Source organism: Siphateles boraxobius, unplaced genomic scaffold (genome assembly GCF_051911475.1).
Source record: "Siphateles boraxobius isolate OS27281-9 unplaced genomic scaffold, OSU_SipBor_1 26, whole genome shotgun sequence".
Classification (NCBI taxonomy): Eukaryota; Metazoa; Chordata; class Actinopteri; order Cypriniformes; family Leuciscidae; genus Siphateles; species Siphateles boraxobius.
This window is the reverse complement of record NW_027508876.1, coordinates 24,878,601-25,137,041: the sequence shown is the minus strand read 5'-3', so window position 1 is coordinate 25,137,041 and position 258,441 is coordinate 24,878,601. Positions and strand designations below refer to the sequence as shown.

The 258,441-nt window shown below is 37.9% G+C and overlaps 13 protein-coding genes across 33 annotated transcripts; 8 read left to right on the top strand and 5 right to left on the bottom strand.

Moving 5' to 3' along the window:
• Positions 1-23,662: 23,662 nt before the first annotated feature.
• cnbd1 (cyclic nucleotide binding domain containing 1) lies at positions 23,663-69,179 on the bottom strand. 7 transcript variants are annotated; one of them, XM_077245122.1, is made up of 13 exons: positions 68,952-69,179; positions 68,259-68,322; positions 68,019-68,123; positions 65,056-65,175; positions 45,755-45,900; positions 43,636-43,727; positions 40,251-40,388; positions 39,122-39,254; positions 30,770-30,876; positions 30,460-30,610; positions 30,225-30,292; positions 29,904-29,963; positions 23,663-24,966 (listed from the first exon to the last, which is right to left on the bottom strand). In XM_077245122.1, exons 1-13 carry the CDS (start codon positions 68,989-68,991, stop codon positions 24,853-24,855), a joined length of 1,338 nt encoding a protein of 445 aa, XP_077101237.1. In that variant the 5' UTR covers positions 68,992-69,179; the 3' UTR covers positions 23,663-24,852. The 7 variants fall into 7 exon arrangements, 6 of the variants coding, with proteins under 6 accessions (XP_077101237.1, XP_077101240.1, XP_077101238.1 ...); XM_077245125.1 differs by having other exon boundaries at positions 39,122-39,209; XM_077245123.1 differs by having other exon boundaries at positions 68,019-68,120.
• Positions 69,180-70,519: 1,340 nt separating this feature from the next.
• On the top strand, positions 70,520-94,459 carry cngb3.2 (cyclic nucleotide gated channel subunit beta 3, tandem duplicate 2). Its single transcript, XM_077244083.1, has 19 exons — positions 70,520-70,534; positions 70,636-70,797; positions 71,764-71,821; positions 72,112-72,259; positions 76,305-76,465; positions 76,600-76,953; positions 77,108-77,316; positions 77,502-77,552; positions 77,649-77,735; positions 77,870-77,934; positions 78,309-78,431; positions 79,263-79,404; positions 91,530-91,689; positions 91,822-91,919; positions 92,097-92,180; positions 92,494-92,612; positions 92,717-92,869; positions 92,953-93,106; positions 93,300-94,459. The coding sequence occupies exons 1-19, from the start codon at positions 70,520-70,522 to the stop codon at positions 93,327-93,329; spliced, it is 2,373 nt and encodes a 790-aa protein (XP_077100198.1). The 3' UTR covers positions 93,330-94,459.
• Positions 79,123-83,315, top strand: LOC143752110 (cyclic nucleotide-gated channel beta-3-like). Of its 2 annotated transcripts, XM_077245121.1 has the most exons (8): positions 79,123-79,352; positions 80,659-80,818; positions 80,906-81,003; positions 81,088-81,171; positions 81,241-81,359; positions 81,447-81,599; positions 82,304-82,463; positions 83,026-83,315. In XM_077245121.1, the coding sequence occupies exons 2-8, from the start codon at positions 80,659-80,661 to the stop codon at positions 83,050-83,052; spliced, it is 801 nt and encodes a 266-aa protein (XP_077101236.1). In that variant the 5' UTR covers positions 79,123-79,352; the 3' UTR covers positions 83,053-83,315. The 2 variants fall into 2 exon arrangements, with proteins under 2 accessions (XP_077101236.1, XP_077101235.1); XM_077245120.1 differs by lacking the exon at positions 79,123-79,352 and having other exon boundaries at positions 80,237-80,818.
• A 1,369-nt stretch (positions 94,460-95,828) lies between the features above and the next one.
• On the bottom strand, positions 95,829-111,629 carry cpne3 (copine III). Of its 2 annotated transcripts, XM_077245119.1 has the most exons (17): positions 111,401-111,629; positions 108,709-108,863; positions 108,447-108,626; positions 108,265-108,339; positions 105,995-106,066; positions 105,843-105,923; positions 103,922-104,011; positions 101,627-101,725; positions 101,451-101,537; positions 101,293-101,352; positions 100,519-100,652; positions 100,364-100,418; positions 100,234-100,285; positions 100,005-100,138; positions 99,689-99,925; positions 97,232-97,346; positions 95,829-96,731 (listed from the first exon to the last, which is right to left on the bottom strand). In XM_077245119.1, the coding sequence occupies exons 2-16, from the start codon at positions 108,856-108,858 to the stop codon at positions 97,236-97,238; spliced, it is 1,617 nt and encodes a 538-aa protein (XP_077101234.1). In that variant the 5' UTR covers positions 108,859-108,863; positions 111,401-111,629; the 3' UTR covers positions 95,829-96,731; positions 97,232-97,235. The 2 variants fall into 2 exon arrangements, with proteins under 2 accessions (XP_077101234.1, XP_077101233.1); XM_077245118.1 differs by lacking the exon at positions 97,232-97,346.
• Positions 111,630-112,110: 481 nt separating this feature from the next.
• On the bottom strand, positions 112,111-122,707 carry cremb (cAMP responsive element modulator b). Of its 4 annotated transcripts, none has more exons than XM_077245112.1 (5): positions 122,635-122,707; positions 118,951-119,116; positions 118,398-118,544; positions 113,742-113,892; positions 112,111-113,229 (listed from the first exon to the last, which is right to left on the bottom strand). In XM_077245112.1, exons 1-5 carry the CDS (start codon positions 122,686-122,688, stop codon positions 113,085-113,087), a joined length of 663 nt encoding a protein of 220 aa, XP_077101227.1. In that variant the 5' UTR covers positions 122,689-122,707; the 3' UTR covers positions 112,111-113,084. The 4 variants fall into 4 exon arrangements, with proteins under 4 accessions (XP_077101227.1, XP_077101226.1, XP_077101228.1 ...); XM_077245111.1 differs by having other exon boundaries at positions 112,111-112,848; XM_077245113.1 differs by lacking the exon at positions 122,635-122,707 and adding an exon at positions 121,363-121,431 and having other exon boundaries at positions 112,111-112,848.
• Positions 122,708-123,557: 850 nt separating this feature from the next.
• fam168b (family with sequence similarity 168 member B) lies at positions 123,558-129,579 on the bottom strand. Of its 3 annotated transcripts, none has more exons than XM_077245115.1 (7): positions 129,422-129,579; positions 128,096-128,184; positions 127,857-127,940; positions 126,502-126,644; positions 125,923-126,118; positions 125,727-125,846; positions 123,558-124,745 (listed from the first exon to the last, which is right to left on the bottom strand). In XM_077245115.1, exons 2-6 carry the CDS (start codon positions 128,163-128,165, stop codon positions 125,737-125,739), a joined length of 603 nt encoding a protein of 200 aa, XP_077101230.1. In that variant the 5' UTR covers positions 128,166-128,184; positions 129,422-129,579; the 3' UTR covers positions 123,558-124,745; positions 125,727-125,736. The 3 variants fall into 3 exon arrangements, with proteins under 3 accessions (XP_077101230.1, XP_077101231.1, XP_077101232.1); XM_077245116.1 differs by having other exon boundaries at positions 125,923-126,103; XM_077245117.1 differs by having other exon boundaries at positions 125,923-126,100.
• Positions 129,580-130,078: 499 nt separating this feature from the next.
• Positions 130,079-141,550, top strand: abcd3a (ATP-binding cassette, sub-family D (ALD), member 3a). 4 transcript variants are annotated; one of them, XM_077245107.1, is made up of 24 exons: positions 130,079-130,203; positions 131,658-131,955; positions 132,528-132,561; positions 132,866-132,964; positions 133,683-133,771; positions 134,240-134,309; positions 134,546-134,643; positions 135,440-135,563; positions 135,688-135,744; positions 135,829-135,971; positions 136,060-136,129; positions 136,887-136,956; positions 137,047-137,144; positions 137,290-137,381; positions 137,528-137,619; positions 137,710-137,776; positions 137,868-137,931; positions 138,403-138,480; positions 138,583-138,648; positions 138,733-138,822; positions 138,934-139,053; positions 139,541-139,645; positions 139,773-139,829; positions 140,733-141,550. In XM_077245107.1, exons 2-24 carry the CDS (start codon positions 131,846-131,848, stop codon positions 140,808-140,810), a joined length of 1,971 nt encoding a protein of 656 aa, XP_077101222.1. In that variant the 5' UTR covers positions 130,079-130,203; positions 131,658-131,845; the 3' UTR covers positions 140,811-141,550. The 4 variants fall into 4 exon arrangements, with proteins under 4 accessions (XP_077101222.1, XP_077101221.1, XP_077101223.1 ...); XM_077245106.1 differs by lacking the exon at positions 130,079-130,203 and having other exon boundaries at positions 131,589-131,955; XM_077245108.1 differs by lacking the exons at positions 130,079-130,203; positions 134,240-134,309 and adding an exon at positions 133,875-133,944 and having other exon boundaries at positions 131,759-131,955.
• Positions 141,551-143,081: 1,531 nt separating this feature from the next.
• Positions 143,082-148,205, top strand: acp5b (acid phosphatase 5b, tartrate resistant). The gene is made up of 6 exons (XM_077245110.1): positions 143,082-143,243; positions 143,423-143,613; positions 145,140-145,267; positions 145,360-145,551; positions 147,437-147,584; positions 147,778-148,205. Exons 1-6 carry the CDS (start codon positions 143,174-143,176, stop codon positions 148,021-148,023), a joined length of 975 nt encoding a protein of 324 aa, XP_077101225.1. The 5' UTR covers positions 143,082-143,173; the 3' UTR covers positions 148,024-148,205.
• A 1,353-nt stretch (positions 148,206-149,558) lies between these two features.
• Positions 149,559-153,874, bottom strand: f3a (coagulation factor III, tissue factor a). The gene is made up of 6 exons (XM_077245105.1): positions 153,637-153,874; positions 153,378-153,486; positions 152,365-152,558; positions 152,088-152,272; positions 150,735-150,903; positions 149,559-150,300 (listed from the first exon to the last, which is right to left on the bottom strand). Exons 1-6 carry the CDS (start codon positions 153,713-153,715, stop codon positions 150,155-150,157), a joined length of 882 nt encoding a protein of 293 aa, XP_077101220.1. The 5' UTR covers positions 153,716-153,874; the 3' UTR covers positions 149,559-150,154.
• A 33,096-nt stretch (positions 153,875-186,970) lies between these two features.
• On the top strand, positions 186,971-198,596 carry alg14 (ALG14 UDP-N-acetylglucosaminyltransferase subunit). 2 transcript variants are annotated; one of them, XM_077245072.1, is made up of 4 exons: positions 186,971-187,305; positions 188,829-188,980; positions 189,757-189,879; positions 197,478-198,596. In XM_077245072.1, the coding sequence occupies exons 1-4, from the start codon at positions 187,149-187,151 to the stop codon at positions 197,706-197,708; spliced, it is 663 nt and encodes a 220-aa protein (XP_077101187.1). In that variant the 5' UTR covers positions 186,971-187,148; the 3' UTR covers positions 197,709-198,596. The 2 variants fall into 2 exon arrangements, with proteins under 2 accessions (XP_077101187.1, XP_077101189.1); XM_077245074.1 differs by lacking the exon at positions 197,478-198,596 and adding an exon at positions 195,790-195,940 and having other exon boundaries at positions 187,007-187,305.
• Positions 198,597-200,521: 1,925 nt separating this feature from the next.
• On the top strand, positions 200,522-215,157 carry cnn3a (calponin 3, acidic a). Its single transcript, XM_077245071.1, has 7 exons — positions 200,522-200,960; positions 211,269-211,390; positions 211,935-212,001; positions 212,337-212,474; positions 212,614-212,730; positions 213,665-213,811; positions 213,898-215,157. Exons 1-7 carry the CDS (start codon positions 200,904-200,906, stop codon positions 214,237-214,239), a joined length of 990 nt encoding a protein of 329 aa, XP_077101186.1. The 5' UTR covers positions 200,522-200,903; the 3' UTR covers positions 214,240-215,157.
• Positions 215,158-228,443: 13,286 nt separating this feature from the next.
• Positions 228,444-246,159, top strand: tlcd4a (TLC domain containing 4a). 4 transcript variants are annotated; one of them, XM_077245102.1, is made up of 7 exons: positions 228,444-228,802; positions 233,486-233,678; positions 234,784-234,873; positions 235,019-235,077; positions 236,279-236,373; positions 241,688-241,761; positions 243,533-246,159. In XM_077245102.1, exons 2-7 carry the CDS (start codon positions 233,524-233,526, stop codon positions 243,846-243,848), a joined length of 789 nt encoding a protein of 262 aa, XP_077101217.1. In that variant the 5' UTR covers positions 228,444-228,802; positions 233,486-233,523; the 3' UTR covers positions 243,849-246,159. The 4 variants fall into 4 exon arrangements, with proteins under 4 accessions (XP_077101217.1, XP_077101216.1, XP_077101218.1 ...); XM_077245101.1 differs by having other exon boundaries at positions 228,447-228,802; positions 233,509-233,678; XM_077245103.1 differs by lacking the exon at positions 236,279-236,373 and having other exon boundaries at positions 228,487-228,802; positions 233,509-233,678; positions 235,019-235,046.
• A 281-nt stretch (positions 246,160-246,440) lies between these two features.
• Positions 246,441-252,827, top strand: hccsb (holocytochrome c synthase b). The gene is made up of 7 exons (XM_077245070.1): positions 246,441-246,536; positions 247,486-247,620; positions 247,703-247,836; positions 247,923-248,071; positions 250,488-250,607; positions 251,693-251,779; positions 251,875-252,827. Exons 2-7 carry the CDS (start codon positions 247,500-247,502, stop codon positions 252,071-252,073), a joined length of 810 nt encoding a protein of 269 aa, XP_077101185.1. The 5' UTR covers positions 246,441-246,536; positions 247,486-247,499; the 3' UTR covers positions 252,074-252,827.
• Positions 252,828-258,441: the final 5,614 nt, after the last annotated feature.

Genomic DNA, 258,441 nt, shown 5'->3' with positions numbered 1-258,441 from the left:
TTTCCTATAAAATACAACTGTGACTGCCACATTTTCAGCACCCTGGGACCTGGAAATACATTTTCCATTTTTTTTTTTCACCCTGGGCATTTTGAAAAACTATTTCATGAACCACAGAATATAAGATTAAGTATTACAACATTCAATTCGAAGCAAAGGTATTCTAAAATGAGGATAAAAAAGGGATAAAAAATGTACTTATACCATAAAGCATTGCAAATGATGTATCAGAATCAGCAAGAATATTTTATAAAAGTAGATATATAGAGATATATAGAGTTGACTATAATTGATAACTATAAGCATAAAATATGATATTTTAGAAGTATCCAAAATTCAACACTTCAATATCACTAAAAATGTAATTGCTTAAAGGGATAGTTCACCCCAAAAAAAATTCTGTCATTACGCACCCTTGCCAGACCCTCAAGACTTTCGTTCAACTCAAATGAAGATCTTTTGGATGAAATCTGAGAGCTTTACTCTCCATTGACAGCTACGCAACTACCACTTTGACGCTTCATATAAAAGCCTAATTTCAATATGTTCATCATATAAAGTGATCAAGTCTCTTCAGAAAAATTTGGAACAAACCGTTCAGTTCATATGGATTCGTTTTTACTATCTCTTTATGAACTTTTTGTAGCGTCAAAGTGGTAGTTGCAAAGCTGTCAATGGAGGGACACAAAACTGTCAGATTTCATCAAAAAGATCTTCATTTGTATTCCGAAGAAGAACGAAAGTCTTACGGATTTGGAACGACATGAGAGTGAGTAATTAATGACAAAAGTTTCATTCGGATGAACTATCTCTTTAATGGAAGAAATAAATGAACTTTTATGCTGTGCATTTTCAGTGGTGGGTGGGTGTCAACAATACACTCAAAAACACAGCAATTGCTTCAGGGCTCTACCATTGACTTCATGATCGAATCCTCTCTCAGCATCTGTAGCTACGGGTGTCACAGTCAGTCATTTTAATTGACACTTGTTGCGTGTATAAAAAGGTCTAAATTGCTTCCCCTGAGATGCCGCCAAAGATGGATGATATCATTCTTACCATTATTAATTTCATTCGCTGCTTTTCCTCATCAGTCAGCTTGTAGGTAATTAGTCCTGTTGAGAGAATCAAATCAGTTGAAAAAATCAGTTGCAAATGGGACAGCTGTCTGTTTCTACATGACTTTGCATAGACCATCTGACTCATCAACACAAGCACGCAGGAGAAAGTTTCTCATTTCACAGTGAATTTGCCACATCAATGAGAGTTTCAGAGATCAGCCACTATGAGACAGAGCCACAATGATAGCAGAGATTGAGGCCACAAACAGGTCATGCAGTATCTAAATCACTGCATACTATATATACTTTATACTACATTCTATTTGCAAAATAAATATATTTTATTATTATATTGTATTTATTAATATCAATCTTTTTATAGTGCCATTGATAAAGTGACACTTTATTTTAATGGTCCACTTCAGACATTCTACTAGAAATAACTTTGCAAATTGCAACTACATATCAACTAACTCTCATTAGATTATTAGCAGACTGTTATGGAATAAAATCACTTTCAAAAATAATCGTACGTAATTCAAAACATTTGTGTGTAATTTTAATATACTCGTCCGTAATTTAAAACTATTGTATGTAATTCTGTTTTTTGTCAGAGTTGGATTCCAAAATCTACTGCCACGACACTTTTTTTGTCAGTTTTTTTAGAGTACAACTCTAAAATTAATGTCTTGTTGAGTGTAGTGGGACAGCCCAGACCATCCGCAGGTACAGTACGGGAAGCATGACATTAATGCACTCCTGTCCTGGGAATGTCAAACCCAATCACACAATGGAAACACACATATGTACAGAAACAATCATTAAAGTTGCAGTGTGAGAGTTTTAGCGACATCTAGTGGTGAGGTTACGAATTGCAACCAACAAAAGTTACGGTGGCCGACAGGAAAATATGTCATCATCGTCTGAGACAGCAGAGAGTAGCCAGTTCAGCAATTAGGTTTCTTTACAACGATAAATTAAGAAATTATATTTACTTAATTATTCAGTAAAACTATATGTTATTGCGAATATTATTGTTACTTTTTCATCATTGTGTCAGTGTTTTATTCGCTGAACTAAGCTTGCTTCCATGCATGAAGAGCAACATAGTAACGAAACACGTTTGTCCGTTTAGGGCCACTGTAGAAACATGTCAGCGCATTTCAATGTAAGGGGAGCCGCGGTGTATGTAGATAGAAACTGCTCATTCTAAGGTATTACAAATAAACGGTTCATTAAGTAAGGTCTTTACACACCACTGAAAACTTCTTTTTCAAGGTAGTGACGAAACACGCTCTGTAGCGCCGTTTGTTCGCGTTCGGCTAAGGTAGAAACATGACGACACAATATGTCGACCTCCATAGAAGGGGGTGCCCGCGGTTATGGAGATATAAATGTCTCATTCTAAGGTAATAAAATCATAACGGTTCATTATACAAGGTCTTTATACACCACTGAAAACATAGTTATGGATCTTATATTACATTTCTGTCAATAGATCCTCAGAAATATTGCACAATTCACCTTTAAAGGTATGAGATATCAAATTTGCCTTGATCTTGTGAATAAAAGCATCTGTCAGAATGCAAGACTTGCAAACCCACAGCAAAACACTGCTTTTCATTTTCACAAAGAGGATTTTTTACACAGACGCAGCAGCAAACAAAGGAGTATGTTTAAGTCTAACGGTCAGAGAAAGGTTGAAAAAATGGTCATGAAAATTAATCATGCAATAAACTTGACTAATATTGCTTTGGTGCAAAACAAGACTTTACTAACATTATAAGTGGTCATCAGAGAAAGCAAAAAAAAAAAAAAAAGAGAGAGAAAAAAAAAGAGAGAAAAAAGTGTGATAATCACAGTTGAATGCAAGCACAACCACGATTATATCTCTAACAATCCCAGAGGATAATTACACAGTAATTTCCATAAAAAGAAACTGCTGGCAAGATCTCTTCGTTCGTGGCAAAATGTATTCTTCATATTCTTCCATGTAAAATGTCTACAACAAATACCTCTATTCTAACTGAATGGACAGTTCTGATCTTACATTTTTTAGATTTATCAACATAATCATAGACTTATCAAATAATAAAAAAAAATAAGAAATCACATTTTGCTTGGAAATCTTTAGAAAAATATATTTTTTACAGTGACACTGAATGGGAGTCAAATATATATATATATATATATATATATATATATATATATTTTAGGTGAAATATTTTTTTCGTGAGATTCACCCTGTTTTCTCTGTGAAAGTGACTGAACCATGGTGCAGAAAATGAGGGATAAATTGAAAGAAATGCCAGAGCTTGACGAAGATACTGATAGAAATAAACACACACAGTCCTGATGAACAGACTACAGGCTGTAACTGTGTTTGCTTTGCTCTCCGCAGGCGGTCACATCAGCGCTGATGTTCCCCTGGAGAAGCACAATGATAATTCTTCAATAACTCAATCTTCATCAGCTTCACAAGAAACTCCCACATGACCCATTTTTCCTGTACGCCTGTTCTCTACACCTCTGGATTCATTATCGTCCCCCACTTACAAGCCTTTTGTGTTTCCAAATTTCCTCTAAACTCCCTCGGATACTCCCCTCACCTCCCTCCACATCCTTTCCGGCTACAGAAGGAAAGATAACTCAGCTCATGGAAGCAGGACGTTCCCAGTCGTGCGCTGTTGGCGGGCCAAAGAGACGGCAAACAGTCATCTGTGTTTGTGTGCACTACAGGAGCAGACAGAAAGAACACATCGGCCATGGCCCAACAATATTTTCCAAAGGAGATGATTTTGTTTTGGTTTTGTGGCCTCTGAACCATTTTGCTGAGACCACAGAATGGGAGGATGGACACGGTGGCCGCTGGCTTTAAAGGTTAGGTGTGCTGTGGAAATTAGGTGGAAAAGAAAGATGAATAAAGAGAGGAACAAAGAAACAAAGGAGGTGTGCTGATGCCAGACTGGAAACGATGAGTCAAACTGGGAAACAGGTCAAATGTTCCTGTAAATAAAACAAGGGAACTCCTGACTGACATTCACTTAGTCAATCTCAAACAGTGCACAGGAAACACATGGATCGTTCTTGGATAGTTCTCTCACACAGATGTAGGTTAAAAAAAAGAAGAAAAAAAATCACTGATTGGATTTGCGAATGATTATTATGTGATTATTATGTTTATTATTACGTTTCTATCATGTTATATGTTTAGCAACAGCTCTTCTAACCCTAACTGATGGAGTGTGTAGCTTTTCATTTCTTAAACAACCATGTATGATGACACATCATGGCCATATTCCAGGATGACAATGTCCATGACCATGATAGAATGGTTGGGGGGGGGCAAGATCTTGACCAAAAATGTATGCACCTCTTGATGGAAACAACATATAACATTCATTTCCGTCAAGAGGTGCATCATTTTTTGTTCAAGATCTTTAGTATTTTTTTTAAACAACCCAACCACCCAGAAAATAATATTTGAGAAGACTCTTTTGCTTATCAAGGCTGTATTTATTTGATCAAAAATACAGTAAAGAATTTTGTGAAATATTATAATGTTAAATAAGTGCTTTCTATTTTAATACATTTTAAAATTTAATTTATTTATGTGGTGGCAAAGTTGAATTTTGTGATTTTGTCAGGATTCCTTGATGAATTCTTTGTTCAAAGAACACAATTTATTTAAATACAAATCTTTTTCAACATTAGAATGTCTCTTTGCCACTTTTGATCAATTTAATGCGTCCATGCTGAATAAAAGTATTAAATTATTTCTTACGTACTTCCACAGGATGAAATTTCACCAGTGCTTTAATATATAAGATTATTTTGTGCCTTAATATTACACTATCAAATGTCATCATAATATATTAACCACATGCTGACAAGTTGAGTTTAGCTCAAGCTAAATAATTAAAGAGAAAAAGTTATAACAGTAATTCATTGCCATGTAGCCTCTGTACAAAATTCTTTTCATGCGGTGTGTTACAAAATAAGTAGAAATATGCTATCAATCAATAACTTAAGTAATAAGAGACAGCTCAGTTTATTGATTGTGAAGATGGTAACCCTTTCAGAGGATGGTTTTAGATGTCATTAGCAACAAATAAATCATTCAAAGATATAACCAACCATTCCTTTCAGGGTGGGATCACATATCCTACTCAGAGAGAACATAGAGGGTTGTGAAGGAGCTTGTGATGAAGGGAAGGTGGACTGTTGAGAAAAAAACCTGGTACAGTACGACACCAAAAACTAGTGAGCTGCCTCGCTGTTCACGGACTACATCGGCATCTGCCTTCTAAGACAGAATCCTGACCATCATGGAACACAGCAAGTGACTGACTACATATGTACTCCACCGCCACTCACACAGGAGTCTCAACTCACATTTGGTTCTAATATATCTATATACATTTGAACCAATTGTGAGTTGATTCTCCTCTGCACTTATAGTGAGTGGTGTACTTTTTGTCTCTCTCTCTCTTTCTCTCTCTCTCTCTCTCTCTCAAATATATATATATATACAGTGTATACACATTCAAAAGTTTGTTATATTAAAAAATAAGTTTTTAAAGAAGACTAAACAAGGCTGCATTTAATTGATTAAAATATAGTAAAACAGCAATATTGTGATATATTATTACAATTAAAAACAACTTTTCTATTTTAATATGAACTATTATTATATTTGATTTATATATGTTTATATATATTCATATGTATATACACTAAAATAATAATGTAATTATAAAAATTGTATTTAAAAAAAACAATAAAATTAAAAAAAATAAAGAACTACAAATATATATATATAAAAACGATATTAATTTAAAGAAAATTAAATAAGTATTTAAAAAAACAAACATTGGATGTATGATTTTTAGTATTGAGTTGTTCACTTGTACAAATTATATATATATAAACAGGTTCTTCTCAAAAAATTAGCATATTGTGATAAAGTTCATTAGTTTCCATAATGTAATGATAAAAATTAAACTTTCATATATTTTAGATTCATTGCACACCAACTGAAATATTTCAGGTCTTTTATTGTTTAAAACTGATGATTTCGGCATACAGCTCATGAAAACCCAAAATTCCTATCTCAAAAAATTAGCATACTTCATCCGACCAATAAATGAAGTGTTTTTAATACAAAAAAAGTCAACCTTCAAATAATTATGTTCAGTTATGCACTCAATACTTGGTCGGGAATCCTTTTGCAGAAATGACTGCTTCAATGCGGCGTGGCATGGAGGCAATCAGCCTGTGGCACTGCTGAGGTGTTATGGAGGCCCAGGATGCTTCGATAGCGGCCTTAAGCTCATCCAGAGTGTTGGGTCTTGCGTCTCTCAACTTTCTCTTCACAATATCCCACAGATTCTCTATGGGGTTCAGGTCAGGAGAGTTGGCACGCCAATTGAGCACAGTAATACCATGGTCAGCAAACCATTTACCAGTGGTTTTGGCACTGTGAGCAGGTGCCAGGTCGTGCTGAAAAATGAAATCTTCATCTCCATAAAGCTTTTCAGCAGATGGAAGCATGAAGTGCTCCAAAATCTCCTGATAGCTAGCTGCATTGACCCTGCCCTCGATAAAACACAGTGGACCAACACCAGCAGCTGACATGGCACCCCAGACCATCACTGACTGTGGGTACTTGACACTGGACTTCAGGCATTTTGGCATTTCCTTCTCCCCAGTCTAACTCCAGACTCTGGCACCTTGATTTCCGAATGACATGCAAAATTTGCTTTCATCCGAAAAAAGTACTTTGGACCACTGAGCAACAGTCCAGTGATGCTTCTCTGTAGCCCAGGTCAGGCGCTTCTGCCGCTGTTTCTGGTTCAAAAGTGGCTTGACCTGGGGAATGCGGCACCTGTAGCCCATTTCCTGCACACGCCTGTGCACGGTGGCTCTGGATGTTTCTACTCCAGACTCAGTCCACTGCTTCCGCAGGTCCCCCAAGGTCTGGAATCGGTCCTTCTCCACAATCTTCCTCAGGGTCCGGTCACCTCTTCTCGTTGTGCAGCGTTTTATGCCACACTTTTTCCTTCCCACAGACTTCCCACTGAGGTGCCTTGATACAGCACTCTGGGAACAGCCTATTTGTTCAGAAATTTCTTTCTGTGTCTTACCCTCTTGCTTGAGGGTGTCAATGATGGCCTTCTGGACAGCAGTCAGGTCAGCAGTCTTACCCATGATTGCGGTTTTGAGTAATGAAACAGGCTGGGAGTTTTTAAAAGCCTCAGGAATCTTTTGCAGGTGTTTAGAGTTAATTAGTTGATACAGATGATTAGGTTAATAGCTCGTTTAGAGACCCTTTTCATGATATGCTAATTTTTTTAGATAGGAATTTTGGGTTTTCATGAGCTGTATGCCAAAATAATCAGTATTAAAACAATAAAAGACCTGAAATATTTCAGTTGGTGTGCAATGAATCTAAAATATATGAAAGTTAAATTTTTATCATTACATTATGGAAAATAATGAACTTTATCACAATACGCTAATTTTTTGAGAAGGACCTGTATATATTATATATATATATATATATTTTAAATCCACTATATTCAAAAAAAATTTTTTATATTTTGACGATGATGTTCCAATTTTAAAACATTTCTGAAAAGAAAAGAGTATTTAGTTCACATTTGCATCCTGTAAGTGTTTTGAAAAGTTTCTCTGATAAAGACAGCTTTTTGGAGCCAATTATGGAGCAGAAACATGATGTTCTGATAACCATCAGAATGTGTCACCTTGTGATACAAATACCAACTGATGCATTTTTAAAACCTCAGTGAACCCTGAGGGTTTTCTATCTCTCCGATGGATGCCACGATGGCGCAGCCCATATGTGAGGTGGACAGCTGAACTCCTTACTCAAAACAATGGAGGTATCGATCATTCTGAACAAGCGGAAGAAATGTACGCACACCTGCTGACCTTAAGAAGGAGAAATTACAGCTCTGGGTTATTGCAGATCTGACATTTGTGAGGAGCCTTATATAATGTGACTGTAAGCTGTGTTAATGTCACATTTTGATTCGGCACTTGTGTTTTTGACCGGCACCGCTGCCGGTTAGATTCGCTGGGATTGACTGGCAGATGGATTGATTGTCTGAATACAACTGGCCAGCTGCTCGCAGACTCCCGGCACTTTAAATCAACTTGATGCCCTCGTTTTTGAAGCTCAAAATCAGCCACGGAGCTGTACAGATCCTCACTTCTGCCTTTGTGATGTCAGCTAAGGAGATCTGGAGTGTGAATGAGAACAGTACAGTTAATAGAAAAAATACAGAATGATAGAAAAAATATTTGGTACACTTATTATCCAACAAGCATGATATTTTTAATGAACATATACAATGAAGTCAATACAACAAAATTGTAAACATGAAAATTTTACATTGCAGCCTCTATTTATTGTGAAATCCAAAACTGTCAAGCAACATTAAACTAATAAACTACTTTATAATCATAGATACTTTCCACTTTTTAAATATGTATTTTAAATTTTTAAACATTCTGAGCAATATACCCTACCGTTTGAGGTCGGTAAGATATTTTAACATTTTTGAAATAAGTCTCTTATGCCCACTGAGGCTGCATTTATTTGATCAATAATACAGTAAAAACAGTTATATTGTGAAATATTATAAAAATTTAAATAATGTTTCCTTCGAAGTCAACGAAGGTTGAACCGTAAGTGTTAAATGGGACGGTATAGCCTATGAAGGATTGCTCTTGTCGCCTAGTCTGCCTTTTTTGAAAGTTACCTACTGGTGCATGCGCAATCATTCTCTTAAATATTGTGTTTTACTTGACTTTATTTACATGTGACCTTGAAGGAATCCAAAAGTAATCAGATTACATTACTTTCGTATTGTGGTGCTTGGATTACGTTACTCAATACATTTTAAACTATAACAGAATACATTTTTAAAGTAACCCTTCCAACCCTGGATAAAAGTCAACATTTGAAACTTAAGGTTTTTTTTTTTAAACATTTGTATCATTAGATATTCAAGTGAGTTCAAAAACAATACTTGAAAGTGTAATCTGGAATTTTCTCTAAAAAAAATGCTGCCGCGCAATGAATCTTGCATAGGCTAGGCTGCAAAGGATCCATCCATTCCTTCACAGCCCGGAAAACAAAGGACTCATTTGTAGGCCGCAATCGAAGAAGCCTTCGAATTGGGAGAGCCTTCACATTCAGCCTTCGAAGGATGCAGCCTCTTAAAGTAGGGTGCATTGCATTATGGGATACAAACATTCCATGCAGTGTCTGATTCCATACTGCACATTTAGGAAAATGTAGTACAGCTTTCACATATTCGATGGATATAGAAAATTGTCACATACTGTGCACAAAATGCATACTGCTAAAATAGTATTATAGCATGCTATTTCTGACTGTATGGTTTAAGGGTGAAGTGTAGTATTTGAGGGTAGTCTGTTATGCATGATAGTGGTATACAGTGTGTGAAGATATTGGTATACAGTGTGTGAAGCTAGTGGTTAGTGGGTTAGTACAGTGTGTGGAGTGCAGATGGCTGCATAACGGGAGTTTTAAAGGTTCTGGCAAAAGAGTGAAAAGTATAAGCTTTACAGCGTCTCATATAAACTGGTACAGTATCTTATAAAGTCCATTCTTTTTCCTATGAGATTTATAGATGGGATTTTATATCTCGCCAGATGTGCGGGGCTGTTTTAGAAGCGAGTGGTGCTGAGCACACAGATAAAAGCCAAAGATGAGCTCACTGACAGATCTGGATGTTAAAGAGGGGCAGGGTTGAGTTCTGGCCCGGTTCAACCCGTAGGGAGAGAGACAGAGAGCTGGATCTCTAACAGGTGGCTAATCTTCAACTGTGCTTCAACAGAGTAAAGAAACATCACAGCATTTCCCAAACATTTCACCCCGTTTCACCCCATACTCACTACAAAACACAAAAATGATTGTGTGTCACTGTGTTTATTTTTCCTGCAAGCCAAATTCAGACCTGGTTTAAACTTTAGTGTACAAATTATAATTATTGGGGTCAGAAAGATTAAAGTTTTTTTTTTTTAAATACGTTTATACTTTTATTTAGCAAGTATGCATTAAATTGATCAAGCGACAGCGAAGAAATGTATAATATTAAAAAAGATTTTAAATAAACGCTGTACTTTTGAAGTCTTGAAGCAAAAAAATGTGAACTGTTTTAAACATTGATAATAATAATTAATGTTAAATATTAGAATGATTTCTGAAGGATTATGTGACACTGAAGACTGGAGTAATGATGCTGGAAAAAAAATCACAGGAAGAAATTACATTTTAGAAATAACGTTATATTAAAATAGAATGCTGTTTGTTTTAAATTGTAACAATATTTCATACTATTACTGCTTTTACTGTATTTTTGATCAAATGAATGCAGCCTTGGTAAGCATAAAATACTTATTTCAAAAACATTTAAAAAAAAATCTCGAACCCGAAACACTTGAACGGTAGTGTACAAAAACATTTTTGAGATAAAATGAGCTTCCCAGAGTTGGGATGTAGAAGATCAAACAGTGTCTGTCTCAAAATGTTGGACCTGGTGTAAGTTTGTATCTACTCTCATGGAAAAGAAACTAAATGGCTAGAAGGCTCCAGCCAATCACAGAAAACATTTAAAGCGCTTCAAGGTCTTTATCTCTCTCGCGCTCTCTCTCTCGTGGACCAATTGCAAACAAACACTGTATGTTTGCATTAAAGAGCAATTTGTCCTTGGTTGCCATAGAGACAGCAGATCCCGTTTGTCGTGGATGACCTCATGCAATGCAGCGAGAGGTAGAATTAGCCCAGAATTATTAGCACATACTTTGGTCTCCTGACAGAGTGCTTAAAATTGGCTTGGGTCTCCAACAAGTGCTTGTACATGTTCAGAGTTAGTTTGTCAATGTCAAGGACTCGTGTCAGCCCTCCTTTTAAATGCAGTAACTACACAATTTAGTAGGCATAAAGCATCTTCCTACATTGACAACCACTCAAAAAAAAAACATATATTAAATATATATATATATTTATATACATATATATTTCCATTATATTAAAGAGGACCTATTATGCAAAATTCAGTTTTATATTGTTTTTGAACATTATGTGTTCGAATTGTGTGTCCGTAGTGTGTATAGCTTACAACCACCCTGTTGTGGCAAAAATCCATCCACTCCATTTGTTATTTTTCCCATACATTTAAAACTGTTACAAAATGAGCCGTTCAGGAATGTGCTCCAAAGTGACGTCATATTGAGCAGGCCCGGCCCACGACTGGTGACTGAATCTGCCCTATTAGCTTAGCTCCTCCCCTGAGTGAGCAGTACACAGTCCACCATGTTAATCTCCTCGCCAGAGCTTTTAATAGCAGCATTCAAGAAATGTATTCTTATTAAAGCTACTAAAGTTATTCAATCAAGAGCAGTGAGTGATTTTCTGATTTTCTGTTTTTCTTTTGTTCTTTGATTCATATTAACAGCATACACAGCAGTAGCTACTGTATATTACACGGCTTTTCACTTTAATACACAGATCTAATATACACATGCAATTTCTTACAGCAGCTCATTTGCATTTAAAGATACATGCATGAAAACAACATGGTATAATAAATGATCTATGTGCTACTTTGAGCTGAAAATTCAGACACATTCTGATTCTGGGGACACCTAAGACTTATATTACATCTTGTAAAAAGGGGCATAATTAGGCCCCCTTTAAAGACATGCAATCACATCAAAACGGGGTGATTTCATTGGCAATAGTTTGTGTTTGATCCTTCTAATTAAGGCAAGACAGAAGGAAAATTTTTGCATATTTTTTCATGAACCGGTCAATTTTGAGCTATTTGGCTTCTCATGAAGTGTTGTTTCAGACTAGTAGGAAGAAAACATCCAAAATGCACTTGTGTTTATTTTGTTAAAGTGTTCATTTAATATCTATTTGCATCTGTAGATTTCAATTACAATACATATCTTTAATCCATTTCCTCAAAATGAGCTTTTTCTCCTGCACTGAGCCAAAAAATCTCCACATCACTTACACAAAACTTTACAGATTTATTCTTCCTATCTATACTCTGAAGGATTTTACAGAGGTGTTTGTTTGTTCATATCTCATTCGTCTGACTTGAGACATTTCCTTCCTAAAAACCTGGTGACATTTTTTCTTCTGGCTGTTGACCGTATTTTCTGATTTATGGAATAATAAAAAGATATTTTCAAAATACCCTCTGTACTGTAAAAACCTGACTCTAATATATCAACAAAATGAAAAGAATTTTGAACCTGGCTTTAACCAATGTTCTAATTTTCTGTTTGCTGCATGCAAATAATCACATATTTAATTAGATCATGCATAATTTGCATATCTAAACAGCATTTTTAGAAAACTTTTTTGTATTACAATTCTTAATGTAATCAATCAACTTGGGATGTTAGGTGATATCTATTGTGTTTTTTTATTGTATTATTATTCTACCTGGGGTGTCTTGCCTTAATCTAAACCTCATCTGTCCACAAAAGAACAGAATGCACAAGAGAAAAATGGAATTCTAGAAACATTTTAAGAGGTAATACATGAAAAAAGACAGGCTTCGAAGGGAGGGGAGCGTTTGTTCCTCTCCTTTCATTTTCATTCTTGGAAAGTAATCCTTTATCACACCACTCCTCCTGATTCTAACACCTGCGACAGTGGAATCTCCATGTCTCCAATAATCATCCCGCGGCCCTCCTGATGCTGGCTAGGGTCCAGGCCCGCAACAGTGGTTAAGGGTAGACGCGCGTAAATGGAACATTGCTGGCAACTTGTGATGAGTCGCACCTGGTGCCCATTGAGACTCGCCACTGTTGCCATAAATCCACTATTCTGACTCTCCTCCAGTGAAACTATAACACCATGAGTGCATGCATGAGGTGTACTATGGTGGACTGTTTTGGAGCAGACGTTGATGAGAGTTGCTAAACATTATGTACGCTGAGGGAACATTTGGAATGATATACTACCGTTCTACTCATACTATTGTTGCAGTATGACTACTGCACACAGTATGAACATTTTAGTATAGAAAACTATTTGCAAATGTAGTATGAAACCAGAACAGTATAATGTGCAAACTATACAGTATATACAGAAAAGAATAGTGCAATAAACAAAATCCCACAATGCAATCGGGTCGACTAGTGCCACCTAACAGAACTTAGTATGCCTTACTTAGCTGTTGTCTTATTAAGCTGGGAAATTCCTAAGCAGTTCATTCCTGGGAGATTATATGCTCCTTTTAAATGTACATTAAGCAAATATATATCTGCTGTGTATATCATGGAGGCCTGTCAGGCTTTGTTGGCACTCTTACCTGAATCACTGCTGGACACATGCCTTTAATGGAAGCAACAGTGAGGTTTTATTGACCAGACATCTTCCTTCAGGGGAGAGCACCTGATCCGTGAAGAAGTGCAGAGTGACAAACTGTCCTGCCGACAACACGCTCTCCGGAGAGTCGAGTCCGGCATCTGTCAGACTGGAGAAGGATTCTGTTACTCAGAAGAGATATTTAACATAACCGATAACAGAACAGACACAGATATTTGAGCTCAGATAAAAAGACATTAACTGCTTACATGCTGTTCTCCATATTGTTCTTATGAAGATATATTCCAGGCACAGCTTATAGTAACACTAATCAGGACAATGGCACGTAAAAAAGTTTCACATTAAAAAAAAAAAAAAAAAAAAAAAAAGGGTGCTTGCGTGTGCAAAAATTGCCACCATGATGCCAGGGATGTCCTGGGACATCATCAAGCAGTGCTATTTCAGTACAGTATTGTTTATATACTATGTATATAAACAATATACAAGTATAAATACTTTGGGCACACTTTAGATTAAGGTCCAGTTCTCACTATTAACTAAGACTTTTGCCTAAACTCCTAATTACTGCTTATTAATTAGTAAGGTAGATGTTAAGTTTATGTATTTAGTAGAATAAAGGGATGTAGAATATGGTCGTTCAGAATAAGTCATTAATATGTGCTTTATAAGTACTAATAAACATCCAATATCCTAGTAATATGCCTGCTAATAGTTAATAGTAAGGTCTGGACCCTAAACAAAAGGGTTACCAATAATTTTATTGTATATTTTCAATGTTCATTTTAGTTTAAATGTTGGTCCCACTTTATATTAAGTTTACTTTATATTATATTTCTATATACTGTAGCTTTATTTTATTTTCAGGTTTTTTTTGTTGGTAATTTTAATACTTATTTTAATATTTAAATTCCTAATTTAGTTTTTCATGTAATATTTGTATTTTATTTTATTTCAGCTTTATTTTAGTTACATTTTATATATATATATATATATTTTTTTTAACTTTAGTTAACAATAGCAGTGAAGTCTAGAATATTTCAAATGAAAACCATAAATCGAACTGCTTTGAATTGTAAAACCATAACCCCAGTCAATGAGCCACATAATATTAAGTCTCCTTTGTGACTGTAGCACAAACGGTGTATGATGAATTATGCATCGAAGATTAATACCTGCGAATAAAGGTTTAAATCCCTAACCTTAATAAAAATAGAGTTAGTTCCCTTAACAAGAACCACTAATAAAGCTAAACAAGAAAGAGTAAATAAATACAATTAAATCTGATGGCTTGTTTGCTTCAAGCTATTTTAATCTGACTGCGCCAGCATGCACAACCCGAGGGATGTTTCCTGCATGGGAACAAAATTAGGTTCTGAGATTAAAGTATATTTCCAGTGAAGAATCACCATTGAGTATAAAATGTAGGAAAGGAGCCAAGAGTGAATGCGAACACTTCTTTATCTTAAGCTAATTCTACATTTACCCCCCCCCCCCCCCTCCCTCCTCTTGCTATTTATTGACTTAGAGGGACAACAATAAATGTGTATGGAGAAAATTAGCTCAAAGGCGGGTTATTAAGATTTGTCTTCCTTTGTTTCTCTAACTTTTTAATTATTTTTGAATCCTTAGATGGATCTGAACTGTGGGGCTGCTGGTAAATCAATCTCGCTCTGTCCTTTTCTAATTTGTAGGCCCTGGTGCATTACCCACTGCTTCTCATCCAAGCTCCTAAATGACTGCCTGACTTTGCATTTCCAGACTTAATGAACAAAGAAAATAACGAATTGTGAACTTTTGTCTGCGACACAATGCCACTTTTCTTTCCTGTGTTAATACAGAACTTATCTAAGTTCGCGATGTCACTTTGTAAAAAAAAAAAGTGTATTGAACATGTAATACGCATGCACATGACTTCACCGTTTCACTAATTCATGCTTTTGTTGTTTAAATGGAAACAATAACGGTACCGTTATTAAAAACGTGCCCTTTGAAACCCGATTTCAAAAGCTTCTGTTTTCAGGCCCCAAAAACACAGTTGTCATGTAAATGAATGGCCATAACGCATTAAAAAAAAATCTGTTTTTAGTTGAACACGATGTCGTGTAAATGATTTAATAAGCCATAAACCATGATTTGCTACTTTGTTGCAGGTGGTATGAGGGGGAGGGGCATTCACATTCTACTGAGCATGTGATTGGACAGAAATCTATAGTACATGAGTCATCATAAGTATCATCATCATAGAACGAGTGTAAGTTTTAAGTCTGTAAATTTGCAATTCTCAACAACATTTAGGAGAACAGTAGCACATACATGACCCCAAAGCTAACAGACATAGACTCAAAGCCAATTTTAAGGTTAACATTTTAAAATGTAATATATTTCTGTACTGGCAAAGCTGAATTCTCAGCATCATCAGTCTTCAATGTCACATGATCCTTCATTAATTATTTTAATATACTGATTTGGTGTTCAAGAGTTGTGCTGTTAAAAATCTCCGACAATGCCTTCACACCTTCATGTAAATACTAGCTAACACTGAACTTAAGTGGAATAAAGTTAAATCACTGGAACACACGACTTTTTTTTTTTCTTTATTGACGGACGGTACATATGGATGACAGCACATCATAGGACATCAAACAGTGACAGAATCTAAAATTACAGGAAGTCTCAATCTACCCCAATACGCATATCTGACGCATATCTGAACTTGATATGACCAGAACAAATGGGACAGAGTCATATGAAGAACAGTAATTAAGACAAGTGAAAACCACAAAAGTGCGCGACATTATTAATTTACGTTCAGTCATCTTCTTTCCAAAGGACACAAAAGAAAGCCTTGTATTGTCTTTAATCTAAACACTGAACTAATCTTTGCGTTTCAAGAGAAAAGAGATGCGAAACTATGGCTGACGACATGTATTCAAATATAACAAATGGCGTGAGACTTCTAGACATAGATGATAAGCATCTAATGGTCTGGGGAGGACGGGGAGATGGATTCGCCGCGTCTTTGCTGTATTTGAATGCGAGGTATTTGCAGTGATGGTGGAGGCAGCATGATGGATGTTCTGCAGGCTACAGAGGTTTTGGTCTGGAGGGAGACGGGCACAGCGCCAGGATAATTGCATTGTTTATCCATTACTATTTCCGTTCATGTCAGGCAGAGGGAAAACAATGGATGATATCACTGGATGCGTTCATGTGTGTTTGTGTCTGCGAAATATCGGCTTCCTGTTGTTTGGCAAACATTAGTTATGAGGTCATGAGACCTGTGGTAAATGAAGTTGAACAATTTAAAACACCTACAGCACATTTCAGTTACTATGAGGACAATTCCTGCAACTGATATTTAGAATTCGCAACTGTTCACAGACAAAAAGAGGCCGAAGTACCTCGGTACTACCATAGCTTTTTGGATGTATACTTTAGAAATTCTATGTTTTTGGAGATTTATAGTACCATGACCTTTTGAATATATACTATGGCAATACTATGTATTTGGAGATTTACAGTACCATGACTTTTTGAATATATACTATGGCAATACTATATCTTTGGAGATTCACCATGATAATACCATGGCATTTTGGAAATACAGTATACTATGAAAATACTATGTTTTTGGATATGTACAACAGTAGTATCATGTCTTATGTCTTGAAAATACACTTTGGAAACACAATGTTTAATCAGATTTACTATATTACTACTGTTTTTGGATTCATACATTATGTTTTGGAGATTTACCATGGTACTACTAAGGCTTTTTGAATATATATTATAACAATACTATGCTTTAGAGATTTACCATAGTATTCCTTGACATTCAAATTGAGTATTATGTAAAAACCATAGTTTTGGACATGATACTATGGAAATACCATGGTTCCCTTACGAAGGGAACTCAACGATGCGTCCATCGACGCCATGGGAACGCCCCCAGCGTGACTGCGTCTGAAGCATCTATGTCAACTAGTCCAATGGAAAGAATGAGCGTCACGGGCGGGTGACGTCATGACCAGGATATGATAAGAGCACATCCGGTGCAAACCGGCATTAGCTTCTGTTGCCTCAGCAAGCGATCTGTGTTATACTGTCTCTGTCTATTTATTGTTGTCTGTTGCAATTTATTCGGAAACGTTATGGCGAAACAAGTGTACAAGCAGTGTGTTTCTCCCTGCCCGCGTTATTTAACAGGTGGGGACACACACGAGCTTTGTGTCATTTGTTTGGGAGTGGAGCATGCGGTCTCAGCCTTCGAGGAGGCTGAGTGTCAACACTGTGAAATGCTACCGCTCCGCATGCTCCGCTCTCGCCTGTCACTCTTTGATGAAAAGAGTGGGCAGGCTCGCGATCCTCAGGGATCAGGACCCGCGTCTGCCGAGGCGGCGCGGAGAATGCATTCCTGGGGATCGCAAAAGGATCTTTCGGAGGGGTTGGAGACGGGTCCGCGGGCCTTTTCTCCTTCCTTACCCGGAAGATCCAGCGCTCTCCCCCCGGTGTCGGAAGCACGCACTGCGGTTTCTTCCGCCCGGGGAGAGAGCCCTCCATTACTTCAATGCTCTTCCTCCGAGGAGGTCGATGTTATGAGTATGGAGAGTGAAAGCACACACACAGGGGAAAGAGATTCACAATTTATTTCCCCAGCATATGATGAGCTGGTGGATGTTATGTCACGGGCTGTAGAGAAATTAAATATTGAATGGCCATCTGAGAATAAAGGCGCTCGTCCTAAAAGTAAATTAGATGAGCGCTTTTTATCTTCCACGACATTATCTCCACCACGAGGGCTTCCCTTTTTTCCCGATCTTCATAATGAAATATCGAAATCGTGGAATAAACCTTACTCTTCACGACTTTTTAGCCCTCAAGTTAACACTTATTCGAGAATAAGAGGGCTAAAAGAGTATGGTTATGAGACGATGCCCCAGGCGGAACAGAATTTAGCCAGCTATCTTTCGCCTGGTCCCGCATCGTCCCTGAAAGCCTCGGCTTTGCCCACTAGACCGCTTAAAGCCACCTCGGTTTTAGTGGACAAAGCTTATACGGCAGCAGGTCAAGCTGGAGCATGTCTGCACACAATGGCACTGCTTCAGGCTTATCAAGCTGACCTGCTGGGGGATCTAGATAGTAGTGAGGGAATTTCTCATGACGATATTCGAGAACTTCGTCGGGCTACCGATCTTTCTCTCAGGGCTACTAAGGAGACCGCCAGAGCAATTGAGCGGTCTATGGCAGCCTTGGTAGCTACTGAGAGACATTTATGGTTAAATCTGTCAGAGATTAAAGAAAAAGATCGAGCTTTTTTATTAGATGCTCCGCTTGAACCTTCTGGTCTCTTCGGCGACGCAGTCCACGCGGTCGTCGAGAGATTTCAGGAGTCTAAAAAGCAAGCTGACGCTTTTAAAAAGTTTATCCCTCGCCGTGTCCAGCCCCCTGGGGCTGCTGGGCGTGAGCAGCCCCAGCCGTCCAGCTCATCATATCATGTGCAACAGAAAGAGAGTGTTGCGTCTCGTGCACCTCCACATAGACACTGGAGACAGATGCAACCCTCTCAACCGAAGTCTTCTAAGTCGAAGCCGGATCTGAGGACCGTTCTTCAGGCGAAGAGGACTTCGGCTCAAAAAAAAAAAAAAGTTCCTGATGTTCATGCGTCAGGCCTGTGAGGACAGCCCCGACCGATGTAGAGCGGTGTACACCTCATTATACGGTGCCTGTTCCATTTCGGGGTCCTCACGAGACCGTTCTGCCAACCCTGCCACCCTTGGTGCTTCAGGGCGCAGCGGTCTCCAGCGAGTCGCTGATGCTATGCTGCGGCACAGCACCGGTTTCGCGCCCTCTGAGGGGGGCTTTAGAGCAGCCAGTTCAGGTAGTTCCTGCCATGATGTTTCAGGCTCCAGAATTAGCTGTCTCAGTAACACCAGAGACCAGCCTCGAGAGGCTGGTTCCCTTCTTAAATTTTCTGGCAGCGTGGAAGCTTCTGCCGGATATTTCTCGTTGGGTCCTGCAGATTGTAGAGAAAGGATACAGAATCCAGTTTGGTTCTCGTCCTCCCCGTTACAACGGGGTGTTGCCCACAGTGGTGCATCCCGAGCAGGCTCTGGTAATGGAGCAAGAGGTAAAGGCCCTGTTAGCGAAAGAAGCTATAGAACAGGTGTACTCACCCGACCGAGAGTCGGGTTTTTACAGCCGTTATTTCATTGTTCCAAAAAAGGATGGAGGGTTGCGTCCTATTTTAGATCTTCGTCTGTTAAATCGGTCAGTTCAGAAACTGAAGTTCAAGATGCTGACACTCAAACAGATCGTGACTCAAATCAGATCCGAGGACTGGTTTGTCACGATAGATCTGAAGGACGCCTACTTCCATATCTCCATCCTCCCTCAGCACAGGAAGTTCCTAAGGTTTTCTTTCGGGGGCAAAGAATACCAATATCGGGTTCTTCCTTTCGGTCTAGCTTTATCACCCCGCACGTTCACGAAATGCGTGGATGCAGCTTTAGCCCCTCTCAGGCTTCAGGGCATACGTATTCTGAACTACATCGACGACTGGCTGATTCTAGCGGAATCAAAGCAGTTGGCGGTTCGGCACCGAGGTGTCGTTCTCGCTCATATGCAGATGTTGGGGTTGAGGCTCAATGCCAAGAAGAGTGTGCTTTCTCCAGTACAGAGAACCACTTTCCTTGGTGTGGTATGGGATTCAGTGACGATGCGGGCCACCCTATCGCCCGTTCGTGTAGCTGCTATCCTGTCAGCCACAAAAGAGCTGAAGCTAGGCCAGTCACGCACTGTAAAACAGTTCGAGAAACTGTTGGGTCTTTTGGCAGCAGCGTCCAACGTGATACCTTTTGGCCTGCTGTACATGAGGCCTTTACAGTGGTGGCTCAGGACCAGAGGGTTCTCCCCGAGGGGAAACCCACTTCGTATGATCAAGGTCACGCGGCGTTGCCTTCGTGCCTTAGTTATATGGAGGAAGCACTGGTTCTTAACCCAGGGTCCGGTGTTGGGAGCTCTTTGCCATCGAGTTACTATCTCGACAGATGCTTCCCTCACCGGCTGGGGAGCGGTAATGGAAGGCCGCTCGGTTCAGGGTCTGTGGAAGAGTCATCATCTCTCGTGGCACATAAATTGCCTGGAGATGATGGCTGTCTTCAATGCGTTGAGGCAGTTCCTCCCAGACCTGAGGGGCCATCATGTGCTCGTACGAACAGACAACACATCAGTGGTCTCTTATCTGAACCGTCAGGGGGGCCTGCGTTCGCGTCCGCTTTGCAAACTGGCGCACCAGATCCTCCTGTGGTCTCTGGGGAAGGTACTCTCTCTGAGGGCAGTGTATATTCCTGGGGTCCAGAATATAGGAGCAGACATCCTGTCGAGGCAGGAGCTGAGGCCAGGGGACTGGAGACTCCAACCCGAGGTGGTGGAGAAAATCTGGGAGTTTTATGGCCAAGCAGAAGTGGATCTGTTTGCGTCTCAAAATACGACGCACTGTCCTCTGTGGTTCTCCCTTACTCACCCAGCCCCCCTGGGGCTGGATGCTATGGTGCAGACGTGGCCGAGGCTACGTCTGTACGCCTTTCCCCCTGTTGCTCTGCTCCCAGGAGTTCTGGAGCGAGTCCGCCGGTATGGAATAAGCCTACTGCTAGTAGCACCACACTGGCCAAGTCGGATCTGGTTTTCGGACCTGATCCATCTCCTAGACGGTCCTCCCTTCGCGATCCCGATCAGGAGAGACCTTCTGTCTCAGGCCGGGGGCACAATATTTCACCCTCGACCAGAGATTTGGAACCTGTGGGTTTGGCCTCTGAGGGGGCCCAACTCATAGAGAGTGGTCTTTCAGCCGAGGCTGCTGAGACCATTCTAAGCTCCAGAGCCCCAGCTACTAGGAAACTATATGCGCTTAAATGGAGAGTTTTCTCTTTGTGGTGTCACCGACATCAGTGGGATCCAGTTAACTGTTCTGTGAACACAGTACTCGAGTTCCTGCAGGAGCGCTTTACGTCAGGCCTATGTCCTTCCACGCTCAAAGTCTACGTGGCGGCCATTGCGGCCTACCACGCCCTGGTGGGGGGTACATCGTTGGGTCGAGACCCCCTGGTTACACGTTTCCTTCGTGGCACTTTGAGGCTGAGGCCTGCAACTCGCACTAGGGTGCCAGCTTGGGATTTGGCATTAGTACTAGAAGGCCTGTCTAGGGCTCCATTCGAGCCCTTAGATTCGGTTTCAGAGAAATTTCTTACCCTTAAGACTATCTTTCTGCTAGCTATTTCGTCCCTTAAGAGAGTTGGAGACCTTCAGGCCCTTTCGGTTTCCCCCACTTGCCTTGAGTTTGCACCGGGGATGGTCAAGGCATTCTTATATCCAAAACAGGGATACGTCCCTAAGGTGCCGACCTTGATTCCGAGGCCTATCGTGCTGCAGGCTTTCTGTCCTCCTCCTTTTACATCTGCGGACCAGGAAAGGCTGAACCTCTTGTGTCCAGTGCGAGCACTGGATACTTATGTTCATCGGACATCTTCTATGAGGAAGTCCGACCAGTTATTTATTTGCTTTGGATCACCTAAGAAGGGTCTTCCTGCTTCTAAACAGACGGTTAGCAAGTGGATAGTCGAGGCTATTTCACTTGCATACGAGTACTCTGACCATCCGTGTCCCTTGGTGGTCAGAGCTCACTCAACGAGGGGTATGGCGGCCTCTAAAGCCTTGTTATTTGGGGTTTCCCTCCAAGACGTTTGTGATGCGGCAGGCTGGTCCTCACCGCTCACATTCGTCAGGTTTTACAGTTTGGACCTGGATGCTGCCCCAGGTTCTCAGGTGCTTAGTGCTTAGTTACAACAGACTGACACTCAGGTACTTGGAATTCTGGCGCTTTGGGTATTCTCGTTCCCATGGCGTCGATGGACGCATCGTTGAGTTACTATTGTAACCATAGTTCCCTGAGAACAGGGAACGAGACGATGCGTCACCCTGCCATACTTCCTGCATCCCTGTGATCGGCTTGCTTCGGCAATTTTCGAAGCTAATGCCGGTTTGCACCGGATGTGCTTTTATCATATCCTGGTCATGACGTCACCCGCCCGTGACGCTCATTCTTTCCATTGGACTAGTTGACATAGATGCTTCAGACGCAGTCACGCTGGGGGCGTTCCCATGGCGTCGATGGACGCATCGTCTCGTTCCCTGTTCTCAGGGAACTATGGTTACAATAGTAACCTGAGACGTTTTTGGACATGTCCCATGCATGGCAATACCTTGTTTTTTGGGCATTTACCATGACAGTACTATTCCTTACAAAAAAATACTGTAAGAATAATATAATGGTCATACAGTATTATGCTACTGAAACACATGTACACTATGTATTTACATGGTATCCCAAGGATGTTAAAAAATAACATTACTACTATTGAATGTTGAATATTAAATTTCCACAAAACCATGGTATTCTTTGACATACCTAAGAGCACCATGTAAACACCATAGTTTTGAACATGGTGCCATGGTAATACCTTGATTTTGTTTTGGATTTATACAATGCACTTATAAAAAGCACCAAAGTACTACCAAAATATTCATGTAAGTATCTTGGAATACCATGCAAATACCTGGGTAGTAGGTGCAAAGGAGAGTTCAGAGGTCATTGAAGCATGTCTGCAGACATTTCTCGCATCATCTCTAACATCTGTTCTCTGTGGCTGTCACGTGACCTTTTCCAAATAAATGCACTAAATGGAAATATATGTTCGCCTGCAAGAGTATTAGTTCATTAGCGAGAGTATTAGTTCATCAGCGAATCAAAACCATGACAGAAGACTTAGAAAACAAACTTAAAAAAAAAAATTCCCAAAACATCTAGCATCCTGCTGAGACGTTTCATATGACCTGTTTTAGTGTTTGTTTTGTCTGGAGTTAGTTAATATAATTAAGCCGTCAGAATGATCAAAACCAATCAATCAACGCCAAACATTAGTTTACATTCAGTCACCAGATCACAGAAACCCTGCAAGCTCAGTCATCTAAGGTTGGAGACAATCATCTAAGGACAGACGTAGACTAAATAAGAGTTTATGGTTATAAAAAGAATTAGAATAGCTGTTTTCCTTCAGGAAACTTAGATTAGCCATCCCCAATGGGGGCAGTTAAAGTTCCCTGAACCTAAACAACCTTAAAGTATTCTTAAAGTATTCTAGACTTGGAGTTTCCATACAGATTTATTAATTTAAGGCCTGTCAGACATGAGTTGACACAAGGCAGTTGCAAAAAAGTATTCAGCTTAAGAACTAAATTGCTAAATAAAGTTTATAGCATGCCTCCAAGACATGGCAGTCTAGTTGATACGAAGCAATAATTTAAGAACATTTTGTAGTCTTTACTATATATGTTGATTTTTGAAATACTTTTTCACTTGCTTACATTATGATTTCAGAGCTTGTCTCCAAATATTTACTTCAGGGCTGACATGACAGCATAATGTGAGATGCATTCACACATGCTTGGGGTAAACTCCAATTGTCTGAATGGCAACTGAAGGGCTTATTTGCCCTTTTGTCACTGACATGAGAAGCTGTGACAGTAGGAGCACAATGCTTCGTATGAAAAGTACAAAGACGTCAGCAGAAGTCAGTGATGTGACTAGATCTTTGCAGCCACCCACACGTTTGAATCACCCTTCACTGGCCTAAGTAAACGCACCTGGGGATCATCCCGTTTTGTCGATTCAAGTGGGTTTAATTGCATCCTTGTGTGTTTGTATTTTCAATCCCTCTAGGCAGCTGTATGCAGAAAAACCCTGCATATTGTCAGAATCTAAATGCTTTTGAAAAAGAAGGTGAAGGATTATAATGCTGTGGTGAAGGAAATAAACCCCTTGAGTTCTGTTTCTGTCACTGGAGCGGGTGTCAGCTGTGGGATCCAGAAAACCACTTCCAGCAAAAACAGAAGATAACAATTTGGACAGGTCTCTGAATGTGCTCAGAAGCCTCGTTTTCTTCATGAAGGCATCAGATATGTTCAGAAGTACATCGTTTAGGGCTTGCATGACAACTTACGTTTACCATACCTACTGACTAGGCATCCATAAAAGTAGTATTATATGCAGCAATGACGGAGAGTATGTGAGCAGAGTGAATGACAGTTTTCATGCAGCTTTAACAGTCATTAACTTTACAAAAAAACACAAATGCTCTTAGAGCAATACCGGATTCATTTCAGGGCAAGAATTTAAGCTTGTATACGAACCAAATTAACCAATAAACCGTGTGTGTGTGTGTGTGTGTGTGTGTGTGTGTGTGTGTGTGTGTGTGTGTGTGTGTGTGTGTGTGTGTGTGTGTGTGTGTGTGTGTGTGTGTGTGTGAGTGTGTGTGTGTGTTTATCTACTGAAGTTCATATGGACTTCTTTGATTTCCCAGTTTCACCTCTTGGTCCTCTGTTAAAAGTCCATTTGCCTCTTCCGGGGTGAACACCATTATAAAACAAAGCATCGGAAAGTATCTTGCTCTGAGGGAGAGACAAAGACAGAGAGAGAGAGAATATTTAGATTCTGATGGCATCATAATACTACAGATTATGTATTGTACTTTCACAAAAGGTTGCATATTTAAAAACCCTTTGATAAGACATACAGTTCGTGCAATGAGGCTTGTCAATCATGTCAACACTAGTTAGAAGAAATGCATAAATTTCATGTGGAACAATGTCTAATCAGCTCAAAAAGGGCCCAAAATAAGGGTTAATTTAGGACAAGCATCTAATGGCTGAGTGGCAAAAAATGTCCAGTACTAATCAATTAGCTAAATGTAAGAAAAAGGCAACCTTTTTTTTGAGAATGCCTCTAACACCATGTCTATGAGACCATTGTTGTATCGCAACAGCTTTAGGGTGTCCACACTGGACAGGACAAAGCTAACGTTGCAAACACTTTTGTCCTTCGTGTGAAAAGTAGAGCAGGGACTTGGATAACAGAAATAGAGCGTCAAAGTTGACTCCATATTGGTCAAAGTTGACTTATGCTGGCATGGTGGTGGTACAAAATTGCAGGTCAACCTAGTCTACAAGCTAGTTAAGAAATCAATATAGCAGCAAACTAGCAAATAATGGAATGAGTCTGTAAAATTTCTGTCCAAGTGCAGGTTTTTTTGTTGTTTTAAAATTACAATTCAACATTTCTACTTGTGGATATCGAGTTGACATGCTACCAAGTGCTCAAACAAAACTCTAGTATCTTTCAAAGTACTCATATCAACCTGGTACATTCTGAAAATGTATTTTTCAATAAGCAAAATTTGCAATATGCATCAGATGGTCACAACCAGGGCCGTCGCTAGCGGGACAAAAGGTGGTGACGATTCTAGGGGCCCCGGATACCCCAGCTACGGCCCCTGGTCACAACTAAGGTCACACTGGCTCTGAGGTATGTTTTGGGCAGGAGATGTCTTTACAGATGTCATTGCTTTTCTGATAATTGTGCCATTCTTTTTCCATTATCCTCTTTTCCTTTGTTATTTCAGCAATAAAGTATGAATCAACTCCAACAACAGGAGTGTTTCTATTTTCCATCAGCACAATTTGTAAAGTGCCATGTGTTTAGCATCAAGCCCATAAGTCATTTAAAAAATCTCTCGTCTGACACCCCTAAATACATGACACAGATTGCAGAGATTTACTGTGTCTGCTTGAAGACAAATGAGTCCGTCCAGAGACCGACTGTTTACAAGCCGCTGGTGTTTATACATATTTTGTACATTATCTGACTATAATAGTGTTGTTTGCTTTTGCTACATGGCCAAAAAAGGTTAAACAAAAACATGCACATCTTACACAGACGGTAAAAACACACTCAATTCACCCTGAGGAGTTTGCATGATTTATGTTCACTATTCATTAATTTATGTCTATTGTTTTCCTACATCTCAAAGCTCACAGGCATGTTTGAGTTCATTCAGAATTGTGTTTCATACTCATATTTCTAAAGAGACTCCAGAGGTACTCTGTGAACATAATCCAATAAAGTATATAATCAGAACACATCAAAGTCACTTACAGTACACTTATTGCAGTGAAAGTCAACCTAGAATTAACTGAGGTTAAGTATCTTGCTTAAGCAATAGCTCATTGAACAATGTCAATTTTGTAATTTCCTAACCCTCATGTTGCTCATGCATATTTTAACTTGCCACTAGACGCTTTCCCCTGGGTTCACAGACAAGGCTTAAGTCTAGTCCCAGACTAAAATGTATGTTTGGGCTGTTTTAACTGAAAAGCAACGTGCACTACCAGATCTTAAAAATGTTAGTAATAGTAATGTTTTTTTTTTCTAAGGCACGTTTATAAAAGATACTTAAATGTCCAATTTAACTAAGGCCTAATCCTGGCTTAATCTAAGCCCTGTCTGTGAAACCAGGCCTTGGTGTTACTATAGGTTACTGTCAACGATGTGAAACACAATTGGTTAAAGTGACTTACAACATAAGAAACAAATTATTATTTATACTACTGTTCAAAAGTTTGGGGTCAGTCATCCTTTGTTTTTTTTTGGGGGGGGGGGGGGGGGGGTACTTTTATTCATTCAATGTATCAATGTACGTGGTACAACTGTTTTTCAATATTGATAATAATAATAATAAATGTTTCTCGAGCATCAAATCTGGATATTAGAATGATTTCTGAAGGATCATGCGACACTGAAGACTGGAGTAATGATGCTGAAAACTAAATGTTCTTTTCCTGACACAAGCTATCATATGGCATCCAGTAATATTTGTAATAAGTGTCATTAACTTAATGCATAGTGGACATTCCAAAATGTATTTATATTACTGAAGACATGTATCCCACTTAAAAAAGTATTTTGCCACATACGCAATACGCACTAATTTAACTACTTAATGACGCATGCTTTCCTTTCATGACTTCAAATATGAACTTAAAACTTGTAAAACTCTATTTAAATCTAAAAAAATAAGAAAATCAAGAAAACTAATGGGAAACCTCACTCTTAATAGCTTACCTGTCAGATTAACCATTAAACTGAATAATCACTGGCTGCCGAAGACCAGCGACTATTTACATTAACCTATTTTTCCTGCCTGGTACCCTTGATGGAAGGCAAACTACACTGGGAACAGATGATACAAGCACCAAATCACATCGCAAAAAAAATAAAAAATGTGTATGTGTGTTTTAATAAAGGGTGTGTTTCTGTTGGCCTAGTATATGCTGTTGGTTGAGTGTAATGATGAGAGAATGAGAAACAGGTGTGAATGCGCACGGGCGAAGAGTGGGGTGAGGTTACTGACTCCAGGGAGTTTAGAAAGGCTGGCTCTCATACAAAATCAGTCAAGGAGTATGAGCACAGTACTATATGGAAGATACAAAGAATGACATCATCCTAAATCGCTTTCCATCTGAACAAAAACATGAGATTAGGATTAGTGTGTGCATCATAGAAATATCCCTGGATGACATATTATTGTGGTGGTATTTTGTAGTAGGCATCCTTATTGGTCTAATATTGCCCACAACCCATTGCACAACAGCACCACTTACTTTGTTTTTTCCCTGATACCAAGTACTTGCACCAAGGCAAATACTGCTGATACTGATGCAAAAAAAAAAAAAGCTTCTTTAAAATGAGTAACTATAGTCATTAAACATCAGTATTTAATTTATCAGGCTGCTTAACATTCATTAATAAAACTACTTTAAATGCTTTAAAAAAAAACGTACAAATAAATGTCACAAAAAAAATAAAATTACAAAATGTTACAAATCGCCTAAAATTATATGATAAATATAATAAAAAATATAACGTTCAATTTAATCCAGTTCATAATTTTTGATGAAGATAATGAAGTTTATGATACACATCCTATCTATCTATCTATCTATCTATCTATCTATCTATCTATCTATCTATCTATCTATCTATCTATCTATCTATCTATCTATCCATCCATCCATCCATCCATCCGTATGTCTGGCAATCAACACACATGTATAATTCAAGATAGAACAGACAGAGAAGAACATATAATATAATATAATATAATATAATATAATATAATATAATATAATATAAGCATTTTATTTTCATGATATTACAAAAGAAACAGAATTGTATTATATTTTATTTTACATTATTATAATTATATCATAGGCTTATAAGCTTTATATGGAATATAAAGGGAGTGATAGAGGTAGAATATAGACAGATAATGACACTGTAGCCTGTCAAGCACATAACTGTAACTTTAAAGCTACACCTGACCAGGAGCTCCAGATGGCACAGTTATATACTGTGAATGATACAGGAACATCTGAAAAACATTTCTAGTGAGCGCTTCTGAGGATCAGAGCACTTCGCTGGGAAATGTTTACACACACGCACAAAGCACCAGTCTCTTGTGTTTATAAGCGCTGGGAGCTCTATACAGCTCCACGGACCACACACACACTTAGAAGATCTCCACTAGGCCGTGGAATCTAGAAAACCTGCTTGCCAGAGAGGAATATTTGAGTGTCACGATTAATGATATAGGACATTTCCACAGGAAATTAATTGGAGAAAAAAAGGTTTCTATAATAAATAATCATGTTGTAAGTCCTATTATGGGATATTCTAGTGAATTAAATACTTTACAACTGACAGGTACTTCATCTCTTTTGATTACTTTCTATTTTTAAAATGGATGCAAACAAAAAAATACAATTATACAAAACAAATGAAAGATAGGTCTGGCATTGGTGCAAAAATAGCTTCATATTATGTAATAATTCAGTTAAGAATGTTAAGAGAGGCAAACTAACTTAAAATAAATAGTTTTGATTCTACATGTATTAATGCAGCAACTCTGCTTCACATTATACCCCTTAATAACAAGTTTTTCCTTGTCTTGACTTGTCTGGGACCATCTCCATGTTTTTCTGTCATTCTCATGAATAAATATTGTAAAGCAGTGCTTCTCATTTTTGCTGTGTGGAAATGCATACCAAGGTAAAAGCCATACAGCAATAACTATAGTCACTTGAGTCATGGTTTACAACGTCAAAATGAAAAGCGTTTCAAATGCATTTTGTGTTTACCACAGAGGACCAGACCATGCTGTGAAATATCAGAGCGTGTGGGTCTCTCTCGCTTGGCAAATTGGCACGCGAACACAGAGGCGGCAGAGTCTGAAGTCTCTGAGAACAAAGTCAAAGTTGAACGGGTGTCTGGGAGTAAGTACAGCTTATACATCTCGTGAACTCAATGCTTGATTTCAGTTTTTTTTTGGTTTTTTGGAGCGTTGTTTGGAGAATTCGGAGAGTGTTCCAGAAGGGTTTGGCACTATAATTCACTCCGCTGGGCATTCTCCATGAACAACACACCCTAAAGGAGGACACACATAGCATTTATGGGTTAAAGGGTCAAAAAGAAAAATGAATAAGTGAACAACCTTCTCAAGTTCCCATTTCTTCATCCTCTCCTGTGTCAGAAACTCCTTCATGACTTCCTCCTACACAAAGAAAAACATACATGAGAAACAAAAAGCAGCAAACAGCCCTCAAGGTAAAACAACCTTATGTCTGCAACTTGCCTTTTATGGTCTATGCAGGAAGAACATTTCATTTTCCAGAATGCTCTAACAATGCTGTTCATTTATAGGATACGATGCAAATGAAATTGACAATTCAATTTAAATTCACACACTAAAAGAGAGCTTCCTGTTCATAAAGGTCTTTCAAATGCTGCTCTCCAAATTCTCCTTTTATCTTACCTCACTGAGCTTTCCACACATTGGTTGCGCAGTCTGCAGTATAAGAGAGGTGGTCACTGAGTCCAGACCTGTGCATGGGTAAATAAACCTCATTCAGATTAACAAATGAATACAAAACACATGCCTTAATGTGTGTTACTGCGAGCATTTCAGTTTAAAGCTATTACCTCTGAGGTGTAATGTCATGGTTATCCTAATCTGTGCAGGTAGAAAGCAGTAAAGTGTCGCGACTGACCTTTAAGACACTCCGGTTGAATGATTCCACCATGAACTTCAGTGGCAGTGATAACAGTACAAGGGGAGGGCTGGTTCAATAGGATACTGACCTCTCCAAACGACTGCTTTGGACCTAGTTTACAAACCTGCACGAATCTGATCCTGCTGCCCTGCAAATCACAGTTTCAGTCTTTTTCACTGAACAAAAAATGCATTAAACACTATCATTTGTGACTGAAAAGAAACATCAGCTCATGCATTTTCTTATTTTACTTTTTCTAAGTATGAAATATGCTGTGCATATGGAAGCCTCAAGCTCGTTCTGAAACCTTTTTGTCAACTGTTTTTTTCAACGATCTCACGTCATGAAGGATGTTACATTCTCCACGTCCAATAAAGGCCACAAATGGACAGATCTTTCCCTCCTTCACCAGCACTGTAAATACAGATATAAGAATTTGCTTAAGCAGGAAACAATTAAATTTCCAATTAAAATTGTAATCAATAAACAATTTCAACAAACATATTATATGTGTACACAAAAGTTTGGGGTCATTACGTTTTTAAAAAAATGAAATGTCTCGAAGGCTGCATTTACTTGTAAAAAATACAACTAAAACAGTAATATTGTAAAATATTACAGATTTAAAAACAGATAACACAATAATATATTTTAAAATGTAAATTATTTCTGTGATGGCAATCATCCTGATTTAGTGCCGTTGAAAACAGTGCTTCTTAATATTTTTGTGGAAAACATTATACTTTTTTTTAGGATTCTTTGGCGAATAGAAAGTTCAAAAGAACAGCATTTATGTGAAACAGAATTTTTTTGTAACATTATAAATGTTCTACCGTGACTATTGATCACTTTAATGCATTCTTGCTGAATAAAAATGATTGTTTTTTAAATGTTTAAATAGTCGAGTAGATTAGAAAAAGTAGGTTTGTAATATAAAGTATGGTCTGAATAATATACTGTAGTTCCAAGCTTTCTGTGTTATTTTACAATATCCAGATATGCATGTGGCACACAGTCGCACACTTTTGTTATGTATGGAGCACCTGGATGACATACTACGGTATATTTGCCAAAATGTGCATTATGCAACCAGAGTACACTAATGAACCCCACAAAACAATGCACTCAACTTGACTTTACATTTCTACAGCGATAAATGGATCAAAATATCAACATCAAATTTTAATATATTTTTCTTCATTATTGGATTGCTTCATGTAACGCACATACAGCAAAATGTCATTAACTCTGCTGTGCATAATAGCACCAGATTCATAAAAAACACTTGCGAGATGAGATGAACAAAAATGCCAGTGTAAATGCAAGTGTGAAAGCACCCTTAATTGTTTGTCGCTCATTGCATCAGGTGCCATGCAAAAGCAAGGTATTCCCCACCATAACAAATGCATCTCACTGTAAACCAGATGAGACCCAGGCAGGAAAGAATGAGAAAAAAAAGATACAGACTGTTTACGACAGAAGTAATCTATGTTTTGGCAGCAGCCCCAAAAGCGGTGGATTATTTCTTATTGTGACAAACCTGAGGTTGGTTTGTGGAGGTGAGGATTAAATTGATTTACAGTGAGCCTTTAACATCAGGGGGGAAACACTGTATATCAGACTTGACAGGTAAATCCCATCTCTGTGAAGCAGGGAGCGGGACAAGCAGAGTCCATTTGTCTGGCCGCTGACAGAACCCAGACCTCCACTTCAGAAGTGTTAGAGGCAGGAGGAAGTTGTGATTCAACAGAGTTTTTAATCTCATCCTTCACACTCTCCCACTTTTCAGAGCAAAACTGCCGTTACTATATTATTCGCCCACTCCGCATGTCTTCGCAAGCCATTAAAAAGCAAATGTCTGGATCACTTGGGAAATCACAGCAGGCTCTGGTACACGTCGTTTGTCTTCTTAGATGAACACGCCGCAGTCACGCCTCCTCCCACAGGGCATTAACATCCAGAGTTCTGCATTTCTGTACTGCACAACACAATTAGTCCTGTGGAACAGCATTAAACTGTTGCTCTGTTACGTAAATATATACTCTTCCAACAGCAGATTTTCTTTCCCTATGTCAGCAGTATCACTTTAAAATCCCAAAGTATTTTGGAATTTTAATAAAAATTATGCAAAATTCAGTTTCATGACCTGCAATAAATATTCATGGTGGTAAATTTTCTTAATTCCCCATCATTGGCAGGAGTGGCAAAAGGTAATTATGCCCCATATGCCCTTAAACAGTTGACAGCTTACCATGTATCATATATGTATCAACAAAACAGTACTATGAATTACTTTTTTTTTCTTTTTTCGATACTTCTGTTTTTAAAAATGTAAAAATAGAATGCATATTATATATATATATATATATATATATATATATACACAGTCACCTAAAGGATTATTAGGAACACCATACTAATACTGTGTTTGACCCCCTTTCGCCTTCAGAACTGCCTTAATTCTACGTGGCATTGATTCAACAAGGTGCTGAAAGCATTCTTTAGAAATGTTGGCCCATATTGATAGGATAGCATCTTGCAGTTGAATGAGATTTGTGGGATGCACATCAAGGGCACGAAGCTCCCATTCCACCACATACCAAAGATGCTCTATTGGGTTGAGATCTGGTGACTGTGGGGGCCATTTTAGTAAAGTGAACTCATTGTCATGTTCAAGAAACCAATTTGAAATGATTCGAGCTTTGTGACACGGTGCATTATCCTGCTGAAAGTAGCCATCAGAGGATGGGTACATGGTGGCCATAAAGGGATGGACATGGTCAGAAACAATGCTCAGGTAGGCTGTGGCATTTAAACGATGCCCAATTGGCACTAAGGGGTCTAAAGTGTGCCAAGAAAACATCCCCCACACCATTACACCACAACAACCAGCCTGCACAGTGGTAACAAGGCATGATGGATCCATGTTCTCATTCTGTTCACGCCAAATTCTGACTCTACCATCTGAATGTCTCAACAGAAATCGAGACTCATCAGACCAGGCAACATTTTTGCAGTCTTCAACTGTCCATTTTGGTGAGCTCTTGCAAATTGTAGCCTCTTTTTCCTATTTGTAGTGTAGATCAGTGGTACCCGGTGGGGTCTTCTGCTATTGTAGCCCATCCACCTCAAGGTTGTGCATGTTGTGGCTTCACAAATGCTTTGCTGCATACCTCGGTTGTAACGAGTGGTTATTTCAGTCAAAGTTGCTCTTCTATCAGCTTGAATCAGTTGACCCATTCTCCTCTGACCTCTAGCATCAACATTGATGGCATTTTCGCCCACAGGACTGCCGCATACTGGATGTTTTTCCCTTTTCACACCACTCTTCGTACACCCTAGAAATGGTCGTGCGTGAAAATCCCAGTAACTGAGCAGATTGTGGAATTACCCAGACCGGCCCGTCTGGCACCAACAACCATGCCACGCTCAAAATTGCTTAAATCACCTTTCTTTCCCATTCTGACATTCAGTTTGGAGTTCAGGAGATTGTCTTGACCAGGACCACACCCCTATATGCATTGAAGCAACTGCCATGTGATTGGTTGATTAGATAATTGCATCAATGAGAAAGTGAACAGGTGTTCCTAATAATCCTTTAGGTGAGTGTATATGCACAAACCATTCAAAAGTCATTAAGATTTTTTTTATTATTAAGAAAATAATAATTTTATTTAGCAAGGATGCATAAAATTGATCAAAAGTGACAAAAAAATTATATTTCAAATAAATGTTCTGTTCTTTTGAATTTCCTGTTCATCAAAGAATCCTGAAAAGAATCCCAGTTTCCATAATACAGATAATTAGAAATGTTTCTTGATCAGCAATTCAGCATTGTAATGATTTCTAAAGGATCATGTGACCCTGAAGACTGGAGTAATGATGCTGAAAATTCAACTTTGCAACACAGGAATAAATTACATTTTAAAATGTATTCACATATAAAACAGTTATTTTAAATTGTAATAATATTTCACAATATTACGGTTTTTACTTGATCAAATAAATGCAGCCTTGGTGAGAATAAGCGATTCTTTCAAAAACATTAAAAAAAAATCTTATTGACCCCAAACCTTTGAATGGTAGTGTTCTTATAGCATGTAATTGGAATTGGAAGTGCTAAAACTGTTAACTGATCTACACTCTATGATAAAAGCAATGGTAGAAGATCTCTTAAAGAAAAAATAATAATTGGGTGGTTAATATTAAATGTCACCATGAACATTGACACCATCAGTGGATATTCTCTGACTGGGTGGGCCAAATAGCAACAGATCAGTAAACTTCTGCTCAGATAATCAAAAACAGTCATGCTGGACTGGATATTTGGACTGCAAGTCCAGCCATGGAACATGATGCAAAGATGGCCAGAAAAACGTGGACCTGACTGGATTCATAGCCTAGGGGTGGCAGTCCAGGCCAGAGTGCATGAGAACAGGAAAGCTGTGGACGCAGGGTGACGCAGTCCAATTATGGAGACAACATGCTTTTGTTTGACATTATCCTGCTGTAGAACAGAAAATATTACAGTTTACAGCTCATGTCTCTGGAGAGGCAAACTGAGACGTCTTGAGTAGCAAGACTGATGAACTGATTTCACTTCTGATCTTCAATGACATGTTTGTTTAAGGGCAGAATAAAAAAAAAACTGGGGAAGAACGGAGAAAAAGACATGAGACCATTCTTACAGTGGGCAAAAATCAGATAAGACAACTATAGTTAGTATGGAAATGCATCAATAAACATCTGTCAACACCAGTGGTTCCACTTGTGGTTTTTGTCTGAGACCCCCTTTTTCCCAAGAAAATATTTTAGGGCCCCCCTTCACATTTAATGATATTGTCGCTCTTGTAAGCTTGCAGCAAGGATGACGAAATGTTTTGTTTTAAAAAAAAAACAGTATCTTTATTACTATAACCAGATATGTTTATGCACAAATAATAGCATATAATATTGAAAATACTATAACAAAAATATCAGTATTCCAACTGGTATGTAGGAAAAAAAGAATTAATATAGGCTATTACAAAATGACTGGTGTCTGGGACGTAAATACTTGCATGTTAATTTGTAAGGTTTTATCAATCAGTGTGAGGATTGCGTCATTATGTCTATGGCGCGTCACGCAGGCTATACCGCAGAGGTGCGAACCGAACCAGTGTAAAATAGTCCCAATATAAACACTTATTATAGGTGTACCATATTGACTCAGGATAAGACAAAAACACGGTTTGGAAAATGGATTCATGATGTACTCGCTCATTATATAAATTTAGTCAATTTTGAACACTTTTCAAAATATGACGCGACCCCCCAAAGAGCTCGCTGAGGCCCCCTTGTGGGCCGCGACCCCCCTTTTGGGAACCGATGGTCCACACTGTGCGTATCATGCCCAGTAACTGTTCCACTCTCTGGATCACTTTTAACAATCTCTCTACAAAAAAAATAATAAAAAATACATACAGTGGCCCCTAATACCACAACAAATGATTTACGCTATTTTCTTAGATTTTATTCTCTTTCCAATAAAATACTACAGGACCAAGTACAGAAATAAGTGCAGTTGGGTGCCACGAAGGCTGTAATGGAAAGGAGAGTTCTAATGGTTTGCAGTTTGTGGTTTAGCTGACCTTAAGAGTCAGACAGCTGAACAGGGAAGTGCTGTGGTCTCTGGATCAAGGCTGTTAGGTTATACATCACAGTCAGGAGGAAGTTCAAATGAGGACAGTGGCTTTGGTGAGGCAGGGTGGTCATGGGTTGTTAGGCGGTCAAGTTTGGCCACAAGGAGTCATCCAAAAGGAAAACCCATTAGGGGTTTCCTGCTCTGCATGCTCCCCGAACTGGGATGCTGAGTCCATCATGTTATTATGAGTTATCGATATTCTCACACCTGTTAGCCGTGTTCACGTATTGTGCTGCTATCCACGGTGCTGAACAGTGTGCAATGAAAGTGTAAAAGAGAATGACTTCACACCGCGCCATCACGTCCAAACACAGACAAACACACACACAAATACACATTAGAGACACTACAAACACTCCAGTACCTCCACTGAGCCTTAAAGTTCCCCTATTATGATTTTAAAGGATCCTAACTCTGTTTTGGAGGTCTCCTGCAATAGGTTTATGTGCATCCAAGTTAAAAAAAAAAGTATATTTTTTCATATTATACATTCCAGCATCACCTTTTTTTTCAGTGTCTGAAACGGTTCGATAAAGATTCAGTCTCTCTTAACCTCTCCTTTAACTTTCCAATGAAGACCATAGTTAGGCATTATGCAAATTTGTAACAAACGTACGTAGGTTCAAGCAGGAATAAATACAGGAATAACTAACGACTCGCTTTATGCAGTTCAGAATCTGTTCTTTCTTTTGGGAGACAATAACTCCATTTATCGTGCACTTTGATCTTTGAAACTTTGCAGACCTTTTATTATTCACAAACAGCTATATTACTCAGTATATAAAAGGTAATACTAATTTCCGAAAAAGCATAATAGGGGCATACCTTGACCTGTAAAATAAACTAAGCAAAATGTTTTAAAGAGTTTCCTCACATACTAATCCTAATAATAATAATAATAATAATAATAATAATAATAATACAATGAAGTGTTTAAAAAAATGTATGAAACCACACGTTCCTAGTTAGAAATTTCCAACCCATCAGAGCTGGAACCGATTAGGAGTAGAGTCTCATGTTTAAAAAAAAAAAAAATTTTAACTCTATCTTGACACAATAAAGAACAAAGCATTAAGCAACGGCCAAAAATGTCTGTTCCATTAATCATTATTCTGCCACAACGTATGAATTATTTTCATTTGGCAAATATTGACGAGCCGTTATTTATGATCACTATTTTATTTTAATCAGCATGTACTTAATTCAGTTTTCCCCTGTAATCAATTGACATGCCTAGTGTATTTATACACAAAAAAAAAAAATGTATGCCAAGCGACAATGTTGATGATGCCTGTTGGATGAAATACAGCATTTCCTGATGAAGTTGGTTCAAGAATAGCCAGCCCTCTGCCATCTGAAATGATAGGGGCTCTCGCACATCAATCAGCTGTCGGCTGCACACTCAGATAAGAGCCAATCAATCTCCTCTCCCACACACCTGTCTTCCTCTCTAATCACGTCTCGTTCCATAGGTCTCTCTCTCCGTCTGATAAAGAACACCCATGATATGATAGCCCAACCCTCAGCCGAGCCGGATAAACTGTGAGTGGTGATACATACAACCAGGTTTCATTCTGCAAAGAACAAAACCCCAGCGCAGTGACATTGGTTCTCTAACAAATAGTTATGCAAGTAATTTGTTCTTAGTTTTTCAAAGGTAATAATTTCACATTTCTAAGACCACTAGGTTCAAATCTGGGCTGTGATGTGCCCTGTTCTTTATATATATTACATTACATTAGAAATACATAAATATTTTTGTATTTGATATTTTAGGGGTCACACACATTTTAGAGTGGCCTTTTATTGTGGCCAGCCTAAGGCACACCTGTGCAATAATCACGCTGTCTAATGACTTTTATTGTGGCCAGCCTAAGGCACACCTGTGCAATAATCATGCCATCTAATCAGCATCTTGATATGCCACACCTGTGAGGTGGATAGATTATCTCGGGAAAGGAGAAGTGCTCACTAACACAGATTTAGACAGATTTGGCAACAATATTTGAGAGAAATAGGCCTTTTGTGTACATAGAAAAAGTCTTAGATCTTTGAGTTCAGCTCATGAAAAATGGCGGCAAAAACAAAAGTGTTGCATTTATAATTTTGTTCAGTGTAGATACTAGTGTATGAACTAATCTATGAACCATGATTTTTGTGTTTAAGTGTTCGCACGTTTTGCACAAAAGCCCATTCAAAGATGTGGTCTAGCGTGGAATGATCTCACTTAGAAGTGTCTTGAAAGAAAACAGATTTACTTTGTACTTAAAAGCTGAAGCCTTTCATTAAAAAGGAAGATCCAAATGAAGACGTATAATTGGAGGGAGGATAGGGATAATGGGATGCAGCCACAGAAGAGGAGATTACAGCAACTAAATAAAGATTTCAGCCATGATAGCTGATCTCCGCCCAATATCTCAATGGAACCACAGCACACCATATGCCTGCTTGTCAGCTCCAGGACAGGAACTGAGATTGAACAGCCTACCAGATTTTGTGTTCAATACAGATTCATTCTCGTGCATATATGAGAGACTGCATACAAAGTCTTTTCATGCGTACTACAGCTCAAGTTGAGTGAAATCAGACATGCAAACACAATTTGAGCACTCCTGCAATGACACACACATAAACATATGCACCTAAATAAATATCTGGTTTTCAATATTTCCCAAATGAATATCTGGGTTTCGATATTTCCCAAATGAAGTATAAAAGCAGCCGTCCTGGTAATTAAAGTCAGCCGTGTGGGGTAATGGTAGCAGCTTGTATTTTTCTCAAATCATATTCGAGTGCTCTCCATCCATAAACACATTTATTTAGGGGCAAACGTGTTGAGTATCGTACTAAGTGAGGAAAACCATTATGCCATCCAGGTGCTAAGCATAAGTCAACAGAACAAAACTAAACTAAAGCGTGTTAGAGGCTGCTGTGATTCATTGTGTCAGAACATATTCAATCAAGACCCCCACTTACCTTGATTAGCAGGGAATGTTTTTAGCTGAATGCTGTCGACCAGGTGGTTGATGGAGAGCTTTGGCCAATGAAGGTACAGCTGGCAACCCTGGATCAAAGACATTTTAACATGATGGTCCTGTGCCAGGATGTCCTACAAATAACAATAGAGTACATTGTCTCATTAAAGCTGTTTACACCTGGTATTAAGATGCATTTTTGTCGATCGAATCATAAGCAGATGAGGGAGACACAGTCCCATTTACACCTGGTGTTTAAATCCGTCTCTTTCGTCCACTTTCAACCACTGTTCTGATTTCTCAGAGGAAAGTGTCTATGGGCAGGATAATGTATGGGCTTTTTCAGATCTTTTGATCTAATGCACGAAGTAAGCTCACGCAATTTACAGAAGAACGTGACTGGAGACAACGAGAAAAATACGGAGAGCAGAAGCGTTCGTTTCTGCTCTGACAGCCGCAGGACCACGCCGAACGCAGTGAGTGTGTGCTAGAAATCAGGAATGGTGAGAGAACATTGTGCTTGGTACGTTTTTCGACTTCAAACCAAACTGGGTCTTCATCCGACAAAGTTTAAATCCCATCAGACGGTCTGGCTAGAGTAGACGAAGAGTAGGGGGTCTTTTGTGGCTGTTCGAACACATTAGACCACATGAGCGTTTACACTACGAAAGCAATCTGGTCGAATGCGTTTTCGAGACTACCTCTAGAATTGGTCAAAAGTGGACAAGTCAAAACGTTTTAGACCCTGTTTTTCACCTGTATTTAGTGTCGTCCACTTGTGATCCGATTGACCGAAACACATCTTAATACCAGGAGTAAACAGGGCCATTGATGGTACAATTTTAGAAAACATACAGTAGATAGGGATGTACAATATATCTGTATTACATCGGTTATTGGCAGGTATTAGAGTTTTTTTTTATTTACTGGTGTTGGATAATGCCTGTAATTGGATATTTAATTGTGCATGCCCATTTGCCCTATTTTTACATAATATTTTTTTCATTTTTACAAAACAATAATGTGAAATGTAATCTTTATTTCTCAGCAATAACAAAAACACATAGCTAATGTAAAATATGAGTACATCCCTAGCTTATAGTTATCAAGGAGTTATCCTGGTGCAGCACCTTTTTTACTTTCTCGTATCCAGAGCGAGATATTTTGAGAATCTCGCAGGTCTCGAGTGTCAGGACACACTGGATGTTGGCAACTCCATCTATAGCATTTACAGGTTCACAGGATCCAAAAGAACCTCCCGCTGCAATCTAGACGAAATCCAGTACACTGTATGAAAAGCTTTACAAAATGCTGTTCAAGAGGACAGAACTCAGGGACATTTATTTACTTAATTGACCCTGCACCAGTTAAGATCTGTCTCTAGATCTGACAAGCTTCACTACTGGATGCAATACTTGAATAGATATTTATATTCTTCTGTGGGATGGAACAAACTGCCCCATTACAATGAATGATTTCTGCTAGTTTTCTTTAAAGAAATTGTTGAATTACGCACTTAACTACTGTATACATAACTATTCCACAATAATCTTAATTAAGGTAGGCCAATTCCGAACAATTGTGACCACTATGTTAAAAATTAACGTAAACGGAAATTATATAAATTTACCAAGTCAATCCAAAGGAATCACACTTTTCCAGTAAAGAGATGACAGCCAATCAAAATTCATCCAATTTGAAAGTGTGCACTGCAAAATCATAACTGCAGCACGCCAAACATAATGTTTTCATCCGTTGGTGTGGATGTTAATATAGTCATCATTATAGTTTGCATTCTTGAAGTGAACAGACCTTAACTGCACAGCCGTGACCAAAAGTACTGGTAGTGACATCAATTTTGTGTTTCGCAAAGTTTTCTGCTTCAGTTCTTATGGTGTTGATTCACATTGTTTCTAGATTATGGTGCAGAGTGATCAGATGCATTTTAAAAATTGCAAAAAGTTTTATTGGCCAAAAAAAAAAAAAAAAAAACTAAAACAAAAATCCCAATTTTCCAACCCAAATCATATCATGATTGGATGATTAGGAAAGTGATTGGATTATAAGAGCAGACCGACTGCTATAAAAGGAGGGAAGCAGTGCTTCCAATCATTGTGCTCTTTTGTTAGCAATGGTTACTTCCAAAGAAAGATGTTCAGCCATAATCACTTTGCCTCTTACATGCTAGGAAATTGCAGCAAAGAATATTCCACCTGAAAGAACCATTTGCCGGATAATGAAGAACTTCAAGGAGAGAGATTCAACTGCAGTGAAGAAGGCTACAGAACATCCCAGAGTGTCTAGCAAGCATCAGGACTGTCTCCTGTGGAGTCGGCTAAGGAATCGTGTCACCACCAGTGCAGAGCTTGCTCAATATTGGCAGTAGGTGTGTGTGAGTGCATCTGCGCACACACAGTGAGGCCAAGACTTTTGGACAACAGCCTGGTGCCAAGAAGGGGAGCAATGAAGCCACTTCTCGCCAAGAAAATCAAGGACAGACTGAAATTCAGCAAGAATTACAAGGATTGGACTGCAGAAGACTGGTACAAAGTTATTTTCTCTGATGAAGCCCGCTTCCAACTTTTTGGGACATTTGAAAAATCAATTGTCTGGAGGAGAAAAGGTGGACGCTACCATTAGTCCTGTGTCGTGCCAACAGTGAAGCATCCTGAAACCATCCATGTGTGGGGTTGCTTTTAATCCAAGTCAGTGGGCTCTCTCACAATTCTGCCCACTGCCAGGAATAAAGAATGGTATCAATACGTCCTGCAAAAATAACTTCTCAGATCTATCCAGGATCAATTTGGTGATGATCCGTGCATTTTCCAGCATGATGGAGCACCATGACACAAGGCAAGAGTGATAATGAAGTGGCTCAGAGATCATTGCATTGATATTTTGGATCTGTGGCCAGGCAAATCACCAGATCTTAATCAGATAGAGAACCTGTGGTCAATCCTCAAAAGGTCGACTGGACAACCAGAAGACCACAAATTGTGACCAACTTGCCACTGTTGCCTTGGCTTTTGGCTTGCTTAGTTGGGGACATTTACATTTTTTTCAGTCGCTAGGACACATTTCTCAATACTTATGTCACTTTTTCAAAATTCTTCACACAGTTCTCCAAACCAACTTTCAGCTCGGCACAGCAGTTAATTTCACTTTCAAAATGCACTAAAACTACCAAATCACTTCATACATGTCTCAAATCAACATATTCTTCCATCATACTAGCAAAGGTCGACAGGCAACAAACACACTTTGTCACCCACAAAGCAATGACCTAAAAAACACTAACAACAGGTAGCGTTATACAATGTTTTCTTCTGTAAAACAAGCACACCTCTCTACTGTTTAGAATTCACTGCAATATATATATATATATATATATATATATACACACACATATACATATATACACGTGTATATTTTTATTTTATTTTATTTTTGCAGAGTAATTCGAAAATACAATAATTTACACACGATACAAATACAATAGGAATCAGCTGTGGTTGGTCCAATTATCCAATTGTTTTTATAGCATTTCATGTTTTAGGATTCGAAATATATTTCTTTACAATATTACTGTAGACATGTAGCAAATTGCTCTCATATTCAGTTTTGTATTATGTTATTGTTTTGAACTTAAGTTTACCAGTTTTGAAAACAGTATGTAAGCATGTGCAAATTGGCCTGTAAGTAGCCTACACACAGTTTTGGTGGTTGTTGTGTCGAAGTGAGAAAAGAATTAATGTAATTTGAAAGATGTAGTAATTGAATGCATTTTGTGCCAAAGCAATGATAAATGATCCACAGTTTAGCCCACATATACTTCTGTTGTGCTCACTGTGTGAAGAGTTTTGAAAAAGTGACCTAAGTATTGAGAAATGTGTCCTAGCAACTGTAAAAAACTGTAATATAATATTCAACAATTTTATTGATCTGCCTTACTTCAGGTGGACGATGACGCAATTTTCTTCTAGAAGAAACAAACTTTGTTGTATTATGTTCATGTTATCACTGTGAAGCTGCTTTGATACAATCTGTATTGTAAAAAGTGCTATATAAATAAAGGTGACTTGACTTGGCCAACTTTAAGAACTAATTAGGGGAAGAATGGATCGCCATCAGTGAGGATTTTGTCCAGAGTCTGATATCCAGTATTCTAGAGCGAATTGCAGAGGTTATGAAGAAGGGTCAACACTGTAAATATTGACTCTTTTGCATATATTGAATGTTTTTGCCAATAAAAGCATTTAAAACCTATGAAATCCTTATCATTGTTTCCCGGTATACATTATAAACATTCAGCAAACTTTGCAAAACACAAAATTGATGTCACTGCCAATACTTTTGGCCACGGCTGTAGATTAGAAAAAAGCAAAAGAATGTAAAAAAGCAAATATGGTAGTCAGCAACAATTGCCAAGGTAGGCATAGTAATGTTTTTAAGGTTAGGTAAGGAAAGGGCACATTTAAACTTAATAACTGATAGCCAAGTAGTGTAATTTTCTACCGTAGAGGCTGCCTGATCCTCTTTAATGGTTTCATGCCTGAACGGTTTCACTGAGCCCTTCAGAATGAGGCAAAATCCATTATGTACGAAAACTGTAATCAGAAAGAAAGAAGGAGAGATAAAGAAGACAACATACTCAATTTGAAAACTCTCCACTCAACAGTTATTATGCAGGCGGGCAAGAGGCTGACTGAATCTTATCACTGTATCTATTATGTGCAGAAATAATGTACATGTAGAATAAGATTCCACAAACTACAATGATTCAGAATGGAAATAAATAGTTGTGTCATACAGTCGCTTGGAGCCGGTCTCATCCTAAAAAAATGAGTACATGTAAAAATGGATGCTGGCTGATGGGTTCTAAAAGTTTTCTTGCATTCAACTTTGTTAAATAAACCCAAACAACTGCACTTAAATGAGCAATTCTCTCTGCTGCTGTTGCAGTGAATTTCAAATTTAGGGGCCATTTACACGACACAGTTTTCAACTAAAAAGAGAAAACTTTTTATTTGTCTTGGCTGTTCATTTATAAGACAATGGCGTTTTGTGGGCCTGAAAACGCAAACTTTTGAAAACGATACATTATCATCTCCGTGCACACTATAAAAGCACAAATCCGTGAAAACCTCAAAATTATTTTGAGGAATATATACATACACTATGGAATGAGCAGTTTTCATATCCTTCAGTCATCCATCTATATTTTAAGACAAATAAATCACCTTGACACAAAGATCTGAATAAGATGAAAACCTGCTCTCTGAAAGCAAACCCTCAATGTACGCAAAGAAAAACAGACATGTCTCACTCCTCACACGCAAACTTTTCAGCCTGGCGCAGACGGCTATCAACAGCAAATCACAGTGTTTATGCTCTGTAATCATCTGCAGCTAAAACTTGCATCCATAACGAAGCTCTTCCCCCCTCCATCTGTGACATACAACACGCCACAGCCATTACCACCACTCCAGACAAATCAATAAAGAAATCTCCATCTCCAAAACACCAGACGTTTGCAAAATGGTAACCATCAGAGTGGAGGCACGAATTCATACTTGCATCAAATTGTCTTTCCTTTATGTTTTTGCTTAGTGGCTCTGAAAGAACATGTGGCTGTTATTGAGCACAGATTATCAGACGAATGGACACATCGATAGAAAATCAAGCACGAGGGACTGGGCTCTCAACCTTTTAGAAACGCATCCAAACACTTGACAATATTCAAAGGCAAGACTGAAAGAGGATGTCGATGAAAGATGTGTTCGATTTGTCTTGATAGATCGTGTTGCATGAGGCCACTGATATATAATATAAAAAACTAACAGTTTTGAAGGAGAGAATCTTCTTTGGAGAGCAATTTCAAAGCCAAATGTTTTGCAAGGCTCTGCCTCCAAAGAAGCCAGTGTGGTAATACTGTTTATTAAGCATATATATATATATATATATATATATATATATATATATATATATATATATATATATATATATCATGGATAAACTGTTCTGAATCTAAAAAGCCTGCTGAGCTAGAAAAAGGAAAACTTCTAAAGATGCACAATTCATTTATAAAATGAGTGTGGTAAATTTCCCATCTGCCATTGTACAAAAGCACAAATGGTGAATGAAAATTATAGATTAAATCATCTCCAGATGAGACTAAGTCAATCCCTGTCAAACAGCCATGTGATTTTCTACACTCTTAAAGCATTAGTTCATGTGTTATACCAAGTTTTACAGGTTATTATTTTACAATACATACTAAGCAATAACTACTTACATTTTAAATGGTTTTTCATTAAATGGAATTCAGAAGACTGAATATAGTGCATGGATCAAATTAACCACTTTAATGATAACATTTTGGTGCTCTTTTGTCCTTATATTATACTTGAAAATAAAGGCCAGGATATTCTTTAAAAAAAAAAATTACAAATCTTTATTGATTATTTAAAAATTAAATCATTATTGATTGATTAAATATTTTAGTGAGTAAATGATGATTTGTGTGTGTGTGTGTGTGTGTGTGTGTGTGTGTGTGTGTGTGTGTGTGTGTGTGTGTGTGTGTGTGTGTGTGTGTGTGTGTGTGTGTGTGTGTGTGTGTGTGTGTGTATCTCACTGATCTGTCCGCGGTCCCAGGTCTCAACGGTGGTGACGGTACTAATCTGTTTCAGCTCCTGCGAGCCCAGCTGTGAGGTCAGACTGTGGATTCCCTTCAGCAGTTTATAAATGACATGATGCTCTGACTGGGATCTCTCACTAGGGCTGCAAAACACACAAAGAATAACAAATTCATTTTTCAATTCATATAAACACCAAACTCTATTCAATGGGCAATCACGCCAGTGTTTGGGAAGCTACTCTAAAACTGTTACTCATTTTTTAGAGCAATTAAGCACATACAAACTACCTTTTTGAAAATTTCTATTCGATTTATTTGATAACTTATTTTTGCAATCAGGGCAACATTTCTCTGGTACAGAATTATGTCATGTCATGTTGTTACATCACGTCACATCACACAATACAAGATACGATACATGATACGATACATGATATGATGTTATGTTTTGTTATATGTTATGAACTGTCTAGTAGTAATATAGAAAAATATAAAAACTAAATGAATATAAATAAAACTATCCACACATTAACTAGTTGACTAGTTAGTTGACCATAATAGCTGACTAGTTATATGAGCTTAACTGTTAGTCATTATGCTCAACTGATTCATCTCAATACACTTAAGCACTGAAGTCTACTAGCAACAGCTACTAGTGACCAAAAGAACTGCGATTAGCACCCTGCAGCTATTAAATCGCACATTCAGAGTCCAAGACATTCTTTAAAAGATAAACTGACTCCAAATCTAGTCTCATCTGCATTAAAAGTGTGTGTCCAGGACAAACCCCTGCAACCCAAACAAAAAACTCCTTAATCTTTTACACCCTTTCTGTCCTACAGGCACCATCTCAGATAATAAAACCCGAACACTTGCTATTAAGAAAACCCTCTGCATCATGTTATTATGTTTAAAGCTATTTCTTAAAGGGCACCTATTATGCAAAATTCACTTTTACATGGTGTTTGAACATAAATGTGTGTTGGCAGTATGTGAGTAAAACCACCCTAGAATGATAAAAATCCACCCAGTGTTTTTTTACAATCTCAATAAATCATAAGCACTGTCTCAGAACGAGCTGTTCTAAGATTCGGCTCAGTGTGACGTAGAATTGAGCAAGCCCCACCGACGTGGTTTGATTGACACTGTGGTTTTGGCATAGACCCCGCCCTCGGTGATCTGTTCACCATCCTCCATTGTTTCAATGACAGCCGGAGTTCTGACGATTTGTGCTGCCTTGTCGAAATTGTCTGCTAAGAAACATAACTGTTCTGTAGTGGGATGTAATAATGTTCATAGTAGTTTTCACTTACTTCCGACATCAGAGCCACTGAAAATGCAGTGGATGGATTTTATTTAGGAAGGAAAGGCGCCACTTAAACTTCCGAAATACATTTATGTTTTCGCGAATAATTTTCTGACAGACTGTTTTGTGAACGAGGTTTTGCTTCAAAGTTAATCCTCAAGTGTGGATCATTGCCTACTGTTCGCGATCCAACGTCACCTCCAGCAGAAGTAAGTGTATTTTATGATTTTTGAGCAAATAGTCATTTCAGTCGATGTCAGCCAATTCAACTACAAATGCGTCTTAAGTTGTTGTCGTCGTCGTAGGATGTCTGTGTAATAATTTAAACCTTGTTTGTATAGTGTGTCAAGTCAAGTCAAGTCATCCTCATTTATATAGCGCTTTTAACAATGTAGATTGTTTCAAAGCAGCTTTACAGAGATAAACATATAATTTAAGGTAAAAGAGATTGGTTTGGTTTTATAGTGGCTCTTGAAAAATGTTTTTTCCAGCTAAAGTTAGTTTTGATTGATTCACTTCCGTCTAAATGATCATTTGTTATTAGATTAGGGGCCGCTAAGACGACACCGTTCTCTCTGAACAGACTTTAAACATGAACCTGTGATAGACGCTGATGGCGTTCACATGCGCATTAAGAATTGATTCTATAGTTATGTGCGTTTGAATATATGTGCGCAGGTTTGTAATTCCTCACAAACCATGCCTAAACAAACTACTTGTCTATAAATTTTGATGCAGAATTTTTATTTTATCTTATCACTTTGGGTAGGTACGCGAACCGAAAAATTCCACAACGCTTTATCTGTAGAGTGGTATAGGGATCCTCCATAAGTTAGATCTGGAAACGGCCTGGATCCAGCAGGCTGCGGGAAAACCTCGGGATAAACAAAGACACTAAAATTAGCGTAGATGCCATTCTTCTTATGATGTAACGAGTACATCAGGATTTGAGGGAAGTGTTCCCAGTTCCGGCTGACCTAATCTAAGCAGCCTAATATTGAATTATAGAAGTCTATAGAGTGTTATGTGAATGCTAGGTCAAAGAGATGTGTTTTTAGTCTAGCTTTGAACTGACAGACTGTGTCTGCTTGCCGGACAATGTTAGGAAGATTGTTCCAAAGTTTTGGTGCTAAATAGGAAAAGGATCTACCGCCAGCAGTCGATTTATGTATTCTAGGTATTATCAACTGGCCGGTGTGTGACCACACGTTTATAAATATTTTTTTTAAAGATACTGTATTAAAAACTGTGCATGTTTTCTGTAAAGACAAGACATCAAAATTGCTGTTTCATCCATCTTGTAACCTTCCATATAACAAATAGCGTCAGACAGTTTTATGTCACGTATTATTTTTTGCAACAATTACAATATGTAATTTATGTAAATAAATTAATACCTGTTCTATCTCCCTGCAGCATATATTTTCTTGTTCTTTAGCCATCTTCTCACATTTGCCACATAAGCACATGTATGACAAGTAATGTAAACATGACGCAACAGGTCCCTCGCATAAATGCATAAATGTAATTTCGTTTGTACCTAGCAAACGTTATCACAGTATTTGTGTTTGTAGTTTAAAAAAATTATGCCAACGTTATCACAGTTTGTGTGTCTGTGTGTGTGTTGCACATCCATAATTGCAAAGGGGACGCGATTACAACTCTATAAGTACATACATGTATCAAATAACCATTCAGAGACGTCCTGGTCCATTCTCATTTGTGTTTCTTCTGCCGGAGTCTCTTCATCATCTGGGTCTGATTCCGGTTCAAACATGTACGGCTGAATGCCATACAAAACAGCGGGTCTCTCACTCTCAGCCATTCTGCTTCTACCGACTGTTGTTTGCAAGTTACGCCCTCATCCAAAGGCTGGGCGGGGATATGCAGCTCATTTACATTTAAGGTGGTACACACCAAAACAGCTCTTTTTAAAACAGGCCACAAAAATTACATTTTCAAATGGTTTTAATCAATTAATAGTGGGGTATTTTGTGCTGAAACTTCACAAATACATTCTGGGGACACCTGAGACCAATATTACATCTTGTAAAAAGGGGCATAATAGGTGCCCTTTAAGGGAAAACTAGTGTCTTAGAGTGTGTTGATGATGGTTTTAGCGCGGTGTCTAGTTCCATGGGCATCCAAGAGATAAAATCTCAAGCGCAATAGCCAGGGAGGAGTTTAGCCATCAAGACCACACAGCTGCCAGCATGAGTGAGTAATCACAACGCCGATAGACTGTGCACGCACGAGTTTGCTTATGCTGGATGAAGGTCAAATCCACCAATCAATCCTTTGTGAGCGCTTGCGTATGCTTGTGTGTTCAGTAAATCAGTGTCAGTCTCAGAGCCGGCTTCGGCCTTGTATTGGAATATTCCATCTCTAAAGTATGATTGACATCCACCAGCCTTTCCATGCCAAAAACAAGAAAAATATCCTGTTATTGCACTTTCTGAAATATTGAAATATTGTACAAAATATTAAACTATTTAAGTATATGTATATATGTGTGTGTGTATGCGTGTGTATGTGTGTTTACACCCTCGCTCTAAACATTGGCACATGATTGATTTCATCATTTTGAGGTGTAGTGACATCAAGGATGTTCTCATCACTCATGTCATGAGAGGTGCAGAGTGCTGGACCGACCATCGTATGATTGTGGCCAAGCTAAAAATTAAAGTGCGTTCCCCTTTGCGGCTGGAAAAAACCAACAAAAAGAGGCTAAATTGTTAAACTTGGGAATTGGGAAACATGGAAGCAAAAAGTGAGTTTCGATGTTTCCTAGCTGAGAAACGTAGGGATTCGGAAACTTGTCTGAGCTCAGAAAACACCATGGATCAACAGTGGAACTATATTAGCTCTGTGCTCTACGATGCAGCAGCCAAATCCATCGGCTATCACCAAGACTGGTTTGACGATAACTCAGACACCATCCACAATCTGCTTAAGGATATGCGAAAAGCACACCGGGCAACTTTAGACAACCCTTCATCCATTATTAAGACTAGACAGCCTTGGAAGGCAGCTCAGAGGAAAGTGCAAAAGGAAATACAGGCCATACAGAATGAGTGGTGGATTGAAAAGGCACATGAAATCCAATCCTTTGCCGATAAAAATGACATGCATAATTTTTATAATGCTGTCAAACCCATCTATGGTCCAACAAATCGCTGCGTCACTGTCCTGAAAACAGCTGATCGTCAAACACTTCTGAAGAACCAGAATAGTATCCTATTGAGGTGGGCTGACCATTTTGACACCCTGCTTAATCAAGACTCTGATTCAGACCCCACCATCCTGGACGAATAGCCTGAACTTCCTGCCATCCACGATCTCAGTCTACCACCAACCTTCCAGGAGGTTCCATCATCTGTCTGTTCCCTTAAGAATAACAAGTCCCCTGGTGCTGATAACATCCCTGCTGAGCTACTGAAGGAGGGAGGGTACATATGTTTGCGCACCCTCTACCAATACATCACCAAGGCCTGGACTGATGAGAACATCCCACAGCAATGGAGAGATGCGAACATTGTAGTCATCTATAAGAAAAAGAGTGACAAGGCCGTCTGTGGCAACAGTAGGGGCATATCACTCCTTTCTGTTGGTGGTAAGGTCATGGCCAAGGTGCTGCTTCAGAGACCTATCAACAACATCACTCAGTCAATGCTGCTAGAATCACAGTGTGGGTTTAGAAAGAACAGGAGCACGATCGACATGATCTTCACAGCCCGGCAGCTTCAGGAAAAGTGCCGGGAGCAACATCAGGATAGGTTTATGCCCTTTGTCGATCTCTTGAAAGCATTCGATATTGTGCAAAGAGAGCTCTTATGGGATGTCCTCCTATGGTTTGGCTGACCCAATAAGTTTGTTAACATCCTTCACCAATTCCATGATGGGATGACTGTTCGGCTGACCATAGGTGGACATGAGTCCGAGCTTTTCCTTGTACGCACAGGGGTGAGACAGGGGTGTGTGCTAGCACCAGTGCTCTTTAACATCTTCCTCCTGTGTGTCACCAAGCTTCTCCATAATGAGATTGAAAACAGCAGTGGAGTGGCAGTGGACTAGATGGCAACCTCTTTAATATTAGGAGGCTACACGCAACCGCAAAAATCTGTAGAGAGCAGGTACTGGAGCTGCAGTATGCAGACGAATGTGCTTTTGTGGCCCATACTCCAGAGGATCTTCAAACTGTCCTTGCTGTGGCAGTACAGAAGGATGGGGCTGACTGTCAACACCACCAACACAGAAGTGGTCTGCCAATGGAGTACCAATGTTCCACCAACATTACCTGCCTTCACTGTTGGAGATAAACAGTTGTCAGTAGTGGCATCTTTCAAATATCTGGGGAGTTTTCTCTCTGAGGATAGCGGCATCGAAAATGAAATCCAGAGCCGAATTAAACAGGCTGCCTTTGAGAGACTTCCACAAAGGTCACCGTATACCAAGCAGTCTGTGTAACTACCATCCTCTATAGCTGTGAAACGTGGGTAACCTACAGCCATCACATCAAGTCCTTCGAGCAGTTCCACATAAGCTGCCTTCAGCGCATTCTGGGAAATCACCTGGCATAATCGTGTGCCTCACATTGAAATACTTGAAAGACCAACTGAAGAAGTATTGAGGCCATGATTACCCAGTGCCAACTACAGTGGTTGGGGCATGTGATAATGATGCCCCCATGTCAGCTGCCCCGCAGAGTAGTATATGGCCAGTTACATCATGGTCGACGCTCAGCTGGGGGGCTGAAGAAGCGCTATAAGGATCAGATGAAGAACAACTAGAGGAAGTGTAAGATCAGACCTGAGGATCTGGAGGATGTTGCTGCTGACCCTAGCATCTGGCGACAGCTGTGTAGAGATGGGGCTCGTAAGCTAGAGATGGAGAGGACAACCAGAAGACAGCATAAGCGAGCCAAGATAAATACAGCTATAGATGCCACTGTTACCACCACCACCATCACATACAGTACATATGCCCCACCTGCAATAGAGCTTGTGGGTCCAGGATAGGACTGTTCTGTAGGGGTGTCACGATTCTCCAAATCCTCGATTCGATTACATTTTCGATTCTAAGGTCACGGTTCGATTCGATTCTCGATTTTTACTTTTTTTTTTTTAAGCACAGGTTGCTGTTGCTCCTAAAAAAGCTGACATCAGTTCATCGCAATCTAACACATCTCTGTTATTATCAATGAAGCTGACTGCACAATGAATCTTTCATAATATATAGCCTACACTTTGTTTGTTATAATTAGAGGATTTGCCAGCTTACAGAATTCAGCAATGAACAAAAAGTCAGTTTTGAGCGGTGAGGAGAGTATATCTTAAATGCTTCTGATTGGCCATTGCGTTCAAGAAATCAACACATATGTCTGTGATTGGCTAAATCGCTCAACGCTGCAAACATGTTATAAATAGAAACTCTGGCCTGTAAATCGTTTCTATTTTGTTTTAGTTGTTCTTGTTGCTTTTCTGCAACAGATAAATAAAAATGTATTAGTTTTTATATGTTTCATTAATAGATATTTCTAGTTTTCGGGAGTCCCGCGAATCGTTTTATTCTCCCGCACACACAGAGTGAGTGCATTACCGCCCGCGCTCACACTCGGCCATCAAATCTAGTCCCGCGCCGCACTCTATTGGGTTAGGAGTGCAAGTCTATAGATCAAGAGCCCGGCCCGAGGATAGTGACGGGAAATATCGGCCCGGGTCGGGCCAAGTTCGGGCTCGGGCATAGAATCTAAGTTAGAGGACTCACAGCCTTTCAACACGTGTTTTTTTTTTCCGCGCCGTGATGAGTCGTTCATGTATGTTCATTGCCTTTGTCACGCGACAAATGAACAAAAGACTCGGAAGGTCAAGTAATTATTAATGTTCCCTGTAAATTATTTTTGACTGCATTATAATGATTTCTTAATTCAGAATATGATCAAGATTGCGTAGGTGGATGTGTTCGGGGAATTTGCCTGTTAAAAGTATAACATTCAAAGCCCCTGAAGTGACTAGAAAAAAGATTAGTTAATTTTGATGAACGAGATTGAATAATAGTCAGTAAAACGATCCGAACTTTCCATCACGGGCGCGACATGGGGGCGTGGCAGCATCGACGATTCCATTTTTTATTTCGATTTTTGAGATTGTGAATTAATTTCAATCGATTTCGATTTTGACACCCTTACTGTTCAGCCATCAAAGATCTCACCGTTAAAGGCGTGGAGGTCATCATTGGATTTCGATGGACCACCTAAGAAGGTGGTTGTGTGTGTGTGCGCGTGCGTGTGTGTGCACGTGTGTGTGCGTGTGTGTGTGTGTGTGTGTGTGTGTGTGTGTGTGTGTGTAAAGAAATATTACAGGTGTTTAATAATTTTTCTAGCGAATGTTTTTCATGTTTTGCAGGAAATATTGTTTTAATTCATACAAAGTTTATAGGTGTTTTTCTATGTTTGCAATCCCCCCTTACATCCCATCTTTTGTAACATTCATTTAGTAAACAAAAGTCAATTCCTAAGTGACATCATCCTCCAGTGAGCACTTACAGTAACACAGCACTAACATCAGTAACATAAGTAATGTATTTGAGAGATTCTGTAATATTTTACGATATTACCCATCTGTTTTACTAATTCGATCCTGTTTGTTAAAAAGCGCAGAAACCCGCATACTATCAAAATGTGTTATTTAAAAAAACACCCAAATTTACCTAAAGTATGTTAACAGTTAATCACCCACTAAGCAAGAGCTAACATATTTCTGAAAGTCTGTCTACCTTCCAAAAATGACTACACAAGCTTATTGATTTGAGGTCAAACAGTACCACACAACAAAAAAATACTCACTAAAGAGTCTCCAAACATCTCAAATGCATTATGCACCTACTTTTTTTTATTTTATCTTTGATACACTCCAGACTACAAATCAATAAACTCAAATGCATTTGCTGTAAAACACTACACAGATGGCAGAGCATAGTCCTAATAGCAATAGCAGAGATGTACAAGCGTGAGTTTACAATTTACAGGAACATTTCGCATACAGTTTGGCAGTCTTAATTTCAGGGTTCACAAAACATCCTCTCTGCACCAAGTTTGTAATTCCCCATCCTCCTGCCAAAGCACTATGTGGATAAAAAGAAACACATTATGCAGTTAAGATAATGGGATATCATATTTTACACTCTGGGTCATTTCTGGAGTGAGAGCAGAACTGCCTGTTACAAGATACAATTAGCAGTAACATCATCTATCTATGGATGGGAATAAGGCAATGTTCATGTCAGGTCACCTGTTAAACATTTTAAGTCATTAAGAGACATTATGGAAAGTTCTGATCTTCCTGGTTTCTACAGAACGAGCCGATTCAAAAGATGGAACCAAATTAGTTTGTTTTTAATGAGAATTACGAAGATATGTCGATGAACTCCTCTACAAAATGAGCACACCGCTTTTATGTTCAGTGGTAAATTTTTTGATTCTTTGTCTTTGTCTAAGGCCATCTTGGTAACGCAGCTAATTCATGGAAGTAAAGCTCTTTTTTGCATTTTTAGCTCAAAAGAATCTGTATATTTAATGTTGGTCTGGCTGATAAATATGCACTTATATAAGCAGGGTTTTCCTCGGAATTAAAAATAAGCCACCCACAGGATGAGACATTTTTGGTTTTACATACAAAATCCACTTTTAATTACTCAAAACGAGAGATGATTACAAAATAATGCAACAGATTTATTACACAAAATTAGGTTTAAAAAAAAAATACACCGAAATGCTACTTGCTGTCAATAAGCCAATCACTTCCAGAAAGCATTTTTGAGCCAGTTATATTAATCGGAAAAGACATGCGACCAGGGTGGGAAAATATTTTTGGCTACTAGCCAGAATAGCTGTTAAAATTCTGGTTTTACCAGCTATTGCAGCTGGTGAGCTGAGATTTGTATTAGTTCAGAAAAAGAGAATGTTAATGTATTGTGGTTAATGTAAGAACAGGTTCATTTATTTTGTATGAAACTAATGCCATAGACTTTGTAAGTCAGATCAGATCTCTCTTTGATAGTTAGTCTAAGAAAACGGCACTGAAGTCCAACCAGTCAGATATGCATCTCGCCAGCTTTTCTTTCATCCTCTTTTCTTCAAACCTGAATAAAATGTTACTTCACTTTAATATAAGTACATTGTTGTGAAACAGCAGCATTTCATGTCAAAGGCCAAATTAAACCTGAAAACTATTTTCTATGTTGAAATTTTGCAGACCGATGCTGACTTGGAAATGGTCTCTGGCTTAATTCCAGGATCCTCGCTGACATTTCCATATACTTCCATTAATTATGAATTCTCTGTAGATAATAATAATAATTGCGAGCTTTAATCCCTCCATAAGATTCTAATTAACTGGAGGGAACTTTTCACTGAATGAATGGGAAAAAACTGAATTATAACTTTTTTTTTTTTTGTGAGAATATCTGCTGATTGCGGTACATACAGAGCCTGTGGTGCTGAATAAAAACATCAGAAGTGAAGGAGAGAATAAACCAGGAAAGAGCTGAGAAAGTGAGGAAGAACTATTGAAATCCCAAGAGTCCCAATCTACAGAACAAGTGCCATTCGTATTCTTCATATGTGTTAAAAAATTACACATATTAAAATTAAGTAGAAAGTGACTTTATTTATACTGTAAAAGGTAGTATAAACTAACTTAATTTTAATATACGTGTAATTTTTTAACAATATTTTTTAATAAAATAATTAAACAAATTAAAATGACTGAATATGTGGTGTTAGAAAGTGACTATTTATACTGTAAAAGTTAGTATAAACTAACACCACATATTCAGTAATTTTAATTTGTTTAATTATTTTATTTTCATCATGCAATGCATTTTTGCCCTCTACTTCTCTTTGCTGTATTAGAAAATATGCACATTTTGAGGAAAGCAAAAGCTAGCAATTAGTTTTTACTTTCTATAACTTTTGGATTTGTGGAAAGATCAGCATTACAGCATTTGCCCTACAAAGATTGACATGTCAACTTTAACTGTAAAACTGTCAACTTTGTTGTTTTTTGAAGACATAATTATGTCCTAACATGTATTAAAACTTAATAAACAATGGAAATGATTAACACTTAAAGGGATAGTTCACCCAAAAACGTTAATTCTGTCATCAATTACTCATCCTCATGTCGTTCAAAACCTGTAAGACTTTAGTTCATCTTAAGAACACAAATGAAGATATTTTTAATGAAATCTGAGAGCTTTCTGTCCCTCCATTGGCAGGTACGCAACTACCACTTTGACACTTCAAAAAGTTATTTTAAAAAAAAAGCTGTTTTTGGGGTCAGAATGGCCAGCAAACTTAATACAAATTCCAAAGAACATTTAATTTTGGCTTTTATTCACATATAAACATTGATCAACGTACACATCAGCGGAAGCTCAATCATGCTTGCTTGACTTGCAAGAACCAATGAGATTAATTCTTGTGTGTTATGTAGCACGTTTGAGCTTCCGCAAGGACCAATGAGGTTCATTCTCGTGTTACGCAGCACATTTTGAGCTTCGACAAGAACCAATGAGGTTCATTTTTGTGTTACACAGCACGTTTGTGCTTCTACAAGAGGTTTGTTCTCACACGTCAAGCTAGTAGGGTTAAGCTACTGTTTATGTTCGCTGATCAATGTTAATATGTGAATAAAAGACAAATCAGTTCATCATATAAAGCGATTGAGTCTCTTCAGAAAATTCTGACTAGACCGCTCAATTCATATGGATTAGTTTTACGATCTTTTTAAAGCATCAAAGTGGTAGCTGTGTATACTGTCAATGGAGGGACAGAAATCTCTCAGATTTCATTAAAAATATCTTCATTTGTAGATTTTTAAAAAACGAACAAACATCTTACGGGTTTGGAACGACATAAGGGATGGCTGACAGTTGGCAGAATTTTCTTTTTTGTGTGAACTGAGCTTTAAATTATTATTTAAAACAATGTTTCAAATACTTACTAAAAAGTATTTTAGATCAAATTGTAAATGGCAAGCGTTTCATAAAATGACCCTTTTTTATCAAAGCTAAGAATGAACAACAGTAACCTCAACAAAACAAAGAGAAAAGTATATGTCACAAAGAGCCTACAGCAAAGACACTCATTTCACCTCCCGTGAGAAGGGTTAAGGACCGTTCTCCATGTTTGTGCCGCTCAGTTCGGGAGACAATTACAGCCGCATCAGAGAGGTTTCAGTGGCCAGCCGCTTTCACTGAGCAGCTTTCACGGGTCTGTCGGACAGCAAGAGGCTTTGTCTTTCAACAAATAACTGTAATGGACCTTATCTGTGGAGCAGGCCGCCTTTACAACACTATCTTATCAGCCACCAAATACTTTCCTGCGAACTATCTCCAGAGAATGCACCGGGAAAATTGCCACTAAACCGAGAGCAGCCTCTGACATAAATCACTGAGAAAGAGGTACATCGATAAGGGCTATCTCAAAGCTAAAGCCACAAAGCTGTTTTGGGGTTAGAATGGCCAGCAAACTTAATTCAAATTCTAAGTGCCACTTTACTTTGAAGATAAAAGGGAAACCTTCTCCAGGTAATCAATTCAATCTGAACGTGCAAATCTCATTGCAGATAACCTCCACTGTCTTTTCTTAAATTGTCTTCACTTTTGTAGAGCTCAAGTAAAATATGAGGCAAAAAGTCAAGCCAGAATTAGACAAAAAAAAAAGATTTAGCTTTTTATCCCTTTTATACCACCAAGAAAGTCAGAATAGATAAGCTCTTTAAAATCCAGCAATGACTGGTGCAATATCTGTTTTATCAGAAATGTCCGATGCCACATCCATCATGCACATCAGATTGCAGCAGTCTTACAGTCTTATATCCCTGCTGAAAGAGACCAGAAAAATGGCGATCCAGGTTAGTTTATTCTGGTTAGTGCCGGTTTAGTGCTAGTCCTAAAGGAAGAATATATTGGTAACAACATTGGACCCCATTGACTTTCATTGCATGGACAAAAACAAGACATTTTACAGAATATCTTCTTCTGTGCTCCACAGAAAAAAAGAAAATTATCCATGTTTGGATAGACATGAGATTGAGTAAATGATTTCATTTCATCACTGATTGACTAGCAGATCCACCCTTATGCTAGTTAAACAAAACAGAAGTACTGAGTTCGAGAGAACTAAACAAGTATTTATAACAGTTAGTTGGTCTTCTGTGATTTGGCTTAATTGAAGTCCACCAACCAGAGCTTGGCTGCCATGGACGTGTGAGAGAGACAGAGAAAAAGTGATCCGTTTCCTCATGTGTAGCAGCTCTTAGAAGTCTCAGTTTCACAGCTGGTTCTGAGGTTCTCCTACTAACAGCCAAAGTCCTGAATCCTGACAAAACAGAGCTCAAGCACAAATTATAACTGTCAGAGCTGTTAAATAAGACTCCACAGCCAACACGTGTGTATGTCATCAAAACTGGGAACGTTTTTTGGACCAAAACACAACTCCGTGAAAACAAAACCATTTCACACGCCTAGCAGGAGATTCTGTTAAATGGAAAAACTAAAGTCATTGTTTAAAAAAAACAAAAACACATTTTCAAACTTGATATTGCATCTCATAAACATTTCGGGCACAGTGAGGAGGTTTGTCAGTGGCACCCTGTAGGGATCAATCATTCTTTGAAATTTCTGCCATAAAATCATGAAGAAAAGGCATTAAGACTTGTGCAGCTTTCTGCTTTGCAATTGTTTGAGCCAAACACTCACCAACAAATCCCAAAGTAAAATTGAATTGCTTAAAGGTTGCTTTTTCATAGCTCAGAAGACTTAATGGACTTCACTTGCCCTGTACAAAAATAAAATAATAGACCTTTGTCAGGCAACCAAAAAACATTTATCATGTAGTAGCTCCTAAATTACCAGTTTGATTCAGGTCCAGTGTTATTTTAGTATTATTTATATACTATTATAGTATTTATTCATATTTTGAATTCATTTTTAATCATTTTAATTTCAGCTTAAGTAATTTATGTACTTTTGTCATATTTATTACACACACATATTATTTGTTAATTTGTCATGGTTAGTTAAACTTTATTGTTTACGTTTAAGCTTACGTTTTTCATCTAATATTTATATTTTATTTCTCCTTTTGCCAAAAAAAAAAAAAACATTTTGATTTTTAATAACATACACTGATGACTTTGGTATCTTGTGCTCAAATATGAGGACAGTGGGAGACATTATTGAGATCTTTTCTGAAACTCTAGAAGAAACAAAAGAGACCTGTTTCTCAGTTGATCCATATGAGAAGCAAAATCCATTGTGATATGTGATTTTTTTTTTTCTTCAAGCTGTAGAGTTAATGAAAACAAAAGAATCAGGCCCGTCTACTAAGTAACAGCATAGAAACAGACCATACCTGGTTTATATTAAAGCTAGTTAAGTCAATGAGTTCATTTACTCAGCTTTGGGACAAATAAATCCTTTAGTTGTTAGTTTTGCTCTCAAATCTGACAACAAGGGAGTCTGGTCCAAAGCACCAAGCCTAGATTGACCTGCCCAGAACCGGACTTTCCCTTCTTCCCAATCCCATTCGACCTCTCCAATGATGATGATGAAGTTTCCACTGCAGCTGTTGTTATATTCAGAGTTTCTTTAGAAAGAAACCTCACTCCTCTAGTAAAGAGATTTACCAGTGCACTTATCCCCTGACTCCATCACTCAGAACCGTCAGCGATACCATTTGTGAACAGCACCTGATGCTGGTCATATTTCCAGAAAAATACAGTCTAGTTAATTTCTCTCTGGTGCTCCTTTCCCACTGTGAAGAAGAGTAATACAAATCCTGGGTTTTCTAGTTTCTTAATGCGCCATCATATTAAATATCTGATCATGAATGTCTTGTGAAAGAACAAACTGATCCACAGCAAGTATTTTCTGGCACAGATAGAGAAACTATTCAACTTCCAGAGCACTGGGATAGATGGTTATTTTGACCTGGTAGAAGCAGGTTAGACCAGTTTGGACCAGCCACAAACCATCTAGCATGTTGCACAAATCAGTTTTACCACCTTAAGCTCATATGACATGGTTTTTCCAATAAGCTGCACCAGACACTATTGAGCTGAATTAAGGCATGCTGTTTAAATGCCACATAATATGCTTTTTAAATATCTGAATGTCCACTGAGCACTAAGACCTTGAACTGGACATTTAATATATAGACTGTAAATCAGAAATAAACCTAATTTAAAAACAAATTATCAAAAAAGAAGTGAATTCAAATACCACAAACCACCGAGAAGAAGATACAAAAGAGGTTCGAAGTTTAGGAGGTTTCTTTCTCTTGCTTTCATTTCATTCAACAGCAAATACATCAGTGGTTTCGAACTGTAGGCTGATAGGGAACACGGCCAATCGTGGTCTCCACACACATAAGCCCCAGAGCTTTCCAAATGATCTAAACTCTAAGAAAACACCATAAAACTAAACATGTCACGTGATTTACACATCTGAACTGCACTAGATGATAATCATGCCTGCTGGCTGAATATATAGATGGTAACAGATGTTAAATTGTGTTTTTAATATAATAGTATAATATAAATAAATATTATACACATACGCCTCATATTTACACCGATTAGAGTCTCAGGTAATACTGAAATCTTTTCTGGGTCAAAGTGTTTCTCTCTGTCCAGCACACACATCCCCAGGAAACACAGAGGAGGATTGTGGGAAAGGGTGAAGTGTTGAGGAGGGGTCAGAGCCTTGAAACACAGAGCAAAATAAATACATGAACTATAAAAATAAAAAAATACAGTCAGAAAGTGCACACAAAGCAGGTTGTGCTGGCTGGTTTCCTTCATTAAATAAGCTGAACGTCTTCCGCTGGTTCCTGGAGCAACCCTCCCCCCCCCCCCCCCCCCCCGTCACTGCCCTGCTCTGACTGTTACAATGGACTCCTGGACGTGGAGCTAAATGGGCAAAGCCAGCATGGGGGGAAGCCAAGCACTTCCTGCCTCTAGAGCTGGCAGAGAGACAAGCTCTCACGGGAACAGCGTGCAAGAGCAGGAAGTATATGTATGCGTGTGTGTGTGTGTAAGTTGCCAGCACAGTTGGTCCAGCTCCCCATGAGACCCGGATGAGGAAAACTGGCTTTATGACAAGAGCAGATGTAAAGACATACTAGACAACAAAAACCCCTATAAGTTAGTGTATGCACACACACCAGGTCATCGGATGACCTTCAGATCAACCAACTGACCTTTGGATGCGTTTAAAATGTTTTTAGAAGAGCTGAGAAATGACAGTGTGGTGTAAATCGTTCTTACAAATTCAAGATCATTACATTGTCCACATTTAAGTCAAAACAAAACGCAGTTCGCAACGTGTTTTACTTCTGTAATCTGACATATTTCTGAGGATATTCAACATTAATGAATATTTATAATAAAGAAACCTACTCTTAGCATTTACATTCACACCCTGGAATGATGCAATTTGAAATCTGCCATCTTTTCTCACGGGCGCTCAGTTTCACACACTCACAAGTTTTTTTTTATTTAGAGCCAATCGGCTGAGCCACAAATGTCAAGTGACTACTCACTATAAAACCACTAAAAAATTACATCACAGCGACGCTTGATTGGCTCATGGCACTACAATAAGTTCAGTCCCAAACCCTTCACTAACGACTATCCCAAGTTGTGAAAGGCCGCAAACAAAGAAAAATATAAACATTCATATCAAATTTTCAAGCTTTTATGTATATTAATGATTATTATTAATAACAATAAAACATTAATCAAATATAAATAAAGTTAAAGCTGCCAATGGCAAAGCATGTACTACAATAACATATTTGTGTGTATGTTTATATGAGCCGTGATGCAGCAGACAAATGGCTTTTCGGGACAGAAGAAGCCTAGCAGCATGGACTAACCATAAAACAGAGAATTCTATGAGATTACCAAAGGCTGGATCTTTGATTTATCTATCTGGAATGGATTGGAATGTGGCTATGAAATGGGAGTGTTGAAATGTAAGAGCATATCATTCAAAATCAATTTTGATAGAAAGACAAGCTTTTTTCTTTAAAAAACAAAAACAATAACATGCACTAAAGAATCGTGCACAATAAGACCAGCAATGTGCTTAAAAAAAAACTAGACAAGGTAAATTTGGATTTCTTGTTGACTTTAAACCAAATCCGTTATTTTGTTTACCTTTAAAGCAAACTCATTCGTCATTTGATAGTGCTTCCTGTGGCACCGTCAAGTGTCTATCGCTGTGGGCTTGCGATTTTTTACCCTTTCTAATCTCATTTCCACATTGCTGAATGTCACGAGGCAGAACATCACAGGGACAAGACGATTCAGTCTCCATACACGGCCCAGATATCTAGACACTGAGCTGGAAAGGGGGAAAAAATGTGAAGACATGAAAATGCATTAAGAACCGTCTACAAGGGCATCGCAAAACCCTGTAGGTAATGTCACTACAAATGCAAAACGGCATCACGGGAAGTTTTGCTTCCAGCTGCCCATGCATGAAGCTCTCTGTATGTGATACATGCTACTCAGTTGTAATATGGCACATTAAAGCACAAATGTTCCCTTGTTATAACTAAGCATGCAAAGCACATCAAAGTAGTGAAGCAATCCAGGAGAAATGCTTTGCCATCTGCCTTCATTAACTCCGCCTAAGGCACAGTCCATCTATCACACACTGAGTGCTCAGAATTCACGCTGATTATGTTTTACCATGGTGCACTGGTACAAGTTTCTCCTATGGGATGGTGGTGCTTCCTAATGCTTAGTGGTTTTAAAAACTCTCATGTATTACATTTGGTGCATTAAATTAATCAAATGTGACAGGCATTTATAATGTTACAAAGATTTCTAATTTAAATAAATGTTGTTCTTTTGAACTTTGTTCATCAAAGTATACTGAGAGAAAATAAAAACCATTCCACAACAATATTAGGCAGTATAACTGATTTCAACATTGCTAAGAGATGTTTCTTGAGCACTAAATAAGTATATACGAATGATTTCTTAAGGATCATGTGACACTTAAGACTGGAGTTCTGATGCTGAAAATTCAGCTTTGCTATCACAAAAATACATTACCGTCCAAAATGTTGTGGTCAGCAATATTTTTTGTTTGATTTCGAAATAACTCTCTTATGCTCACCAAGGCTCCAATTACTTGATCAAAATACAGTAATATAGCAAAAACAGTTAATATAACAATATTATTTTTTACTGTATTTTGATCATATAAATTCAGCTTTGGTGAGCATGAGAAATTTCTTTCAAAAACATTAAAAAAAATTACCAACCCTAGAATTTTGAACAGTAATGTACATTAAAAGTGGAATCTGTGCCATACAGTATATGGGGCGAAAATTATCATAGAATCCTAGGGTGGGCCCTCTCTCAAAAGAACATATAAAAATCTAGTTCATATTAATTTTTCACACCAACTATGTTCTGATCCTCCACTGAAAGATCTCCATATCCTCTTTCCTGTGTCTCTGGTGTCTATCTGTCCTACAAAGCTCAAGAACAACCATAAAAAACAGATCCATTATCCCAGGGAAGTTAAGTAGATGAATGAGGGAAAATATATCACAAGGACCGATATCCAAACACCTACAAGAAACATATAAGAAGACGAAATGCTATTTGGATACTCCAATCCCACAATCCTGCACTGCTCAACCAAAGAAAGCTACATTGTTCTCTCTCCCTCTCTATTCTCACAAATGAACTGTGTAAGCAGGAAAGTGAAACAGGGCCTATTGATATGAATTAAGATAACGCTGTAAGATAATGGCAGAGAGGGCAGGAGATTAGTCCCATCCTCAATTATGCTCTTAATGAAGTGTTACCAGATGTCATTCAACAGTGAATTCTGCAAAATGTCGACTTCATTTTTTTATGAAAGCTACGATTTTAATTTGCCAAGGATTTCATACAGCTAAAACTAATTAAAACTGTGTCGCTTCAAATATTATCCAAAGAAATTCTGGGATGCATGTGGCCCTGAGCAGAATTAAGTCTGACACGCTGAAAAGGTGATACACTGCCCTCTGTTGGTAGATGGAAACACTGGATGTTGGACAGTCCGATGTCAGTTTTATCAATAATGTTATGAAATACAAACAGATAAAACAGTGTCGGACTGATAATAATAAACTGGTTGAGAGTGAATGAATGCAGTCAATAAACTTGACACATTCAGCAATTGTGGGTGTTTCTAATTCTCATCTGTGATTCTTCTAATTACTGTAATGCAGAAATGAGAGTCGTCCTGTTTTGGACACAATATTATGTGTTTGGCCACATACTTGGAATAGATTTAATAATAAATTCTAACACAATATGTTATTTTGTTTAACATTTTGAAAATTTGCAGTAAAATAATGAGAACTGCAGGAGAATATGTGCTTATTTAACTGCACTTTTTATTTCTGGGGTTAAAGGGATAGTTCACCCAAAAATGAAAATTAGCCCATGATTTACTCACCCTTAAGTCATCCTAGGTGTATATGACATTCTTCTTTCAGACAAATACAATCGGAATTATATTAAAAAATGTCCTGGCTCTTCTAAGCTTTATAATGGCAGTTTCTGTTTTGAAGTTCATAAAAGTGCATCTATCCATCATAAAAGTGCTCCACAGGGCTCCGGGGGGTTAATAAAGACCTTAATATTTTTTTAATATAACTCCGATTGTATTCGTCTGAAAGAAGGATGTCATATATGTACACCTAGGATGACTTGAGGGTGAGTAAACCATGGGCTAATTTTCATTTTTGGGTGAACTATCCCTTTAACTGTGACTTTTTTGACAGACTTCACCCCAGCAGCTTCAAATCAGGTCTGACAAACCATATAAATTAGTATTCTATATCAGTCATTTGTATCATCAATATGTCCAGAGGGCCTTAAACTACTCACTAAGAACCATTAGTCATACTCACAATTTCTTCAGGGCTTTGATCACATGATTCATGAATGAATCCTGCGCCAGTTTTGCATGTGGCTGATGTCTGCTGACCTCCTGGACAGACTCATATACTCTCAGCTTCACTGGAGGTTGGCTGCCAAGAGGAATAGAGAAGATCAGACGATTCTCATAAAGTTTATATCCATCACTTGCCAATTCCAAAGTTTGTGCTGTCGAATCAGAATGTAATAAATGAGGATATTCATGTCAAAGTGTAGTTTAACACTGTTGGGCTGCAAGAAATAAAAAAGGGGGTTATATTTTACTGTAAGCGATTGCATGACAAGACTTCAAACATGCAGACTGAGATATTACGGTAACACTTTACAAAAGCCTTAAGTATAATGCACTATAAAGGTATTTCATAATGCATGTTATAATTTATAAAGAATTGTAACCAAAGTTAAAATGCATTATAATATTTGCAGATTCCTGGTTACACCTAAAATTGGTTGTTTGTCATGTTTTAATAAAGGCATGCTCAATGAATAGGTAAGTATTAGGTCACACTTTAGTTTAGGGTCCAATTCTCACTATTAACTATTTACAACGACTTTTGCCTCAAACTCCTAATTACTGTTTATGAATAGTTAGTAGGGTAGATATTGGGTAGGATTAAGGGATGAAGAATGTGGCCATGTAGGGTAGGCATTAATATGTGCTTTATAAGTACTAATAAACCACCAATATCCTATAATATGCATGCTAATAAGCAAATAGTAATAGTGAAAATTGGACCCTAAACTAAAGTGTAACCAAGGATTATAATGTATTATAATGTAAATGTGGTTACAAATATTCATGAGACCGTACAATGCATTATAAGGTGCATTACAGGGCATAATTAATGCATTAAAAATACTATAATGCATAAATTCTTTAAGTGTTACCGATATGACTCATAAGACAATTTCCATACTTTATAATTTTGTCAGATTTTATAGTTTTAATGGCTTTTTATTTTTCTAAATTGTGGGGAAAGTAATAATAAAGAATGAGTAGGTTTGTCCAAACTGTTGATTAACAGAATAACTAAAAATGTGCAGCTATATTAAGCAGTGCATTCAGTCAGGATTACCATAGTCACAAAGATGATTTACAAGATAATCACTCGCCATTTTTCACTTTTACCAATCCTTAAATAACCCTTCTTTGTCCGCGCTATTCAAGACGCACGATTCCAACTGGGAACAGATCTATATTCCAGCCAATTAGAGCCATGACTCATATGTCACTACCCGCAAGAACATTCATTTTTGCTGCTCCAGCAGGCTGTCGAGAAGACTGTAAACATTACTCAGAACATCTCTGAGTGGGACTACAGTGAGATTGAAATGACTGACAGCTCCTGAGTTTCTGCGTCACGCCTCAGCAGGGGTGCGGCCCACGTGTATTTTAGAAAACACTTCCTGTTGGTGACTTTCACTCTAAAAGATGTGACTTTCCAAAAGGACACAAGGGCGATTTTTAGAACAATGACACGAGTTTGGCCTGAAACTCCCCCTGCACACTCTGATCAGTAAAGTTGCAGAGCAATACAGTTTTTTCGTTCATCCACAATATGCATAAAGAAATCATTCCTTTTATTCAGAAAGGATACATTACACTGATCAAAAGTGACATTTAAAATGTTACGAAAGACTTATAATTCAAATAAATGCTGTTTTTCGGAACTTTCTATTCATCAAAGAATCCTGGGAAAAAAATTCAGCCTTGAAGTGAGAACCAAAACCTTACGTGCACTAAATTTGAATGGGTTGTTCAAATTATTTAAATAGGCCATATTTTGCTTTTTGTTAATGTATCCCTTTTTCTTTAGTGTGTAATAATGTATCTGTTTGTGCCGACAATACACAAAGCCTACTTACCACTATGAAATGTTGGGCTCAAATCGTGCTTGCTAAGTTGGTTCCGATTAATCTGCTTGATCATCTGCATTTTCAAAATCCGACTCTGCCTCGAACTGATACAGTAAAACCGACGACATTTATTAACTGTGTTTACAATTGTTTTGGAAGCCTTGGAGGCTAAAACTCATGACTATGGTAAGGGTTGTTGCATTTCTTACACACGCTTAAGGTGTTTTCGTCAATCACAATGCACTGGGTCAGCTGTCCAATCAGAGCACTCTGGGCTTCTCAGAAGGAGAGGCTTTGTAGTGTTTCAGACAGACTGGGAATAAAGGTGCCGCAATAATGTACAGTACGTGAAAAGCATGTTAACCAATTCTAGTACACCCAATAAACAAAATTATGACTTTTTAAATTATCATTATAAGGGACATTACAAACAAAAAACGGTCCAGAATCATATAGCTTACTTTCATGTGTTTGTAAAGTATCTTTAATTTGATTACATGTGACCTATGTGGATCACTGTTTAATTTATAAGGTAATCTAATCTAATTCTGAACTTTACTAAGGTTTCTTTGCTACTGTGTTTGTTTATAACCAAGTTTTGCAGCTGAATAAACTACTACTCCAGGTAAGAGGATTACACTGATCATGAAACTGATCATGAACAGCTCACTGAAACTAAGCAGACACGATTTACACTTTTTTTTGGACAAAGCTACTAGGAATGGTATGGAAGCTTGTTTCCGCTACTGAAAAAAAAAAGAAGGTATTTGACATTTTTACAATTCTTTAAAAAAAAATTTATTTTTATCCTCAGAATTGCGAGTTTATATCTCGCAGTTACCTTTTTTTACTATTTTACTATTCAGTGGCGGAAAACAAGCTTCCATAGAATGATGATCTTGCATTGGAAATAACTGACTCCATAATGTCTGTAACCATAGTCTTCATTGCAAAACTTTTTCCTCAGTGAAACTAGTTTTAATGGTATGATCTCATGATATGTACTGTGATTACCAATTAGTAATTTGTATTAATTAGGCTTAATCATTTTTGAAATATTAAAGAAATAGTTACTCACATTTTACTCTTGAGTTGTATTCTGGGTAAAGATGTCTGAGGGCGCAGGAATATTCCTTGATAAAGTTTCATGAATTTTTTATGGGCCTCTTCAGTAGAACTGCTACTGTGAAGAGAAGCAAGACTGTTTTTTACCTCTTTTTTTAATGGAATATCAAAACACTAGTTTAATAAGTTCACAAGCAACTAATACATTCGGAAATGAAAAAATAGAATTTACAACATTAATGACCATTCCTACCTTTCATTTAGCTTGTTTAGCTGTGTGAGCTGTGTGTAGTCGATGTCTGAGAGTCTTTGCTCAGCTGTGATAAAAGTATGAAAGCCACATTTGGCAGATTAGTAACAAACAACACAAATCATTGTCCTATTTTGTGAAGATCAGGTCACAAGGATTATATTTAACTGTTATGATCACACAAATGTGTGTAAATCTCTAGACGTGGTTTTGTATGCTGATTTTAAACACCTGTAAAAACTCTCTTAAAATTAGGATGAGAGTTATTTTAACATAATTTAAGTTAAAATGAGTTAAAGGAATAGTTCTCCTCCTAAAAATGAAAAATCTGTCATCATTTACTCAACCTCAAGTTGTTCAAAACCTGCATTTCTTTCTGCTGCTGATATTTTGAAGAATATGTGTAACAAAACAGTTGATTTGCTCCATTGACTTCCATAGTATTAGGAAAATAATGCGCCAATATTATGTCTTTAAGAAGATTTTTCATATATAAAATCTAAAGCTTATCTTACCGAATTAAAACGTTCAATAGACAGAGGACAGTCTGGTCTATGCAAAATAGCCTTGTCATTTACAAAAAGGAAGTGATCCCAATCCAGCCTGTAATATGAACTAAACGGTCTATGATATGTACAATACAATACAACTGACTCCGTACATTATTAACCATGTTGACATGAAATGTCTCTGTACCTGAACGTCGGTATCGGCGCATGACTGTTTGAAGTGTCATTGCAGCAAATGATAACAAGACGATTCAACACTTGAGACCATGCTTGAGACATGTAGGCCTGTTGCTGTGCGTCATGGCAACAGCCATGCAACTACTCATATTACAGACAGGTTATCGTGTTAAAACATCATTAATAAAACGTGTAAGATAATTATTAGTCTTGGGATGGCACGCTTCCACACGCAAAAAAAAAACAAATTTAGCAAGTTAATGAAGTACAAGTGGGCCGACAGGCTAACAACTAAACTAAGTAAACAAGAAGTTCATATTGAGAAAACTATTAGTTTGTCTATATTTGCTATAAGCCAGCCAAACAGGAACAGGGCCGTTGCGTGTCGCCGAATCAAATGTTTTTAAATGAACGAATTCGCTTGAATAAATGACTCATTGAGTCACTCATGAATCAGTGTTTGTGAACAATTCTGTTGAATGATTTAATGACTCCCCCATGAAGACGGTAGTTTGTCGCCACCTATGGTCGCCACACACTGGCGTAAAGTCACGTTCGAAACAGTCACCGAATAAATCAAAATCAAACACATAAATAAATACACGAGTTATTATTATTAACTAAAAATATTAAAAACATGTTTTTTAATTGAGTGAAAGATAAAATCAAATATAAATATTAGATAACATATAATAAATGTTGATTTGACATTTGAGTTTAAGAAGTCAGCTAAATATTAGCTTTATTATTAGTAATAAAGATAAATAAACCCCAAATTGTAATATTTAAATGGAACAAAAACAAAATGACAAAAATATTTGACAAAATTTCACTCAAATTCACACAAAAACTGAAATATAAAAATAAAAGCTAGTTCAAAATATTAATAAAGACTATAATAGTGGGCTATATAAATAATACTAAAATAACACATTTGCATTTTAAACTAGATTTTTACAACATTTTGATGTTATACATTTTAACATATTTGGTTAATAGCAAATAAGGATGACCAACAACTTGATCATATGGCAATCCTTAAATAATAGAAGGTGAGTAACTATTCTGTTCTTTTTAAGCCAGTTGAAACAGAAATATAAAATGAACATGTCTCCATTCTAAATTTTAAAAGGGGAAAGAATAAAGAGATGTAAGAATTGTAAGATCAAAGACGTCTTTTCTTCTTCTTGTTAGCCTTGTCTGTTCCCTGTGAAACCACAACAATAAATCCCCTTAGCTGAACTAAAAGCTTTAAGGTTTAATTAAGTAAGTGGTCCACCGCTCCATATGAGCCGAACTAATCCAGCAGAACAGCTCACAGGTCCACCAGTGAAATCTGCTCAAAGCTATGACAATTTACTGATATTCTCACAACTGTATGGAGACTTAAAAAGGCTGCAAACACTACAGAAACATATGAATCAAACTATATGGTGTATATAAAGAAACCAGCACTTTTACTTCCTTTTTTTTTACTTTTTCTAAATTTGACATGTTTTATAACGTTATAAAATAGTATAATAGCTAGTTGTACAACAATGAAATATTAAAATATGTATCAAATTTGTGGCTGTAGGCATGGTTTGGAACGTGGTCTGCAGATGACAGAGACCGTGATGATTTGTGGCCTCGACTCACTTCTGAGGTCTGTTTGCAGAAGGGTATTAGTGGTCTAAAAGTGCTAATTGCATCAGGCAGCAACATTAGGAGGACTGGAGCCGTGGTCACACAAGAAGGACAAACACAACGGCGATCTCATCACACTGCTTGCCATGTTCAGCAAGCTGAAGAAGATCATCGGGGGTCCAACTGTGGGTCCCACCCCGGCCTCAACCTCTGGGTCGGCCCCTGCCAAGGTAAGTACAAGTGGCCCGTAATTGACTTTATGAACATTTTGGTACTTTTTATCTCGCAATAGTCAACCAGCTAACATCACAAAACTGTAAACTTTCTAGCCATTTATTAAAATGTTTTTGGAAAATTTTGCTCACATATAATGATAAATGCTTCTTATGCTGCTTATTTATTAAATTTTTAAATGCATCTGTGTATAGCACATTACTGTGTAAAGCATATGAATGCATTTCTGAAGCATTTCTGAAGCATTTAATATATATATATATATATATATATATATATATATATATTAAAGCATTATATATATATAAGCATTTAATATATGAAGCATTTAATATATATTTTCTGAAGTAGAATATATATATATATATATATATATTATGAAGCATTTAATATATATATATATATATAGTCTATTGTATATTTTTATATAATATTGTTATATATACATATCTATATATATATATATATATATATATATATATATATGTAATGTGTAATGGATACAACACATTTTTATACGTATATATGTATATATATATATATGACAAACATTTTTTCTATTTTTTCATATTATACATTTATATAAATGTTTGTCATATATATACATACTGTATATACATATAAAAATGTGTTGTTTTAAAATCAAATTATGATTAAAAATTAAAAAAAATTAAAATTATGAAATGTGATTATATATGTAACAATTTTACAATATTACAATTATTGTATATTTTTATATACTTTGCTTAACTTCATAAGCATGTTTGGTGGTGCTTTGCTATTACTGTATGTCAAACAACATGTAAAGGACCAACAGCGTTGTAACATCATTTAAAAATGTAAAAGTTATAGCTTAAGGTGCTTGAGTAATTAAAAATAATGGAAGCCATAATATGTCATTTATGAGAATGTTTTCATAACTGCGAAACAGCTCTGGGATATTGATCAATCTCTGCACCCAGCAGGAAAAAAAACCTGCAGACAAGGAAAATGAAGACAAGAATGATGATGAAGGCCCTGGTAAGTCATCTGTTATCATTGTAATTATCCTCTAAATTATCTCATCATTCATTTCTTGAGCACCTGCAGAAAATATGTTCCAGATGAGAGGCATTTGAAATCATTACAGTTTGTCACAGGTTGCTTAGCAGTAATGTTTGTAATGGCTTCAGTTGCATACAGTATATGACAGTCAGTGCTTCAGGTGTCACTCCTCCACCTGTGCCCCGAGTCTCGGATATCAGTCGGGAATCATGCAGAAAAAAAATTGCTTCTAAATACCTTAGGCCCAGCTCCAGCACCAGCACCAGCACCAGCACCAGCACCAGCGCCAGCACCAGCAGCAGAGTCAGAACCAGCAGCAAAACCGACGGCCCCGACTGCAGCACCAGAACCGACGGCCCCAAAACCAGAGGAAAAACCTGCAGACCCAGCCAGTGGCCAGCCGCCTGCTGAAGGGTAAAATCATTTTATCTGATAAACCCTATAACAGTTTGGTCAAAAGGTTTTTAATATAACGGCAAAAGAGTAAATAGGGTAGATTTTGATTTCAGTCTCTTATATAAATGATTGTTTTTGCTATGCAAGTGCCAAGAGACACTCTTGATGTCCTGAGTGCGATTGATAAACTTGAATTAATAAAGGCTAATTAATAGGCTCTCGTTGTTTTGAAAAGGACTCACAGTAAGTGGCAGAACAGCATGAGGGTAAGTTGCCTGTGCAAACATTAGATCCAAGACTGTCCAACAGAGACCTGGACGATTATGAGACCATGAGCTGAGAGGAGATTACAAGATTTACGGTGTGTTTGATATAAGAAGATCTCTCGAGCTACTTAAGTTTAGAGAACAAAAATAATGGCGACACCAAAATGGGAAAATGCAATAGTGGTTTTATGATGGATATATGATCCTCAAAACATATTTACAATCACTGGAACTGAATTTAAATGAGACTGATTTTTACTAATTAAAAAAAAAAAAAATTATATATATATATATATATATATATATATATATATATATATATATATATATATATATATATATATATATATATATATATACAGTGATGTGAATAAGTTAGGACACCCATGCTCAAGTTGCCTAAAAAGAGGAATACAAAATCATCTTTTGGAAATTGATGTTAATGCCTTAATTGGAAAAATGAGGAAAAATCCAACCTTTAAGGACACCAATTTTCTTTGTGTATGAATGTCATAAATAAATAAATGTTCTTCCTTAAAGTACAGGGTGCATAAGTCAGGACACCCCTATGTTAAATTCCCATAGAGACAGGCAGATTTTTATTTTTAAAGGCCAGTTATTTACATTTATTCATTTAGCTGACGCTTTTATCCAAAGCGACTTACAATTGCTATATATGTCAGAGGTCGCACGCCTCTGGAGCAACTAGGGGTTAAGTGTCTTGCTCAGGAAGTCATTGGTGTCTCACAGTAGATTCGAACCCGGGTCTCTCACACCAAAGGCATGTGTCTTATCCATTGCGCCATCACCAGTTATTTCACGCATCCAGGATAATATGCATCCTGATAAAGTTCCCTTGGCCTTTGGAATTAAAATATCCCCAAATCATCACACACCCTTCACCACACCTATTGGCATGGGGTACTTTCCACAAGATCATCTTTCAATGCAAATCAAACCAGCTAGGCTAACTGAAATAAAACCATGGCAATCTCTAGGTGTGGTGAAGGGTGTGTGATGATGTTGGTCTATTTTAATTCCAAAGGCCAAGGGAACTTTATCAGGATACATACTATCCTGGATCCGTGAAATAACTGGCCTTAAAAAATAAAAATCTGCCTGACTCTATGGTAATTTAACATAGGGGTGTCCTGACTTATGCACCCTGTATTTTAAGGAAGAACATTTATTTATTTATGATACATTATTCATACACAAAGAAAATTGGTATTACATATATAAATATATATATATATATATATATATATATATATATATATATATATATATATATATATATATATATATATATATATATATATATATATATATATATAAATGGGTTAAAGTGGGTACCTCAGATAAATTAATAAATAAATAGATTAATTAATCGCAACGAATCTCGCTGGTCCCGAGATGGGCCGATCGACCGACCAACCTCCCTTCCTCCCCGCTGAACACAAGCGATTAGAAATGCTTGAAATGCACTCACGGTGGTTGAGCGCGGTAAAGTTAGTTTTAGGTTCGATATTCGCCGGACATTTGTTTTCCCTTGCGCCACTATTCTATAGGGTTGGCAGTTTAACATTATGTAACCATTGTATATCGATATTAAAGGTGCAGTGTGAGATTTTTAGCAGCATCTAGTGGTGAGGTTACGAATTGCAACCAACAAAAGTTACAGTGGCCGACAGGAAAATATGTCATCATCGTCTGAGACAGCAGAGAGTAGCCAGTTCAGCAATGAGGTTTCTTTACAAGGATAAATTAATGTAAATAAAAATACCTAATTGTTCAGTAAAACTATAGCCTATGTTATTGCGAATATTATTGTTACTTCTTCATCATTGTGTCAGTGTTTTATTCGCTGAACTAAGCTTTCTTCCTTGCACGAAGAGCAACATAGTAACGAATGGAGATATAATGGTAATGGAGATATAAATGTCTCATTTTAAGGTAATAAAAACATAACGGTTCATTATGCAAGGTCTTTACCACTGAAAACATAGTTATGGATCTTATGTTGCATTTCTGTAAATAGATCCTCAGTCAGAAATATTACACATTGCACCTTTAAATATTCGTTCACAATCACACGCATTAATTCTGCATATTTATACCTGAGAATGCATTGACGCATGTTTCCACTGCCAATTCCACCAACTGCGTTAAACGTAGCCTATAGCCTAATTACTCTTCAAATTCCAAAGCTTGTAGAAGGTTCCTATTGGCAATACTGACCTGGTAGCCTTGAGTAAATTAACTTATCGAAAATGATTCATAAAACGTATAAATATCGTTTGAGCCTAATTTTACTTTCTTCACTGACATAGGCGATAATGAAAAGACTATCAGTCAAAGTTCAGCTTTAAGAGGGGAAGAAATAGGGCAGGATAAGGAGACTGAGAGAAAATGAAAGATGGAGATGAGGAGAGAGCAGGTATTGACAAATAATCTAATGCCCACTGACATGGTTTTAAAGCTATTTATTATCCATTTTTTTGCCCTTCAAAAGTCTTAAATTGCACATATGTAGGTCAGATAAATCAAATTTTCTCGGGGGAGCATGCCCCCCAACACCTCTAACTACCTCACATTTAAATGCACATGGCTGTGGGGTGGGGTGGTAATTTGGGCTGGCATGGCTATAGTGCCAGGGCTCAATTTTTGTCCCAGTGTTCAGTAATTTTAACGTAGTATCGTCATCATATCAGTGTTGATGGACCAAAATAAAACAATTAAAATATCAAGTAGTATTGTGATACTTGGTGCCACAGTACACTACAAAAATATACAAAAAGTATTGCTATACCACAATTATACTCAATATGTTGTCCCACGGTGAGTCATTTTTGTGAGTCACAAAATTTGACGGTTCCCCCACCTGCCAAATCCCACTTTAACCACTATATATATATATATATATATATATATATATATATATATATATATATATATATATATAATGACACGCATAATAAGACACTGGCGCTTCAACCCCCCATGCTGTAATGCTCCTTCATGACCAGTAGAGGTCAGCATATACGAGCAAAAAGCTGTATCAACAGTTACAGCTCCTGTAAACATCACGTTGTTCAGTGTTCAGTAGATCTACATACTGCCTTTCTTCTCAGGTAATCTCAGTCCATTTCAACTTAGTTTGTATGAAGAAACAAAAGTCGTGTTTCGACGGATCCAATGGAAGCTTATGTGCAACGTAAAAAATACGTAATTAAAAGCATTTAGATGTCTTCACAGCTCAAACAACACATTTTGTAATGAATCATTAATTCATACACGGTTTACAAAAATGTGATCATAAGTGGTCAAATGAAACTAGAGTGATAATAATTTTACTCTAATTTTAAATCCGTCATTACAATTTCTGTCATGATACGCATCCTGTTTACGTTAACTTACATAGAGGAAAATCAACCTGAAGTTCATTCGCTTAGAAAGGTAGTCATATCGCAAGTTCGCTACACAGCATAGATAACATCTATTTTTGCATTGAGAAATGCAAATAAAACCTATTAAAATTATTAAAAACACAAGGTTTAAATTTCGATTTTTAAAATTCCCAGAATACCCATATTCCCCATAGACTTCCGTTGTAAGTCCATTACCGTAAACTTAACTTTCCCCCTTTTTTTTCTTTTTAATTATTAAGATTTTTTAAATAATTTATTTCTTTAGTGTGACAATTTCAAATGTAATTTTGATATACATATTGGCAGTTACTTAATACATAATACAATGATTACACATTCTTGTCATTCTCTGTGTGATTGTTATAGTGAGGTGGCCCCTCCCCACGAATCCCGGCCCATTGTGATAAGTGAGCATGTTGATGCTCAACTCATCGAGATTGTTCAGCGGTACCGCCAACGGACTGAACAGTTTAAAGAAAAGGTCATTGACCCCTATGCATCCTCCCCAGAGCGCAGCCCACCTGTCAGTGAGTACAAATCAATCAGATATGCCTCTGCAGAATGATATGTAATGTAAATGTTACATATTGCCACAAAGCATGACATGAGATTCACCAATAAGTAAATGCATAACACACCAGTTTTTTTGTGCTTGTTCTAGCACCCGTCCTGAGAAAAGACGACTACCTGAAGAAAGAGGAGGAGAGGAAACGAAAAGAGGAGGAGGAAAAGAAAAGAAAAGAAGAGGAGGAGAAGAAAAAGAAAGAGGAGGAGGAGAGAAAAAAGAAAGAGGAGGAAAGGAAGAAGAAAGAGGAGGAGGAGAAGAAAAAAGAGAATGAAGAGAAGCCTGTGGAAAAGAAAGAAGAAAAGAAGGATGACCAGAAGAAAGAGGAGGCAGCCAAAGAGGACAAGTCCATCTGCCCAAAAATTAAATGCACCTTTGTAGATTTCCTTCTGAAGCCCATCGAGGACAGAGTGGACAAAAGACTGGGCATCTCCATCGATCCTTTCACAGGTTACTCCTCACAAATATGCCAACTTTTGAATTGAGAATACAAAATTATGTTTGCCCAAAAATAAGACCAAAGTATTAAAATCTTCGTATTTATTAAAAACAACCACCATGTTTCTACGTTTTTCTTCTGCTTTTTTCTTGTGATTTCCATTAGACCGTAGGTATATCGCTTGGCTAAGCGTGGTCACCATTGCCTTTAACTATAACCTGTGGTTCATACCAGTCCGTATGGCCTTCCCATATCATGGCCCGAAGGTCATTCCATTGTGGTTCACTTTGGACATCATTGCTGACATCATCTATGTCATCGACATGATCGTTTTCCAGCCTCGACTGCAGTTTTGTAGGGGAGGAGACATTATTGTAAGAAAAAGTATTTTTAACACACTTTATTGATAGTTTCATTTTATGTTTACAGTCTTTTCTGGAAAATATCTATTTATGCTCATGTAATTATTTTATATAAAGCAATGTTTAATATGTCTTGCCCCATAGACTTCTATTGTAAGTGCACTAACTTTTTTTTTTATTTCATAATTTTCTTTCAGTATGACAGAGTTGTGATTAAAAATAAATATAGGGAATCAGCAAGATTTCAGGTATTGCAGATATTTAATTTGACGTTCATCTTTAAAATAGAATTTTATCTCCCAGTAAAAAGCCATGAAGTATTTATTTATTTCCTGTCGTTTCAGAATGATCTGATATCCGTCCTGCCTTCGGACCTGTTATGTTTCCTGTTTGGATTCAAGTCCGTCTTCAGGATCAATCGTTTGATGAAGGTAATGAACACTTTTATAAATGCTTGTGTTTTGAAAGGAGCCGTTATTGGCAATGAGATGCCTAATTATTCATGAACTGAATCATATTTTTTAATATGCACTAACCTTTGTTTTGTTTACATTTTCTCCTTAAGTCTGAATCTTTTTTTGAGTTCAGTGACCGTCTTGAAGGTATAATGACCAAAGCATACATCTGGAGGTGCGTAACCACGTCTTTACTAGTTAAGAGTTGATCTTTCTCTAGCAGGGATGGGAAAAAATTGTACAATTTACAAAATGACTACATTTCATAAAAAATTTGCTATTTTGCTGCTTTTGAAGATTTTGAGGAAAATTAGAGCATTGTATTTTATTTCACCATGGTCCAAAAATGTTCATTTTGTAAATGTTACAAATAAATGAAACACACATCTCTGTTTTAATTTAATTCCATTATAAATTTACCTCCTAAAATTCGAATTCTACATCCTGTTTGCTCTCTCAATTCAAATTCAGGAACTGAAGTGGAATTTGAAAGATATTCTTAATTCAATAAATCATTGTAACCACAATTATCCTGTGCTCTTTTTTAAGAGTAATTCGCACTATTGGATACCTGCTGTTTATTCTCCACATCAACGCTTGTATTTACTATGTGGCATCTGACTACCAGGGGATCGGCACTACCAAATGGGTCTACAGTGGAGATGGCAGCGCGTATGTAATTCCATAAACCCTTCTGATTCAGTCAGAATATGCAGATTTGTCTATTTTTTTAAAGGTAAAGTGTGGTAACCACTGGCAGATCCAAACAGAAAGGCAAAAATAAAGATTGATTCAAAGAGGTTTCCCAAACACTCTCCCCATCTGTCATTCGTTGAACAAACAAAAGCTCCGCCCCTAAACCCATGCCATTGGCTGAGCCGGTGCTGATGTACAAGAATATGTGTTCTACAAATCAACCTACAAATTGCTTATTTATAGTCTCAGCATATTAAACTGGGACAGACTAAAGTATTTAATATAAAAAAACAAAACATGCATATACCTTTGTCAATTTAATGTTAAATTTTTACATTATTTTTTTTCTTCCATTCACAGTTCAAGTTTAAGCAAAAAATTTCAAAATGTAGTTTGCAGTAATTGCAGGTTTTGGGGGTTTTTCATATTCTCGTAGCTACCTGAGCTGTTTCTTCTATGCGGAGAAAACCCTCCTGATGATCGCAGAACTTCCTTTCCCTGAGACCATGTTCGGTCAGATCTTTCAGATGACCAACTATTTTTTTGGTGCCCTATTTTTGTCCATCATTCTTGGCCAGGTAGACATTTTGTCTCCTAAGCTTATGTCTGTAAAGCTTATGCTCCAAAGTGCTTCGTCGTTTTTTGTTTTTTTTGTTGTTTTTTTGCTCAGTGTTTGATGTCTGCTGTTTTGACGTTGTTGTAATTCGTTTGAATCTCTAATACGGACTCAGATACGAATGCAAGATGTTTTTATTCTTTACCGACTGAAAAAGCCACTAACTTTATCTGTCTTTTTGTCTTTCACAGGTACTTGCGCAGTTATTATTTTGCTGTGCGGACTCTGATCAACATTGGTGGCTTGCCTGAGCCTCACACAGTCTTTGAGATTTCCTTTCAGTTAATAAACTTTTTCGTTGGTGTCTTTGTCTTCTCAAGTTTGATTGGACAGGTACATGATGTAAACATCATGAGCTCCTCCCCCTAATCCAAGGCAGCCAATCGTATCATAGTATTCAGCTCTATCTGTTCTTCCGTCAGTAACCATGTTGATTTATTGTTATGGTGTTCCTGTTGGCGTAGTATATAGGCTTAGGTATATAGTGCCACATCTTTAACAGATGTTAGGGATGCACACAATATTGAGATATTTTTATTTATTTGTTTGTTGGTTTGTTTATTTATATATCAGCCAATATTGGATATTTAGTTGTGTATGCTCATTTACGCTATTTTCATTGGCATGAAATGACTATATGTTGTGATAGTCCGAGTGAAATGACTTTTTGAACACGAAAAAATGTAGGGCAGGACTTAATTTTGGACATTGGGAACTGATTTGATTGTTGTCTGTGTATGACAGTTTGCCCCGCCCTCACGTCAGTAGACATGTCATCAGAGAAGAGAAGTCGTTAAAAGATTGAGCTGAAGTTATTTTAATTAAAGATTACGGGGGCACATTGATTTAAACAAAAATAATGATATGCAAGGATAAATCATTTATAATAAATACTGCAATATTCTATTTAAAGTCACCATGAAATCTAAATTGACCATTTTTTTACTTCTAATAAAAAAACTGCACTATTAATTGTATAACATTGTTAAATATAATCTTTAGTAAATCCCAAAATGAATATCCATTTTTCATGCTGTGCATTTTATGTTGTGATGCCTAAATTCTTTTCTAGCATTTCAGACGATTGATTTTAGTTTTTAGTATTGTATTTTGAATTTAATTTGACAAAATAGTGTATAATTTTAATACAGGTCTTTCATCAGTTATCGACCATAACATGAAATTTAATTATCGGTTTATCAGTATCAGTTAAAATGTTAATATTGGTGCATCCCTATCAGATGTATAGACGTTAAAGGGATAGTTCACCCAAAAAGGAAAATTCTGTCATCAATTCCTCAACCTTAAGTTGTTCCAAGCCTGTATAAATTTCTTTCTTCTGCTGAACACAAAAGAAGATATTTTGAAGAATATGGGTGACCAAACAGTTGATGGACCCCATTGACTTCCATAGTATTTTTCCCCTTACTTCTGAGGTCAATGGGGTCCATCAACTGTTTGCTTACCCATATTCTTCAAAATATCTTCTTTTGTGTTCAGCAGAAGAAAGAAATTCATACAGGTTAGGAACAACTTGAGGTTGAGTCATTTTTGGGTGAACTATCCCTTTAATCTTTGATGTTACAGATGAGAGACGTCATTGGAGCAGCTACTGCCGGCCAGACCTACTTCCGTGCATCTATGGATTCTTGTGTTTCGTACATGGTGACAAACCGCATCCCCAGGCTGGTTCAAACCAGAGTGCGCACCTGGTACAACTACACCTGGGACTCCCAGGGCATGCTGGGTAAAATCTTAGTTTACATTTAAAATTATCTGAAATGAGTAGCAATGACAGCGGGGTCCTTCTGATTAAGGTTCTTTTTTTCCTCAGATGAGTCTGAGCTACTGGAACAAATGCCTCTGGTGATGAGAACAGCCATCGCTGTGGATATCAACCTCGCCACTTTCCAAAAGATCGACCTTTTCAAGGTGGGCTTGATTTAAGGAAGGAATCAGACAGTGATCTGCTGCTCATGGTCAGTTGGTTGATGTTTCTGCAGTTTTTTCATACAGGGCTGTGACAACCAGATGCTGGTGGACATGTTATTGAGGCTGAAGTCCATTGTGTACCTGCCTGGAGACTTTGTGTGCAAGAAGGTGAGCTTTATTGCCCTTTATTTATGCATAGACAACAAAAACACACCTCATATACCTGGTTCTCCACAGGGTGACATCGGAAAGGAAATGTACATTATCAAGGCCGGAGAGGTGCAGGTCATCGGTGGGCCGGACAATACGATTGTGTTCGTGACTCTAAAGGCAGGCTGTGTGTTCGGGGAGATCAGGTGAGGTATTGAAATGAGAATCTGCCTTTACAGCTACACGTCATGAATGTGACATATGAACTATCATGTATTTATAACCATCCCCAGTCTGCTACAATCTTCAGCCAATGGTGGAAACAGAAGAACTGCTAACGTAGCGGCTCATGGATTCGCCAACCTCTTTGTACTGGACAAGAAAGATCTCAATGACATCTTGATTCACTACCCCGAGTCTCAGAAAGTGCTGGCCAGGAAAGGACGGTGAGTGATGTCACATTATTCTTTCAAGCAAAAGTAGTGAGAAATGTTCTTAATCAGAATTTTTGGTCTTTTGTCTAAATATCCTTAAAACAAGATAGATATACTTTTAAAATATTCTTTTTAAAACAAGGTAAATATGGTTCTGCAAGTTGTGTTAGACTTTTTGCTTAAAACAAGAAACATCTATTTGCCAATGAGGTAAGAAAAATGAGCCTAATAAAGTCCTAATATAAGTAAATATATCTTGTATTTTTTTTCTTTTACTGGACAACAAAATACTGATTAAGAATACTGACTCGTTTTAGCGAATTGATTTGCTCAGATGGATTGTTTTTAATGAACCAATTCACTGAATTATATTAATCATCACTTAAAAGCCCCATGTGCATAAAACATACGATCGCATGGATTTCTGACTGGGTTTTGCCTTTGAAATTTTAAAGACCACCAGTAAATGAGAACACTCCTTACTTACTGAAAGGTCAGTTCTTGCTGAAATGGTTTCATTGATTCGTTTAAAAGACCACCTAGTCTCAATCTCAAGAATCCCAATCTCAAACATCTCTCAGGCTGGTTGAAATTTCTCTATTTGAGTTAAATGCCTTTCCAGCTGGAGTAGATGTGTTGGTGTTTAGTCTACATACAGTAGACTAAAATATACTACCAACTGTGAAATCTTAAATACCAGTTAACGCTCTTCACAGGAAACTGCTGAAAGCCAAGGGTCCGCCTCCTGCTGCTAAAGCCGACGAGGAAAAGAAAAAAGGACTGTCTCTGTTCGGACAAAAACCTCCCACTCCAAAACTTTTGCGTGCCTTTGCAGGAGGAACGTTCACCAAAAAAGGCTTTTTGGACAGACTTAAGGTAAGAAATTCTCAGATATTAGTATAAAGTTTGGGGTCAGTAAGAGTTTTCATTAAACTGATCAAAAGTGATAGGAAAGACATGTATAATGTTACAAAAGATTTATATTTCAAATAAATACTGTTCTTTTAAACTTTCTATTTATCCAAATCATTCTGAGAAAACTGTTCTCAACACTGATAATAATAATAAATGTTTCTTGAGCAGCAAATCAGTACATTAGAATGATTTCTGAAGGATCATGTGACACTGAAGACTGGAGTAATGATGTTTAAAATACAGCTTAGCATCAGAAATAAATTACTTTTATTTTTTATTAAAACAAGAAATAAAAAAAGTTATTTTAATATGTAATAATATATTACTATTTTTACTTTTACTGTATATTTGTAGGTTTGCACTGTAGATTTTTTTTTTTCAAAAACATCTTACTGACCCCAAACTTTTGAGTGGTAGTGTATACTGAACAAAACTCTGAACTTTTGGATGTATAATACAATATTATACAAAAAGACAGTTCAACAAGAGTACATTTTGGTTTCTTTATTTTTATTTTTTCTAGACTGCAGCTTCATCAGAACGTCAATAATCACATGAAATTCATTAAATATTAATCTTTGAGGATTTAGTTCATTTTGAAATAATCTACTGTCATGTATTTACAAAATAAATATCTTTATATGTATCTAAAAGTTTTGAAAATGAGCTCCTTTCCCTGCCAACTGCAGTACTTGCCAATCAGCGAGTTGTATAGCGATACATGCATTGAAATTGCAACCATCCTTCCAAAACAGTATGTTTGTAGATCTATTTTGTACTGAAACCTAAATAAAAATGATTTTGTAATTCCATCGTACATTGGGCCTCATTTCTGAACCATATTGAGTTTGTCAATGCACAAAAATGTAATATATAATATATCAAGTATTTATACTTATTCACATAGTACAGAGAGTAACATAGAGAGTTCCCATAGCTCACATATGCTCTCATTTAGCCAAGCATTGATAGTTGATTCAGTCTGCCGTGAGATCTCACAGTTAATCTCTTTAGTCTGGCAGGGACATTGAGAGTTTTAATTTACTAAGTGGTGATTCTAAATGTGGACCTAGAGCAAATATACAGTACAAACCGAGCAGGAATAGCTCACAGCTCCAGAATAGCTTGCCCGACCTCACTATTTAAGTCCTGTCTAGCACACTTTGAAAACACCAAATATCTTACATATCAATCAAAAATCAATGCCTATTTTCTCGGCTTTACAAAAAGAAGTGGCTCTTTGTAACACCCTCTACGGTGTAGTTTTAAGAGAAGGATTGTGACTGGTTGACTGCAAGTGAGAAGGCCTGTGATAGGTCAGTCAAACTGTGGTGAACCATGGGAAATGGGCTGTTCCCAAGAAGGAATTAATAGGGCTCTAAGAATTAATTGAAGCAGGTCGGAGTTCACATATCAGCGACAGTTGGATAAGGAGTCGAGGGATAAATCTGAATGGGATTGCGTGCAGTGCAGCCATGTTTAGCACGTTGAAAAAGATTTTTTGGCCCAGTACTGTGTCAGCAGTAGCTCAGATCCCAGGACCACAGACTCCGGCTCCGGCTCCAGCTCCGGCTTCAACCCAAGCATCTGCTGCTCCGACAAAGGTATGACCAGCTGGCTTTAGCACAACACCAACATCATCCTTCACACACAACTCAACACAATTCTCATTTCTTTAAATTAAATAAAGGAATAGAATTTTTTCTAAAAATATATCTCAGCTTGGTTTACTGGATATGTGATTTGAATTAGCTATGTGGATTTAAATAGCTAATATTTACCTATTAATAAAGTTTTTGACTTTTATGTGAATGGCAGAACCCCGAGCCGTTTATCAATTGTATGTAAAAGAGCAAGTAATCTTTTGGAGATTGTGACATAATTACACTTTAAAAAGGAAATCTGGTGCTTCTTGTGAATTAGTGATGTTGTCTGGACAGTTCTGTGTTTAAATTTTACACAACCGGGGGAAACTTTGTAGCGATCAAACCGATAGCCAACTAGTCTAAAAGACAAATCAAAAATATTTAGAGCATAAATGCATGTAGTCTCGGGTTCATTATTTGAATGCCATATACTGAAATGTATTTATTTATGACCTCAGTTGATGGAGATTACGAGGTAAATTATACAGTGAACTCATCCTTTTATTCTTTTCTATAATTTTTTTAATGCATCTAGTGTTTGTGCCCTCACAATAATTTGTAGAATATTTTTATACATTTATTAATTATTTGCCATACCAAAAGACTGTATGTGAACTGTGAAAAAGATCAAATATAATAAAAAAAATGGTGGAATGTTTTAAAATCTAAAATCTTTAAAAAAAATGTAACTAATGGACATATTTGTCATATATTAATAAATGAAACCACTACTGTAGGTCAACAACAGGCTACTGAAGTTTCAATACCTCTGATGCCGTTACTTCAAATGTCATTGCTATAAACTGGAAATGAGTTGTGAGGAAAAAAAGAAAGAAATCTGTCTCTGGTGTTCACAGGAGGAAAAGTCAGATACAAAGAAAGATGAAGAGAAAAAGGAGGAGGAAAAGCTTACTGGTGAGTCTTCATGATGTTCCATTAAGGGAAACTACAATTCAATGTGTACATTTTTGTTACTATTTTATAGGTATGATTGGTATTTTCATCTTGAACCGCCAATGTTTGAATGAAAATGCATAATGTATCATCATAAAAAAAGTATTAGAATAAATTAGGAAAAGCTGGGGCTTAACCCCTGAACACAAAACTATGAATGAGTCTTAACATGTTAAGTGGCAATGAATGAGCAAACGCATGCACATATACTGTTCATAATCACAGGTTTTTTATCTTGATGTGCAAATCCAGAAATTAGCAGATATTCGACATTAGGAATATCAAATATACAGTATCGCAAGACATCTAATTAAGCTCTGTACTTTTTAAGAACCGGCTCCGACTCCGGCTCCTGCACCGGCTCCGGCTCCTGCTCCAGAGCCCCCTAATCCAGAGGCCAAATCAGCAGATGCAGCCAATCCTGGAGCAGAAGCTGCAGAGGGGTAAGAGTGATGATCTTACGATGATCTCATTAGTGTATTACTCTGAGACTTGTAGAGCAACACTAACAATAATTGCCCCTCTAACAATAATTGATTTTATATATTGCCTGGCCAAAAAAAAGTCGCTGTTTGGATTTAAATAGGCAAATGCTTAAGAGTCTATGATTGGATCATTATTGCAGTGATTATTATGTTTCTATCATGTTATATGTTTGGCAACAGTTCTTCTAACTCTGATTGATGGAGTGTGTAGCTTTTCATTTCTTAAACAACCATCATGGCTATATTCGAGGATGACAATGTCAAGATTCATCAGGCTCAAATTGTGAAAGAATGGCTGAGAGGGAGCATTAAGAATCATTTTCACACATGAATTGAACCTCTGATTTCAGACCTTAAATTCATTGAAAGCCTTTGGGATGTGCTGGAGAAGACTTTCCAGAGTGCTGGACTCTTACATTGTCAGTACAAGATCATGACCAAAAATTGATGCACCTCTTGATGGAAATCGAAATGAAAAGCTGCACACTCCATCAATTAGGGTTAGCGGAACTGTTGCCAAACAGGTAACATCCAGAAACGTAATATAAGTGCAATAATTATTCAATCATAGGAATTTTACTCTTTAAATCCAAACTGGGACTTTTTTTTTGACTTTTTTTATTTTAGAAGATTGTTTGAATTAGTCAATTAAAATATTTGACTTTTGCCCATTTATCATGTCATTGTTGACTTGTATGGATCTGTGGCATCTCAAAAATGTGTAGCGTGTAACTCCAAAAGTAGCTGAAAGGAGATTAGGGGATGTGCTGTATTTGTGACTTAAGAAGATCATGGGAACGGCCTCACATGCAAACAGGAGTTTCTGTTTTATACTGTTATTTTGTTCTTTGTGTCAGTACATTGCTTATTCTAAGCAGTCACCATTTTCCAGTCACAGTGCTGTATGTGATGATACTAATGTCATGAGTAAGACTAAATTTAGTACTAAATTTACTACATGGGCCCATTTTAGCTAACTGCAATAAGCAGGACAGCATCAGCTCATCAAGAACAACCAGAACTGGCATGTCTTCAGAATTAAAGATGTGCAATTGTGAGTGTTTCAGGACAATCTTCACCCTAACTCAATAGTCGTGTAGCTATTTAAGCCCATGATTTGACACAAATGCAAAGGAGTTGCATTGATTAAAATTAATAGGCGAGGAACAGGTGTACACTGTGTATTCCTGAGTATATAGTGAATGTATGAAGTGTCGTCTAAGTTCAGCTGCTAATGTTTGTCTGAGAATAGATTTATTTTTGGCTGTGGGTGTGTGAGTTTCCCTCTTTTGCAATAATAACATTACATTAAGCATTAAAATAAACATTAACATCATGATTTTCTGTAAAGATGCTTTTAAACTGTGTATTGCCCTATACAAAATAAAACATTTGACTTGACTAGAATATTCTTGATTAACCAAACTTTCATTTCCTCTTCAGATTTAGAACCGGAAACCTATATCCTCACGACTTTGTGTAGTCTACTACTACTAAAACTACCACCACCATTACCACTACTACAACTAGGGATTTTTTTTATTTAAGCCTACATTCCTGTCTCTTTTTTCATGTAGTGAGGAAGGAGCACAACCACCACCGACTCCATCCATCGTCATCAACAGATTCTCTGACGACCAGCTGCGAGAAATTGTGAAGAAACTTCGGGAGAGGACGGCGCTTTTTAAGGAGAAAGTTCTTGACCCCTACGCCTCGTCCCCAGAGCGCAGCCCACCCGTCAGTGAGTACAGAGTCTCTCTGAGTCCTGTTAATAATGCAAGATAAATAAATCATCTAGTAGGTGTTTCTCATTTCTGTTTTTCAAGGGCTTGTATTCTTAAAGTTTTTAAAGTCAGCTTGAAACGGATGTTGCAATAGTGTTTTCTTCTAAATTATGACATATGTCCAAGTAAAATGGCTTCTCGAAAGTAAAGGCAGGACTTGATTTTGTCCATTGGGAATTGATTGGATTGTTGGATGGTTTTTGCTATTGGTCAATCTCTTGTGAGTGACAGGTTGCGCCGCCCTCGCGCCAGTAAACACGTCATCAAAGAAGTCAATGCAAGAGGGAAGGAATTTTATTTTGATTCAAGATTACAAGGCACATGAATTAAAAAAAAGAAGAATATATGCGTGAATAAATTTTTTATAAAAGAAATACTGCAATGTTCCATAAAAAATAAGGATTGTCAGTTCTGATTTCATGGTGACTTTAAACAGTTTGACTCATTCATCCTGCTGGAAAAACCTGGTCATTCCAGCTTAAAGTGGTCAAGCTGGTTTTTGAAACAAAATTGTCTACCAAGTCAAAACCAGCTGCTAGTCGTTCTGATCAACCATCTAGACCAGCTTGGACTATCTAATGACCATAAATTATCAGTTTTCTCTAGCAAAATCATGAAAAACGATCTGGGTTTAGCTGGATTTTCCAGAAAGGAATCCATCTGTTTCTGAACTCTAGTCTGCTGTTGATTTCCAGCACCGGTTTATCGAAAGGAAGACTGGAACAGAAAGCAGGAAGCGGAGAGAATACAACGAGAAGAGGCTGAGCAGAAGAAAAAAGAGGATGATGCTAAGAGAGCAGCTGCAAAGAAAGAAAAAGAGGAGAAAGAAAAGAAGGAGAAAGAGGAAAAGCTGAAAGCTGAGAAGGAGATGGCTGATAAGGAGGAGGCTGAAGCTATCTGCCCTAAAATCAAATGCACATGCATAGACACACTTCTCAAACCTTTAGAAGACAAGATGGACTCATATTTGGGGACAACTATCGACCCTTTCACAGGTAGGACATTATGAGAACTGAAGATGGCTTTTAAAGTATAAAACATTGGCCTAAACATGTTTGTTTTTCCTGATTTTCTCTCATCAGATCGGCGGTATATTAAATGGCTAAGTGTCGTCACAATCGCTTTTAACTATAATGTTTGGCTCGCCACGGCACGCTTGTGTTTCCCGTACCACACGCCTGCGGCAATCCCCTTCTGGATCTTTTTCGATGTCCTGGCAGACCTGGTGAACATCATAGACATCACCATGTTTCAGACACGCTTACAGTTTGTGAAAGCAGGAGACATCATAGTAAGTCTTTTTTATCGACGCTTACACCTTTCAACTTGTGACATTGGGATTTCAACTCAAAAGCCTACTCATTTATTTCCTCAGAAAGACAGAATAATGACAAAACAGAACTACAGAGAATCTGCCAGATTTCAGGTGTGTAAAAAATAATGCCTATAAAAAAAATTATTATTTATTAATTATTATATCAAATTATTTATTTTCTCTCAACAGACAGACCTGATAAGCATCATACCATTTGACTTACTGTGTTTCCACTTTGGGTTTACATCAATCTTTAGGATCAACCGGTTTATTCGGGTCAGTTACTCAACTTTATTTATATATATACTATATATATATATATATATATGTGTGTGTGTATATAATGTCTATATAATACAATAAGTTATATTAGTTGCCTTTATTTGAGATGGCTCAACAAGATGCAACTTGATGCACGCACACATTTCACATATCAAAATACCTCACTCAAGGCCAACACTGCTTTTAATGATATGACCTATGACCTGCTCTTGGTAGCTGGGGGTTCAGTCCACCACTTAAACCACAGCATCTAACTGGAGTCCATCAGTGTCTGTTTGCCATTTTGCCCTGGTTTGTAAAGTCGATATGTAATTTCTCATGAATTGTGACCAAAACCTATTAGCAAGTATCTTGCATGTCCTCCGTCGTCTTCGGCTGAGTAATTCACGCTTATGTTACATGGCCTGCGGGAGCGAAGGGTCTCGCCGCCCATTTGAAGAAGGTATGGGGAGACAGGATCAGGGTCAGCCACGTCAGTGGACACATAAACACAAGGTTTGGAATTTAGAATCCCTTCGATTTCCACAAGGACTGTGGTCAAGACTGTTACAGTTTGTGAATTCATTTGAACATTTAGGGCAGATTTAATGCGCCGAATCTCCCTCTGTCAAGAGCCTTCAAAGTTTGGTGCATGAGGTGGATTAAAGAAAGATTTGATTTGATTCTCAGCTAACTGGGCTTTCATGTCTGGGTGAAGAGCATTGAATGCATCTGTAAGTTCTCAATCTCCACCTTTAAAATTCGTTCTTTGATCAGATAACACTGCAGACTTTCCCCTTAAAGAGATTTCCCCTTCTGAGAATCCAGTATTTCCTCCTTAACTCTACAAATAAACCTCCTGCACCAGGATTTGTTTTAAGTTACTGTCCTTTTGTCGAATAAGCAGCTTGGTAACTGGATGCTTTGAATCCAAAACTATGGGATGAACTGTTTCTGATTCCAACTGATTGAAATTGCGTAGTCTAAACCTCCCCCTCAGATTACTTGCATTTCCATATCAAATTCTGAAGCTAATGTTGCCAAACGACTTAATGATGACAGAGATTTCCCATTACTCAGAATCTCTTCAGGGAAACTGGCTCCCTGTGTGGTGTGTAATGAGCTCTGTATAATGTGCTTATTCCCTTTTTTCAGTATCAATCCTTTTTTGAGTTCAGCGATCGTCTGGAAAGCATCATGACAAAGGCGTATATCTGGAGGTATGTCTGAAAATATGTGATTTCTATATGCAATACTAAATGTTTTTTTAGGGTGTTGCGATGTTTTTGCTTACTATCCTGTCCAAAGTCTCTATGATATTCGGGTATCTAGATATGGGTCAGGTCAGGTCCCTGTTTTATTACCCACCAGGTGAAAATTATAAGTCTGACCAAGAAAAGTAACAGCACACAGCAGGATCATTAGTGACCAAAACAGTATCGAACAACATAGCAAGGGTTATTGTGTTTAAACCTATACTTGGTTGTATGAACAACAATATTAATAGTGATTCTGGGCTTTTTTCAGAGTTGGACGCACTACTGGATATCTGCTCTACTGCCTCCATCTCAACTCCTGCCTTTACTATGTAGCATCAGAATACGAGGGGCTGGGCAGCACGAAATGGACATATGATGGAGAAGGAAATGCGTATGACCTTTTTTTTTTTTTAACCTTTGTCATTATTTCCAAATAAGCATTTAAATGAATTAAATTACATTTTCAGTTAAATTGTTATTTATATATATATATATATAATTATTTACAATTAAAATAGATTAAATATATATGAATTATTTAATAATAATCAATAAATTATTATATAATATTATTATAATATAATTATTTACAATTAAATTAATTAAATACAATTAAATTAATTCAAAATAAAATATTAATAAATATATTAAAAATAACATTGTACTGATGATTTTGTCATTTTTCTATGCCAAGGTATCTCCGCTGTTATTATTTTGCTACCCGTACCTTGATCACTATCGGAGGTCTTCCTGAGCCCCATACACTCTTCGAGATCGTCTTCCAGCTGGTGAACTTCTTCACAGGAGTCTTCGTCTTCTCTAGCTTGATTGGACAGGTGAGAACTTAGAACTTCCCTAACGTTTTGCCAAGGTTCTCTTAAAATTATGAACAAATGTTCTTCCAGTAATTTTAATAGAACAGTCATTCAAAGTTATCTGGTCTTTAATAATGTTCTCAAAACATTAACATTCATTGACTGTTTTTTTTTTCTGGAACGTTTTAGTTAGATGTTTGTCAAACCCTTTTTTTTTTTTATGTAGCTACTCGTTTTAGTATGTTCAGATAACATTGAAAAGTAGCATTCCCATGTTTGCAAAATGGTAAAATGAAATATTTCTTGACCGTTCACATAACCAAGAAAAAAACTTTAAAACATTACTTTACAAACTTTAAAAAACTGGACGTTTTGAGCGTTCATAGAACTTATTGGGAACCTTAGCCAAACGTTCTCAGAACATCTTTTTATTAGTGGGGATGACCCAGATTAATAACATCACGCGACTGGAAGTTGTTTACATTGATCTAAATCTGTTTAAACTCAGATGAGAGATGTCATTGGAGCAGCTACAGCGGGTCAGACCTACTTCCGCGCTTCCATGGACTGCTGTGTGGCGTATATGAACACCTACACCATTCCAAAACTGGTGCAGAACAGAGTACGCACCTGGTACAACTACACCTGGGATTCCCAAGGCATGCTTGGTAAGTGCTACATCTTAATAGAAGAGCTCAATTAATAGGTAGTTTTGGACTAATAGTTCATACAATTACCATTAATCTAAATAGATGCCAATTTTTCTGGATCAGCTACAAAAATCTCAAATGTTTCCTAAGATGAGTCTGAGCTACTGGAACAGATGCCTCTGGTGATGAGAACAGCCATCGCTGTGGATATCAACCTCGCCACTTTCCAGAAGATCGACCTCTTCAAGGTAAAATTATTGTCAGTAATGACTGCATTCATCTGTCGAGGTTATACTGAAGATTTGTGGAAGGAAAAAAAACTATTGCTTCATACTGCTGCCAACAGTTTCATCTATTCTGGTGCATTTTGATGAATATTAGAAGAATCCATATTAGTTTTTTCTGTTTTAAACATATTTTTCCAGGGCTGTGACAACCAGATGCTTGTGGACATGTTATTACGTCTGAAATCCATTGTGTACCTGCCAGGAGACTTTGTGTGCAAGAAGGTGAGAACATCAGATATATATCTGTTATTATGTTTTATACTACAGGGCTGTTGAATGCTTGAACAAACGTTCTATTTTCAGGGAAACATACGGCTAAAGTAGTTCCACGCAGGTTTGACCGCATTACAGTTTCATATCAATTTCTCGTAGTTAACAGAAAATAAGATACCATTCATAACAAGAAAATTTTTTTTTGACAATTTTGATTTTCCGAAAGTACATTTTTATATTTATGGTGAACATGAAAATTAACAACTAGGCAACGGCAGTGTTGGATTGCGCAGATGAAACAAAACTCCATGGCTTTATGCAGGGTGACATTGGGAGAGAAATGTACGTTATTAAGGCTGGAGAGGTGCAGGTCATCGGTGGGCCGGACAATACAATTGTGTTCGTGACATTAAAAGCAGGCTGTGTGTTCGGGGAGATCAGGTGAGGGGACAGACGACATCTATATACGGTAGTGTACAATGATTAAGTGATAAAGCAAGACTGTCTAAAAACAAGTCTCTGAAACGGTAATTTATTTTTTTCAGTCTCTTACAGTCAGCAAAAGATGGAGGCAACAGAAGGACAGCGAATGTAGCGGCTCATGGATTCGCTAACCTCTTCGTACTGGATAAGAAAGATCTCAATGACATACTGGTCCACTATCCCGAGTCTCAGAAGGTGCTGGCCAAGAAGGGACGGTGAGTCAAACCGGGTCACCTTTTCTTCAAGAACAGATTTGAATGCAATGGCTACAATAAGGGATGATTCATTCTCTGTTCAGGAAACTGATGAAGGCCAAAGGTAAAACTGCTCCTGTCAAAGATGAAGGAGAAAAGAAGAAAGGACTGGCTATGTTCGGACAAAAACCTCCCACTCCCAAAATGTTACGAGCTTTTGGAGGCTTCGGGAAAGGAGGTTTGCTGGAGAAACTCAGGGTGTGTGATGATCTGATCAGAGTTATAATGGTGCAAACACACATAGTTAAGGCAGTATGTGTCTGACTGTGGATTTATTAAAAGTTTCGATTCAGCACATGAAATTTGTAAGATTAAAACAGCAACAAATTCTTAGATTTCATACTAATAATTTAGAGATCTGAGAGAATGATAACATTTCTCTTTCCAACAGGCTCAAGCAGCAGCAGAAAAAAAGGATTAAGAATCCATCCATCCATGAATTGCATCTATCTATCTATCTATCTATCTATCTATCTATCTATCTATCTATCTATCTATCTATCTATCTATCTATCAGTCAATCAATTACATCCATCCATTTCATCATTCATCCATCCATCCATCCGTTCATCATTTGTCTATATATCTATCCATCCATCCATGTCAATTACATCCATCCTTCCATCCATTTCATCATTCATCCATCTATCCATCCAATACATCATCAATCTATAACATCCATCAATCCATCCACCTTTTCACTATTCATCTATCTATTCATTTCATCATTCATCCATCCATCCATCCATCCGTTCATTTCATCATTTGTCCATCCATCCATTTGTCAATTACATCCATCCATCCATTTTATTATTCATCCCTCCATCAATTACATCGTCCATCAATCCATCCACCATTTCATAATTTCTTCATCCATTCGTCTATTACATCATTCATCCATCCATCAATCCATCCACCATTTTATCATTCATTCATACATCCAACTCTCATTCATCCATCTCCTCTGTCATTTTACTGCTGGTTGTGATTGGATTCAGATCTACATAAATATTATTAAAAAAAAACTAAATACTGACTTTATGTCTTTGGTTTAAAGTTTTGTGACAGACTCTTTTCAACTATAATTTTGGACATTACTCTTCCGGTTCAACACTTTAAGCAGAGTCATGGTGGATGAGCCTTCATATACTGTAAATAGTTCAATGTTTTTCATAAAACAATAAAAATATTTAATATATATAATTATCTTTTATTGTCATCTTTATCCTTTTCATCTCAATAATATTGGAAAAAATAAAACAATGGTGCTTTTCAGAGTTTTATTTACTGTATGTGGAACTAGGCATGCTACAGGCCCACAGATGCAAGACACATACATCAGCAAAACACATGACATTTCTACAGCGCTGAGTTGACACTTTACATGTACACTATAAAGATGGCCTATATAATGCCAATACAAAGATATCTGATGGAAAAATTGCTTTAATTCAAATACAATTAAGATGATCTAATATATTCCTCTCAGCACTAATTGCGCACAATGGACTGGTACAGACATTGTGATTAAATGGAAAATGTACTTGGATCTTACAGTTAATACTGATCTTTTCATATTGTTTTTGTTATTAGTGGTTCAAGCACATAGTGCTTTTGTAATTAGAAGGATTTATTATTATTATTCTGCCGTAAAACTGATTGTGTTTAAAATGAAAATTGTAAACACAAAAAAATTGTAATTGAAAATTACAATGTTCCTATATGATTATAATGGCATTTTCCCTTAAATTTATTTCAAATATCTATATCTGCAACAAAATGTTTGTGTGTAAGCACTAAGCACGTTTAAAAGAGTTAACATGGAAAATGTGTTTTGAAACAAAAAACTGAAATTTTCAAATGAAAGTGAGCCACCAAGTGGTACTCTGCCTCCACCTGCTGGTTAAAATAGTCATTTTGTCGTACTACTCACTAATATTCTTCTATAATACATATTTAGACTTTATAAAATCACTATTATAACATTGGCAATCACATTTAGACAAAATTCATCACTCAATTTCTACTGAAGTATTAGTATTGACAATTGTGCCATATTAAGTAATGTGAATCCTGAAGGAGACTTGCAGTAAACATTTTGTTACCCATCATATTTTAAATGTCTATATCTATAATAGAATTTGTGTGTGTGTGTGTAGTCCTTAATTTCTGAATAATCTGAATAATAGTTTACAAAGACATGTGAAATGCTTGTAGACCATTAAAAGATATTTCCACAATGACATATCCCAATAGCATTTAAAAAACATTTGTTTGTGTGTGTGTGTGTGTGTGTGTGTGTGTGTGTGTGTGTGTGTGTGTGTGTGTGTGTGTGTGTGTGTGTGTGTGTGTGTGTGTGTGTGTGTGTGTGTGTGTGTGTGTGTGTGTGTGTGTGTGTGTGTGTGATTACCGGTGGAAACCAACACTTTTCAAATGAAATTGCTTCTCTGCTGTCATCTGCTGATAATTCTACTTATTAATTAAGTCTTTTGACAGGTGCTTTTGCATTCATATTTAGACATTATAAAATCACTTGTATAACAATTACTATTATAACATAATCATATTTTGTCAGAGTTTATCACTGAATTTCTACTGAGCTCTCAGTTTTGACAATTCTGCCACAATGATTAATGTGAAACCTGAAAATGGTGTTATACAGAGGAGATTTGCAATTCACCTTTAATTACCAATAATTTATTTCAAATATCTATATGTACAACAAAATGTGTGTGCATGTGTATGTCCAAGCAAGCTTAGAGTCTATTAAGTATTATTGTTCAAGCCTTTCAATTATTTTTTGTATGTTATAACAGTCTCCATCATGGATATTTTATCCCATCAGGCTGTCAGCTCTACATTTCTGGTTGGCCTAGATCCTAACAGCATAGATGGTCTTAAAGCACTTAAATGCCAATAATTGCTGCGCACAGCTATATTTATTTGCATTATACTTATGTATTCAGGCACATCACAGGACCATTGACCCATCCAGATGTCAGTATTTCTATGACTTTCTTCTGTACATGCAGATTGAGATTTGAGCACCATTACTCATTGTCTTTAGTTTTAAGTGCATTCTGGTCAACAGTCAAACTTAGCATGTAAGCTGCCATATGATCTTTTTTCGTATAGGCACTGCAACTTAAATGATCAGGCACATTAGCATGATCAATATGACATTATGCATAAGATATGACAAAATAGCTTTGCGAGGCACTGATTCAAAAATAATATACAGATATAAAAAAATATGATGAAAAGTATATGATAATGACATGAAAATTAAAAGACATAATAATGCTGTCTGTAAACTATTTTGTAAGGAGTTAGCAGGAATGACACTGGAAATAAACTTTAAAATGCCTGCATACCTGCTCTATTTGGCTATCCCACCAACAACACTAACAAGGATGTCCATACAATTATTTTCCCTAATTTTCAGGGGGTTTTCCAGTAACTTATAGTTTTCCTTTACAGTAAGAAACTCAGATTTACAAACAAAAAGAATACACCATTTCAAGATCATTTGGCACATGTAAATAAATATACAATGATTTTGGAAAAAATAAAAGTAAACTAATTTAAAACTGTGATTTTCAAACCAAGTGGTAAATCTCTTCAAGAAAGCCTAAAGTTAGATTAACATTATGGTGATGATGTTTAGTTGCTGGCAACAGGACCTTCAGTTCTGTGTCGGCTCATTTGGAGCATCCACAGGAGTGTTTGAGTTCGGAGGTTGAAGCTTCATCATGTTAAAAAAGGTGACGACCTGACCAGGAACCTCTGCCAGAACACACTTAGCGAGCTCCTCTTTAGGAGACTACAGAGAGAGAGAGAGAGGAGAAAACATTAGTCATCATATTTTCCTCAATGAACAGCCGAGTATGGTTTGAGATGGTTACAAGACAGGACAGACAACATAAACTTTATGCAGCGGAAAGATACTTTCTGTTAATGGTCTTTGCACACCAGCAGAGTATGGTTTGAGATGGTAACAAGACAGGGCAGTTTCATAATTGTGATATGACATAAATGCAGCATAAATTCATCATGCTTTAGAAAACCCTCATGCCTTGCATTTCATTATCATTTAACACCCTTCCTTTGCCTCAGTTTGTGATGCCGTTTTAGGGCAAATATGGCATCCATGACCACTAATCCTGCAACAATGATGGCTACTTTCAATAACACAGATGAGTTTGAGAAAAAACTTAATCCTGTCCGACAGCCGAATGCTTTGAGGAGTGCTAGTGTGCATTAAAAACATTCAGACAGAGGTGCATGGCAGAGGTCAGGTGCAGATAAAGAAGAGAGCCCTACATGTCTATGAGTTTATTGGCTCGTGTGGAGGCGGCAGGTTTATATAGCTGAAGTAGGATGTGACTTGTTGTGGTAATTCTGCAAGTACAGATTGGGCAAGGATTTCACTTGAGGCCTGAAATGAAATGGACACAAAGGTACAGGTGAGATGCCATTACATGCTATAGGTATTAAGGGACTAAAACACCATGAATAAAGTTTGTGTTCTGTTCTGTTCTGCTCAGTGTCTATTGGCATAAAGAATTATGAAAGACGGTTGGTTCCATTAATGGTCTTCGACACACGCGTTATCCACCGATTTGGACTGAACGCCAATGAAGGCAGTCTAATTTCTGAACTAATGATTTTTATAAGGCAAATGAATCAAAGACACACAGCGCAACACGTTTGCTTGTTCTGATTGCTTGTTCATATCTTTTAGACAAATGATACATGAGTGATTTATAAAAATAAATATATGAATGAATGTTACCATATCTTTTGTTTGTTTCTGCTGTTATTAAATATGCAATGCATTTATGCTACTTCTAAAACAATACCTTTTGCAAGAACTATTTCATATTTATTTACTTGAAATTTTCGAATCACTTGGCAATTTAATTGAATTTTCCCCCCAAACATGAATCATTAAGAACCCATAATTGTTGAATTGAGGAATTGATCTAGTACCTGAATTGATATATTCCTTGCGATGGCCACCATGAATATGCAAAAGAAATGTTAGATATAAGCATAATAATTCTAGCAGGTTTATATCATATGAAAATTAACATATAAATAAACATGGGAGTATCACTGCAAATGATGAAATAATACTCCAATTAGTTCTTCATTTTTTCCTCCAACAACTGTAAAAATCCTATGCAGCCAAAACACTACCGATCAAAATAAAAACAGTTTGGAGCCAGAAAGATTTAAAAATAAATTAAAAAAATTAACAATTTTATTCAGCACGGATGCATAAAATTCATCAGAAGTAACAAAAAAAGACTTTATGTTACAAAAACACAACTGTTTCAGAATTGCCGATTAAGAAATGTTTCTTGAGCATCAAATCAGCATATTCGAATTATTTCTGAAGGATCATGTGACAATAAAGACTGAAGTAATGATGCTGTAAATTCAGCTTTGCCTCACAGGAATCAATTACTTTTTTAAAACAGTTATTTTATAATATATTAAAAAGTTCTAACAGTTATATACAGGTCCTTCTAAAAAAATTTGCATATTGTGACAAAGTTCATTATTTCCCATAATGTAATGATAAAAATGAAACCTTCATATATTTTAGATTCATTGCACACCAACTGAAATATTTCAGGTCTTTTATTGTTTTAATACTGATGATTTTGGCATACAGCTCATGAAAACCCAAAATTCCTATCTCAAAAAATTAGCATATCATGAAAAGGGTCTCTAAACGAGCTATTAACCTAATCATCTGAACCAACTAATTAACTCTAAACACCTGGCAATGCTGCTCTAAACACCTGGCAATGCAGTGCTGCTTCTCTGTAGCCCAGGTCAGGTGCTTCTGCCGCTGTTTCTGGTTCAAAAGTGGCTTGACCTGGGGAATGCGGCACCTGTAGCCCATTTCCTGCACACGCCTGTGCACGGTGGCTCTGGATGTTTCTACTCCAGACTCAGTCCACTGCTTCCGCAGGTCCCCCAAGGTCTGGAATCGGTCCTTCTCCACAATCTTCCGGTCACCTCTTCTCATTGTGCAGCGTTTTTTGCCACACTTTTTCCTTCCCACAGACTTCCCACTGAGGTGCCTTGATACAGCACTCTGGGAACAGCCTATTTGTTCAGAAATTTCTTTCTGTGTCTTACCCTCTTGCTTGAGGGTGTCAATGATGGCCTTCTGGACAGCAGTCAGGTCGGCAGTCTTACCCATGATTGCGGTTTTGAGTAATGAAACAGGCTGGGAGTTTTTAAAAGCCTCAGGAATCTTTTGCAGGTATTTAGAGTTAATTAATTGGTTCAGATGATTAGGTTAATAGCTTGTTTAGAGACCCTTTTCATGATATGCTAATTTTTTGAGATAGGAATTTTGGGTTTTCATGAGCTGTATGCCAAAATCATCAGTTTTAAAACAATAAAAGACCTGAAATATTTCAGTTGGTGTGCAATGAATCTAAAATATATGAAAGTTTAATTTTTATCATTACAGTATGGAAAATAATTAACTTTATCACAATATGCAAATTTTTTGAGAAGGACCTGTATATTGCAATAATATTTCACAATAATAGTGTTTTACTAAATTTTCATCAAATAAATGCAGGCTTGGTGAGCATAAGAGCATTTTACTGACCCCAAACCTTTGAACGGTAGTGTAGATCTGAAAAAGAATACCTCAGAAAACACCAAAAGCTGCATGAGTTTAAACCCAAAAGCAAATGCTAGCCCAAAATAGTGTGTGTACAAAACTCCTCAAACCAGTTTCCCACTCACCTTCTGGAAATTTCTGAAGGGCACAAACTGAACGATGTCACGCACAGCCGGTTCTCCCGTGATAGACTTCAGACGTCCGTCATCTCCGTCCAGAATCTCCATGTCTGCGAAGTCGGCTTTGCCTACGCCCACGATGATGATCGACATGGGCAAGCGTGAGGCGGCGACTATGGCCCCACGCGTCTGATCCATGTCTGTGATCACTCCATCCGTGATGATCAGCAGGACGTAGTATTGCTGAAACAGACAGGGGGCGGAGTCAGAGAGACATCAAAGAACCAGCGGATCACATGTTTGAGTTTGGGTTGAACCTCACCGACGCCGTCTTCTGCTGTATAGCCTGCTGTGCGAAACGAGCCACGTGGTTAATGATAGGAGCGAAGTTTGTAGGCCCGTAAAGTTTGACCTGAGGAAGGCACATCCTGTAGGCCTCCACCACTCCCTCCACACCTACGGGAACAGATTACACACACCATTTCTTGTTATGTGAATCACTTTCTTGGTGCTCCAGAGGGTGGAAAACTGATATTGTTACTGTAACATACCTGCACAGAATGGATTTGCAGGATTGAAGTTGAGAGGAAACTCGTGCGACACCTAGGGGAAAAAAACAATACTAAACTGAGGCTTCTGGGAGTTTGTTACAGTAATAACAGCAGATGTTCTTTCATTTACCTGCCATGTAGGAGGAATCTGGGCACCAAATCCAAAAGCAGGAAACATTTTGTCACTATAGGATATGAAAAAAAGCATGAGGTATATGTTGTTGATGTTTTTTTAAGTTATTTTAATGTATGATGAATTAAAAAATGTAACTGGCGCCCTTGTACCTGTCATAGTCCTGGACCACAAGGCCAACTGACCAGATGGCTGAGAGATATTCATTCACACCTTGAGGACTGATGTAATGTAAAGATTGAGGAAGCCTGGGGTCACCATTTGACCCAGTGAAGTCAATCCCAACCTAGAGGAGATAGAAGATGTGAACCGCATGGGTATGACATGAGTAACCTCGCTCCAACATGAAGGAATAGAATTCATCAAGATATAGTACATACCAATATAAGTCTTTGCAAAAATTCCTGTCTTTTTAAACATCAGAAATAAAATAAATAACAAATAAAAAATATATATTTATATTTAAATGTATAATGTTTATTTTATTTATTATTTAGTATTATTACTGTTTTTATAATTTATAGTATTTTATAATATTTATATATATATATAATTTTTTTAAATAATACAATTATTTTTATACAATTCTACGCAAACATGTATAATAAATTAAGTAATGAAATAATACATAAATAAATACATTATTGATATTTTCTATTAGTGCTGTTTTTATAATAAATTTAAAATACTTTTTATGTGTATTTTAAAACATTGCTCCGATGTAATACATGCTGTCTGTTCATATATATATATATATATATATATATATATATATATATATATATATATATACATATATATATATATAAAATAAAATTTTAATTAGAAAATAAGTTTATTATATTTATATGAAAATAAAGCAACATGCAGATGTTAATAGCTAAAGTTAGACTTTCTGTAGAATTGAAGTTGAATGTAGAACTTACAGTGAAATTTATCTGGCAGCCTCCCATGATGTAGTCTAGAAAGGTGTATTCCCTGGTAATCTGAGACAGCAAACAACATGTCCAGAAGCGTTTTGCATAATGTAATGTAAGCAATGTTTAAAAGGAAATCAGACGAGTATGCTTAAATGTCACCATACCTGACAAACTTTCACACTGACAACTCCAGAGTTCTTATAATTTTTCTTCTTCTGTTTCTTCTTACTGTTTATACAGTCAAACTCGGCCTGCATGAGACAAATCAGCTGCTTTAGTTCAGAAAACTTCACACATTCAACGGGTACGGAAATCAAAAGTGTGTTCAGGATAATCCCACCGGAGCGGTGCGGGAGGCCCCTTGAAGACGCTTCATAGTGGTCTCGAAAATCCCAATCAAATCATGAGATCCATCGTTGTCATAATCGTAACATTCAACCTAAAAAGGGGGTTGAAAAATACAGCATGAAGTGATCTTAGGTGAATGATATTGGAGAATGAAAGAGAAGGGAATTGAGAGAGGTCATGCAAAAAAGCCCACTAAATGAAGAACCATAGATAAGCATAGATCTATGAGTCACTCTCTTCATTCAAAAACTAGGTAGACACCAGCATAACAGCACACCAAACAGGTTAGCTCGAAGACCCTGTTTAAACCTGGTACTAAGATGTGTTTTGGTCTATCGGATCACAAGTAGACGACGCTAAATACAGGCGTAGATGGGGTTTAAAACGTTTTAAGCTTGTCGACTTTCGACCACTATAGACGAAAACGTTCGACCGGATTGCTTTTGTAGTGAAAATGGTCATGTGGTCAAATGCGTTCGAACAGCCACTAAATACCACCTACTCTCCGCCTACTGACCTGACACGTAAACATTATAGGTAACGCGATAGCCAGACAGGATTTAAACTTTGTCGGCCGAATACCCAAATTTGGTTTGAAGTCGATATCTCCCCCTCGTCCACATGTGATCTGTTCGACCAAAACTAATTTCAGGTGTAAACAGGGTCTAAGTGAATAAATGTATGAAAGATGTTATAGATGGGCAACCTGCCATCTCCACTGTTGTCTACATAAGATTAGAAAAAAGAACGTTCTAGCAGCAGTGTTTTCTCTGAATCCTTTTCTAGAACAGCAAGTCTTTCTGAGGAAATTGTGTAATTTGTACATGACTTACTACTGAAATACAGTAATTAACAGTATTGTGAACTCAGTACAGTAACTGTTTAATGTCTATTGCAAAATAAGTAAAATATAACATTTAAATAAGTATAATTAATTATACACCACTTATTTTTTCAAATTATTAGTATTATTTTAATAATAGAATTTTATATATTCTACATATTTATAGAATCTATTTAATTAATTTAGCTTTTCTATCAGCAAATTCGCATATCCCATTCATCACCATTTCATTTGAATGAGTTAGAACAAATAAATGAATTTGACCAAAGTTATCATAAAATGCTTTTACTGTTTATGTTATTTTTTTTTTAAATGCCTTTTATACATATCCAGAAAAACTTTTTCACTTCACTTTCTGTCCATTATTTTACCTTTGGGGCAGTTGTGGCCTAATGGTTAGAGAGTCGGACTTGTAACTCGAAGGTTGCGGGTTCGATTTTAAATACTGTGTGTCCATGGTTTGCAGTGTGTGTGTGTTCAATACTCACAGCTCCTAAAGTGTGTGCACTAACGTGGATGGGTTAAACGCAGAGGACAAATTCTGAGTATGGGATGCGATACTTGGCCTTCACTCCAGTCCTATTAATTCACCTTTATTAATATTTCATTTGAATCATTTGGGTATTATGGATGCTTGTTTCCACCAGGGAATAAAGAAATGAAATAGGTAATTCCGACTTTTTTCTCATAACTACGTTTTTTTCCTCGCAATTCTGACTTTTCTTTCTCAGAATTGAGATATAAACTCAAAATTGCGAGAAAAAACATAATTGTGAGTTTATATCTTGCTATTCTGACTTTATAACTCGTAACTGGGACTTCATATCTCACAATTCTGACTATAAAAGTCAAAATTGTGAGATAAAAAAGTCTCAATTACCTTTTTTATTCCATAGCAGAAACATAGCTTTCATTGGTTTAGTTTCTTTAAGCTTAGCATTAACCTTTCAAATAAAACTAAGCATTTTAGGATTCCAAATTTTCCGATACAAATGCCATTGTTTCCTGAGAATGACTTTAGTAGTTAAAGAGCTCACACATGAAATGACGTCATTCAGGAAACAACAGTTTGACAGAACAGCTCCCTTCTACTGATCTATGAAAGACACACTAGCAGCTATTCAGAGACACACACATTTATGAATCAGACATTCTGATGAAAAATACCTTCTTTTATCCTGACAGTGAGTTTCCCATTAAGATGCTTTTGCAAGAAAAGTCAAAAAGTCATGAACACTGATTGTAAGCCACCAAAAAACCCTCTGTCTGAAAAGCCAAAGCGAAGCCAGAGTTGTATAGCCTGTACAATTAAGCCAGAACAATTACACAAAATGTTAATCTAAGAGGCCAGCATTTCATATGACACTTATGTTAGCAACAGGGAGCCTTTTTAACATTATAAAATACTTTTCATAAGGACCAATAAACAAGCACAGACTCTACCTTGATTGGTTTCTCCATGTCCCCTGCACAAAGAGACCGTAGAGGGACTTTAAAAGGTTTCCAGCAAGGATTCAAGTTATACTTCACCACCTGGTTTGAAAGATAACCATTAACACTTACAATAAACATTAACAACAACCATTCAGAGACTTTAAAGGGGACCTATTATGCCTCTTTCAAAGTGTTGAATTTGTTTTTGTGGTCTACTAGAATACGTTTTCATGCTTGAATGTTCAAAAACCACATTCTTTTTCACATATTTGACATTGTTGCAGCACCTCTCTTCCCAGACTGTCAGGAAAGCTCTGGGGTGTTTCCCCAAAGCATCGTTAGCCAACTATGGTCGCAAGTTCCGTCACAATCAGCATAGTTCAACGAGTCAGTGTTTGCAGAAACCACAGTTCCAATGAACATTCACAAGCAGCATCACAACGTTGTGTGGTTGTAACGACAGCTCTCGACCTGTGGTTAGAAGCACTGTTTCTTTTTTGCATGACATGTGGACTTAAATCCTTATCTTGAACTAAATAAGCAAGTTGACATTCAGTGCAATCTATACATTTCATTTAAAATACATACAAATTTTATTTACATCTTTTAGTTTGTCAAGAGATTGAAAGCGTTTTTAAGAGTGTGCGTGTGTGTACGTGCTCTAGTACGTAAGAATCTGAAAATAAACCAAAATGAGAATTAGTCCTTAGATCACCGTAATTTAGCAAAAAAAAAAAAAGTACAAAATGCTGCAGCCAGACTATTGACAGGGACCCGTAAATATGATCATATCTCTCCTGTTCTGGCCTCCCTGGGCTGGTTGACTATTCGAGATAGAGTTGATTTTAAAATGCTAGTCTATGCCTATAAGTGCTTGAATGGACTAGCTCCATCATATCTTTCTGAACTTCTTGAGGTCCATAAGCCCTCTAGATCATTAAGATCTGCTGAGAAAGGAATTGTGCTGTCTGTACCACGCACAAAATACAAGCAACGGGGTGATAGGGCCTTTGCTGTAGCTGCCCCAAAGTTATGGAATACGCTACCACTTTATATTAGGTCCGCTCCGACTATAGGCTCTTTTAAAAGCCTTTTGAAATTTCACCTATTCCAGATGTCCTATTTAGGTGTAGAGGGATGAGCTCTTGTGCATTTATGTCTTATTATGTGATTTTAGTGTGGTGTTGTTTTGTGTTTTATTCTGTATTTTTTTAGCCTTTATTTTTATTTCATATTTTAGAATTTTTTGTACAGCACTTTGGTACAACTAACTGTTGTTGGAATAGTGCTTTATAAATAAATAAATAAATAAAAAATAAATAAAAAAGATCTCAAACTGATTTATTAAAAAGAAGTTATTACTCCACCACGTGCATGACATCATTATCCAACGTGGTTGAAAGACAAATTTGCGACAATATGGTTTCTTTGTTGTATGGGAAACGCAACCCTCTTGTGTTCCTGTCTCTATAAAGCCCCTCCTTCTAAAAAAAATCCGGTGCTCTGATTAGTCGACTGGACCAGTGTGTTGCGATTGGTCAACCTCTTTTAGCGTGTGTGTTTTGGAAATGTCACTCTCTTACCATAATTGCGACTTTCAACAGACTACAAACTCGACCAGGCCTCGTCCCTTTTCTTTCGCGTATGCCTTGGAAAAAATTCTTTAAATGAGAAATATTTTGTAACGTGTATGTTCCTGGAAGAAAACTCAAGACTACAATCAAGGCGTTTCAGGGAGTTCAGAAACAGTGTGCACTGATATAGAGAATAACTCCCTTTGGAGTGGATTTGTGCTGTGTAACTATGCAGACATTTTTCATGCTCAAACAGCAACATTACAAACTAAAGAAAGTTGAAAATGTAAAAAAGCGTAATAGGTCCCCTGTAAGTTTGTGTACATTTACATACAAAGACACAACACACAATGCACCTCAGTTCTGTGAGCAAGCTGCCAGCCTGTTTCCGTCTGCCTGTAAAATTCCAGGTACGGGTCTGATTTTCCAAGGAAATCCTGCAACAAATTCCACATTTAGACATCGAATGCATTTTACCATTTAAAAGAAAAGAGAATTCACGTCTTACCTTTTTGTCTAATTTTCTGGCCTCCACCTCAAAATTCACAACTCTGTTGTCCTTGATTTCCTCTGCACTGATCTAATGTAATCAAATATTTGCTGTTACAACACAGCAATGGTGATCATATGGACAAGTACATACAGTACCATTCAGTACCATTTTTTTTTTATTAATACTTTTGTTCATCAAGGAAGCGGTATCACGGTTTCAACATTAACATTTAAAGTGTTTCTTGAGCAGAGAAATCAGCATTTTAGAATGATTTGTGAAGGAAAATTTAGCTTTGCATCACAGGAATAGACTACATTTTTAAAATATATTAAAATAGAAAACATAGTTTTAAATTGTAATAACATTTCACAATATTACTGTTTTTACTGTATTTTTGATCAAATAAATGCAGCCTTGGTGAGCAGAAGAGACTTACCAACCAATCTTGCCAACCCCATACTTCTTAACGATTATGTAATAGTTTATGTATGTCTATCACTATGGAGCGAATTATGTACCATAATTAAACAAACAAATACAGCATTATGCAAACAAACTCGATCTGCTTTGCAAAGGAAAACTCGACTCGCAAACAAACTCGATCTGCTTTGCAAAGGAAAAATCGACTCGCAAACAAACATAAACCAATGTTCAAGTACAAAGGTCAATTTGTGCGAAAATGCAGTGGAGTAACAAATATGTATTGTGTTTTGCAAATTTAAATAAATGAGCCTAGACAATATTTCACAAATAAATACAAACCATCCTACAAATTGCATGTAGCCTTTGAACAAATACCAAATCTAGTGCATACAAATGCATATCTGTCTGTTTTGATTGTGAGACACTTGGCTTTTTATGAGATCTCTCGGCTCGATTTTCTCCCAAATGCGTCCAGGCAGATTTTCTCACAAATGCAGTTGAGCAACTTCCTCTTCTAAAACAGTAGATGGCGCTAAGATAGGGGATTAATTTAGCGCTAGTCTCCCGGGAGAAGCACTGATTTACCCTACAGCTGAGGAAAATAAGCGGTGAACAGGTGAGTTTCTATCTTACTGTATCTATAATTTACCTTTTTGAGGTTTTCTTTTGCAAAATGTTATTACATATATAGACAGAAATCCACATTAGCACTTCACTCTCTCTAGGATAGAGGAAGCTGAAAGCTCTGCCATCATATGTTGCTTTTTTACATTTGTGTAAAAATGTTACATTTACTGAACTATTTCTTTTGTTCTCCATATGAGTTCTCCAATGAGAAAATTTAATTTAATTGAAAGGAGGGTCCCACTTATTTATTTATTTAGTTGGAATTCTGTCAGCTTAACTGTTAATGTAATAAAAAAAAATGAATGAACAAAACAAACAATATACAATTGTTTCTTAACTTGCCTCTGACATATGCAGTGCCCAAATTATTTTGGACAGACAAATGAAACCCTCCTTTCAATTACATGAAATGTTCTCATTAATTTATGGAGAATGATAGAAATAAAATTGTTCAGTGTAGACACAATCACTAATTTAGTCATTTCGCATGCGTCCGATAGGAAAAATGTAAAAACAACATTATGATGGCAGAGCTTTCAGTTTATAGATTCCTCTGTCCTAGAGTGAAGTGCTACTAAGTGCTAATGTGGATTTCTGTCTATATATGTAATAACATTTTGCAAAAGAAAACCTCAAAAAGGTAAATTATAGATACAGTAAGATAGAAACTCACCTGTTCACCGCTTATTTTCCTCAGCTGTAGGGTAAATCAGTGCTTCTCCCGGGAGACTAGCGCTAAATTAATCCCCTATCTCAGCGCCATCTACTGTTTTAGAAGAGGAAGTTGCTCAACTGCATTTGTGAGAAAATCTGCCTGGACGCATTTGTGAGAAAATCGAGCCGAGAGATCTCATAAAAAGCCAAGTGTCTCACAATCAAAACAGACAGATATGCATTTGTATGCACTAGATTTGGTATTTGTTCAAAGGTTACATGCAATTTGTAGGATGGTTTGTATTTATTTGTGAAATATTGTCTAGGCTCATTTATTTATATTTGCAAAACACAATACATATTTGTTACTCCACTGCATTTTCGCACAAATTGACCTTTGTACTTGAACATTGCTTTATGTTTGTTTGTGAGACGATTTTTCCTTTGCAAAGCAGATCGAGTTTGTTTGTAAAAATGCTGTATTTGTTTGTTTAATTATGGCACATAATTCGCTCCATATATCACCAATTATTCAACTTTCAGTTGATGTGAATATGATGATAAATATCATGGATATTCACCGTAATTGTTCCCTTTCCTGCAGGTTTTTTGTTCTTCAGCACCAAAGGTCTCGTCAGCTTGCAACTGGAAACAATCTGTACAGAAATTGAAAAAAAGGGGGAAAAAACATATCTAAAAACATTAGATAATGTTAAAAAATAATTAAAACATGGATGCTTTGTTATATACTCAACTGTCTTACCTGACCCAACGAGCACTCAAACTCGCCCAGGAAGTCGTCATCACTTAAATCGATGGTTTTATTGTCAATATCATAAACTGCAAATCTGAATTTCTGAACGATCTCAAAGTAGTAATCAACGACAAACTTCTTGGCAAATTTTGGGTTCAGGCAGTTCTTAACCCTCTCAGTTCTATCGACCTACGAAACAAAAACACGTTCAATTTTTAAATATTCATTTTCACATAGACATTTGAACAATTTCCACAACAAGTCGACTGACTTCAAACCACTGGTTTCCAGATGCACTGAGCAGGACACACAGCGGGTCGGATTTGGACCCCACATCCATGTCCAGCAGGTTTTCACAGGAGACCGTCAGCTCCACCTTGGACACACACTGATTTGCCATTGGACTTGATGAATGTGCCATGGGAGCTGAAAGCATTTGTGATAAAAAAGGATTTTTAAGCCACAAAACTGGCAAAAAGTCATATTAGGAACAATCCAGTGGTTTCTGTATTTCCCTTTGTGCTCAATAACATGATGTGGCCTCTATACAGCAATATGTATGATAAGGTCATATATCATTTAGGCCTACTTCATTTTTTAAGACTAGTTTTTAGCACCTAGACATGTAGAGGGGTTGGATAATTAAACTGAAACACTGGCCAATATAGCTTGAGTTATAAGCAAAGTTTTAGTTTCCCATGCCACGCTACTCTTTTGTTTGAATGGTCTGACTTGTCACAACACATTCTTTTTGAATCCAACTGGTTCTGTAACTAAAGAATGACAATGCGAATATAGTTTAGAATCAATGAAGGATTTATTCAGTGTTGCTGTTGTTGTTTCGTTGTAAATAGATGTTTCATTTTAACTGATAATGGTGGTTTGCAGTCTCCCTATGGAACTATTCCATACTATATCTCCCTGCTCAATTAAAGTCATAGCATACTTCGACTCAGATCATAACATCTCATTTGTACTATAAAATTACTAATCAGACATGACATAACCACGCTTATTGTGGTAACCACAATGTATCTTATTTAAATTAGCACATTTACAGTATATTATGCCAAAACCCAAAAGTGATGTCCGGACAAGGAAAACGGACCCATCACCCTATAATAAAAAGATTTTGTAAGCATACTGCATAGCTGTGCTTAAAATCAATTGTTTTATTTGTGATTTTTTTATTGACAAATAATTGTTTTATTTGTGAATTATATAGTAGGTTAGCGTGAGTAATTTAGGCCTCTGCAGTGATTGACAGGTGTGTGTGGAGTTGAGCAGAGTGAACTAGGCTACTGTAATTTAAACAGAAACCTTAAAGGGTTAGTTCACCCAAAAATGAAAATTAAGTCATTAATTACTCACCCCCATGCTGTACCAACCCCGTAAGACCTTCGTTCATCTTCGAAACACAAATGAAGATATTTTTGATTAAATCTGAGAGGTGGATCACTGCTACATAGGCTGCCAGAGGGAATGAAACTTGACGGCCCAGAAAGTCATTAAAGAATATGTTTAAATATTCCATGTGCCTACAGTGGCTCAACTATAAGTTTATCAAGCGACGAGACTACTTTTTTCCCGAAAAAAACCCCATAAATAACGACTTTATTCGACTACTCCTTTTCTTCCTTGTGGGCCTGAGACGAGAGTTCAAGAGATTTCCAAGACGCATGCGCGAGAACTGAACAAGAAGTATTAGAAGAAGAACGTCCTCTTCTCAGTTCTCGCGCATGCGTCTTGGAAATCTCTTGAACTCTCGTCTCAGGCCCACAAGGAAGAAAAGGAATAGTCGAATAAAGTCGTTATTTATGGGGTTTTTTTTCGGGAAAAAAGTAGTCTCGTCGCTTGATAAACTTATAGTTGAGCCACTGTAGGCACATGGAATATTTAAACATGTTCTTTAATGACTTTCTGGGCCGTCAAGTTTCATTCCCTCTGGCAGCCTATGTAGCAGTGATCCACCTCTCAGATTTAATCAAAAATATCTTCATTTGTGTTCCGAAGATGAACGAAGGTCTTACGGGGTTGGTACAGCATGGGGGTGAGTAATTAATGACTTGATTTTCATTTTTGGGTGAACTAACCCTTTAAGCATGAGAAGAGGTGTGTGAGGTGTCAGCGTGAGGAACAATGGAGGCTCTTGAATGGAAAATTTTACTGAATTTCAGAGCAGTCAGTCATCTCATGTCAGATCTCACCACAGATCAGAGATTTCGAAGACTTTTAACAGATGCTCATTAAGTGATAAAAGTTATTTATCCTTACAGTAAACTAGGGTAAGGTGGCAATATACCATAATGTTTTCTTATACGAATGGTTAATATTATACCATGGTATGTAGCCTAAAAGAACTCCAAGGTACTTCTCACAAATAGCTTAGGGCATGTAGAATATAACTGGTTCAGAGTTATTATAGTAAACTGAAACTTAAACTGAAGCCAAAAGCATAAAAAAGTGTTACTTGAAATAAAATAAACGTTAACTGAAAAAAATGTATAAAAAACAAACGTATTTTATTTCTGCTATTAGCTGATTTTCCTTAATTGATGTAGCCTACTAAATTAACTAAAGCTCGATTAACTTGATTTACTAAAATAACTAAAACTAAAATAAATAAATAAAAAATAAAGTGACAAAACAGTTATGCAGAAACATATTCACAGTGAAATTACAGAATGAATAAATAAAAAGATGCCAGATAATAAAACAAAAATAAAAAAGGCTACTGATCTATCAGTATTAAATCATGTAACGTCACATACTATTAAAGCCTTTTTGCTTTTGACACATACGGTATAGGCTATGGATCAGCTAGAGACACATTTATGTTTACAATGACTTCATCCTCTTACATTGCGCAATACTCATGTTGCTACGGAAATAATTGCGTTCACTACAATACTGTACCGTGAGGATCTCGATTTTAAGCCAAGAAAATTGTCTGAATAGCTTACCTCGGGTAGTTAGTAGTTGGTGTCTGACTATGTAAAAGAGTTAATAGTTTTTGGTTTAATCTGGTTTCTCTTTTCTCGTGTCTCAACCTCCTCGATGATGTGAGGCTGGCTGTTATAAATGTATAGTAAAATAGACGAGTCCCCAGACCTAATTGTAAAGCGACTGTTTTGATCCGTATTCCGTACTTGGGAGTGTTGATCCGCCCCGCTGGCAATACGCATGCGCAGTAGAGTAGGAAACGACTGTGACCATAGATATCATATAGAGGCAGTGGGAGTGTCTCCACAAAGGTCAAGTTGCATTCTGATTTCAGAACCGCATACTAGCATACCACTCTTCCTATTTTCCCCTATTTCTTTCTATGGCACAAAGAGTAAAAGTAGAGTGTTAGAATGCGGTTTTGAATTCAGCAATGTTTTCTTTTGGCCAATAGCAGTTTAAACAAGCAGTAGTAATCAGTCTTGTCCAATTCAAATTAGACTGCAAGCAGTAGGTAGGTTATGTGACTTCAGGCAGTCCCAACTAATTGACATTATTCTAGTCTAAATATCTTGAAAGTAAGCAGGAAATACAGAGAGAGCATTTAAACGTAATTCAGTATTTTGGGGGACATTTTGTTACAGGGATAAATCATGGTAGTAAGCTACTGTGAAACATTTCCAAACACAACACTATCTCTCGACATAAAAAGCAACAACAGCAAAATTAATCAAATTGAGAACTCGATATATTTATTTAATCAAAAGCTATGCACTATAAATATTTCAGACAGAAAAACAGATAAAACTGTGCTGATAGTCTCTATGGAAACTCTGAAGGACTGTGCCACTTACCAAGAAGTATTCAAGAATATATTTGTTACAAACAAACTTTCATCGTTTTAAGTATTTGGTTTATTTAGTTACATTGTTTTAAAAGAGACTGAACTTTATTAAAATGCCAGAAACAGCAATAAACACAAAAACTCAACATATATCTCTTCCACCAACAATTATTACAGTAAGTATATACACTAGCTATAGTCATTTTGGAGCTGGTGTATTTATGAATGACTCATATAATCGGTCCTTTAAAAAAATGTATCTTAAAGTAGATAGTTGTCAACCTTGAAACATTTGAAATATATAATCCAATTGTCAATATAATTTATTTTTATTTTTTAAAAAGCCTAATGAGCATAGGCAGTGCTGGTCTATTGTTCAATTTTCACAAAAGATATAAAACTCACATATGACAACAATATTATACAGTAAAACAGGAACCGAATCAAACAGATAGCAGCAGTCTATTGTGCCACTAAAATGAATGGGACTTCCCAGTGCACAATTCCTTTAGACTGTCCAGCTCTTCTGTCATTTTCTGTCTCTGGTTCTCCATCATGGCGATGCGTGTCTCTAGGCTCCGCACATAGTCCTTCTGCCTGCGTCTGTACTCTTTGGCCGCCGTCCTGCAAAAAGCATAAGCAACACGGGCAACACACCACATTGAATGGCTCTGGAGCCTCAGGCCTCTAGCAAACACACATGCACGTCACCATCTTTCGCACGCGGGACAACACAACCATGCTGCTGTCATCATATCAAATAGTACGAGCGGTGGCTAGACATTGCGTGAAAAGCACGTTTGCCAATTTGTGGCAGCTCTGTAAACGATAGTCTTTAGTGTTCGGCTTGCAATGGACTGTTACTCGGTTTTGTGACAGTAAATGTCTTTAAGAGCCTTGAGTTCTTGAATGAGCATCTTGTTTTGTTTTTCAAGCACGGCAACTCGGTTCTCGAGACATTTGACATATTCTTTCTTCTTCCGCCGGCATTCCCGGGCAGCTTCCCTGGAAGCAACAACAGAGAGGCTCGTGAGCATGAATCCTGTAAATCTTACATTTTGTTTACAGGTCCCACTGCATGCAAGTCAGAAATGCAGAATATCATCGTGGCAAGCATGGAAATGCAAATTAAGTCCAAACCGGGAAAGCTTGAGTTGTGAGTACTATTATGTGCATGTGCAACGCAAATGATTCCACAAGCCGAGTTTTTCTATTCTAAGCATTGCCATGAAACAAAGAAAGCTTTTAGCACATGCTCCACACACTGAAAAGTGAAACATAATGTTCAAACCCAAGATGAAACCAGTATGAAAGCTGAAAGCAGGCCAATGGATGCAACAGAAGAACTTGAGGCCTCAGAAGCGGAAAGAGCTGATAGAAGGCCCAACCAACACACCAAGACAGACAAGCTGCTTATAATATCATGCAAAAAGAATAGGCTGATATAAGGATTTCATGCTCTTAGGCTACAGAATACAGTGGTAATGCTGGAATGGGGAAGGATGCCTGGGCATTACCTGTTTTTCATCAGTCGGTGTTCTCGCTTGCGTGACGCGTCCTCAGCCAGCTGCTGAGGGCTGGGAAGAGACCCGGATGAGCTGTCATTCATCTGGGAAAGGCCAGATGCAGGAGAGGAAATCTGATATGCAGACATACCTCCAGGAGTGGCTGCAAAAACACACAAACACAACCGTTTACAGAGGACCAGTTCTTTTCAAAGACTTTTATTAGAAAACATTTACTGGACATGTTGTTACAAACAAGAATATTTTTATTTGCTGGCAAGTAGTTGAGTTTTTGACCCTGAATATTTCATTTTTATATTTAAAATTATCAATAAACTGTATGTTTTCTTTACAAATGAATAAAACTATTTACAACAAATGACCCAAATCTCTCTCACATTGGTCCCAGGTCATCTTTATTGTTTAGCCCTGCACCAGCAATATTTAAGCAATAACAGTACATTGTTGTGATGGCGCAATGGATAAGACACATGCATTTGGTGTGAGAGACCCGGGTTGAATCCACTGTAAGACACCAATGTGTTCCTGAGCAAGACACTTAACCCCTAGTTGCTCCAGAGGCGTGCGACCTCTGACATAATTAGCAATTGTAAGGTCGCTTTGGATAAAAGCGTCAGCTAAATGTTGTGGTTATTGTTATGACTGTACTGGGCACTACTGCTATTCCGGTTATGTACAGAAGTCTCAGAGAGTATTTGGAAACTAATGGGACGCTATGAACACTTATGCATATAAGGCAAAATATTAAACAATTGTAAACCATTTTAATGCAAGATTTCAAACAAAACATTTCACAAAAAGAAGTGTTCTAAAGCTTTTTTGGGCACATTTCATAACCAAGATAATAAGTGAGTTATTGTTTTTTATACAAAGGCACTGTTTATGGAATACAAAAATAAATAAATAAATCTGAAAATAAATGGTTTAATAGAGTTAACATTACAACAAAAATAACTAATTACTTTTCAGGAAACTTATTCTAGGTAAGTTTCCTCTCACATGAATTATAAAATTCAAGGTTTTTCAGGATGAGTGGGACCCCTGACAATTTGCAACAAACATGTCAATTAGATCGAGCAGAGATTAATGACTTTATGCTTATGACAGCCAGAAGGTGGAGATTATCGAGAAAAACTCTGCAAACATACCCGTGGTGACAGTTAGACGTCATTGTGGTTGAGAGTTGCAATTGCTAATCTCCATCAGCAAACAATCAGTGGTTAATTTGAAGTTACATATTTGTCATGGTACTTGTCTCAAATTTAAAATAGAAAGAATGAATGCAAACACATCTCAATATTCTTAAATGCATAACTTTAAGCATAAATAGATATAATGCTTTTTTATTATTATTTATATTTACAGATTATAAAAGATTATACTGACATGGAGTTGTGATAGAAATATTTTATGTAATGGGTATTTTCAACATTAAATGTACTGAGAAATGCAGACTTAGGATGCTCAGGTCAAAGACCATTATATACTTACCCAAAAAGTGCTTAACACAGTAGAACTAACAGTCATATTATCATAGATCATTACAAACCAATCACTTTAACAAATCACAGTGAAGAAGACTTGAGTGAAATTGATTTTTACTCAACTGTATGATTTAAAATGTACATGTATCTTTCTATTCAGGAGACTCACTTGGTTGTTGTGACCAGTGATCTGACCGTAAATAAAACTTAATTCCAGCAAAGCGATGCCGGTTGCGTGATAGCTGATGAGTGACACTTGCGCTACGCAGGAAGCATAAAAGGAGGAGCGGCGACGAAGGACGAGAAAAGCCAGGGCTGGATTTATGTTGTGTTGTTTGTTTTATTATCCCGCCTCCTCCTTACCATAACATCTGAACTGCGTTACATACTCTTAGTATTAATGATCCTGTGTCGGACCAGCCACCTGAGAAGGCAATGAGAGTGTATAGAGAGCTCATGTGTGATTGAGGTAGTTATTGTAGCTTCTTGACGGGATGCCGTCACCATACTTCAGGGAATTATTGGATTGTATTGTAAGTATTTAGGGAATTACCTTGAGATAGTGTAGTTATTATTATTAACAACTGAAAGTTGTTTAAATTGTCAGTAGTGAAGTCAGAATTAGTAGGTTGTATTTGTATTGAGAATTTCCACGACAAGAGTTCATTCTGAAGTCCATGAATATCACCATGCTACTAAACAGGCCTGAGGATCAACAGAATCAAATGTCTGCAAGGTCCACAGGCATTGAATTAATACCCACTAGAGATCAACAAACACATTGTGTTGCTGCTGAGTATGTCACAGTGTTAGACTGTACACAGGTCTACTCGTGGTGAGGTGATAAACTGGATTTCACACCAATAAAGGCTCCAGCATATTTGTGCAGCATGCAACATGCAACCATCCTGCTCTTTTGAAAGCAAAGTGAATCAATTTCCACCAGAAGCCGCAAACTATGTGGTCACAGTCACATATTACACCATGCAGCAGGTCACATGGGAGGCTTGCATGATTGAAAGTTTTTACTTTTTGATCTCTCTTCACTGAAACTAATGAAATAAATTTATAAAGCTTATGAACAATTTTGAAAAATTACACAGCAAAATAAGCAACATATCTTTACGTCTGATTCTCGTTGTTTCCTTGGAGACTGTGGCACAGTCTAAAAGATGATTAATTTAGAAGTCTTGCTCTCGCAAAAGGAGCTGCTTGTATTCACAGCATGACTTTGAACTGACGTCAATGTACATCTTATTTTCTGTTCAGCATTTACATTTCCCTGCTGGTGTTCAATTCCAGGAAACAAGATGACGTAAGCTGCACTGTGAGTGGGCAGCGCATTCATGTGTTTCAGAGAGAGAGCGAGCAACAGAGGTGCTGAAAGAAACAAGTGAGGGTAACAGAGGGACTCAACAGGGAGCAATAAAATCTATTATGTGAAAAATTATATTTTTAGCCTGTTGCATGCTGTAGAGATGATGACCCATTGCAAGAATATAAGAAAACAGATTCGATACCCAAGATAATCATACATCAATTTCTTAGTACCATCTCTGTGTCTCTACCAAAACTTTAAAGTTTTGTTTGGGCATTTGAAATATTGATTGTCTGTTCATATTCTCTGAACATTGTCGAATCAAATTTAACATAACCAACCAAATCCAGAGGAAAAACAACCAAAATAAAGGGAGGTATTTTAAGTGTATTAAATGTATTGTTAAACACGGTGAAAAGCGCATAATAACCACAAGAAACAGCCAACGTACCTGATTCTGTCTCATCTCCAGTCACAGCCATATATAGTGAGCTGAAAGCCTGGCTGTCTCTCTCTGCTGTCAGCATGCAATGATGCCCAAACCACAAGCTAAGTGTACAGTCACTGTCAGGGCCATTGACATCACTATGACATCATTGGCCTCCTGATGTCAGTAACGCAGTGGCTAGCGGAGCCAGCCCTTCCTTCCCCCACCCCCCTCTGTCGTCATTCACACATCAGACAGTGAACCGGATCAAAGCAGACTATAGAAGCAAAGGCAGTTTTTTATGCATACGACTGTCTCTAGATTTTGTTTTCAATTAAGGTTTCAAAAGAAGTAAGATGTATTATGTACAATGTCATGTGATATTGTTTTGGAAAGCCTGCTTTTCATTTTAAGCAAGCAGTGCTGACATTCATTTATGCACAAAAGTTCTTTGGAAGGCTGTGAATTGCATGAAAACTGACAGGAACATGTACGGATCACATTTCACCCAAAAAAAAAAAAAGAAAGGAATACACCATTCCAATTGTTGGGGCATTAAGATGTTGTGAAAGAAATTCAGCAAGGATGCATTAAAATGATCAAAGGCGAAACTGAAGACTTTTACATTGTTACAAAAAATTAGCATATTAGAATGATTTTAGAAGGATCATGTGACACTGAAGACTGGAGGAATGGCTGCTGAAATATCAGCTTTGCCATCACAGAAATAAATTACATTTTAAAATATATTACAATAGAAAACATTATTTTATTTCAAGAAAATATTTCTTGAGAAGCAAGAAGCTTCCTTCAAAAACATAAAAAAAATGGACTAACTCCAAACTTCTGAACTGTAGGCTATATAAAAAAAATATTTAAATCTATTTTTAGAGATTTTTTTGGAAAACCGTTCTCATTTCTTAATTGTCATGGAAATAATGTCAAAGGCAAAGAAAAATAATCTTAATGGCCCAAAAAAAAGAGCATCATTGTCATGCAAAATATCATTTATTTTGAGGCCAAATGTGACCAGAGCATGTTCTCATAAGAATTACCCAAGCTTTATAATGGGAGTGAATAGACCCTGAGTATTTGATGCTCCAAAAAGCGCATCCATCAAAAAAATAATCCATACGGCTCCAGGGGGTTAATAAAGGCCTTCTGAAGCGAAGCGATGAGTTTTTGTAAGATAAATATCCATATTTAGAACTTTATCAACTATAATCACTGACCCTTTATTAATCCATTGGAGCTGTATGGTTTATTTTAATGATGGACGGACGGATGTGTTTTTTTTTTTGGACTTCAAAATCTATGGTACCAATCACTCCCATAATAAAGCTTGGTTTTGTCTATATGGTATTATAACAAAATGAGAGTATAATCCAAATGAATGAAATAAATGACAACATCATTACCTTTGCCCTTATTGTCAGACACAATGTAGGTGCCATTCCTGGAGTGGACAGCATACTGCATTATGGGAGACCTAGGCCATGAAGTGAAGGTTTCATATCTCTGCTGGCAGGGGATAAATTGGACACTGCCGGTCTGGTTGACGGAGACTTCAGAATAATAAAACAAAAGTCACACGAGGACAGCCTGTGCATTTGCATACTTTTGATTTTACAATGATGTTTAAGAAAACACCTACAGTGGCCTCAAAAGGTTTTTTGGTTTTTTCTTTTTTTTAAAGAAAGTCAGCACAAAAAAATGTTTGCAGAGTTTTAAATAATAAAATAGATTTAAAATTGCGTAAAGTATTTGAATACTTTCTGATTGTTAAACGTTACGGGGAAATGGCTCAGAAAAGTATTTAGTTGTTTGGGAATTGCCATTTGGTTTTATATTTTTTTATATATAATGCAATGGCATTCATTCATTTTAAAGTGTAACTTAAGTGTGCCCAAAAGTGTCTAAATAGATTTTGGGGCCACTGTACATGGGAAATATGTCTTTGAAATGCCTCACTGAAGGGGCCTGCATTGGTGTTGTTGAAAAGATTTTTTGAGGATGCCTCAACGTCGAACTTCTTTTCTGCATCTTCATCTTTTAGACAGTCACCCAGATGTGTACTGGTAGAAGAGTCTGGGAGATCCCCTCTAGCGTTTTCGTCTTTACAAATTACTGATGATGCCTGAGTAGAAATAGGTTTTTATTATTAAGATAAAAAAAGTAAAAAAAATTACATAAATCATCAGAATACTTTTTTTTAATGAACTATTCCTAAAAAACGTATTTTCTGAATCCCTGATTTCAACCCGCCATATACATAGGGTTACATGTAGGCTACAAGAAGGACCTTATGGTGATCTTGTGATTAATACCTACAGTAATCTGTGAGGTTTAGATCACACACATATGATTTTCCAAAGCACAAAAGGTCATTCCTACGCTTTTTTCCACCTGCCACCTACATGCGCGACCAGATCACAGTCACACACGTCTGAACCCACTGTCTTACTCAGTCACTCAGAGACACCACATCACACTGAAGCTGTTCAGAGGAAACTGTGCACTATTAAAATTGACAAATTGAGTTTTAAAGAGAACCCATGACAAGAGGTGGTAGGTGTGTCCCAATTTGAGTACTTATGCACTATTCTGTGCTGTATAAACAGTGCGAGTAGTGTATACACTGCATTTAAGTCCATTTATTATGCCCTTCCCACGCTAACTTCCCTCCAACTCGTTCACTCGGATGTACATCATTGTTTAAGTTGCACTAGTGCCCTCTACTGGCAGAACCCTTGCAATGTGTTTAAATGAAATGCCCTAGACAGTACAATAAATTATAACTGTGTAAAAAACAGTCAGCTTAAGGTAGCTATAAGTATTACACAGTTGAATGTATGTCAAAATAACTCCAATATCATACAATAGAGTTGTGTGGGGTGGAGGTGAATTAAGCGCGATCTGCTGTGATGTCACAATCGTGTTGCATTGTGGTCTATGGGTCTGCCTGAAGTGTTCATATTGAAAAGACTTGGGCTGCATCCGAGATCGCATACTTCCCTAGTATATAGCAGGCGAACAACTGTATGTGACAAAAGTATATCTGAATTCAGAGTACTCATAAAAAAGAAGGCAATAAAGTCCCTGGATGACCGGCTACTTTTTGCTAGAAGTGGGCATTCAATGGAGGCCATGGGAGGCGAATTATGAATGGAGGTGAAGCGACGCAACTGGCGCATGATAATGACAATATGGCGAATAGTAGAAATAGTACGTCCAGATTAAATTCATACTGCACACATTCACACTATATAGAGCATACTTTTAAGCGGTCATGAAGTAATTATTCAAAATAAGTACCTACTCTAGAAAGTTGAGATTTCAGATTTGATTTCTATTCAAGCAAATCAGCCTCTCTCTCTCTCTCTCTCTATATATATATATATATATATACACACACATATATGCATGATTTGCCAAAAACTTAAAATATATACAGGTGCTGGTCATATAATTAGAATATCATCAAAAAGTTGATTTATTTCAAGAATTCAACTTAACAGGTGAAACTAAAATATTATATAGACTCATTACATGCAAAGTCAGATATTTCAAGACTTTATTTGTTATAATTTTGATGATTATGGCTTACAGCTTATGAAACCCACAAAATCAAAATCCCAGGAAATTAGAATATTACATGAAATCACACAGTAATTACACAGGAATACCATGGTCATTGAACCAGGTTTTGGTTCTTTTGGCAGTGTGGGCAGGTGCAAATCCTGCTGGAAAATGAAGGAAGCATCTCCATAAAGCTTGTCTGCTGAAGGAAGCAGGAAGTGCTCTGAAAATGTCCTGGTAGACGGCTGCGTTGAGTGGACAGCACAGTGGACCAACTCCAGCCGATGACATGGCTCCCCAAACCAACACAGACTGTGGAAACTTCACACTGGACTTCAAGCATCTTGGATTGTGTGCCTCTCCATTCTTCTTCCAGACTCTGGGACCTTGGTTTCCAAATGAGATGCAAAATTTGCTCTCATCAGAAAAGAGGACTTTGGTCCACTGTGCTTTATTAAATCCAGAGTCAACGTAGCCGTCTACCAGGACATTTTCAGAGCACTTCATGCTTCCTTCATTTTCCAGCAGGATTTGCACCTGCCCACACTGCCAAAAGAACCAAAACCTGGTTCAATGACCAATTATCATGCGCCAGTTGCGTCGCTTCACCTCCATTCATAATTCGCCTCCCGTGGACTCCATTGAATGCCCACTTCTAGCCAAAAGTAGCCGGCCACCTGTATATATAATCAACATTTGTTTTATATCTCTTCAAAAATGATCTGATGATGCTGTACGCAATGCTAAATTACATGGGATTGTAACGTTAGTTCCTTTCCTCAGTAAATCTACACAGTCTTGTACCCTTGTCATTTTTTCCGATTTTCAAAACGTGTTTGCTTCAAATCGAAGTTTGTAATGTTGTGATTCCCCTCGTAGCTGATTGACTTGGTTCATGACTTATAACTCTAAGGGTGCTTTCACACCTGGATCGATTGGAGATGTTGTTCCGAAACAAAGGGGCGTTTCCCTTTTGGTCCGGTTCGTTTGGTCTTATGTGAACACAACAATCGCACTCTGAATCGGAACAAAACAACCGAGGTGGTCTCGGCTCGATTCCATACGAACCCTGAAGCGGTTCGTTTGTAGTGAGAACACAACCGACCCACAAACCAGAACAAATCAATGTGTTGCCTGGCAACAGACGCCAATAGATCGCTTGTCAACATGGAGCTTCGGCAGCGTATTTTGCTGATTTGTTGCGGTATGTTGTTGTGGTTAATGTATCAATGTGCTGTGAATGAACAAAATAACCAGTTCCAACGTGAGTCCAGACTTCGACAAAACACTGAACTGATGGCCATAATCAGAAGACGTGCAGCTGCACGGATTCGCCGTAGAAGATGGACTCTGTATGCTCTGTATGCTGACCACATATTTCAGAGGCAACCTCAGACAACCTACTGTTTCCTCAGTCAACCCGTGATTCATTTTGTGTTAGGCTACTGTTGTCATGGCGATGTCCCACAATGGAATGCGCGACCTGCACGCATGAGGTAGTGACGTAATGGCGTAAGGAAAGCCCTGGAATTGGCCACGATTTGGACCGCTTTACAACAGTGTGGTGTGAACAGAGTGACTTATTAAATTGATTCGGAACAAAGTATTCTGTTTCGGAACAAAACAAATCGATCCAGGTGTGAAAGCACCCTTAAATTGATTCGGAACAAAGTATTCTGTTTCGGATCTGTTCCGGAACAAAACAAATCGATCCAGGTGTGAAAGCACCCTAAGACTTCCAGTAGCACCTCAATGCAGTACATGAGATCCACAAGGATAAGTCGGATCAAGATCCAAGGGGTGGAGATGGGTAGGATTAGGGGCATAGAAAATATAACTTACTTCCGGAATCAGCGATGCTGAAGAAAGACTCCAATGTTGAATGACACAACCTTATAACATTCATATACTACACGGTTGAGTACATACATAGTATATAAGTGCATAGTGCGTAATTTAGGACAAACCCTACATTTTTTACAAAGATCTACCCTTTAATTTAAACTGAAATCCCATACATTGTGGCAGAAAAAGACAGTGACTTTTAACATTGTTGTAGCATTCAGTTAACTTTACCTGTGCATCTTCTGCAGAACGAGTGATTGTTTGACTTGTATCACCTGTATCCATACTGCTTTAACGTTACACTAAAGAGATTTAAAAAACAGCATGTCTGAGTCTCATAAAATAAAATTTAGTAATAAAATACAAAACACACTTGGAGTTAATAAATAGATATTTTAAGGTGTGAGGAGTAACGTTATTGATACTGAATGTTTAAACTGGCTGGCTAACAGATTGAGTTAGAAGATGTTTTTCAAAAATATACTAACGTTAGTTCTTCTCACAACACATTTGAGAGGTCTTTTAAATGCTTTAAAAAGTATGAAGGGACTGAAGTCGTCGAATGCCATCTAATATTGTCGTTCAAAACAATTTCTTACCTTTATGAGAAAGTCGTTTGTATTGTAAACCGAACGAGTAACTTACAGTCGTCGAGTACACCGTGAGGCGAGCGGTTTGGTTTGTAACGGTCAATTTCATAATAAGCGCGAGCTTTTAAATGTTTCAAAGTAAATTGACTCGCGCACAGTAAAACTATATTACCTGTACTACGATTAAGGAATTTAACCAAGTGGGCCTAAGCCCAATTTTGGTATGCCAAAACCAACAGAATAAGCCACTGGAAGAGAGCTGGGAAAAACAATACATAGTCTTGAACGTTTTTGATTATAATAATAATGTTAATTGACATGGACTAATGGCGACATCCAGTGATTGAAGTTGGTATAGAATCGCGTTCACGTATCTTCGGTTATGTCCTCTCTCATCATTTTTGATTACTAGATAATTATTTTTAAAAATTCATAAAATTTCAGACAGATTTGATAAATCGTCATTCAAAAAAAGGCATTTGATAGGGGTTTTCCATGACTAGAACCTTTAAACAGTGTCCTTAATTGCTATCTAACACATCAACAGTAAAACTAGACAACTCCTAATTTATTATTGTATTTATTTGTTGGTCTTTTTTGAAAATACAAAACAAAAACACATTAAACATTACAAAACATTCTTTAACCGAAGTGACATAGGCAATGTTTAAAGTAAAAAGACAATGAAATTCAGTTACTGTGTAATCTTGAGGAAACAAGCAATGTAGAGTTTTGGGTCAATAATAACTAAACTCAAATTCACCTCCTCAAAGGTAACCACCAGTAGTGTTATCAAATCAACTTAATTGAGTTTTCTTTTTTCTTGAATTAAGCACATAAACAATTTACCATTTAAAATTTTGCAAACTCGGTGCGATTCCAATGTACATTTTTCGGTCAGACTTTAAAAGTTCAGAAAACCAAGCCAGAGGTACACAAATGAGTAAGCATGCTCTCAGTACCAATACAGCTTAGTCAACCAATTTATGTACACACACAGACAATTAGTGCAACAATTAACTGCAGCGAGAGCATGTAGAGTGATAAAACTTATCAACTAAAAACAGGCATATGAAGCGGAGGCACAAACCCTAAGGGTTCGTCTTCAAGAGGGGCAAACCAGTAACAAACACACCGTCACCCAGAGAAGACGAACCATGCCTGCAGTTACAAATACCCAAATTAAAACCAGGAAAAAGAACAAACAAAAAAAGTTATTTTAAATGCTAACGTTATTAATATCTTGTATGAAATAACAATTAAGACATTGCATTTAATGTACAGTTGTTTTTCTCCCAATCCCTTTGGATTTTTGCTTGAGATAACTGCTGATGGTTTTGCATCTGTCATATGTGGTAGAATGAGCTAGTGCTGATGGGATTTTTTTTTGTCTCTTTTTATCCATTTTTAAATATATACATGCATTCAATAGGTATTCCAATTAAAACTAATTCCAACTCCCTTTCCGGTTTCGCCAATTAAAGAGTTAGCTAAAAACTGCAAGACAGTCCACACAACACAATTCAGCCTGAAGAGCTTGTCTGTTCTTCGGCCGTGAGATATGTCGTAGAATGAGTGAAAGATGGGAAGTTGTTATAGAGCCGGACTATGAAGATACTCTTTCCTTTCATCTGCCAACTGGAGTCGGATTCACATTATGTTTGGAAGGAAGAGCAACTTTCAGATAGTACATGTAGTGTCAGCTCCAATTGTAAAATACTGGACAGTGAGAATGCATATCTATCTTTTGACCTAAAGATGACAAAAAGACAATTATTTCAAATAGGGACAACAAAATCATGTTATTTTGTTAGTGTATAATCCAGGGATTCTCAACTGTGGCCCTTGAAATCCATTTTCCTGTGCAGTTTATCTCCAACCCTAATCAAAGGCCCTGTTTACACCTGGTATTAAGATGTGTTTTGGTCGATCGGATCGCTAAATACAGGTGTAAACGGTCTAAGTGTCCACTTTCAACCACTTCCAGAGGTAGTCAAAAATTCGCCCGGATTGCTTTCGTAGTGTAAACATGTGGTCAAATGTGTTCGAACAGCCACAAAAGACCCCCTACTCTCTGCCTACTGACTCAATATGTCAACATTACGAAAAACAAAAAGCTTCTGCTCTCTGTGGGTTTTTCCGTCGTCTCCGGGTGCATATATATGTAAATTGCGTGAGCTTACTTCATCCATTAGATCAAAAGATCTGAAAAAGACCATGCATTTACCTGCCTATAGACCCTCCCCTGGAAGCAATCAGGACAGAAGTGGTTGACAGTGGATAAAAGAGAAGGATTAAAATACCAGGTGTAAACAGTTATGTGTCTCCCTCATCTACTTGTGATCCGATTGAACAAAACATATCTTAATACCAGGTGTAAACGGGGCAAAACAAACCTGAACAAGCCAATCAAGGTCTTCAGGATTACTAGAAAGCTGTATGAAGGTGAGTTTAATCAAGGTCGGAAGTAAACTCTGGAGGAAAATGAATCTCAGGGCCCGAGTTGAGAACCCCTGATATACTCAGAGAAGGTGCGATCACACATTAGCAAAATTTGGTGAAATTTTACAGGCAAAATGTATCTATTGTAAATACTGAACCCAATTTGAAATCTGCCAGTGGAAATCTTTCGTCCTCACATGAAAATCCCAATACTGTAGAATCCTGGATTTCACCAGTGAAATTTCGGTACATGTGAGCGCACCTTAAGAGCTGGTAAACATTTGCACTCACAGTGTCGTGTTCACCACTGCGGGGGCACGTAACTGTAGGTAGGAGTGGCGGGCTGGCGGTACGTGGGCATTGAGGGGTGGGGCGCGACCGGGGTTGGAGAGTGAGTAGTTAATAACGTCCCTGCAAAGGAAAAAGTGTTTTCACCCTTTTTTGTCCAACTACATGAATTTCCATTGATTATTTTCATGAGACTCACCAGCTGACATCGCCATGGTGGTGCCTCCAACCATTCCCATGGCGACTCCATTAGGACGGGGTGCGTGAATTTGAGGGGCATACATGGCCGCCGGCATGCCGTTGGGCTGGACCACTGTTGTATGATGAATGACATGGGGCGGCGCTGCGTAAAGGGGCTGTGTGTAGTAAGTGCCTTGCTGCTGTGGAAAAAACATCTAATATCTTAAAATACAGGACAGGGTTGACATTACTTATTCTTAAAGACGGCGTGAAACAGAAGTTGCGATAGATTTCTTTCCTATTGAGACATAAATCTGAGTGAAACGACTTCTCAAACAAGAAAAAATGTTAGGGCGGGATTTGATTTTGTCCTTTGGGAGTTGATTGGATGGTTGTCATTTGCTATTGCTGTGATGTCATGTGAGTGACAGGTTGTCCCGCCCCCGTGCCAGTAAACAGGTCATCAGAGTATGCAAGAGGGAGGGGAAGTTATTTAGAATTTCTTTTTAAATACTGATAAATCATTCATAACAAATACGGCAAAATTCCATAAAAAATAAGAATTGTAAATTTCGATTTCATGGTGACATCGCCTTACTTGTGCGTAGGGGTTCTGCTGGGGGTAGGGACTTCTCACAGGGTAGACGGCAGCAGGGTAGGGGTTGGGTGATGAGGAATAGGGGGGTACAGCACCTGTTGATGGGGAGCAGGACATTTTGAAAGGGGTCCCGGGAGCATAACCTGTAGGGATGACAATGCATTTAAAGAGGTAAAGAAAATGAAGTAATTTGCAACATTGCTTTTAAAAAGTGAGCATCACACATGACCCTATGAATAAAAATAGTTGGATAAAAGTAAGTACTTCTCAAATATATTTTACACTGGAAATATGCAATTTTGTAGTGATGCACAGAAATTTTGGCAAACAAAAATATTCGTCTGGTCCAAAATCAGCGACCGAAACTGTGACATGATTTAGCGCTTCTCCAATGGTGTGTGTTGACTGTTTCAGTGTCTATTTTGTGAACCCAATGTGGATAAGCTACAACAGGTAACCAACTGTGTGGATGGCTAGAGCTGGATTGACAGTGCGATTTGTCGTTTTTAATCAATCTTCATTTTGATGAACTTGGATCCTTTAGTATATGCTGTTCTCAGATGATGCATGAACAAAACTTAACATTATTTGTAGCATACCGAGCATCCAATAATCTCAATATGCTTTGTTATTTTTAAAATAAAAAAAAGTCTAAAAGCCTGATTCTGTCAATTTTAAAAGGAAATTCAAATAAAATGTTGTTTTGATACTAATTACTGTGACAAGGCCGACTGCACTTTATTACATATTCATTATATTTTTACTTAACCATTTGTCTTTATTATTAAATGTATGTTTGAATAAATTTGTCATGAAAGCCAGAATTTATTAACAGCTACCAAAAATGTTTATATTTCAACAATAAACTGGAGTAGAAACATAATTATAAGCCTATCATTAGAAAGTTGATATAATACTGCCTTGCATGCAACTTAAATGTGTATACACAACATAGTTTTTATTTGACTATTTATTATTAAATACATTTGATTTTCAATTTCTATAAATGAAAACTTTAACTTCGGTTTCATTGTTTCCGTAAAAAAAAAAATCATTTTGGTGCATCACTAAAGATTATGAAATCAAATTGGGCAGTGAATGTCATTTCAAGTTGACTGTCTTTAAGCTGTACTGTTGAGGTGTAACATGAAATGTTAAAGAAAAATACTGAAAATTAAAAAAGTAAGCTCCAAGAACTCCACTTTCTAGCTTCTTAGAACATAGCAAAAATTTAAATCTATGGAAATATTTCATGGCTGAGCAAAGGAGAGCCCTGTAATAACTCATTGCATTATTAACAGCTGTGTTTTGGCTGATGAAAACACTAAAGTTGAGCGAGTTTGGACTTCTCTTACCTGTAGGAAAGGCTGGATTAGCACCAGGGTACATGCTGGGGGAGTACGCTGGAGCTGCCGCTGCATAACCCACAGGAAATCCCGCTGCAAGAAGTCCAGGAGAAATAAAATAAATAAAATCACAGCAATAAACAATAACAACAAAGACAACGTGCTGGAACTTAATTGTACATAGTGTGAAAACTCCAAACAATTCCAAGCGATTGCATGCAAGTGAGACAGAGCTCATCTCTGGTTACCTGGGTATCCTATTCCTTTAGGGTTGGCATAAGGAACCCCTGATGACGCAGGGTTATAAACAGGGTTCATGATGTTTATCTTTCTGCACCTTTAAAGAGGAAGGCAGCAGAAGATGTTACATTCAACCAAACAACGACCTATTACTAGACAGTTATATTGTGCATCACTTTTCTTTGGAAAAATTACAGGCCAAAAATGTATGCACCTCTTGATTGAAATAAATGTTGTGATGTTATTTCCATTAAAAGGTGTATACATTTTTGATCAATATCTTGTATTGACATTGACAATGCAAGAGTCCAGCACACTGTAAAGTCTACTCCAGCACATCCCAAAAACTTTCAATGATTTTAAGGTCTGGACTGAGAGGTGCCAATTCATGTGAGAAAATGATTTTTCATGCTCCCTCCCAAACATTCTATCACAATTTGAGCCTGATGAATCTTGACATTGTCATCCTGGAATATGGCCATGATGTGTCTCATACATGGCTGTTTAAGAAATTATTAAAATGGTTCTTCATACTGGCTATTGGGCACAAAATAATACATATCAATGTTGGTAAGGACAAAGAAAAGAAAAAAAGCTTTGTGAAGGTTAAGTTTTATCATGTATTTTAATGAATTCAGTCCCTCTATAACCACAAGTCATACTTTGTAGACCTGTCAATCAAATTTGATGTCTGGAAACACAAAGCCACATATATTTTGACAGATTTTGAATTCATTGCATGAGTTCAGTAACATGTAAAAAGATAGATCCTTTGACATATCAAGAAACTGTCGAGATTATGAAAAGGAATGTGTTAAATCGCGTGCCGATGTCAGATGCAACGTCGTGTTGGTTACATGCATCCGAGATATGAGATTAAAAACGTGCACCAACATGTAACAGTTAATTGAAAAAAAAAATCTGATCCAAAGCAAATGTACATAACGCATCGCATTCGATGAATCTGCCTCAGTGCCTCCTCTGAAACACAAGTGTGGTTTTCAATTAGCCTGAAGTCCCGATTGTAAACTGACTCTACCGGTCGGCCAATTAATATTTTACATGCAAGGATAAAATGATAGCTTTTAGCATCACTGCATATGACGACCGTGCTTTTATGCGCATAATATACGTGACATTGTGCACGCAGGATGCAGCGCAGCGGCTCGGTGTTACAGGCCAACAGCAGCATCTCGCATCCCACTTTATCCAAATTCACTAACGTTTCATGTCCCACTTCTCAATCCATCCGCTTATTTTTCCCAAACAAAATCCCGCACAAGTGGGCAGCTAAAACCATGTATATTAATCGGATAGTGACTGTGGGTACATACGGTCGCTGGTTGTTTGTGTAGCTTGCGAATTAATCCAGTATTTCGCTCGCGTCTGTAGTGTTGTCTGTATCGCGCTCTTACGTCGGATGCAAACGCTACGCCAAAGCTACGCACAGCAGCGAGCCCTAGCAGCACCGTGCGTCACTTCCGCATCTGGAACAAAGCGGAAGAACGTATTCAAAATCGGGAATGCTAACCGGGTTTTATTTATTTATTATTAAAATATGTAATTAGCAAATTGTTATGTCTAGATTTGTTCTGAATGGTTGTTATAAAATCGCATACTATGAAATAGTCCACTACAGGGGCGACCCTATGGGTGGGCTAAGGGGGCTGGAGCCACCATGCATTGTACGCACCATCACTGAGTTTCATCCGGATTAAAATATTTTTTATTAGAATTTAATTAATTAAATGTATATCTCTCGACTCTCACATCTACAGTGTCCGTCAATATACGCGTTGTCATTCACACCCGACAAGAACCGCCCACTCAGGCTAGTGCTTCTGACTGACATGTAAACTGGCCAACCATCGATGATAAGTTCAGCGTCTGTAGGATCATCCAGCCAATGAAATGAGATATTTTGGAGCCAGGTGGTTTGTTGATGTGTAAGTTAGTAAAATGGGTATATAAAAATTCTTTAAAAAAAAAAGGAAGTAAAACACCCATAGCCAGCACTAAAACAAGATACAACAGCTTCAGCTGGTATCTGTAACTTTTAATCATAGTATTATATTTCTTATTCGGTTTTAAATTGTGTCTGATTTACATTTTGATCGTGTCATTTTGTCATTTTGTTGCCTGTGTCAGGGCAACAATTAGATAATAAAAGTAAAGAAAATGTTTTCAAACAAAGCATCACGGTTACTGAATGAATTTGCCTGTCTGACCCCGCTATTCAAAAAACATTTCTTACTTTTTTTCTAAATGAATCATCTGTTTTGAACGAATCGATTGAATAAACCGACCCACTAATTAAGGCAGTGGCTTGCCGCCATCTAGTGGCAAAGTACCATTCTAATTTTTTCAATATTTCATATTTCTGTATTCCAAATTTGATATTTGATACATTAGCCTCATAGGATTATTTATGCAAATTGTAAGTGATGTGTAATTGCTATCAATTGCTATTGAATTGCACTTGACCTGTTCTGTTCCCTTTGTTTTTAAATAGCATCTTGGAATGTTTGGTATTCTTACTTTGGAATGCATTATTGCATTTTTGTTGATGAGGGTGGATTGATGTTTCAGTTTAACTCTGTGTGACATTGTGACTTTTAATTTTAGGAATCCAGAAAGATTTACCTTGTTAAAAAAAAAAAAAAAAAAAAACAATTAAAGAAAAACAAAAAAACAAATATTAAACATTTTATTTAAAGTTTATTCCTTGTATCCTGACACATACATGGATTTCTCTGGGCTAAGCCCTGGATATCCAGTCACCCTAGAACCGCCCCTGGTCCACTATATGTTTAAAATGTGTAATCATGTGTTTACGTTCGTGTTTTTTTTTTTTTTTTTGCATACAAAGCAGTCCTTATATATATATACGTGTATATATATACTCACACGTTATTGCAAAAACGACAACTGTGCATTTGATTATCTTGTTTTTGTTTTTTGAAAATTTCAACTTTGGTTATTTAAAGCATGATAACGGCAGGCCCATTAAAAATGAAAATGTATACATTTGTCCATCAACATACAACACATTTCTTTGTATAGCTTTCAAAAATAGAAAATATGTTATTCAGTTTAGTACTAGGAAAGCAATAAGATCGCTGTCTTTTACGATGTTTTGTTTAATACCTATTGTTTATTTGTGGATCGATATCAATATTTTAATTATAATATATAAAATAAGCCCGTTCTTTTAACCACTGAGTTGTTATGTTGGTAAATCATAAAAATATATTTCCATCATACTATAGTAAATGAAACTCTTAAAAGGGAAAATATGCTAATAAAAGTTATAGCCTAATCTACTAAAGTGAATAAGAATCTGTAATTTCCGAGTAAGACCTGTGTTACTGCAACATGATAATTAATTCATTTAGGCTTTATCTCCCATACGTAAGTAATATGTACGGTTTCCTAAAGGTTTTTTTTTGTTTGTTTGTTTGTTTGTTTGTTTGTTTTTTTGTTGTTGTTGTTTTCATAAAGGGTTAAACACGGAGCAGATTCATGATGATGGTGTGATGATGAGGTCATCATGAATACGGTAGCCGGTAGAGAGATGGACTTCTCTCTCTCTCTCTCTCTCTCTCTCTCTCTCTCTCTCTCTCTCTCTCTCTCTCTCTCTCTCTCTCTCTCTCTCTCTCACACACACACACACACACACACGCTCTCTCTCACACACGCTCTCTCTCTCTTCCGGGCTTGTGTGTGGCGCTGTTCTCCTGACCGTCTCAGTAGGAAACATGGCGGCCGTCAGTAAGTACTTGACAGCGAAGAACTCCGCTGTAGCTGGCGGTGTCCTACTCATTTTATACTTCCTAAAGCAGAGACGAAGATCAGCTGGACTTAACAGGTATGTAAAAACGGACATAAAGTGTCTAATGCATGAATTCAGATTAGGACTTGAGTTCAGTGTCAGAGTGACCCCAGCAAATTTAGTCTAGTTTAATGGCCATGTGTCAAAACCTAATATAACGTTACTGCGATGCTCCAAATGTGCTGTCTAGGTAGGCAGCTCTCTAGGTTTTAAGACGCAGCCTCTATCATGATCTTAAATATTGAAATACATTTATTTAAATACAGATGAAGATGAAGTTTATTGAACATGATTATTAATTGTTGCAGTCTCACTGTCCAACAAAGGACTCTTTCATAAAGGACAGTGTTCGTTGGACAAATGTTGCGAGTTTGCATAATAACAAAAAACTTCTTCTGTAGTTTTTAATGGTTGAAATATACAAAAATGATTCATGCTTGCACGTTGAACTCACTTGATTTCTGAGCATTAAGCATACTTTTCACCCAAAAAATAAATGCACTATATTCATATAGCGCTTCATATTCAATATGATTAGACCTAATGAACTACTATATTGTTTACTGTTGCTATTATTATTTTTTGATCTATTTCATCATTCTCAACAGGAAGAAGGGTTCTCCCAATGATCTGAACAGTGAGGTGAGAGAACTGTATGTGTATAATATAGCCTAAGTCTTTTACTGGGTTTGCTGTTGTAGTGTTCAAGGATAGTGACATCAAATCTGTTATTCAGAGTTTTAAATGAGGTACTGAATGTCCTTAAAAAGAACTGTCTGATAGTCCGTACTTTTTTTTCTGCAGTCTCTACAGATTTTCACTATTCATATTAATTATTACTTAATAAGTGGCAATCATGATCTTTATTTCAAGGTCTGGCTGTTTGAGACTATATTCCATGAGTTTACTTTGACTTTCAACACTTGTTGTGTTTTAAAACCAACAGAAAGATGGCAAGAAAGAGAGAGCCGCTGTGGACAAGCTTTTTTTCATCCGGATTGCACGGATGCTCGGGATTATGGTGCCGAGATTGTTGTGTAAAGAGGTGAGAGTTGTAACCTAGCCTACTTTTTAATGGTCACATGTAATGGCTTTACAACATTTGTTAATGAAACTGAAATTGAGGCAAATGTTGGAAGTTTTCTCTTTTTTGCTAATCAGAGGCAAGTGATTTAAGTGGAAAGACTTTTTTCTTAAAGAAATTAATATTTTTATTTAACAAGGATGCATTAAATTGATCAAAAGTGACAGTGAGGACTTTTTACATGCTTACTAAAAATGCATTTTAAATAAATGCTATTCTTTTGAACTTTCTATCAAAGACTTCTAAAGAAAAATGTATCACGGTTTTCGCAATTTCGCTATTTACAACATCGATAATCATACAAAATGTTTCTTGCGCAGCAAATCATCATATCAAAATGATTTCTGAAGGATCTTGTGACACTGAAGACTGGAGTAATGATGCTGAAAATTCAGCTTTTCATCACAGGAATAAATTACATTTCAAAATATATTCAAATAGAAAAGAGTTTTTTAAATATTGATAAAATTGAATAATATTACTGTTCTTACAGTATTTTTTATCAAATAAATATAACCTTGGTGAGCAGAAGAGACTTCTTTCCAAAAAAAAAAGACCAACTCCAAACTTTTAATTAATATTGTGTGAAAATTTGCTAAATATAAGTAAATGATTTCAGTTCATTATTGTTTTTCACTTTATTTACTTATTTATCCGTGTGTGTGTGTGTGTGTCACAGACATGGTACCTGTTCCTGATCGCAGTGATGCTTGTGACTCGGACCTATTGCGACGTCTGGATGATTCAGAACGGCACTATGATTGAAAGGTATATATCAAATATATCACTATTTCACTTTGTGAAGACGCCAGGCACGCAGTTAAATATTGCTTTAATGTGATTTGATAGTTTTTTCTTCCATCTTTGACAGTGGAATCATTAGCAGAGATATCAAATTGTTCAAGAGGCACTTTTATTCCTACCTGACTGTCATTCCTGGGGTAATTTACTGTATCTTCATGTGCTGTGAAAACTAATGTATTGTTACAGATGTGGTGGCATTATGTAATATACATCACTGAACCTGTCCATTGTGTTTCCTCACATGCTCACTTTTCAGATCTCCTCTGGTCTACAAATGTAGTCATGAATGTGTGCTTCCTTAAAGTGAATTTGCATTCATTTTGTTTTTCATGCACATGAAGGAAAGAATGGCATGCATGATGTGTGTTTATTCCCTTCTGCATTAACTCTGACCATGTCTGCTTGTGTTTGTGTGCACGTTGTGGTTTGCAGTGCGATCATTGGTCGATCCACCGAAGGTTTCAAGAAGTACTTATTCAACTTTATCACGGCCATGCCAATTGTAAGTTTCTGCTTTTTATCAGAGTCGGTAGTAATTGTTAATAGTCAGAGGAGTTCTGAGAATATTAACAGTCTAATCAATGAATTCAACACTAAAACTGCTTCACAATAACAACCTTAATATGTGCTTCCTGTTGACATCAGCACTTTTATGACATCTGTAAGAGAGCTTGCAAGAATTGTATGAGTTTGTTGGTATAGAAACATGGTGTAAATGGTTGCATTTCAATCTTTCAGATTGCCTTGGTGAACAACTTCCTGAAGTTGGGCTTGAATGAACTGAAGCTGTGCTTTCGTGTGAGACTTACCAAACATCTCTACGATGAGTACCTGAAGTAAGACCCATCACTGTCGTGACATTTGCCCCTTTCAACAGCAATGCCGGTAAATTACCCTACAATTTCCAGAACGACTTTTTCGGTAAATACACAAACGTGCTGTTCACACATGCAATGGCATTCTGTCTTTTCACCGGTAAGATACCATGTTCGTCTAGCACATGTTTATAGAAAGCATTTAAAAGCAGTGGAACTTACCATAAATAGCTCAGACAGAGCTTTATGATTTCCTCAAAGCAAACTTTCTCAAATTCCTCAAATATGATATCAAACTACGTCAGCATTTTCAGACCTCATAATCTTCATTCTTTGTTCACACACAGCATCATACCGGTAATGTTACAACTTTTCATATCGGGAAATTGCCAGAACTGATTTACCGGCATTTTTGAAAAAGGTCCTGTTGTTCACATATGATCTCTTTACAGTTATTTACCAATAAAGACTGTATGTGTGAAAGGCGCTAATGTTAACTTAAATATTCTTTACAAACATGAAAAACTGCATAATGCTATTTTCACAAGCAATGCATTTTTATCATTGCTCATACTGGATTATGCGTTTTGTAATGTACTTAATTATAATTTATTAAAAGGGATGCATTGACGTTAAAATTCTGAAGTATTTTGTGTGAATATTACATTTTTGTGAAAAAATATTTATTTATCATTTAAAATAAGTATATACAGTAATGCTTTCATTTTGAGATTAATTTAAAATTTTAGTCTTAAAACTATGAACTGGCCACTATGTACAAAGGAAATGTAAATGTTAACATATATTGGGTTCTTAGGGGATATACGTACTACAAAATGGGAAACCTGGATAACCGCATTGCTAATGCTGATCAGCTGCTGACGCAGGATGTGGAAAGGTTCTGTAACAGTGTTGTGGAGCTTTACTCCAACCTAAGCAAGGTACAACACGCTTTTGTCTAAAATACCAGGTTTAATTTCCCATTAAGAGCAGATGTTTTATTTATTTAGATGAACTGTTTTAGCAATGATTTTTATTTTTTTTACTTCCCCCACCCCTCTCCAGCCACTGTTGGATATCGGCTTGTACATATTCAAATTGACAACAGCAATCGGAGCTCAGGTGAGTTTAGGAAAGACGATGTGAAATTCTTCTTTGGATAAATGCCACTGGATATTTTGAAGATCTGTTGGTCGCTTTGCACAGGGTCCCGCGTCTATGATGGCTTACCTACTTATCTCCGGCCTCTTCCTGACCCGTCTGCGCAGGCCGATCGGTAAGATGACAGTGACCGAACAGAAGTACGAAGGAGAATATCGATACGTCAATTCTCGTCTCATCACAAACAGGTGACCTTTCCTAGTTGTATCTATCTAACAGTATAGTTTTGTCTACTATAAATGTTTTCTCAAATTTTGATGCACACTTGTATTACAGTGAGGAGATTGCCTTCTACAATGGAAATGTCAGGGAGAAACAGACCATTCATTCAACCTTCAAGAAACTGGTGAGTATGTGAATCTGAGCTGTAATATTCACAATAAATCGATTTGACAGCATTATATATGTAGATTTTATTTATTTATTTATAAGTATTATTTATTTATTAATTAATTTTATTAAATATGTATTATTTAATTCAAATATTAAGGCTATTGCAGCTTTGTTTTCAATAAAACTCTTTAAGATTATTTCCTGAAACAAAATCAGATGAGAAACACTGTTTTATAGATTTTTACAACATTACTAATGTCCATATTTTCATGATATGCATTTAGGTTAACAGTACATGCATTTATGTTAATCGATTTGACAGCACTAATATATATATATATATATATATATATATATATATATTATATACAGTATATACAAACGTTTATGTTAGATGCGATTAATAATGATTAATCGATTTGACAGCACTACTTATAACTAAAATTATAAAATTAAAAAAAAGTTTTAAATGATGCAGGTAAATTTAGGATTCACAACATTATAATTTACATTATGAAAAACCTTTTATTATACTGTTTTTGTTTACATTTAACAGTGTTATTACATTATTAGCCTTTTTTAGCATTTACCTTTGTGATCATGCAAAGGTAATTTGAATGCAAAAATCGATGAAATGAGCATCCCCAATTCAATATATATAATACTCTAATATCGTCTTATAATCTGTATGTTACCGATATAAAACCTTAAGGTTTGCATGGCATGGTTAATCTTGATATCTGAGTTTATTAAACTGAGTTTGTTTGCAGGTCGATCATCTGCACAATTTCATCTTTTTCCGTTTCTCCATGGGTATGGTGGACAGCATTATCGCCAAGTGTAAGAGGAAGTTTCATTATCTTGCCAAGATAACATATATATACATGAACATGGACTGTAAAAGATGAATGTTCTTCTCTCTTGTTCCAGATTTTGCTACCGTTGTTGGGTATTTAGTGGTGAGTCGTCCATTCCTTGATTTGTCTCACCCTCGACACCTGAGCAGCTCCCATGCTGAACTGCTGGAGGTAAAACTTCACTCCTGACATTGTGATTATTCCGACAGTAGTTTGTAGCCCTCGATTGCATTCACAATGCATGCTATTTCCGAGGTAAACGTAATATTTTTGAAATAATGAGGTACGGGGCTTGATTATCCATGTTCTCTTGCAGGACTACTACCAGAGTGGCCGTATGCTGCTGCGTATGTCGCAGGCGTTGGGCAGAATCGTCCTTGCAGGCAGAGAAATGACACGTCTGTCAGGGTAAAAGTTCACACATCCTCATCACATTGCATCAGCATCTTTAATCAAGCTATTTGATTGCTTGGCATTTAATTAAAAACTTGATGTTGTGTGGTACAAGTGCAACACATTTGATGCTATAAAACGAGTTTGTCTTTTTCCTTCAGCTTCACTGCTCGCATCACTGAGCTCATGAGGGTCCTGAAAGAGCTGAATTCTGGGAAATATGAACGCACCATGGTGTCTCATTCAGAGAAAGGTAAGCTTTTGAAACTCTCAAGCTCCAAAAAACACTTTAGAGAGATACGTAGTTGATTTTTAACTGTTTGATCATGATTTTCATGAACAGACACTTCAGAAAAGCTCACACTGATCCCTGGAAGTGGAAGAATCATCAACGTAGACCATATCATCAAGTAAGAGCAGCTTCCCTCTGTCCTCTCAATTCCAGTGCTTCACCGTCAGGAGAACCAGCTATGATAAGTTTAATATGCGATCTCTCATCAGGTTTGAACACACACCCCTGGCTACTCCTAATGGAGACATTCTGATCAGAGATCTGAGCTTTGAGGTGCGTTCCACATGGTTATTACATGGTTTGATTTTATAGTTTAGTCGATTTTTGTCAGCTCATGACTTTTCTCTCACATTTTTGACCTTGATATCACCTTGTAATTGCGACTGTTTTTAACTATTGCAACTTTGTTTCTCGCAGTGTAATTTCATATCTTACATTTGCAACTTTTTCTTGTAATTGTGTCAGTTTTTCATTATTTTCACAAGATGATTTCATATTTTACATTTGCAACTTTTTTGTAATTGCAACTTTATAATAACCATTTCCCGCAATTGTGACTTTTTTGGAATTGCAACAGTTTCTTGCATTTGCAACTTTGTTGCAACTTATTTGTAAACTTAATTTAACAATTACCTTGTTTACTTTTTAGTCTGGTTGTAAACAGGCTTCCATCCCTGTCAGAGTGATGTTTGTACAGTGGTACGGTGCGTGTGTGCTCATCTCATTTTGTATTGTTCTTCAAAGGTGAAATCCGGAGCCAATGTTTTGGTGTGTGGTCCCAATGGGTGTGGAAAGAGTTCACTTTTCCGGGTTCTTGGAGAGGTGAGCACTTCTGGGTTACTCAGACTGGAATTCTGCCCTTGTTCTTGGCTCTCTGTGGAAACCTTTCGATTTTGTCTTCTAAATGTTGGGTTGTCTCTCTAGCTGTGGCCACTGTTCGGTGGGAGTTTGACGAAACCAGAGAGGGGGAAGCTCTTCTACGTCCCTCAGGTGATAAAAAAAACCTTTCTCATAGCAGAACATCTGATTGGACCACAACAGCTGAATAACTTCTCTTTTTTTGTCTGCTTTCAGAGGCCTTACATGACCCTTGGCTCACTGAGGGATCAGGTGATCTACCCAGACACCCATGAGGACCAAAAGAAGAAAGGCATCTCTGACCAGGTACTGTAAACTAGTTTTTACAATCTAAACTCCTGCAGCTCTAAAAAGTTTATAATGATCCATGTTTAGTTTTTAACATTTTCTTTCCATCGTCCTGTTTTTTTGTGGCAGGTGCTGAAGGAGTACCTGGATAATGTCCAGTTAGGACACATTTTGGAGAGAGAGGGATCATGGGACATGGTTCAGGACTGGATGGATGTGCTCAGTGGAGGAGAGAAGCAGAGGATGGCGGTAAACAAAGACATTTTCAACAAAGTCTGACATACAGTAAGGCAAAGTTACTTCCAGCAGCTGCAGGGACAGAAGTCAAAGGAACAATACTGATATTGTATACTGACTTTGTCACCTCATTAACATCCTGTTTTTGAACCACTGCACAAGAATTTGCATTAAAGCCCAGATGTTTTACAATACTATTACACTACCACCCTTAGCTGTACTCCTCCAATTACTCAGAAAGTTCTATTTATTTCATTTCACATTCATTTTACATGGTTATGATGGCAGCCAAGTGAGAGAGTTTTTATAACATCTTTCTTTAAAGAGTTCTCAACTTGTAGTTTTCCAATGCGTAGCCCCGCCCACACTGAAATCAAGTTTGTACCACCGTTTTTTGGGGGGGTTTGTAAATTAGTAAATTATGTAAATTAGATTTGTATGTTTATAAATGAGAATTTCAATATGTTTTAAGGTTTATAAAATGATGTTTTTTCCATAGATGGCCAGGCTCTTCTACCATAAGCCACAGTTTGCCATCCTGGATGAGTGCACCAGTGCCGTGAGCGTAGACGTGGAGGATTACATCTACAGTCACTGCAGAAAGGTACCGGACATCGCATCACATCTGCATTGAAGAGATTTCTCTATACCTAAAGAAATTTCCCCTTCATATTTCAGCACATTTTGCTGAAATGTCCCTGCTTGTGTGGTTTATTCTTTTTAATTGGCAGGTTGGCATCACCCTTTTCACAGTCTCACACAGAAAGTCCCTGTGGAAGCATCATGAGGTAAGATCAGCGGTGCTGCTCCATGATCAGTATTTATTGACATACACCATATGCTTCAAAGGTACTTCAAGGCTGACAAAATGAGCTTTCAACACAAATTGGCTGTCAATTAAGTAGATAGGTGAACAAAAGTATTTTTAAGTTGGTGCTACCTTACTGGAGAAAACCGCTAAAAAGGGCTGTTGTTTTCCCTTTTTGCTAAAATAGTTAGGAAAACTTCAACACCCATGATGCACTGGGCATGTTGCCATCCAAGGCCACTCGAATAGCATGAAATAGTGCCTTGTTTGAGTAGGAAATGCTTCTTAGAACTTTTAGTCACAATGCTGTCGACTTGTATTGTTCCCAGGTGCAAGTATTCAAAGAGTAAACATTGAGCGGGTGAGTTAGGATTCCAGAGAAGGATCCAATAAGGATACAAACCTCTGTGTTTGTAGTCTTATTTCAAACTGGATGATACTGTGTTTTAGGCCAATGGAGGGGGACAAACTGAAAGAAACTGCCATTTCATCAGTTAATTTGGAAGAACACTGTTGCGTACAAGAAAGAAAACTGTTGGCATAGTGTTCCACTTTTAACATAATGCTGTTTAAAGGGTAGTGTAAAGTACGGTACAATTTTCATTGATAAACCTATTCTTACAATATCTGTACCGTTAATAACCCTCCGTCAATCCGACTGCCTGTGGGTGGGGATGCAAAAATGCAGAAGTATAATCTATAGGTTTCACAAAAGCCCAGAAGTATGTTTTACGTCATCCGGCTGACTTTTGCTGTCAAATAAACATGAATTTCTAGTAAACATTGTTAATTTTCATATACTACCAACACTCTAACGATACAAAGTGATTTGAAGATTAACGAACTTACACTGTAAGCACAAATTATCCTTTTTTCTTTACAGCACTACCTCCATATGGACGGCAGAGGAAACTATGAATTCAAACTCATCACCCCTGAAACTGTGGAGTTTGGCTCTTAAAGAGGAGCGACAGCACTATACTATCAGCGGCCCTAGTTAGGGGCCCTAGATATTTACTTCTAAAGGAGTCACATGCCAAACTAATCTAGGAGTTTGTTTTTAATCATCAATAACCTTTATGGGATGAAAATGTGTTTAGAAATCTATTAACACTACTTTTGTCCTCAACGATTGTACATAATTTTGTAATTTAAGCAGTCCAGTTTAAAGGACATCCGTTAAGTACGCATGGGAACGTATACCAAGGAAATACGCCTTGTGTCTGTGCACTAAATTGTTTAATAAATGAAATGTTTCTGTATAGGGTCAAACAAATCAATGCCAGCGGACTGAACCGAACGTTTAATATGTTAGAAGCAGGATAATGAACTATTATTGCCTTTTTCTCATCAGCTAAACTTTCATTATGAATTCTTTAAGCTACTAAGTGGCCTTAGTGTTCACTGCAGCATGGTTGGGCGTTTTGGATGTGTGCGAGTTGCTTTTTGGTGCACTTTACCTGGCATGGTGATTTTGAATAACCAGGAATCCATGTGAAGAACAAATGTTCGATGAGAGGTTGCCTATGCACTTGTTTACTCCAGCTTTGTTGGAATTTCTTGATGTGAAAGGAATCTTTCTCTGCAGAACGGTTGTTGTACGCAAGAACTGTAAGAAACGTCATTGTCGTAGCACTTCACGCATCAAGCAAATGAACCACTTTGCTGTATGTTTTCATTAAAAAAGATTGATAATACGAAGTCTGCCTTTTTTTTTCCGTCTTGAAGAAACAGTTGTAGATTGTGTTGATGATTTCGAGAGCGTGTCAATTCCGTTGAACTGGTTTATTGCACATTATGAGGCTGGTTACTAAAGGACATCTTTGAAAAGACGAATGTTGACCTTTAACATGCATCAAATGTAAGTGAAAGGTCATTTAGATTATACGCTTTTTTGACCTTTCACCCTCCACATGACAATGTATTTTTACATAAAGTCGCCTGTTCTTGGCCAAAGGTGGTAAAACACAAACTCTGACATCTTATTGGGTTAAAGTAATACTAAGGAACTGTGCTATTTGATATTTTAAACTACAATCCATCTTATTTTATTGGTTTTAAAGTTTTTCTCTTTGGCATTATTATGTTTTTTAGTGCTGTGGTATTACTATTTGGTACAAGCACTTTACCATGGTACTGCTTGAAAGACTGCAATGGTTTTGTAGCGTAAGCTGTGCATGACTTGCTATTCAGTGTATGTTAATGATTTATGAGATCTGCTGGACAGCTTCTACTATAAACTCTAACCAGAGCCTTGCAAAACACAATTCTGCTTGATATGATATGAAAGGTTGGTATATTACAAATGTATCACTAAACAGAATTTTAGATTAACTTTGGTTGTCATAGTAACACAATTAACATTTTATTTCATAGAGAATTGTTTTGTAAAAATATTTAAAAATGTATGTGAAATATTGATTATAATTTTTTATGCATTTAAAATTACAATTAAAATAATATAGAAAAGAAAATTAGATATGATTTATTTTATAATCTATAATAATTTAATTAATATGATTTATTAATATGATTTATTTTATTATTATTAAGCACTCTTGTTGTTAATACAATTTATTATAAATATGATTTAACTGATTAAAATATACAATAATTATTAACAAGAAAAATATATTATTTTACATATATATATAAATATATGTGACACACTGTTGTAAGTGCAGTAAAAGTTTAATATTCTTATTTGAAATTATAATTAGCATTAATAAAAAAAAATACATTTTGATATGATTACTAATTTAATTTATAATACTAATAGTAGTTATTAATCACTCTTGTTTTGTTGTAACTAAAAAAGTAATTAACTAAAAAACTCATATTAAAAATTATTTTAAATGATAATATAAATAAAAATATTAAAATACTATACAGTTATTATTTTTACAGTCACAAATAATTTTTATTTCTAATTATTAGTATACACTTTTGGTAGCTGAAATTGTTATTAAAAAAATACAAATTATATTACAATTAAAAATAACTTGTATTCAATAATTCTTATTACCAGCAACAATTCATATATTATAAGTAGTTTTACTAATATTGCTATAGTATTTCTAAGCACTTTTTTTCTGATAATAAAATGCATTTGTTTACAGTGTAAACTAGTGAACATTGTCCTCTGCATCATGTGCTTCACTCTTTCATTCAGAGCTCAATACAGGAAGCTTGTCATAAACCACATGTAGTTTCCCTTTAGGTGCAGAGAATAGAGTGTTTTGCTGTTTGTGGCTTGTTAGTGTCTGTGTGTCTCTTTACACTGTGACCGTTTCCAGGATCAGATCAGCCATCTGAAGGCATGAAATGGCGTGGTTGGCCTTCCTTCTTATCTCCTGCCTTCAGATATTCAGCCCATGTCAGGCGAATGAACAAGGTAGAGTATTTCTGATGTATTTTCTTCATGATCTGTATGATTACAAATTTGAAAGCGTCAGGAACTGTAATCATATACCTGGTCACGTGATTACCAGTGTAGACAAACCGGTTCAGTAAGAATTTTCCATGTGATCTAGCATTGAATGTGCTTTGATATAAAGTCTTATTTCTCTCCAGCTTTTCTAAGGTTTGTTGGGATTGGAGATTGGGGTGGACTTCCTTCATACCCCTACTACACGCCACATGAGTTTGACACAGCGAACGAGCTGGGCAGAATTGCTGAGAGCTCAGGTCTGGATTTCGTCCTCAGTCTTGGAGATCATTTCTACTTCAGTGGGGTCAGGGATGTAGATGACACCCGCTTTAAGGTGATCATCAAGTTTCTTCTCCTACATTTCGTTCTTAAAGTTGCCATAAAACATAAGCTGTGATAGTCTTCCCTATTGTGACCTATATGTGTAGGGCTGGACTTGATTTTGTCTATTTGGAATTGATTGGATGGTTGTGGTTTGCTATTGGTCGATCTCATGTGAGTGACAGGTTGCCCCGCCCTCATGCCAGTAAACATCATCAGAGAAGAGAATTGTCGTTGCTGCAAGAGGGGAGAGGAAGTTATTTTGATTGAAGATTATGAGGCTACATGAGTTAAAAAAATAGTGGTGTTGCCGGATAGACAATTTCATAATAAATACTGCAATATTCCTTTAAAAAAACATGAATTGCCAATGTCTAGGTGACTTTAAGTGCTTGTGAAATTACAGCAAACCTTTTGAGGTGCATCATGTAAAATACAAGGTTTCCTCAGGTTGACATGTATTTCATGGTTTGATGTCTGGTGTTGATGATGTAACTAGGATGAGACAGGTTGGAGAGCAGACAGTGGGACCTTGTCCAGGGTACTTTAGTCTTTACACCATCAGGACATGTGAGCTTATGTGAAAGACAAATACGTCCCTCTAGTGGTAGAGAAACAGAACACATTCAAGCTTTTGCCGCCTTTACTGTAGTTTGTGCATAGTGATAATAGTTTTACCACAAATAACATGGGTGGGTCCTTGTCACCAAATTTAGATAGATGCAACTATGGTATATGATACCATATGAATGAACCATGGCGTTTTATTTTATGGTATTTTATTTGGTTTACTTGTTGCATTTGTATTAGGACCAACGCACGCAAAAGTAAAACTGGTTGGCTCCCCATCACCATATTTACATCAGTGTAAATAAACTAATTTAAAAACTCTAAAATAAAATACAATAATAAAATAAAAGTACCATGGTACAGTGAGTGCTTTCATATATTCTCTACCATGGATGTTATATGGTATATGATACCATATATGCACAAACCATTTACATTTCTTACAAAAATAAAAAATTACTTACATTTTCTTAAATAGCATAATGTATTTTTATAAACAAACTTTTATTAATAATGATTACTTTTGTTAATTAACAATATTTCATATTTTAAAATGTTTAAATATATATATATAATATATATTTTGAAAAGTGTATAATAATAAAATGTACAATACATAATTTTTAATATTTTAAAATGTTTAAAATTATTTCAAATATGTCTATTTTTTAAAATTCAATTACATAATGTGATTTTATTTTACCAATATATCATTGTGTGTGTGTGTGTGTGTATGTGTGTATATATAATATATAATAATTTATATTTATATATGCAATTATATATAAATTATATATAAATATATGTGTGTATACATACACACACAGACATTTAAATATATATATATATATATATATATATATATATATATATACATATATATATATATATATAATTTAATATTTATAATATATAATATATATATATATTTTAAATGATGTTCTAATGAGGCTCTAATAAATTCTTCAGTCCACCTATGAGCGTGTGTTCTCTCATCCCGCGCTGATGAACGTGCCATGGTACCTGGTTGCAGGAAATCACGATCACCGTGGAAATGTGTCAGCCCAGATCGCCTACTCAAACAGATCTGAAAGATGGTGAGTCAGAGGTCAAAGGTCAAAACCTGTGCATTAAAGAATGTAAACATGAGCATTCGTGACTACAGTGAGCTGCTGTTAATGTTTGGCAGGATCTACCCCGACCTCTATTACGAGCTGAACTTCAAGGTTCCTCACAGCAACACGTCCATCACAGTCCTGATGATCGACACAGTGGTTTTGTGTGGCAACACGTATGACGGGCTTCACCCGGCGGGTCCCGAGGACTACGTTGCTGCTAACCAACAGCTAAAGTGGATCGAGCAGAAACTTCAAAATACCAGGTGAGATATTAGTACAACAACAGTTGTTAATTAACACCCAAATGCAAACACTTGCACAAGCGGCCCAATATCTAATATAGGTGAACAAACACCTCTGAAATCCAGTGTTTTGTTTTTTACTGAGCAAACATTAGACCTGTAACAGGAATTTTAGGGCATGTTTTTAAAGGCCCTGACCGGTCACACTCCTTTCACTCCTCAATTGTCACATTCCTTCACTTATTCTCTCTCTCTCTTTCACCGCCTCAGATCCACCCTCACATTCTCTTAAATCCCAGATAGGGCTTGGAAACACTCCTGGCATTCTTTTCTAAAAATATGGCCAAGTCTTTAAGACAAAGTTCACCCAACAATTAATTCTGTCATTATTGTCAACATAAATGCTGCTATGTTTTGTGTGGAACACAAAGAAGAAACGTTTAACCCTATAAAGCCTACTGTGTCATATTTCATACATGAATTTCTAAGGCCTCTAAATTATCAACACGATCAAAACTGAAAAATACAATATTCTATACGTGTTCTGTCATCTGTGTTTGATAGTTTATACTTCTTTGCGAGCAAAAGGCCCTTTTAGTACTTTAGTAAAACACTGGTACATGACTTTTTGCTGAGAAATATATAATGATTTTTATAAGTTAAGGTAAGAATAAATGTCATAATTATTAATGAATATTTACTGTACAAAAGCAACTTACTGTAGGTTTACTTCATACATATTTTTTTGAGAAAGATCATATTAAAATGTATAAAATATACAAGTATTTTTTTTGAAGTATATTAATTTGTACATCTCTCAATCTTCATTGCATTGCATTTTGTCCCCACAATCAAAACTACAGAGCTTTGATCATAAATATAAGCAGTTAAATATAATCTTATTAACATATTATTGGGAGATATAAAGTGACAACTGATAGTAATATGCATTTTATGTACGTAGTCAGTTATACCATGGAGCCCCTAAAGAGAAATAATAATGAAGGGGAAAAAATAGGAGTTCTGAGGAAAATAATATGCCAATTTTTTTGTATTCTCTCGCAAATGTGTTCCTCTGATAAACTTTGCGTTCCATTGCATAATTTTTGACTTTGCGAGCGAACGCAAAGTTTCTCAGGGGAACGCAAAAGTTTTGAAATATATTTTTTTCCACCATCTCTTATTTTTTCCTCCACCATGTCCCTTTAGACGCTCTGTATTTATACTGTTAATCTTATTTTTATTTCAAGCCACCAGAATGTATTCTTACTTTTGGGTCATATAAATAACATCTATACTAAATTTTTTGCTCAGAATAAAATGTAGGCCTCTGATAAAATGTAAAACAATATTGATACTCTCAATGTCATACTATGGGCCGTAAAAGCCTGATGTATCAAATATAATCTGCAAACTTTTTATTTTATTTTAGATGTTCTTTTATATTTTGTCTAAAGGTTCAATACACTGTTCCATTTTTTTTAAATGATTTTTTTTTATGGCGATTATTTCATATTTCAGGCTTTACATGGTTAAATAATGTTTTTTTCATACAATGACAGTTTATAGTACTACATCAAACCTTTTTTAATTGCCCAGTTTTATGAATTGAAAACACAATTCTTACGAGTGAATACTTGTTAAAAAGGACTTGAAAAAGGATGAAAGGTTAAGCGGATTGAGGATTGTGTTTAATGTAGAAACTGTAAGCAGCCAGATAAAACTAAAGTCAAGCCGCACATGCCCTCACACGTGCAGGGGGAAAATCCAGTAAAAATCCCACGAGAATAAAAGCGGCAAGCGCATTCAAACACTCACAGCTGTTTTCCACATCAGAAAGTCAAACAAAGTTGATATTCATCAAATGCTTTAATAATAAATGCATCTTTTGGTTTCTAATCCTCAGGTCAGATTTTGTCATTGTGGCCGGTCACTATCCAGTCTGGTCCATTGGCCATCATGGTCCGACTAAGTGCCTGGTATCGAAACTCAGGCCTCTCCTGAAGAAGTACAGAGTCTCTTTATATCTGTGTGGTCATGACCACAGTCTACAGGTCGGTATCTTGAACATCACATTATCGTGTAACAGGAAATTAAGCTAATTTTTAATAAAGCATTGTATTAAGAAAATGTATTAAAGTGACTTCTATGGGTGCTGAAGTGTTTTACATTATGTTACTGTATTGACCAATCAGCATTAAGCAATAGAACTATAAATATGTTCTAAAAGTATTTCTGTTTCATCAGTTTATCAGAGAAGACGATGGAAGTTCGTATGTTGTGAGCGGAACGGGAGTTGAAGAGGATATTTACTCTGGCCACAAGAACAGCTTCCCGTCCTCTTGGCAACTCTTCTCCAGCATGGTGAATCAGACGACAGGAGCATTTGTGTACTTTGAGGTCGATACGAATGAGATGCTGATAAGTTACATCCAGCCAGACGGGAAGTGTGTGTACCAGACATCCGTCCCTAAACGCAAAGTCCTACTTTGACATAATTATAGCATTTGACCTAGTCTGCTTTTAATAAACACATCAGTCACTTTGGCGAAAGTCCTTTTTTAATTGCACAAATAATTCTGTTGTATATTTTATTTGAATTTAAACTGTTGTTTTTAGTTAAATTCCTGTTTAGTTTGCGGAGAACGAAATAAAACACTTATATTTCATAAAAAGTGATTTGCTGAGATTATTGCAAAAATACTTTTTTTCTTTTTCTTTTTACATGTATGTGCAAAATCATTTGATCAGAGTTGCGAATGTGAGTTTGCAGTCAGTATTGGATGTAATGCAAAATAAACTTTTTAACGAGTTGTCCTATCAGGTTGTAGTAAATACAATGCAACGTCTGATTCACTATGAAATAACACTTATGAGCCAATTCGGTTTCAAGAACATGCAGCAAAACCAGTGTAGTCTGATAATGACTCGTATGAACTGGTCCTTTTTAGTAAAAAAAAAAAAAAAAAAAAAAACTACATACAAGAAGTGTAGTATGATTTCAGAAGGAATAAGTTTCTAGTTTGAATCAGTCTGATGAATCTTTTACTGAATCGATCAGAGCTGTGACTGAATGAACTCCTGACTCACTTACTGAAATGTAACATATTTTTATTATTTTAAATAATACAACTTAAAAATAAATAAAAAATTATATATACACACACGTGTATATATATATATATATATATATATATATATATATGTATATAGGGTGTAACGAGACCCTCATGTCACGATTTGATACATATCACGATATTATTCCGATACACCAAAGCATATGATAAAAGGTAAACAAACAATGTACTGTTGATTAAAATTCTGAATTTGGTATTACATTGTGGGTGTAAATGAATAGGCTTGGACTTGGTGCTGATAACCCAATGCACAGGACAATGGTGACACCAGAATAAAAATATTCATGATTTTGAAGCTGAAAATACAGAATTATTTTAAGACGAATATGCTTGCAATCTGTCACGGACTAGAAATATTAAAAATAATGCAGGCCACTTTTTACTGGTAACATGAGACATTTGGCATTATCGGGACCCACAAATATTCCCTCATTGCATTATACAGTTTATAGAAGTTTAATGTAGGACTGACACTAAAACTCTGAAAACTTAAATTTTTTCTGACACAGTAGTTTTTATTTTGGTAACTAAACACAATACATATTGTCACTATCCACGATACATACTGTTGCATTTTTGTATTGCGATATATTGTGACACGATATATTGTTACACCCCTAATATAGGCTATAAATAAAACAACTAGGACCTGTACATTTTTAACAGTTGATTCACATTTAATGTAACTCTACTAACTTACAAATGGGGGCACCATTGAGCTATGTAACATCTTTATATCAGTTTGATCTTTCTAACTGAACGTGCATACAAAGGCATTATAATATATATATATATATATATATATATATATATATATATATATTTATCATGTTCTTTGAAGTTAGAAAATATAAAGGCAAAGATCTAAATGCTGATTAGTCCACATGTGTATTTTTGTATATTTATTTATTTGTGTGTGTGGTTTTTAAATCCACATCAGTACCATTTTCACTGGATTCACAGGTCTGAAGTATAATGATAAAGTTATTGCACCAAAATGGCAAAAATACACCAGATATAACATTATTTTTTGATTAATGGTTGGCCATGTACAGTTGCAATGTGATAAAACTGAAATTAAAAGAGCATTTCAATATTACAACAAAAAAACTTTAAAAAAAACGAATACAGTTTACAATATTGGCTAAAAAAATAAATTAGTTCTTTTATTTCATAAAATATGATCTGATTTTGATTCTCCCAAGTGCGTACAAAAAAAAGTCTTAAATCATACAGTATTCCCATTTGTTAGAAAGTAGATGAAATTAGGCAGTGCTTCTAAAAATGTTTATAAAGTACACTTCAGTGCCAGACTAAAGGACCCACCACCTGACAGTATAAAGCTCTTGTCTTGCTAAATTATATGTCTAACATATCTACATTTAGAGGTTTCACAGAAACACTATTTTTTTATATAAAAACGGCACACCATCCTCCCTTCATTAGGGAGTCTAATTTAGACGTACCAAAAAGAGCATCCACATTCCTCACACACCGTTCAATGGTAATCCCTCTTTTCCTGTGTTGTTCGGTTGCCTTCTTCGCCTGCAGCACATCACGATGACAATAATGATTGTGGTTATTGCCACAATGATAATAAGAATGGCTCCGATGATGACACCAATGCCGTACTCTGCAAAAACATTACATCATCGTCATTATGGTCAAACAAACACTTGATTCAATGATAAGTTTGATTGGACACCACAGGAATTTTGCAGTTCTATTGGTCCCTAGACGCTGATATGATTCATTGACAAGTTACTATCATAATCCGCCCAACAGACACATTTCTTATCAATTAGGAGTTGCATTAAATGTCTCAGCGCTGTGAATCACACATTCATAGAGTCCATATAATCCTCTGATATGATACTATATCAGTTATCCGACACTTCATAAATGGATGCGTTTCAGTCCAGATCAGGGGAGTGAGTCTATTTTGGGAAAATGATTAATTCCCCATCAGACAAAATTCCCAACGTTTGCTTTTCCAGGGATTGTTCTGCAGAAAAATCCCTGACAGACCAAGTTAAAGTCTTGTTATTTAAATATTGAAAGCATTACCTTCAAAGATAGATGTGCCTTCTTCCGGAGAGCACTGGATGTGGCTGAGATCCCCGTGTTGTTTGTCCAGAGCGCGGGAGGGGAGGTAGGCCTGAATGTTGAAACAGTAACTCACTCCTTGGTCCAAATCCGTCAGCTCAATGATGCTGCTTTTACTGATCTTCTCTTTCTGAAGAGGCAAACACATGAAATTATGTATAATACGTATAATGAATCATAACACTTTATTTTACAGTGGACACCTTAAAATAAAGTGTAATAAGGTCCCATTACTGGCATTAACAATTAGCAATACATTTGTTACAGTATTTATTAACCCTTTGTTAACTTTAGGTAATAAGATCATTGTGACTTCATGTTAACTTATGTAGAACTAATTTTAACAAATTAAAAAGTGTATGAAATAAGGCTGCTTTTATTTGATATACAAGATAGAGTGAAACAATAATACTGTGAAATATTACTTTTTTATTGTAAAAGAACTATTTCTATTCTTTTTTTTCTATTCTAAGATATTTTAAAATGTAATTTATTCCTGTGATGCAAAGCTTAATTTCCAGCATCATTACTCCAGTGTCACATGATCCTTCAGAAATCATTCTAATATGATGATTTACAGCTCAAGAAACATTTATTAGTATCAAGTTGAAAACAGTTGTGCTGCTTATTTTTTGTGGAAATCATGATACATTTTTTTCCCCAAATTCTTTGATGAAATTGAGAAAAATATGTATTTAAGATAGAAATCTTTTGTAACATTTGTCTTTACTGTTACTTTTGATCAATTGAATGCATCTTAGCTGGATAAAAATATCTATTTATTTAAAAAAATAAAAGAAAAATAATATATATATATATATATATATATATATATATATATATATATATATATATATATCTTACTGAACCCAAACCTTCGAAAAATAGTATAGATTATTTGGCAGAAACTATAGTTATATAGTATTATAGTAAATATATTATATTTTTGTAGCTGGCATGTCTATTGAGCCCAATGATATCATGGTGAGTAAAACATATATTTTTTTTATAACTGTCATACACACACATACATATATATATATATATATATATATATATATATATATATATATATATATATATATATATATATATTGTGGAGGAAGCTTTTAGTTTCTAACTGAAGAAAATGTGGAGGGTTCATTTTCATTTAATATTTAATGATTTCATAAATGCAAGGTACTGAAACGATTAAATGACTGTGTTTATCTTTAGTTAACATGGTATAAATCCGGATCATAATTTACAAAGTGGCAAAAGCTCTCAGAAAAGAAAGAACGATGAAAGATACTACATTTTACAGACAACACTAACCTTTCCTGTGCTCTTGGCTTTCCTGTAGATAACTTTATAAAGCAGGTCGTCCCCAAAAACATCCCGAATATTCAGTCTCTCATTAAGATTTTTAAAGAGAGCTGTGGGGACATCCGTTACACGCAGTGTCGTCTTCCTCTTGTCATTGTTTACTTCTATTTTAAACTCTGGTTTGCCAATGACAGCTGAAAGACAATCAAAGCAGAAGATCTTTATAATGGTTCAAAATCTTCATGTCATTAAATAGAGTGTAAAGTTGGTTGTTGAGAATACTGACTGTCATAATAAGGGGAGAATCTCTCAGAAGTGACATGAGGGAACTCAACCAAATCCGAGGAGACGCCCCGCATGGGTTCAGACAGGATGTCGGCGATGTAAATGGCCTTCAGGTTTTTTAATTCTTCAGTCAGGTCGCATTCAGTTTCCATAGTCTTGATACAGTGTGGCGTCCGTTCTCTGTCCTTGGCCAGTCTACAATCATTAACACAGATACATTTACCTGTCTACATTCATTTAACAAGGTAGACATTTAGAAATTAAATACAACTTTTGGAAATAATAAATTACATTACATGACGGGTTGGTGCCTGCTGTAACAAGTCATGGGTGTGGAACTATGCTAGAGTTGCTAAATCTACACATGTGAGAGCATTTTTGTTCATAAAGCTTTTTATGGGTTAAACATTAATAAAAGAGTGTCTCAAATTTAAATTGTAAGTTGAATCGCTGCCCTAAGAAAATGGATCCAAAGTTACAACCTGCAGAGTTAAATCCAATTAACTTTTTTTGTCCACTTTTGACTAAATTAGTGGTGAACATTGACAGAAAATTTAGTATAAATGGCAGAAATTATTTTGACATGTTAAATAGATGGCAACAGATTAAAAAATCTATTATATACACTTATATTGCCGATACACCATACACTTTTATTGGTTTATGGCCATGATGAGATTACAAAGTGAGAAACCTTTTGAGATAATCAATGAATTATAACTTGATTGGTCAGAATCAATATGATCCGAGTAATATTAGATAGGCCTAATACCATGAAGCTATATATGTGTACAATTCACTTTTATATTAAACTTGGGGAGACTAAAAGATTTAGACCATTTTCTCTTTTGTGTTCTGACTATATCTTTTGATGTGATGTACTACATTTTTAAATTTAACCCGGTTATGTTCATTCCTGCACATTTTTGATAGCTATAATACTGCATTCAGAACAATGACTGTAATAATAAACAACCTGTGCACTAACTGTATTGTAATAAAGACATGACTTACTCTGAAAATTCAACAGTGTAGGTATAATTCGTTGGTTTTGGACTCCATGTTAACATGGATTTAAAATTGAAAGAGGACCAGGCTACTCTCTGTGCTTTTGGAAAGATGTCTATAAAAAGAGCAAAGCAAATTAATCAATTCGATTGTTTTAAATAACACATTAACTAAAATACAACGATAGGTTTAAAAAAAATAGCTGGTTAACAAACTGAATAACATTTCATTTCACTGAATTCAATCATTGTCACAAGAGACTCACCTGAGGCGTAAGCCTTCGTGAAAAATGAAACCAGGACCAATACAAGCATGCGAACTTTCATTTGCCTGTTGCTTTCCATGTTGTCCCAATGTGACAGTATAATCCAACTACAGTACGAAGACCAGATAAAACTCCTTTAACCAGGTAGAATAAAAAAATATGATAGTGTATCCTGCTCCCAAGTGGTTTATAAAGTCCTCCTGATTGTGTGTGTAGGCTCAACAAACCCAGTCAGACCATTTATGATTCGAGTGAGACTAATTAAGCCCCGCCCTCTAGGACCACTTATGGTATTTGACCATTTATGGATTTCCGCATTGACATAGTTGCCTATCACAAAATGACCAAAGAGCATTGGCGTTTAAATAACGCGCGTTTGACAGGAAATGAATATATTACTAAATTATAAAATAATATGTATTTATTCGTTTTTAATTATTTTATTTATACATTTGTTTAATGTATTAGTTTAGTTTATTAATGACCTATGTAGTTGCTTTGAAAGTACCCCAACAGAGAAACAATTTAATAATTGTTCACAGATATTGAAGGAATATATTATTTTTATCCCGGCCATATAGTGCACATAAATCATATTTATAGTGACTGGAAAGCTGGGGAAAGTTGTCACACTATATACACTTTATACGTTATAGTGATTTATTTATTTCAGATTTGTTTTTTTTTTGAAAGTCACTTTCTAGACACATTTATCAAATTGTTGTAAATATATAAATAAATAAATATTGAACATTTACAACACATGTGTTTCATTAAACACAAGTTGATCTTTTGAACTGGCCAGTATCATTTGATGTGTTTAGTCACTCTTTACACATATGTGCACTGAAAAATAATGCAAGAAAAAATAGATGTCTCAAAAATCTAAAATGTGCAAAAAGTCAACTTATGTAACATATCTTCCGTTTTATTATTATTATGATTATTATTATTATTGCAGAACTTATACATACATACAAGATCCGGGGAATGAAGCATGGTTGCTTCACAATGAACAATCATAACGACAAAAAAAAGCATAAATGTTATGGGAAACATAAAGGAGACTTTTTTGCTTGTGAATGAAAAAAGATTAACAACATATTCAAGGAACAACAGCTTTGGGTTTTCAGTTGAAGACAACCTCTTTGAGGACGAAGGTATGGGTCACATTTAGGGCTAAAAACAGAACAACCCTAAATGTATTGGTTATACTTACTACAATCACAAAATAAATGGGCAGCTGTTTCTTCAACAAAACCACAAAATGTTTCATCACAAGTTTCACCAAGATCGGAATATTTAGAAATGGATGAATTAACACGATAGATTTTATGAAGGATATTATAATGAATTTCCTTTCCTATATATCTCCATGAAAGCAGACCCTCGACAGCATCAGCTTTTCTGCAGGTTATGTAAAGACAACAATATAGGCAAACCATTTCAAATGTTACATCCGAGAGCAACACAAACCTCATCTCTCATTAAAAAGAAATCTGATTTCATAAATAAATTAGTTTAGCAAAAAAAAAAACAGTTCTGAGATTATTGTATTTGAATGACAAATGTCATTTGAAGCATAATTTGAAGTGATGAGACACAAACAAGACACCATGATGTAATCATGCATTGTGTCAAATAGTAAATGGCTTTCAACCAATTATGGACATAAGCCCCTCCGATGACCACCCTGACTGACAACACAAGAAAATTACTCATGACATGCTCATGATTTTGTATTTCTGGAAGTATGACTTCATTTCTGTCCCAGTTTCAAGTGTGACGCTGGCACCTCTAAAGCGCTGAATGCCAGCAGGGATCTTTTGCCCATTCAGATCCTTATGCTAATGAGCATCTGGTACCTCACTCTCGCATGTGGCTTTGCATGTTAAAACACTCACAGGACTCAGCGCTTCCAGAGAAACTCACCCAAAACCACTAAGAGACAAGATCAGACTGGAAAATGCAGGTTTTCTTGTAAGCCTCATCATACTTTACTGTTTAAGAATCTTTCTTAGGCAGTTTTCTTTCACCCTTTTCAAGTGTGCAGGGAAATTCCATGCCTAAACATTAACTTAATTAATTTAAACAATAAAGTCGTGAATTAACATCCTTAAGCTGAGTGGGGCGGATGTTTTACATGTTTAACATCGAAAGTTACCGTGAAATCAAAACTGACAATTCATTTTTTACCTGTACACATCTTTTTTTTTCATTTTTATTCATGTGCCCTCATGATCTTTAATTAAAATAACTTCCCCTCTCTCTTGTAGCGACATCTCTTTTCTTCTCTGATGACGTGTTTACTGGCACATGGGCGGGACAACCTGTCACTCACATGAGATCGCCCAATAGCAAACCACAACCATCCAATATATTCCCTATGCACAAAATCAAATCCCGCCCAACATTTTTTTCTCATTCCAGAAGCCGTTTCACATATATGTCACAACAGGGAAGAAAGGGCTATCGCAACTTCTGTTTAATGCCGAATTTAAAGGCCCACTAAAGTGCCTTGAAACGCGCAGGATTATTCAATGTGTTGGCGTAATTTCCACTGAAACAAGAAGCAGGGCGGGACATATTGAACAGCTCCTCCCCTTTTAAAAAAATGTCCAAAAGCATTTCGTTAATACCAGCTCGGCCAGAGCCGCTGAGCTCGGTAAAGCCACAGTTTCCTCCTAATATCTAACCGTTTCTCCTCCTAATCTCCTCCATATCACTTTAAAATATAGCATTCTGTGCAGAAATCGAATAGATTTGATACATTTTGTGGTCTGAGCCGACTTGTACATATGATCTGCTTCACGTGACACTAACCTGAAACCAGTCTTTATTCGCCCCAATAGAAAGTTTATTTACACTGTCTGAATCGTTCCTTATTCCCTATACAGTGCAAATGTGTGATCAAGTGACTGATTTTAGCCGCAGCTTCAACATCTACAGTATTTGGTGGCGGGACACTATAAATTCTAGAGAACATTTGATTGCACAGAAGTGAGAGACTTTAAGGCTTGAATGCTTCTTCTAAATGTGAATTTTGTCATTGTTCTGGAACACAGCTTAGATAACAGTAAGGCTAACATATTTATTCTTAAAGAACCAAAAAACGTCAATTATTTTGATTTCAATGGGACTTTAATGTTATGGGATTGTTCAAACTATGCAGAACTAATAGTAATACATTTTTAAAGTCTTCAGATTATTACTGTAATGGGATATGGAACATGCAGTACAGTTGACTTCTCCAAATATCCAGAGATAGCACTTATGAATCATGAAGCACTTGCATCATCAACCAGTTGAGCATGGCTCTAACAATGGTAAGGTCATGGGTTCCAATCCTAGGCATGCATGGACTGCTAGAATTATTATTAATACATTGAATGCAATGTAACTCGCTTTGGATAAACAGAAAACAGAAATTGGATTATCACACGCAATCCTCATGTGAATGAAGTCATCATCAATTTTTGTTCTACAATAGAAAGGATCCTCTGCAGTGACCATTGCTCCTCTGGGTTTTTTCTGACCTCTCAATCATCTCAAATGCTCCTGGAGAAACCTGTGAGAGGATGTGATGTCTGAAACAATAGGAAGAGTTTGTTTGGCTGAACTCATTTACACTCTGTAAAAACCCACACACACCACTTAAGAAAACATTCAAGCCTATACTGTAAAAATGATTGGTTTAGGAAAACATCTATAAAGAAACATTAACAAAAAACTGCTTTAGTTTGTTTGACCTTTCCAGAGATAGAGATACAGGAAGTGACATATTAACCTTTCTGTAAGTGTTTCCTTTTATAGGCTGCTATAAAACAGTGGACTACTGGAAAAAGGATTACAAATTGATTATTATTAATATTAAAAACCTCAATTATTAATTTCCATGATAAAATACTAAAAACTCTAATCAATTATTTTGTAAAGTGAATTAAGGCATCAAAACAATGGAAATAATAAAAAATGCATATGTTTTGAAGATGATCAATTTGTATTAAATTAATACTTAGCTAAACATTTCATTGTATTTGAGCATTATGACTGCATCTTAATATGAAATCAGGGAGAATGAGCCCCAATTTAATATATCAAATGTTAGGGAAGGGTGATATTTGTATAACAACTTTATATGTATATAATTGTCTCCTCAGATCTTGGAGAACCATCTTCGTATGAAGAAGAAAAATAACATGTAAACAATTTAAAAGATAACAGCACTGTAAAAAATGATTTTTTTGGTGAAGTAAATACTACTGAAAAAAAAACAATGTAATTTACATGAAAAAGTTAGTTCAGGCAAGAATAAAAAAAACTAATAAATTCCATAATATCAGTACTTAATTCAAGCGAGTAGAAATGAAAGTGTAAATATCAACTCAATAAAATTAAGTAAAAATTACTCAACTTTTCTGATACTGGGGTTCCCATCATGCACTGGATCTTGAATAATTAATGAGGTTCATTTTTCAATGGTTTCCAGCTGTATTTACACTGTTTTATCATTGATTTTTGTTGTCAGTATTAGTAACTTGCCATTTTGTGACATTTCGAGTAAATTTTTTGCTCAAAATGACACATTCAAACACAAAAACCACCAATCAAATGTTACCGCCATTGTGTATTGTCCACCAAGTAGAGGTATTTGCATTCACATGATGTTTCACATCTGACATGATGTAATATAATTTACTTAAATTATCTAAGTAAAGCACCTACTACAAATGACTAATAAAATACAATATTATTGTTGTAGTGAAATGTAATGCAAAGGAAATTTCAACTAAATCGATATTAATCAACCTTTTACTAGCCAAGTTAAAATTACTTATTTTCTTTGTTACTTTCACTTAACTAGGTTAAGTAAATTTTACTTAATTCCATATTCCAAGTAAATTTAACTTAAAGATTTCTAATTACAGCTACTGATAAATATGTTTAGGTTTTTACTTGGCAAATCTTTGTAAATTTACTAGCATTTTCTGAGTGAAAAAAGTTGCCTAGCTTTTTTCAAGTAAATCCTACTCCAATTTTTTTCATACAGGTTTGGAACAACATGATTTTGTGAACGATGATACAACATGATACATCATGAGTAAATGATGACTGCGTATTTTGATTCTTGGATAAAGTATTCCTTTAACAAAAGCCATGCTGGAAAATTAGGTCAACTTACTGCATAACCAAATTGTTCCTGTTTCAGAAAGTTCCTATTTCCATGGCATTATTGCTCTCTGATTTGGAAACAACATCCTAATTTAAGGATCAATAAATTATGCATCAATGGAAAGTCCCTTGGGCCGATGACAGATTTGTTATTACTTTTAAAATTCCAGGACAAAGTTTTTGTGCGTGTTGGCTTGTGCCTTCATTCTTTTCTCAGGTTCATATTCCAACCACAAAGAATTTAGTGTTTTATATATTTTAGGATTGAAGCAAAACTTTGCAGTATCTTAGAACACAACATTAACATATTTTTTTCATGACTTCATGACAGGTAAATGACTCTTGTGGGCGCATGAGGTCATTTTGGGTCTACTCATGAAATCTGTTTGTGTTTTCGTGACAGAAAATGTGAAGGCAAGCACATAATGCTGTGAGTTTAACCCCTCTGTTTTGACAGTCGCTCTCCAGGCTACACTTGATTTACTCTAAGACGTTGGGACACTTTACGTGTGTCATCCTGAATCAGACTTCCGTGCCGTTCTGATAAGGGCATGATGCAGACAACCTGAAACTTTATTATTGACTTTTGACAGGCTTTTACAGTAACAAGTAGCAAAAACAACTGATAACCTGGAACACCAGACGCATACGCGGCCAATGAATATATAATTCCATATTGACGGTATGTATGGAGTCAACCATATACGCACTTCCAGAAATTCCACATCAGCGGAAGGTTCACAGCACGGCATGTCTTGTATAATCACTCGCACCATTACAGTTTTTTACAATCGCTATGACAATTTTTTCAAAACTTTTAACAAATTTCCTAAACTCTTAACACAGTAAGCACAACATCCATCTGTGTAAGCTATACTATTAACACATTTCTTGTTGCTTTAACACAAAATGCATACAATTAACACAAATTTAAAATGCTTGAACGTCTCTGGTTACGTATGTAACCTTAATTCCCTGAAGGGAACGAGACGCTGCGTGAAACGCTGTGGGAACGCCCCTGCGTGAGTGCGTCATGAAGCACGTATGAAATCAATCCAATGGCGAGACGGAACGTCATAGGCGGGTGACGTCATCGACCAGGAAACTATAAAGCACTCCCAAAACACAAGCGCATCAGCTTCTCATAAGACTGAAGCAAGTGCTCACGGGCATGCCGGGAGTATGGCACAGACACGCAGCGTCTCGTTCCCTTCAGGGAACTAAGGTTACATACGTAACCAGAGACGTTCCCTATCAGGGAACTCGAGCTGCGTGAAACGCTGTGGGAACGCTAATACCAACGCCGCCATACGAGCAAGTGTCCGTCGTGTGTAGTCAAGGCGCACATTCGGACAAAAGCACCTGCGCCCCTGGAGTGGAGCTGAAGTCAAGGTGGTAAAACCTGACGAATGTATGCGGTGAGGACCAGCCTGCCGCATCACAAACGTCCTGAAGAGAGACTCCTGACAAAAGAGCTTTAGAAGCAGCCATACTCCTAGTAGAGTGAGCTCGGACAGCCAAGGGTGAAGGCTGACCAGCCGACTCATAGGCAAGTGTGATGGCCTCAACCACCCACTTGCTCATCCTCTGCTTAGACGCGGGACACCCTTTTCTGGGTGGTCCAAAGTAAACAAACAACTGTTCAGATTCCCTCCACAGGGCAGCTCTGTGGACGTAAGCGTCTAAAGCCCTAACTGGGCAGAGCAGATTAAGCTTCTCCTGGTCCGACGTCAGAAAAGGAGGAGGGCAGAAGGCTTGCAGTACAATAGGCCTAACAGAATTAGTAGGGACCTTAGGAACATAGCCCGGTCTAGGAAGGAGAAAGGCTTTTACCATGCCGGGCGAGAATTCCAAGCACGAGGGAGAGACCGATAGAGCTTGAATATCTCCTATCCTTTTTAAAGAAGAGATAGCAAGAAGAAAAATAGTTTTTAGAGTAACGAATTTCTCAGAAACTTCTTCGATGGGCTCGAACGGTGCTAGAGAGAGACCTTCTAGAACAACTGCAAGGTCCCAGGTCGGCACCCTCGTGCGAACTGCTGGCCTCAGCCTCAAAATGCCACGAAGGAAACGAGTTACAAGTGGGTGTCTCCCGAGAGAGGCTCCACTTAAAGGGACGTGGTAAGCAGATAAGGCCGCCACGTACACCTTCAGTGTGGAGTGGGATAACCCTGTGGAGAAACGCTCCTGCAGGAATTCCAGCACTGCACCCACCGGGCAGTTAACTGGGTTCAGCCGGTGTTGCCCACACCAGGACGTGAAAAGCTTCCACCTCAAAGCATATAATTTCCTCGCGGCCGGAGCTCTGGATTGGAGGATGGTCTCAACGACCTCAGTCGAGAGACCAGATGGCCAGTACGGGGCTACCAACAGTAGACTGACTCCGTCCCGGCGAACCCTTTCCAGAACTCCTGGGAGCAGAGCAATCGGGGGAAATGCGTACAGACGTGACCTCGGCCACACCTGTACCATAGCGTCCAACCCCAGAGGGGCTGGAAGGCTTAGAGAGAACCACAGCGGGCAGTGTGATGTCTCTTTGGATGCAAACAGGTCTACCTCGGCACGACCGAAATGTTTCCACAGGAGCTCCACCACCTCGGGGTGGAGTCTCCACTCCCCGGGCCTCGGCCCCTGCCTCGACAGGATGTCTGCCCCTACATTTAGATACCCTGGGATATAAATCGCCCTCAATGAAAGAAGCTTCCCCTGGGACCATAGAAGGATCTGGCGAGCCAGCTTGTATAGCGGGCGCGAACGCAGACCTCCCTGGTGATTTATGTAGGAGATCACCGATGTGTTGTCTGACCGGACAAGAACATGATGACCCCTCAGGTCTGGGAGGAAGTGTTTCAGAGCCTGAAACACAGCCAACATTTCTAGACAGTTTATATGCCAAGAGAGATGATGGTCCTGCCACAGACCCTGAGCAGGGCGACCACTCATGATCGCCCCCCAGCCCGTGAGGGAGGCATCTGTCGTTCGCGTTACACGACGACAAGGAGCTCCCAGCACGGGCCCATGAGATAGGAACCAAGGTTCTTTCCACATGGTCAGGGCGCGAAGACAACGTCGCGTGACCCTGATCATGCGGAACGGGTTTCCCCTCGGGGAGAACCCCTTGGTCTTGAGCCACCACTGCAACGGTCTCATGTACAACAGGCCGCAAGGAATAACGTTGGACGCTGCTGCCATCAGACCCAACAATCTCTGAAACTGTTTGACAGTGAGTGACTGGCCTAGCTTTGCTTGTTTGACGGCCATAAGGATCGAAGTGATACGAGCAGGAGACAGACGTGCCTGCATCGTCGTCGAATCCCAAATTACACCCAGAAAAGTGGTCCTCTGAAGCGGAGATAGCAAACTTTTCTTGGCATTGAGCCTCAACCCCAGTTTCTTGATATGAGCGAGAACGACATCTCGATGCTGAGCCGCCTGATGCTCCGATTGAGCTAGAATCAACCAATCGTCTATATAATTTAGAATGCGGATGCCCTGGAGTCGCAGCGGAGCCAGAGCTGCATCCATACATTTCGTGAAAGTCCGGGGAGACAGAGCTAGGCCGAATGGAAGAACCCGATATTGATGCGCTTCGCGCCCGAAAGCGAACCTCAGGAACTTCCTGTGTTGTGGATGGATGGAGATATGGAAGTATGCGTCCTTTAGATCTATCGTGACAAACCAGTCCTCGGATCTGATTTGTGACACGATCTGTTTGAGCGTAAGCATCTTGAACTTGAACTTCCCTACTGTACGATTTAACAGGCGCAGTTCTAAAATTGGACGTAACCCCCCCATCCTTTTTCGGAACGATGAAGTACCGGCTGTAATAACCAAGCGGCAACCTCCCTGTCTCCCTCTTGAAACCAACACGGAAGTGAATTAAACTGCAATTCATCGACTGGCCGCTTAAGGCTGACTGCAAAAGTGAGCCAAATCTGTATCTCCCCCATGTTAAAATGCCCAACTTTACAGCCGAAAAAATTATGTTTACTGCCTGGTGCCTTAAGTTGTTTTGGTCTATACAGCTAATTTTGCCCTTCATGACAACTGTGAGGGGGGTGAATTTTTTTATAACTCATCCGTTTAAATTATATTAAGCATTAAATTCCTGCATAATCAAGGGCGTGGCCACTTGAGTGACAGGTGGATTGCCGCTGCTGTTATTACTAGCCGTTTGTCTGCTCTCTGTTAGCCATCATGTCACCTCAGCTGATTCCAGCTGCTGAACTTGTCATCTCTGCCGTGTTTGTACTCTTTTCGGGATTATTTCATACAGTTTATTACACGCCGCCCTTATACCTTCGCCCACGCCGTTGGATTCCGTCGTTGTCGAGTATCGAGAGAACAACCAGCGCTGTTCTTCAGTTGTTTTCCTCTGTGAACATGCACTCATGGATGTCTGACAATATCGTTGCTTTTTGGAGTTCAGATTTAAAAACGTCTAAGGTATAGAGGCCACACTCGTTCTGCTGTAACTTACCGTTGATCTTACGGAGCAGATAGACTATGTTATAATATGCTTTTAGTGTTCAATAAAAAGTAACGTTACCGTCAGATTAAATCCTGCAGGTGTCAGTGCTTTCATTTCGTCCCTTAAATGAGCGCGGATTTCTAGTGCATTACTTGAACTTCTTAGGTAATATCTATCAGAATTTAAAATGGACTGAATAAAGCTCTCTACGAACTTGACGTGCATTGCCGCGCTGACTGACATGTATGCGCATTTATCACTGTCACACACACACACACACACACACACACACTCAGAGCAAATATTGTAAGTTACTGCATGAGAATAATAATGCATCACAATACACGTTAGTCTCATGGTTAGTTATGTCTTTTAACTATTATAGTATTTCCAAGGGCAAAAACATAAACTTTAACTATTGGCTTTAGGTCTACTTCAAGTCAGCTGTCACTTTAGCGCGAGGCCAGTAGCACATTAGCTTAGCCTGAGCAAACTCGATCACGTCGAGCTAGGCGGGCGTAGTTTCAGCATCCAGGCACCTCAACACCACCCACGTCCCGCCTTTTTGCCCATTTTCGCTTATCCGGGAGTGACGCACTGTGACGCGCTTCCAAGATGGCGACGAGTGACTCCGCCCACTTTAGGCTTCAAAAACGCTCTTCAGAAACCTACGGGTGACGTCATGGATACTACGTCCATATTTTTTTACAGTCTATGGTAATAACCTGACTCCCTGCTGGGAGGAAGAACTCATTCTATAGCTCCCTTCAGCAGAAGAGTTTTTACCTCCTGTTCCATAACCAGAGCCTGCTCGGGGCCCACCACTGTAGGTGGGACTCCCCTGAATCGAGGCGGACGAGACCTGAACTGAATATCGTAACCCTTTTCGACTGTCTGCAGGACCCAATGAGATACATTTGGAAGGTTTTTCCACTCTGCCAAAAAATCTACTAAGGGTACCAGCCTCTCGAGGCTGGCCTCTGGAATATTTGGAGCTGCAGACACAGTGCCCTGTAACAGCGCACCGGCAGGGAACAACTGGTCTGACAGCTCTGGACCCCTCCTCAGAGGGAGCGAGCGCCCCTCGGGGAAACACTTGCTGGGACCGTCTACGCCCCGGCACGAAGGCGGGGTTGGCAGAACGGACCCCTGAGGGCACCGAGAGTGAATGGGCACCGTGTAATGCGGTGAACTCCTTTCTCTCACTGTGGGGACTACCCTCAGCATCCTGACGCCAGAGACGTCAGGACTTTTTTGACGAAGCCTTCTTGGCCATAATGACTGTCCTCAGATCAGCCTTACCCCTCGAAGACTTCGTCTGAGAGCGCCGCGTCTCGTCCCAGTTTTGCTGAGGAGGAGCACGAGACGTGACGCTCTGTTTCTGTTGTGTGCGGTGTGAGGAGCTGGTAGACGGACGAGGCTGCCCCCGCCCAGCAGCCCCGGAGACGTGTACGCGAAGGGGAAGAAATTTTTGGAGCGCCGCCGCCTGCTTCTTTTCTTCCTGAAACCTCTCGATGACAGAATTTACCGAGTCACCGAAGAGGCCAGCAGTTGAAAGCGGGGCGTCCAGGAGGAAAGTTTTCTCCTTCTCCTTCATATTGGAGAGGTTTAACCATAAATGTCTCTCCGTGGCCACCAGGGCTGCCATAGAACGGCCCACTGACTTGGCCGTCTCCTTGGTGGCACGGAGAGATAAATCTGCTGCCTGACGAAGCAATCTTATCACGTCAGCACTAACCTCTTCCCCTTCGCTCACATCTTTAAGCAGATCAGCCTGATACGCTTGAAGTATCGCCATGGTGTGAAGGCATGATGCTGCTTGGCCCGCCGCTGAATAAGCTTTGACCACCAAAGCCGAAGTATTTCTTAAGGGCTTGGTGGTCAATGCCGGTGTCTTAAAAGACGATGCCGAATCGGGAGAGAGATGGCTAGCGAGAGTCTCCTCAGCCTTCGGCATCGCCCCATACCCATAAAACTTAGCCCCAGATATATTGGAATAAGTGGAGGTCTGTTGACTAAAAATACGAGAAGATACAGGTCTTTTCCAGGACCTCGACACCTCAGTGTGGAGGTCTGGAAAGAAAGGAAGACACCGGCGCGGAGGCATAGCGCGAGACGGCAAAAATCTTTCATCTAGTTTAGATTTTAATTTAGACTCCTGCCTATCAGCTGGCCACTCAATGCTTAATTTTTCTACGGCTCGAGTGAGCACCTCCATAAGCTCCTCACTGGCAGGAGACTGAAGTGACGAGTCCCCAGTCTCTAGTGTGTTATCAATACTTTCAACATCCAGCTCCTCAGAACTGGATAGTTGAAGAACAGGTGCCTCAGCCTGGGCGGAAGAAACCGCAGCGCGTGCTTCCGAACCCGGGACTGAGGCACTGGATCTAACAGGTAAAGGCTGAGATAAGGCAGAGCTCGTCTCAAACCCCTCTGTTAGATCCAACTGCGATCCCCAGGACAGGCGTCGCCGCTCAGCCTCAGCAAAAGCGGGACCCGATCCACGGGGAGTGCGCACCGAACCGCTCTCCTCAAAGAGCGATCGGCGGGAGCGCAGCGTCCGTAGAGGTAGACGCTCGCAATGCTCACAATCAGCCCCCTCGAGAGCTGACTGGGCATGCTGCACTCCTAAACAAGCAACACATAGTAGATGTGTATCCCCGCCAGTAATAAAGCGAGTGCAGGAGAAAACACACTTCCTAAACTGTTGCTCGCTCCCCATAATGATATATAGTTTTTTATATATATATGAGAATATATAAGTGAAAACTCCTGCCTAGTGACAACTAATGACAGACAAAACACAGTATTGAATGATTTCACACACACAGAGCGCTCGCTGAAGTAACAGAAGCTGATGCGCTTGTGTTTTGGGAGTGCTTTATAATTTCCTGGTCGATGACGTCACCCGCCTATGACGTTCCGTCTCGCCATTGGATTGATTTCATACGTGCTTCATGACGCACTCACGCAGGGGCGTTCCCACAGCGTTTCACGCAGCTCGAGTTCCCTGATAGGGAACTTCTTTTACACACAAGCTCAAACAAACAAAACCAAAACAATGTATTTTTACTGGCAAGTTTACCAATGCTTTAACACTGTATGTCAGAACAGATAACACCATGTTCTAAACCTAACCTTACAGGCTAAAGTCAAGGTAAACAGCTGTTCATATTGTGAATTGAAACACAAATATATCCCCTGTATTTTATTCTATTGTTACTGAGAAACAGCTGATTGAATTATGCAAATATATACATTTATTTTTACTTATTTTCTTTATTGCAGCAATTCTGTCTCTGTCTTTGTTTTTTCATTACAGTAACCGTACATTCTATAAAGCACTCTGAGATGGGTCTTTTTTATTGAATTTCTGCAAAATTGGGTCATTTTTTTCCGATTTGAATCCCATTTCCTGGACTTACATACATTTAGGGACTATGGTGATACAAAATCCAGGAAATAAATAAATTGATTATAATGATAAATTCTGCCAAAAAATAAAAGTAGGCTACTAAACTATGTATAATAGGGATGCCAAGCTCATGTACTTGTACTAGTACTCGCAAAAATACCCCGATACCAAAGACCGATACCTCACGTGACGCGTGACCTCACGTATATCCTTAGCTTATATTTCTTAATTCTTATGAACACTCTTCCTGCAGTTATAGTGTTGCTAGATTTAATATAATATAATATTTCACTTTACACTTTCGGCTGTGATTACATTGTTACTCAGTGTTATGTTAAACATTTGTTCTGTGATTTCTTTAGCACTTTGACAACTTTGTGACAGGCAGGTAAAGATTACATTCATTATGTCCTTGGTTTTGCCCTTTGGAGGTTATTGGACACTGTGAAATTTGGGCTTTGAAAATTTGTGATAAGCACATAAGAATGATTTTTTTTAAAGTTTATTTAAGTTGTTGAAAATAAAGATGCTGATATGTTCATTAGTCTCATTGTGTTGTCCCCCCCCCCCTGTACAACAGGCATCGGTATCGGCGAGTACCAGGAAAAAAATATCGGTACCCGTACTCGATCCTTAAAAAGTGGTATCGGTGCATCCCCCAATGTATAACAAAAAGATTTCTTACTTTTTTATTGTTTGATAGGGGTCGATTGCCAAGACTTGAGAGAATTTTTTTATAAAGTCAAAAATGTTCACCATTAATATTTTGTGTGTAAATGAAATTGAAATTATGTGGGACACAATTTCCACTGTAATGTAAAAACAACATAAAGACATTAGATTTTAAATAATTAGCATTAAAATAAATAGCATCTTTTTATGAATGAAGGCCAGTATCACTGATATTTCTGTAATAGCAGGTCTGGAAGCAACTTGCTGTTTAACTCTGGGTCTCATCTATCAACTCTTTATGCTGTTAGTCCAAATACAGGCGGAGATCCTGTGACAAAAAGCAAGAGCTGCATTTTTTTTCACAATTCTGTTAATTGATCGGTGCACATGTGAACAGACATTACTCACTCCTTTCAAAGCTGCAGACTCAGAGTCAAACAGCGAACAAGCTGTTCTTATCTTCAGGCTCAGGACATGTTAGATAACAAGTGAACAGTGGATTTACATTCTTTCTACTATCAGATGAAGGTGTTCCAAATGCAAACTAAAGTTAATAACTCAATAGTGCCCTACGAAGTGCACTTCACAGGGCCATCTTAACCAAGATTTGTACATCGGGAGTATATCGATTTATCAATGTTGAAAACAGTTTTTGCTGCTTAACATTTTAGTGGAAACTATGAAAGAAAAAAAAAACAGGATTTGTTGATGAGTAGGAAGTTTAAAAGAACAGCATTTATTTGAAAATAAATCTTTTTTAACATTATAAATGTTTTTACAGACACTTTAGATCAATGTAGTGTATCTTTTCATACTTTCTTTTTTATTATTATTTCAATCTTACTCACCCAAAAATTTTGAATGGTACACTAATTAAGGTTATCACTTAAATAAGCAGCAACAACTGTTTTCAATATTGATGATAGTAATGATAAAAGTTTCTTGAGCAGAAAATCAGCATATTAGAATGATTTCTGAAGGATCATGTGATACTGAAGACTGGAGTAATGATGCTGAAAATTCAGCTTAACATCACAGGAATGAAATACAATTTAAAGTATATTAAAATAGAAAGTTATTTAAGATTTTATGATTATTTCCAGTTTTTACTGTATACAGCATAATAAATAAAAACAATAAAATAAAAACAATGTTCAGCTTCATGTATAGCTCAGTAAGAAAGACTTCCTTGAAAAATGTCTTTCAGCGCCCAATAGTTCGCACAAACAGAGAATACAGATTATTTATTCAGAAATGCTTGGTTTAAAATGAATAAACAAACTGTCATTCAAACATTTTAAACAGCATATTAGCTCTTTCAAGTTAGTGGACGAAACTTATCAAACGTAATAAGGCGTATAAGAGAACTAAACATAGGCTAATATCACAAAAGCAAGAATGTGGTCCTGCCATTATCATTCTTGGCAGGCTGGCATGATGTTACTGGCATGCTCTTGAAATCAGAACAAAAACAACATAAGCAAGAAAGATATTTAGTTTCGCTTGAACCTGTGCCCTGTTCTCACTGTAGCTGATGAGTAACTAAAAATGCCTTAGATGTTGATTTATTAGTTCATTCATGGCATTGAATGCAACATTGCAGGCCCAGGAAACTATCCATGCAAAAATCAGCTAAATTTTGTGGAATGGATTTAAAAATGGTCAAATCATGGAGAGAATTACTTTTTCATTTCATTTTTTGGGTGGATAAATGTTTCCTATTCTGGGAAAAAAAAGGATTGTGTTTACTGCTTCATGAGATGTTCATTGACCATTGTATGATCTGAGCTTATTTACATCAATATAACTTAAGTTTGGATGCATAGGCGACCAAATTATTGTTCAAGCTAAATTTTAGGAAGAAAAAAAAGGGTAAAATATGTTAAATAGAGTTATTAGAAGGTCCAGGTCATATTATCAGAAGGTCCAGACGCATTTTTCCCACACTACATTAACTCTTTTGTTTGTTGGTAGAAAAGCCTTTAGGCTGTTATTCTGTCCCTTCTCTGTAAGTGGCTGATCAGAAACAAAACAGGCACCCCTTCACGAGTCCCTGCAGAAAACTAACATCTGTACCGACCACATGCTTTTACATGTGGCTAGACTTGTGGCAGACTGGAATTTGTACACTTTAGAGGACTTTGGTTTATGAGCAAGAGCAATTACATTGCTGCCATTAACGATGGTGGTAACACTGTAAAAAAAGAAAAAATAGTCTTCATAGAATTTTTTAAAAATGAAGGAAACCTTTTACTTTTTCTTATCTGAAATCACATTTAAAATCTAAAAAAATCTACATATAACTTTTCATATTTTAAAAGTAAATGCTATATTTGTATATATTTGTCTGATCCTCTGCAGGACTTTTTTTACAGAGCTAGTGAATATCCTCAATCAGAAAAGATTCTGTACTGACCAAACGCCACAATACAAGACAAAACATCACGAGGCACATCTGTTTGCTGAGCAGAATGCAAAGCTTCTCGTTTGGCTCCGAGTATCTGTACGTCCACATTTCCCAGCCATGTGACTGAACTTGAGGTAATGAGCAGGAAATATTCATTGTTATTTGTTTACCTTCCTTTCCTCATCAAACAGGCATCCTGGAGAGAAGTTAAAACTCCAGATTTCAGACCTTAGCCTGCTCCCTAGGATGCCAATTACAATGAAAGGTTTATAGAGAGCGAAAGAGAAAACAGCTAAATGAACATTTGTAGACAGACTATGAGCAATGTACATGTTGTGGGTGTTCACACTAAAGACTGGGCTTACAGTTAAGCTGTTACATGTGTCTAGTGATCGACACTGCTGTGCAATTGAGTATTTTCCACATACTGTGTATATCACACATTGACTATTGATAAGCTGCAAACTAAACCAGACTTTATCCCAAAAAGGCTGACTGTGCAAGAAGACTGTGCATCACTACAGATTACCAAATGACAAAGCTTTCCAGCTGTGTCATGAGTCAGACACACACTCAATACAAACTAAATGCCTAAAAGCGGAACTGACACATCACTCCCCTAAATATGGTAAAGCTTACTTCACCAAACATATAAGATAACCATATATATAGCGCATCTGCTTGGAAACATTAAAAACATGAAATAGAAGATGAGGAGTCATTATCATGAACAAATTAGAATGATGTTTATTCACACCCATAAGATGTGACTCTAGTTTTACTGAAATCTTCTGATGACTTTCGTTTGTTCCCATGCACTAATATGCATTAAAATTAAAGGGATAGTTTAGCTATTGTTTTGGATATTGATATTGCTATTTGCTTGTTTTAAAGAAATGTTATTTTGCTTGCTTTTAAAGTAATGTCATATGCTTTAATATGAAAATGCTTGAGTGCCATAGGTGTGCAAAGTACCTAAAATATAGTGACACAGATAGGGTATAAACAACTGTATTCGACTTCTTTTGTTTATTATGGTGTGAAAAAAAGAAATAAAAGTGAAAATCGCATAGGAAAAGGCGTGAAATTTAAGTGCATGAACTTATTGCTTTTTATCCGAAAACAAAGGTCAATGAAGGGGCACACGGGTTTGTAAAGAAAGTGTTAAAACCAAAAGCGGAGGTGAAAGTAATGAAGGCTATATACAGTGAATATCTGTTTGAGGTCTCATTATCCATTACAGTGTACAAAACAAAGTGTTGCAAAATGGTAGGAGAGTTTGTATGAAACGAGAGCGAGTCTGTGATACTCAGATGACAAAATTTCAAGAAATGTACACAAAATATTGATTAGAGTTGTAATATTTTATTGGCTCAACAAACGCAAAACCCCCACGAAGAAAAAACTTTCCTAGCAAGCATATAGTGCCGGCTTCAGTCACCGGGATGAGCTTGTGTCATCAGTTTTTCGGGGAATAACATGGATGGCTCCTGAAGTCATAACACCACTGGGTGAGAATCAGATTGTCTGGTTCAATTTGTGAACAAATCATTCAGTTTTGTGAACTGGATCAACCAATTCACTGACAAGAATCGACTGCTTCACAAGTCGGACATCAGTAATTCTCTCATGAATTCTGAAATTTTATACATTTCAGTTTTGGGTGAACTGTTTCTTTAAAGATATGAACTATGAACATTATGGTGGGAAGCCTACAGCAAATAAAAAATACATTCTTTTACAATGACTCTGCATGATACAGTAGACCAGAACGGCTTTAATGTCACAATCTGTTCTCTCAGAACACGCTGAAGCATGCTGGACACGCTTGATAAGGAATGCACATTTCGTATTTACTTATTGCAGACATCAGCAAAATATGCAGGTATGATTGTTCCTTGCGGAGGTTAATCTGATTCACTACACAAAAACAGACCAGATTCAACATGCAGCTATGTGGGCCTTCCTCTGAACATTCTCGCTGAATGACAATGCATTACAGCTACATGTACAGTTGAAATATAATGCGCATGCATCGTGCGTGTGGGAACAGAAGGCTTTGTTGCACAGACAATTATCTGATGTCTGATCAGACAGAGCTTTGCTTAAAGGTAAACTTGATCCTTAGGGTTCAAACCAGAGACATTCTGGTAATCAAATGTGTGCTTTAGTTTGAAATAAAGTTTCGAATTTGAGCGACACCAGTTAAGCGTCTACTCAGCTTACAAAAATATGTTTAGCTAACATTCCCATTTAGTTAAAAAACGTTATTTTTTAATTTTCTCTGCCGAGTTTTTTTATTTTTGGTTATGTGAAAGTTTAGGGAACATTCCATTTTATCATTTTGCAAACATAATGGAAATGTTACTTTTGAGTGTTCTCTGAACATTCTGAAACAAGTTGTAACATTTAAAAAAACATTACGTACATCCAACTAAACATTTCATGTAAACACAAATTCCATGAATTATGTTTTTGTGCAGACTTTTTAAGAACATTTTTGAAGACCAGATTCATTTGAATGAATGTTTTATTAACATTACTTACAGAATGCTTTTTCATAACTTTGAGAGAACCTTGCCACAACATTAGCTAAAGTTCTAAGAACGTTTTCTGTTAGCTGGTCGTAATAGTGATAAATCGCAGGTCTTGTTGGGTTCAAAGTTGCTACCTTTATTTTACTGCCCGTGTTTTTGAACCAAAGACTTTACTGAGAATTTACAAGGTGACAAATCATCTCTCTGACTCAACAGCACCGACCTCTAAAAGGTTTCAGGATGTATCATGTTCAACTCTTAGAGATGTGTAAATATGTCGTAACCCCCGAAACCCCAAGGAATACAAACCTCTGGCTTAAGTGGCCCTCTGAGTCTCTTATTTTCTAATTGGAGGAAGACGCCTTTCCATGTGTCTCATGGCTCACTGCCTGGATGTTATACAACTACTGAGAAGATATCTTGCTCTCTCCATAATCTCTTAGTTATATGAATGGGATTGATTAGGAAATAGCTGTCACGATGAGGTGGAAGCAAGGAGGAAGCAGGATCCAATTGCAGCACACTTTATTTAATAAACTCAAACTACATAAAGACACTGGCTAGGGCACAAGACTAAGGAACAGAACCACCAACATCAAGGTACAACAACAACATTATTAAGAACTCACAAAGACTGGACTGAAACACAGGGCTTAAATACAAGGCCAAACAAGCTAAACAAGATAACAAGGGGGCGTGGTATACATGAACACAAACGAGGAGCGGGAAAACTGAACAGGACTGAACCAAAAGCACAAAGACCGGGGGAACACAGACAGACATTACAACATAGCCCCCCCTCTACGGGCGGCTCCCGACGCCCATCAAAACTAGAGACATAGTTCGGGAGGGTGGTGGAGCGGAGGCGGTCCCGGGGGAGGGATGGCGGGCCAGGTCCGTGCAGGGAACGGGACCGGGGTCTTGCGATGGCGGACCTGGGCCATGGAACATGGGCGGAGCTGGACGAACAGACTGCCAGGGCGGAGCAGGCTGTGGGCGTGTCCACGACGGAGCAGGCTGAGGGCGAGGCCACGGCGGAGCAGGCTGAGGGCGAGGCCACGGCGGAGCAGGCTGAGGGCGTGACCAGGGCGGAGCAGGCTGTGGGCGTGTCCACGACGGAGCAGGCTGAGGGCGAGGCCACGGCGGAGCAGGCTGTGGACCCTCGGGCATCCAGGGCGAAGGATCAGCGGGCTCTGGCGCAGGATCAGCGGGCTCTGGCGCAGGATCAGCGGGCTCTGGCGCAGGATCAGCGGACACCGGCTCAAGTGTGTGCGTAGCCCACACACACCACATGGCTGTGGCCATAATGGCCAGTGTTGCGGTCACTGAGGGCTCAGGCGGCGCATGCGTGGCGTGATCAGTCTCTGACTGGGAAGACGTGACGAGAACGGTCTCTGGCTGGACGGTCTCTGGCTGGACGGTCTCTGGCTGGACGGTCTCTGGCTGGACGGTCTCTGGCTGGACGGTCTCTGGCTGGACGGTCTCTGGCTGGACGGTCTCTGGCTGGACGGTCTCTGGCTGGACGGTCTCTGGCTGGACGGTCTCTGGCTGGACGGTCTCTGGCTGGACGGTCTCTGGCTGGACGGTCTCTGGCTGGACGGTCTCTGGCTGGACGGTCTCTGGCTGGACGGTCTCTGGCTGGACGGTCTCTGGCTGGACGGTCTCTGGCTGGACGGTCTCTGGCTGGACAGGCGGGACGTGGATAGGCTCCAGGGATACTGTGAACTGGCAGGGTGCTTCATCAGCCAAGCCCACCGTAGATGCCGAACCCCCCAAGTAAAGGGCCAGGTCAATATATCCCTCTAGGGTCCAACCGGTATAATCATCCGGCATCAGTTGCGCGATATCCGCATCCAGCCCGCTCCAGAACAGGTCCATGAGCTCAATGTCATACAGCGATCCCAGATGGCAGCAGTTCAAAAAGTCCCTCACATACTTCTCGATCCGCTGGCCATCCTGAAACATAGAGGCTAGAAATCTTCTTAGTACCTGGTTGCTAACAACTGCTGGATCCATTGGCGGTGAGTTCTTCTGTCACGATGAGGTGGAAGCAAGGAGGAAGCAGGATCCAATTGCAGCACACTTTATTTAATAAACTCAAACTACATAAAGACACTGGCTAGGGCACAAGACTAAGGAACAGAACCACCAACATCAAGGTACAACAACAACATTATTAAGAACTCACAAAGACTGGACTGAAACACAGGGCTTAAATACAAGGCCAAACAAGCTAAACAAGATAACAAGGGGGCGTGGTATACATGAACACAAACGAGGAGCGGGAAAACTGAACAGGACTGAACCAAAAGCACAAAGACCGGGGGAACACAGACAGACATTACAACAATAGCAATATTTGTGACATACGATCAATTCAAGCTGTTTTTAAGCTTTTATACAATGAGAAACAATGTATGTGTTATTAAATAGTTCAAGCACCCACGGGAAAAGTTGTGTACGCACATGCAAAGAAAGCCATAAATGTGAAATTTCTTGTGCATGTGCGAAAATCGTAGTTTTTTTCACTGCAAATATCAATAAGGGTTCTGTTCTTGATGGAAGAGCATTATTGAAAAAACGTATTTCTTTCACCAAATAATGCCAAAGCTAAAATAGACATTTATTTTAGGCTAATAGGTTTTTGTGGAATTTGATATAACTTAAAACTATATGGAAATTGTGATAGTTTATTGTTAATAAAGGGCAAACAAAAACATATTAGGCCTACCTGATTTTAATTATGGCTTTTTTATGATATTTTTATGTATAGGTTTATTATTCTCATTGTGCTTATTGCTTGTTAGTTCGTCAGACCATTTGTAAAAACACTGAACTTGCTGTCATCTGGGAAATTGATTCACGTATGGAACATTACAGAGTGATAGATTTTGATTGAATCCGTATAAGACTGGGAAAGTTCCAAAAACACAACAGCTCCTGAAGAAGTAGTTGAAACTTTCAGGAATTACGTGCTTACAGTTGCCTCATCAAGTGTCTGACTTCCTCCTATTGTTATTATGGAAATGTCATTCCCTGTTGTCTGAGACTGATATGTTATGTTCCATGGTTAAACAAGCTCCATCTTTAATGGGAAATATGCCACATTTACCACAATGCTATATGTGTGCTTATATGTTGTAGTTTCTCTTTTTGTTGCCTCAAGGCAACGTTGTGTGATGAGGGTATTTTTCAAGGATGTCTTGGACATTACCTCACACTGGCAAGAAATGTGCAACAAGAAATGAAGATGCAGCGTTCTGGTTGCACAAACACCCAAAGTGATGTGCAAAAAAAGTGTAACGTACACCTCTGTTTCACAGCAGAGTATAACTGATTTTTGGAGTTGAGATTCACACAGAGTGAAATCTCATTACATGAAGTATATGATATGACATGACACACTAAATAATACAAACCTAATCCTGTATCAAATCAAATATCAAGTGTTTTTCCCTGATTTCTTGACATTTTTGAAAAAGATTTGTGTTTTTTGTATTGCACTCTGAGCCTTGTATTATGATAATTTTTTCTATGATTCTGTACCGTTGTTGCACAACTGGAACGCAAACATATTTTGGGGTGGGGTCGGGGGAGGTCTGAATTATCAGTAAAATTTTCCCAAATGAGCCATGAAATGATGTGGAATAATTTTTATAATGTGCCATCAAAATGTGTGCAGTAGAGGGATAATCGTATCTGAATTATCTTTAAAAGTAGAATTTAAGTAATTTAACGCACGACGATAGGCTACATCCGCGATGTTACTTGAAAGCGAATTTTCACGGTCGAAATGCAGTAATTTCAATAGTTCAAATTTTTTAAATCGCATGAGAGCGATAAATGCTTTCTCATCGCAGAATTTGCAAAAGGTTCATTTAAAGCTGCTTGGTTTTAAAGTGACTTCTGCGTGAGCTGTTTCATACAGTAGCCTACATCGCTACACTATTGACAACAACAGGCCTTTTTTGTCCTCGCTTCTTACTGTAAGTTTGAAAATGCAAAATAAGAGCATGTTTCAGCAACATTACAGGAACCCAGACTGGTGTATCCTCATCAAAGCTGAATTTAACATGTTATCTGTGATCACAGGGAATTATGTGCAAATACATTTTTTTTAAATAACTAATTTTGACAGCTACTGGTGTATTTTGGACTGTTTTCCAATTTTTTTGGATTGTTTGTGAAATCTGAGCACATTCAATTTTTTTCTTCATTATATTTGGCTTCAATATAAAAATTCTTATTGATTAAATTCTTAAGTGCAACTGTCACGGTTGTGGTGTAGATGAAGACAGGCTGAGGCAAAAAAGCTCCAATTCAAAGATTTACTCAAAAGCAACAACAAACAGGTACAGGCAGGCAGAGGGTACACTCACAAAACACTATTACTTTACATAGACGAGAACCGACCAAGACAGACTGAACAGAAGAAACTAAATACAGAGACAAATGAACCATAATGATGTGAAGACAGGTGACACAGATGATGATAACGAAGAACAGGCTGGTAAGTGAGGGAGTGAGTTCAGGTGTGGAGACAAGGAGGATTCTGGGAAGTGTAGTGAAGATGACTAAGACAGACCGGTGCAGACGAAGACTGTGACAGAATGCCCCCCTTCAACAAGGCACGACCTCGTGCCGTAGAACATCAATGGGGTGGGGGGGCGGGCGCCCTGAAGGCTGGCCAGGGCGTGGCCAAACTGGGACGGGAAGCCTCCAGGGCGGATCAGGAAGTGCAGGCGGCCATGGCGGAGCAGGACGTGGGCGTGGCCATGGCGGAGCAGACGGACCCTCGGGCGTCCAGGGCGGAACGGTCGGACCCTCGGGCATCCCGGGCGGTGAGGACCCTTCGGGCGGCCATGGCGGTGCGGACCCTTCGGGCGGCCATGGCGGTGAGGACCCTTCGGGCGGCCATGGCGGTGAGGACCCTTCGGGCGGCCATGGCGGTGAGGACCCTTCGGGCGGCCATGGCGGTGAGGACCCTTCGGGCGGCCATGGCGGTGAGGACCCTTCGGGCGGCCATGGCGGTGAGGACCCTTCGGGCGGCCATGGCGGTGAGGACCCTTCGGGCGGCCATGGCGGAGAAGCCCCTTCGGGTGGCCGTGGGTCCTTGGGCGCCCACGGCGAGGGCCTATGGCCCCCCCCAAAAAAATTAATGGGGAGAGTGACAGAGTCATTACAAGTCTCTGGGCTGGACGGAACCAGCGGTGAAGGCCCGGCTATGCTGGACGGAACCAGTGGTGAAGGCTCAGAAGGGCTGGACGGGACCAGCGGTGAAGGCTCAGAAGGGCTGGACGGGACCAGCGGTGAAGGCTCTGTGCTGGACGGGACCAGCGGTGAAGGCTCTGTGCTGGACGGGACCAGCGGTGAAGGCTCTGTGCTGGACGGGACCAGCGGTGAAGGCTCTGTGCTGGACGGGACCAGCGGTGAAGGCTCTGTGCTGGACGGGACCAGCGGTGAAGGCTCTGTGCTGGACGGGACCAGCGGTGAAGGCTCTGTGCTGGACGGGACCAGCGGTGAAGGCTCTGTGCTGGACGGGACCAGCGGTGAAGGCTCTGTGCTGGACGGGACCAGCGGTGAAGGCTCTGTGCTGGACGGGACCAGCGGTGAAGGCTCTGTGCTGGACGGGACCAGCGGTGAAGGCTCTGTGCTGGACGGGACCAGCGGTGAAGGCTCTGTGCTGGACGGGACCAGCGGTGAAGGCTCTGTGCTGGACGGGACCAGCGGTGAAGGCTCTGTGCTGGACGGGACCAGCGGTGAAGGCTCTGTGCTGGACGGGACCAGCGGTGAAGGCTCTGTGCTGGACGGGACCAGCGGTGAAGGCTCTGTGCTGGACGGGACCAGCGGTGAAGGCTCTGTGCTGGACGGGACCAGCGGTGAAGGCTCTGTGCTGGACGGGACCAGCGGTGAAGGCTCTGTGCTGGACGGGACCAGCGGTGAAGGCTCTGTGCTGGACGGGACCAGCGGTGAAGGCTCTGTGCTGGACGGGACCAGCGGTGAAGGCTCTGTGCTGGACGGGACCAGCGGTGAAGGCTCTGTGCTGGACGGGACCAGCGGTGAAGGCTCTGTGCTGGACGGGACCAGCGGTGAAGGCTCTGTGCTGGACGGGACCAGCGGTGAAGGCTCTGTGCTGGACGGGACCAGCGGTGAAGGCTCTGTGCTGGACGGGACCAGCGGTGAAGGCTCTGTGCTGGACGGGACCAGCGGTGAAGGCTCTGTGCTGGACGGGACCAGCGGTGAAGGCTCTGTGCTGGACGGGACCAGCGGTGAAGGCTCTGTGCTGGACGGGACCAGCGGTGAAGGCTCTGTGCTGGACGGGACCAGCGGTGAAGGCTCTGTGCTGGACGGGACCAGCGGTGAAGGCTCTGTGCTGGACGGGACCAGCGGTGAAGGCTCTGTGCTGGACGGGACCAGCGGTGAAGGCTCTGTGCTGGACGGGACCAGCGGTGAAGGCTCTGTGCTGGACGGGACCAGCGGTGAAGGCTCTGTGCTGGACGGGACCAGCGGTGAAGGCTCTGTGCTGGACGGGACCAGCGGTGAAGGCTCTGTGCTGGACGGGACCAGCGGTGAAGGCTCTGTGCTGGACGGGACCAGCGGTGAAGGCTCTGTGCTGGACGGGACCAGCGGTGAAGGCTCTGTGCTGGACGGGACCAGCGGTGAAGGCTCTGTGCTGGACGGGACCAGCGGTGAAGGCTCTGTGCTGGACGGGACCAGCGGTGAAGGCTCTGTGCTGGACGGGACCAGCGGTGAAGGCTCTGTGCTGGACGGGACCAGCGGTGAAGGCTCTGTGCTGGACGGGACCAGCGGTGAAGGCTCTGTGCTGGACGGGACCAGCGGTGAAGAGGGCTTCGAGCTAGGTTCATGGGCTGTGACGAATGTGTGTGCTGCCCACACACACAAAACAGCCATGGATCTCACAAGGAGCACTGCCTCCTCCAGAGCTGGCTGGACGGTCTCTGGCTGGACGGTCTCTGGCTGGAGAAGCTCAGGAAGGTCGTCAAAAGGCTCAGACTCAGGCTCGGCAGAACATGACTCAGGGCCCACAGTGAGGGAGGATCCACAAACCCACAAGGTGTGGTCGATGAACTCGACAAAAGGGAGATGAAGATCTCCCAACAGCAGCATCTGGGCGAGTAGATCGTCTATCCCACTCCAGAATTGCTGCTTGAGAGATTCCTCATCTCTACTCAAGTCCTGATACAGGTTGATATAGACCTCCACATACTCCTCCAGTGATCGCCCATCCTGGGAAATCCAGTGATTTGCCTTCTTGCCAACCCTCCTTTTCCTCATGGTCGGTTCTTCTGTCACGGTTGTGGTGTAGATGAAGACAGGCTGAGGCAAAAAGCTCCAATTCAAAGATTTACTCAAAAGCAACAACAAACAGGTACAGGCAGGCAGAGGGTACACTCACAAAACACTATTACTTTACATAGACGAGAACCGACCAAGACAGACTGAACAGAAGAAACTAAATACAGAGACAAATGAACCATAATGATGTGAAGACAGGTGACACAGATGATGATAACGAAGAACAGGCTGGTAAGTGAGGGAGTGAGTTCAGGTGTGGAGACAAGGAGGATTCTGGGAAGTGTAGTGAAGATGACTAAGACAGACCGGTGCAGACGAAGACTGTGACAGCAACGATAAAGTCAAAAGTGATTATCAAAACCAAGATAGGTTCTTACATTCTACCATCACAAAATTGGCTGTACATCAGTTAACGATTTACAAAAGCCTTTCCCCATTACAGTAATTTACGGAATTACAGTAATGAGAAAAAAAAGTAGAAACTAACAAACAAATAACAAACAAGACACTGCTTAGCCTTTCAGCTGAAATTGCAATCATCAGTGTTTGAAAGGCACAAGGCTGAAATCTATTCTGTTTTGAATGTGTGGTTCACGGTTTTGACAGCAGTGTGTTGGCATTTGAACAAAGTGCTGTAAATCCACAGTGTTGTGCAGGTTGTGGTAAAAGTCATGGGATAAGTGTGTAGAGTTTTGAAAACTGTGTTCAAGCAATGAAAAACGAACTAGAGTTTGGTCCACATGAACTGATGCTGTGGAGACTGTAGTTAGAGTTTTGAACATGTAGCTCCAGTTGTGCTCACTGTCGTTTAGCGATCGAAAAAAACTGTAATATATTTATCAAGGAACATAGAAAAATGTTTGACAGTGACCTTCAGACCAGAGTTTAGTTCTGTAGCTCTCCTGGGGTGAGCGGCATTCCATGAGTAGCAAACAGCTGTGGTCCCTCCGCAAGCCTTTAAAAATAGTGACCGGTTCATTACGAATAGACATTTTGTATATCGAGAAAAATACACAGGGTAAAGAAAGTTGTTGGTGCTAAGCAAACACAAAACACGTCAGTCTGAAATCATTAAACCAACATTTTAATAGTCTTTGTCATCAAAGCGGTATGTGTCTGGATTAGAGGAACTTCAGGGGAAAATCCTTTGAGCTAGTGAGCTGTGTTGGGGCTCAAAGGGGCCTCAAAAGGGGTCCAATCCTTCCGCTTCAGTTGTGAATTCCTCTCGGAGCTTGAGTTGTCATCCAGACAGCATTTCAATTTTCGGACTCAAATAAACTTTAAACGTTTAGACTTGAAACATCAGATACAAATGATAAATTCTTACATAATTTTTGTGACATGCCTACACAGAACTTTCCACCACAGGCTGCCAACTTTTTACTTTTGTTAAGGTGTTTTGAATGCTAAGTGGTTGTTATGATGTTCTGATCTCTTTATTGTAAATCTACGAGGTATTTTTTTATACCTGTTTATACCTGTGTGTGTGTGTGTGTGTGTGTGTGTGTGTGTGTGTGTGTGTGTGTGTGTGTGTGTGTGTGTGTGTGTGTGTGTGTGTGTGTGTGTGTGTGTGTGTGTGTGTGTGTGTGTGTGTGTGTGTGTTAATATTTAGGGTTAGGAGTTTGTTTGAATCCTTAACCCTGAATACTAATTAGTAGAGCTTATATTAGCAAACACGAATACACATCTCTATGCAATATTATGGCAATACTTTCTTTGTTAACATTACTCATCAACCTGGTGCACTTTTTGCTGTGATATATTTCATGATTTTTATAAAGTAAATGTAAGAATAACTTGTACATTGTTATTAATATTTCAAGATGAACATTTACTGCAATGGTTTACTTGATTATCCATACATCAATTTTAAGAAAAATCTTGTTAAAATGTATCTAATAGGATACAACAGGCTTTTGAGGGACGTTTATTTCATTATGTTATATTTTGTGCTAAACGAATAAAACTACAGAGCTTTGGTCATAGAACTAAGCATTTAAATATAATTTACTAAGTCATATTATTGGGAGATATAGTGTGACAACTGATATATATATATAAATGCATATATATATATATATATATATATATATATATATATATATATATATGTATTTTATGTAAATAATTTGATTGCATATATTTGCTCCATTTGGGCCTCTGAATAAAATTGAGGTGTTTGTTTTCCTCCTTGAGTGACTCTATATTCTTACTACATCATATATGAGCAATCATATAAATTATAATGCAAATTAACGCACATATGAAAACTTTTGCTAAAAGTCCAACTGTTCTATTTAAAAAAAAACGTATTTCATATGTCAGCCTTTACAGGGTAAACAAATGGAAACTTATAGGAAAGCGTTACCCTAAACATTACATTCCTTAGCGTTCGGTCATTGTAGTTCATGGTTAAAAATAGTACTGAAATTACTGGAACTAGAAATATGGTTTTGGTGTGAAAACTCTGGGTGGCCAGCATGGATACTTCTCATGTCTGGAAAATCATAGAACACCGTGTGAAGCATTAACCCAGCTAACCACGCATCAGGCGTTCACATAATTTCTGTGCTCCTTCAGTCTCTAGAGCTCATGCCTAAATCACTTTAGTCCAGCGTTCAGCTTTTTCTCACAATACTTCAGACGTTGGTCCTCAAAATCGCTTCAGTTTCCTGTTAGGAGTATCTGAATTCCTCATTTCGGCCAAAATCATTTGGGGCCTCAAGGGAAACGTCTAAAGGGAAATATGAACCGGCCTTGGATAGTTCCACAATAGCTTAGATAAGGACGAACCACTTAAACAACATACTTGAATGGGCAGGTAAGTGCCAAAGTAGACACCACGACCCTGAACGGGCTTGAAGAGTGACATATTTATCAGGCGTGGACATAGATGGAGGCCTGACAGGGTCACTGCATTCCAGAAGCTTCTTCAGCATGGTTCATGTCATCAGCCGTCCACTCAAGAGCTGCTGACGGGACATGACATCACCATTCTCACTGAAGCATTATTATACTGAGAGACCAGAGGAGTCACCGTTAGCTTATGTGAGTGTGTGTGAAACTGTAGGAGTGACACTGAAGAGTAATATAGAGCTATTAATGAAGGACTTCAGAATGACACCTCACTGTGTTCATATTTGGAGGTGTTTTTTCTTACAGTCCTTTGCTGACATCTCTAATTAAGCAAAGACGATAGTGCCTTTTATTTATATCTAGATTCTTTGTGAGTTCATTCAGCTGAGTATTTATGAATGACTGAGTAACTGAATATTTTTGAATGAGAGTTCAGAGTCTGTATTGAATGTGATGCAATAAATACCATGTTCCGTGAAATAATGTTGAAAGGTCTTTCCATAGTCACGGGCTGTACACAAGATCAAAATTAAATGGGATTGGCTTGTCCATTTCACCAAGTGAGAGTCATGGTTCATTTTAGTGGATCAAAAACCTGCAGCACGACCACTGTAGTCTGATTCTGAAACAAATGTCTCTTATGAAGTGCCCCTTTTAAAGTCCCCATGAAATTAAAGTTTTTTAGTTTGAACGTAGCCTTACTGTTATCTATAAGCTATGGGGGCTCCAAAACAATGACAAAATTCGCAATTTTGAACAGTGATTTTGATGACATCAGGCGGCACTTCAGCTTCTCTTCAGATTTTTTGTCCAATCAAATGCTCTCTAGAATCTACAGCGTCCCGCCCCCAAATAGACGTTAAAGCTGTGGCTAAAATTGGTCACTTGTTCACACATATACTATTTTCTACATGGTGAATGGCACATAGTGCACTATATAGGGGATAGAGAACGATTCAGACAGTGTAAATATACTTCCCATTGTGGCAGATTAAGTCGGGTTACATGTTAGTGTACATTGCAGCTTTACTGAGCTCAACGGCTCTGGCCAAGCTGATATAAATGAAACGTTATTTTTTTAAACGCTAAACATCAACACATTAACACATTAAAACATTAACATTAGTTAATGAACTAAACTTTTTGACAAGAACTAAATATAAGCCTAACAATTGCCAGTGAGCACTGAGTTGCAATGCCAGAAAACCATTTCCTATCCGTTTTTAGTTTGCTTAGTTGAAATCCTATTTTAAAATTCGTCAACACATTTATGGGGACCTTTAGCAATGATTCTAAGCTCATAACCGCGGTCGGCGAGTGACCTACCACTAACCCCGCATCCTAAACTCCTTAAAAGGATTTATGACAGAAGCGAGGGACTAGGCCGGGCATGATACTTCTCCTTTATCAATATGAAACATCAGTCACCCCTCTCTCACAGCAGAAAGCAGACAGGTGTGTCAACCTGAAAGTTGCTCCATCCTGCCAAGTAGTCAAAGCAAAAGTCACATGCACAAAGCCTAAACAAATATGCCAGGAAGTTGCTGAAATCTTAGGTAATGATTCACTCATTATGTACTATTGCAATTAAAACTTGTTCATTGTCAGGTACCTGATCCTCACCTTTTACTCTTGAAATTGTGTGTTATTTCGGAGGGTCACTGGTTGCTCCCCGAGGGCTGGATACACCCTGCAGTGCTTTTGCCAGATGCACTTACAATAGGAGCTTTGTGCAAATAGATCGGCAACCTGGAACAGGAATCTTGGCATGTATTACAGTAATCCAGGGAAACTGGTTTGGTGTTTGATCTGCCAGTCTATCTCAGAATATTCATATCTGAGTCTTGAATTACAGTTGATTAATTATCTGGTCTGAGATGAAACTTAAATTAAACATGTTTATTTAATATTTGTGTGATTTAATAGACTGAGGCTAGTTGTCACACTTTTTACTTTAGTGAATATTTATTAGGTTGGGGTTATTTTTGTAAATCAAGGTTTGTACACACAATATGTACTTTAAAGTATTTGCTACAAATAAATAAGCTTTTAATCAGTTACACTATCTATGTTTCCTTGTTGTTGGACTATTTGGGGTAAGTTGTCACAATGAGAACACACACAGTATTCAGCATATGCATATATATATATATATATATATATATATATATATATTTATAAACATAGGCATATATATATTATAACCCCCCCCCCCCCCCCCCAAAAAAAAAGAAACCCCAGACATTTCCCACAAAAAGTCAGTTTGTAAATTATTAGCTAATTAATTACTATGAAACACAAAATATTTAATGAAACAGCTGAATTGAAAAAAGGAACATGCTAATATTAAACTGCAGAAATTAAATCAGTTGTATAAAATGACAACTATAACAAATTGTGTGACAAATAAAGTGACACCTGACATTTATGATGAATACTGTTATCTTAATAATTTTTTTGTTAACTTCCAGTTAAAATCTGTTTTGACCCTAGAATTTGAGATTGGAGAATAGATTTTTTTTTTAAATTTCCAACTTAAGGCAGTGTTAAAATAGGTGTTATAAACTAACATATGAAACTACTGCTAAAGAAAACAAGCATTTACACAATTGGACTTTTAACCCAAAACCTCAGTCACTGATATACTTTATAGCCTGTGAGACAACTAGCCCCAGTTTCCCTACAGTGTGTTTGTTCCCTAACAGTTTAAATGATGCTGCTGTGCTTCTGGACAGAGAACAGAGGTTGTAAGTGAGATATGATTGACTGAAATCAGTGAGAGAAATAAAGTCAGTGTCGTGTTGTGTGAAATGTTCAGCCATCATATCCGGCTGCTTATGAAGGAAGCTGTAATTGTCTGGAATCTGGTGCAAAGGTCAGAGTCTCTCTACATAAGCAGCTTGTAAATTCTTGTGTTGTTGATGTAAGGATTTTTTTATTAGGGCACATGGGCATGGAAAGCTTTTAACAGATATTGAACTTTGGTGGGTGGGAGAGAGGAAGATAGTATGAGATATATATTTGATCTTTAACATCAAAGCAATGCATGTTTGCACTAATTACCATCAGACTCTATTTTAGTGTTGTGGAATTTGAACCAAAATGCCCTGTGCAGTCTGTCCCCTTGTGGTACATTGAGGAATTATTAGACTGTCATGCCCTGAGAATGACCCTTCAAAAAAAAAAAAATACAGGAAAAAAAAAATAAGCCAGTTGGCTGCATTGCTGGGAATCTCACTGGACTCAGAAAAGACATTGGACAAAATATAAAGTCCAAGAGCTGATGCCGGAATTTTGGTATCCTTCAAGCTTAAATTACAATGTAATCATAAATGTTGTTGGGTGAACAATGGAAAACAATAATCAATCCATATGTGCATTTATTTAATTATGATATTATATTTATTGGCAAATTAATAATAATAATGTTGAGCTGGTGTGTTAATATGTAGAATTATTATTATGTTATTATAATATACATTTGTTTGTATCCTTCAAGCCTAAATGCCATCATATATATTGGGTGTACAAGGGAACTTTTATGTGTTATATTTATTGTTAAATAATAATAACAACAACAATATTAACAATAAATCATAATAATATTTGACAAGTAATTTCATTATTACTATTATGATCTATGAATATTTCTATTTCAGCCCTTGTCAGGAAAAGTCTATTCCTCTGAGCCACAGCCCATCAAATCATCACAAACTTGAAGAAACTGAAAAACAAAATAGACCTTTGTTGAACAATGTCAGGTGGTAGGCTAATTGACAATGTTCCCTTTATAAATCCCAGACAGTTACAGCTGCGGATGCTCTGGCTTTGAGCTGCCTGAAAAGTTTCACATCTGGTTACAATTACGCAGCCCAAAACGAGCCATTACTAAACTGATAATGACAAATAGCCAACGTGGTGTTTCATCAAGAACATTTTAAATCAGAGATAACACAATAGGCTGCTAACTCAGCTGGAAGCAATTAGTCAAACTTGTATTAATACAAATGAGCTGCGGTAATGAGTCTAAATTATGCAGAAATAATTTAACACTGGTAAATATTTATTTCATGCCAGTTTACAAGACATTCAAGTGACATGTTGCGCTTGAAGCACTTCAGGAGCACTATAGACAAAAAAAAAAAACCGAGGACCATTTCCATGAGACAACAAACACGAGAACTTCCCACAGAACCTCAGAGAAGCTTAAATAAATATACTCTTTGGAAAGATTCCGAGCAGAATGTTGTTTATGTTTGGTTTTGAATTCAGGAAATGCCTTTTTTTGTTTTACTTTTTTTATTGAAAATATTCATTTGACTAAAAGGATACATAATAATAAGTTATAATCTAAATAATAAACTTTGGGGGGGACGTAAAAGTGTACACACTCATTTGACACATTGATACATTTGACCCAGTTTTCAAAGTGGTCAGTAGTCGTCGCTGTTTCTAAACTCCAGAAAACTTAATATGATATTTTTGTCCCCTATGACTTTCCGTAGCAACTGTACGTGTAAAAATCATTCCATTCTCAAAACTACCGCACTTATTTCAGATTTATTTTTTAAAGTAGTTTAAATTATAAATGTGCGTTGTTTCTTAACGAACATGAGTCTACTTACGGTTTGAGACAGTAACTGATAGCGTTGAGTTTGGTAACTGATGGCATTACTATATGCTGTGGTGAGTGGTGTCATTCTCACTGCTGTAGTATTAATAACAGTGTTTATTTTACGATTATTTGGGATTTTGCGACATGGATCGGAATATAAACCAGGACAGAAGGGTTCTGTGTCAGTGCTGGTGGTGGCTGGATCAGGTAAGAATCAACCTCGCAAACATAGCATTTACAGAGTCAAATATGATATACTATAGCCTATAACAAGTATACATTATGTGTATTTATGTATTTGTGCGTGTAATATAGCATATTATTTATAGTGTGTATATAAACACATATATATAAACCCATTAACTTAACTTTATTGTTTTTGAGGGTAATTTGTTTCGTAGCAGCGTACATGCATAGACAGCAACATAATAACTAGGGCTGTCACTTTTGTGAAAAAATCCTGTTCGATTTTTGAGACATATGTGTTCATTGAATCGATTGTAAAATCGATTTTTCCATGTCTAAAGACGTTTCCATTTTCAACACCAAATATTGGCAAATCCACGGACAACTAACAGGCATTAGGACGAACGTAAGGAGGGCGCTTGAGACGCGCACAAGTCAGCAATATTTCTGATGATTTATTGGCGTGAAGTTTTTTGCAAGGTGACAAACAGGAGTGCAACATTCAAGGATTGAAATGGACACACGCCAAATTCGGATAAAAATGAACTTTGGCGGGTAACGCTGTCATAGCACGAGCCAATTTTGCGTGTTTCTATGTTTAGTCACTTTGCTGGGGAAGTTCGTGTAAGCCAAATCTGCGTGGATTTAGCGCAAATACACAACTCGTGAGTCCTCATGATATATTAAATACAGCGTGTTGCGCAGAATCTGCGCATTTCTGGCTTGCTTCAAAACACACACGTCACTAAGCAACAAGTAACAGTAACAACGCGCTTGTTCACTTGCACTGAAGCAATAGCGAATATTAAAAAGCATTTGGTTAACAGAAAAGACATTGTTATTTCCCAACATCCTACATGTTCTGTGCACTGTATTGATCTGTCACACTAAAACACATTTTTGGTCAAAAAAAAAAAAAAAAAGGCAGTTAAAATCGATTCCCTATTTTCGTTTTCGAAACTTGTGTTGGTTGGTCCGATCGATTGTGCAATCGATTTTCGAACGTAAAGTGACAGCCCTAATAATAACACCGCAATTAATACCATAAAACATCACAAAATCCATTTGTGTTCTTGTTATCCTCCAAAATTATGTCACTTCCTGCAGGATGTTGCCTTTGATGAAATGGCTATTGTTAGTTAAAGGGATTGGAAAACAAGCTCAAAACGAAATAGTAGAATTTATTTGAAACTCACCTCTATGTAATTTTGTTTACAATTCTTTAATTTATTTATTTATTTTTACATTTTTTTGTACTTTAAAACTGAATAAACATAATTTCTCTAATTTTACCAAAATTGTATTTAAAATGTAACTTTAATGTGATTAAAGTTGCTGAAAGAAATAGTGACAGATAAATAGATGGATAGATATAGATTCATCCTTCCATTTAATTTTTACATTTGTATATTTTAACTTAATGTTTTGATATTAATAAAAAGGTAATATCCATTTTATTCGCCAACTAGCAATATTTAAACAATAACCCTTTATCATTATTATAATATTATTGACTTTAAATGTTTCTTTTCTGTCTCAATTAGGAGGACACACAACAGAAATCATCCGTCTGTTGGGGAGTTTATCTCAGTCTTATAACCCTCGACATTATGTGATCGCAGACACTGACAAAATGAGTGAAGAGAAGATCCGAACTTTTGAAGCAGAGCGGAAGAAAAGTGATTCAGCCTCTCAGGTGATGGATCTATATATATATATATTTTAACAAACGTAAGATACAAAAACAGACAAACTTTCAGACAAGTTATAGATCAATAGTTAACAAGAAAAATGATATAAAGAAGCCTGATTTATCTATTGAAAATTATTTAGAAAAGTAAAGAAAAGGAAAAAGTGGCGGCACAAAAATGAAAAGCATATTATGAAAGAATATTAAACATGGTACAAATTCTAGATGCTTTTATAGCTTTCTTGTTTACAGAAGCTGAGATTGTATTTAAGTAAAACTTCAATTCTTGTTTGAAGATGTCAAAGCGGGGTTTACTTTTTGTATATTTACATTTATGGATAAACAACTTTCCAATAAATTCTTGTCATTAATAAAAACAAACAAAAAGAATGCGTCTATAAGATATGGAAAAATCACAGAACACATTTTGGACAGTCGAGGCATTGACATTACTCCAGAATAGGTGATGGATCCGTACTGAACATATTTATACTCCAAAAACTCTTTCTTCTGTGGAACTAAAAGTAAAATTCTAATTGGTTTTGTATTACTTTGACCAGCAGATGGCAGCAGTTCCTTTGACTTTTCATGTATTTTTATATGACTGTGATTTTGAAATGATAGATAGATAGATAGATAGATAGATAGATAGATAGATAGATAGATAGATAGATACTAACTTAATGATATTCCCTCATTCAGTCAGATTTGCAATGTTTTCTGCTTCTATTCTCACTAAAACCCTGACATTTGTCATGTTTTCCTTTATTTACTGTACACAGTTCACTCTCCACTGGATTCCTCGCAGTCGGGAGGTTCGTCAGTCATGGAGTTCCTCCGTTCTGAGTTCCCTGAGCGCTCTGATGTCATCCGTACCGCTAGTCCTCAGGCTTCAGCCGGATATGGTGGGTAACTTCTCCTCTCATTCATTCCCCCATCATATCATCATTAAGTATTCATTACCTCTTTTCTGCTGAGTATTCTGTGTAACATCCTCCAGAAATAGCACATCATAACTTATTTATGAGATCATGCCTATGGGTAGCCCTGCTCTATTTTGAGTATGATAAGAGCCTTTTATTCTAATTTAAATGGATATTTAAATATAAACATTATGCAAACATACTTATGGATATGATGAATATTAATTTGCATTACCAGATTAGAAAATATAGTAAAGACAAGTCACATTTATTTACAGTACAGATTGTTTCAAAGTAGCTTCCCATTAATAAAAAGGAAAATAACAGTGTTAATTTTGTAAAATTATGAATCAATTAAAACAACTTTAATTTATTCTCTCGCAGCTCCACATATTACAGTTCAGTGCATGCAGTATGAAGAATACTTTTTTTTACACATGAATTGAACCTCTGAGTCCAGACCTGAAATAAAAAAGCCTTTGGGATGTGCTGGAAGAGACTTTTTACAGAGTGCTGGACACTTACATTGCCAGTACAAGATCATGACCAAAAATTGATGGAAATAAATGTTGTGATGTTATTGTAAATTGTATAGATAACATGCATAATCACTGCAATAATGATCCGATCATAGACTCTTAAGCGTTTGCCTATTTAAATCCTAACAGTAACTTTTTTTTGTGGCCGGGCAGTGTACTATTTCACTTTGAAATGCGTCACATTTTGGAAGTAAAATTGGTTTCATATGCCATTGCATGTTGACATTAATAAGAGGTTCGTGAATGAGATCTGTGGTGTTTTCTTCAAGCACAGATTCTGTCGAGTGCACAAGAAACCGCTATGCTAAAATGTGCACATTCAAAGGCAAAAAATTGCTCTCAAATCCCTAACCAAGATATTAAAGGGATAGTTCACCCAAAAAGGTAAACAATTCTGTCATTATTTATTCCAAACTTGTAAAACTTTCGATGTTCTGCGAAACACAAAAGAAGATATTTAGAAAAATGTGTGTTAGTTGCCCATGCAATAAAAGTCAATAGGATCCGATGTTGTTCGGACTAAATCTTCTTTTGAAAGTCATACAGGTGTATAACAACAATGTAACAAAGTAAATGATGACAGAATGTACATTTTTGTACAAACTATCCCTTTAACACAAAAACAGTAGTTGTTGTGCATGTCACACAGCAGAAAGGGAATGTTTAAGCAGGTGATAAAGACATTTTTTCCTTCAGCAGGTGATAAGACTATCACATTACCGCTGGAAGACTATCTGCTGTATAAGCAAACACTAATCCTGCTGTTTCTCTGCTTGTCTTCAGCAAGACAGAGAGAGAGAGAGAGAGCTGCTGGGAAAGCACTCAAGGATAGATAAAAAAGTGAGAGAGAGGGTTGATTTAGTTAAAAGAGAGGGATGGGCAGCGTTTAAGGAATTATCCGTAATCCAGAGCCCCATTCTCTCTCTCCTCCTCCTGTGGTTGTGTAATGAAGGGTTGTGAGCGGAGCAGCCGAGGGGTCTTGTTCTCAGGATGTGGCGAGACCTGACTGGCTCCTTGGCCCAGCGGCCTGACTCCTCTCACACGGAGCCAAGCAGTTTCGGGTTTCTGTGTTGCCGTGGAGACCAGCTGAGAGGAGGCGGAGCATGACTAAGCGGCCCGCGCTGCAGTGCTTGAGCAGTAGATCTCAAAGGTCACAGCTAACCAGACAAATCTCTCACGGACCACCACACTAGTATTCTGTTAAGCTCTAATTAGCGCCCTCTCTCCTCATGCTGACGTCATTTCCCACTTTTCCATTCAAGCATATTAGGAGCCGTTAATAGGGAAAGAGCTTTACAGATTTCTAGGAAACTAAAGAACGATTGGGGCCTTTTTTGACTTGGATCTGTTGTCACGTTAGTTTCATGGTAAAAGAGTTTAGACAAATATCTTTTATTTCATACTTTTTTTTTTTCTTTTCTAAAATTAAAGTAAAAAATACTAAATTATTCATTTAAATTGTTTTTTTTGTTGTTGTTGAATTATATATTATTCAATGCTTACTTATAATATATTATAATGTCTTTAAGATTTTTCTGCATTGTGACATTCATTGCATAGTTATTTTATTATTGTTTATATGCTATTATAGTATTTTCATTGTATTTTGAATTAGCTTTTAGTTTATTTTAATGTTACATTTATTTTTTATTTTAATTTTAGTTAAAGTTTTAGTAATTTTGCCATTTTTATTACATTTAATATTATTATTATATTATAACATATATTAATCATATTTTTGCTTGGCCTTAATTTTTTTTTCATTTTACGTTTTATTTATTTTAAGTTCAAGTAATTTTAGCTGCCATGGCAATATTTTCATTTAAGTTTTCATCTAATGTTTATATTTTATTTTAGTTCAGCTTTATTCCAATTACTGAATTAATTAAAAAATACTTTTAGTTTTAGTTAAAACTAACTTTTAGTTTAATAACAACACTGATTCATTAATTAAAATTAGCACATCTCAACAGAACAAATTACCCTATCTGGACACAATTATTGTTATTTTTTAATAAAAATGCTTTAAAAAAAAAAAGTTATATAAGAAAATGTAATATAGCCTACATTTAATGATGAAATATAGCATGATGAAATATGGCATTTCCAGAGTTTTTTTTTGTAATTTATGTTTTAAGTATAAAATGTAATTTTATTCTTACGTTTTGTTGTTTATTTGTAATGCGAGATTAAAATATAAGTACCAGGTGGCCTTTGATCCGTCATTGGACTTCAACAGCAGGATTTCCTTTTTAGTCCGGCAGACAATGTCTAAGATCTTCTTTAGGGGGTCCCGCACCCCTATTGTGTCTGCGCGGTGAGGGAGCGTCCTTCAGCGTGACTCAAATGTCAGCTGTTTGTTTTAACCAAACTTGAGCATTTCGGTGAGGAGCTGAGGCCCGTTCGTCCACATACCAGAGCGGAATTGGGGGAAATGGGGGGTCAGGTCTGAAATCCGGAGGTGAAGAGGGGGCGGATTCAGTCTTCTTTCAGCCATAAAAGGAAATAAGTGCGTCATGGGTACTCATGAGCTCCAGATGTGTCCGCACAAGCCAAGCGTCCCGGATTCTGCATGCCGTGAGGAGCAGTTAATAGTGAAAACTGCTGATCACTGTTATTTACAGCTTCAGTTCATCAATACGTCAGTCTAGACTAAAGTGCCTAGATTTGCATTACTTTTCTATTATTCATAAATATTAGCTTAGTTTAAAAACATTAAAAATCCATTTTCTAAGCAAGTAATATGTTTGCAATCATTACAGCTCATTCTCAGACTGAAATCTCCAAAACTTTCTAGACTGTTGACCTTATGCGCCACAGAAACAAGCTTGCATCGATCTTTAAAATTTTGTGTTTAAACTTCTTCTTTTTTTTTTTTTGCGGTAGCTCTGTATATTTCTATGGCATCGCTGTCGAAGAGTAATTAGCTGGTGAAGTGGATTTACTTACTGTAGAGTAAGTGAAAGTTATCATGAGCATTGTAATGTTTAAAGCGGATGTCAGTAGACCGGAAAGATTTTAAAACTAGAGGTTCATTTGTAAATCTGTAAGATCTTACCTTCATACTGTGGAAATACAATCCGGAAGAGAGAACAGAACGAGCGCGGCGCTACAAAGGGGCGGGGCTACATAAGGTCTATATATTTCAATCATTTATTTCGAATCAGCAATAAAATGACAAAAATGGTATTATATACTTTGCTTCTTTAGCTCAAATCACACACAAAATAATTATTAAAGTAAAAATATTTTATAGTAAACAAAAAGGTGATGCCACTCAAAGGATTGAGTGTTATGATTTCTGCTATTTATTTTCTTCATCTCCTCCCGGTTAGACTCGCAAAATTACACTTGCTTGTATTTTAACTTGATCAAACGAACTATTCTGCACAGAAAATGCACAGATATGCTGATTGTCGGAAAAAATGTCTTTTTCATGAGCGAGTCAAAGTGTGACGCAAGTCCAAAATGAGAACGAATACGGGAAAACAATTTAAAGAATCTGTTTTACAGAGGTTTTGTGTGTGTGGGGGAGGGGGTTTGTGCGATTTATAATAACAAATAACGGGGGTCTGGATGTTGTGCGGTGGACGTCCCACACATTCCAGAGAGACTCCTCACTGTTCCTCTGAGTCTGCACATTGGTTTTTTGTTTGTGCACCCCAGCACTCCATATGTTTCATCTTAGCCTTATTTGGAAATTGTTGGAAAGCTCAGTGGACGGAGCTCCATATGTTTTATTTATTTAATGTTCCTCCATGTGTTGATGAGAATCAGTGATGGATAGATCATAAAATACGACCTGCATGTCAAAATATGTCAGAACGTGCATGTAGAGAAATAATGTTCAGTAGGTGTGTAATCCTAATCACAAATCCAATATCAAAACCATAAAAAAGTGAGAAACATAATATATGCATTAATGTACAAGATGCCAGAAAGGAAATTTACCTTCTGTAAATAATATAAAATAATACATTTAGTAAATAATAAATAAAGTAAATAATATTTAAATTGTGTATATATATATATCTGATCTATTTATCTATCTGTGTCGTTATTGCGGTAGAAGACCTGTAAAATAATAATCATAATCATAAGACGCTGTCTAGACAACCTTTTTCTCTGTTACTGTTTAACAAAATACAGACTGAACTTGTGTGTCATTTATTCAGTCTGGTCTGTGCTGACTCATCTGATGCCCGAGAAGAGAAGTAACAAAACCTGGTAACAGTTTAATCTCACCTGGAGCTGCTGTGTATGATGTGGTGTAATAAACTGGCCTCACCTCGATGATCTCATCAGGTCTCAGCACCTGCGCTCTGGCGTCCTCACCTGTCTGTGCACCTGTGACACAAACATGTCTCACAGTGATGTCATCACAGGAACAATGACTCCAGAAGGCCTTTGATTCCTTTAAGCGTATAATCCCCCCTCTGCAGTTAAACACGTACTGGCCATTAACAGATATTGATGAGATATTCACTTTGATTGTTAAATGCCGTGTTTATTTGGTGAAGTGGAAAGGTTTGAACTAGTGGTTCAGGTTAAATAAACAAAATATGTAATTATAAAAAAGTAATATATAAAAAGTTCGGTATTAAGTTTATATTTATATTAAATATATATTTATTTATTTATACATTTATTTATTTAATATGTTTATCCATTTTTTAGTACTAAATGTATATATATATTTTATAGACCTGCAGACCTCACTGGAGAATCAATTACACAAAATATTTTACACCAGTTGTGCTGATACTGAGAAAAATAGTTCGATTTTTTGCACGTTGCTTTTCTAATTCCATCATACTGTAGTATGAGCATAAATATTGGCTTAACTTATTTGGATTGCACTATTGATGCAGCTATTTCTATGGTTGTTTAGATTTATTTTTTTTGGAGTCAAGCCTGGTGGAACAGTGATATTTAGCTTAAGTGTTTTAGTTCATGATTGGTAGTGCCAAGTGTTTATTTTGTGAAAATGAGGAAGAGGCTAAAAAGAGAGGGCCTCATATCAAGCTTTCAGTCTTAAGGTGATGATACGTTTTGAGCAATATTTCTGAGCTTCTCGATGAGAAAGTGACCAAGCAACATCGCTCAAAAAGTTGCCCTGTGTATCATCACCTTTTGGCTTTCTTCTCCTTATTCCATAAAGAGAGATTTGAGAAAAACAAGCTGTTTTCTTATGCACATTCACTGCCCAACAGATTCAACAGACCAAAGACTGATTTTTTATTTTGACGTTTGATTTATGTCATGTTGAAGTTTCACAAAATGGCCTTTTAAATTTTCACCACTCTGATGACAGACTCAAATAGCACTCTGACGGTTTGGCCTTTTCCCATAGCAAACACTCACCGATCTCTGTACACAATCCAGCAGCCCCTCAGAGCTGAAGTCAGCATCTCTCAATTGGGTGAGAGTGATCTCATCCCCCAAGGTGGATCACAGGTGTGTGTGAAATGTAAACACGGGCCGAGACAGATCGCCCACCTGGTGGTCCGTCCATGCCCATCCTCATCACTCATCTGTCTCCAGGTGCTGGATGGGAAATGGAGTGTTTTAGACTGTTTGGAAACTGGCAGTAAACTGAATCGGAGCAGCAGTGGACCTTGAAGCTGACAGAAATGAGTTGAGGGGGAAGAAGACTTCTGAAGAAGCGTATGTGAGTGGAAACGCCCTCACCTCTGATGTTCTCACTTCGGTCGTTGTGCTCGGTTCCTGCGTCGTATCAGTTTCGGCTCTGAGCAGACAGAGGCTGGATTTTTCCAGTGTTAATGTGTCTGAGCAGTCGGTGTAAGATGATTTCTCCAGACCCCATGGCTCGTCTCCACCGAAGTCTAACCGCCTTCCTGTGCCGCTCGCTGTCTCCAGTTTTGAACCAGAAAGCTCATATTTCTCCAGCTCAGAGGACTGAAGTCAGAAGTATACTTCTAAGACAGGCGTCTTTCTGTTTTTGTGTCCTATAGTCTATATAAGTCAAATCAGTTCATTTTTAGCTATACTGCTTTTCAAAATCCAAAAGCAGCTTTACAGAAACTTGTAAATCCCCAAATTAGTGGTGTTTCTCAAAGTGTGTCAACAAGTTGGCATAACATGAATTTATAGTAAAAATACCATTATCTTCCCTTAATAATTTTAATTCAATTAAAATAAGTCATATTATAGCATACTGTAGAAAGAAAACACTATTCCAATTGCAGCAGAACAACATCAGTAATCAAAAGAAGAAGAAAAAAACTATTGCCACCCATTTCTGTTAAAATAATCTAAAAAAAATTAAAAATTGAGATGTTATCAGTATTACTAATTATTACATGTATTTATTTAAAATGTATTAAAAGAAATTACTTTTAAAATCTCATTTTAATTTTTTTATTTTAAAATCATTCAAGTTTATATACATATTCTTGGAACTCAATAAACATTATCCTTCTCAATAATTATTATCATTCTTATCACTATTAATGTTGCAAACAGTTGTGCTGCTTAATGTTTTTCTTTTGTGAATCTTTGAATAGACATGTTTTTTAAATAAATGGTTTGTAACTATGTACATGTCTTTACTGTCACTATTTATTCATTTAAGCATTCTTGCTGAATAAAAGTATGAATTTATTTCAAATATATATTTAAGTAATGATTTAATATGTTTAATTAAGACAACTTGATTGGTTTAATATAACATTATTACTTTTCATTGTGTAACATTTAATAAATGTTCACTTTGTCAATGTTAGCTAATGCATTTAGGTATTATGAACTAATAATGAACAATATTGTTGACCGCATTTAATTAGTTTGGTTGTTAAATTTTAAATGGTATGAATTAACACTGACTATTGCATTATGAACAAATATGAATTAACAGTGATCAATAGTGCATATTTATAAATGAACATTAACCTGGATTAAAATGATGTAAACATTGTTGTTGTTCATTGTCAGTTCATGATGCCTTGACTACAGGTAATTAATCCAATCTTATTTTATTTTGTGTTTTTTGTATTTCTAAAGTGTATATGTGTGTTTCAGGTGCTGTGTAACGGTCCAGGGACGTGTGTCCCACTGTGTGCCGCTGGGCTTCTCCTGGGCATCCTGGGCCTAAAAAGAGTCTTGATCGTCTACGTGGAGAGCATCTGTCGCGTGGAGACACTGTCTCTATCTGGGAAGATCCTCTACTACCTTTCTGACTACTTCTTTGTGCAGTGGGCACCCCTGAAAGACAAATACCCTAAGTCCATCTACCTAGGGAGATTGGAGTGAGGAGAACATTTACAGAAAACCACATTTTCTTTTTCCATGATACATCGCTTTTGAATTCATCTGAGAATTACATGCATTTTGATACTGTTTAGTGAATGCGAATCATTCCTATGCAGTTACTGACGTACTGAATACACAACTATGACAACTGCATCAACGTTTTCTGTTCTTTTTTTTACGCCAAACGGTCACGATGCGCTGATGAACTATCCTATCACACCTTTTCTACCTTTTACGCCCTTGAAAAGTCAACCAAACGAAACCAAGAGAAGTTTTAACGTACGGGTGCTTCTAAATCCATTCATAGTTTCAGCATTTTCCAACACTGCACGAAAAAAATTATAATTGGCATTCGATCACAGGTTTGTCCCTTTCGAAGGTTAGACTGGTTTAGATTGTCATACCTCATTTTTTACATGTGTATGTATATACATTTATTCCTCAGTGTTTGTGCGAAATATTGTCCAGCTCACTACACTATCCAGCAGTACTTCATTGTTGATCTCTTCCTGTGCTGGCGTGTGGTTGGTTTTAGAGGAAATGGTGTGAGTTAAAGACTAAACAGTGAGAAGAGATGGAAAAACTGCGATTCTCAGCTGCAGATCTTATTTTATTGCTCTGTAATTTCCTGCTATTCTTTGTGGCTCTCTTATACCTGTAGCATGAGGTAGAACATACCCTGGTTGTTTCTTTTGTTTGCCAGGACAAGTTCATGCTTAGTCATTTACTTCTCAGCGTAAAGTTCCTCGACTGTAACGATTCTGAACATCTGTGAATGGATGATCCCATCAGACATGTCTGTCAGGTATGTGATGTGATGTATGGTTTGGTTATTATGAGCATGGATGGAGCCTTGCAGAAATTAAAATCACATTCATTTTGTCCACAGAGAAATTGTTTTTTTAACAATAACATAAACATTTCTATGCAGACTTATCATGATCTTCGAAAATTAGTGATGAAACACTGCCCGGCCAAATTGGTTTTAAATAGGCAAATGCTTAAGAGTTTATGAATGGATCATTATTGCAGTGATTATTATGTTATATATCATGTTATATGTTTGGCAACAGTTCTTCTAATTGATGGTGTGTATCTTTTTATTTCTTAAACCACCAATATTTGTAGGAAGGCGCATCATTGCCATATTATAGGATGTCAAGATTCATCAGGCTCAAATTGTGAAAGAATGGTTGGGAGGGAGCATGAAAAATCATTTTCACACATGAATTGAAACACTAAGTCGAGACGTTAAATTTGTATGTGCTGGAAGAGACTTTACAGAGTGCTGGACTCTTGCATTGTCAATACAAGATCTTGACCAAAAATTGATGCACCTCTTGATGGAAATAACATCACAACTTTTATTTCCTTCAAGAGGTGCATCAATTTTTGGTCAAAATCTTGATTAACCTTTGAAGCTGATTTTTAATGTAACTTAGAACTCTTTATTGAATATGCTTTATATCCCAATGGAGGAAATGATTGGTAAACATTACTGAAAACACTGTCGTGCTCTATTCAGATCTCTGTAATGCCAAAACATAAGAATTTTAGGTAACTGATTAGGTTAAGTCAATTTTTGGAGGAGGGGCTAAAGACCAAATGCCAACAGCAAAAATGATTTAGTTTAAGACAAACAGAAACGAATATTGTAAATCTAGAACTAATCCAGATTGAGTTTGAAATCCTAATCTTAAAAAAAAAAAAAAAACATTTAACATGCTCATGTATGATGCATTCTGTGCATCTTATCGCCTGGATTTGCAGAAAAAACGTGCTGATTAATAGTCATAAATTACAGACTCTCATCCAGAAAGACCTGATTGTTTTCCAAAGGAACTCTTTTATTTCTCGTTGATTGACTGGTTAATATTTACATCACAAAACTGCTCTTATCAATGTCTTTCCCAGTTGACCATGCAGAATGTCCCTTCAGTTTCACTCTTTAGTCTATGTTGCAATTGATTTCAATTGGCAAAAGGCCTTCAGTGTCTGATAAAATACATCAAGTTGTCAGGGACAACACATGGCAAAACTCCAAACAGGCAGCTATTCTGCTTAATCTTAAATATGTAAGTTATTAGAAATATTCACAAATAGAAAGCAACCTTAGAAAAAATGTGTTTTCTTTATTCAGCACAGGTTACATGACAGCGACAGATACTGATCTCCTTTGACAAACCACCTCCATGATAGTTGTTTTGATTTCTGTGTATGAACTGTTGTTACTGGCTTTTTTTTATATCAAAACTGGTTTCTTCACTTCGGGCATACAATAATAATAATACAGTCTATACTAAAGCAATGCTTTACACACACCACAGTAACCATTTGTTATGTCAAAATATTGTACCTTAGTTATTGTTATAGCAGTAAAAGACTGGTGTCTTATTTGCTTTTTTATTTTTCATTGTTATCTATAAAGCACTTGGTCAGCTTCAGTTGTTTTTAATACATTTGCCCTATGTGCTATATTATTAAATTATGTATTGTTTAATTAATCATCATTAATCAGATCAGTATAGTTATCTTATAAAATGTTGATTTATGTAATTTTATATATATATATATATATATATATATATATATATATATACATACATACATACATACATATACATTTTTAATTGATACTTATTATTGGATAAATATTTTTTTACACATCATTTATAAATTGTATTAATACAGTTTCCGTTTAATTTAATATATTCATATTTGAATTTAACTCACGAATTTACCTCACAAAATGACTAATTAAAAAAGTTACAGTGAAATGCTTGTTATTGCAGTTATCAAACTAGAAAAAAAACAAAGAAAGGATTATTACACCATACATACACAGTGGCTGTTTTCAAGCCTCAGTTATCCAGTAAACAGAAACTGGGTGATTGCCAAGTCAAGTGATCTATTACCTTGGCCACCAAGAGCCAGAGAAACAATAGACGCGCCTGGGCTTCTGATTGGCTCTAGAGGTGCGTCAGTCACTTCGCTCCACCCCAAATCCGCGATAGTAGCTGGAACTTTTTGCGCGAGAGTGTCCGTTGTCTAAACTCACTGTGCGTGCGGATTATTCATTCAGACGGAGCACCGAATCATCTGTACTGTGATTTTTACTGCAGCTTTAGGACTTTACTTTTCTCATTCTCTGTTGGCCAGTTCATTGACTTCAGGAGAAAACTCATAAAGTGAATCATGACCCAGTTTAACAAGGGACCAGCCTACGGGTTATCTGCGGAGGTTAAAAACAAGGTAAACTGAATTTTATTTCTTTGTTTTGAATATTCATTTAGCCTTTGGTATGTGTGGTTCAGGTTATCCGATGTGATATATAGGTTTGGAAAACTACTGTAGCCTACCTTTTAAAAGTAGTTTATTGTTTGTGCTTGATACTAATGTAAGTTTGGTTTTAATATGTTTTAGTTAAACCTATCTTTTTGTTTTCCCAATGTATTAACGTTATTAATTATTTAAGACTTAAGCATGGCCATGAACGTTGCGTGGAGATTGAATCCAAGTGAATTTGAATGAAATGGCACATTAATAATACTAATAAGTAAATAATAATACTAATAAATTATTATTTAAATGTTTAATATGATGAATTGTGTTTAGTATTGAGTTAATTGGATAAAATGAAAAATGTGCTAAGTAAGCATCCCCCAATAAAAAAGTTTCTGATTTAAAAAAATCATATTAAATGCAACAACAGAAATGAGAGTCATATTCTCAAGTTGATCTTAGATTGCCCAGTTCAGAGATGAGCTTGTCAGAGGTGATCGACATGTTTTATATTTTCAATATCACCGTCATATAAAAAGTTGTTGAGTGAAAAATCCCGATCAAAAGAAGCAGGAGTGTCATTTGGGGAAAACATAATGGAGCATGTTTAATATCTTGTTTCTAAGTTGTGATTTATTCAGGATATTATCCCTCAAATGAATCAGACAGGATTATGTGTAAAGATACGTGAAGCGAGTGAATCGGGGTAAAGAAGGACACCCCCATTCAAATTTCTCAAGCATGACATCATCAGTGCTAAAGAGCTATTTTAGACTTAAGTAATCTTAGTTTTCAGCTCAACAGGTAAATTAAAGTAAACTATTTTTTGGTAGACAATTTAATATTTCACCTCTGAAGTGAGCAATCCTGGTAGGTATCTGTCCGTCTCTCATCCAACCCCTTCGGAAGTAAGCATTTCATCTTGGAATTTTAAGCATTCCTAAAATGTGACGACATTGCCGGAACAGCTGTGATGTGTATAATCCTGTTTCATTCAGAAGAGTTCAGTTTATGGCTTTGAACTGTCAAAGTGTGCATTGCGATAATGACCTCTTTAGTTCAAAGAAACAATGTTGCTTTTTAGCCAGATGCTTTACAAGAAATATTTCACCCAGAATTTTTGTAATTTCATGTTGTTTCAAAACCTTTTGACCTTTCATCAAAGCGATCAAAGGACAAAGAGAGAATTGCAATAAGGCTGGTGCTTTCAAGTTTCAGAAATGATGCAAAAACTCTATAAAGTAGTCTATATAACTGGTGTGCTAGTCTTCTGAAATATGTTTGTGTGACAAACAAACAAATATTTAAGTTGTTCTCTGATAATCTTCTCTTAAAGCAGCACTATGCAAGATTTCTGTTTTTGTCAAACAGCGATCCCTAGAGTCGCTGTAGAGTACTTGTATTTAACGTTACTGTCGTAAACACCACTCACGCAGAGCGTATCTGCACTCACGGCCTCTGCACTTCATAATAATAAAGTAGCCTACCGCGTTAGGCTTACCTGAGCCTAAATGCCAGATGACACCAATAAAGTATATCATGTACGTCGCATTATTTCGCAGGGCTCTCAAGTTTTGAGGACAGGCAAGAGTGACATCCAGCCGACAGATACATTTTTGTCATTGGTTGTTGCGTTAAATCTTACCCAGATACAATACTGCTATTTTCTGATTGGCTATTGTGTAGCTCGACGAACAACACCAGAGGAGACGCGCTTGATTCCTGCCAGTTCCACAGTCAGAGCGCCGCGGCCAGAGTTTTGGCATATTAAATATATTACAAATAGTTTTCAGCGTGAGAAATACAATGTGTGGCGGGAGAGCATGACAAAAGACCGAAATGAGTGACTGTCACGCTCAATGCGTGACACTTGAGAGCCCTGATTTCGTAACGTCCGTTATGATGTTGTTAGACATGATTATTGCAATTTATCATAATAGTTTGCAAATTGCGCTCATTTACACTATTTACAACATGTAGGCTTATTTATGTCCTGATAATTATGTGAGATATTGACAACTGTTCTCATGATAATCGCAGGAGTCAACTTTAACAGTGAAAGACTGAGCGAGTGGGACTCTTGTCCGGTTCCTCGTTTGCCAGATTCTCGTTACCTTTTTCTTGACTCTTCCGAACGCGCTTTCTTCGTTTTTTTTCGCCATTCTGAAAACGCAGGTCCGATGTTTACTCGTGTCTGACTCCTCGCTCGGTCAGTCTGCCATTTCCTCTTTCTCTGTTCCTCCGACAATGCTTTTCTAGCTTTCTGCTTCTTAAATGCCAGCTTTGCCATGGGACGATAGTTGTTCTTATAGCTAGCCGTATCCTGGATGGGGGCGTGTACGCGTGCAGTGCCGTAAAGCAATTCGTTACCTCGCGAGACCTGATATCACACGATACTTCCTAACACTGAGGCCGGCGGCCCACCAGGCCAAAGTTGAAAGGGTGGTTTTGCGGCTCACAGGCACCAGGGGGGTGCGAGACGACCACCATTCAACACGAAATCAGTAATATAAACATTACAATGACTCCAAAGCTGTTCGGTTAAGGTAAAAAAGTTACTTAGTTCTGCTTTAAGTGAGTTGTAAACTGCTGCATCCAGAATCATTGAGTTAATGAGGTGAACTCAAGAACCAAATTCAAATCATCAAAATTGTTTCGTTAAACTTGAAGAACTGATTAATTCACAAATTACTACTTTTTTTCATGAACTTTTATGAAGGTGTCAATCATTTCTTCTGGAGACAGAACACGTATGATACTTTCATGTTGCTTTCTTGCCATTTTGGAGCTCCAATTTCAATTATAATTGTAAAGAGGGGCCAGGATGTTGCTCAAAAATTCACTTTTTGTGTGCCGCAGCTGAAAGAAAGTCATACAGGTTTTGAAAGACATAAGAAATTAATAAGTAAGTGATGACAGCATTCAAATGTGGGTCCTTTATGTGTAAAATGAAAAACATGTGGCTAAAATGGCAACGCTGATCCTAACTACTTTCTAGTGGAAAGTAGTTCCATTACACCATTTTCCCTCTTAATCCATGAATTATTTTCCATTTTACTTGTCTGGACAATGAAAAACTACAGGAAAAGTGTCCCTTGCATCCTTACAGATCCTTTTTTTTTAAGTATGCTTTTGAGGTATATTGCAATAAAGAGCTGTTGATCTTGGCGTCTTCTTCATGTGTAATACTAGTAGAATTGACTTGCTGTGCTGACTCTTCAGGCATTTATAAGCGATTTTAAAGTACATTCAGCATTTTGAAATATTTTATAATTGCAAATGTAGGCCTATGCTATTTGTTTCACTTTTTGAGCACATGTCCAAAAGTTTTAGGTTAATACATTTTTTTTAAAGAAGCCTCTTATGCTCATCAGGGCTGCATTTATTTGATCAAAATACAGCAAAAACAGTCATATTGTGAAATTAAAAAAGTGTTCGGTTTTAATATATTTTATATCCTGTTATGCAAAGCTGAATTTTCAGCATCATTGCTCCATTACTTCAGTGTCACATCTTTACTGTCACTTTAATGCATAGTGGCTCATTAAACCTGACTGGCATCCATGTTAATGCCCAGAAAAATAATACATTTTTTATAAGCAAACATTTTGATGCTCTTCATATAATAAATACTTACCTTTCAAGCAGTATTAATCCGAAGCTACAAGAATGTTCTTAACCATGTTTGTTTCAAACCTTTTATAGGTCATGTGATTTCCGAAGACTTGTTTGTCTCGTTTCTTAAGTTTCATCAGCACTCTTGCTCTGCTGAAAGCCGAGAGCTGTTTTCTGCCTTCGTTTTCCTGCAAGCTGAACTTTGGAAATGTGGAAAGTCGAAGCTCACAGTGAGATATAAAAATGTTAGTTTCCCAGTACATCAGCCGGTAAATGTCAACAAAACACGCCAGCTTTTCAAATAGAATTATTCCTTAAAATATAACCCACAAATCCCATAATAGGAAAGAATGTTTTACCAATCAAATTAATGACCCTCTGGTTATGTAACAGAAGACACAAGGGGACGTTCATTACGGGCTTGTTGCCAAAGCATCACCCTCTGTTTAAATTCAGCACAGCAAAGATATTGTTCAGGCGGGTTTATTTTTACACATGGAAGAGATGTCAGTTAACAACCTATTTTTATTGTGACCATTCGTGTTACATTATATCAGTTGTTTTCCGCCAGGTAGTGGATAGAAGAACACCCTTTCCTGACTGTGAGCTTTTGTAAGCCATTGGCAATGTTCTATAGAAATGTTTTTGATTTTGGTAGCTCGGTTTAGTAGTTAGTTTAATACATTGTCTTGTATGTTGCTTCCAAGACTTTAAATATGCAGGAATTCCCCCTGAAATGTTTGGATGTGGTTCAACAGACACCTTGATTCTCTCAGACATGGGAAAACTTTTTCAGACTGTAATAAATTTTAATTATTCTTGGCTCTCACGCTCATCTCATTCTGCATCTGTCTTAACGTACATGTCCGTCTTGCAGTTTTCGAAATACTTCAGTACTGGGCCCACAGCTCAAGCACCGGTGTCCTGGGAGAGGCCGTGGGTCAGAACGGGGAGGTCACGGTGGTTCTTGGGTAAACCCAGACTAGGTTAACCTGACGGCTTTGATCCGTCACTCTCTAAAGTCACATTCCATCTTGATCCGGTGTGAAAACACTATTACTGCCATACTGTGACTGCTGATGGGCAGCCGGCCCAGTGAGGGGCCATTGCATTCCCAGCAATGTGCTGATCAGCAATATTTTCTAGGATTGGATGAGGCTCTGCAAAGTCTGTCCACAGTGATTTAACCCCGTGTTGCCATTTTAGGAAGAAACAGGAAAATGTGTTTTCCTGAGGCTATTGTTTGACGTCTATTGTACAGCAGGATCTTATAACAGTGTAAACATTGAAAAGAAAAACCTTTAAAAAGCCTTGTCTAAGTTTATAAATGTTTATTCAAGAACTGAAAGCCTTTTAGCCAAAAGTTGTTGTCTGTGAACCCTCTTTTTTTTGCACTCTAAAGCTTTTTTTAATGCCGTTTTCTGAAATGCCTGAGCAAAGTCTGTCGTCAAACTGTCTTGCACGACTCTGTTCCCAAACAGCAGGCATCTTCCTCCGAAATTTGTTTATTGCATTTCGTCTGTGCGCTCTGAGTGAGACAAAAGTAATATTATATATAAGAAAATGATCATATACAGTGGCTTCTCCTACTTTTCTTAATGATATTTAGCACCAGTTTATCAGGAAGTGACAATTTTGTTCTCTTCGAATCATTGGATGGAAACGGCGCTTTATTCGCATGTGTTTTATGTGATTTTCGCAACTTTGAATGGAAACATAGCTATATTGTCTCATATTTGGTGATGATTTAGTCAAGCATCATTATTATTACTGCTTGGTGTTTAACTCATCTCATGGCATGCATAAATGATAAAAAATCATGCGGTTTGTTGAGGAGAGATGTGTTATTACCTTTCTATGCAATTATACATCAGCAACCACTCAGAACACCCTATAAATTACTCAAAACACCCTAGCAACCAACTTGTAATGCTGCCGTATCTAGAAATGCACTAGCAACCACCTAGCAGTCATTTTCTTCACAACATCTAGTTTGGAATGGCTCTTTTAACTTAGCCACCTAGCAACCAATGAGAACACCCAGTCAACCACCAATACGCAAGCAACCAATCCAAACACTAGAAGAGCTGCACGATTCTGGATAAATTGAGAATCGCTATTTTTTGTTTCAAAAAGAGATCACGATTCTATCACAATTCACAAGACTTAACAAAAATGTTTAATTTAATTTGAATTACTGTTTTTTTTTTAATCCGTTTGAATGAACGATTCAATGACTCACTCATAAAGTCTTCACTTGTTTCATTACTGGATGAATCTGCGTTTTTTTTAACAAATCTCTTGAGTGAATGATTCAATGGCAATTTAATCAATTTAATGATCATTTGTAATTGATACAGTGAAGCGCCAAGTTACTTTCAAAAGGTTAATTACTCCATTTTGTTAGCTACTGTAGCAATCATTTAAAACATTTGTCCAAGTTCTTCTGTGATAATATGAATATTTGTAACAGAAATAACCACAAAAAGACTGTTTGTGAAAGCTGAAGCTGTTTTATTCTTATAGCTACATGAGAACTGCTCTTTCTGGCTCAGCTGCAGTGCCAACACTGAATGTTCTGGTGTGATTCTGTCAAAGGTTTAATAGACACATAAATCATTGTAATTTAGGAATAAGACTATTATTCGAATTATATCATCTAGCTATGCCCCCTTGCATTGCTAAATGTGAATATTACACACATTTTCAACACAAATTTTAGTTTAAAAATAGTTAATTTACTTCTGTATTTCAGGATGAATAATTTCTGGCATTTTGTGATTTAAACAAATTTAATAGATTATAGTAGAGCAAATAATTCTATGTTGTCTGTTCTGCTGGGTATTTCCAGAGCGTATGGTTAAATATTGCCTAATGCTGGCTGAACTAGTTGCTCATATGCAAATAAGTGGACATGTATGCTTGATTTCAGCACAATACTCAATATTAGTCAGAGAAGAAGGTTAAGTGAGTGCGTTCTCTTGTTCATAGTTTGTTTTTGCAAAGTAAAGTTTGCAGAATTCTTAATCATTCTGTAAACTGAGTTTGATAATAGAAGCTATGCTTATTTTGGAAGCAAACAGAATTTTGTTAGAGGATTGAAGATTCTTGTAGATTCTTTCTCTTGTTCCTAAACTATTTATTTCTGTGTTTGTATGTGTTGTTAGCCTAAAAACTCAAGGTGAAAAGGTCACCCCTCCCCTCCTCCGTTGTCATCACTGTTTTATCGATCTCTGAGGGACTGTTTGTCGAATTGATCGTGTCACATTGAGAGCCCTTTCACTCCCTGACCTTTTTCAGTCAGATGTTTGCTCGGTTTTTGTGCTGTCATCAGTAAGCTCTCAGAATTATGAGTGGGGGAGGAGAGCTAGATGTCAGACTCCAGCGGGATCTGCCCACAACCTTCCAGAATGTTCTTCTTCTGCAAATGCCTCCAACATCTCCATCAAGGGTCACTTTTCCATTTTCTCTCTGTTTTTTTTCTACCACTGGCTGGTTTCCCAGTGGACTGGAAGGAAGGCCAAGACAGGCACATGGTTCTCCAATCTTTCCTCAGTCTCTCTGTGGAGCTCTTCTGTTCTTTTCCCTCCTTTTTGTCAGTTTTGATTTTCCGATTTATGTCTACTATAAATCACCCCAGTCAATGGTTCATTATATCAGAGATATAACGTTCTTTGTCTCCCACTACATCTGAAATCATCCATGCTCTTTTGAACTATTTGAAGCATACCAAAAGTTCTACAGTTCTTCAGAGATGAGAGACTGTGTACGGTTTAGCTTTTTTGTCTGTCATTATAGGAGAAAAGTCATCTCGGCTGACCTCAAATTGCACAAGTGAACTGCCACAACACCCCACACCATTTTTTCCTAGTGGTCTCACATTCTGACTGCCGGGCTGTAGTGTGGGAGGATGTCTTATTGATCTTCAGCTTGCTCTGAGACCTTCTATGGAAATTTATGGGCCCCAAGCTATACATCTTAAAATCCCTCAGGAGAAATAAAAATAGGCACAAATGAGACAGTTGTTGGCATACAGTAAGAGTCTAAAGCTGAAACATTATTGTATCATACTGAAATCACTTTGAGACATTGTTCACTCTTTCATAATGTTGTGATTCTAAAATTGTATCATATTCAAATACCATAGTGTTTAAATGGTATATACCATAGTATGTTCATAAAACGTGCCACTTAAACTGTGAAATTGTTGCCCTAAGGAGCTGTTTCCACCTGATTTGTCCCTTAAAAATGTACTGTATTGTTTTTAGAGTAAAGTTCATGTTAATATTGTTTACTTGAAAAATAGTTGGGTTCAGTAAGACTTTTCATTTTGAAGGAAATAAATACGTTTATTCAGCAAGGATGCATTAAATTGATCATAAGTAACAGTAAAGATATTTACAATGTTACAAAAAAGATCTATTAAAAAATAAATGCTGTTCTATTCGTCAAAACAATCCTGAAAAAATGTATCATGGGTTTCTTTGTAGGACTTCATTATTTAGATAGTTGGTCAAAGAAATAAAGCTGTTCAATTTATTTCTGTCCAATTTTAGAGTTACTTTTTTATTTATTGGCTTGTATTTTTTAAATTCAGTATCATTAAAATGATTGAATTTCATTAAAAACTCTAATTTAAAATAAGAAATAAATAATTTAAAAAAAGCTGTTTTCCTTCAAGTGCATCCAGAAGTTTTGGTTTTGGTTTCGGCTTACAATTTTCATTTGGTGCATTCCTAATAACAAGAAATGTTTCTTAAGTAGCAAATCAACATAATAGAATGATTTCTAAAGGATCATGTGACACTGAAGACTAAAGTAATGATGCTGGAAATTCAGCTTTGAATCGCAGGAATAGGCTAAATGACATTTTAAAATGTATTCACATAGAAAAACCTTATTTTAAATTATTGTAATATTGGCGAGGACAAGAAGCTTTCAAAAACAGTAAAAAAAATTACCAACCGCAAACTTTTCAACAGAAGTGTAAACGAAGCACATATGTTACCTGACAGAAACAGAATAGTTTTTTGCAGTTTGTCCAAAACATAATATTACCATAACCAAACAATATTGCTGTTGTTGGCTCACGTTTCCCTCTGCTTCTGAGAAGGAAATGAAGGTCTTGAAATTAGCATAGAACCTAAGACAAAAGCTAAACACTAAGATGACTAAGGAAGAGTTTTTGTGTAAAATCTGAAGGGTTAGGACGTTGTTTGTGCTGGAAATAAGGTTTGAGATAGCAGACTGCTTCTTGAAGGACGCGAGGAAAGCTTTTATCATGTTTTGGCTGTATAGTGAGACTCCAGGATCTCCAGGAGCCTCTGTCCAACGCCAACTGCTGAGAATATCTTCTCCACCCTTTCTCCCTGTATTATATGTCTCTTTGTCCCTCTCTCTCATGATCAATCTTGATGGCCACATTTAGCTTTGTCTTTGTACAGTCTGACCCTGAACACTGAACTTGAAATGGAGTCTGTGATAAAAGCCATTTCCTGGAACTTATATTAATTGTTGCTTTAAATGGGTTTAATCTGGCTGTAAGTGTGGGAAATTAAGTATTTAATGCCCTTTTATTTATTAACAGAATAAAAAAATCATGTAATCTGTTTTTGAAGATTTGTACTTGAAGCTGAAGTAGTGTTTAGCACTCATGAAGAAGAAAAACATATTTTGAGGGTCTGTATTAATTAAAAGTGCGTGCAAAGGCAAGCTTCGCTTTTACCATTACTCATACTTGGGGTTTGCTATTTGAATAAACCAATTACTAAACATACTAAACCCTACTTTTAAACTTTGATGCCTCCAATCATGCAGCTTTTTAATTAGAGGTGTGCTTTTACTTTTCTAAGACTTTATCGCCTACTGGATCGACAACTAAACATCCTTTAAAGGCACAACTGAGGCCATACTTATGAACAGAATATCAACAAGGATGGGCTCTTTTGAGAGTATGCAATTATCTAGCAACCCCATGAGCAATGCACTAAAAACCCCTCCAAATACCTTAGCAAATGCCATAGGATGCTTTTGCACAGGCAAACAACTCTCATTACATTCAGCCATTTTGTAAAGATCTAGTTTATTCTGTTGTTAGTCGTAGTTGTCCGTTCGGAGTACATTATTCAATGTCAGCAGGTCAATGGTGCTATTTACAGTCAGAAAAGTCCTGAGAAAGAGCGAAACGGCCAGAATAGATTTATACGGCGACTCTTTGTGTGGATTTTATGCTCTGTTTGCTGGTGGAATCGCATGACGGCGTTGCATCACATGCTTTGAAGGCAATCAGTTTTATTCATAAAGGAAAAATACAAAGTAAGCCAGAAAAGAGGTTTTATTGGCAATCTGATTTGATTAAGCTGCATTTGATGATTTTTCCATTTGCTCTAATGCAGCTTTTAACAGGCAAAGAGGCGTTTTTAATGTTCCAAACTGCTGTTTTGGTCCCGTGTCATGTGTTTTGAAGTAAAACACGTTGTGTGTGTGTGTATCAGCAAAGTGTATTGACATTACAATAGTTGAGATAAGCATGCATGCTCACACATAACTAGAATCTGGAGTAAGATTATCCTGAACACATAACTATGATCCCGCAGAGCCGGTTTGAGTCATAACTGACTGATTTGTATTGCCCAACTCACTGATTGGCTTATTTTTCCTCAGATCGCACAGAAATATGACCTACAGAAGGAGGAGGAGCTTCGTTTCTGGATCGAGGAGGTGACCGGCATGCCGATCGGAGACAGCTTTCAGAAAGGCCTTAAGGATGGCGTCATATTGTGCGAGTGAGTTGGTAAACATAAACATTCTTGGCCATGTGGGCAAGGTTTCCCTGCTGAAATACAGAACCAGTTTACTGGTTACTGATGTTTTGGTTAACCAGTTTGCTGGTTACTGATGACCGTTTAAACCAGCCTACACTAGTTTGCTGGTCTTGGATTTTCTCGGGAGTTGGTCAGTTTTTAGAGTTGTTTTGGGCACTTTTCAGCTGGTCAGAATGGGAGGTCACTTGTCTGACCAGCTAAACCTACTAAACACCGGCTTTGTCTGGCTTGAAGACTATCATAGCATTGCTTGTTTGAGCGTACCGGCCAGATATTATGACAGTGGCTCAACCAATGACATGAATTTGGGGTGGGACTATCTGTTTGACTGACCAATGGCAGAAAACTTGTTTGAAACAATCATTATTTTCTTAATTCAATTGGGTGATGCTAGTAGCACCGAAATTACACGATTGACCTTCAATGTGTCCATAGAAAATGCTAATATATGTGATGGATATGGAAAATAAATTAATTGAAATTATTCTGTTTTTATTCTTTTCAGATTGATAAACAAGCTTCAGCCTGGATCGATAAAGAAAATAAACCATACACAGTTAAACTGGCATAAGGTAAATGTTTTAGAGACTCTTGAGGTCTTTGTTTTCATCCACATCAGTCCCTTTCAAAAAGTGAGAAGCGCTTTTCTTCCAAAGTGACTTACAATACAGTGTTCAAATCAAATTATTGGCAAATACTAGGAAAGGCAGCTGAGAAAACATGACGCACAAAGAAGCTCCTAACAACTGCAGATAGACCCTATAGTATAAAAGCTCTGAAGAATCTATAAGAATAAATGGACCCATTCATGCAGTCTTTGATTCATCTCGAACTCTTTTATCTGAAAATGAGGTAACCAATAATTTTACTGAGAAACACACCCTTACTGTTACCATTGTTCCCTCAGCTAGAGAACCTTGGGAATTTCATCAAAGCCATCCTAGCCTACGGGCTGAAGCCCAATGACATCTTTGAGGCCAACGACCTCTTCGAAAACGGGAACTTGACGCAAGTCCAGACCACACTTCTTGCTTTGGCCAGTATGGTACGTCTACTAGTCCTTCAATTCTGCTAAATTTGAGTCTTGTTGAATATTCGGTAAAACCCTAGAAATTGACATTTTAGACATATTATTGACATTTTAAATTTTGCAACTATGAAACATTTTATTTCTTTTTCAACAGGCAAAGACCAAAGGCATGGAAACAAATGTCGACATTGGTGTGAAATACGCAGACAAGCAGCAGAGGCATTTTGATGAGGAGAAAATGAAGGCTGGCCAGTGTGTCATCGGACTTCAGGTTATAGGCACTCTAACAAACTCCCTGGAACTCCCTTAATGTTTCTGGATGAATATCGTGCATTGTTTTAAAGGAAGCCTGACTACAGTGTTACCTCATTTGATTTGTGACAGGGCATGAAGGGAAGGCACATTACGAATGATTTAGCTCAGGGGTCGGCAACCTAAGGCACGCGTGCCAACACTGGCACGCGGAGGATTAATCGCTGGCACGCAAGCAAGCGCGAGAGGGGTGTATGCATTTCATTCAGATAAAGTAGCCTACCTCCCACCTATATACAGATCTACATATTGATGTAATAATTCCTTGTAGTAACAGCTTGTTTTATTAAGTTAGGAGTTATTAATATTATTAAAGTGTGAGTATTAAACTGCACAAGTCAATGAAAGCGTGCAGCTCTAACAAACCATTTGTCAGAGTGGTCGCGCTGACCACTGCGCATCAGCGCAAACAAGTTATCCAACTGACACCTTAAAGCTCGTTCCGTAAATAGTTAATGCTATTAATTTCAACCAAGTGTATAGAGTCCTTATTAAACAATCCATACATATTAAAATGACTGCGATGCATGTGGAAACTCCGTTCATGCGTACCTGATCACTTCATGTTTTTTCGGCACAGTGATGAACTCGGAAACTTAAAAATGGCACTTTGACAAATAGGTTGCCGACCCCTGATTTAGCCGATGCTTTTGTCAAAGGCGACTAGAATAGCCTCCGCTACTAAAGGCCACAATAGTGATAGATCAAGGATCGTCCATTGTGGCGTTTTAACCTAAAACCCTTTAATTACAAAACCGAATCTAGAATGAAACAGCTAACCAGCTGCTTCTGGGAGTAGTTCATAAAGAGTAAGGTTGATTGGAGAGTAACAATGACCACCTAGGATGTGATTTTTGAAGCACTTTTTGAAATGTTTCTTCCTTTCGTTTTAGATGGGAACCAACAAATGCGCAAGCCAGGCTGGTATGACCGCCTACGGGACCAGGAGACACCTTTACGACCCCAAGACACAGACAGAGAAACCTTATGACCAGACCACTATCAGCTTGCAAATGGGGACCAATAAAGGAGCCAGCCAGGTATACCCAAAGATAGACTTGTACCAACAATATAGCACACAAATAGGTCAAGTTATCGAAAATTACATGTTTTTATCTCTCTCCAGGCTGGTATGTCTGCCCCAGGCACCAGGAGGGACATCTATGACCAGAAGGCAGCTCTCCAACCAGTTGACAACTCCACTATCTCATTGCAAATGGGAACCAATAAGGTGGCCTCTCAGAAGGGCATGAGCGTGTACGGGTTGGGACGGCAGGTTTACGACCCCAAGTACTGCGCCACTCCCACAGAGCCCATGATCCACGCCAATGGCAGCCAGGGCACAGGCACGAATGGCTCAGAAATCAGCGATAGTGACTATCAGGCTGAATATCAGGAGGAGGAGTACCAGGGTGAATACCACGATGAGTACAGAGGGCACTATAACGACCAGGGTATCGACTACTAGAGAACTCTGCTGCGCTGTTAGTCAAAGCAGTATTAACACCAACCATGTATATCAACAGAGCAAGTTTTTTTGCAATGCCTTTTGCTTCTCACAGTTACCCTTCCCCTCCCAGCGCATGTGTTTGGGTAAAATGATCGTGAGTGGTGAGATATAATCTACAATCTGCCATCCTAGAGGTGCGGTCACATTTACCGTAACTCAAGTGAAATTTTGCGGGTGAAATCCAGTCATTCCAATTTGAGTCCTCTTGAGTTTTGCGTAAGGGTAAAAAAGTTCCCCATGCAAATTTCACTCATGTTTAAGCTGCTTGCTTTGAAAGTAAGTTCTGTTTACGCGGTGCTTATACATTGCTACGCAATTGACAAGAGACAATGGAACTTTTTTTGCCTGCAAAATTTCCCTGAAATATTGCTAATGTGACCACACATTAACAATTGTAAAATTGATCTTTTATAATTTTTTAAGTGTTTTTATGAAGTATGGAGAACTGTAAAGAGAATTATCTAGTTTTTGCAGTATGATTCTTTGTTTTATGCCCTATGCCTTGTCTTTTGAGTTTCATTTTGACCTTGCATCACAGAAAATCAGTATCGCTATTTTTAAAGCTAATCCACCGTTGAAATCCCGCTCTTACAGACTGCTATGGACTGAAAGCCTTCCGAAGACATTCCTTCCTTAGTCATTCCATTTAGAATTTCAAATGCCTGGAAATTTTACAAGCTAAATGTTAGCATTTTAAAGATTAGCTGACTGGACGACCAAAAACATTTAGCTATTGCTTAATTTTTTGTGCCATGATTTCGGAAAAAAAATCTTTCCCATTGTATTTATTGCCCTGCTTTTCATTATAAACCTTCTGTTATATGGTTCTTTTATGAATAAATTTTATGTTATAAATAAAGTATTGAATGTCTTCAATACTTGATTCTCCATGTATGTCTATTGTTTTGACCATTATTGCATTTAAATTTAAAAATACCTACTTGATAATCTATAAATCCTAATTGATTTCAGTTTTATCAGGATTAAATAACACATTTTTTCCTAGCAGTCATCGTTTTTGTAAAGCTGAGGTGTGGTTTCTGAAACTGCCCTGATTTTGTTATTTGGTTCTTTGCTCTTGTATCTTTTACGAGGGTGAATTGAAGTGGCACAGAGCCTCAGATGTGCGCTGAGTGTGCCTGAGTGTGCACTGAGTGTGCCCAAATACAGCGGAGCCATAAATCTAGTTTTTTAGGCTAGCCTCCGAGCCGTTTGGAAGCTGCTCCTTGTGTCGATAGCCCAGAGTTTCTGGAAACAGTTATATAACCACACAAAGTGGTGAAAACCAGAATCTAAAGTAGAGCAAGTCGGTGTCTGTGCAGCAATTCGTGAAACTACTGCATTTTGTGCTTGTATGTGTCATAATCTTACAGATTTTAGTTTTTAAATGATTTACTGAAAACTTTTGTTTGTGTCCTGGGGGAATTATGCTCTGCATCTTTGCATTCTAAACCTTCAATTAAGTGATTGAAATGCTGCACTTGTGACTGAGTTCAGCCGACGTCTGTGAAGGGATTTGGAACGGGTAGCAAACCACTGAATTGAATTAGCTTCCCATGCCGTGACCTTTCTCCATTCTTATGGGCCGCATGGTCAACCGAAATGGCAAAATTGTGTGATGGGGCTCATGGTGGAACGTTCCAGAAGTATTGGACTAGTTGAGCTGGATTGAGGCTGCAGGCTCGAATCAAGAGCAAAAGATGATTTATATGTGCATCAAATAACATGCTGCATGTTGCTTTCTGGGTCATTCCGAGATTCCATAGTGACTTGGGCCAATGAAAGGCCAATAATATGTAAGAATTCTCTTCAATGCGTAGTTCATTGCTTCAGAAAAGCACTCGTGGTTCCAGTCATAAATGAAGAACTGAGTCTACTAATTTAAGTAACATGTTAGTGCTAAATTTGGATGTCAGTGAACTGCTATAAGTGGGTCCACATAAGAGGAGGACCATATAAAAGTATAACCGTGCGTACAGGACAATCGGCTTCATGAGAAAGCAATGGCATTCACTCAAGTGCTGCCCCCTGCCCCTCCCGACTAAGTTACTCCGGCATAATCGGTGCTTTGTGCTGGCTGTGGAATCCGGGACAAAAAAACGCAAGACTCAATTATAGAGAAGGTCCGAAAAAGACTGTTACCCCAGCAACCACAGAAAGCCTTTAAAGGCAGACGTGAACTTAACCGGTGCCGCAGCTTTTGTATACTGCGTCACGCTGCTATTGAGGAGCCCGGGGCCAAAACCATGTGCAGTCATCACTGTGCCAAAGCTTTAGAGTTTGTCATGAGTTAGTGGTGTTTGTAAAGGCAAGCATCGCTATTATTTTTGCTCAAACAAACCCCTAATATGACATATTTAAGGGTTCACCCAAAAATGAAAATTCTTCCATTAATTACTCACCCTCACCCATAGGACATAGCCTACATTCATCTTCGGATCACAAATCAAGATCTTTTTAATGAAATCTGAGAGCTTTTCTCTCTATTGACAGCCTACGCAACTACCATTTTCAAGCCCTAGAAAGGTAGTAAAGTCATCATTAAAGTAATCAATGTTTGAAAAAATATTAATCTCCAACGTGCATTCACACAACAACGTTACTACATTTCTGGGGCTTGAAAGTGGTAGTTGCGTATCTGTCAATGGAAGGACAGAAAGCGCTCAGATTTCATGAAAAAGATCTTCATTTGTGTTCCAAAGATGAATAAGTCTCGCGGGTTTTGAATGACATGAGGGTGAATAATCAATGACAGAATTTTCATTTTCTGGGTCAACTAATCTACATGCTTAAATGTAATGTCATAGCATCCTCATAGCAATGCACCAAAAACCATTCAGAACACTTCAAAAAACAACCAGAAGGATACGCATAGAAAACCAAACCATAGTATCTGATTATAAATTATGCAAAGGTAACATAAGATATGAGCTTTGCTAAATGGTATGCTTCAGGTATATAAAAGTAGCTGTCTATTGATTTTTATGTCCCAAAATGAAATAAAACAAAGGTGGTCAGAGGCATGTTGTGGACCCAAAAACAATAAAGGATAAAAGAAGTGGAAACAGCCTGGAGTTCATTAGCAGTTTCTTAGCCTCACTGCAACCAGCCTGGAATGAACAGAGGGGGAGAGGATGAAGGACAAAGATATCCTGATCCTTAGACAAGCACTCTTGGAGGAATTGCTGATCACCATGGACTTCATTTCTCGCTGGTGAGAAAACAGGCCTGATGAAAGATCAGTGAGGATACGTGGGCGAAGATTGTTTGTTTGTGTGACTCTCCGGCCCACTATGAAAAGGGTTCAAGCTAAAAACTCTGATCAAAGCTGTCCATTTTTCTCAAATCTGGCTGCGTTTGCTCTAGGAATGCATTGAAATGTTTTTTTCTGTGCTCAGATTGCCTCAGTTTTCTTTTAACCAAATCATTTCATCAATTTAAATGTATATTACACATTATTACGATCATTATTGTAGGTGAAAGATTGAGAAGTGGGCTTTAATGAGAACCACAGATGGTTTATAGCAGCTCTCCCAGTTTAAATTTCCTTGGATACAAGCTGAAACCATGTGTCTGTGACATCTGAGACTTCCTCACATGCCTGTGGATATTTTTTTTTTTTTTTTTTCACATTCCCTGGCCACTCAAACTCGGTTTTCAGAACGACGAGTTCAGTATTGATTCTTTTGCTTTCAAATCCAAACCAGTGGCCTCAAGCCATCTCAATTCATCCCCCAGATATTCAACTCTGAAAGGGAGGGATCTTTTCTTAGCAGAGAGAAGGAAAATCATGCTGTATGTTGGAATGCACAAAGGTTTTCTTTATTAATTAAAAGGAGTTTCTGTTACAGTACCTCCCGTTAATCTAAAACAGCTGGATCTGAGTTGAGAATCATATGTTATCTTTATGAAGCCCAAAGTCAGTTTCATATGTAGTGAAGCCCAAGTAAGGTAAATTTACAGCAAAGTAAGAGCATTTCTGGTTTCTGGACTACCTGTAAATTTGTGACATCATGCAGCTTCTGAACAATGAAGGCCACATTTCTCCAGCATGATGTGAACCTTCTCACATTTAGTCAGCTTATAAAAGAGAAGGTAAGACTTCCTCTGTTTTACAACCAATTAGTCAAATAGTTTGTTCTATTAAAAGGCGGAAAACAGCAACAGGCTTGAATTATAATCATCCCGGACTTCATCAGGGGCCATACAGTGGAAACCACATGGGTAATGTCAGAATATATGTAATAAATATAAAAAAACAAATATTTAATACAATATCTTTCGGTTTAAGTAAGCGTGAAATCGATAAATTGTTTATTTCTAAACACTTTCTTGGTATTATGCACATATTTTATTTATCTCGATTTAAGAATGTTTAGATATTTGTACTAGAAAACAAGAGAAAAATACTGATCAGGAAAATCTTTTTTTTTTTTTTTTTTTTGCAGTGCAATAGTCAAAGTTCATTGTAAAGAGGTTTTTTTTAGGAACAGTTTTCATTGAAGGCAAATTGATTATTTACTTATATGGTTCTTAGGATATTAAAAACTTACATGATCCTACATTATAGTTTCTTTAAATATTGATTGATAGGTTATGTTCTGCTCATAGATGGTTTTCGAAAGAACTGGACAGTATTCATTAGAGAAATTATTAAAAGGGTTCTGTACTGACTGCAAAACATTTTTCGGTTCTTGGTGGATGTCATCTGAAAGCAATGGAAGCACATTTGATGCATTAACTTTAGATTTACAACAACACAGGCATTTATGGCCCTGGGGATTATGACATGCTCTCAATTTCTATAAAAGTACTCTGAGATAAATCACCAACTAGTGTGGAATGTCCTCGCACGTCGAGGGGGAAGACTAGCACACATGTGAACAAAATCTGAGACACTGTGTTAGAAAGTAAATCGCCGTTCACTTTGGCAGTGAATCCACTGGAAGAAAAACAGACCTTCCTACTGTATTTTTTTGGGTGGCTGGCTGGCATCTTGCCAAAGAGTCCAGTCTGTTGCATGAGAGCCATTTTGAACGGCTTTATTGAAGAGGAATCCAGCTGAAGAGCTCAGACCTCTCTGGTCTAAGTAATGCAAAGGTTCTGGAACATTACATAACCTGAATGCATAGACCACTGCTCTCTTTCTTTTACACATACATCAGTATTTTTTTCAGAGTGCTGGACTGAGTTGATCCAAACAGAGGGTTGTCTGTAACGTTCAGCCGGTTCTCCTTGGAGGGAGGAATGTTCCTCTGGTTAAACAATCGGTTTTTGCTTAGGTTGTCATGAATGAACAGAAGTAGTTTTGATTTGTTAGTGCTCATACTTAAAGGGATAGTTCACCCAAAATTAAAAATTCTGTCATTAAATATTCACCCTCATTTCGTCCCAAACCCATAAGACTTTAGTTCATCTTCGGAACACAAATGAAGATGTTTTTGATGAAATCTGAGAACAGCTGCGCAACTGAAACTTTGACGCTTCAAAAAGTTCATAAAGAGATCATAAAAGTAATCCATATTAATTAAGCGATTCATTTAATATTTTCTGAAGAGACACTGTCACTTTATATGATGAACAGATTTCATTTAGGCTATATAATATTATAAATGAAAATATAAATTAAATTATAAATCATATATATATATTTTTTACCTGACCAAGTAAGTGCTGGTGAAATATAAAATTGAGCCTGATTTATGCAACAACACTATCCACTCATAATGTTTCCCTCCTGAGGCCCCCAAATAGATTATGGAATTATAACTTGACTCATAATTGTCTTCAGGCAGCTGGAGTTCTAGAAATTTCACATTGTACATTGGCAGACAGCACAGACTCTTAATAAAAATTAAAGCTCAAAGAAGCTTTTACATAATCACATTCCTATTAGTCAGGCCGGTTTCATTTTTCCTGTTCGTGTTAGCTAAGTTAGCCCACTCTCTATTTCCTCAGGAAAAGGTCTGGAGAATGGAATTCTTTCCGCATGGGGTCTAATGAAGTGGAGAATGACACACATGCAGGAAAATCATGTTGATGGATCTGATTTACACAGCATGTATAATCCTGGAACCATAAACTAGTTTTTTGGATAGTCAACAAGAGAATGAAATGTACTGTATTAATCTGATTACTGTAATAATTTGCGTAATAATCTGTAATAATGTGGAAAATAAGAATGCTGTATCAAATCTGTGCTATTCTAGTTCCTGCTCAAAATCGCAATCACACCACTGTAGACTGACTGCTCTCTGGTGGTGAGTAGAAGAAATTGCATTTTCAATTATTTGTGTTTGGGTGTAATGTACAACAATGTATTGTGGCTTATATTACCTCTTGGCACCTGTACAGATGCAGAATCCTATTGTCTGTATTCCCTTGTACTGTCACGATGGTTTGGCACCTGTCTGTTGTCCTGAGATATGGGAACATGTGTGATGCAAATTTGGCATGTGTGCTAAGAACAATTTGCCAAGTGTAAAAGAGCTGTTCTAGTGACCTAGTTAAACCACCACAGGGCAGGGGTCCAAATTTGAACATCCCACCTGTTTGTTTGGTCAATATAATGTGAACTTTGTGTGTATGTGTACTTGGACAGGGGTCTCTGGCATTGGAGGCGGGCGCGCTAACAAGGAAGCTAAAGACCGTAGTGCTCCTCTTTAGATCAGGGGAGGATCAAGATTTAGCTGTTACAAGCTGGCCTCTGTCTGTTATGTACCAAACTTCAAGTTATATCATAATCCATGTTGGTGAAAAATACCTGGAAAATTGCCCTCAGTTTATTCTTTTGTGAAGTGGCTTGCATGGGTCAGAAATTATCAAAGGTATAAATTAAGCCAACAAAAGAGTTACAAAAATGTGTTTTTATATTATGGCTCCTATAGAATTAAAACAATAGCAAATATTGTGCCGTTTTGTTTCATTTATAACACTGTGACTGCTTAATATAGTTTTAGTTTAGGTGAAAGCTCAGTCATGGGAAATCCTTTTCCCTCTATATCCAGTAGGCCTAAATTCATGAATTACAAAAAATAGAAAATATCCTTAAAATATCTTAATAATGTGAAGGGTGATTAGAGGAGAGTACTGACGGATGGTGTGTCAATGAAATATATTTCGGACCTAGCTATTTTTAGCTTTGTGGGACAAAAATAGCTTAAAATCCTTCTAGATGATTATCCAAATCAGATTTTTTTGGTTGATATGGTAATCATTCAATTTAAAAGTAGACTTATTAAAAGTAACAAAATACAATGAAAGGCTATAGCCTACCATCACAGCACCATAAGTCCCCGAAATTTTTTTATAAAATGAGAAAAAGTCTGACTTTTCCCCCCTCACAAATATTAGTTTACATGACTATTTTTCTTAGAATTGCGTGATATAAACATGCAATGACGAGTTATAAATTCAGAATTGCGAGATATAGCCTAGGCCTTACCTCACAATTCAGACTTTTTTTTCTTGCAATTGCAAGTTTATATCTCGCAAGTCGTATAGGCTATATCTCGCAATTCTGACTTAATAAACTTAATTGCGAGTTTATTTCATGCAATTCTGAGAAAAAAGTCAGAATTGCAAAATAAAAGTCGCAAATACCTTTTTTATTCTGTGGCGCAGCTCAAACAAGCTTCCATAGGAAACGTACTCAGTTACCTAACGTAACCTCGGTTCTCTCTAGAAGAGGGTATAGCTTACGCTACGGGAAAGATTCATCTTTTCGAGATACTGAGGCCAAAAAATTATCCTTAATTTTTGTATCCATTGTCAACGCAGTGCAGCAGCTAGCAGACCTTGAGCAGGCTGTCTAGCGTGCTTATAGGCTGCCCTGCGGGAACTGCTGCAGCCAACCACTGAGCCCGACGTGACGTCACGTCCAATGAAGGGCACTCACGCCTTCACAGCATCAAAGCCCGCCAGAATGGGTGTGGCTTAGCTTATATAAGCAGGCTTGTAGGCTGAATACTCTGGTTTTCATCGACTGAAGCGAAAAACGCTCGTGGCGCAAGCACGGCAGGTTACGCAATACTCGTTCCCTCTTCTAGAGAGAACCGAGGTTACGTTAGGTAACCGAGTACGTTCTCGTACGAGAGGTTCTCTCGTATTGCGTAAGTATTGCTTACGCTTCGGGAACCCCTTGTCAACGCCGTGCGCGCCAGCATCCAATTATGAGTCCCAGAAAGATACGGGGATCCCAGATCAGCGGGAATAAGCGCATTTAATATAAGTGCAGTAAAACACTCACAGGGAATACAGAGCGGCGATGCCGGTCAATGTATAAGCATATAGCACATAACCTGATACAGTGCAGCTCAACCAGAAGAGATAGTCACATGAGAGTAGTTTGCGCACAATAGTACCTGGGCAGAACTGACCTCTCACTTAGACTGATAGTAGTTTCGCCTGCAGGGCGGGAACTTCCAGATTGTAGAATCTGACAGAGGTGGACGGGGAGGCCCAGCCCGCCGCCACACGTATGTCATGGATAGAAATACCACTGGACCATGCCCACGAAGAGGCCACGCCTCTGGTGGAATGAGCCCTGACGCCCAAGGGGCATTGCAGACCTTTTGCTGTATAAGCAGCTGCAATCGCGTCTATTATCCATCTGGATATACTAAGTTTCGAGGCGGTGAGACCTTTGGTGCTCCCACCAAACGAAACGAAAAGCTACTCGGCGCGGCTGAAAGGGGCGCAGCGCGTAGTGTAAACTCTCAGCGCCCTGACTGGGCAGAGGAGATTAACATCACTCTCGCTATCGGATGCTGACAAGGCTGATAGCGAAATGACCTGTGCTCTGAACGGTGTGCCAATCACTTTAGGAACATAGCCATGTCTAGGTTTGAGGATGACTTTTGAGTCACTCGGGCCAAACTCGAGACACGCGGCGCTAACACACAGCGCATGTAAGTCCCCCACACGTCTGACTGACGACAGAGCGAACAGAAAAACGGTTTTAAGTGATAAGTATTTTAGATCCGCAGAGTCTAAAGATTCAAAGGGTTATGCTTTCAGGGCCTCGAGGACCAAAGAAAGATCCCACATAGGAACTGAAGGGGGGCGCGGGGGATTCATCCTCCTGGCTCCTCTGAGGAAAGGGATGATGAGGTCGTTCCTGCCTATCGACTGGCCGCGGTTCGATTCTGAGAACGCTGCGACGGCTGCCACATAGACTTTGAGCGTGGAGGGGGACCTTCCCTTTTCCAATAGCTCTTGAAGGAAACTAAGCAACCGCCGAACCCCACATTTCCGTGGGTCCAGATTTTTGGTCAGCGCACCATTTAGAGAACACAGACCATTTAGACGCGTAGAGCCTTCTGGTAGAAGGAGCTCTAGACTGCATGATAGTGTTCATTACTGCGTCTGGCAGGGCAACAGGTAACCGTTGGTCAACCATACGTGCAGAGACCAGCGCTCTGGATGGGGATGCCAGATCGAGCCGCAGAGATCTGCTCTCACCGGAATTGGCCACGGGGCTTTCTGTGACAGCCGCGTCAGCTCCGGGAACCAGGTCTGGTTCTCCCAGCGCGGGGCTATGAGGAGCACTGATTGGCGTGTTTCCCTGATTCTCTTGATCACCTGTGGTAACAGAGAGACTGGGGGGAAAGCATATAGTGGGCGGCTGGGCCAGGTCTGGGCCAGCGGGTCCTCGTTCATTGAAAAGAACTTTGGGCAGTGAGCGTTGTCCTGTGACGCAAATAGGTCGCATTCCGCTTCGCCAAAAAGGCGCCATAGCAACTGGACAGTTTGAGGGTGCAGATACCATTCCCCAGGGGGAACATTGTTCCTGGACTGTCTGTCTGGGCCGTCGTTCAGATGGCCTGGCACATGCGCCGCTCTCAGCGAGCACAGGTGGTGCTGAGACCAAACGAGGAGGCGTTCTGCCAGATTGCAGAGATTTCTGGATCTGACACCACCCTGGCGGTTCACGTAGGACACTACAGACATGTTGTCCGAGCGGACTAGAACATGGTGGTCCTGTATAAACGGGAGGAAACGCTTCAGCGCATTCTCGACCGCTATCATTTCCAGACAGTTTATATGGAGGAGTTTTTCCCGGTCTGACCACAGGCCAAAGACTGGTCTGCCCTCGAAGAGCGTGCCCCAACCCGTGTTGGACGCGTCTGTCGAGATGACCTTCCGGTATGAGACCGTCCCCATAACCACTCCCCGCTGGTACCAGTCGGCCACCAACCAGGGCTGCAGAGCTGTGATACAGCTCTGAGTCACTCTGATCCGGGCACAGCCTGACTTCCAAGCTCAGTGAGGCACACGAGCGGCCAGCCAGCGTTGTAGCGGGCGCATACGTAGCAAACCCAGCTGAAGTACCGCAGCGGCTGAAGCCATGTAACCCAGCATCTTCTGGAATGTTTTTAGAGGGGCGGTGCTGTCCTTCCGGAAAGACGCGGCCAGTTGCTGAACACAGCGGGTGCGCTGAGTTGACAAGCGGGCCATCATAGCCACAGAGTCCAGTTCTATTCCTAAAAAGGAAATTGACTGACTGGGCATTAATGAGCTCTTGGTCCAGTTGACCGTGAGACCCAGCCTTTCCAGGTGACTGAGGAGCACAGCTCTGTGAGACAATATTTCTGACTCTGATTGTGCTAGAACCAGCCAATTGTCTAGATAGTTCAGAATTCGCATGCCCTGATTTCTCAAGGGGGCGAGTGCCGCGTCCATGCACTTTGTGAATGTGATGGGGTGCTAAGGACAGACCGAACGGCAGGACGGTGTACTGATAAACCTAACCGTCGAAGGCGAATCTCAAGAATGGCCTGTGACGGGGTATTATCTGAATCTGAAAATAGGCATCTTTAAAAATCGAGATATATAAACCAGTCTCTCGGGCGAACGTGAGCGAGGAGTTGTCTGGTTGTAATAATTTTGAACGGTCTTATCATAAGAGCTTTGTTCAAATGTCTCAGATCTAGTATGGGTCTGAGACCCCCGTCCTTCTTGGGCACGAGAAAATAACGGCTGTAAAAGCCTGACTCGCTCAGAGGAGGCGGCACCGGTTCTATGGCCCTTGTGCACAGCAGTTTTGCAATTTCTGAGTGAAGCAGATGTGCTACTTCTGCATTTACTGTCATCGCGGTCCGTGCTCGAAAGCATGGGGGACGTCGAGCGAACTGTAACGCATAGCCCTGCTTTATTGTGCTTAGCACCCATTCTGATACCCCTGGAATCGCTTCTCATGCTTTTATATGTGCAACTAGGGGCAGAATGATCTCCGGGTTCTGATCGCTGCGCTGGCCGGGCTCGAGAAACTGGACCGGAGGAATGAGCGAGGCGCACGCGCTCTCTGTGCTTGAATGGGTCGGCTCGCTGACAGCGATAGCAGGCAGTTTCATGTATAGCGTCCCGATAGCTGTGAATGGGGAGCGCTTTACAATCACATTGTGATGCGCGACCGGCGCCGTGGGCGGCGTGTATGTTAGTAAGCGTGGGTGCTTGTAAGCGGGCACGAGACTTACGTTCATATTCTGACTCACATTCATAGCTTGACCGGTGTGAGGCTGCACTTTGTGACGCGCGTCTAACACCGTGGGCGAAGTGCATGTTAGTAAGCGTGAGCGCTTGTAAGCGGGCACGAGACTTACGTTCATATTCTGACTCATGCAAGGCTGCACTTCGTGGTGCGCGCGCGCCGATGTGTGCAAAGTGCTTGTTAGTAAGCGTGAGCGCTTGCGAGCGGGCACGAGACTTACATCCACAAGCTGATTGATATGAGTCTGCACTTTCTGATGCGCGTGACTTGGCCGTGTAATAGAGCGGGCAGATAGTAGATGTGGGCACGGACACGTGGGCACATCTCCTGCTGTTAACACTCGAGCGGCATTTGCCAGCTTTATGAGAGTGGGCTCTGCGGGTGACATGGGAAGTGCTGTGTTTGAGGGGTGAGCACTGTGGTGTGGGCACTTTTTCTACACTTAAAACACCGTCGGCGTGAGCCGGATAACCAGACATTATGCTCTTTCTGAGATTTCTCTGGTTCGCCGTAAAAACGGCGGTTGTGTGCAGGCGAGCGAGTTGTGTTACCGACTCTTTGGCTGCTAATTAACTCACTGCAGTAGCCCGTGTTAAGGGGACTGACAGGGCAAAAAACTTTGAACGGGGGTCCGGCCACGGCGAGACCCAACCGTCTTTTCCCTCTCACTGTTGGTAGGAGGACTTCGCTTGTTCAGGTTTCAGCGTGATCTTTGGCCACGGCCCACGTGGGGGGTGCGGTCTGCTGCGGGTAGCTGAGCGCGATCTGGGGCAGCTGCCCTGTCGCTGCAAAGAGTGGCTGGACTGTCTCGGCTGAACTGAGCGCTGTGTAGTGGCTCGTGCAGGCGGCCGGTCACATGGGCGACCTGCAGCGGAGCTAGCGCGACGGGGCAGGAACAGATTCATAGCCTGAGAGGTTTTCTGAACTTCAGAAAAACGGTTGATGATTCCATTCACTGCAGGGCCAAAGAGACCAGAGTGGGAGAGAGGAGCGTCGAGGAAGGCAGACCGCTCAGACTCTCTCATGTCAGCCAGCGTTAACCATAAGTGTCTTTCTGTGACAGCCAGCGAGGCCATGCATCGTCCTAGGGCTTGAGCTGCAGCCTTGGTAGCACGAAGGGAAAGATCCGTCGCGCTTCTCAGGTCCGTTACGGCAGTTGGATCCGAGCCTTTCTCGTCCTATTCACGGAGGAGATTGGCTTGTAGGATCTGTAGGACGGCCATGGAGTGCAGGGCGGAAGCTGCTTGTCCGGCGGCGGCGTATGCGCGACCGACAAAAGAGGATGTAGTCCTGCAGGCTTTAGACGGCAAAGCAAGCTTTGAGCGCCATCGGAGGGCGGGCAAAGGTGTGCAGCCATCGCTTCCTCAACCCTGGGAATCGAGCTGTATCCCTTCTCGGCGCCGCCGTCCACTTGGGAGAGCGACACGGAGATAGAAGATTGGAGCGTCGCGGAGAATGGAGCGTTCCACGATTTCGAAAGTTCAGAGTGCAGCTCTGGGAGGAAGGGTGCAGGCCTGGCAGCGGGCGCTGCAGCGAGTCTGTTGTACGCGGGCTCCTTGGGCGGCGACCACTCGAGCCCGAGGCGGTCAACGGCCTGTGAGAGGAGGCGCATCAACTCAGCGTCCATTCCTGGGCCGAGGAGGTGGCGGAGTGCTGAGAACTCGACCATCCCTCACTATCAGAAGCCAGGATAGAACAGCTGTCCATAGCGGCGGGTCCTTCCGCCTCATCGTCAGACGAGGGGGCAGAGCGGGCCGTAGCCGGCGGCTGCGCGTCGGTGAAGGGCGGCGAGGAAGGCTAGGCTCGAGGGAGGGACTCCGGCGAGCGTGTCGCAGTGGCCGCAGGCTCCGGAGGTCTTTGGGAAAGGCGCTTCTTCCTGCGCGGTCCCACAAAGGGCGGAGTGACAGCTTCAGTTTTGCAAGCTTCGAGTCGAGCCCGCAGGGTCGACATCGGAAGCTCTTCACAGTGCTCACATCCTCCGGTAGAGAGGGCAAGAGCAGCGTGGTCCGGTCCCAGGCAGAGAGCGCAGATAACATGGCGGTCTCCGACGCTGAGAGGGGCTCTGCACGAGCCACAAGTGGAGCGAGGCATCTTGAAAAAGAGGTCTTGCGCTCTTTTAGTTAGAACAGAATAGAAAGGATATGTCGCCGGATAGGGTAGCTGGCACGGAAGGCTGAAGGTGGCGAAGATAGCCGGCTTCCTCAGGCACTGTCGTTAGCTGGCTTGTCGCTGTTTCGACGGCTGTTTCTCTAGATCCAGCGATGCGTAGAGCTCGCTGAAGAGATGAAAATCAGAGAATTCAGCCTACGAGCCTGCTTATATACGCTAAGCCACGCCCATTCTGGCGGGCTTTGACGCTGTGAAGGCGCGAGCGCCCTTCATTGGACGTGACGTCACGTCGGGCTCAGTGATAGGCTGCAGCAGTTCCCGGTTCCCAGTTTTTTGGCTTCAATATCTCGAAAAGATGAATCTTTCCCGTAGCGTAAGCTATACTTACGCAATACGAGAGAACCTCTCGTAAGAGAACGCATATTATATTTAATGAATCAGTTGGGGGAATTAATTCAGTCACTCACGTCACGTCTACTGGACGTAACCGACGTATCCTGCAGAAACATCCTACCTCGCTCTGAACGAATCTTTTGGTCGGATTCAAAAGATTCGACTCACTGATGAATCAAAATTCCCACCAGAAGAGAGTGGCAGTTATTCTTGTGTGTGAATATCTCTTTAAGAATGAAGCTGAAATTGGATCCTTTCACCACCATCACATACAGCCATCACCACCAGTTTCAATCATCCTCAACATGTTCTCAACGACGCGCGCTTATAAAACGCACACGCATCGTAGATTGAGAATATTATAAGGCTTCCGTTTCTGTTTGATATGAAATCATGCATTTCATATCGCCGTGGAGAGAGGAGAATCATGCATGTGTCTGACTGACGAAAAACACGGATTTTTATCAGCCCATGTTTTCAAACACCATGCACAACTAACCAACAGACACTATTGATGATTGATAAGAGGTAAGCATGGGTTAATACATGTATTGCATGACATCAAACAATATTTTATTGCATAAGCGCTGTGTTTTTAGCCAGTATTGCGGTGTGATTTGGCCTAAAGAAAGAAAGGCATATCGGAAACAACACGAGTCGATTACCGTCCATCGCTATGTTTTTGACCTTTAATAGAGATGTGATCCATATGTGTTATCAAACAGTCAGTGCTGAATTGCAGTCGATGTATATTTGACACGCGCCCATCTTCATAAAATGCACATCTAAGCAAAAATATAGATATGTGCATTTGTTACACAAGCTATGCGGTTCAATGCAGTAACGTTATATCAGTCGAAGTTAGATGACCGACTTTGACAAATGAAGGCTATAAAATTACATCTGTGTTTAGCATTTAAATAGGCTAACGTTATGGTCGAATCTGCACTGAAGATGCATGCATGTCAGTATGAAGGGAAACATTTTGTTTAGGTTTGTGACTAGAAAAACATGAACTTTTACTTTTACGAATGAAAATATTAAATGAAGCACAGGTTTTGCGAAAGTGTTTAAGATTCTTCATCAATATGTGTTTCTGACTTTTAAAAACTTTCTTCTGGGGTCTTTTATTCTGCTCTCCCTTTTTTGGTTTACTTTCAGTTTTGAGAGCTGCCTGCTGTGTGTGAAAAATAACCAATGAAAAGACTTTAAAAAATAGTTTAAAACACTTGCCAATCTCTTAGAAATGTAATATTTGTAGTCATTTTTTGTTTAAAAAAACTTAAATGCCATTTTTCAAAAAAGGTTTTGATGTTAATGTCTTGTGGTTCAACAATCAGCCACTGGTAAAACATTACCTCTATCGTCTTTTCAAGACAAACATAATTTTACAAATATCATGATTTTTTGAATCATGACTATAATTATCATTTTGTGTATGTATGTATATATGTATGACATGTACTTTGTAGATTTTTGCTTTAGCTCTGCAGTTTGCTCATGGATTTATTAAAGCATTCATTTTATCCATTCTGCTGCTGTATGAGCCTTGCTTTGCTCAGCTAATCTTTCATTCATAAGGCGGCACTGCTTTTCTTAATATATGATGCATTCACTCAATGCACTAAAGCATGCCAGCAATGCAGCTTTATCAATGCTGTGATCTGCCTTCTACATTACAAACCTGTACATCAGAATGGAAAGCATCTTAATCTACCCAAGACTTTTCCGCCACTGAAGGCTTTTACTGTTGATTTTTGTGGTTAAGTTCATGATACATGCACACACAGCAGAAGACGTGCATACATGTGTTCATCTGAGAACTGCTGAACTTCCTGTTGTGTCACAGCCATTGCCATACATTGCTTCGTGACCTCTTTGGATGCCTGCCCTTCACAACCAGCATGAACCTGTATAGGGACTGTAAATACATTCACCCCCACCCCCAACCTGACTGGGTGGACATGTGTGCCTATTGCAACATAAAGAACATCTAAATTTAGTTACAGCATGTTTTTTGACTCCCATCACCCCATGAGTAGATGTGCTGATGTCACAGCACATCTCCTTCAGTTCTTTGAACATGTTCTAAAATATAGATGGTAAGTGAACCATGTTCGCTTACTATAAACTCAATTGTTTATATCCTCTTAAAGGGGCATTCGGCAACTATTTCAACTTAATAAAACCGTTTAGAAATCATTTGGATGGTTTAATAACCTGTTCTGGTGAGAACGGTGACTTTCCCCGCTCCCCCCAGCGTTCCCAGGCGGAAAACCAACCTTGCAACATGGGGACTAACGTCCCGGTAAGTTTGAAATAGGAAGTCTTGTGAGAAGCGAGAACGAGCGAGAAACGCAAACTGCTTTACGGCAATTCGACATAAACACACATGCCGCCCTCAATGTGTATGATGTATTACCCACATCGGTAGACATAGCTCCACACGATAAAGTTGGTCGGCTCCAATAATCACAAATGCACATGTGCAGCGGGGGGAGAAGGGTGCCGCAAGTGAGTTTTTTATGACATTGTTGTGAAATATACGCCTCACAGCTGTAGGGGGAGCTCGCTGAGAAAACATGAAATAGAAATAGCTAGAGTTGCCGAATGCCCCTTTTAATGCTTATGCAGTTTTCAACCGGCTTTTGTATTGTTACAATTAGGGCTAGGTGAAAAAAGCAAAAAAAGATTCCTTGATTTTAATTGATTCTTAAACCCCAAGAATCAATCTTTTAGTGTATATATATATATATATATATATATATATATATATACACACTAAAAGATTGTGAAAGTGTAACGGGCATTATGGCTAAATAAGTCCCGCCTTCTAAATAGGAGCCAATCGCTGATTGGTAAAGTCATCACGTCACTGCTGCCGTAGAAATCTCCGGTTCCTATATAAACAGTCAGTGTTCCGAGATGCACGGTTATGATTGCGCATTAGCTTGTTCCAGCTTAAATGTTTTTTTTTCTTTTTTTTTGTTGTTGTCATATTTCATTGGGGACTTCAAATATTAAATTTAATATTTAAGCTTGACGAACAGTTTTGGAGAATTTGGTGTTACCCCATTCAAAGAGAGAGGAGCTGCACTTTCATGCAAACTATTTTAAACCATTCAAGCGCGAAAGATGCAAAAGAGAACAAAATTCCTTACTTGTGCACTGTGTGAGAAGTTTTGTGTGCACACATCTGTAGCGCACCCACAGAAAGCAAGTTTTCTGTCATGTCTTCTTGCACAGGATTTTCAGAGGAATGTTCATTTTATATATTTTGGTTGCATTTGAAGGCTCATAAAAATGTAACTGGTTGTGTAAAATAGGCACATACCATTATATAGATCCATATACCCATGAATCTAATCAAATCGTATCGCAGGATTTTTTGAGGTATCAGCAAATATTGTATCGCTGGCTACCAGAATCAATATCAGATAGTATGGTAATGAACCTTCCGATTTACAGACATCCACGTTAGTTGGTAAACATTAGACAGCAACACAGTGTCGGCCCAGATCCGGCCCACATCTGGGCCGTGTGGAATCCATGTGTACCAGATGTGGGCCGGATCTGGGCCGACACTATGTTGCTGTCTTCCAACTACAAGTCAATGGAAGACTAGTGTAAGGAAACCTGCAGTTCTGTTACCGCTAGTGGGACACTTTTTGTTTTTTTTAAGGTCGTTGGTATACCCTTGTTTGGGAGATTTAATTAGGCACTGTTTTTTGTAACAATAGTTAGCAAGTTAAGGCATGTCAGGATAGTTATGAGTGGCTGACTTTTAATTAAACAACCCTGTGAACAAGATGGATCATTAATATTTGAAAGAATGTACATTTTAAATCTGTATCTCTGCTAAACTTAGTACTCTACAGTGTAGATGACCTCAAAGCTAGTACACATGGTCTAAAAGCCACAAAACTCCAATTTCATGGTTTTCAAATCTGTGTCAGTCTCTTTTCTCTACACTCTCAGTTCAAAGGGTTCATGTTTTGTACTGAACCCTATATCTGAGTATATATTTCTATCGTCCTTTGAACACTTGTAGCCTTAGGTAAGAGTGCAATTCATGTTTTCCATTAGCCATTATGGGGCAGAGGTCATGAAAGTAGATCAGCGGGAAATGTTACGAGGACTAAGATGGCCACTGTAAGATGTCTTGTAAAATAATGCTTCTTCCATGAGTATTTTTGAATTTTCTATTTGTCAAGGACATACTTGTATGTCTTATGTATAACAGTTTATTTCACAGTATTTTTCAGCAAAAATATCGAATAAGTGTTGTGTAATATATTTTTATATGAATAAATATTTAAAATCACTAGAATATAGATAGATAAAATAAAGTTAAACACACGCACATACTTAATTCAGTGAATTAAATTTTATTAAATTAAAGTGAATTAAACTTGTTTACAAATGAAAGGTTTAAAAAAAAAACATGCTCAATGACTTTAAAGGCTGATACGGCCTAGCCTTGAACTAGATTACGTCCAGCTGACAATTTGAATGTTAACCCTGTGGCTTTTATTTCTGCTGAACCACCATATATGGAAGAAAGTAAAATCACTCGTTACAGGAAGTGAGAATAGCTCAGGTGAGCATGAATGCAGTGTCTGTGCTGCCGATTTACTCCTGCTAAACCCAGCTGGAATGCTGAGATTATTTTGGCCAAAGGATTATCATTATGGATCACTGCTTCCTTTTTTGCTTCAAAGGGGACAGACTTGTTTTTCTGGTGCACAATGAGCCAGGCTGAAAGAGGAACTGTTAAAACTCTTGCTTTTTTTTTTTTAAACACCAGACTTAAGATTTCACCTTTAGGAGAAGGTTGACATTTAGATCTGAGTATGATGTGTGTATATATACAGCGCTACCATCAAGGATTACATGCGTATTGTCATTTATTACAAACAAAAGCCCACTGTTGATTTCCAGAACAGTTGTGTAACCAGAATGTCTGAGATTTTGGAGTCTTTTGGAATGGTCAACAAACTCTTACGTCACGCCTGGCTGCATTAATAGCATCAACCAATGATTGTTTTAGTTTTCTGAGTGGGAGATAGAGACATGGGCTTTATATCACCTCATTTGTTTTTCCTCACAAACACCGTAATGCCATAGGGCATGTCTGTTAAACATTTACTTAGCTTTTCTCCTGGCTAGAGAATCTCAACGGCACATTGATGTTCATGTCTTTTTTTAAAGCAACTTCAACTGTCTTCTTGCAGTGGGGTCGGGTGGCCATGGACCCCTTCAGCCAGCTGATCCTGCTCATCTCGGTGGTGAGTTTTTGCACCTTCCAGTGGCTCTTTCACAGCGTGAGCCCCTGGGTGTCGTCCAGAATCAGCCCTGGCTTCCTCAAACTCACCCACAAACAGAAGATCGAGTGGAACTCAAGGTAATGAAGCATGCTTGTTCTTTCTGTATGTGTTGTCTTCTCATGATCAGATGTATCTGTAGATATTCCGTGTTTCTTATGTACAACATAGCTGTGTGTGTTTGATTCACTAAAAGTTCGTAAAAGTCATTTGTTTAGGAATCATGCTAGTCTGGTTGCACTGTGCAGGTCTGATTCATTAAAAAGAACTGGCTCAAAAGACTCATTGTACTGGATGTTTTTGATTCACTAAAAAGAACCGCCTCATTAGAGTCATTCGTTTAGGAAATGGACTGTACTGGTCAGACGCTGTGTGTTTCTGAGTCACTAAAAAGAACTGACTCATTCATTCAGGAATCATTTAAACGCATAGTTTGATTCACATAAAAGAACTGGCTCATATAGTTATTTGTTTAGGTATTTGTGAATCTTTTAAACAACTGGTTGTTTGGTTTACTAAATGATTTGGCTCGAATAACTCATTTGTTCAGGAATCAGGAATTCAGTTTTTGATTCATTAAAAAAAAAACGCTCAGAAGTAATTTGTTTAGGAATTGGATGAACCTGGCTGCTCTGTGTGGTTTTGATTCACTAAAAAGAACTGAATCAAAAGACATTCACGAATAATTTAGACAAAAGTGGTAAGGTTGCAATGTATGTTTTTGATTTACTCATAAGAGTAATTTGTTTCGGAATCAAATAGGAATTACAATTATACATACAGTTACAATAATGTATAGGCTAAGAGCCATTCTTAACAGGCAGTATGTTGAATATAGCCAGTGGATTCGCAGTGGCACTTTAAATATTTCCCTGTTAAATGTCTTATCAGGAGAACCTACGGAGAGAAGGTTGTAAGCTGGCACTCAAAATGACTAATGTCTGTGTATGCAGAAAGAAACTTAGGGAAGATAGCAGTGATCATTTGCTCATTTCAACGGCTGTCAAGAGAACAGCCAGCTGGAAGAGATCTTTAGATGTAGGGCACTCAGCATCTGGTTGATTGACAGCAGTCAATTGCTCTGTTTCGATCGTTTCAACTTGACATGGTTCTACGGGAGAAGCAGCCCACTATAAAGACTGCTGTCATGTGTGATTAAACCCTTTCCCTTGCGTGTGTCTGCAGGACAGTGTCCACGCTCCACGCCCTGTTGGTCGGCCTTTTCTGCCTCTACATCCTGTTCTTCGATGAGGCCGTCAATCAGGACCCAGTATGGTGAGCGCCCTGCCCTCGAGATGACCCGTCACACTGCATGCTGGGAAAGCACTGCTCTTTACAGACTAGCAGGACTCTCTCAGTAACTGTTGTAACGTGGTCTTGCAGTAATCTCAGTGCCTTGTTCTCATCTTTACCACAACAGGGGAGATCCTACTCTGGTGAAGATAAACGTGAGCATTACTACAGGCTACCTCATATCTGGTGAGAGCTTACGGCAGATGTCTGACTTTGGTGGAGGGTTTTTGTTTGAGAGCTGGATCATGCATAAAAATGCAGGATATTTTTGTTTGTTGTAATATTGAGAGTTTTTCCTTTTTTATTTATTTTATTTCAATTTATGAAAATGCTTATAATTATTCTTATGATTGTAATGCTGGGTAAGGGACATATAAGTTGATATCGTAATGTAATATTTGCATTAAAAAAAATCTCTAAAAATGAATCAACCATATAACAGCTTCACAGCCATCAAAGTCATCCGATGTTGGCTGAGACTTTGCAGGGATATTTCACACAAAAATGAAAATTCTTTCATTAATTACTCACCCTCATGTCGTTCCAAACGCTTTGACGCTTTAAAAAGTTCATAAAGAGATCGTGAAACTAATCCATATGAATTGATCGGTTTAGTCCAAATTTTCAGAAGAGACTCGATCGCTTTATATGATGAACAGATTGATTTTAGCCTTTTATTCACATATAAACATTGATCAGCGAACATAAACAGAAGCTCAAACGTGCTGCGTAACACGAGAATGAACCTTGTTGGTTCTCGCATGTCAAGCGAACATGTTTGAGCTTTCGTTTACCATAACTGATGTGTGAGTTTATGAATGTTTATATGTGAATAAAAGCCTAAATCAGTTCATCATAAAAAGCGATCAAGAGACTTCAGAAAATTTGGACTAAACCGCTCAAGTCATATGGATTAGTTTTATGATCTCTTTATGAACTTTTTGAAGCGTCAAAAGTGTCAGTTGCAAAGCTGTCAATGGAGGGACAAAAAGCTCTCAGATTTCATCAAAAGTATTTTCATTTGTGTTCCGAAGATGAACAAAAGTCTTACAGGTTTGGAACGACATGAGGGTGAGTAATTAATAACAGAATTGTCATTTTTGGGTGGACTATAGTTTTAAGGAATACTCTGAAACAACGTTACATGACCAGAGACATAATTTTTGGTGCTGCAAAAGTCCCTAGATAAATGTCCATGTGAGATGAGGCCATATTATTAAACGATAATATGGCCTTATCTCACATGGAAACCAAGAAGTAGCTCTTTGAATGTATTAAGTCACTTTTGTGGCAGTGTTTTGTGTACATGCTAAATTAAAACTGGCAAAATCATAATCCTGAAAGTAGTTCTGACTCTTCTCGCCTTTTTGTTCTGTGTGTTTTTCAGATCTGCTGCTTATATTTTACTATTGGAGAGCAATAGGAGACAAGTTTTTTGTAATCCACCACCTGGCGGCATTGTATGCTTACTACTTTGTACTGGTGAGTTCCCTGTTGTCCCATAACAGAACATGCAGGCAAGATGGGAAAGAGACAACCAAGAGTGAGCAGTGGTAGTGTCAGGTGTGCAGCTGGTGCTGAAAGCTCTGTGTTCCCTATAAACAGAGGAACATGATGAACAGAATTCTGCTGGAAGTCATTTTCTTCAGAAGGATTTATCCCATTTGTGTCATTCCATTCACTATACACGTCACCTTTTTAAAATGTATTGCAAACATGTTGAGCATTCAGAGCACTCCTCCAACATTGTTTAAGGGTTAGTTCACCCAAAAATGAAAATTCTATCAGTAATTACTCACACTCATGTTGTTCCAACCCCGTAAGGCTTTCGTTCATCTTCAGAACACAAATTAAGATATTTTTGATTAAATCTGAGAGCTGTCTTACTCCTTCATAGGCTGCTAGATAATTGCATCTGCCGGCCCAGAAAAGTTATTAAAGATAAACGCTTGATAAACTTAAGATTGAGCCACTGTAGTCACTTGGACTATTTTAACGATGTCTTTACTAACTTTTCTGGGCCGGCAGATGCAATTTACCTTGCTCACTCCTATGAAGGAGTGAGCCAGCTCTCAGATTTCATCAAAAATATATTGATTTGTGTTCCGAAAATGAACGAAAGTCTTACGGGGTTGGAACAACATGAGGGTGAGTAATTACTGACAGAATTTTCATTTTTGGGTGAACTATCCCTTTAAAGTGAATGTTAGCTGCTGGCTTTCTGGGATACTTCTGATTGGTCATTTATGTGGCACCGCAGGCAAATTGCAGCAAATATATTTGTATTATGACAGGAGCTGGCCACTAGTAGCTAGTTTCATGTCTGTCATTACAATCGGTGGTCTGTCTTTTTCCCACATAATTTAACTAAAATCTTTTTTTATGCATTTATTGATGCATTTATTTATCTATGCATGCAAGTCACAGTGTAATAAGCAGGATAATGAACTGTCTGGCATCATAAACCCCAACGGGAATCTTGTATCAACGTTATAGGGTTTATTTAGCACTAAGCAATAATAACAAACTGACTGTACATTATATATCTTAAATGTCAAGGAATTATTGTACAAATAACCGCACACTGTCATTCTGGTTTAGTGACCTCCTTTGGATATTCATAACAAAATTTGACCTCATATTGGGCCTGTGACCTTCTCTGAATACATTACTAAGAAGTAACAAGGCCCTTATTTCTTTAAAGTTCTCATTTGTAAAAAAATATTTTTATTTACAATTAGGGATGAGCAATCCAACTAAATAGTTAATTATGTTAGGTTATTTTATATAATTTATTAGTTTGCACAGTAAAACTGTCTTTGGAAAAAGTTTTATTACATTTTTAAAGCACCGCCATTGCGTACAACACATTCAGGCTGATGTCTTTAACATTTTTGTTAAAGAGTTGGACTTTTTTTAATGCATCTTAAGTTATGCAGTCTGTCCTGTTCTGTTGTGCTCCCTCTAGTTTTGAGCACAATAACACATCTTATGTAAGCCGTTTCTAAGAAACTTGTATTTGTTGCTCATCCCTATTTACTATATCCTTAGTTTATTGTTAAAATGGTCTCCAAATGTTTGCATATACCAGCCCAGATCTTTAACCACTAGACTACACCACCCACTGAGGCCACTGCTGTTCACTCTTGGTTCAGTTGTACGGTTACCCTCTAGGTCACCAGGTTCTGTAGCTGATTATGATGATGATGATGATTATGATGATGATGATGGTATTTTTTGCATGGAATGCTCATTGACGGTTATGCAGAAGTCCATTCTCTCCTCTTCAACTCCTCTTCTACCTCGCTGACCCCCCCTCAGCAACTCTAAACGGTCAGTTGTGGCCCGGGTCTCGGTCTCGGGCCAGACTGCACCGGATTGTGTGCATGTGTTGACGCTCGCTGCTCCTGTGGTGCCGTTGGAGGGTTTCTTGTGTGCATGCTCTGATACCTTCCCCTGCTTTGAGCCGATCTTCCTCCTAAAAACTCTCTCTTCTGAAACCTAACATCCACATCTCAACTGCAGGATGAGTAACGGCGAGAAAGCACTTGTTTGTTGGGCTGTGTCGAGATTCTCTATAATCCACACTAAGGTTTTGAAGAATAACAGGTTGATCTGGTCCTCAACTGAATTCTAAATAACTACACATTTAGTTACACAACTTGTTGCAAAACTGGGAAACTTGTTGCACAAGTTGTGCTTTTTGATAGAAATTTGAAAGAAAACAAACAACACCTAAAACGGCATCAGTTGATGCTCAGTTGTTTGGCATAGGTGATTCTGTGAAATGGGTGCCTTTGGTAATATTTTTAACAGTATATCAGACAAAGAATATCTTGAAATGTTAATAAATTGGCATAAGCCTGTATTTGTTCAAGTCATTCATATATAATCCTTAGTGACCTAACATAACTAACATATTTTTCTTGGTCATGCTTGCACGTTGTGTGCACTAACGCATGAGTTGTTACATTTTTTTTGTCATATACTGTAACGTATTATTACTTACGATCAGCTGTAATTCCACTATCTGCCTTGATGATGATGATGATGTTGATAATAACAATAAATTTAAATTTCACTGATATATTACTGTACAACAGGGACTCAAACGGCACACGTTATATAGAATGACCATGACAAATGATTTCTGGTGGCTTAATTTGTTGTCTTAGTGTGTACATTTCTAAAAACCTCAGCTGCACCAAAAAAAAAAAAAAAAAATCTGATTCCTAAATATGCATATGGGGCAGCGACTGATGATATTCATGGCTTTGTTGCTTGTATACCTTAGTTACCTTGATTTAATGCAACTTTGAGGATCGCCTCAAAACCTGAACGTGCATTTTGTTGTCAGGATGTAGACCATACTGTCACTGGTCACTTTTATGACTGCCTTTTTCTAAATTATTACATGATAATAGATGTAATTTAACATGGAGCTGGAAGTCTCTGTTGGGTCTCACTGAGTAGTCAAGTCTGTCGTTCGAAATGTCATTCGTTGTTATTGTTTCCTGTGTTTAGAAATGCTATTAGTGTTCGAAGCAGAACGTTTTAGTGTCTTTTTTGTTATTATGTACTTCCCAGACTAAATTAGAATATTCGCCTTCTTTTTAGAACATTAAAGCATAATAAACCCCATCAATCTTTTCAGCGTTTAACAATTGTGCTTCATATTAAGAACAAAGCGTTTCGCTATATTTAATGCTGGCACATAACCTTAACAGTCTATCAAACGTTATTATTTTTAAGTAGTGTAAGATTGAATTAATTTGTCAGTGTGTCGTGCGATTTGTTCCTCATAGTGCATGTCCAATGAGTCTTAACTGTTGTTGCTGCTTTTGTCGTTCGTTCTTTTTGCATTTTTTCTGCACCTTTTTTTCCAAGAATCTGTCTGTCAGTCTGTCTCTGTCCCACCTAACATGACTTCTTGAATAACGCAGCCTCACTTCCTTTGACCAGCAAAACCCTTCATGCAAAAACTACCAGTGTCACTTTTAGTCAGGTTAGAAGATGAGGGTTATAGGCTTGGCTGATCTAGATGGACTCTCTCCTGTCTTGTCTGCTGTTCTGCTGTTATGGAACTCTGAGCAGTTACTGAAGCCCAGTTACAGTATGGACTTACCAGTACCTAGGGGTACCAGCATGCATCTGCTAGCCAACCTGATTATTATTTCATTTTTTTATTGATAATATGTGGTCCATTTTGCAGTAAGTATGCTAATGTGTTTTTTAATTGCAGCCCGCAAGGTAAGTGTGTTACCGAGATGCAAAAATGTTCAGGAATGATAATGTTTTTTGAGAGCAATGTTTCATTGGCACAGACTCAAGGAAAGGCTTCATTCTCTGACAAAACATGCATGGCTGACCATTGCTGCACTGATACAGTGGGATCTAAAAGTCTGAGACCACATTGCAAATTTTGGGATTTTACTAGTTCACCCAGAAATTAAAATTCTCTCATCATTTACTCAGTCTCATGTTCTTCCATACCTGTATTCATTTCTTACTTGTGCTGAACACAAAAAAGTTTCTGGTCCCCATAGTATTTTATTTTTCAAACTAGTCCAGCAACTGTTTGGCTACTCACATTCTTCAAAATATATTCTCCTATGTTCAGCTGCAGAAAGAACATACAGGTTTAGAACAACTTGATGGTGAGTAAATAAATTACCAAATTCTCATTTTTTGGTGATCCATCCCTTTAAGCTTAGGGGAAATGTTTACATGACAATGATGTACTAAAAACGAAACGTTTTTTCCTTTGCTTTTTTAATGTACAGATGACAACGTTGTCAAATTGATCCCCGTTCACAAGGATCCACGAAAACAAATAAAAACACTACTACGCATGCCAGTATTTGATGATGCCACTTTGAAAGGAAACACTATGTGCCTATATGAACACATGAGTAGAGTCCATGCACATGACCTCACATTATATACATTTTTTAAGTAAATTCAGTTATAAACATCTTATATATATCTGTGTGTGTGTGTAATGCTGTTTATTAATTTCAGTAATATTATCTGACATAATTTATAGTGAATAAATCAAAATTGAATTTTCACCAGTGGTCTCAGATATTTAGACTCAGACTGTATGTGCCTGACAATATGTGGCTTATTTGAAATGCTGACTGTTATTATTGACAAAAAAAGATTTGGTTTCTGATTTCATAATTAACCTTTCATTTGTTAGATCTCGTCTCTGTTAACCTTTTACAGTAATTACTACAGGGACAAATATCAGTAATATCAACAAAAAACTTGTTTGGCTCAATTTGACCGCACTATTAAAGTCAGATTATTTATTTAGGGAAAATAGACATTCCTTTATGATGAATGACTTTAACAAATCATAAATTTGATATATTATCATGAATCTATTTTTACTCATAATGCAAGTAATTTATCACCTCTACATATTCACTAAAATGACACGCTAAATATAGGCAGTAAATACTAAAAGGCATTATTTGATCTTAAAAATACATCCTGTATTAATAGAATAACCATGTCCATGCAACCTCCTTTCGGTGTTCTATTTTCTATGTTCTATCTACTTTAAAAAATATATATATATACTGTATATATATATATATATATATATATATTTGGTTTTTTTTTATGTCTGTCAGAGTGAAGTATCATAACTCAGCACCCAAGCAATTACTGTGGTACCTGACAGCAGGAGAGATTGGGACTGTTCATGGAGCTGATTCATGAGCCTGTGCCTTTCTATATAACTCGTGTCTGTGTCATTGTTTGTTTGTTCTTTGCCTTGTTTTTCCAGGGTCAAGGAATGTTGCCTTATTTTGCTAACTTCCGTCTGCTTGCAGAGTTTTCCACACCGTGTGTAAACCAACGGTAGGTATTTGGCTGATTAATGTTCCAAATATTTTACAGGCAAACTTTTTAGTGTTGCCCACCATGTCTTAAAGCCATTAGTGGTGGTTGAGGAGACCCCCCCCCCCCCTTTCTTTGTAATAGTAATGCGCTATATAAATGTAATGAATTATTATTATTATTATTATTATTATTAAAGACAACATAAAATCTGAATTAACACTCTTTACCCTTTCAGTAAATGTTCCTGAATATAAGTCGACTAGCCTAGTTGATTATTAGTCGTTCATTTAAGTCATTAGTCGATTAGTCAGGGAAGAAATTCTAAACCACAATAATGAGCATTTAAAATATTAAGTACTAAAGCGCGCACATGCATAAAGCTTGCTGCCGTAACACCGGCAAACATTGCGTTAACTTTTCTGAGATCAGAAGGTAAACAAAATAAATGGCTTATAATATAAATAACCACCTAACGGAATTTAAGGAAACAAAATGTTAGTGTGAAATTTAAGGAATTTAATTTAAGGAAAATATTTCAGTGTGAAATTAACAATGAAAATGCATATGCTTCTGTAGGAGTTTCTCAAGGATTGGTTATAATTGTTATATTGGAATTACTTCTTAGTAATTATACCCCTTTTTTGTGCCCCATCCCTGAGAAACACTCTGCACGGCCCTGCATACATTGGATTGATTTTAAGAACTTTAATATACTTTAGGGCTCCAGGCTGCACCGGCAGGTAAAACCTTTTGAGAGTGAAATTCAAGCCTTCAAGTGCTCCACGCTTTTCCAACACTCTAAATATGATCCAGTTTTTTTTAATGTGATTACGAAAAACATTATTTGTTCATCTGTCAAAGATGGTCCCCATTTGCAAAACTAAAAGTTTCAAGTTGTTGGAAAATCAAAACTTGGCAAGAAATGCTTTTTATTTAAAAATAATAATACATGAAATGACCTCTATAACCCATAGATGGCAGCAGAGGAGCACTCATTGGCTTATTTGCCATGTCCACTCCCTAATAATGTTTTTCACTGGGGTTTGTTTTTAAATGCTTATTTAGATATTATGAAATCCCTATTATAAAGAAATCAAGAAATATTTTTTTGTCAAAGTTTGACACTTTTTGTACTGAAGTATGAAATAGGAAAAACAAAACAATTGTGAAGAATTACACAGAAAGCAAGCAAAGAGCGGTCCTTTTATAATCACTGTAGCTGTTGGTCAGTTCAGTATGATACTATAGATGGAACAATGCTATAGAAGAACACTTTAATAAGAGTACAATATTTAAAATTTTCCCTATAAAAATTAGGCTGTTGTTAAAAGTTAATTTGATCTGCATCTCAACCCATGCTCAGTGCTTTACTGTCAAATGTTTTCCAAGAAACAAACATGTACTATTATTAGTTACTACAGTTATTATGCAAAACAATAGTAATTTTATGATTAAATTGCCTTTATGATTAACAATCCCCTTCAGCGCTGCCATATCAGGTGCTGGTGCCACTATCTGAAGAACTTAGTGGCACCGGTGCCACTGCTCTCAAACGTTAGTCTGGAGCCATATACTTGAAGTGTGCACCAAGCAATAGTAAAATACAAGTAGGCTATCGAATCGGTATCAGCATTTTCACTGATTTGGATCGGGGGCACAAACTTGTTTAGGACATCCCTAATTAAATGTATCAAATGCAATTTTATGCTGTCTTTAATAAGAAATGACAGAAATGTTTTGTTAGTAAACTAGTTTACAGCATGTCACTCTGCTCACTTGTGTTTTCCAGCTGGTTCTTTGAAGTGTTAGGTTACCCCAAAGTTTCCAAGCCCAACATGGCTAACGGGGTCCTGATGGCGGCTGTGTTTTTCCTGGTGCGGATCGCTGTCATGCCGGTATACTACAGCCGAATGTTCTCCGTGTACGGCACGGAGGCCTTCTACAGGGTCACCGTCGGTGGCCGTAGCGCCTGGATCTTCTCCAGCATCTGTCTGGACATCATGAACGTCATGTGGATGCATAAGATCGCCCGCGGCTGCTACAAAGTCCTGCGATCCAGCCAGAGGCTCAAACCTGAGATCCAGGAGAATGGAAAAACCGATTGAGCAAAAACGGGCTCGGACATTCGAATTTTGTTCACAAACAAGGGTCGTTGTCATGTTGACGGTCTTCAAGGGAGTGGACACTATTGCATGATAGTGACCGGTCGAGAATGAAAACCACCCCAGAGCAATATTTCACAGAGTTAAGACCTGAAACTCGGACACAGTGTCAAATAGAGATTCTAGTAGGCTACACCAGAAAAGACTGGCCGCCCACTTTTATTTTGTGTGTTTTCAAAACTGTACACCAGATGTGCAAACGACCCACTGTACAAGGTCGCCGGCTGAACTGTATTTTACTGTATGTTTCTGATTTCAAACCGTGGGCAGGTAAACCACATTATTTATTAATCAAAGTTCAGTCCGTCTCCCTCAATCACTGTACTGTGCAAAGGGGCCAAGCGGTCAGTGAGTAACCTGATGTTCACGTTTACTTCAAAGCCGCGTATATTGACTGTGAACGTTTCATCCACACAACTGCACTGCACTAAACGAGGAAAAGCAGCGACCGGGATCAGTGTACTTAAGACGAATCTCTTGGAAAATCCACCGTCATGCTGTACTTGCGATGTATTCGAAATTTTTCTGAGGAAATGATGGACTTCTGTCGATGTGGTCACATGTGGGTTTAAATAGCCAAAATATTTTCTATGTAAGTTAGTCTATACCAGATGCGAGCAGTGAACTCTTAATTAATACGAAACTGTTTTAAGAATGAAATCGGTTTACACTCGCTCCAGATTCCGTTCGGATTCCGTTGTGTTTCCACGAAACAGACGTCAAGATTTGTTCGCACTGTAGCCTACAGTTAATTGCATGCGGCAATGTTGTTCTCTGAATGTTTGCATTGTACATAGAAATTTTATTAACCATACAATAATACTTTTAATTACGTTTGTGTACAGTATATTCGATTAATACTGAACTTAAATTATCGATTTTGATTTGGAAATGGGTTTTAAAAGGGTATTCAAAAGAGCTTTGGTTTGTTTAGCTCATGAATGTTCGAGCCGAAGAGTTCTCGACGCCGGTGTCGATTAGTTTTCCTGCATCGTACCTAATTTATTGAACCAGTTTTACACTGGGAAGGCATGGTAATGTTTGTACGACATATTTATTATTTTTTAACAGAAAGATATAAAAATCGTCAATGTATCTGAGTAGATTTACAGCATATGAGAGATTTCACAATACAGAGATATACGAATTCATTTTAAAATTCATAGTCACTATGTAAGACAAATATAGTGTAGAATAGCCTATTCATGCTGTACACACATGCATTCAGTGGCGGCACAGATGTGAGTGCATGAATAGTTTTATTGATTTATGAAAGACAGCTAGAGAGATGGCTTACATCGATTTGCGCGGAAACAATTTGAAATCGGTTCTATTTTTATTGAACTTACTTGAATATTGAAATGCGTTATTCTGAGAGACAGACCTATAAAGAATTGTCTTTTATTGGCACGAGTAATACAGGAATCTATGTTGTGATTTTTGCCTTTGCATTCGATCACTTAAAATGCCTTTTTGTTTTCTTCAATAAACATCTTTTATTTACTACTTCTAGTGTCATTTTATACCACATGGTTCATTGTATAGGATATTCATGTAAAGGATGAATGATTATAACTTTGATTTATCTTTTTAGTTCACTCAAATGTTGCAACCAAAGGTCCGAAGTAAGAATGACTGTTTGAAGAATGTTCTTAATTTTGCATATTAAGTAAGTGGTTACACACCAACAGTTTCAGTATATTTTCGCCTACAGACAGGCATGATAGCACTGTTCAAATATAATATGAAGCAAACAAAGGAAAATAAGGGAAGACCGTTTATTCATTGTAATGACCTGCTGAGGGTCATTTCCAAGACAGGGTTGATCTATGAATCTATGGACAGTTAGATGTCATTAAAGAGTTTGTTGTTTGTTTGTTGTTTTGCCAAGACAATATTGAATTGTACTTTTCCAGTTCTGATTATTTTTGGGAAGTCCTTTCAATGCATAAAGGTCCAAACCCTCAGTATTCACTATTTATTTTTGGTTTATGAAATGTGGAGATGCACAAAATCATGACTGTGTTTTTATTGCTGATATATTCCATACTGTCACAGGAAATTGTTGCCATGTAAATGTTTACATATGTTCTTACAGTGGCCACAGGGATCATGTTCCCATACTGAAGGAAAGTGCATGTAGGGCCTACATGAGGAATGACAAGTTATTTTTGAACATTTTTGTTCTTTCACCTTAATTTGTCACATTATGCCATTTGCCTCAATAAAGCAATATGCTCATTTTGATCCATAATCATTTTGTATGTTCCTTCTTCAGTTCGGTATGTAGGCATATGCCCTTCTTATTTATAATTTAATTAATCTATTCTTTTTACAAATCATAGTTTTAGTGCACTATAAAGCACACAGAACGAAGATTGCTTTTAAAGATTTCCCATATTTCTTATTAAAGTACTATAATTAAAAAAAATATATATATGTTTCATGGAAAAAATGTTAAATGAATAAAATGTTTTCTTCTGTGAAAAGTGTATCATGGACACTGACTAATTAATATTCATGAGCTACGCCTTCGTCCCGCCCCCGCGCATTGCATGCTGGGTGAAGCGGAAGTAGCGGTGCACGTTGACATTGCAGAGCGTCCGATCCTCACATAAGAGTCACAGAAAGGTGAGTTATGCTCTGAAATCTGTAAACCTTCAGGAATCGAGATTGTTATGTGAAGATGTTTAAAAATCTGGTTGTTGTAATGGAGTTTGTAGTGGAATATGTGATTTGGTATTCAGTTACATTGTTTTACATGACTGTATGGAGGATGTTATATAACTTATTTTGTAACTCTTGCATTTTAGGATTTGTCTCTTAAAGATCACTTTTAGGAATAGTGAAAGGTGCAATAGTTCACCCGCAACAACATTGTAATATTGTTCTGAATGTGTATGACGGAATATTTAAGATGTTATTTCACAAACTATGAAATTGAATGGTGACCAGTTCCAAAAAGCACTATAATGGTTCATAGCATTTGTGCCATATTTTCCAAGTCATCTGAAACATTATAATAGCTTTGCATGAGGGATAGATATTTTGCCTATATTCTAATATGATACTTCAAACTCTAACATGAGGTTTGACATAAATAATTCCAAATGTCACTTCTTTTCATAACTAAAAACAACATAAGAGCAGAAGATTGAATATTATCAAATTGACTATTTTATGGAAACTATATGGTCCCTTTTTTTTTTAGAAGAAAGTCTACAGTATTGGTGCAACATGGTGTGTGTGCTTGTTTGTGAACTATTTCATTAAATGTATAGTTCACCTAAAAATAAAAAATTCTGTCATCATTTACTCACCCTCAAGTTGTTCCAAACCTGTATGAACTTCTTTCTTCTGCTGAACACAAAATATATTTTAAAGAATGTGGGTAATCAAACAGTTGATGGACTCCATTGACTTCCATAGTGTTAAAGAAAATACTATGGAAGTCAATGTGAACTGTCCCTTTAACACAATTCAACAATAGGCTCTATTTTTAAATATTTAAAGTCATGTGATATAGATTTTGAACAGCATAACACAAGTAATGATGCAACGGTGTCCTTGACCTCTTCAGCACTGGTGTTTGTCATGGGTGCATCCGTATCCAGTCTTGCCCCCAATATCCGGGCAGAGTCTGCAATGTCAGCGGCTCATTTTGCTGGGGCGACCCCACCCGCTGGGTGTCCCATGCATCAAGAGATCCCTAAAAGTGAGTCATACTCCATCTTTTATCATGAGCTGTATATCAGAGGACTGGATGTAATAATTTGTAATGTGTAATATAAACCCAGGCTCTCCTCCTCCTGAGTGCCCGATGCATCAGGCTCAGACGACTCCGGCCAGCCCAGCACACCAGGAGAGAGCGTACGAGTTTGTCGAATGTCCAATGAGAGCTTCTGAAGGAGCCGTCGATCCTACAAATATGGTGAGCTGGGCACTTCCCTGAAGCAGATGATGCCCTTTTTGATTTTTGGCTTATGTGTGTTAATGTTGCTTTTCTGTGTACCACAGATGCCCCCTCCAAACCAGGTGCCCGCCCCGGACCAGCCATTCCCTTTGTCCATCAAAAGAGAGGAGTCTAAAATCCCTCGATCAGGCGCAGAACAGAACTGGGTCTATCCTTCTGAACAGATGTTCTGGAATGCCATGCTGCGGAAGGGGTGAGTTTTGGCGTGCTGTACTATTTATAAAAGTATACGCTTGTATAAAGATTCCTAAATCCATGTTTTACTACCAGATACATTCTGTTCATGATTTGGAGAGCTGATATGTCATTTGGCTTAGTTTCAGGAAGTCTGTGAGTGCTGTATCTTGATTACCCAGATAGAAAAAATATTACATTATTCTCCAATGTCAAGAAAGAGCAACAACAATGGTTTTGCATGAGCTAGTGCGTATCCACTACCATTCAAATGTTTGGGGTCAGTAAGATTTATTTTAATGTTATAATGTTAGAAGTCTCTCATGCTTGTATAAGATTATAACACAATGCTGGATTTATTTGATGAAATATACAGTCAAAACTTTAATAATGTGCAATATTATTACAATTTAAAATAACTGTTTTCTATTTGATTATATTTAAAATATTAATTTAATTTAAAAAATAAGTAAATTATTGTGATTGCAAAGCAGCCTTTAGTCCAGTATTCAGTGTCATCACATAATCCTTTAGAAATCATTCTAATAATCTATCACTTTTGATCAATTTAATTCATCCTTGCTGAATAAAAGTATGAATATATTTTAAACTATATTAAATACACACACACACACACACACACACACACACACACACACACACCTTTGTCTTTTTCAACATATGGACGTCTGATCTTCATTTTAACAATATTGAGAGATGGAGGTAATATAAATAATAGTACTTTACTAATAAACTGAAGAAAAGTCTTTTTAAAATTATTTGTAAAATTTCCTTAATAGAAATTAAATTTTTGGTAAGGAAAAAGATAGGACCACATTTATTTACTACTTAAAATGCATAAAATTAGAATCAGGTGCGCCACATCATGTGCAAAAGATTAGAATATTGTTAGAGAGGATTGTGGAGGAGTCTGTGTTATTTAAAGCGCAGACATTTAGTTTGGTTTGTGAGTGAAATCACCATGGTGAGATCAAAAGAGCTCTCTGAGGGCTTCAGAAAGAAGGTTGTAGATGCATATTTTTGCATTTTTTGGCATATCTGACAAATTTGAGTTCGATAACAACACTCTAGGTAATTTGTCTGTTTTTAATACCAGATGTTTCTTTAAACCTTGGACTTTTCCTAGATAGTCGATTAAATTTAGAGAAACAGGTGTCCGTTGTTGTCGCTTCTAGCTTTTTTCAACTCCACCTTCTTGCTAAAATAAAACATTTCATGCCCGAAAAATCCCTTGAGATAGCTATTCATGCTTTTATAACATCACGCTTGGATTACTGTAATTCTCTGTTCAGCGGCATTTCAAAGTCCCAGATCATTCGTCTTCAATTGGTTCAAAATGCTGCGGCCAAATTTCTTAAGAAATTTGCGAGCTCTCTATTGGCTCCCATTCCAATTTAGGATTGACTATAAAAATTTCCTATATGTGTACAAATGTTTGCTTCATCTTGCTCCAAGTTATCTGTCTGAACTACTACACCCATATAGCCCGTCCCGAGGCCTAAGATCTGGTTGTACAACTTAGAGTAGCTCCTCCTTTATCACTTTTTAAATCTTTTCTGCCAACCTATTTGTTTTCCTTAGCTTTTAAAACTGGTTAATGTCTCTCCTCTGTATGTTTTAATTTTTGATTTTGTTTATTTGACTTCCTTGTTTTCTGTTTTCAATTCTGTACATGTAGTTTCTTAGTTGTTCTCTTTTCGATCCTTAGTTATTTGAGCTTGTACAGTACTTTGGTCAGTCTTGTGGCTCTTTTAAATGTGCTTTATAAGTAAAAGAACTGAACTGATGCATATGAGTCTGGGAAGGGATTTAAAAAAAAATATTATAAATCAGCCTATTGAGATGCTGTGGGGTGATTTGAAACGGGCTGTGCATGCAAGAAACCTCAACAAAAATCAGACAGCTGAAAAGATTCTGTAAGGAGGAGAGAGGAAAACTTTCTCCCAGTCGATGTCAGAAACTTGTAGACACTTATAGGAAACGTCTTATTGAGGTTATTTCAGTCAAAGGGGGCAATACCAGCTATTAGGGCATAGGGTGTCCTAACTTTTTGCTCAGTAGGAATTGGCATCTTTGTACATTTTTTGTTAAATAACTGATATTATGGTTGAAATTTCATTGTTTTTGGTTCAATTACATCACCTTTATATAAGATATTGTTTGAAAGAAGATCAAATATTGATATGTCCATATTTCTTACAAAAGAACAAAATATTGCATAGGGTTTCACATGACTGTGTGTGTGTGTGTGTGTGTGTGTGTGTGTATATATATATATATATATATATATAAATATAAATAATTATGATGCATAAATTATTAAATAAAAACATTATTTTTTTATTTACTAAAAAGTTTAAAAATACTTATATATATATACTATATATACTTATATATACTTGTTGTTTTGCTAGGTGGCGCTGGAAGGATGACAGTCTTGATCCCAAAGACATGTCCAATATAATCAAGATCCACAATCGTAACAACGATCAAGCCTGGCAGGAAATCCTGAAGTGGGAAGCCCTTCATGCCAGGTGACTGCAACACAACTCTCATTTTCACATGATCAGTGACTGAAATCACTTTACTGTATGATTCAGAGAGCAATGCTGTATTACAGTGTCTTCCAATCCAGTGTTTTTTTTATTAAGAGAAGTTAATACATTTATTCAGCAAGGATGCATTCAACTGATCAATAATGACAAAGACATTTATAATTTTACAAAATATTTCAATTTCAAATGAATGAATTTATATACATCAAAGAATCTTGAAAAAATATATCACAGGAATAAATAATATTTAAAAATATTAAAATTAAAAACTACGGAAGCTTGTTTGCCGCAAGGAATATAAAATAAAAAAGGTAATTATGACTTTTTAATCACACAATTCAGACTTTATAACTCACAATTCCAAGTGTGAATCTCACAATTCTGAGAAAAAATATTTACGAGATATAAACTCGCAATTGATAGGGACATTTTTTTGCTTTTATATCTCACAATTCTTACTTTTTTTCCTCGCAATTCAAAGTTTACATCTCACAATTCTGAGAAAAGAAGTCATAAACTCGGAATTGCGAGATATAAACTCGAAATGACAAAAGATAACTGACTTTTTATCACACAATTTTGATTTTGTTTCCCATAATTGTGAGGTAAAAAGATGCAATTAAAGTTTTTTTATTCAATGGTGGAAACAAGTTTCCATAGAAAAGGGATTTTAAATAATTAAAATATTCAACAATATCAGTGTTTTTGCTGTAGTTTTGATTGAATAAATACAGCCTTGGTGTGTATAACAGACTTTGTGCTGTACTACCAATGCAGTGTATCCAATGCAGTTTATCCAATGCAGTTTATCCAATGCAGTTTATCCAATGCAGTTTATCCAATGCAGTTTTTATATTGTTAGCACAAATAAAGGCTCCATCACCTCTGCAGCCCTGTTGCTGCCAGATAAATGAGGCGATAATATTGTGTTAGCCGCCTTCTGTTTGTCATTTGATGGTCACTGGCAGTGTGATTGCTTTGTTTTTACAAACTGACAAGCATGCAAGAATGATCATAGCACCCTAGACTACTGTAAGTTTCAAACACATGTTTGTTTCTGGCAGCGAGTGTCCATGCGGTCCATCTCTGAAGAGATTCGGGGGCAAAGCCAAAGAGTTTTCACCCAGAGCCAGAATACGTCACTGGATGGGGTGAGATATAAAAAGTGAATCCCAAAGGATCCTTGTCATGTTGTGTTTAAAACACTGCAGAGTGCTTGATTTCTCTGTGCTAACTTTCTCTGTAGATATGAATTGCCGTTCGACCGACATGATTGGATCGTAGATCGGTGCGGAAAGGAAGTCCGCTATGTCATTGACTACTACGACGGGGACCTCGATAAAGACACCTTCCAGTTCTCCATCCTGGACGTGCGTCCGGCCATCGATTCTATGGGGGCCGTCTGGGATCGGATGAAGGTGGCCTGGTGGCGCTGGACATCGTAGAATCCATCCTAACACAGTTTTATCATTTCTGCACCACTATAAGACATTGGTATCAAAATACTAGAAACTGTGTTCCAAGTTCTCTGAGATTGGTTGTTGCTCAACTTCTTTGAGTTCTGACTTTAACATGAATCCTTGCAAGTTATTGCACATCGAGAAACGTACAGGTTGTTATTATCCTCTGTTGGAGAGCAAAATAATCAGTGTTTTTTTTTTTCTGCTGATGAAGTTTCTGAATTCATTGCTAGCAATCATCTCTTTTTCTACTTTTTGAGTGATGGTTATTAAATTGAAAGCTCGCTATCTGATCTTAACCAGAGGTTAAACATATCTGCTGGTTGTTTTTCTTTCAAAGACTAGTTATTGAGTGTTTTAGTTCATATGCAGAGCGGTTGGCAGCTGTTAGCTTTTGTAGCTTGGTGAAACGGTTTGGTGGTCTTTGCTCATGAATGTAATTAATCTGAATCATATAAAATTGTGGCTTTTTTATTAAAAGCCCATGTTCAACTCTTCCATATTCATCCAGCTGTCAGGTTCAGTTTTAAAATTATGTAATTTCTCATACCTGATCTTATTTATTTTGCGCAAACTGCTTTTTTGTCTGTGTGTATGCTAACGTGTTGCTGATTGTGCTCTTCGAGTGAGTGTTCCTGAAAAAAGAAATCTCTAAATACAATTTGTAACCCATTTCTATTGTTTTAAATCTGACTTTTACCAAATTAAAATTCCAAGAAGTAAATTAACAGTGTTCAAATACATGTTTCTGGTTTCTCATAATTTTGCTGTTCACTTCTGCCACTTTCCAGATCACACCGGCAGGTGGTGCACTTTCTTTCATTATTGTTCATTGGTGATGATGATTAATACTGATAATTTCCAAAGTCATCTATGATTTAAAAGAGTTAAGGATTAAATTGAGCTAACTATTTAACTTTTTTTAAGCTTCCTATGAAGTCATGGACTATTGGTTTGTTTGTGGAGGTAACCGAAATTTAGATCAGTCAGCCAAGCACTTGCAGACTTAAAGGGTTAGTTCACCCAAAAATGAAAATGATGTCATTAATGACTCACCCTCATGTCTCTCCAAGCCCGTAAGACCTCAGTTCATCTTCAGAACACAGTTTAAGATATTTTACATTTAGTCCGAGAGCTTTCTGTCCCTCCATTGAAAATGTATGAACGGTATACAATAAAGTCCTAATTTTTGTTATTTTTGGACCAAAATGTATTTCCGATGCTTCAAAACATTCTAACCCACTGATGTCACATGGACTACTTTGATGATGTCTTTATTTCCTTTCTGGACAAGGACAGTATACCGTTCATACATTTTCAATGGAGGGACAGAAAGCTCTCGGACTAATCTAAAATATCTTAAACTGTGTTCTGAAGATGAACGGAGGTCTTACGGGCTTGGAGCGACAAGAGGGTGAGTCATTAATGACATCATTTTCATTTTTGGGTGAACCAACCCTTTTAGTAGCTACTGCATTCACGTGCTTCATCGGAAATGTCCTATTTCTCAAATCGCGATTACGAGTTCATCTCATTCAAGTGCTTTTTTGTCGGAAAGAACAGGAACTATAGAGGACAGGTTTATTCAATACGCCATTATAATTCATTATTTTGATATCAAGTACTATATCACATTGCATTTTGCACGGTGCTACTCTATTCTAGTGTCACTGGATAATTTATTATATTGATTTAAAAATATGATGCACCTTTTTCCAGTCTATTTTTAAATACTACTGTAGCTGAACTGTTACAAGGCTTAAGTTCTAAGACGGTAATGCAATGTCCTAATTGGACTAAGGCCTAATCCTGTCTTGTGAAACAGCCCGTGTGTTTTAAAGTCAATGTACTTTATGTTAAAAAGCCTTATTTAGACCCTTTTGGCTTTCTGTAGTCCAATGTGTATTGCACACTGACAGTTTATATTATAATGAGTCATTCATTTTTAAGTTTGTTTTGGGGTTAGCATGATGTTACATTGAGCATTTCTGAGAAAAGTATTTGCCAATGCCTAAAACTACAGGCTTCTAATCTAGACCTGATGAAAATATATATGTGAGCACATTTAGAATTATAGTAAGAAGGTCAAAGAACACACAATATTTTTTCCCTTAGCAGTATTATTGTGCTTTTGCACCTGGTATCAGTACCAGACCTTGAATCCTTTGTCCATAGTAAAATACAGATAGAAACAAAAACAGCAGCTTCAAATGATGCCACTTGGTGTTTAACAGTATATTTACCCTAAAGGTGATGAAGTCAATCCTGTGAGAGCTTTTTGAAGCCCCAAGAGAAGAAGAGGTTCCTCATATCTGTGAGTAGGTGTGGGAAAGAAATCTTCACTCGCGGCCCAGAATAACCTCATCCTCTGGGGTAAGTTTCCACCTCTCTGTCCTTTTAACGATGGGAATCTGATTTTAAGAGAAGTTTTAATTCTGACTGATCACTCAGCAGTCCAGCGTTTTTAGACTATGATTACGCTATATTTTGGGGTCCATTGAATTCATTTTGCCACCCTGGTCTTTTGAATAATGTATGTGTGGCGGCAAAGATACTGTATGTTTGTATTTGTTTAGTTTTTTTTGTCAGGGCTTCTGTTTGGCAGGGAACCAGACAAGCCCCTTGTAGTGCACAGAACAGATATACAAACAGCCCGTGGCAGTCGAGTCTGGCGGGGGGATTCAAACCCCCTGCAATCCTTCCAGTCTGTTTCATTTACATACCAAAAGATGCCCAGCTGTGCCAAGTACCAAGCCTTGTCTAGATTGCAGAACTGTAACATTAACTATGGGAAGGAGTAACTGTTGGAAAGTTTGTAGCTAGCGGGTCAGTGGTTGTCCTGACCTGACATAGAAGTTCAGATGTTGGCTGATGTTTTTGCTATTGTATTGATTACAAATGCTGATGATGTTAGAAAAGCTTGTGGTTTGCCGATTCAGTCCCACTTACTGTATTTTAAAGGCTCATGAGGAGCTTGTCTAAAAGTGACCAGTTAGAAGATAAATGCACGAAGCCTAAGCTCATCGTATAAAGCGATCGAGTCTCTTCTGAAAACTAAATCGCTCAATTCATATGGATTAGTTTTACGATCTCTTTATGAACTTTTCTAAGTGTCAAAGTGGTAGTTGGGTAGCTGTCAATAGAGGGATAGAAAGCTCTCAGATTTCATCTAAAATATCGTTATTTGTGTTCCGAAGATAAACGAAAGTCTTACGTGTTTGGAACGACGTGAGGGTGGTTAATGAGAGAATTTACATTTTTGGGTGTACTGTTCCTTTAAGCCTTGTCTGTAAAAACCAGGCATATTTGTAGGCTATTGAATCTTTAGGCCGCACTTAAAAATGTATAAATGTCATCGAATTATATAAATCCATGTGGCATTTTTTGTAAGGAAGGATAGTGCAAGCACACTTCCATAATGCAGACATTCATGCATTTTTAAGTGGCATAAGTGTCGAAATTGGTTTTAGGGTCACTGCATATTTATACAAAATATGTATCTGCCCTATCTGGAGCAGTGAGAAAAGCTGTTGCAGTGAATCCATGTAATGTTGTGTCTTCTCCCCAGTTTAAGTGAAATTGCTTGTTTATCAGCAACTGTTTTAAATGCAAATCCCATGCATGAATTGCATCTGGACCATTTCTCCCACACACTTTACCGTAAACACACATCAGTAAAAAAACACACACAGTGGAATAGGTAATTGTGCTCTTCTACATGATAATAATAAAGAAAAGAACATTATGCTAAAACTAAATGAATGCATGCAGAGTGTTTAAGGGCTGTCAGTCTGGGGCCTACAACAGGAAGACAAGAGTCCCACAGGAAGCTTTACTGCACTTAAGAGTTTTATTTGAAAGTAAAATGTAGTAACCATGGAGACAATTTTATGACACCCCACTACCGTTTTGTACAATCAGTGTGAGTTTATTCTGCACGCATCATTCATTTTGTTTTGCAGTTATATTATACATCAGTTTTTTTTCAATTACAGTTCTCAGTAAAGGTTTCAGTCGTCAAAATATGGTATGTAATTAAATAAGCAATGTTTATTTCAAGGACTTCAGGAAAATTAATTGTGCATTGTCAAGTTGGCAGCCATAATACCTTTCAAAAGTAATAATATACCTTGTCAAAATAACAGTAAATCCTAAATAGTCTCTCTGCTGATTTATACAATTTAAAACTAGGTATAATTTATTCAATTCTAGTTTATTTAGAGCTTATTTAAATTGTTCCAAAGCAGATTAAAAAAACGAAACGGATCAACAGCTAAAAATTGTCAACTTAATAAACTGTAGTCACCAAAAGTAATGTCTGGCATAGAAAAATGTACATCTTGTAACAAGCATATTTTGGAGTTAATAGTTTTATTTGGGATATCTCAAATTAATGAAACATGCCAAATTGTGCGGACATAATTTTTTGGCCAGGATGTCATACAAATAAATTATATACAAGTGCAAAAATAAGAGAGAACCAACAAAATGTTAAAAATATTAAAAACAAATAACCCCTCCGGACACGGACACACACGGACACGGACACGGACACACACACACACACACACACGCACACACACGCACACGCACACGCACGCACACGCACACACACGCACACACACGCATCTTTGCTGCTTCAGATGCTTTTTTTATCTTGTGTGGTGAAAAATACACTGTTTAACTGTTGATGATTGTGATTACTGACTTTTTATTCTTTATTTTTGGTGGATGTGCATAGTTTTGAATTAGGCATTTACAATAAGGAGGTGCATTTTGGCCAGCTTAGAGGGAAATTTTTGGGATCCTTGTGAATTGACCTGTTATTTCGTCAGTTGACATCTTGTATTTGAAGTGTGTAGCAAAACAATGTTTATGATGCTTATAGAGGTGTGATTGTGAAGGCTTTAACTCTGTGACTTATTTTTTCTCATCTGCTTTGCCCAAAATTGGGCAATTTCCTCTAGCCAAATACATGCTGTTCCATGCGACAAGGAAAAGCAAGGCCCAGAATTAGAAAAGAAAAATTCATCCTTGACACAAGAAAGTTTGGGAGGTCTTTAAGGCGTTTACAACATCAAGTCGGTCCGAGCAGCCCTTAGGCTGCAGAAATCCAAAGACGTCAACATTCAACATCCATTCTGACTTCCTCACCTCAGATAATTTATGCACACAGCACACCGCCAGAGGGCTTTTGAATACATTAGGTGCCACGACTGGACCTCACACTGTTAGTTTGTGTGTGCACCACAGGTCATGTTCTGAAAGGACTCGAGTAGTTTGTGGCCAAAGGATAGGCATGGATCCATCTCAGACGAACCTCAGGGGAGATTTTTTACGCAGCCCACTGGAAAAAGAGAGGGAGAGAGAGAGAGCCTTCCACAAGGCCTAATCAAAGCGGTTTCAATTTGTGCCGTGGGCTTATCGCAGCACTGGAAGTGATGAGTTCTTGACTTTTATAGTGCAGTCAACCAGCACGCTGAGATAGGCAGGCCTTCTGCATTGTTTTTTAATGAGCTCTGATGGAAACAGGTAGAAAACGAAGCAGCTTAATAAGTGCAAGGGGGAAACCAGCCCATGCATAATGACTATTGCAATGATCAGACACCTCACACTCCACCCAGATCAATAAACCCACCCTCATGTGGGGCTTCTTATCGCGCTCAGAAAGATGGAATATCAGCAGCTGTAGAATAATTGTTTCGATTGTTTGCGCCATCGTGACCTCATTTTCTGTCTCATCACGATTGGATGGATGTTCATCCTGTCTGATTGGCTTTACTCATGACCCAAAACATACTCCTCACCTACACTAATTATTTTTTAGATTAGTTGTTGAAGTAATCAAATGTAACCAGACATTTGGAGCCCCACTGCTTCATGATTTTGTGCGAGTGAACATTTCTGAAACTGAGATAAGGGTTATATGGACGTTATAGTTATTTGATTTCGACACCGCGGTCCGGACTGCCTGTCATCGGGCTTAAAGTAATAGTTCAAATTCTGTCATTGTTTACCCACTCTAATGCCATTTTAACCTACTTTTAACCATAGCAAATGGATCACTCAATAGTCAATGAGTTGAATTCGACAATAGAATCAGTCCGATTAATGAATGACTCATTCAGACAGGTTGTGTGAACTGAATCAATGATTCACTGAAAATATTTGACTCAAAAAATCATTAATTCACAAAAACTCACCAAAGAGATTCAGTTTAACGATTTAAATGTCAAGAATATATATATATATATCTCACACACACACATACATGCATACATACATATACAGTATATATATAACAGCGTGTTTTAGTTGAATTAATCTTTGATGTTGAATTAAAATGAGCTCTT

Coding starts and splice junctions, on each gene's coding strand:
- cnbd1 (XM_077245122.1), bottom strand. CDS start 68,991: ATGACACTTCAAACAGTCATGCGCCGATACCGACGTTCAG. Junction 43,728..45,754: donor CTGGGACCGCGGACAGATCA/GTGAGATACACA, acceptor TTCTGATTACAG/TTTTCGTACATAATGGATTT. Junction 30,611..30,769: donor AAAAAACAGTTGACAAAAAG/GTTTCAGAACGA, acceptor TGTGATTTGCAG/GGCAGCAGGATCAGATTCGT.
- cngb3.2 (XM_077244083.1), top strand. Junction 76,954..77,107: donor CTCCATCGATCCTTTCACAG/GTTACTCCTCAC, acceptor GATTTCCATTAG/ACCGTAGGTATATCGCTTGG. Junction 92,181..92,493: donor GAGACTTTGTGTGCAAGAAG/GTGAGAACATCA, acceptor GGCTTTATGCAG/GGTGACATTGGGAGAGAAAT.
- LOC143752110 (XM_077245120.1), top strand. CDS start 80,650: ATGTTACAGATGAGAGACGTCATTGGAGCAGCTACTGCCGGCCAGACC. Junction 81,172..81,240: donor GAGACTTTGTGTGCAAGAAG/GTGAGCTTTATT, acceptor GGTTCTCCACAG/GGTGACATCGGAAAGGAAAT. Junction 81,600..82,303: donor GTGCTGGCCAGGAAAGGACG/GTGAGTGATGTC, acceptor CGCTCTTCACAG/GAAACTGCTGAAAGCCAAGG.
- cpne3 (XM_077245118.1), bottom strand. CDS start 108,858: ATGGCACATTCATCAAGTCCAATGGCAAATCAGTGTGTGTCCAAGGTG. Junction 100,139..100,233: donor TGCAAATCCATTCTGTGCAG/GTATGTTACAGT, acceptor CTGTTCCCGTAG/GTGTGGAGGGAGTGGTGGAG. Junction 99,926..100,004: donor TACAGCAGAAGACGGCGTCG/GTGAGGTTCAAC, acceptor TGTCTGTTTCAG/CAATACTACGTCCTGCTGAT.
- cremb (XM_077245111.1), bottom strand. CDS start 122,688: ATGGATACAGGTGATACAAGTCAAACAATCACTCGTTCTGCAGAAGAT. Junction 119,117..122,634: donor GTTCTGCAGAAGATGCACAG/GTAAAGTTAACT, acceptor ATTTCTACTCAG/GCATCATCAGTAATTTGTAA. Junction 112,849..113,741: donor CACCGACTGATGAAAAACAG/GTAATGCCCAGG, acceptor TGCTTTTTGCAG/GACGGCGGCCAAAGAGTACA.
- fam168b (XM_077245115.1), bottom strand. CDS start 128,165: ATGAACCCTGTTTATAACCCTGCGTCATCAGGGGTTCCTTATGCCAAC. Junction 127,941..128,095: donor TAAAGGAATAGGATACCCAG/GTAACCAGAGAT, acceptor GACTTCTTGCAG/CGGGATTTCCTGTGGGTTAT. Junction 126,119..126,501: donor AGCAGAACCCCTACGCACAA/GTAAGGCGATGT, acceptor TTAAGATATTAG/ATGTTTTTTCCACAGCAGCA.
- abcd3a (XM_077245107.1), top strand. CDS start 131,846: ATGGCGGCCGTCAGTAAGTACTTGACAGCGAAGAACTCCGCTGTAGCT. Junction 132,562..132,865: donor CCAATGATCTGAACAGTGAG/GTGAGAGAACTG, acceptor TAAAACCAACAG/AAAGATGGCAAGAAAGAGAG. Junction 133,772..134,239: donor AACGGCACTATGATTGAAAG/GTATATATCAAA, acceptor TGTGGTTTGCAG/TGCGATCATTGGTCGATCCA.
- acp5b (XM_077245110.1), top strand. CDS start 143,174: ATGGCGTGGTTGGCCTTCCTTCTTATCTCCTGCCTTCAGATATTCAGC. Junction 143,614..145,139: donor TAGATGACACCCGCTTTAAG/GTGATCATCAAG, acceptor TAAATTCTTCAG/TCCACCTATGAGCGTGTGTT. Junction 145,552..147,436: donor CAGAAACTTCAAAATACCAG/GTGAGATATTAG, acceptor TCTAATCCTCAG/GTCAGATTTTGTCATTGTGG.
- f3a (XM_077245105.1), bottom strand. CDS start 153,715: ATGGAAAGCAACAGGCAAATGAAAGTTCGCATGCTTGTATTGGTCCTG. Junction 153,487..153,636: donor CACGAAGGCTTACGCCTCAG/GTGAGTCTCTTG, acceptor CTCTTTTTATAG/ACATCTTTCCAAAAGCACAG. Junction 152,559..153,377: donor TACACTGTTGAATTTTCAGA/GTAAGTCATGTC, acceptor TAATGATTGTAG/ACTGGCCAAGGACAGAGAAC.
- alg14 (XM_077245072.1), top strand. CDS start 187,149: ATGGCATTACTATATGCTGTGGTGAGTGGTGTCATTCTCACTGCTGTA. Junction 187,306..188,828: donor GCTGGTGGTGGCTGGATCAG/GTAAGAATCAAC, acceptor TGTCTCAATTAG/GAGGACACACAACAGAAATC. Junction 189,880..197,477: donor TCAGGCTTCAGCCGGATATG/GTGGGTAACTTC, acceptor TGTGTGTTTCAG/GTGCTGTGTAACGGTCCAGG.
- cnn3a (XM_077245071.1), top strand. CDS start 200,904: ATGACCCAGTTTAACAAGGGACCAGCCTACGGGTTATCTGCGGAGGTT. Junction 211,391..211,934: donor GATGGCGTCATATTGTGCGA/GTGAGTTGGTAA, acceptor TATTCTTTTCAG/ATTGATAAACAAGCTTCAGC. Junction 212,475..212,613: donor TTCTTGCTTTGGCCAGTATG/GTACGTCTACTA, acceptor CTTTTTCAACAG/GCAAAGACCAAAGGCATGGA.
- tlcd4a (XM_077245102.1), top strand. CDS start 233,524: ATGGACCCCTTCAGCCAGCTGATCCTGCTCATCTCGGTGGTGAGTTTT. Junction 234,874..235,018: donor GTCAATCAGGACCCAGTATG/GTGAGCGCCCTG, acceptor TTACCACAACAG/GGGAGATCCTACTCTGGTGA. Junction 235,078..236,278: donor TACAGGCTACCTCATATCTG/GTGAGAGCTTAC, acceptor TGTGTTTTTCAG/ATCTGCTGCTTATATTTTAC.
- hccsb (XM_077245070.1), top strand. CDS start 247,500: ATGGGTGCATCCGTATCCAGTCTTGCCCCCAATATCCGGGCAGAGTCT. Junction 247,837..247,922: donor CCGTCGATCCTACAAATATG/GTGAGCTGGGCA, acceptor TGTGTACCACAG/ATGCCCCCTCCAAACCAGGT. Junction 248,072..250,487: donor AATGCCATGCTGCGGAAGGG/GTGAGTTTTGGC, acceptor TTGTTTTGCTAG/GTGGCGCTGGAAGGATGACA.